We start from the raw sequence: 278,029 nt of genomic DNA on the forward strand, positions 1-278,029 counted from the left end.
GCTGAACAAAGCAACTTGATAATGGAGGTAATACGAAGTGAAATATCCAAGATTTAAAGAAACTGATGGAATGGTGCAGTTACCAGGAAGGCTGCATCTCTGGAGATAGCCTTAGAAAGGAACTAGGCCATCAAACTGAAGCTCTCAGCTTCATCTTTAATAGATAAGAAGCTCTTTTTGCAAAAATCAGTGTAGCGCAGTTAAATTGGGGCTCTGGTAATTATAGTGGCTGAAGTTCCTCTGTTAGGGATCTCTTCCATGCTTTCTCCTGTTTATCCTTGCCCTGCCCTGCTCTCCCACCCTTCTGCCTTTATCTTTCCACCTTCCAAAACAACACCTGAGTTGACTGGTTAGACATGGCACCCGAGAAAGCCCAGTAAGGGGCATTATGGTCATATTTAATATCTAGAACAGTAACAGCTAAGGTGTATGGAGGAGCTATCAACAGCAGTCTCAGATTTGGAAAAAGTTTTTTAAAGTGTTTTTTCAAACAGCTTTTCATAATAGATTTGCATGTAGCTTATGGGATCTGGGTTTTTAAGCCTAATGTGGTCAGGAAGCACTAATGAAGTTTTGGAAGCCACCTACAGTACTAAAAACTCTGCAGGTCCTTTAAATAAAGAGGGACTGGTGTCATAACACTTACTGAGCCCAGAAGAACATAAAGCAGAGAATGTAGAAGAATTATAAGGGAAGATCAGTGCAAAAGTGAAATACTGAAAATCAAAGATAGAAAATACATGGAAAAAATCCCCAGAGAAGGAACAGGCATACTGCTTCTGTTGCTGCCTTTTCCAATAAAAAAGAATAATAACCATTTTTTACTTGATTTCCACCTGACAAGATGACAAAAGAGCACTTGGAATGACCATGACAAGAGCCTATGTGCCCCAAACCCTTACTAATTCATGTATTGATTTTTTTAGAAAAAAAATATCTAGCCTTTCATATGTCTGGTAAATGTAAATCAGTGACTTGAATTAGCAGCTGCTTGCTCTTATGTGCATACAGAGATGTGATAGTCTTAACTAGAGGGATTTGCAGCCTTATTACTTTTTATCTCATTTGGAAAAGTATAAATTGGGTGTTGAAACTGCAGTGAACCTTATTAAATACCTTCCCTACCCCCACTGGTTGCCGTAAGTGCACAGTAGTTCTTTTGTGTTGCTGCAAGAGGGATGAAAGATTTAGAAGCTCAAACCTGTCCAAAAGGCAGCAGGCACATGCAGATCTGGAGAGGGTGCTTTCTCATTTGTAACAATGCCAACACTTTATTGTGATGCCTTGGAAGCATCTCTAGGTATTGATTCTGAAAAAGGTTGGCACAGGTTCAGCCCTAGTGAAAGCAACAGAGTCAGCTTATCCAGCTTGCTTTTGAGGACTTCAGCCATCTATCAAGTGAGCAGGTTTTGCATATCTGGATGAATAATTCCTGTACAGCAAACCGTACAGGAACGCTTAGCTTAATCCCACAGCTACTAATCTAATATATATTTCACAGTGAACGCTTTATTTTTTCCCTTCAAAATGGATGTTCAGTGACTTCTTGCTTTGGGATTCAGGTTTCAACTTTAAACAACTGATTTTTATTGCCAGAGAGGCTGTCAGCCCTTCCATTATCAGGCACAGGGACTGTCACATGCTCCTCCCATTGCGCCTGTGGATCTTTTCCCTTCTCCAGCTCATGCTGCGTAACCTCCTTTCCCTCCTACGTCACAGGCACTGCAATCCTTTTCCTTTTCTGTTCCCTGCCCCACAATAATCTCCCGCTAACGCACCAGCTCTCACTAAGAGAATAAGCCCTGCCAAGGCTCAAGCAGCTTCCTGAGTAATACCACATGATGGGAGATTACATGCTTAAAATACAGTTCAGTCTTAGCGTTTTCTTGCTCGTTGTAATTCAAGCCCTTCCTTGAGGGTTGTGACATGTCCCAAATCCCCGCCTCAGGCCTATAACCCCATGGCCTGTTGTTTAGGATGATCTGTCTCCATACTGGACTTCCCATGAGTCTCCAGGTAGCTGGGAGGCCCATGCCTCCTGGTGTGTCCTCAGCTGCCACAGATGGCGTGTTACCACATCCCCCAGTAAGGATATACTTATTCAAAATGAGGCTATCCCTTGGTGCAGAGCTTAGACCCCTGACAAAATTGCAAAGTCCTAAGCAAAACAAGTCACATTTTGCAGTCCTCCAGTCCAGAAATGCAGCTGGTTATTCACCTTTTTGTTTACTTCTGTAATGCTGTGGGTGTGTATCTATGTGCTCATGTTTATCTAGCTGGGAAACTCACAGCACTTTCAATAAATATGGGAAGTATAAATCTTCACACAACATTTCTGGAAATACAGCAAGCAGGTTGATGTATGTGAATATCTTAGTATACACTGAGAGTGGGGTCCCTGAACAGCTGTGTCACATAAAGTCTAAGTTTGTGTGCAAGTACTGGGGTAGATGGGTGTTGTTTTATAAATTTGATTAGTCCTGAAACAACTTCAGAAATTTGATAAAATGCTTCTTTTCACCTCTTACCATTTTTAAACTGTTACTTTTGCCTGGACTCTGAAGCCTGGCAAACAGATACTTGAGGTTGCAGAATTCTGTAGTAAGGCTTCGCTGCATCATGCAGTCAGAGATCCATAGAACACTATTTTCTTCTTCTGCAAAGAATCTCATATGGGGTTTCTTGTTCGCTTTTGTTGTTGTTGTTGTTTTGTTTTGGTTCTTTTGTTTTGTTTTGGTTGTTTGGTTGTTTCTTTAACTGAAATAGAGTTATATAATAAAAGCAAAGTTATGCAGGATGCCTGAATCCACTATGGGCTCTCTTGCACAACTTTGAGAGGGGTATTTTGCTCTGAGATATGTTAGCTGTAAAATGAGGGTATTAGTTCTTCCCTTCTTTAGTAAGTCTATTTGAGGTAAGATAAATGTGAAAGGATAATTATACACTATCACTATGATAACACTGTTCTTTTTAATGTATGTTTTCATGCAAGACTTCCTAAAAATCTTATTGTTATTTCACTGAGTCATTCATTAGCCTTTTCCCTGTTAAACTATGTGTTTTTTTTCTGTTTTTTACAAGACAGTGTGATTTTAGTGACATAACTGTCTTTCTGGTGGGGACTTTCCACCACTGCTGAACTGAGGGGGAGAGAATAGGTTTCTTTCTGGGCATGCTTTTCTTGGCAGGCTCAGGTGGATACAATCTTGAATTACAGAGAAGAGTCTTAGGGAGGAATTAATTTTCTTTTTATTTGGCTATCTAAAAATTTGCTGTCCAGTCAAAGTTAATTGTGCAGCCAAATATTTTCTAGTGAGTATTGAAGTCAGCTGTCAGTCTTCCTCACAGTCGGGTTATGCTTTTTGAGTCTGCTATAGAAACACTTTCAGTGGTCCAATATAATGCATGTTTTCACACACAAAAAAGGGTTTTCTTTCTATTGTGGGGTTGTGATTTTTAATTTTTTTTAACCTGGGTGTACAAGTTTCTATATTTAAAAAGCATAAGTGGTTTTGGAGGTAGTAGAAATAATTCATCACAAGCAGTGATGTAAGGGAGGTCTAGAGCATAGAATTCTTTCCTCTTGTGGTTTCATTTTGTTGGTACCAAGAGTATGGCTAGCCAAGAGACAATTGTTCCTGCCCCATTTCATAGCTACAAACAATGGAAAATTCAGTGGCATTTATTCACAGACCTGGAAAGAATACTAGGCAGTTTTGTTCAGATGTATTTTCTGAGATGTAAAAGGTTTAGCTGCATTTTGCTCTAAGTTTGAGCTGTGGTGAGTTAACTGTAAGAGCATCAGGTACAAAAAGGTAAAAAAGTGAGGTTTGTTCTGTTTGTTGGTGTCTGTAGACTAGGACATGGTACAATTCAGGACACCAGGGTTAAGCTATAATGTCATAAGGCAGAAGCTGGACTGTGGTCTTTATGTAGTGCTGGGTTTTATTACTCTGAATGGGACTAGATGTGAAATACCATGGCTTGTTTAAGCCTGGCTGATTCCTTTGAAGCATTTGTAGAACACTGACCATGCTTCTTTCAAGGTGCCACATGAGCTTGCACTTGAATTTTATGGACTGTTAGGTGCAGAAGCTTGATCATCCACTCTGACAGATGTATAGAAACTCCACAAGTTCAACATATTTTCTTCTTCATTTTAGATGGCAAAATATGTGGCACACGAAAAGAGCTGCATGGTTGAATGAATCACAACCATAAGAAGTCTCTAACTGAGATCTATTTTTCCTGACTCCTACTCCATGGCCATGTCTTCCCTTACTCCACTGTCATGCTGTCATAATGTGCCACGTAGGCTTTGTTATTGAGACAATGCTATTATGAAAGAAATCCAATTAGAAAATGGAAATCCTCCCCTTTAACCCTGTTAGAAATTCATATGAAAGGTACTGAGAGGCACTGTAACACCTGTACTGTAAGTTTTTTTAAAATCCATTTTATTCCTGGATTTATTGAGAAATACTATTAAGTAGATTTGAGAGGAACAAGAGAAAAGGTAAGAAATTATCAATTTCATTTTAGGCCAGTCAGTTCTTAAGATCTTGGTTTTCTGAAAGACATCTGGAACATTACTTGAAGTCTGAGTTTTTAAACTAGATGTTTAACATTTTAGATTTAAAAGGAGTCTGAGGCTGTGCTCAGCCAGGGGCTACAAACCATGCATTTTTAAGATGCTACTGCCCACTGCACCCAAGCTACATCAGAGAGCAGAGCTACCTCAGAAGGGGTGTGAATTCTCCTAAATTGCCTGGGTATAAAGTTAGCTGGATTAGCTTAAACTGCTGTTAAAAGCAGTTTAAGCATTAGATAATCATGCTTATGTTACTGTGATGCAAGTCATGGGAGACAGTTTAATGTTTATAAGACAGCTGAAATACATTTTAAGCAAATTAATAAAAACAATAACAATAGTCATTAAACTTCTTAACAAGTATTCAGAGTGTACCAAAGACTTCAGCAATACTCAGAATTATTTTTGTGCTGTAGCGCTGAAATATTCAATCAGAATTGGCAGGAACAATAAACTACTGTGGGATTGCAATGGAATTTCTACAAATATGTATATGGCATCTAGATTTATACCAAATGAGTCCTTCATTATTGATGTTACCATGATGAAACCAAAGTTATTAATAAATTTTAGACCAACTCTGAGACAGTGTCAGCAAAAAGAAGACAGTTCAGTACCAAAAGATGATTTTCAATATGAAAAAAATCTGTGTCACCTCTTAAAATTCATATTAGCAAAACTACAAGGAGGTGACTAAAACTGCAAAGCCCAGACTGGTCTCTTAAAAATGCTGCAGCCTGATCCTTTCTGGTGAGGGGGATGTACATGTCTGTGCTGTTCAAGGGGCAGTCTGCATGGACAGAGGTGGGAGTTGTACACTCCGTTCAGCAGGACCAAATTTGGATCCACCCAAGGACCACTGGCAGCATTGTTATGTACAAGGAATACATTTCTAAATTCTGCCAAATATGGTTTCCTTATAATTCAAATAACAGAAAAAAAACCCAGCCCAGACCTTCATTCAGCAAATGGCACATGTGGATATTACATGAGAAAGTTTTTGTTACGAGTTTCTTTGCGTATCATCCCTCTATAAACTTTCTTTTACCTCAGTGGCCTTCTCACCTTTGCCTCTCATCTGCTGCAGTTTATTTAAAGGATTAAATTTAATTGGAGTAAGTGATTATCTGAGGATTTGTTTTAAGCTATAACCTAAGAAAGTTTGTGTGAAAATGAAGTGGTTTTGAAAATATGAGCACATATTTAAATGACTGACAAACGTTATCAGAATTTGGTGGAGTCATTTGGCAGGTAATTGATCAGCTGATCAATGATGATGATGAACTGATGGGACTACCACAAACCAGAGATAACCACTAGGCATCATATGGTGCTGTAAGAGGAAAGACAATGTTTTGATGTTCGTTGTTTGCAAGTAGAGAAGAGCAAGGATACGAGAGAGTTTGATGCCATGCACAGAGGGGATTGTTACGGATAAAGAGATAAGGAACAGTGACAAGGAGCTGCGTGCTGGCTAAAAAGGGGCCCGGAGGTCCACCCACGGTCCCGTCCACGCTACGGCAGTCACACACCCACAAGTAAAGCAGGCTGATGGAGCTGAGCTCCTCACCCAAGGGAGCTTCCCTCTAAGGTGGCTGGGTAGGCACGCAGTAGCAGAGGTAAAGAAGAAAGAGAGGGGACTCTCCATATGTGTTCCACGCAGGTTTATTCCCGTTAAAAGACAGGGATGAAGAGGCCAATTGGTGGGAGGGTCCAGGGATTTTATACTGGGTACAGAATAGGTGGGGAAAGGGATCTCAGCCAATGGGATAGGGGCAAGCAGGTGGGGTTTACAGCAAGGGAACCAATGGGAACAACACATAGGAGGGACTTAGGGAAGGATCCAATGGGGCGTCGAGGAACAAAGAACTTTCTAGAACTAATACATATTGAAGAAGGAAAATGAATATACATAACTTTAAACATAAAACAAGAAGGGGAACACATTAACCAATCAGGGGAAAACATACAAAAGGCAGAACAAGGGAATAATTGGTTCTCAGCATGACTACAAGTTACAGGCTACACTTGGGTTGCTGACCGCCACAGCTGGATGTCTGAGTGTTCCTTAGGAGACAGGGTGGCTGGAGCCCCCTACACCACCACGAAACAGGTCACAGAATTTCAGTCACTTTTCCTGCCGTGCATCTGAAAACATATCCTCTACAATGGCACCCAGTGTGAGGGGGAGGGGATGCTCGGGAGGCTGGCTCAGAGTCAAGGGCTTGGCTCAGCATGTGTTATCTCATCCCATTTCACAGAGTGAACATCCTGCCACTGCTGATCGTCAGGTCATAGTGACCCCAGCCTCTATTTATTGCCATGCTGTTTTGTTTGCCCTGGAACCACGTGAGCACGATATATGTGATCTGCTGCTAAAAGGAAAAATTGTGTAAGTTGAGCCCTGTTGTGTCCTGACTGGACACTGACCCAATCATCCACTTTTTCCCTGCCATCCTCTGCATGGTTATTTGGGCTCCTCACACTGATCAGTGTGGCTCTGTGACCGATAAAGTCATAGCTACCCTGTTGTGGTCCCACATTTTACCTGACAGTGTGGAGCTGCACAACTTTTTCTGGGAATCTTTTCACCTACACCCAGCATTCTCAGAATACAGCATTCCTGACAAATTTTTCTCATTTTTCTGATGGCCAGTGAAAACTTAGCAGCCTCTATAATGGTGAGCGTTGGGAGCTAAGTCTCCCCAAAGGCAGCTGCCAGGCTGGGAAAGCATAAGGGACAACCAGATGAACTACAGTAAAATCAACACCATGATCCAATTATGGTACTATTCTAGGAATATGTACTTAAACATTTTTAACTATGTTACTGAAAAGTGAAGGTGACTATCCAGAGACGGTAGAACTTAACATGCAATGAGTACTTTATTTAGTGGATGTAAATCTTTTCTGTCCATGGAATAGCTCAGTGAAGTCTGTGATGTCCTTTAAGGCATTTGTTGCTCAGAATTACTTGACAAAGTATAACTTCAATTTTTCTCATTTAAATTAAGCTTTCAATGGGATTTTTTCTAAAGTCCTGTTGGTAACATGTGAAAGGTAAATTATGCGATATTGAATTATCCTCTGATCTGACAGCTGGTGCAGGCAAGACACTCCCCCATGCTTGTAAACTTTGTTTTTGTCTGTAAAACTGCTTTTCTGGCTATTTAAGCATGATTTCATACTTATCTGTACAGTTTACACTGCACAAAAATTGAATTGGAATAAATTTTAAAACATTTTAAAAGAGTTGCAGGTTTAACCCCTGTCCAAAAAGTCTCCTGAACTTCACTCTGTATTATAGAAAATACAATCTGGGGCGTAGAGGAGAAGGAAGATATGGGACAGATCATCATAAGCTCCCATAAACAGCTCACAAGATAACTCCTGTGACCCATTGCTGCAGTTCAGCCAGAGGGACAATGTTAGTACAGTGGAGCTATTTCTGAACCAGCAAACAACTTTTCAGCAAAATCCAGATTTTCTCTACATATGATTTTGGTTTTTTTAGAAAGTTTCCTTTCTTTTGAGAAACTGGAAACATGACTTGCATCTGCGTTTTTATCAAAGGTGATGTCTTTCCATGGAAGGAAATTGGCTTAATGGTCATGGTGACAGGGCCTTCCTTATGCAGACTGCAGGAAAAAAAAGAGGTGCTAACTGAGTTTTCAAAGTTGCAAAGCTGCTCTATAAAGCCCTTCTTCATTTCAAACTGGTGTTGAGCTCAAACAGCTCAGTTGTCTCAGCAAAGTCGCAGCTGAAAGTGGTCTGGTGCAGTTCTGCTACCTGCTGATGGTGTAAAGACCTGAAAAGCTTGGCTTTGCCACTTGAGCCAGTTCTGCCTCCCTGGATGAAATCTACCAACAAAATTAATTCTCTACGGAAAAAAGAATAAATTATGTTATTTGCACCAGAGATTCTACTGCAAAATATTAATGTAATGATTTTTTTTCTCTAAATTACAGCATTGTAATAATGAGAGATTGTTTTTAGACTATAGTCTTTGAAAATCAGCAATAAAGTTTTATAAAATTGAAGGGTGAAGCCTTTTTAAAGCAAGGATCAGTCCAGAAAGGAGCTTTCAAAGGGCTTGCTTCGTGTTGGGCCAGCTGAATAACAGGGTACCAAGCTCAGGACAGTAAAGCCTGCTGTGAGGGAAGATGTATCAGGGTTGGGGTTATGCCACTGTGGTTGCACCCCTCTTAATTCACCTCTATCGTGGACAGAGCAAACTCCAGAAAATGGCATGTGGATGTAGAGTGAGATGCAGCTGCAACAGTGTACTTTTGTTTTAGTAAAAGTAGGAGCAGTAGAAATGCTTCCGGAGAAATACTGGAGTACAAGGCACGACAGATGGGATGATAATGCAGCCACCTCAAACTCCTATAATGTTTAGTGGTCTACAATGAAAACAATTTGACTTCAAAAAGAATCAGGTGTCAGTGGAGTTTTTTTCCAAGTCACCACATTCACTGACCTTTGCACTGAGTGTTCTCTGTGAGCCTCTGAGATGCGGCACATGCAGCATGTGCAGTCCCATGTCATCTTGGGCATCATTCTCTGCTTGACATTTCTTGTTTTCCTAAGTCAGTATGTCCCAGATTAATGAGGCATTTGTTCTCAATCAATAAGCTATTTAAGAATACACTTTTAATTATAATGGGTTGTATATGATTAATTATTTCTACACTGCTTACTCATATTTTTTGGATAGTTCAAAGCAGATTTTTTTTCCCCACTGGGTACTGTCCAAATCTTTTCAAAATTTGTATTAGTTATCACCCAATAATTCACCAAAGTGAATTGTCTTCATGAGGTGCTGTGAACTTTGAGAAATTTGCCTGGAGCTCTTTGCTGTAACAACCTTCAATGTTCTTTCTAAAAGGAAAGAGAGGACTAACAGACAAGCTGGTTTCAAAAGAAGTGTGTTTAAGTTAATTTGTGGGGGTTTTTGAAAAACCCCATTGTTTTAGGACTATTCATCCCATAGTTGATTCTGATGAGAGTATGTAGCCGTTTTTATATTGTTCTGTCCTCACCCTTCTCTTGTTCCGGGCTCATTCTTCTAAGTCAGATGTATCTTTAGCAAAAACTGTGTTTCAATGGCCAGTGCATTCCAAGCTGGACCAAGTTGTTCCCTCCATGTGTGCTCCCTGCATGGGGGATGAGAGCCATGCCACGTGTTTTCGTTTGCAAAGCTTGCTCCAGACTTTTTTCACACGCTGAAGAATTTCCGTTTGTTGCTGTTCTTGAAAGGACAAAAGGCTTAGTACTTTAGGGGTCTGGGTCTTGAGGGATTATTTGGAAACTGTGAGTTTTATGACCTTTCATTTCTCTCGGTGTCATAGGACATAATTCTGGCATGTAACTGTGAGCCTAATGGTGGTCAGCACACCAGAGTCTGAGCTCAGGAGATTCTGTACTTATATGGGGAGATTTTCTCTCCTCTGAATTAGTAAAATTGACGTTAATCCTACCATTCCTGTAAGATTTGTTGTTTGTGGCTACAGAGACTGCAAATGAATCACCTCCAGAAGGATTTGGGTGCAGAAGGGGAGGCTCTTTCCCTTTTCACATTACCTTTGTCTGCAGCTATCAGACAGATAATCTGATAATTTCCTTACAAGATACATTATCCTTTTATTAATTGGGTCCAGGCCAGTAAAATAATAGACATGAAAATGCTACAATAAAAGAATAATAAGATCCCAGAGTGCTTGTTAGAGCTGTCTGTAGGTAGTTTGCTCTTCACTGTGACTGAGTTTTTTCACAAGTTTCATGTGAAATGTACTGTGGGCACCTGGCATCCAGCTATTTTTCTTGGCTCTTTCCATTTTAGATGAGTAGGGGCTACATTATGAGGCAAGATCCATTTGTTCAAAAGGGCCCATTAGGTCTAAACTTAGGGGCTATAGCATCAGATTATGTGCTATCTGTGGGTGGCTTTCTTGTAGCATATGGTGGTTGAATCTATGTTCTCTCCTTCTCTTCTCATACTGAATATGTCATGAGGAGCAGCAAATCCAGAAGAGCTTTCTCTGTAGGAAAGACATTCAAATTACTTTGATTTTTCCTGGTATCCATCATGGCAGTATGTTCCTGCAGGGCAAGGGACAGAGCTCTGTCAGTTGGGCTTACAGTAAAAGGGCACAAGTGGTGCAGAATGACTTAGCAGAGAATGAAAAGGAGGAATAGCAAATGAAACAAACCACAGTAGAGTCCTGGCAAAGCGTAGAGATGATGAAACGCCCAGTGCCTGCCCCTCACCCCAGCCCCCCAATGTGGTGTGTCATTCAGGGCTCTTCTCATTCAGGGTTCTTCTTGCCAGTGCCAGTAACTCCTTTTGGAGAAATTTCAAAAGTTAACATCTTTCCCTGTTCCTCAGTGGGGAGGTCACCACCCTTGATGCCAAGGCAACAGACCTGAATGTGTGATTGCATATAAACTACTACAGATTGTGGCTGATTTGTTTAAATTAAACTTCTGCATGGTATATTAATACTCAGAGCAGGAGAATGAGATAACAGGAGGGTGGAAACACTTGACTGTATTGCCAGCCAGGAGGGCTAGTCTTCCCAGTGCAACTTGATGGTGCTCTCAGGTCAGAGCTCTTGTTCTAGAAAGTACTTGTCCTACCCTGGTTCTCAGAGGGTGAATTTTGCACTCAGAAGTGCTTTTGTATAGATGCGTGAAGGGGGTGACACGATGGCAGGAATGAGTAAAGAAACACTCTGAAGTACTGGTTTTGAACTCTGTGGCTACAAATGCACTGTCAAAAATCCCCAACAACCCAGTTTCAAAAGAGTACAGTATGTGTTAGCAGTTTTGCATGGGAAGTCTCTTTCACTGCAAAGAAAAGTAATTTTTTAGCCTGAAGGTTAAGACACAGCAAAAGCCTGTTTAAGTTAGGCCATAGAAACATGGATTAGCTATAGTTAAAGACAAAAGGGCATGTGTGGAGATTGATAGAGAAGAAGAAGTAAACTAGAATAGTTCATATCTCACTGAATCTGAAAGTGTACGGTCCATTTAAAATGATAATTTATGGAGGTCTGATTGCCAGGTATTCAATTTAGTCCTGGAATCACTTGAACTCAGATTATATTTGTGAAACAGTCATGCTTTGCACAAATATTGTCAGTGTCAGCTGTATTGAACAGTCTGTGCTTTTTTTTGGTATTAAGCGTAATTATAATTAGTTGAGTAAAATGGCAATTATGTCCAAAAGGGACCTCTTCCAAAAAAAATTATGCAATGCTACCTATTGCAAGTCCCGTAAGTGGCTCCATAATCAGATCCAGTCATCCTTTCCTCTCTCTCGATGGCCTGTAACCTACAGAATCTGTTCTTAATTTGTGAGTTTGTGGTCCAAATGGAGCTTGCTGAGAGGGTCACGCAGAGTTAATGCCAAGCACACTCTTCAGAGAGCCTGGTGAAAACACAGCAGGGCTGGCCCAACTAGACCCTCACCTAAGGTCACCATCTTTAGCTGAACTTTGGAACCATTGGGCTTAGTAATGTAGTTCTGCCAGAACAGCAAACATTTCCTGCTGAACTGAACTTGAAAGAGCTCAAGAGTTGGTCATGTAAAGGAGAGAGAAAATGTTTCTTGGAATAATAAAGAAAAGCTTATCTTTGCTCTGGTCTTCACCTGACAGTGTAAACAAGGGACCAGACTGATAAAGAAGAGATGCTTGTATAAATGCTTGATGAATGATAGGTTAAATTGAATATCAGGTCATGCAAAGTCTGTAGAAAAATTAAAAACTGAAAGGGTAATTTAGAAACCTGCAGGTTTGTTGCAAAGTGTATTTTATAGACACAGTAGTGAATATTGTTCTCTGAGAAAGGTCTGGAAATGCAAAGTGTGGGTTACATCCCAGTTAAAAAAATTCTAGAGTGGACCTAAATTTAAAACCTCGTTTCTCAAAACTGAGTAGTCCTCCCAGGCATGGGTCAGGTGGAGTAGAATGATCTTCAGTTCTGTCCTGAGAGTGAGATGGGCAGGCCTAAAGCATTCTGAAGTGAGAGCTTGTATTGATTTTGCTGAGGTTGGTATCAAAGAACAGGGTCACAGGTATGGGTCAGAGCAACACTTTCAGGTACACGGTGAGGGCTTTTTGCTTGTGGGTACAGCAAGGCTGAAATGCTGAACTTCAACTTCTTCATAAATGAAGCAGGACTGGGAAATCAGCTGTTCTGGGAATATTTGAACTTTAATAAGCTGGTCTTTAATAAAAAGGCCGCTCACACCATTGCAATCCAAAACTCACATTATAAGAGTTTCCCTAAGGAAGGCCCAAATTAGAATCTGTTGTTTTTATAGATTTTCAAATTTATGCATAGCAATCTATTCTCTTCCAAGCCAAGGGCATTTCCTATTTCAGTTGCATAAATACTTACCCTGGCCATTAGACATGGGACAAATACTAAAAACAAAAGTAACCTTTTTGTTGTTTTTTCCTCTTTTTGGAAACCTTCGACCCACACTGATTAATATCGGACACTTTGCACCTATTGAATACCCCCCAGGGAACTCCCATGGCTCAAATCTCAGCTGTTATATAAAACCAGATACATTTTAGATTACCTGTTTTTCAGATTTTCTAGCAGCATAGTTTCCAAAGGATCAGCAGGGGGATCTTTGTCTTTAGAGAATGAAGATAGTGAGAACACCTATACTTGACACATTCACCATTGTCAGAACTGTGAACCTGAGCTTGTGTGAAATAAACTGTGCAAAAAGTCCTGGTGGAGAAACATCTGCAGCAAATGTTTCAGTAGGGAAAAGATACTGTCTGCCTGAAAAATGTAGAACAAATTCACAAATGCAGCATGTTGCTGTTTAACAGATATACGTGGCCTTAGGGACCCATGTGGCTCCACTACTCATCCAAAGTTCAAAATAAAGGGAAAAATAAGTTTTGACAGTCACTTCTGAGGGAAGTGATAACAGATCAAAGGACTTGCTTTTATTGCGATATTTTCATCATTATGGAAAAGAATCACTTTGGACTTTAGCTGCTGTTTGAAATCTTTACCTTTTAATAAGTGAACTCTGTAAATGTAGCTCAGAGAACAAAGGTTCCTCTTTTACAGTTAAACTTTTAACCCTTGAGGTTGAATTGGTGGAGACCAGAGGGAAAATCCACTGTGTTTTCACTGAACTTTTTACCCTTTGAAAAAAGCTGAACAAGTTTAAAGTTCATACACTGAGCAAGAGGTCTCTACTGGGGATTTCTGGTATTATTAACTTCCTGACCTCAGATAATTAAAAGGGAAGAGTGGAGGCAGTGCAGACTTTGACTCAACTTTGAACTTTTAACCTCTTGAGGAACGTTTTTAGTGTTCAAGTGGTACACACAGTAAACTCTCTTATTAACTTTCTTTAACCCACGGACACGAAAACTGTCAGCAGGCCAAAATTATCCTTTGTCCTTTATGTCATATTTCTATTTGTGTAGCAGCTAAAACTCTGGGGGGATATTGTTTGCATACAAAAAGTGACAGAGACAACTCTTTTCCAGGAACTGGCAAGTACAGTAGACAAGCAAAGGGAGAAGCAGCCATGAATCTGCTGGGCATTGCAGCGGGGTTTGTAATTCAGACTGTGCTGGGTTTTACCTTTAGGACATACACCAGTGTCTTAGTGTTGCCCCTCAGCAAAATTTTCCTTACAGAGTGGAGGTGTTTTATCTCTTTCTCCAAATGGGCTTTGCTTCCTCAAGTATTTGAAATAGTGATACTCAGCAGCCCAGGAGATTATGGATTTACTGACTAGGAAATAATCAAACAAGTAGCATTGTGAATTATGTATTTAAGGATATAAATTGTACTTCCTCATAGCTACAATATAAATGAAAGGAAAAAAATCTTTTCTTTTTTTCTCAGCAAGATGGAGATTATCTGTGATCAGTTGTTTGTCAGAGATACTATTTACTATGAACTAGTCTGGGGAACAGTGTGGGAAGCTGTAAAATTTTCAGTTAAACTTCCCAGCATTAGTGTTATTTGGGTGTAAAATAGAATTATTGTGAATCCATGTAGTCAGAGGTAAAATAACTTAGCTGGAAAAGCCAACAAAGAATATTGGACGAAAATATTTCCTGAAAGAGAAAGCTGTAAGCTTCTGGGACAAAATGTCAATATCCTCTCAATTTTTTAACCAGAAGAAAGAAAGAACACAAGTGAGTTTATGTCTTATGGCTCCCTAAACGTTTATTGCATATTTTGGTGTGTCCAATCACAACAAGTTTTTTGTCATCTCCACTAGGAACTCAACAGTGTTCAGTGTAAATTGTAACATTCATTTCAGTTTTCTTTAGCTGCAGAAACACAATAAAAAAAATAATGCAAAATGTTTTTTGGAAGCAGATGTGCCAGAGCATGAAATTGCTTTATTAAGATTATTAGATTAGCAGAAAAATCTTGAGGCAGGCTAGTTGTTATGGCAGGTATGGATGCATGCACCTTGAAAGTGTTGAATTTGGAAGATTTTTCAAACCTCTTGATTAAAGTCAGCTGAACCCTGAAAAAAACCCCACACAAATCAAATTGTTGTTTAGGGGATCATCCCCTATGTCCCAGAGGAAAAGAACTCTTGAAAATTTTGGCAAAAATGTGCATCTATGTGGAAAGCCACTAATCAGCCTGGTTTTCTATTGTTTTGCATTGCTTTTCAACTGTTTAAAAATATTGTCTTCATTACCAGGTAGTGTGACACAATTCAGATAGGTCTGTGAAGTGAAACTGTGACTGTACCAGAACCTGATGCTTGTCAAAAAACCACAGAGGAGGGAAGAACACTCAGATTGCTACATATAAGAAAATTAATAACATTTCTTTTTCTCAAATGTAGATTTAAACACGAATTTTCTCATGTCCTGGATGGGGACATGACCACCTCTTCAGAGCATGGTGAAAGGGAGATAAGGATCTGCTTATAAAAGCCAGCTTTTTACTGTTCCACTTGCAGAGTAGAGCAAATCCTTTCCTTGTGCCTTGGCCTGGGAGGAGAGCATGAAAACCATGGCAAAGCATTATGCTTGGCTGAGCTGGTCCATCCCCTGCTGCACCAGCAGCATCAAGCAATCCATAGGCTGTGCAGGATTTCTCTGCTCCCTTTGCAACTTGGAGCTCTGAAGATTGTCCAGATTTTCAGCTGCAAGGTAGGAGGTTACGAAGTCTGGTCACTAGGCCAAAGTGAGCATTTTTTCATGTGGATTGCGAAAAGCACTCTTAGAACAAAGGCTCAAGTCCCCCAGACAAGCTTAAATCCATGCTGAAAAGTATGAGGTTAATAAAAGCATCAATCCTAGCAGGTTACTCAGATTTTATTTGTTTTTCAGCACAGACACAACAGTGTGTTTTTCCCTGATCCAGATCACTGAACTGCTTTAGTGCAGCGTTTTTTTCCAAAAAGCATTCAGCTTGCAGTATATGGTTGGCACAGAAAATTTCAGCTGGAGCTAGACAGGAAAAGTTTGGCAAAGTTACAGGCAACTGATAGCAGGGTGTTTATCATAACAAACATTGGGAAACCTTGCTACCAGCCCCTCCTGCAATCTCACAGTTCCCACATGGAGCCAGAACATGTAAAATCAGCGTGAGTGTGTTTGCATGTGAGTGTGGGATGGATGGAAAGTGTCCATGTGCACATGAGTTTGTGTGTACTCACATAGAGGGCTCTTCAGGAGGTAATTTTATGATACAGGAGGATATTGTTGGGACAAAACTACACTGGTTTTCTGTTTTGGTATTTTTTTTTTCCTGAATGGAGCATGCAGATATTATGGAAAGAGATAAAATATAAACCAAATATTTATTATCATCTTTGTTTAATGGAGACCAAAAGTTCAACGGTTTCAGTATGAAACCATGTCAGCATAGTTTTCAAACTCAAAGTGTTGTTGTCAGTCCTGCACTCAGCCCCTAGGTCAGTACTTTTATTCCATGCTGAATATAGGTAGCTGCTTTTTTTTCACTGCTTTCTGCATGGGTGTGTGGTGGACAGAGTTTATAAAAATTGGACAGCAAACTTCTCACCTGGCCCTGCACATTGAAACAAGAATGAAAGAGGAATCCTGGTAAATGTCACATCCCACACACTCTGCCCTTGAGTCCTTCAAAATGCCCAAGGCTGAAATGTATTGCGTGGAAGGAAGGAAGAGGAATGAAAACACCTGCTCCAGCTTGCAAAGGGATTCTTACAGCCTAATTCTGGTCAAGGTGAGGGACAGAGAGGAGATGTAACTGAATTATAAACCCTGCTTGGGCACTCAGGGGGGATAGCACCCTATGTACTAGAGCCAAATGGGAAGGCCACCCCTAGCTCTAGGCATGTTAGTCAGGGTAAGAATATCAGCAGCAACAACTGGCAGTGGCCACATCCATCCTGTCCTAGCACAGTTCTGCCCTGCCTGCAGCTGCCCTTGGCTGGTTCAAGCAAAGCCCAGAGGGGCTGACTGATGAGTTGAGGGCCAAACACCAATTCTGTTGTAGAACCTGATCCTGTTAAAACTTTCTCCTGCAAGATTCTTTCACTGGTGACCCTTGGCACCCCTTTTACCCCTCACACCAAACGATCATGCGGCCTTGGGAAGACCCCAACTTACAGTGCCCAACAGGAGGAGGGGTTTCAAGAAGGAGTGCCAGGAGAAAACTTTGGCAATAAAAAGGAGCCATACAAGAAATTCGGGAAGTGATTCCTTGGCAGCCAGAAATCAGGCTCTTCTGAAGGTGTGTGTTTCCTATACTTCTTGTGTTTCTTAAAGGCAAGCTTGGAAAATCTCACCTTGGCTCATTTTCATTCCTCAGCTGTTGCTCTCTTAGATTATGTGTAGGTCTAACAACATGCAAAGATTTGTCTGTAGTGACTACTACTTATGCCAGGTTAGCTGATGGATGTGTGTGTCTGTTTTTATTAGTTTATGACTCTGCAGAGAAGACATCTGAATGTCCACAGGGATGAAGAAGACGTGATCCCTGCTGAAAACTGCTTGCAATCAAATTTGGGAATTGATCATGAAGGATGACAGGAGACAATGGTGAATAGATGTAGGCTGAGCAGGAGTTTTATTAGAAAAACAAACTGCATGTTTATTAAAACCTTCTTTCTTTATGGTGGGTTGGAAAAAGTTTTTGGTTTGGTTGAGGTTTTTTTCCATGAAAGTAGGTCTGTGGGATTGATCCATTGCCACAGGTGTTAGAAATTATGTGCCTAAAGTTTGTGAAGTAGCCAAGCAGATAGATACTGGTGTACAAATCAAAGGAAACTTTAAATTTAAGATTGAAGCTCGTCCTATAAAGCTGAACTTCTCATAAGCTGACACCAGGGTAAACAAGTTCTCTCCTGTTTCTTTTTCTCTTCTGAGCCATGGTTGTACCTCCAACAGTTTAACAGAAGAGCATTCCACTCAGGTTACCAATTACATTTCAGACCTTGTTGGCTAAGCTGGCTTCTGGCAGAGGAATCTTCCTCCCTTGAATGGTATTTTCTTGCCAGGAAGAGAGATCATATTACACTCCATTGGATAAACTATAGAACTATGCAGAAGGAGGGACCCATTAATGGTCTTCTTTGTCTTCATGTCCAAATTCTTATAATTTGCTTATTCTTTTTTTCTCTCAGCAGTGGGACTTCTTTATTCTACACAGAGTAATGATCAAAGCATGTTTTTGTATCATGCCTTGTGCCTAACCAAAGCCAGATAATGAAATGTATTCTTGTGTTCTTTGGTGCAGTTCCTTGGGTGGGGCCAAAAGACAGGTAACTTTACTTTAGAAGAGTAAGTGTTTAAATCAGAGGTGCCAGTGAACAGGAAAACAAATAGCAAAAGAAGTGTTCTGGCTTCAAATGAAGACATATTGAATAGAAAATGAATAAATCACAACTGATCAGATTTTTTGTTCTTATAAAAATTTTGTTTGTTTCAGTCTCATCAATTTAAAAAAAAAAGCATCTTGAGGCATAAGTGCATAGCCTAATTCATATGATAAAATGCTAAAATCTCAGCCTAACATCCCACCTTACTGGCCATAGGACCATCAGGACTGCTGGTTACTGTACTATAGCAATACTTGTTTGTATGTGTGGGATTTTGGATGTTTATTATTGTTCCCAAGGCTCCATTTTTTGACCTGCCACAAAAGTCAAATCAAAGCACAAAAAAAGTTGTCTGTGACCATGGTGGGATACCACAAAATCAGTGGTCACAAGTATAACAGAAAAGATTATATCAATTCTGTGTTACTGAAAAATTGCTGCAGGTAGCTCAGAAATATATGCTTTCCTTCCTCTTGTAAAGGACCCTTATTATGTTCTGGAAATACATGGTTATAATGAATTAATATTTATCCAGCATCACATATTGTCAAAGTCAGAGAAGAAACAAATTAAACAACTGGTGTTTCCTAAGTTCTCACTATTTAAGGAAATTGAGGTAAATGGTAGTAAAAGGGAAAGTTCAACAAAATGGAAAAGAGGAGCTGAGAGTCTGAGCCAGTGAAAGAATCATCAGGAGTCATCATTTGGCTGGAATTCTGGCTGTATCCCAGCTTTCCCTCCCAAGAAATGCAGATTCACTCTCCTTTTAAAGCACATTACCACCTAAGCAAAAAAACCCTCTAGTCTCTGCCAGTCACAGTTGTAAATTTGACATGCTTGCTTTGCTGGCAGATACACACCACATTTAACATTTTAAAAAATGCATTTGTGTTGGGCCATAAGATGTTTTTGTAAACTAATACCCTGTCCCCTGTAGAACAGTAATTTTAGTCTTATAAGGGACTTCATGTTCTGTTTCTAGCACTGATACTCCTCATGTAAACACTCTTCCCCAAGGAAGAAACGGGAAAAGGAAGAATACAGAAAGCACTGTATGAAAACTTTGTTAGGACAACCCCGAGCCTGCCTTTTCTCCCAGAGGTGATGAGCCCAGCCCTGAATGCTCCCTGAGTGTGCTGCCATTTGCTCCTTTTAGGGTAGCAAACCCAGATCTGTAAAGTTCACGGTGGCACAGGAGCCACAGCCAGTTCCAGGAATCCGCTGCCACTCCCCGGGTCAGCCCAATGTTGCTTTCATTGGAAGTGTCACTGCAATGGGAAGAACTTGTTTTAACGAGTTTCAGGAGGCATTGACATAATCAGGTCAGCTGGAGGTGCATAAACAAGGGAGAAGGGAACAAAACCCATTGAGAAATGTGTATCTTTCTATCCTGCTCCTGGGAGACATGAAATAAAAAGCCTTTGCTCTCACCTGCTGGCTTTGCATCCTTGCTTCTCCCTTTTCTCTTTTTGGCTGTAAGGCATTTTCTTCACTGCAACCTGATAATCCAAGGACATTTTCATCCATTTCTGGGATCTTAGGCAAATCTTCCCTTTCTTCTTGTTGTTATCAGGGCAGGCAGATTTTTTTAATAGTCTGCTTAATGGTTATATACCCCCCACTGTGGGGATATCCATCAGTGAGACAGAGAGAGGACAGGGTCTCTCCAGAGGCTTCAGGACCACTGGGGAGGGAAGAAAAGGGAATTTAGGGGAATATTGTATGTTACAGGAACATCTAGAAAGCTTGTGTTTCTGATGATGAAAACATTCCTGGGCTTTTGTATTTTTCTCCTCTTGTGAGCCAGTTGACAGTTATTCATGACAACCACGATCTGAAGAGAGCCAGAAAAAATACCATGTTATGTAATTTGCATCTGGAGATGGCACATGCTAATGTGAACTTTGGTTGATTATAGAACAGTCTGCTATTGCAAATGAGGTTGAAAAATACTTTTTAGTTAAAAAAATAGTCTAAAGGCATTGAATTTACTGGAGAATCTTCTTTTCTGTTGTGACAAAACAGATATCAGAAGCAGGGCCTGCAGTCCTGGCTGGAAGATGAAGCACGGTGTATTTATGGGGCATTTAGAGTACATACATGCGTGGCAATCTTTAACACAATCTCTTGCTATATTACTATGAGGTAAGTGATTTAATGAAGAAGAAAGATGGCAGACTCTGTCCTTTATGCTGTCACCCTTTCTGAGCAAATAATTTTTCCTTTGGAGGGAAAGAGCTTGGAAAATGTAAAAAGGAGTCTTCATCAGTCCCATCTCCTTTAAACATCCAAATTAACAAACAAAGGAAGAGGCTTGTGATAAGAGGGAAGTGGGAAACACATTTTGTTCATGAGAAAGCTGGATTTTTGTGACCTGCTGCAACACCTGTGAGAACTCCTGGTTTAAAGGGACCAGTTTTAAGCAGCCCTCTTGGGAAAAGCTCGAGATGCTCTAAAAAGAAGACGCAGTTGGCAGGCTGGATACTGTGACCTTCCCTTTACAGCTGGAGACTGCCTTTGACAGTAGTGGGCGAAGATCTGCAGGGGTTTTGGATAAGACTGATGTCCTTGTAAGTACAATCTCCTGCTTCTGGCAAGAGAGTAGCAGTGTATCACTCTCTCTATTTGGATTATTACCATGCTTTCTACCTACTTACACTTCACTTGCAATTTTGGATAAGTAGAGTCATCATGTTCATTTTATGCCCCAAGGTTTTGTCTGGTGCAGCTGTGTAGTGTTAACAGCTGCTGGTTTTTGTTACAGAAGTGGCTGCATTTTAGAAATAGGCAGTGAGATTTCTGCTGTACAGTTTGTTCAGCCAGTTTGTGAAACACTTTGTAGATCCAGGTGTGTTAAATAGTACTTAATAATATTTATCTTTCAGTAATAGTAATAATAGTTTGATAAAAAGAGATTATGATGTATGTTTTGATGTGCAGTTTACTACTGATTTCTTGTACAATATGAAGAAAATCTTGTGCTTATGTTGCTGAGCCTCACTGAACAAAATTCCACGTCTAGAAATTAGATTCCTGTTCTGCAGCTTAGTCATTAAAATAAAAAAATAATACTCCATCATTTGTGTTTACATTCTTGCTGCAAAACAGGTCACCCTGCCCTTTGAGTTCTATTTTCCACAGAATGGGCCAAATCTGTTCCCAGGGTGACTCCTTTGACTCCAGCATGGTTGCACAAGAGATGACTGTAGTTCATGAATTCTGCAGAATAAGTCTATTTTGATTAGGGATAAAAAATTAGTATTTGGGTGGAATCTTATTCCTGCGTGGGTTTGTTTGTTTGTTTTTGTTATTTTTGTAATTTTTTTTTTATTTTTTCATTTTTTTCCCATTGACATTAACTGGAGCTGGAATAGACATTGTTTACCTGAAAAAAAAGAAAAAAAGAAAAAAGTGTATTTCATCTGCTTTCTATACATTGTACAGTAAACATAAGACTGTAAATGGCAGCAAAATCAGAAGATAAAAATGAATGTACTGTGTTAGCTGTGCCTTCCTCTGTAGTATCATTCCCTGCTGAAAACACAAATACAATTCTGCAACAAACACAAGAAAGGAATTGGGTTCCTTTGGCTTACTGGGAATGGATAAGCAATGGGAGGGGATGTTCTTCTGAGCACCCCACAGAGGAGGTACAAAGAGAGCCTGGTGTGGGTTTGAGCTGGAAGAGGCTGAGGGAGCCAGAGAGCCTTTTCTGCCTTGAACAGTGGGACACCAAGCAGGGAACTGCTGAGTTTCAGTGTGGGAGGGTAGAAGAGAAAGGCACGGAGGAGAGGGATAGAACTAACTGGGAACACAAATATGATGAATTTGAGACTTTCTAGAGATTATGGGATTGAGAGAAAGGCCTGAGGTGCCTGAGGATGAGACAGTGGAACTTCTTTTGTACAGAGATGAGATGACTGGAGCCACCCATGCAGTGTAGCAGGAACACTTTCCATGGACAACTGATTTGATCCCTGTGCCCCTGCACAAGAGAAACTGGCCAAGACAGTCGTCTTCCCATTGTCTTGTCTCCAATTACTTTGCCATAGACAGGGACCTGCAGTGCCCCAGACTGTGTCTGGTGGCAGATAAATAAATCTGATTGACTAGTGCTGCGAGCATTAATTCTCTGGGAGTAGCTACAGTGTGGCATTGCCCTTTGTACATGAAAGGACCAGTAAAAAAATATACTATAGCACTTTTCTTCCTGGTGTTTAGCTGAAAGTAACATTAAAGACCTCAACTCCTCCCAGCAGGTCATTAAGCCCCAGGAAATACCCTGTTCCTCTATCATTATTGCTTAATTATTTTCAGCTCTGTAATCTAATTTGCAGTTTGACTCTGTGTTGATTCTAGCTGCCGTATCATAACCTTTGCAGCACAGGAAATGTGACGCAGGGCTGCCTGTACTGACGTCTAAACCTTTTGGTGAAAAGGACTCTTTTACAAGCCTGCAGCTTCAGGAAATAACTCATTTTATAGAAAGCCTGAAACCTTTAGCATTCTGGAGAATTCACTTTCTCCTGTTTTCTTGCAAAAATGTTTGATAGAGTTTACAGAGCAAAACTGAGTAATGAAGGGTCTTTCATTATGTATGTGCCATTCCTCTTTAGTTTTAAAGCAGGATGTTAGAGAAATATGTCACACAGAGGAGCTGTTAACATATTCATTCTATTTTAATTAATTATAACATGCTTCAGGTGTTCTAGAAAACAAGGAAATAAAATAGCTGTGAAGGGAAGTTGTCTGAATATAAGAATTGCAAATGAGATAAATTAACAATTGAAGCATTTAAAGCTTGAAATATTATTAAATATGGGCATAAATCAGATGGTTTTATTTCAAAAAGAAATAACTGATTTTTTGTGATATCTACTACCTAACTGGTTTCTCTAGAAATCTGCAAAAACTAACAGGAAATTAGAGCCATAGGAAGCCGTCTGTCTGAGGCACGTCTCATCAAGGCTTTCATTTTTATGTCTGGAATTGTTTGACAAAATACAGGGACAACACATGCAGTTCATAGTATGTGATGCTTTTCAGCTCAAAGGTTCTTATGGTTGCGTATTTGTCACGAGAGCCTGTGGGAGGGAACGTAATCTGAAATAAAGCAAAAAGGGAAAGAATGTGAAGGGGTCTCTGAAGTGTAAGTCTCCAGGAAAAGCCCTAAAAAAGGGCACTGGAGGAAATAATATAGACAATGAGATGAGAATGTGGGAAGCATATAGAAACTAGTGATCGGCTGTCTAGAGAATAGTTTTGGCCCAATATCCTTAATGAGTGGGAAGTACTGCAAGCACCATATTTTTATGATTTTCTTGTAGCCCTTTTTTTTTTTTCCAGCCCTTGCATGCATACCTCTGAACCTTGGCTTAAAACCAGGTTAAATAAACCCTCCTATTGTTTTGCTACAGGTCTGTCTTGTGTCAAGGTGCACCAGGATGAAACAGAGGGCCTGAGCTTGCAGCTGCAGAGGCTCAGGGTTCAGAGGGGCAGAGGAGGGTTCTGGGGGGGCTGTTCTGTGTGTACTGAGGAACTCTGGAAGATCTGTGCAGGTATTCTGAAGTGTGGATGGCCACATATTGGGGTTTGAGGCATTCCTCATGGTTGGTGCAGGAAAAACTCCTTTACTGCAGCGTGTAGTGGTACATGGGACGGTGGAATGTGTGGAACAGCAGGTTCTGGCCTGCTGGACTCAGCTGAGCAGGATGACCCTAAAACTGAGTGCCCTTCAGCCTGCCTTGTCTTAGGGATGTGAACTATGAGAATGTGTGGAAGATTTACTCCTGCTCTCTCCTGTTCTTCCTTGTCACATAGCTCTGCAGAGCTTTGTGAACCTGCAGCAGCCCTTCTCCCAGGAGGATTGTAGTTATCCCCACAGCAGGGAATTCCAGGGGCTGGGGTCAGTTCACTGAACTGGTGTGTGCTAGCAAACTATTATAATAAGAAACACAATTGTAGTCTCGAGTTTTCTCAGAGCTGTTGTACAAATGTGTGTGCGTAGAGGGGGAGAAAATAAAAATTTCTGTTAGCCTCCATATCCCTTCCACAGGAAAATGATTGCTGAGATATCCAGATCCACCTCCTCTCTCTTCTCCCCAGCCCTTGGTCCATGATTTTGGTGGGCCCCTAATAATATGTAGTAGTCATGACATTGCAGTTGCAAAGACTTTCCCAAGCCATACTGTAACAAGGCCTGCACTTTGAAGTAAACATTTTTTTTCTTGTAACAGAGCTAAGTGAACTAATTCAGTGTAAATAAGACTGAAATGGGTGTGTAAATATGACTCCATTGTTAGAAATATCGCATTATTCCAAGTCCTCTCTTGTTTGTACAAGTCCTTCTCTTAGGGGAAAATATTCTTCCGAAAAATATCTCGAATATCTAACTCTGCTTGACTGACTCAAAATGAATAGGCAGATTTATGGTCTCTGTCTGGATTAATTTTTAGATTTAGAAATTCTGACTGAAGTCACTGGGAGACCTTTGATCCATTAGTAATGCAGGATCAGATTCTTCTCCATGGAAAAGATATAACAAAGGGTGAGGAAATGGCAACCTCCCCTTATTTCATCACACAGCGTGGTGACTCTTTTCTGTGATCAGACACAAACGGGGTGATTCAGGAAGAAAGGCCGGAATGCTTAGAAGAAAGGTTGCAAACAGAAGATATTCAAATGACAGCTAGAAGAAGGGAACAATGCTGATATAATTGGAGTCGACAAAGGATGTTCACTTTGTGACACATTTTGAGAAACATCCAGGAAAATTTGTTATGCCAAAGCGGGTTCATGGTTCACTGGAAATGCCATCTTCCGATGGGGAAGTAAGCAGAAGAGGCAGCATGCTCTAATCAGACAAAGGAACAAAAATAGTTCAGGGTTCCACAGTAGATAGATACAGGTTCAGATATATTATTATGATAAAAGTCCTGCTAAGTGTGCACAGCACTTTCCTTTGGTGGTTGTTCCACTGAGGAATGACTGCACACTACTGCTGTTAGCTGTGGAGGGGTGTTAATTCCCTCCACAAGCAGCAATGTTTAGATGATCTGCTTCCAGAAGTTTGTATTTATGTTCTAGAGACTCTCTCTGTTTATTTCAGTATTTAAAATCCATGGTAAGAAGGCACGGTGCAGCCTGTCCCGGTCCCAGGGAGTGGCTGGAGAGGAAGTATCCACAGAGCTCTCTTCAGAGGAATAGAAACATTATTCCATGCAACAGTAGGAATTTGCAGCGCTCAAAAAATCACTGAGTACCTGAAATCAAGACTGAAAGCAGGACCTGCCTCTAAGGATGGCACAGGTAGAAGGGGGAGCTCTTGGTAAATCCTTCAATACCCTTCTCAGTGGCTGAGGTTATTCTCTATCTAAAAAGTTAATGGTTCTGTTTTAATAATACCTGAGGGAGCTGAGCATTTTTAGGTTTAGGGTACCTGAATAGGTCTAGGCACATTCAACTCAATCCGTTTTGCCAGCTTGGGCCACACAGTACTTTTTGATACAAGTTTGTATTAAATGAAGAACAACTTTCATGTGGGCAATGAACATGTTCTGAAAGGCATCAGAAGGAGGAGAATCTACCATAGGTCTGCACAGAGCACTGACTAATTTCACTTTCAACACCATGTTTTTTATTCCTAACTGGAATTAGATAGTCTTGAGATCTCAGCCTTTGGTTTGGTTTTTTGTTTGGTTTTTTTAATTACTTTCTTTGCTAAATTGGTGATCCCCTATGCTACAAGTACCTTCTTCCCAGTAAGATACTTTAAAGTGCATTCAGATCTGCTCCTTATCTTTCTTGTCCAAACAAGAGATGAAATGGTTTCTTAGTGTACGGCCTCTTCTCTTTACCTCATATACTTTTTCTTTCTTTTTTTTTTTTTAATTTTTTTTTTTTAAATTTGTGTGTGTTCTGGCTTTAGAATGTAAGTATTAGATCTGTATATAGCACCTTGGAATAGGTCTCATCAGTCTGATCACCAGAGTATGTTCATTAGCCCTGCTGACTGACCTTAGGTACATCCAAAGATGGAAAAAGTGAGGGTTTTTTCCCAAGGATATCAGGCTGAACTGCTGTTCACTGTGATAGAAAATCTCTAACAGAGATACAACTCTGTTGTAGCAGTTCTAAGAGCCATATGTGACTTTTGTTTCTTGATCCTCTTACTCAAGAAACTAAATAATTGCTATAAAAAGTTATAGTAGTTTAAGAAACCTATTTTATATAGTAAAACTACTATGAACATATATTTATCAAAAGCAACAATCATGTGGTATGTTTTGCCAAGAGCTTTGGTATGTTGCTGTTGCTTGACATAAACCTGCTTTTTTCAAAGGGTCATAGATGTAATTGGTGTTATTACTATGGCACAGCACAGACTCTGCTGGTTTGACTTGCCAGATCTCAGACAGCCCTACAAGAGTCTGCTGGTTGTTCACTCAGCTAAGTGGATTCTTCTGTGAGGTGATCCTCTATGTCAGCTTGCCCTCTGAGATGTGTAGCACATTTTGGTTTACAGCTGAACCAGCAAGGCTTTGTGTTTTGAGCAAAGGAATGCCCTTAGCCATGGAACTAAGTTTTGCACGATGGTACTTTTACCCTGTAGTGTGTTCTTCTGCAAAATCTTTCCAGAACCTTCTTCTCTTCCTTTTAAATAAGAAAACAACTCCTTCTGAACATCCAGTCTTTCACACAAAAATCTTAAGCTGACTCACAAGTAACACAGAGAGGCTTCAGTGTCCTAACTTAGGTATCCATTTAAGTGCTGCTTTGTCCTTTAATAAATAGTCCAATATCCATTGGCTCCTTTGTTAGATTGGAGAAAAATATATTCTTTACACTTCCCTTCTCTTTTACAAAGTAGCTGTTGCTGGCATCACTTGGAGTATTTTGAACTTTCCATTGTGACAAACTACTGAAGCTTTTCAGTGGAGGTACCTGCAGCACAGATTGAGGCAGATTTGGCTGAATAAATTCTCTCGTGGGACACACATCTGGTAGAAGGTGCTATTACTTTGCACTATTATCAAAGTGATATTAGGAGTGGCATAAAACAGCATACGATATGTCTAATTTGGGGTAAAGCTATCCCTTTAATTTCCTTAATGCAATTTGTCTTTGCAGGTGCTTCTGTGCATGTCATACTTAGAGAATTGATCTCTTGGTATGAAACATTTGGCTCCAAGTGGCTTAGAGCTGAAAAAAACAAGTAAATTGCTTGCTAAACCAAGAAGTAATAGTTTGAAAACAGCATTTGTTCATTCTAATCTGCATATTTGACCTTGAATATGCCTCTAAGTCAAGCAACATTCTTAAGAGATGGTGGCAGGATGTAGGTTTATTTCTTATTATGACGTTCTCTAGGCTGCTCTCAACCCTGTTCTGTATGGTAAGCCAAACTTATCCTTGGAGTAAGACCATTTTAGTCAACGGATGCATTTGGCCCATTAACTTTAGCCTGCCATAAAGTCAAGGGCAAAAGGATATTCTTTTGCAAAGCAGAATCACTGTAGATGTGCTACTAATCACTGAGGATTAGGATGAAGATATTCTTGTCTTCAGAAAACCTTCATATGGATTTTCAGCTTTAATTTTTTTTTATATAGCAAAATTACAAGGATTTTATTCTCCCATTTCTGAGGACAAATCACAGGTTTTTTTTCTATTAACATGAAGTGTTGAAACTTTATTAGAAATGCAGTTGTTTCCTGAGTATTTCAGTACTTCTGTGTGGGTGATTGTTAAGCAATGGTAGTTCTAATTGCAATATCATGAACTGCCTATGGGCAAAATGGTAGATTGTATGTGAACTTTCCAGTATTACTGCTTGGGCTTGGACATTCTTTTAAACCTTTGTATTTCAAAGGAAAATAAGTTCAAAATATCTATATAGGACTGGACCCCATTCACCTTAATCTTGTGAGTAGATGACAGGGAGTCAGTGGGAGCACTTGGTGGAATATGATGACATCAATTATCCTTAGGGTCCCGAGTCTAATTTTAAGTGGCATTTTATATTATTCTTTTTATAATATGTAATGTTATGTCTGAATTAAACTACTAATATCCTTCCAGTATTCTGAAGACCCCATGAGATGAGCAAATTAAGGGGATTTTCTCCTTTAAAATTAACATTTCTAACAAAATCTCACTTCTTACATTTTTTACTTTGTTTAGACTCAACGTTATTGGATTTTATCTGTAAATACTTTATAGCCTATTTTATATATATATACATATATATAAATAAATGAGAGCAAGTGATTTCATTCATAAAGAAATGCAGCTCATCACTATAATTACAATGTTCTGAACTGAAATACATAGCCAGTGGGAATAGGCCTATTGATTAAAAACTAGGGTAGCTTCTGTTTAGTCTGTTGGAGTCTCTTCCTTTTTTTCCCAATTACTGTGTGTAGGAGAGGTCAGTCTGATTGCATTATAAAATGAGGTTAAGAGACAGTATTTCTGTCACTGAACTGCATGTGATCCATTTCTCAAGAAAAGACACAGTAGAATAATTTAACTCTGAATTCAGAGCACTTTGCTGTGCCTGGCATTAAGAGTTTTTATTTTATACTTCAGATTCCTCATTGTAAACCCAAAGATGCCTGAGAAACAAAGAACACTACAAAATAATATTCATATGAGTGTAAATAGTCTGGTTTGTGTGATGCATTTGCCTTCCATTTGAGGGAAATTTGCTGTAGAAATTAAAATGGATGTTTGGAGATCATAAAGAAGCCAGAGGAGCATCATGAGGATTTTATAGGAGCGGATCTCATAATAGTATTTGAGAATTTCTATCTTATTATCTATCTTCTTGGGGAGAGTATCTCTTATTTAACAGCCTTCTTGTGCTCTCTGAGCATCTCCAGCAGGGAGAAAAGTGGGCTGAGAGTTGCTGAGCTCCATGGACATGGATTGCTGCATTTTCATCAAACAGGTGACTCCTTTGTGGCAACTGTTTTTGTTTTGTATTGCAGTCAGGTTAATACTTGTCCGATGAAATATTTAATTAATGAAACACAATAGTGTTGGTATATGAATAAATAGTAAGATTTCCCAAGAAGATTTTACTTAATGCTGGTTCTCAGTGATTTATAAATTGATGAAAAACAGAGCTGGAAAGGATCTTGAAGGGTCATTCCCTGTGTCCTGAGACTGGATCAGTCCTACTTAAAGCACCCCGAGAGATGCTTTGTCCGGTCTGTTCTTAAAAACTGCCAGCCTGAGGACTTAGTGGCCCACCCAGGCAATGTGCCTTTGCACTTGGAAAAAAAAAGCTTTTCTTAGGAGCTGAAATTTCCTTGGTGCAATTTAAGCCCATTATTTTTGTCCTCTCCAAAATGGATAAGAAGAAGAGTATAATTCCCTCTTTTTCCATAGCAACATTTGACATAATAGAAAGCTGTTATCAAGTCACCTCTTAGTCCTCAGTTTTCTAGGCTAAACAAACCTGGTTCTTTCTGTATTCTCCCACAGGTCACGTTTGTCAGAATTCTGATTAATCAAGAAGTCTTTGGTGAACCTTCCATTGGCTTTGGGAACCGAGTTACATCTGCACGGCAAAAACCTTACATTTGCAAAGCATCCAGGCTTAAACCAGCCACTTTTACATAAATGCCTTGTAATCCATGTTCATGTCTAAATGTGTTTGCTTAAAAGTTACAATAGTACATCTTAGCCACGACCTTGTGTATCCACACTGGTGGGAGCACTCAGCCTTTGACTTGTGTGCTTTAGAAATGAACGTGGGACAGATGGGTATCTGGAATACTCACGTGGCATAACATCTGCTGGTGAATAAAGATTGTTATAAAGACATAAAATAAAGCAGGGAATGTGTTTACAAGTACTCAACCAGTGCTGCATATATGTTAGTGTACAGAGTTGGAAAAAAAGGCCAAAAACAATTACAAAAAATGTGTCCCTATTCTCGTGGAGCAATTAAGATAATTTAAATGTTTCTGCCATCTCTTCTAAGATATGCAGAGCTGTATGAGGAAAGAGAATGAAATAAGATCACTCACGTAAAGGAAACACTCTGATTACAGTGGTAGAACTTTTCTTCAGGTTACTATGCCATTCCTTTCATTCCTCTGCAGTACTGAGGTATTCATCTAAGCCATCCACTGTACAGTGCCTTTTTGAGTAGTAAATAAGAGCTTTTAGAGTTCAAATCACCTAATCATATTTAGATATCTATTTCTGGATTGAATGAATTGCTGCTGAACCGCTTTTTTCCACTCCATTAAATTTAACTGAGTCTAGGTGACTAATTCAAATGAGTAGACTCTGCCTAAGTTGCCAGCCATGTCCCTTAATGGGATTTTCTTTAGATCCTCGAGGATCTAGGGTAGAAAGTCCATGTTGTGGCCTCTTTAAAAGGAAGCACTGAAAAGATGACAAGCAGTCCCTGGGAATTGAGTTGTGTGGCTCCAGTGCTCAGCAGGTGGAAGATCTGACGCTGGCGTGACTCCAAGGGGAAGTCTGCCATGGGTGGAACATAGTTCCAGACAGGCAAATTGTACTATCTCTTTCCAAAGAGAAAGGGAGAAAGAGAAGCAAAGATGAATAAGAGAGACCTTCAAAGACTCTTCAGAGGAGGACAGCAAAATAAAGGAGGACTTAAGAAACAGCTTTGGTGGAAACAGCAGGAGAGAAGCCAGATGTTTAGGAAAGAGCACTGGGAAGACAATCAGACAAATGCTCCTATTTCACCAAGTTCCCCAGGCAGAGAAGTCATAAAGATGATTATGTAGGAATAAAGAGGAATAGGTAGGAATTTCCTCTGAACTTCTACTGACCTCTGAGAATTAGCAGAAGATCTGACTCATTAGACTTCAGGAGTGTTGACAGCTGCTGGAGAGGAGGAACTGGAACAGAGATTGCAAATGAGGGATACACAGAGTGTTCTTTGTCCTTGTTAGGGAGGAATGGGAGACTCTTGAGTTTGTACTTAAGTGACTGAAAAGGGTGTGAGAAGAGAGGGGATCTCTGTGCTAGAGATGGAGAACTGATTGAATCAAGTTCAGCTGAAAGTTTGGAAATTACAGGGATAACTAGAAGAAAACTGAAACTCCTATGCTACAGAAGGGGCAACAGCCTACAATAATACCTTTGTCCTAAAGCCTGAGTTCCATAAATCATCCTCCCTCAGGAGCAGCCTTGGAGAGTAGCAGTTGCTGGGGGCTGGCTCTAAGGTATGATTCTTTCCATGTTACTTTTTCCCCCTCCTGTTCCTGTGGTGCTGATTACCTGTATCTTTAGCCAGTTGCATTGTACTTTGGACTCAAGTATGTGGTCAGGCAGTATGGACTGAAGTCAGAGACCTGCCCATTCCTTCTTGATGGTGTTCTCTGGAGATACAGCAAGTTCAAGAGCAATTGTACATCTAGGTAGGCAATTCTGGCTCAAGACAAGTGTTTTTGAACTCCTATCAACTACAGCTATAACTTTTGTACCAACCAAAATGGAGTAGGTCCCACGTATTTACATCACTTTTTGGTAAGTACTAAAGTACAGCTTTATTCAAATCTTATGTGTGACTGAAGAAAAGTTTGTTCCAGTTCTGGCTTGTCGTTCTGTTTTGATTGGTAAGGGTGTGATACAGAAATTTCTCCAAGTTTTGGATTGCTACCTTTCTCAATCTTATAATGGGGTAATGTCTAATCTTCAGCTAAGTATGAAATTAAAGTACAGATTAACAGATTTGTCAGTGGTACTCTCAATTCAGGAGATCTTCACAGAGTAGGAGTTTGTGGTTGGTATCAAAACGTGCTTCAAGCTACAGAAGCAGTTAAGCAATAGCCTGTGTCATGTCAGGATTGACTTGCAGAGGAACTTTTCTGTCTGAGTCAAACACTGAGCAGAGATCAGTATCCAGAGCTACCCAGTACTGTGTTAACCTAACCCTGTCCTTGGCTCAGGAAATCTCTGAGTATTCTGTACAAAATAGACAAGTGAGACTGACAACAATCTGTCTAAAAATAAATGAAGGTCAGTGGTGATGTCATCATCATTGAGATCATCGAGGTTACAATCCCTGCTCCAGGGAGGAGCAGGGCTTTCCCAAATTGCAGAGATGTATTCAGTCAAACTAACTGAGGCAAAGAGAAATAAGGACTAATTCCTACTCTTCTTGGCAGAACAAGTAGGAGTGTGGAGCATTCCTGAAAGGAAGGAGGGCAGGATGCCTAAGTCCCTGCATGTTTTCAGGAATATTTCCTGCTTCAGTGTGCCTGAGAGTCTACTGCCAACATCTGCAAAGTTCAGGTTTTAGGTTGAATCTTATTTTAGTTGCCTCTTAAATCTGAGCTGACACCTGTCAGCTGGAGGTCTTTTGTTGTCCAGACTTTTGTGATCGACATTGGCCTATTGATGCTTATGGTGTAGCTTCACAGATGTAGTCTCAGCTCAACAAGTCCCTGCCTTTCCCAGGCTCTCCATTACTACTGACCTCTCAGTGAAGCTGGGAATGATGCTGAAGTTCTTCAGGACCAAGTGCTTTCTGTCCTGGGTCAGAATGGTGATCAAAACGTGCCCATGTATCAGCACATCTTGGGTAACCAAGGAATGGATAGGGACTGGAGATGAGAACAGAGCTGGTGGAAAGGGTGGAGGGAGTGGCAGGTCTGTAAACTGGCCTCATCACAGATGTCCAAATGTCATGGATGTCCAAATGTCACAAAACTGCCCTTTTAAGTGCAGGGTGTTCTTATGTTGCTGTGGGCAGTGAAAAAAAAATTGGTGTAGATTAAAGTGCTTTTACCTCATGGTTTCATTTTCATCCTTCCTTTCTTGACTCTTCTGGTGCACATAACTTCCCACAAATTTTCCTTTCCTTCATCTCCAGTTACAAATATTCCCAAACTAATTAAATAACAACACTTCTATTTTATGTTTTAGTGATGTGAGGCAGACCTGATTAAAGGATAGGTAGGCAAGGACAGCACAAAATTTCTCCAAGTATCTATCCTGCAATCTCCTCTGTAGCAAGTTTCCCTTCAGATGTTTTACACAGTTCACTGATGCACATGGAAAATTATGTTGCTGTAGTTAATAACCTTATTTTTTTCTATTAAATTTATAACCCTTACTGGGAATTAAATGTGAATAAGTCACTTGATGTTTTTGCTCTGATTATAAAATCCATATGTTTCCTGAGGTCTCCAAGTCTTGCCATTTAATCTGACTATAGTGATAATCGTTTTTGGGGAAAACGGCTACCTGGTGAATAACCAAGAAATTTATTGCTGCCTAAAACTGTAGAGGACATACTTGTTTCTGTTGAAAGCTTAGTATTTTCTGAGATAAAAGACACGTGCCCATGTGCTTGTACTCAGTATTTTTGGCACAATCCATTTGTGTCTTTTTTTTTTTTACAAATTCTGACGTTGTTTAACGCATTTGATTTAAGTGATATTTGAGGGCAATACATTCGAGTCTTTTGCAGAAATAATGACTGGAAAAACCAAGTGTTTTTCAGAATTGCTTCCAAAGTATCAGCAACTTTCCAATGCTGACTGTAATACCTATCCTTGTTCACTGGTGCATTCTTCTTTCATGTAATCAGTGGTGCAAAGTCCAGCTGGAGGCCAGTCCTTAGTGGTGTATTCCAGGGGTCAGTCCTGGATCTGATAGCATTTAACATCAATGACCTAGATTCATGGGGCAGAAGCTCTATCTGTACTCAAAGCTTACTCTGTTAATGCATTTTTCCTTGTTCCAGCAGACTTACTTGTGTTTGCAGATGCTCATTTTTTCATTTTCCAAGTTTAATCCTCTTGGAGTAGTCAATTATTTCTATGTCCTCTTTGCTCTACTTAATTTGCAAAATGATTTCATGAGACCATTAAAAATTGTGCAATATAAAAATTAAGGGTTTTCACATCCAAGACTTTGCCTAATGTATCCCATGGTTCTGTGTTGAGCAGGACATTCTTACAGCCTATAGACAAAACACAAGCTGGGGTTAGCTGTGCTTGCAGAAGATGAGCTTGGATCTCTCAAACATAACAGAGCATCTTGGTTAAAGGTCAAGGTAGTTTCAGGATGTTACTGGATGTATGTTTGTTAACCAGGGTACAGCTCTGAGTAAACAGCTTATTCTTTAAGCTCCTGTCCTCGTGTGTTTCCAACAGAAGAGTCATGTGAGGGCATTGGGGTTGGTGGACCAAATGCTCAGTTAATTCTGGTGGAGCATCCTCATGCCATCTTGTGTGCAATTTTTAAACTGCAACTGTTGTTGCTTTCATGCACATCTCCAAACTGACTGGTGAGTGCAGCTACTAATCCCAACTAATTCTTTTTACCTTCTGTTGTTAATTGATTACTCTAATGCAGGGAAAGTCTCTTAAGTCCAAAGCCCTGCTAAATGCTTGTATAATTTAAACAATGACGCTTTCCTTTCCTCTCTTCCTTTCCTAGTCTGGTTAATTTAGAACAATTTTAGTAACAGAATTTTCTCTAGCTGATTTTCCTTCAAACTGACTCATTTTGGAACTGTTTGATTAACCTGATAAGCTCTATAGGCACTTTGTCTCAGCCTACTTCTGCTGGGAGAGAGGTGCCTTTGAGCTGCAGGGTGAAGAAAGCCTGTCACTACTTGGCTTTGGCAGGACTTTTATCAGCTACTGATGAAGGTGGTGTGCATTGAAGATCCTTGTCAAATCTGTTCTTAAAAATCTTTGTCATAATTTCTGTCTCTTCTTGAGCTACCCGTATTTGGCCAAAATCTTTCTCATGTTGTACATACCCTTGACTTGACTTGAATCTTGTCCACTTCTTGGCAAGTCTTGCATTAGATGTCTTGTAGCTGTTTATCATCTCTCTGTTTCATGATTTAGCCAGTCAAGGTAAAAATATTTCCTCTGCTACCTCAACCAGAGGCTGCTTTCATCTGTCATTTTCATAGTATTTGAGCACTCATTGAATTATTCTCCTTATTTATCACTAGTAGCATCATTGTGTGTGAATGGTGCTTATGGAATGCTTTGATCCATGTTAACCGGTATAGATTCACTCAGTGAAGGACCAGGCCTATGTTATTTTCCTAACAGAAAAACAGGAATTTGGAGCTATCAAGGTGACAGTTCCTGTAGTTGCTCCTTACCTCGGCTGAGCTGTAGATGGGAGGGCAGGGGGAAAGCGAATTTGCAGTAGTGAAAATAGGAAGAGTAAGGATGGTAAAGCAAATCCCTCTGGCAGAATGTATTCCCTCTGCTGCACTCCTCCAGTTCATCTGCTCTTTTGTCCTTTGTATTAGCAGGCACAGAGTTTACAAAAGGCAAATCCATCCACTTCTGTTTCTGAAATTCATCTTATTCTTAACTCCATATTGTGACCTATTGTCCCTACGAATATCTGCTGAGCTGAGTGTTCACCACCTTTAACTATGTTTTATATTCATGTAAGTCAAACAGAGGAAGGTTTCAGTTCCAGAAGTGGTTTTTTCCTTTATGTCTTGCAGTTAAAAATGGATCAAGTTATCATGCCAAGATCTGGCATCTACCCTTTATCAAAAGGCTGTTTCTGCTAAAGGCCTCTGTCATGAACTGGCTGCCATAGGGAAGTTTACTTCTGTAAACATCTGAAAGTAGGGTGGTGGCAGTTGTTGTTTGGCAATGTTAAACCAAGGAAACCAGACAGCAAATATCACACTGGCTGAATACTCCCACCAACTGAGAAAGAGAGAAAGGAAAGTACATGAAAGAGTGTCATAGGTTAGCAAGCATAGTCCCGGAAGGGATATCCTTGCTAAGGGGTGCTTACAGCTTCCTCTGGGACCTGATAGAACCTATCAGCTGGCCAGTTTGAATATGGACAATTCTTTAAGCCACTTAAAGTTGTGACCGCCTCTGTGATCCACACTTAAGAATAGACAAACTCCCCCCCCAAGCTCTCTCTCGTTTCCGGCGCTGGCACAGGTGGCTGCAGGCCCCGTGCAGGGGCCAGCGGGCCCGGCCAGGCCCTGCTTGGGCCAGGCCGGGCCGGGCCACGGCCAGCCTGGAGCCATGGGCCTGTTCCAGCCATGGAACCCCCCCCACTGCCTTGCCGTGGGCAGCCGGAGCGGCTCGGAACCCCCCCCCTCCACTGCGGCCGAGATTCAGCAAAGCGGCACCTCTGTCCGGCAGAGGTCAGGGGACCAACAGCGATAAGCCACATTCCAGCTGCAAGGCCGAGGTGAGATTAACCCTTTTAGTGCTGTGAAGAGCTGAAAACCTGAGGGAAGAGAGAGAGGAGATGCTTAAAGCTGAAAGTCTGTTGTGAAGCTATGATATATCAGAGTATCCTGTTGTAATTTCATGAAGATATGGGGGGTGGAGTGTTCAACTCATAAGCAGAAGCACCTGCGCTGAGATAGGCAGATGCTGACGCAGCTGTAATTTCATGAGAAGTTTGGACAGAGAGAGATGAACCAGATGAACCAGATGAGGACTTTTGCTCCAAAGAGGAAAGGAGAAAAACCTCAATTCCTAGAGATGCTTCCAGTGATAGTCTCAAAGATGAAGATGACCCTTTGCTCCCAGGGAAGGAGAAGGGCCTCTGTTTTTTTCTGAACAGCTCAACCTTAAAATTGTACCCCGAAAAACTTCAAGAGTGGACCCTCGAAAGCAGTTGCGGGAAAAGCTGCAAGTCGGGGGAAGGGACTCACATCGCAAGCAGAGAGACTCCTCTTCCTAAATGGACTGAACAATATTTGGAAGTGGGTGGCTGTCTCATTGTGATAATGTTTTCATAGCACGAGCAAAAAGAGACTTCTCTTTCTAAATGGACTGAACAAGGTTATTATGGAAGTGGTAAACAGACTGAACATCTTAAGGGTTGTCTTTACATTGTCAGTGGGAGACGGGAGGAAGGTGGGAGGAGGAGAGTTCTAAAGGTGGTATAATTTTTTTCTTTTCTTCTTTTAGGTCTGTTAATAAACTTCTTTATATTCATTCAAGTTGGTGCCTGCTTTGCATTTCTCCTAATTCTTATCTCACAGAAGATAAACAGTAATGAGTATTTTAGACCAAACCACTACAAAGAGCAAAGAGGGTACTTGTAACACCCAGTTAGCAGAAATGCAGCAGTGCATTCTCCCTTCAGTCTGCTGTGAGTTAGACGTGCTCTCACACTCACTGTGAATGGAGTTTTGACTAAAGTGATTGCCTCACAAATCAGTGAAACTCCCAAGGCAAAATCCAGAGCAACTCTTTAAAAATATATTTCCAAGTGATCAAAGATGCATGTGTCTTACATGGTTCACCAGGGAGGAGTCTTTCAATAGCAAGCAGAGTTAATACAGTCATGAACTTGAGCATCTTTCAGCAGCTGTCTCACATTTTGCTGAGATTATCATCCCATGAAACCTCTTTCCGAGCAATTCCTTAACCAAGCTCAGTAGCTGGAGAGCAGCCATTACATCTTCATCCTTCATCTGGTAAAGCAGCAGAACATTTACCAGTGTATACACAACTGAGAAATGCAATTTGACTGGTACATTAAAGGTATTCGGTGATCTTTAATCTTAGCATAACTGCTGCCCATCAGGGGTGCAGTAATGTGCTTCGCAAAGAGCACAAGAGAAGACAAGGCCCTTAATGAGTTTTGGCTGAGCTGGGCACGTTCTGCACAGTGTTGTTCAAATTGTCTCAGGCTTCCTGCCAAGTAATGCAGAAGAAAATGCCTTAGAGTATGCTAGCTGTCTATCAACCTCGCAGAAAGTTTTCTCAAAGACAGTCTTTGATTTGTGAGTCAACCACTATTAAGTTAGTGTCAAAACCCTCTCTAGAGGCAACAAAATGGAGCACAGTTCTGCTGTTACTTCTAGCATCAAAATATTCATCTTGAACTTAAGGCTCTAGGTTATTTTCACTGTGCTCTGTCTCTGGAAGACAGAAAGGATTTGTGGGGTGAGTTACGTGGCTTAGTTTCTGAAATGATGGGAATAAAAGCTGGGGAATGAACATAGGGAAAGGTTGTGACCATTTTGTAACTGACCTTATTTAAGGAAATAAGAAGGGCTCTCTCTCTACCAGGCAAGCCTCACACTATAGGCTTCTAACTTGACTCACTTGCACATACTGGCACACACTTCTAGAGTGAATGGCAAGTTTGCAGAGAAGTGCCATGATCCCCTCTGGTTCTGGTAGTCTGTGTGCTAAGCATGGCAGGTGGGACTGGTCAGAGCAGCATTTTGGCTCTCTGTGGGGCCCAGGGACTTTGCATTGTGTTGCTACCAGGAAAATACCCTTTAGCCCCATGCCATTGCCACAGGAGCCTCACGGGCAGGCCCAGTGCTCAGCTTTGAGCTGGCATTGCAGTGTCTCCTCCGTTGCATGGCAAGACTGCCTCTGTGCCTCATCTCCCAGAGACAACAGGAGAAGCCTCTGAGGAAGGGACATTAATGTTTAGGGAAAATGCCAGGGAATCATTGCAATAGCTGCCCAACACAGCCCCCATATAGGGGCTGAGTAGTCATGACAACTGTGGTTATCAAGCATTAGCATGGGACAGCATTCAAAAACCATTTTGCAGGCTTTAAATAACTTATCAAGCTGGAGGCTGGCAACTGTGGAGCTGGTACATGACAAAAATACACCTTCTGACTTTGAGGAACTGACAAAAAGGACACTGAGCCACAGGTGATCACTAAAGATTCCGCCTAATTGCAAAGGATATGCATAACAATGTTATATGTGATAGCTGACTGCTCAGGAAATTCAGTTACTCTGCAGAGTAATCTGGGCCTCTGGGTAGTGTATCAATAAATACCTGCTTGAGATCTTCAGCAAGCCAAGCTAGAGACTAAGGATTTGTAATGATACCAGCAGGATATAGACTCTCAGAAAGGTCTTCACACAGCAGTGTGATAAATTTATTGTCTGAATTTCCAAAAAGGCTTTTAGAGCTTTGCCTCATCTGAGTTTGCATTCTTGTAAGTATTTAAGTGTTTATATGGTTTGAAGTAATGGATTTGGAAATGAAGGCAGGTATCGAATGCAGTGATTATATTTGCAGGGCAAAAAGAAACAGAAAGAAAACCTCTAGTGATGGAGAGCTCCTTGGGTATTGCTTCAGAGCGGGCTCATATGCACTTGCCAGGAAGTTTTCATCTCTTAGCTCCATCACTTTTCTGACATGGTGTTCTTAATTTCTTACCTTTTGTCATTCACCCCTGATTCCTGTTCTCAAGCTTGTACCACTTTCCTTCCACTGCAGTTTTCCTTTGTTCTCCACGCTCCCTGCAGTGCAAACACATGATGCAGTTACTGTGCTTGACAAATTACATGGCACCAACTGTGCCACCACTGTGCATTCCTGGCTGACAGCAAATACAAAGGGAAACTCCTGCCACACGTGGGAACACAGAACCAGGAGTTGCATCAGCACAGCTGGAATGAAGTCAGAAATCCACAGTCCTGGGCTCTTGTGTGACATCCTCAGCTCACACTGTGCAAGTCAGCTTAGCTAACAAAAAGCTGGAGCTGTAGTAGCCTACACATAATAAGAGCTGCTGAACTGGCTGCAGCCATAACACTCTCCAGGGTGGTGGCCTCAAGTGGCACAGGTTTTGTAAGCATACTGGGGGAGAAGCCCTACCTTCCAGGGAATGCTCCCTTGTGCACAAGTGTTGGGTATGATCGCAGAAATGTTTGAAATGTTCACGTGTACTCATGCTGCCATACGGTACCCACATGCTGCAGAACTGGAGCTCCACACTCTTTAAAGCCTCTGCCAGCATTGCACAGACAGCTTGGAGGGATGGGGCACCTCACTGGGCCAGCCTGGGACCAGGAATGCTCAGCCCTGCCTAGCAGTGCTCTGCAGAATGGGGATTTGCCGACTGTGCAAACCAGCCCAGGGGAATGCTGCGTTAACACGTTTATATTGCTCCTGGTAACCGAGCTGGCTTGCTCAGGTCTGATTCTAATCTTTCACAGTACACAGCCTTGTATCAGTGGGGAGATCCTCTCCATGTGTTTAGTCTCTCAGTCTCTCTGTGAGACCATCCCATTTTAAGCACGGGGGGATTTATGCACAAACCGTGAGTGCCACAGCATCTGAGAGGTTTGGGATGAACTCTCTGCAAGTCCATAACTCCTCTGACATACAAAGTAAGCCTACAGAGCCTGCTTTAGGCAGCTGCAATCTATCTAGTGCCATATCCAAGGCTGTAAGTAATTTACTGTAATTTTGCATCCTCTTCTTGAACATTTTATTCTGGACTTCTAGTGCAATGAGAGAGATACACTCATGCACATCTCATGCACATCTAGTCCACTCTCTGTTTCAGTGGTTCACCTGGGAGGCAGCTCCTTCAAGAGTACTGGCAATAGTATTTTTTCAGCTGTGGGTTTGTCTTAAAGAAAAAAAAAGTAAAAGAGTAACAAGGCAAATTTTCTTTCAGGAATTTTCACTGTTGCCTCCCGGGGTGAATAGAACAGCTCTAGGACTCTTGTTTTCTCCTTGTCCTCAAGTGATTAAAGTAGGAGTGGCAGTATGTTTCCAGAGGACTGGAGAATGTTAGGAAGATTGTGCTTGCAAGAGACCATCACATTAAGGTGAGTCTGTGACACAAGGAAAGTCTCATGCACTGCATGGGACAGAGAGCCTTACTTTTACTTTAGTTAAAGTTGCTAACCCACTGAGAAAACTAGATATGTGTTCGTGAAATGGAGCTTCTGAATTGCTCCATGAAAATGCTTCCAAACTATTGCCAATCCCATTTTCAGATGCAGTCATTCCCAGCCTCTCCCTGTATTTACTATTTCAATGTTTTTTGAATTTGGCCTCAGGGTTTCACATCAGTATGCACCCTAGCTATGTACACATAAGATTTTCAATCCTTTCCTTTCCCCACCACTTGTGACTTCAAGAAATTTTAAATGTGCATTTGATGTGCTTTCTGACCTTGACTTTTGAGCATTCAGGCCAAGCACTCAATCATTACCATATAAGTTCATACCCTTGACATACCATGAGTAATTGATCTCAACTCTCAATTATTATGTTAAGCTTATATGGATTTAGAAGGATGAGATCCTTCCTAATTAACCTCAAGTTTTTTGATAAGATTACACTCAGGATTGACACTGACAGCTCATAATTTATCTGAATTTTAAGGAAGCTCTTCATAAATTGCCAAGCCAGGACTTCAGTGTTATTACAGAAATAGATTTCAAAATGCACTAAAAATGCTGAAAATGGGAAAGAGTTTTGTAAGCAACTCTAGCAGGGGTAGAAGTTGTGTTACACCCACAGGGGACAATGTTTCAAAGAACCCAAAGGAAGAACCCAAATGGAAGGCTGTTTTTCATGGTAACTAACATGAGCTAAATTTTCTTGATCAAAACAGACAATGAAAAGGTAACATAAGAGGCAAACCTGCAGGTGGTAAAACTCCAGAGCCTGATTCTCACAGGCTTGGTTCCTGGTGGTTGGATTCACTTGAGCCTGAGCAGGTCTTTAATGAAAGCCTTGCTCTGGGGTGCACCTTGTCGTGTTTCTGATGTGAACTCTGCCACAGCCTAACAGGTGAATTCTGTTCTGACCATCCCATTCTCCAAGTCCTCTCTTCAACCTGCTGCTGTGCCTTTCTTTTTTTTTAAACTTTAAGTCTTTCTGAGGGCTGTCCTTTTTCTAGTGTGGTTCTGTGGCTTCCAGAAGATCAGCTGCTCAGGGTCAGTCCCCAGTTAGCATCATTCTATTAAGGCAATGAGTTGAATTAACACAAAGTCAATCAATCCTTGCTAATTCACACCAGCTAAGAGTTAGCTGTAAAAATGTAACAGTTTTATAAATGCATGTTTAAAGGAATTGATCTTGTTACTGTTCTGAGTAACTATTTTACTAAAAGTATGAGGAGCTGTGGGCTGCCTGGCTGTTATACACCAACAGGATCATATTCCTGCATGACTTTATACTTACATGGATTCCAAAACAGGAGAAAATGTTGTTAGCAATGAGACTGAAATAGATGATGCTGTGTGACACTGCAAGGAACGCAGCATTTTGTATGGAATGGGATGAATGAGTACGGGCACTGAATAAACTAGGGGGAAATTTCAGCAGCTGATTATAGAAGAGCTGCAAGTACTGTCCTACAAACTTGCTTTGCGAAGCAGGACATCAGTGTTCTGATAGGGAGGAATTAATATAGATTCAGGAAAAATGGGAATTTTCATGTAGAGTCATTTTTATTTGAGATTGATTAGTCTGACCTTCACTATCTTTCTAAAGACAGTGCAGTAAGTTTTGTTGGCTTTTTTCCCCCTCTGGTCTCACTGAGATTAGAGCATGGATTGGCAGATAGACCAGCCTTGTGTGCTGCAGAAAATGCAGCAGAGAATATTAGCTCAGAAGCACTGGGAGAAGACATTTAAACCCTTCCACATCGATGTTGATAAGCAGAGCTGTTGATGGACAGCTGTTTGCAACATTATGGTCATGTATTTGTAGACCTAAGGGAATCAGATACCAATGTCCTCATAACTGCTAGCCTGGTAATTAAATATGACAGTCTTATCATACAGTATTATCAGCATTTTGAAAGTATGTCTCGAAGACAGAGATACAATAGTCCCCTACAGTTCAGCATCAGACAGCAAAACATGTTTAGCATGAAAGATAAATTTTGAGATTCCAAATATATAGGGTTAAGACCTCGATAATGGAAGGTAAAGTAATTTAAAAAATGTTATATACCGAGAAAGATAAATGTGTTACCACTGTTACAATGACCCTGCAATAGTCCCAGAAGGGTAGAACTCTTACAGTGATGCCATTCCCTTTAAGGGCTGGTTGCTGTTCTCCATAGTTTTACTGATTAGTATCTTTATCAGTGAAGACTTCTACTGAAATTAATAGGATTAAATGTGTTGGCATAGCCTGACCCTTGAAATTTTAAGAATATCTACAACATTGCCAGTTTCTGACTGTGCAGGTCTGTTTTGCTGTCATATTTGAGTGCACCACTGCTTTTTTTCCTTTTTTTTTCCTCTCTCTTTTATTTTTTTTTTTTAAGCCAGTTCTGGTTTTACCACTACAGAGTCTCAGTGAAAGCAGTTTTGAAAATCAAATATGTCACTTAAGTGAACAAAAAATCAATAGCACACAAAATTCTGGGAAACCCATTCTCCAGGAAATATACATCTATATTTTATCTTCTTGACTTCAATTATCAGCTTTGCCAACTTCTGCTGGAGACATTTTCCTGGCTCTTCAACTCATTCCTCATCAATCCCTGATGCTCTCTCTATTTTAAATGACTGTGTAGTTCCTCTCCCTCCTACTTTTCAGCTGATACTACCCACTTAGATTTTGACACCCATTCTCATCCTTAGTTTTACTCTGCTTAAAAGTGTTGCCACTGATTTTGATGGCAAAATACTGTGATTATTTCTGTATATGTTGCATAGGTAACAATCCTTCCCATCAGAAGTCAGATAGCTTTAGATGAGAAAAGATATTGCTGCCTTACTGATTAAACTGCTGTGATCAAAACCTGTGTGTAAAAGCACCTTCTTGTCCACGTGTGAACAAGAGTTGGATTTCAGCAAATTCTTTTCCTCTTGAGATGTGCTTTGTGATTTTAATGGAATTTATTGATGCAGCAAAAGTGCTGTTCATCATCCAGCTTTGAAGACAGCTGTAGGAGAACCTGTGTCATTTACCTCTTCCAATTTATTTAACTGAGCTGGCTCATCTGAAAACAGAATTGTGACAGTTGCAAGGGAATCAAAGCCTAAATCCTTTCTGGAATAGAACCTTGAATGGTGTAAAAAACCACTGTTCCTCCCTTGTCTACAGTAGACTTGCAAAAACTGGCATCTGCACATGTTCTGTTTTGTTGCTCCTTTGGATGGTAAAATTCCTTGGGAGGAAAACATCAGGTTACCAGTTGAACTGCACAAACGTGCTGCTGGTCAAAAGCTAGGGACTGTGGTTAAGTTGGAAATATTTTAAAATGTCACTTCATTGGTGTTTTATTAAAAGGTCATCTGACAAATAATAGGTGATTTCTAAAGGCGGTGTGTGGAGATGAAGCAGATACTGGACATGGAACATGCACACCTAAGTGTTATCTTATTTCCCTTATTTCCCATTATAATATTTGTGAAATGAGTATTCTCCCCAGGTTTTATCATCATTTGCCCAGCTAAACTAAGCTTTTTAAGGTCAATGAGTGGCCTTCTTGGCATGCTCAGGAGAGTCCTGACACCAACCCTGTCAGAGTAGTAGATCTGCACAAATGGCTTCTCACCTGTTCAGAGGCTGATGGTGATCTCAAAAAGTGACTGCCTGAACTACTTTCTTCATTTTCTGTAATGAGTTTCTGATTTTAATTTATCAGAAGCATACAATTCAGCTGATGGGCCATGTCTAAGACTCTTGACACAGACATCTTCTTTATCTCCCTCAGTTTTGGAGTTGTGGAGTTGTTCATTTCCTCCTCAGAATTACAAGCCCTCCTTACAGAAGGGGTCTTGGAAAAGGCAATAAGTGTAATCAAAGATCTACCTGCAAAAGGCAATAAGTGTTATCAAAGGTTTTCTGAAAAATAATATACTATACTGGCCTCAATTAGAGAATAGGCATGAGTTTAGTTCTCTTCGCAAGAAGCATTTCTTCCACCCTTACTTATGAGCAGGAACAAAATTGCTGTTTCATCTCCCTCGTGGAATCTGTGATATATAAGGCATCTCAAAGGAAATTTACATCAGCCTGTTATGACTTTATACCTCCCCCATCAAATAATGGCCTTGAGCATGGAAGAGAGACCTGAGGGAAATATGACAGAGAAGGAAGAGAGCCAAGCAATTAATAATATTTATAATACTTCCTACATGCAATAACCTATGATAAGGTTAGTTCCTTTTTTTTTCTGTCATTCTTTCTCTGCATAAAAGTTGCTGCATGAGGTCCGTACAAATATGTGTATGAAAAAAAGCATGGAAAAGACTTGTTTCAGGGTCTGTGTGTGTGTGTGTTATGATTTTGCTAGAAGTTTAGGTGTTTCTGGAGTATAGGAAGAAGTAGAATCAATTTAATTTATACTATATGCTATGAATACCCAGGGAATCCTTGTGCTTAGTGATATCTAGGTCTTGCCCAGCTAGAAGTATACAACAGAAAACTTGGGTATTTTACTGGCACGAGATCACTTTGCTAACTATTAAATAAGCTCAAAGAATTGAAAGAGATATAATTGCTCTGAAATTGATGTATGACAAAAAGAGCTGTGTGAAAAAATATATTGTGTATTCACTGAGGGGTAATTTGCCCAGGTGTAATTAATGAGTTACCAGACTGTTACACACAGAATACTGAAGGAAAGAGATGGTAGGGAAAATGAAAGAGATCACAAGAGTGTATTACTTTGGTTGATACAAGTTAAGGAAGGTGCTACTCAGCATAGCAGGGCCAGAGGCTGGCTTAGAGGACAGAGCTGCTGATGGAAAAAGTCAACATGTCAAGTTACACTCCTAAGTGGAGCTGATTTTATGGTGGGCTTTTCACACAGGTGACATTACCTAGTTTTTAATTACTGCAGACAGAACGTCTTAACATAGATTCACTGGAGGACATATCAGTTGTCATTTTGTTGGTTCCAGTAAGTGCTCTGAGGTCCCAGTTGTTACTGTCTGTGAAACATGCTTTGTAAATCTTATCCTATGTGAATATCCTTGGCTATTGATTCTTCTGTGAACTTGGCAGTCCTGTCAATAAAGGGAAAAAAAAAAAAAAAAGCATTAAAGGAAAATCAGTGTCCTTGCCTTATGCAGTAACCTGAACAGTTCTTGGGAAAGAGTCCAGTACAGGCACAGTAGCATGGTTAATTAAAGCAGTAACATCATTAGTATACTAATTTGGGAGTGTGTAGATGTTGGGTCCATGTATATCAGGGACACAGTGTAATTGTTGCCCTTCTGTTCTTGGTTTATAGTTTTCTGGAATTATGTGCAGGCTGAGGTAAAAGTAGAATTGCTAAACCAGTCAACCAATACCTGAATTTAAAGACATAATTTTAGGGAAGGCTTTTTAGTGCCAGAAAGAGCACAATATTATCAGGTTATTTGGGCACTGGAAACCTGAGGAAGCTGTTCTGAGATGGCTAATGCATGGGTCTGGACTTCTGCCAAGGAGCCATGGGGATCCATAACAAGACAGAGGATTTTGAAAACTCCTTGTTCTCCTGGACCCATAGACCCAGATTAATGTCTGTGGGTCAGGTTTCTCTCTAGTCTGACACTGCAGCTTGGTTTATTACTTTACACTGTAACTCTAACAGGGCAGTGCCACACTTGTCTGCTGCAAACTGGGAATGTTATGAAGAAAAAAAAGATTTTTACTTCCCCCCCCCCACCTTCATTCAGATTTCATTAGTTAATTGGATGCACGAGGTACTGCATAGAGCTACAGAATGATGCTGAACCTCTCCTCCAGTCTCTCTCCTAATTTGTATGGAGCAAATTACTTCTACTTAGAGGTCACAGGAAAAAAAAAAAAGGTGCTGACTGAGAAACATTACATTCCTTTTTCAACACAGTTAAAAACTAGAATAATAAAAATTTCAACACCTCTCCCACTACTAGTGTAAATAAAATATCATTCAGTGTGTCTCACACTAAGTATATTTAAAAGAAGGATTTGAACTGTAATGTGTATATTAGATAGAAAGAGGCAAAATGTGCCCTCGTGCCTACACTGACTGCTGAGAGACCACAACCAAATAGGAGCAAATTTTGGCTCCTGTTAAATCACAGTAGAACTTAATACAGTGCCTGCAAGAATTCAAAGCAGCTCACTCAGCAAATTGTTATCTTGTGTTTGGAAAAGCAAACCATTGAGACTGTAGGATCATGCTTGCAATCCATGATTCAATACATGTTTTGTGACACAGGAGAGTATTGTCATGGCTCATTCATGGAGAACATAAAAATAGCTATTGACACTGCAAACATACTGTGAGCTCACCTTACTGCTTCAAGAATATTATACTCATTATGGGTTTATGGAAGGAAATGAACTTTTGGATTTTCTCATGGAAATATTGGAAAAACCAAAATCCTAGCTGCACTGGGACTTTACCTTTCAGAACTAACTGGCTTAAAAGTTCTGCTGATCTGCACACAAAGAAGAGCCCAGAGCCTGTTGGAGAGGCTGACCACATGCTGTCTGAGAGGGATAAAGATCACCAAGCTCAAATCATCCGTGCCAATGAAAATGGGTGCTTTTGTTCAAACTTTCGGATTTCTCAGAGGTGCTATTCAGTCCCACACACCTCGTGGGCTACCTTCAGAACTGGCCTTCTGGATCCTGATATCTTGCATGTGGATACGGGGACGTGCAAGGGCTGCCCCAGCCTCAGTCCGATGTTTGCCCCATGTTTTCCTCCCATCAAAAAGCAAAGGCTGAGAATATTTTTCATTTTCTACTCTCTTCAGAGAATCTCTGCTGCTTAGAAATTCATGTTACTTCTCTCTCAGAGAAGAAGCTGTTACTAGTTATTTCTTCTTACTAGTAATGGGAACCTGATTGGGCAGCTCCATAAGGAGAAAATGCATTTCCCAGCTGGTCTTTATTTATGTATTTTCCATTGTGAAGCCTCCAATGCTTGGGACTGATACTTCCAGATATTAAAGTGTTCCTTGTGAAACTAAATAGCGTCAAGCAAAAAATTTTCAAGGCGTTTGTCCAAGTTTTGTACTTGGGTTGTTGCTCAGGGGTCACCTTGCTTCTCCCCAGCGCAGAGCTGCGGCAGGACAGCAGAGGGAGACAGTGCTCAAAGGAGGGGGAAAGGCTCGGGCTTTCCCGGGACACCCGTGGCCAGCGGCAGCACCACCAGCAGCCCAGGAGCAGCCCTCCATCAGAAGCAGTAACTGCGTTTCAGTGGCACCTTCAGCTGTCCTGTGGAGGAGCGCTGGTGGGGATCAGTGGCAGCAGTTCCTCCCTCCCTGCCCAGCAGCGGCGGGGGCCTCCCGGGCGGGTCCCCGTCCCTCTGCCGGTGTCCTGGCACGGAGCCAGCGGGCTCGTTGGCGATTCCTGGCAGGCACTGACCTTGCTGGGTCACAGCAGCACAATGGACTGACTTTATTGAGGCGTGCCCTTTAGTGAGAGTGTGTTTAGTGCACGTGTTGGGTCTGTAATTAAAATGCTGAAATACGGTTCCAGGAGAAAGTTTAACAGATTATTATTTTTCCTGCACAGAAGGAAGAGAGTGCTAGGACATATCTGTTTAAAGTGACTGTGCAAATGACATTTTGATGTTCCATATTTATAGTGCTCTCCCCCAGTCACTTACATATAAAGGGCTGGATTATACCAGCCTGCCCCAGAAAGAGGTCGGAGAATGAACCTGAGTCACGACCACTCCCAAGGGCCAGCCAGCCTTCCCCCTACACAGAACCACACAACATCATTTAGGTTGGAAAAAACCTCCAAGATCATCAAGTCCAACCTTTTCCCCTGCTCCCTGTGGCTGGGATGCCACTTTGATCAGGATAACATCAAAGCCTTATTCTTCCATGCTGAGCTGTGTCTCCATGGTTGGTGTGACTCTTAGCCCCTGCTTTCAAGGTAAGCCAGAGAAGGATCGATAATGTCTCATCTGAAATCCAAGCTCCAGTTTTAACTCACCTGTCCCACTACGAGTTTCATTGGGGCACTTTGTTAGTGATGGGAGAAGACCACCTCCTGCTCCCTTCCACCACAGTACCTGACACTGTTGGAGTAATACACTCCTGGGTTTGTCAGCAGAACTAATTTGAGTCTCCCTGCACAATTTTCTCTGGTGGTTTTTTACCTTTTTTATCTTCTTTATGGAGATTTTTGGAAAAAAAAAAAAACAAAATGGAAGAGCTCCTGTAAGTTTTAATTCAAGTGCAATTACAGAGTGCCAGTCAGCTGACAATGGCAGGGTAAGTGATGGTGCAAAATGTCCCATTGGCTTTCTAGAGATGTTTTCTACTGGCTTAAATATTTGTGTTTAATGAATCCAATGTTCACGGCTGAAGCTGAGTCAGAACCCATGGCAAGCTCAGACCCATACACCTTATGGGCTTTGCAGGAAAGACAGAAATCAAAAAACCCAGTTGAGTAGAAAGAAAAAAAATTCTTTATTCCTTTGCCATGCGGATATTCTGACAACATGGATTTGTTACATCAGCTTAACTAAAGCTGTGGAAGTTGGAAGAATCTCTGGTTTGCAATACAAGATCCAGTTGGGTTCAGGGTGGCAAGTCAAAGACCCAAAGACATTAATTTGCAAGCAGACTCCTTCAGGAAACAAGGCTTTTAATAAGCACTATATTTTTTGCCCTGTTTCTCTTCCTTTCTTGGAAAAAGGTATGAAGTGCCTCTTCCCTGAGCAAAAGCGTAGTGCACCAATGTTCAGCCCCTGGAATACAGTGGGTCCTGGCCAGAAAGGCTACAAAAAGGATTTTGTGCCTTGAATGAACCTCCAGAATTTTAGATCTCTCTCCATATTCTCCTCTATCCCACCAGTGGCACAGGGTTCTTCTTCTGGGTTGTTGGTTTTCATCTCCTAAAAGAACTAGGGAAAAAAAGAGATGAGTGGTGCCCTTACCTACCACTGAGTTGATCATCATCACTAAGATGTTAGGCATGGAATCTTTGAAACTCTGACTGTTTCAGGTCTTGCATAGTTCATGCTATTTTTTACCAGAAAGAATATTTTAAAATTTGAAGACTGCCTTTAACACTTGGTTTTAAATTTTAAATACTTATTAAAATAAGACACTAAGTCTTCACTGAGTTCACCTGGAGAACAATTTCTTCCCCTGTTTTTGACACAGAATATATCTTCAGCGGCTGGAAAGAAAAATGTGGAAAATAAGCTAGAAAATCAGCAGCAATAAGGCAGCAACTAGGTGTCAATAAGATACTGCTTTAGTAGTTAAATTGCTAAATCCTGTGGTTACTGAATACTCCTCAATAGTAATAAGACCTCCACCTTCCTATGGCTCTGGCATACTTTTATTAAAAGTTCAGAAAGTGCATTTCTACTCGGAAGGTTTGCATGTGTTTCTAGAGCAGAAAAAACCCAGCTGACCTCTGTTTAAAGACCAAATTGACTTATAGTTGGGAAAGATTTAGTGCTCCAATCTGGTTTTTAATAATATCATTTCTCTTTGTTGAAATCTTATTTCTATCTGTTTGGGATTTTTAAGGGGAAATATTTATTTGAAGAGGTCAGTGAGGGCATTATTGGGAGGCAGTGGGGAATGTTGTTTTAGTGGGACTCCTGCTTTGGTTAACAACCTCTCGATGTGGATGCTTGTCTTAACACACAGCTTGTGGGAGCTCATTCAGCCCTGGAAAATTATTCAATGGGACACATCTGGTTCTTACAGAGTCAGCACTCCTACTGACTTCACTGGGACTGCTGCTGCAGGATTCAGCCCCACAAGAGCTAAATAGAGAAAAGAGATGAGGCTGTTTTGCTGAGGCAGAGAACAACGGTTGATAACATAAATCCACTGAAGGAAAGGAAATATTCCTGCAGCATTGTGTTGACCTTTGGGAAACTACTCTAAGGTATTTTGCCACCACAACTGGTAGAGGGCTTCAAGAAGAGCTAAGATAGATGGGGCAAGTAGAGTTTGTTGGGTATTTTTGTTATTTAGTGGTTTTGGTGTTGTTGGTTTTTTTTTTTTGTTTGCTTGGGTTTTTTTTGTTGTTGTTGTTGGTTTTCTGGTTTGGTTTGTTAGGGTTTTTTTTTATGTTTCTAACTAAGCGGGGGTTTGTCTGCTTTATTTTCTTATTTTTGCTGGTGTAACTTCTGTCTCATTTGGTGTCTGTTGGGGCAACTTTCTACTAGGATATCTGTATTCCGACTAGCAGTGATAAGAAAAGTGAGAAAAAGAGGGAGAGTACTTTCAGATCATAGGACAGGGAATGAAAGTTCCTCTGATTTGAAAGGGAAGAGGAAAACATGCTTGACTTTACAGCTGAGATACTACATTTGAAGAAAAATGCAAATAGAGTACATGCTTCAGAATATAACTTCTCATTGGAAACAGATTAGAATAGAACCGAGGCCGCTGAAACATGAATAGTACACCAACCTATTCATTAAAGAAAACTGAAATTACAGGAGACAGCAGGACTTTAAGGAGTGTTTCAAGAAGACTGATAATTTTGAAGATCACTACAGAAAATGAAACAAAAAGAAATTTGGAGGATGAATAGTTCTGATGGGTGAAGTGGGCATCTGATGGTGCATACAGTCTGGGAAGAGGAAATATAGGTTGTTGAAACTAATTAGGGATAAAGTAAAAGGAACTTCAGGTCATATGCTGAAGAAGCTCATGAGGGAAGTAAATCCATGTGAAAACTCATAGCAGCTCATGGCACTTGCTGGGGGAGGGGGAAAGACATGGGGAGCAGGAAGAAAGATGAGTCTTGAGTGTGAGGAAAGCTGACAGTGGCCTAAAGCATACCAGGCAAAGCTGAAATCTAGTACTGGAGAGGGCTTTCAGAGAGAAACGGAGCTGCTGAGGGCAACATGAGAAGGGAAGGAAGCAAACTGTAGAACAAACCAGGGGTGAAGGCAATGGAAGGAGCCAGGGGAAATGAGATAAAATGATAAAGGGATTTGGAGAAGAGAAATATTATCTGAAAAGTCAAAAAATGTGGGAGAGCTTTAAGGAGATAGTGTCCTTAATTTTCATCCTACAACCCTACAGCGAGTTTTATAAAAGGGGCATACCAGAAATCTTTATTCATTGGTGATCTCTGTCATAATGCCCCCTTAGAGGTTTTGTCAGACTCCAATTTAAAATAGCTCTGAGATACACTGACACTAAAAAAAAAGGCAGTGTAGCTTCAGGAGATCTTAAAACTGCCCTAGCTCAATTAGGAGTCTTCACCTGCAGCTCAGGGTCTGGAGCTCAGCTTTGTATTTCAGTTTCTCCAAGCAGCTTCTGGTTTTATAATCTGTTAATCCAGTGATCCTCTTCCCTGAGCAATATCACCAAAGGTAATGCTGGAGGGATGGGGGCATATGGGGGTGGTTTAATGCTTTTCTGGCAAATGTGTTGATGAGGGGGCTCATTACATGGATAGCTCAGTGACAGGGATGGTTATCTTACCTAAGCAGGGCTTTGCCTCCTTAGTGTAGCTTCTCCTTCTGGCCTGACAATTTATGAACATGAATCTCTAGTTCTCTGCTATCTGTGGCTTCCTTGTTACTGCAGGGTCATAGGACTGGCTGTTTTCAGAGGCTCCCAGAAGTGTAGAACTCCCTCAAGAGAGTTAGATAAAAGACCAGTTTCTCATTGTGATGCTTATTAGGTTTTATGCACTCCAGTGAGGAGGAGGGGAACCAAAGGTTGCAGGTGAAGTACATCTGGAGCTCAGCTGAATGCAGCTGTAAGCGTTGTACAGGTTTGAACCCAGGCTGCTGTGTGCTTCTCTGTGGCTGGATGGCTACCAGTGCTGTGGGCCTGAATGACACTTTGGAAATGAAAAGAAAATCTGTAACTAAAGTCATATTAAAAACCTAATTTAGTGAGCCTAATCAGGTAACTTTTACTTACTCTGGTGAATAATTCAGTGGGATTGTGCTTGTGAGTCAACTAATGCTTTGTGCAAGTTGATGAATTAAAAAGACAGAGAAGCAGAACTGGAGGTCCTTGCTGGTGTAAATCACATAGCTGAACTCTGTGAGACATGCCTGCTTGCACTGGTTGCAAAACTGACAACACTTCTGAAGAACACAGGAGACAAAAACATTAAACAAGAAAAAAAACACATGGTTGTGGTTATGGCATGTCCCTCCCTGGTAGTGCATGGACTGAAAAGAGAACTGAAAAAGTAATTATTTCTGAATTATGTTAAATGCTGGATGTTTCTTTTTCTGTTCATTTCTTCATAAATGGTCTATGGAAGAGGTCACAGTTTTCCCAACTCTTCCTTACTTTAAATTATTTGTCAAATTCCTCCTGCAAGCACTTCACATTTTAATATGTGCAAGGAGCATTGTGGAAGAATTCTGAGCAGATGTGTGGGTCTTTTAGGGTCTTGTGAATTGTCTTCTTTTCTTCTCTCCCATTGACTTTACATGGTTTGGGTCACCAACTTGAATGATGGATGCACATCAAAAAAATTACACTTTAATAGCCATGAGCTACACTTGCTTTTCGAATTTCATAGAAACAGATCCCGTTCCAGCTGGGAAATGTCAGGTTCTGAAAGGCAACATTTTTTCCAAGAGAAGTGGGCTCTGGAGGCTCTTGTCCCAGCTGAGTTCAGTGAAATGTTAATGAAACAAGGCGGGACAGAGAAACATTCCTGTCTCTCTAAGGAGGTGTTTCTCCATAACCAGCTTTCAGTGCTGGCACCTCCTTCACTACAGTCAGTGAGATCAATAGTCAATTCAAAGGTGCAGAAAAAAATGCGTCATTGCTAGTTTTCAATCTCACTTTAATATTGAAACTGAGCCACTTCAGACAGTCTGGGGCTGGTTTTCACCCACTGAAGTTACAGGTAAATCAAGCAGCTTGACATGGATTTCGTACATGCTCCCAAACTGGAAGCATCTTTAAAATCCTGTATGCAGCTTGCTTACAGCACTCGTAGGAGGTCAGAGCCTGCCCTTTCAACAGAAACAGCTAAATCAAGAGGGTATAATAAAAGCACTGAAGGCTTCTTTAGGCCAAAAGAAGATAGTTTAAAACTTATCAGCCCTTCTCCCACATGGAAATTGCTGTGTCTCACAATAACATTTACAGTTCTGTCTGTCTAGTTGTGTCAGCAGGGAAAACACCACTTGAGCAGGCACTGGAACACGTTCTGATGTTGACCAGGAATAGAAACACAGACACTGGTGCCTCTGGAAAATGATGACCCAGATATTTTTCCACTGTGAAATTATCAGTCAAACATATAAATGCAAGACTTGTAACACCTTGATACGAATTCTTATGGCATTTACTGTCACAAGTTGGGGTGATGTCATAGCACAAATGATGCATTTACCAGCCCAGACTTTAACAAGTTAAGATTAATGAACTGTTCCAAGACGGAACTTTTATATGTGCTGTTTATACACAAGGAGTATTAAAAAAGAAAAAAATGGGCTGCCAAAGCACCAATGACCTGCAGAATATTGAAATAAATAGATGATGATGCAAAAAGTGCTGAGAGAGGAGTTTACTCAAGCACTGCGACATGGCGTGTTTGTATCGTTGTTTGGGGCTGTGTCACGCTGGTACCACCATTACAGTCATGACTCCAGTGTGTATAGAACATCAAGGGGAGTTGTTCTGCCATGGTGACAGGATATTAATTGAAAACAACAAGTTGTGTATATTTAAGTGTGGAAAGAACAGCATGTTCACCCACCTGAGTGGTTGTTACTTTCTAAATGTCTGTCTTCAGCAAGCCTCATTCCCAAGGTGCTTGATACAGCCTAGCATTGGGACGTATCTCTAAAATTAAGTAATTCATTAAAGAAAAATCTCCACATCATAGTAAATCATCAAAACCCCCCTAATGCAAAACATGAAAATACCCACATTTATATAAAATCTTCCTCCCAAAAGTCTCAAACTCCCTCAGTCTAAACATGCTTTGTTTGTATTTTAGTTGCTATGAATACTAAAGAATCTTTTCTACGTATTGCAACAGATACTTAAAAGTCACTGATTTTTACACGTTCTCTGATGTGTATGTATTTTTATTCTCTTTCCAACACCAGAACTCCTGTAATTTGGAGGTTAATGGTTGCTGCTACTGAAAAATATTCAGTATGATCTCGGAACAGCTTGTAACAGGATGTGAGCTAGAAACCCCCAGTTGGTGAAATAAGGATATGGTTAGGTGATATAGAGTTACTTAAGCAGGAATTCTCCAAGGAAATTTTGATGAAGTCCTCTATTGCTGTGAAAAGCTACACAAGATTATTAATGACCACAAGTGGTCAAAATGTTTTGCATGGTCAGAAATGGGATAAAAATAACCCACCATTTTTATTTTAACAGCGTGCTAGTAAGGAAACATGCTTCATGGTATGGTACCATCCTTGCTGTAATAGATCACAAATCTATTGATCTATTGATTCTTCTACAAGCAAGTGAAGTGCAATGTTGAGGGAACTGTGCATCCATCGCTCTGAGCTTGAGAAGCAGTCTATGACACTCTTGAATATACCTAAAAGTAATAACAGATTTCTGAGGGGAAGCAACTGCAGTTCTCTGTAACAGAGACTTAGGGGTGTGTGATAATCAGAATCCCCCCAGAACAATAAGGGAAAGCCGGAAATGGGAATCACATTCTTGTTGGTGTGGTATTTTCCTAATCACTTGCTCTTAATGAAAATTATGTGGTAGGGTCACTGAAAATCAGGTTAACCATATGGCGAGCACAGTGCTTGCTTCGTAATGCATGGGTTTGCTGAGGATTAGAAATCTATTAGAGAGCAGATTTGGAATTCCATTGAAGAAAGTAATGAACTGCATTTTGGTGCAGAGAAAGTAATCTCAGATAAGCAGAGAGCACAGTCAGTTTGACAGTGTGTTGAAGAGGTTCAAGAGGTGAAGTAAAAGTCACGCAAAACCACTAAGGAGATACACTGAGATGAAGTTCTGTTATTTATTTATTGTGCTGTAGGTTTCTTGAGGAGGAGTTCTGCAGATGAAGTGCATGCAAGAGCAGGTCTATTAAAAGCAGCTCTCAAAATACTGAACACACGGGGCTAAAGAAGCACTTAGCTAAGAAGCAGATAAAAAGTCTCAAAAATCATTCAAAAAAGAAATTAGAAGCTAGTGAATTATGTTCTTTCTAAATGTTCAGTGAACAATTGGTAGATCAAAATTGTATATGAAATGTGTCTACAGGATATACAGACCCTAATTTTCATTTAGCAAACCAGAATCCAAACCCCAAAACCTTAGAAGGAATATCTGTCTAGTGATAGGATGAACTGTTAACAAACTCGTGACTGTGGTTGGATTTTCTCATTTATTTGAATACGGTACCTATGTTCCCAGTGAAACTGCGTAAATATGTTTTTTCAAAACAAAGACTGGTACCACAGAAATCAGTATGCAAACAGTGTGTTGCTTCAAGATCATTGCCAGGCTTCCTTGGATTCCAGACTTGACATGTCATAAGAATTTATTTTCTCTGCATAGCATGTATATTGGGCCTAAATTAGCTGTCAGCACAGGTAGATGCTTCACAAGTAGTGAATTTTTACTTTTTGCTTCTCTGTGCTATGGGAAGCAAACTCTATGATGTGATGGGGTGTAGTTTTCTTTCCCCCGCTGCCCAACTATCAGCAGATAAAAAAGTGAGCCATTTCTGGGTGTGCCTTTGTTCCTACAATTTAATAGTTCATAATGCTTACAGAACACCGAGAAAGTTAAAATATTTGGAGACATAATCTGCTGTTTATCTTGAATAGCATCTCACAAGATGCTCTTCCATTAGCAGACATATAAAGAGAGGCTCTGCAGAGAGCAGGGGGATATCAGACTTCAGTCTGTACCTAAGAGACAGTTCTTAGCTCACAAGCTTTCTGACCTGGGATTCAGGGGTCTTGGGGTCAACGTTTGGCTCTGATTTCTGTGTTACCTCACACAAATCATTTAATCATTGCACATGCCTGTTCTGGATTAATAGAATTCATCTGCAGTGTGGAATTTATCCACCCTGGAGGACACATTGTAAGAAAGTATTTATTCTCAAGGTACTGAGATCAGCCACCCACAGGCCTTCTTGCTTGATCTTTTTCCCCATCATTTCTTACAGGCAATAGCAGATAATTTTTCATCCACTCTCAGGCTTTTCTTCTGGTTTGGGATAGATTTATTTTTGGCTTTTTTTCTTTTGGAGGCTGTGTGTGGATCTGGTTTGCTGTTTGTTCTTTAACTTGTACGTTGATGCACTATTTTCATTTCACTCTTTTTTCACCATTATTTCCTTCAATGTGTTTTCTAATTGCATGGTCTGCCCTATTAAGCTGCAGTTTAGAACTGCTTTTGGTGCTCACCTTGCAGCACTTGGGTCTATACACTGCAGAGTTACAATGAAACCTGCTTCTCCACACTTGTCTCCTCCTGCTACAAAATACTTTGTCTCCTATTGCCATTCTAGCATCTTTCTGACCAGTTTTTCTCTTCCAGCTGAAATTCCATGCTTACAATCCCAATCACATTTTTCTCAGCCTGCATCCTGTTTCAAAACCTTCCACATCTTTATTCTTGACTTCTCTGGATGAGTTTCAGCAGTTTATTCCAGTGAAAACTGTATATACTTTCCTCCCTGAAAAGACCATTTGAGCTTCCCATCCCCTCCCAGATTGCTTTGCAGTCTTTGTAAAGATTCTGTGTCGTCTTCTCCCCTGATTCAGGTGGAAGTTCCTGAGTCATGCTCCTTCTCTAATCATCTCCAGTTGTCTCAAAGCCATCCTGTTTTGTTTTCAGTCTGTATCTATGTTTTCCCTCCTTTCCCTCCTTCCTCTTATAATGCTCCAGCTTTTTCCTTCACAATACAATCATGCTTCAGTCTTTCCTAGTACAAATTGCATATGCACCCTTAGCTTCATGTGCCTTTATGTGTTCTCCTTTCTCCTTCTCATTTATGTGCAACTGAAGGTGCAATTTAGATCTTTGAAGGTCTACTTTTCCAATTATAGCCTCACTTTTTTTTCCTTTTGCTTCATCAGAGATATCCCACTGAGGTCACTAAAAATTTTTCTCCCAGAAATGGCCAGGACTGTTACTCAGGGCTTATTCTTCTTGACACATCAGTTACGTTCATATCAGCTATCAAACATATCAAACCTTTCTCATGATGTCTCTCATTCTTGGGTGATAGTCCCAATAAATACCTGCAAATTGTCATGTTTATTATCTTATCATGCTTCAAATCTTCTTTAAAATTCTTGTCAATGAAGGCACTGGTGACCCAACTCCTCTCTGCCTTGCTGACCAACACTGTCTCAGTTTTCCACATGTAGATCCATGTTAACTCTTAATGTTACTCCTATTGCTCTAACAGACAGAGTAACCTGTCTGTTACTCTGGATCTGTGTATCCTGTAGCTCAGTCAGGTCTTGCTCCATAATTGCTGCCTGAAGTTCTACAGCAATAGTAATAACATTAATAGTAGACAGAATCCTATTGACATTCAGCACTGTAATCAGTGCCTTCAAAAATGCTTATAAATAGTACAGAGAAATTATTGGCAGGAAGGTCAGATGTTTCCTAGGTTGTTGAAATATCAGAAAACAAAATTAAATTCCTCTTAATGAGTGTGGCTTGAGTCTGATTTTCATGGATTAAAACAGATTAACCCACTAAACATAGCTTCAATTCCTGATGCAATTATTTCTTTTCCTGAAGCTAAAATTTTTTAAGTTCTTCTTCTATTAATTCAGTCCTTTTGTGCTTTTTTTTTTTTTTTTTTTTTTTGTCTTTGTGAAAAACAAGGATGTAAGTGAAAAATCTGGCAAATAAAGGGTTATAGGACAGGTTGCAGTCGCCTGTTTTGAGTGTTCACTGAGAAGGATAACCAGATGTGGTGAGCTGACTAATAGAGATGTGGGCTGAGTTGTTAAAAAAGGAGAAGTCTTACAGAAGAGGATTCCCAAGAGACAAGGATGGAACTGTGGTTTTTCTCTGGTGTGTGGCCAAAGATTTTAGTGTGAATATTGGATTATTACAAGCTGTTATTTATGTATGGCAAAGGAACAGTCAAGACCTTCCTTACTCTTATATTTTTCTGCTGTCCCATAAAGCCAATAACATTTGTATATCTCTCAAAAGGTTGCCTTGCATGTATGTGTAGCATTCTCTCCTGCCTTGATTTGAAGGGCTTCAGTCTTCCACTAGGTCATCATCACATCATTATGAAAAAGGCCTATTTCTGTTATGCCCAGTAGAACCTTTACCAAAACAGTGTTCTCTGACTGTATCTCACATTCAGCTTCTCAGCCTTGCTGACTACAGGTTGGCCTTGGATACTCTGTTTCTTATGCAGCCATCTCCTGTTCTTTTTAGTGGTTGCCTCATCCACAAAAGCTCTTCATTTCCCAGCTCTAAACTACTTTGCATTTCTCAACTAGGCAGTCTCACAGACTATCTTAACATGAGCATCAAACTTAAAATAATCATCTCTTTATCAAACTTCTAATTTGCAAAACCCTGACCCTATATGTGTGTATTCATTTGGGTTGGAAAAGACCTTTAAGATCGAGTTCTGCTGTTAACACTGTCACGTCCACCACTAAATTGTGTCCTTAAGTGCCACATCTGCATGTCTTCTAAGTGCTTCCAGCGTTGGTGATGCCCCCACTTCCCTGGGCAGCCTGTTCAAGTGCATGACAATGCTTTCCATGAAGGAATTTTTTCTAATACCTGATCTAAATCCCTGCTGGAACAACTTGAGGCCATTTCCTCTTGTCCAGTTCTTGTTACTTGGGAGAAGGGACTAACCCCCACCTGGCTCCACCCTCCTGTCAGGGAGTTGTAGAGAGTGATAAGGTTCCCCCTGAATCTCCTTTTCTCCAGGCTGAGCCTCCCCAGCTCCTTCAGCTGCTCCTCACAGGACTTGTGCTCCAGACCCTTCCCCAGCTCTGTTGAGCTTCTCTGGACACTCTCCAGTACCTCAATGTCTTTGTTGCAGTGAGGGGTCCAAAACTGGACAGAGCACTCGAGATGTGGCCTCAGCAGTGCCCAGCACAGGGGACAGTCGCTGCCCTGGTCCTGCTGCCACACTATTGCTGATACAGGCCAGTTGCCATTGGCCCTCTTGGCCACCTGGGCACAGCTGGCTCATGTTCAGCTGCTGCTGACCAGCACCCCCAGGTCCTTTTCCATCAAGAATCTTTCCAGCCACTCTGCCCCAGCCTGTAGCTCTCTCTGCCTGGGGTTTTTGTGATCCAAGTGCAGGTCCCAACACTTGGCCTTGCTGAAACTCAACCCATGGATCCAGCCTGTTCAGGTCTCTCTGCAGAGCCTTCCTTCCCTCCAGCAGACCAACACTCCAGCCCAATTTGGTGTCATGTGCACACTGAGGCTGCACTTGATCCCACCATCCAGATCATCAGTAAAAGATTTTAAATAGAATTGTCCTGAATACTGAGCTCTGGGTGACTCTCTAATGACTGGCTGCCAACTGGATTTAACTCCACTCATCACCACTCTCTGGGCCCAGCCACCCAGGTTTCTTTTTTTTTTTTTCAGGAGAGTAATCTCCCATGTCTCCTTATTACCACCTATTTGTATTTTCAGTGTATATTGTTGCTTTCTAAGGTACAGTAGAGCACAATTTTGGGATTACTAAAGTTTTTGCATGGTTATTTCCAGCTTTCTTCCTTATGGATATTACAGTGTATTGATTATCAGAACATAATGGTGGATGGAATTATGGGAAATTAAAAATTTCTCTGTAGTCTCTGATCTCAGTGTAAGATTAGGGGAATATTGCCCATGTAATAAGGGAAAATCAAGGAGAAATTCTACCTTGAAAGGTTTCCTCTGTTAAATCTCCTAAGACATATTTTTCTTGTATTGTGCCAGTCAGGTAAACAAATTTTCCCTTCCTCAATTTTTTTTTTCAAGTTCATGGGAGAATCAGGGGGAAACTCAAAGGACTTGAAGTTAACCTACCTAGGGGCTGAAGTATCATTCCTAACCTTCCACATCCATCTGGTTTTGATTTCAGGAGGGGAACAGGCAGAAGACATCTTTTTTTTTGTAGGAAAGGACTGACACATTTGTACCTTTCCAGGTGCGTTCCTGTGGTGGCCTGCAGTTCACACACACTCCTTGTTCCCTCAGTATTGGGAAGTTGTAGCTTTCAGGATGCTTCACTGCCAGTCAGACCCCTCTGACAACAACTTGGCTTTATCCATGCATCCTTCAGAAATGCAGGACTCGGGCTAAATGACAAAAGGATAATCACAGTTGCTAAGGAGTCACTAAAAGTCCCCTTGAATTTCTGCAAAGTCTTTTCTGCAGAGAATGCTGTGACTCAAGGGTTGTAGTATTTCTTGGTGTGGAATTTTTGAAATCTGTAAGGTTGTATAATCACAAGGTGGTGCAAATGGGAAGACTCAACAGGAGGAAGGATGCCCTTTCCATGCATAGCCTCTTGCTACTGAGACAGGACTGTCTTGGGGTTTTACGCTTCTTCATGCACTGAAAATGGACTTCAGTCCCTAATATCCATCGTTGGGTCTCCATCTCTAATAATCAGTCCCTTCAGGCAATATTTAATTGGGTAGTACAGTAATTTTGTGATCAAGATATAAATTTATTACAGGCTGGATTGTGACTGACAAACTCATTTCACCTATGACCTAAACTGAATATGAACTCAACTCTCCTCAGGTAGGAAGCTGATGTATAAAATTGTTTTCAACTCATTGCCAGGGGATTTAGAGTGCACGTTTTCAGTGGTTTAAGCTGGGATTTAAACCTGAAACCAGTTACTAGAAGATTTGGCCAAAACCAAGATAGACAGATAAAGCTTTTTTTTTTTTTTTTTTTTTTTCCAAAATGGGATCACCTCCCAGAACTTTAGTGTTACCAGAATAGTGCTTTTGATGGGAAAGACAAAATCTCTAGTTTTTGTTTTAGCATTGAAATACATGGATGTAATATTTCTTGGAAATACGTCTATATGTTATGTTCTTGACCATACACTAAAAGTACAAAAGCTAAAATCAATATTACAGTGTTCACAACATATGTGGTTTTGTGTGTTGTTGCTGGTGATGATAGATATAGCACAATTTTACAAGATACATTTCATTTTATGTATTTTTTAAGACTACTCTAGTGGCAGATGTTGGTCAACATCTTTTTTTAAAAAAAACCCTAAAAATTTACCACAGCTGGAAGGAAAGGGAATGGTTTTCTCAGACATTTTAATATGCTGAAATTAAGCAAAGAAAAAAATTACATTTATGTTGTGCAGTTAATAACTTTTAATGATCATTAAAATTCTCTCTTTCTTAACAGAAATTAAGGACTTTCTAGCTTTAAGGCTGGGTGAACAAAGACCTTTCAAGAACATTTCCCTACTGTTCTGTAGTTTATTGTCTTAATAGATATTCTCATTGATCACTGTTTGCTTTACATTTTTTCATTTCATATTTAAAATTGACATATATTTGAATACTTACCATTATATGGTCAGTGGGACCTATTCATTTAATAGGTCAAATAATCATTATATTTCGCTAGGATACTGGGGTTTAATTCATTTAACATTTTAATCTTCCATCAGTTTTTCCTTTAAGAGGATTTCAGTGCATATACAGGATTTGTATAAATCTGTGCAGTAAATTCATTCTTTTAACAGTTTTATTCTTTCATCAGAAATTCATTTAAATGGATTCTACTATATATCACATTCACTGCCAGTGTGGCTTTAGGTCAGGCTGTAATTGATGCAAAAGCAATGAGGTATTAAAAGAGAAAGGAAATATCTGAAATTGGAAAGGGTTCAAAAAGTGTGCCATTGTAAGGCCATGACATTCCTCAGATATGATGGGGGCGGGGGATGGACCACTCATAAACCATTTTTGTCCAAAGCCTGGTATAGTTGCTAATTTCAGGATCTGCTAAAGTCAGAATCTGTGCTAAGAGGGCCAAGTTTGAAGGGGGACATCAACACAAGAATCCCATATCAGGGTATAAATATGGTCCCCTCTATTTGAGACAAGTCTAGAAATATAAAACCAGAAAAATCTGGGGGAAATGCTTTCTTTTTTCAGTTTGTTCATGCAGAGCATTTGGAATATTCAGGATTTTGGGGTGTTGCTTGTTTTGTTAATGTAGGCTGCTCTGTTGGTGTGGGATGCACAGAGCAGTAACTGGAATATGTTCCTTTTCCCAAGTTCTGAGGTAGACTGGTAATGGCCAAGAATAGCAGAAAGGAAAGAAGGTAAAACTATAGTAAGGGTTTTTACATGCACAGGCACGAACAGAGAGAAGAGGATTTATGGGGACAAGGAGAACGATGTAGATAGTGTAAATATGCTAAGATTTCCTACATACAGAAAACAGTAGCAAAAAAAAAATATTTCTAAATTTCTACATCATCTACTGCCATTTAATGCATGCAGCAGAAGGATAGACTTTTAAAAATATAAATCAAAATTAATTAATGACGTAGCTAAGTTACACTGCAGAGCTGCAGGGTGTGGGTTCATACCTCTGTCCAGATCCAGCCTCACAAGTGACCTTGCTGACAAAAGGTTCTTGGCCATGTGTGTGGAAGTCAAAGACAGTCCAAAATGCATGTGGCTGTGTGATACCTTCTTTGGTATTAGCTGCAGGAGCTGATGGAATGTCTCAGGATATATGGGGTGGCCTACGGGCCTCTGACAGTGTTGGTGCACTCAAACAGCCAACTTGCATAACCTCGAAATAAATAGAAGAAAATAGTGGTTTAAAGCTGACAATAGATGGGAAAAAATTGCAAAATAACTGAGGAAAATTCAGAAAATCTAAGGAATATGCTGGAGGGATAGAATCTGTAATATTTATGTGTGTGTAAGAAAGACTACATATCTTTATGAAATCAAATAATGTCAGTAACATTAATGGAAGAAATTGCCAAGAAAATAAATTCATGGTAACATCACTGTTTTTTAAAGGAAAAACATAAACCTGAATATTTTATTTTAAGTGTATGACACCTACAGTATATCTTAGTCAATTTAAAAATTGTTCTTTTGCTAGAATTGCCAATAGTTGGAAGGAAGTTTGGATTATACGTAGCATTTCAGCACTGATGAGGAATGGTTGATTAGATCAATGAAGAAAGATATAATGAAGGGTCTGTTGAACATGTACTGTGCTTCTAATTTTAATTCAGCAAATAACTAGCCATAAAAATCAATGATTTACATGTAAAACTGGAAATGCCATCTCAGAACTTACAATAGTTGCACATAATTTTCTTAGTTTTTCACAGAGATCTTTCAGATGGTATCATGTAATTATTTCTTTTGTAATAACTTTTTCATCTCAAACATATATTGGGGACCTAGGCTATTGCTGAGAGCACAACTCATTTTAGGCTTAGGGTTTAAAGTTCAGTAAAGATAAGGTTTAGTTATAGGAGAGACACAATGCCTAAATCTCCAGCTGTGGGGCTGCAAAAGGGTTGGCACAAGGAGCAATAACCTGCAGAACATTTTCTCTGCTGACAGTTTTTTCATCTGGGTGATGGCTTTTGAGTGTGGGCCAAGTCTCAGCCCATCCTGGTGGCTGGGGTTAAGGTTAGGAGAGAGACAGTTTGCACTTTCTTCACTCAACCTGATAATCGGTTTTTCACTTTCCTCTCTACGAGAGCTCTGTATTTATAGGATATCTTTCCATCACACTTGAAGTTGCACCCTTAGACTGGTGTGATGGCTTTGTATGTTAGGGATCTAGTGCCTTCAGCTTGCTGCAGTCAATTTACTTTTGACAACCAAGAAATTTGATTTTTATAATGAGGCATAAATCACAGGAAAGGGTTGTCTATAATGGACTTAGCAGAGTTAGGAGCAAGAGCGCAGTAGTTCATATCAAGAGGATTTTAAAATAGCTGCACGGTAAAGGACATAATCTTCATGGAGAAGGAGAATTTAAAGAAATTTGGGACAGCCAGGTAATAGTTACACAACTTGGAGGTTCAAAAGCTGTTGTTGACTTGTTATGGTCCATTGTGGCTCTGATGTGGTACTTGGTTTGATAAATAAGACTAGGAGGAGCCAGGAGGCTGGCTGAGAGCAGAAAGATGGGGTGAAGTGCAGCATGCCTGAAACAGCTGCAGTGTCTCACTGCTCAGTACAACGAGCTGCATGTTTGTTAAATTGAATTATACCTTTAAATTAATTCAATTGAATGTGAGACGAATGAATTATAAATCATTCTTGGTGAGGCTATAAATATGGCTTGATAGAACCCAGCACCACAAATAGGAAAAGCCTACAATAATGTATTTGCATGTTTACATATTACTCCCCTGTGGTGGATTAGCAAGCAGAAAGAAGTCTAAAACCACAGGGGGAAGGTTTAAATAGGATGATGCAGACATTAGTGAATGATTAACCATAATTTCACAAAGGTGGAGGGTAAGCTGTTCATTTTGCAGAATCTCACAAATGTGTTTTGAACGATTAACTAAATTTGCTTGGCAAAAGTTTAATTAAGGCTGCCACTGATTAACGGCAATTATTTAACCCGGTGTATAGCTGGCTACTCACACTGTGTGGAGAGCCCAGCAGTAATGACAGCAAGGTGTTCAGGGGTTCTTGGGACTGTCTGTGCTGGCTACCCCACCTCCAAGGAGCAGAGGGAATCAGAGACATTCCACAGTTCTCCTGAAAGGCCCCGGGTAGCCCCTGGCAGAGTGTCCTTAACAGAGTGCACAGACAGTGTCCATGCACAGCCAGCTCTGCAGGCCGGCGTGCCAGGGAGTAGGGTCAGAGCCCTGTCCCCCTTGCTGAAATGATGGATGCTGCTCTCAACACCTGACATTTCTACAAAGCTGCAAAACCAGACTGGGCCTTGTGTCTGCAAGGAAACTCAAGGCAGGGAATGAATGGAGCTCTCTCTCATGTTCTCTTTTGTTCCTTCTTCCTCCAGCACCCCTGCCCTCCCCTTCCTTCTTGTTGCTCCTGTTCTTTGTGAGAATGAATGTAATTTGTCCCTGGCTGGTTACACCAATATTTTAAAATGCTGCTTACAGTTTTTTATGGGTAATACTGTTTTGGCACAGTTAGACACACTCATAAGAACAAGTGACATCTGTGTCATATAATTGCCTTTTTTTATATTGTCAGAAGGAGGAAAAAAAAGACTCTTAATAATAACTTATGACTAAGCTGATTAAGAAATAAGTATTTCCTTGAAAGCATTTTGAGAGGAAGCACAATATTCCTTTAAAAAAAGCACAAATTCTCTTCATAGGTTTACCACAACCCTCTTACTTGTCTTTTTACTTAATTGTTAGACGTCCTCTCAGCTTTTCATGACACAGATCCTGGTTTCACAGTCAGGTTCTGGTTGTCTGTATCCCAAGCTCCAGTGAAGAGGTGTCAATTGTCAGATAATGGCAGACCAAGTGACTCTCTCTGATGGCTACTGAATACAGCTCTGCCTTCTAAACAGTTCCATGAATGTTATAAAATTAGGAAATATGGTACCCTTGGTGGTTGACATAGCGACATACAAGTTAAACACTGTTTATTACTAATGTTCTTTATAATTAAGAAGACCTCTGCAATCTGGGCAGGATTTCAATGTCTTCCCAAGACTTGACAAATATATATATCCTCCTGTAACTGAAACCTCTGCTGCTTTTATGCCTAAATCATGCAGTTTACCAGTGTTCCATCCGTTTGCTCTGCAACATACTGTGAATACTTCTTATTTTGGAGATGCTGAGTGTTTCATTTATATCTCTCCTATATTGTGATGTTTGCAGAATCACAGTGTTATTCAAGCAGTAACTTCACACGCTTCAGAAGCTCCAGCATTACTTCATTAGCAGTTTATATGAATGCTCAGTTCCAAAATATCTCCGTTACCTTGTTTAAAATTATTTTCAAGCTCATACCCAAATTCACTAAAAGGCAAACTCATTTTACTGTTCCATTAAGAAAGCCATATGCCTTGCTCTATATTTCCACCCAAGACCTAAACTTAATGTCTGCTATACCAAGTATGGTATTTCTGTTTTTCTATCAGCAAACTATAAAGACTAGCTAATTTTTAGCCTGCTTGCTTTCTGTTTGTATATCTCTAAATCATTACTGCATACAGCAGTACAATGAACAACACATAGTCAAGAAGTATCATAGCCACAAAAAGTTTAAAAAAACAACCCCAAAAAACTACTGGAAGCTATGAATTATCTTTGGATCAGGTTATGAAGAGTTCATATCAATCTGCTTCTCTGCTTTGTTTTTCCTTTGAATAGTCATAAATAATTAGCTTATCTCCTTCTATCAGTGTCTAAAATAAAGGACTAATGATGTCAGGACAGCTTGCTTTGACATTTATGAAATATGCTATGATCTACCTGTAACTGATTGTAGGGGTAGCTGGAAGAGCATATTTTTAGATTGCTTCATTTTCTGTTATCAGAAAATCTGTCAGCCTTAGCTGGAAGGCTTTAGCTGTTCCCCTACTTCAAGGAGGCCTCTACGTGTCATGCCCTTGAGAAGCATCTGTTGTTTAATTTTGTGAACCGATGTTCAGGTGAAACTGCAGAAGATTATCCAGGTCCTGTTCCTTTTTCTGTTCCACCTGCTGTTCCCCAGAGCCCCCCGGGGGAGGGAGGGGGCTGATGCTGTCCTTGAGGATCAGGGCTGTGTGGGAGGCAGACCCCAGAGGCTGCTGTTGGGGTTCCCAAGGAAAGTGTTGGGAGCGAGGTGTGGAGAGAAGCAGGGGGGAGGCAGGTCCTCTATTCCCTGACCTTGTCTGGCTCAAGAACCCATTTTCTTGCCTCTTGAGGCACCAGCTTTGAAGTGAGCTTTCCTTCCGTTTCGGAGGCAGGGTTTAGACCCTGTCCCTGCTTCTCCTACATGATCCCTTGGATTACTGTCTTTATTGATAACATCACCAGGTACCCAAAGGGGCAAAGTTAAGACCACATGAATGCCTTATATTCAGGTATTTCTAATTTCTCAAGAGCTTTCTGAAACTTCATCTTAACAGTAGCACAGCTGTGCCACTTCACTATTATTTCAACAATATGCAACTTCAATTTAGCCACAATGGGTAGTTTTTCATCATTACCAAGCTGCTTTCAACCCCATGTGTCATTTCTTCCACTGGCAAGCACAAATCCAGGTTTGCCCAGTCAGGTGCTCTTTGCTCACCACCCACCCACACCACACTGGAGGAGCAGATGTGTGTGGGTCGGGTGATGGAGATGAGACCCTGTTCCTTTGCAATCTCAGCAGCCAGCACTTTGCAAAGGCCTAAAGAAAATAAAACAAACAGGAGGAGTTTCTTCCGAGAATATGCAGGGGGAAGCGGCTCTGTTTCAATGTCAGCAGGAGGCTCTCTGCAGAGCAGGATTTCCTGACCCCACAGAAAATCCATGGACCCTTTTCTCCACCCTGAATTAGGAGATTAAACTCGGGTTTGACAACTTTTAGTCTTAGAAGCAATTGACAGGTTTTAGAGAAAGTTCTGGATTGCCATAATCCGGTTGTAAGGTGACAGATGTTTGCTTAGCAGGGTTTAGGTCACCAGATGGGATGGCCTCTATTCTTCAGGTTAGTCCCAGGACACAGGATAGGTAGTAAGATTTTGTTTTGAAATTCAAAGTAACAAGGGGTTACAGAGGAAATCTTTCTCTGTCAGAGCGTTTTGATGATTTGTGGCTGGCTGCTTTAGATGCTGAACTGTGGCTGCAGATTCTTCAAAGTATCTGCTGCTTCCTGCAAGTATAATCTCAATTTTGTGAAGGTTTAACATGAACCAGCTGTTCTACAACCATATGGTGACCTGAGCAAGACACTGGACTAACAGATTTTTGCAGTTTTCCTGAATGTGGGGTTTTATGTGGATACAGAAAAATGCAAGATAGAAAAGTTTATAAAATATCTCTCACTGCATTCACTTCTACTCTTGGAGCAGCTGCTTATGCTCAGCCTCTGAACTGAGTCAGTCAATTTACTCCAATAGATACTAAATCAGTCCCTTTATCCTTAATTATTAGACAGCAGCAAAAGGCACATCTGACAAAATGTGGAGAAATCCAACACAAAACTTAAGCTTTCCTCGCAGAGAAAGAAATGAGCCCCAACTGTGACTGAGCAGGTTAATGGCAAAACTGTACCAAGTAAAATCATTCTGCAAAATGAAAGCAGGATCACAGACATTAGACACAGGCAAGAGCATGTTTAAGGTACAATAAGGAGTGCCTCAAGCCATATTTGTCAGCTACTATTCCTGTCTTATAATTAACAACGGATTACAATCGAGTTAAATCTTAACACTTCACATTGCAGATTTTCTGTAAACAAAGTGAATTGTTTGGCTTAACTCTGTATTCCAAGTAACCTTTATAAAAGGTTTACTTCACTGAAAACTACCATCCATCTCTTAAATTCAACAGTTTTATCTGACCTGGCTTCCTTAAACATTTTACTTTTTTTTTGCAAAGATTAAAAAATACACTGTGGAGTAAAATTATCTCAGCTTTGAAAATATGAAATTGCATCTGAAGCAGTGCTTCAGTATGTAGTAATTTACTGTGGTAGCTCTAAAGCACAGATGGGAGAGTATAGAAAGAGGATTAAGCTGTTTTCCATATCCTAAACTTTATCAGGGATAACACAGAAAACTGTGTCATTCATTACTGCCTGGGGAGTTCTTAAGTGTTAACAATTTATCCAGCTGATACATTAGAAAAGCTAGGAAGTCTTTTTTTCATTAGCAATAACAGACTGCAACTAAAATGAAAGTCAAAGTTGCATTGCAAGAGTTTTGTTCACCTGCCAAACAGAGGAAATTAATTGCTTCACCTGGAAATATTGATCATAGTACAGCTAAGCCAAAGTTTAAGTGCATGGACTCAAGAAATGCACTGCTGAAAAATTTGTTATCTGGAGTCTTTATTTCTACAAAGGCTATTTTTGCTACATTAAAAATAAAGAATAATGAGACACTGGTTTTGATACTTAATGCCATGCAAGGTTTATGTTCTTACACTGTGCTTCACATCACACAACTGAAATGGTTTGGGATTTAGTTCAGAACCTATTAAAATCAGAAGGAATACCCTCATTAACATTTAGCAGCCTTTGGATCAGACCTATCCAAAGATTCAGCTGATAATACCAATACATGCAAGAGATTACAACCAAAGTCTTGTTATCCCTTGTAATTATATCCCCCTCATGTTTGTTTTCACTTGGATGCTTTGGCAATTTTTCTAGACACTTCTGTTTAATCTGTGCACTTGGATTTAGCAGAATTTTATGACTACAGTAGTTTTTCAATGATTTTTGGGTTTCTACAAATCCAAAGTTGTAATGCTCAAGTGGAAAGTGGTTTTTCTGTAAAGATGCCATTGCAGAGTAGTTCTCCATTCTGTTAGTAGAAACCCATTAATATAGCATGTATTTTAATTTCAAAAACATTTTAAAAAGAGAAAAGAAAGAGAAAAGCAGGTCTGTACATGCAGGTTTTCTAGATGTTGTCGCAAACCAGTTTATGGAATCCAGTCTTTTTTTCTCTCTCTCTCTCTATAAATATGTGTGTATATATATGCACAAAGATTTATCTGCCAAAAGAGTATGCAATTAATCCTGGAAGTGGAAAGTTGATTAAAAATTTTTCCATTACGTGTTTCTATCAAATTCAGTAGTATTTCTACATGAAAGCCTGGACGGCTCAGACATCTGCATTGAATCTGTTACAATGGTATTTTTGTTTCGGTTTCCACTGAAAATTCTTGCTACAGATCTCTTGCTCATCTGCTAGGTTTTGTTCTATTAATCTCTGCTCCCAGTTGCTTTTTGTAGGCTGGGCTTTATTTTATCTTCTGCTACTACAATTAGTACAAAATCTAGAGGTAACATGGAGATCTAGGATACCATTTGAAAATGGGAAAGCATCTCTGGAGTACTTAAGACCACACAAGCAGACACACTGTACTGAGATTTTGGTCAAGAACAGATGAGTATCCCATCTCCAGCAGTGACTGAAATTGTTACTAGTCATATTCAGAAATATAATTCCAGCCCTCACATTGTGTTTTTTCTTTTTGACTACCTAATCCCTTAATAATATATTATGCCTTGCTTGGTGTCTGTGAGATAAATAATATGCTGTCTTTAAGGAAGTGTAAGCTGACACCCAGCAAAACTGGCCATGGCTGACAACACTTGCAGGAGCAGTAAAAGTTTCCAGTTCTGGGCTAGGATATGTGCACACACATTTATCCTCTGCTATTCAATTTTCACATACTGCCATCATTTTCTCTCTAGTAAGATTCCCTGTATCCACTCAATCCAACTGGATTTTTCCAGCAAGGCACTGTTGACAAAATAGACTGAGTTCCCTGTGGTTAATGCTACACACAGCAGCAAGCTACTAAAAATCAGCTCATTGCATTTGGCTTTGCCACTGTCTTTTTGAAATGGCTCCTTCCTCACCTTCACTGTTTCTCTCCTGGAAGTTCCCAGAGACTGGACGAAGGAAGGAAGCAGTGAGGAGAGGGAGATGACAGAGTAAGATGCATGCCAGCCTTTGTTCCTCAAGGGAATTAGAACTAGATGAGAATCCTCACACATTAGAATGAATAAAGAAAATAAGAGATTGGCAATTGTATTACATATACTGCACAGTTTACAAACTAACTGCAGACTTAGACTCTTTTCAGTTTTATTCCAAAGATGACCAAGTATGTTTGCTGGATGCTCAGTACACGAATCTTCAACTCTGGTGAGTGGTTCAAATTTCTGTTTTCTGCAGACTTCTTACCTGAGCACACAGAGCCAGTCGTCCAAAACATTTTATTTTACTTGATGCTACAATTTTCATTTCTATTCCAGTGAAGTCAATATTTAATGTTTATTGGAGCTCTGACTGGGGAACCTTATTGTATCCTCTGTCAAGTGACTGCTCTGGCAACCAGGCCAAAGAGTCATGCATGAATACTTGCACATATATACACACCTCTCCTCAGCTCCAGTGGTGTCTAATTAATCTGCATAAAGCAGAACAGCTGATTCAAGGTTCTGGAGAAGGAGAAAGTCACCTGGTGGTTGTCACACAGAAGAGGAGAACAGAAACAAGAAGAAAATTTGAACCCTAGGGAGAAAAGATGTGACTGGTGCGTTGCAGCAGGATGGGCAAGTCTTGTCCACTCCTCTACCCTTATTCTCTACAAAGCTTCCTTGGGTGAGGTTTCTCTGAAGAAAGCAATGCAGAGGTATCATAGGAACATGAATGCATAAATTATAGATCCTAATTTAGCTTAAATGTAGGGTAGCTGTCTAGCTGCTAAGTATTGTGAAGAAATCTACAGTATCTGAGTTTTTTCACAGACAGACTTCACATTTCAAAGTATCTTTAAGCATCTTAAGAGTGAGGAAGCAACTGAAACTACAGATTTGAAAATCAGCATTTTGGCTTCAGACATCCCCTCATCAGTGACTGCTAGGTGGCGTGTATATGATTTTGGTTTTTAGTGATACAGGCAATAAGCTCAACTGTGTGTTAACATTGGTGTAGTGCTACATTCCCTGCCATGGGGATGCTGAAAGGGTAACTGTGCTAAAGATTGTGAAGTGTTAGATCTGATACCACTGGTACCATGGGAGTGCTTGTGGTGAAGGTGGGAAGGGATGGCCAGCAGTGCCACCTCTGAAGTCCCACCTACATACTCTCCTGGGTAAAACTGCTTCGAGAAGTTTGTAGCACTAAACTGATCTGTGTGTGATTCCTGATGGATATTTGGAGTTTATTCATGAGCATTTCTTTCTGCATACAGCAGTGTTTTCCTTTCAGTGTTATTAGGGTAACAGGGTTTTGAACTACACGTGGATTCAATAGAGTTAGAGTAAATCTTGGCTGTTCCATGGTTATCCAGGATAAAAAACAGTCATCTATTCCACTGAATCCCACTTTGAAGACTTTGAGTGAAATAAGAGCAGGGAGAGTCACAGGGGAATGGGTCACTCTTTGATGTACAAGCCTTTGAACTGTAACTGTGCCTGTTGTCCACACCCTTTTTGCAGATTGCTGGATGCCAGTCTTCCTCAAGAACTGTCCTGATTGTTCCTTGCTCTCATAAATTAAAAGAAGTTAGCCTATCCAGGTAGAAATTCCTATTCAAACACAGAAATATTGCCTTGCGTTTTCTCTTGTCTCCCCTCTCAATCTGTCTGTGATTTATTAGGATGATGTTAATTGTCCTGTTGAAAGACTGTTCTACTTAAAGTAGAAAACCACTGAAATTTCCTCAGCAGCAGGTTTTTGGTTGTATTGTTTTGGGGCTTTTTTGTCTACTTTTTTTTTTTTTTCCATGTATGTTCCAGTTTTCAAGTTATCCATCACAGGCTTTTGGTCAGTTGCCTGAGGTAATCATGTTCTGCTAAATCAGGGCATGGGGGCAAGAAATGTTACCCTGCTCAACCTTTATAAAGTTTCTGGAACTGCCAACTCCAAGCATCTTGGTAAACTAGGATGATTTAAATGAGTGATAATATCCAGTTACTTAGCTCTCAGACAATTTGGCCATCTGAGGTACCATGAGGACTCAGCTACAGCAAGCAAGGCTGTTCTCCACAGAAATGAATATGTGCTGGTGTGCTGCCAAGATTATTCTAGGGCTGCAGATGGCATCTACTGTTCCCACTGTATAAGCCTGGTTTAATGTGACTGGTGCAGACAGTGTGTAGCCGAGGCAATTTTTTACTGATGGGATGTGATAATCAAATTTAAATTTTGTTTTCCCTAAATGTTTTAGAACACGCCAACCATGTGTTGTTCTTACAACATGTCCTGACAGTAGTATACGAACTTCTTCCCCTTGACATTGGCCTCTTCTGCATATTTGATTACCTTAATAAAAGCCAGTAATAGCTGGTACAGACGGGTCATATTTTGGAGGTACATAAAGGCACGAGTTGCCATCGGGCATGAGAACTGCCATTTTTTCAAAGGGGCCATAAAAGGCAAATACAGTTTGTCTCTCACATGGCATAGTATGTTTGTAGGAGTGATGGAAAGTGCTATAACACATGGAGAGGCAGTAAGACAGCGTAGCAGGGTCGTGGATAGTCAAAAACGAGGACACTCCAAGCTGGAGGCTCTGCAGTCACATGCACAGGGATGGATGTAAACAGCTCAAATTGCCGCCGTGTCAGCTGATGTCTCCTTGCCTCTAAAAAATAACACTGTCCTAAGGATTGCCTACCCGGGTGTGACTGCTTGGGGACACTGGATCAGCTGGCACAGCCCAGATGAGAAATACGAAGCTTTGCTAGTATCCACCAGCTCAGGATCTATCCAGAGCAACTTCAAAGAATAGAAATGTTCCATCCAAACAGTGTGGAGCTGTTAAGCTGTGTAAAACAGCAAGGTGGGAAGAAGTGCTCTGTGGGCAGCATCTATTTCTTGCTGAAGCATGAACTATTCTATATGGTCTATTCCAGCTCACAACTATATTTTCAGCCTTTAAGTGTTTAGACTGTTCTCTTTCAAGCAAATTTTGTACTTCCTGGGTGCATTGGTACTCACATTTTGGAAGGGGTCTAGAATATTAGAATCTCATTGGCTTTTACAAAGTAGAGATTGAAATCTATGTTGCAGAGTGTTAGAGAAGAGCTTTATTTGACAAATAGCAACTGTTGCACTGTTGTACTGTCTTTAACTGGTATGGATTGCTGGTCTTCTCAGGCTGTATAAAAGAGTTGTTGTTTTATCAGAAAAATGGTTTTATAGAGCCCCTGAATCTAAGCTAGAATTAGTGCAATCAAAATGTGGTGCTTGTACAGCAGAATTTTTTGGGAATGATGCATAAAAGAACAGGCTGCAGGCAGCAGGTACATATCTAAATCAGCTAAGATTCCATAGGTTAGGTAAATGAAAACTAAATGGGGAATTTCTGAATTCCTAATTTTAATTTCCAGAAAGGAGAGTCTCACACAAACCTGATAAGAAAATGAGAACATAAGCCAGGAGCTCACCAATGTAATTGTTAGGCTTTATTTTTTTTATTTTTGATGCTGCTGCAGCCTCACTATCTGCCAGTGAGTTTCTCCTGATTTGTATGAGAGTGTCAAAGAGTTTCAGGGAAGATTCCTGAGGACAGAAGAATATTTTTAATTTGGTGTTGCGTTTACAAATAAAGGCAGATGCAAATCTGAACTGGCTGGCTAAGAACCAGGTCCAGCCCAGAAAACAGCAGAAAATATGGTGGTATGGGCAAAATAGTACATTCTGTTGAGAGGCTACTCATGGAGGTGTTGGGGCGGAGGGTGGGATGTGAGAACCAGCTGGCTCCTGTTTCACTCGGAGCGTGGTGCTGTCAGCAGCCATCTGTGGGTATGTCCCGGAGATAAGGCAGTGCTTGGGTACAGGAATAGGTGCCTATGGCCACAGGAAGAGGGGGCAAGTTAGGATAGACTGTCCTAGAATCATAGAATCACAGAGTGGTTTGGGTGGGAAGGGACCTCAAAGATCATCTCATTCCAACCCCCTGCCATGGGCAGAGACACCTTCCACTATCCCAGGTTGCTCAGAGCTCCATCTGACCTGGCCTTGAACACTCCCAGGGATGGGGCAGCCACAGCTTCTCTGGGCAACCTGTGCCAGGGCTTCACCCCCCTCGCAGGGAAGAATTTCTTCCTAACACCTAATCTAAACCTACTCTCTGTCAGCTTGAATGCATTCTCCCTTGTCCTGTCACCACATGCTCTTGTAAACTCTCTGCCTGTCTTGTAGGCTCCCTTCAGGTACTGGAAGGTGCTCTAAAGTCTCCCCAGAACTTTTTCTTCAGGCAGAACAACCCCAACTCTCTCAGCCTTTCCTCATAGCAGAGCTCCTCCATCCCTCTGATCATCTTTGTGGCCTCCTCTGGATTCACTCCAACAGGTCCACATCCTTCTTATGTTGTGGACCCCAGAGCTGGATGCAGCACTGCAGGTGGGGTCTCAGCAGAGCGGGGCAGAGGGGCAGAATCCCCTCCCTGCCCTGCTGCCCACGGGGCTTTGGATGCAGCCCAGCACACGGGGGTTTCTGGGCTCCCAGAGCACACGGCCGGGGCATGTCCAGCCTCTCACCCACCAGCACTCCCAAATCCTTCTCCCCAGTGTTGCTCTGGATCCATTCTCCTCCCAGCCTTTGTGCTTGGGATTACCTTGATCCAGGTGTAGGATTTTGCACTTGGCTTTGTTGAACTCCATGAGGTTCACAGCTCATGGAGTTCAACACCTCTTGAGCCTATCAAGGCCCATCTGGATGGCATTTCTTCCCTCCAGCATGTTCACAGCTCCACACAGCTCGGTGTTCTCAGCAAATCTGCTGAGAGTGAACTCAGTTCCACTGTCCTGTCGCCGACAAAGATGAATCCTCAGGCTGTGTCCAACTTAACATATAAATTTTAGAGGAACTCTGAATTAAATTGCCAGAACTGCTCACATTGATAGATAGATTCCTTTTGGCTTCATTTAGCTTTGGATCACATGCTCAAGGAAGAACTAGATGACTACAGGCCTTAACCTGAATCCTCATAGGCAAGAGTGCAGAGGTAATCTTTCTTGCAGAGTGGATTGGAAAACCTCTGCTAGCCTTTCCAAATTCTGTTCTAACTGCTCACACCAGGCCTGGGTAGCTGCAAACTTAGAGGGCAGCACTGATTGTTTGGAGCTGTTTCCAGCAGGGTGCTGTCATCTTGATACTAAAAAAAAAAAAAAAAAAAAAAGCCATCAAAGTAAAAGGGAAGTGGGGTGATGGAAAACTAAATGCTTGCAAAACAGGCCAGTTCTTTGAATTTCCCAATCCATTACATAACAAAAATGCATGAAGTGTGTGATTAAGAATACTAAGTAGTAAGTACAGAAATCAATTCTGTTTAGTGAGGATTCAAATCCCCTTGAGGATTTAAAATGTTTTTTAAAGTCTAAGGAGGTATGTGGGGGGGGTGACATCTTTTCTATAAATGCACAGAATTACTAAGCACAAGGGATTTATTTAACCAGGAAACTTACATTACTGAGATTAGACATCTCGTTTTCAAGGTGCTCCAGGAAGATAATGACTCCCATGCCCATAATTCACTGTAGACATCAGTTTTGTCTGATAATACATAAATTGACCTGATGATAGAAGTTAGCAGTTTTCACTCTAAATTGCAGTATAGTGCTAGATAGCAATAAAGAATGTGTGGGCCTGATTCATTGAGTTTCTGTAAATTATAAAGCAGAGGATTTGACCCTCTTATTAAGGAATTTTACATTTCCTCTCTAAAACAGAGATGCAGTTTTTCCTTTGATTAAAATATAAATGCTCTGAAAAACAAAATTAAATCTTCTGGAGCAAGAGAATCAACAATGTGGTTATTTACCCTAAAAAGAATGTTAGCCTCAAGGAATATCTGAATGTTACAATGAATCATATGGAAAACACCATGGGCTTTTATGATGCTGTGATTAAATGTGATCAGTTAGCAGGAGAAGGTGCGTGAAATTCTGATTGTAGCGAATTTGACGGGAATTTTGCCAGTGACTTTAATAGGCACAGAGCTTCCCTTGGATCCTGGAAACTGTGAAAGCATTTTACTTGCCTATTTGATTTTGAGTTAGGGAATATTGGCTCTTCTTGTCTTTATTTGCTTGATTTTCTGGGCTAAAATGTTTTAGCATTTTATGTTGAGTAAGCTTAAAATAATCTCTAACTGAGCTAAACTGTTGAAAATCCTTGTTGCAAAGGTGTAAAAACTGCTGTATTGAATTGATCCCTGCATCTGTAAGACTGTCTTTTCAGAGGAGGAACAGACTATTGCAATTTGGCAGGGGTGAGGAGGACTGTGAAGCTTTTTCCTTACCAATTTTTAATTAGCTGCTGAATGTAAAAGAAGGAAATTGAGACGCTCCCTCTAAATTGAAGGAGATTCTAAAAGAAAAAAAAAAAATCAATACCGTTTAAGGAATCTGATTTTTTAGTTGGTACTTCATGGGTCCTTTCCAAACTATTAAGTAGGTGTAATTTAGGGCCACTGATTGGAACATCTGATTCAGGCATATCGAATGTTAGTAGCTCTGTCTCAGAGACACTATTGTGTTTGTGGTCTGAAATGGAGCTTTCCACCATTTGGAGTGTCTTCAGAGGATGTGCATGACAGAAAATGTTAAACTTGTCTTATAGGAGCAGTCTCCCAGGTTCAAAAAGGGGCTTCTCATCGAGCACTTGGCCATGGGTTGTGGGTCACACAGCTCTGCACAGAACTGCTTTGTCACCTGCCTGTTGGAAGTGAACAGGAGGAGGTGAAAGGAGGCAGGGGTTTTATCCAGTGTGCACCTATAAGATTGCCCTCACGTGTTAGGGAATATGTGGGGTATGGAGTAGGCACTGGCTGAAAGTAAGTGCTGAAAGTTCTTTCCAAATAAATGGGACAGCAAGAGGAAGCCTCTGAGTTAATTTCTAAATCCCCCACTTGCACCAAGATAGTAGCAATGCACTATGTTTACCTTGAAATGATGATAAATTAATAATTCAGCCTTTTATGTGGAGTGAATAGAAAAATGTGACCACTCAGCATAGGAGTAGCAACATGTTTAACACTCAGATTATATCAGGAAGTAGCATTGCTGCTTTTAGTTTTAAACCCGTATGAAAACTTTCAGAGGACAAATAAATGATGATCAGAAGAGATGTACATTTTAATTAAGGATTGATATGCTGTAAGAGAGAAAAAACAGAGGAGGAAGAAAATAGGATTAAATATTATTTCCCGATTTACTGAAAGGTATCCAAGTTAACAACTACTCATACAGTATTTTATCTTGGTCCATGAAACAAAGAAATCTGTGAACTACACAGCCCTGCTGATGAGTTCTCCCTGTGGCAGATGAAGCTGCACCAGTAGAGTGGCTGTCATTAGAAGGGGAGCCTGGAGCTAGGGCTCAATTGTGAGTACCTGCACCACGGCTCGACCTTTACTGCTTGTATGCCACGTTAGATTATGGATTGCCACTTACTATGAATGCACAGCTGAAATCCAGTCTCCTGAAAAGGCCAAGGATGCCTTGAGATCTCAGCTATGAAGTTTACTCATTGTGCAGGAATAGAAAACTCAATATATGACAGTCTCAATTTGTGCAACATTTTTTTTTTTTTTGAGGGTGTAAAGCCCAAACATGTAGAAATCATACAGCAGTGAAGAAAGAGAATCAAATGCTAAAAGTAATGCAAGATTAAAGCTGGGAAGTGAAGGTTCAAGTGTTTGATAAAAAACTTTTTCCTGTCCCTTCATTATAATGTGGGTTTGCTGTTCTGTTATGCTACTGCTGCAGCAAAGTGCTCTATTTATACCAGATAAAATATACATAGAGGTCACAACACTGATGTTACCTTCAAATCTGATCTATTTAGTTACTGGTTTTTAATTATTTTCAAAGCTCAAATTCTTTCCACAGACAGCTGTGATATCAAATGGCATTATGAACTCTTGCTGAGTATTTTATTTATATTATTCATCCTGATAATAAGCTGATGCTTCCTATTTTAATTATTCTAGTAGGTATTTCCTTACAGCTTGTGATTTATCTAGTAGTCTAATGTCATTTTTAGTTTAGGCCTATCAACAAACTTGACCCTTACAGAAGGCTGTATCAGTGAATAATAAACATCTAAAGTGTTACTTTTTCATAAGAAGAGTTTTAACACTGACAGTACCCAAAAAAACCCATGTAACAACATGTGCATTTTTGCCTTCCTACACAGTTGCTTGCCATATATGTGTATCTGTAACTTTAGATTCAGGCTGCTTTTTCTATTTTAATGTTTATTCTTAAATTAATTCTCTTTTCTGCATGTCTACAAATATAAGCAAAATGAAATCTTAATAGCTTAGTGTAAGGTCTGCCCTTTTAGTTACTCTTACCTGGAGGATCTGTGGCATAAAATTAAGAAATTTCTTCCTAAAGGTTTTAGAGTAAATAGCCAAATCACCTCAAAAGCTACAATCCAAAATCAAGAAATTAAATCAGTCTGAATGAAAGAGACATTCCCCTGAGTTAACTTATTGTCATTTTACCTCTTCAGTCTTTCTGGAGTTTTCCAGATAGCTATTACTGTAAACAGGCATAAAAAAAGAATAAAGTAATTCTCTAGCTGGGAAAGGGTGCTTTTGGTCATTACTTTCATCGTGCTCTGCACATGAGGTTTGTGCTCTTAGTTTAGTTTTTCCAGCTGGAGAACCTGAGGCACAGAAAGGATGAGAACTTGCTTCCTCATAAGGAAACTAGCAAGTGAGCCATAAAGCAAATGCAAGCACATCTGTGGCAAGCTTGGTCTCTCAAATGTCTATTTTTGTGTCACTAGGTGGTAATTGAAAAAATCTGTTACTGTTCCTTAAGTTTATAGGAGGAGTAAATGAGAAGTCTCTAATTAATTTGCTTCTAAATGATAACTTTTGTCATAAAGCTCTTCACGGCCAACCCTACTTTACTAATATGTGAAACCAACCTGAAATTATAACTGAAAAGGAGGCCTGGGAAAAACCTTTAAGAAGACTTTTACATACTTCACAGCAAACTGGAAAAGTGTACGTTAAGGATTTTTCCTTTTAAAATCCTGAATCTTATCTGTTCTTGCTTGTGTGAGACTTGTTTGGGTTTTGCTCATGGTAGAATCCAACTTATGTTAAAATGCATTTATCCTGCCAAGATACAGACATTTCAAATTTGCTGGGATGCAGATTCAGACTGCAAAATTACTAGAATAAACTGAAACAGCCAGAAGTAGGAGTGATGGACGAGATGCCTCTCGTTTACAAATATGAAGCTGTGGGCCAAAGGAAAGGAAATCAAGATCATTGTCACAAAACGACACTGCCTCTCCATTTGTGGTGAATTTCAGCTTCTCTCTTCTGTACAAATTGCTGCTTGTTCATGAAATCATATTTCGTAGCATTCACATAAAAGCTGTAGGAAATTAATTTATGGGAAATTAATTGTGGGTTGGTAGGCAATATTATTCCAAACACAGTCTAATTTCAGGTATTTCATAATCTGAAAAAAAAATGAGACTGACAGTACTTTCAGCTTTAATTCTTTTTTAGACAGTTCTACTCCACTACAGGTGATGGATTTTCCTGATTTATATCAGCTAGTGACATAGAATACTGTTTTTCGCTACAATCGCTTCTCCTTTGTTTGCTTATCAGTATACATTGTAACAACTCTCACTATAACCCATGGATCAGCTTTGACCACTCCCAATTTTTTAATTTTCCAAATTTGCCATGTTTTCGAATGGCAAAATTGGTTTAATCCTAATCTTCATCATCAAGCAATCAGTGTGTTAGGCAGCAGTTTGATAACTATTCTTTAGAGTACAGGTGTACAGTTTGAGGTTTTTGCTTGGTTTTTGGTTGTTTGGTTGGTTATGGATATTTTTAATTATTTGTTTGTGGCTCAGGAGTTTTTTTTCCCAAGGTCTATAAGTAAGAAGCTTCCATTCAAAATGTAGTCAATAATAATTACTGAATTTCGTATATTAATTCATGTGTATAGGAAACCAGCATTTCAAGATAATTTCTGTCTTTTGATAATCTCAGTAAGAAGAGAAGATTTGTATGTGCCAGTAGACTCAGACAGAAAGAGTTTTATTTGTCTTAGATGATAAACTTTAATGGAAACAACAGCCTGCAAGAGAGCATTTTCTGAGTTCATGGAAATCATTCAGACTGTGCTTTTGTTTTGCTAGCAAACATTGCTTTTTTAATTCAGAGAACAGTTTTTACTGGCCTGGGGAAGCCTGTCTCACTTGGTAATGGGCTCTGAATCCAGTGGATTATTGCAGGGATTTTATCTTGCAGTAATCTCCAGGGAGAAATGTACAAACAGCTGGGAGGGCAAGAAGGAACTGCATTGTGCGGCGGGAGATTGTGGAGCAGAATTTTAGGGTGCTGGAGTGGATCTCAATACCAACATGAATCTTTTCTGTTTTTCTCTGGTAAGTGTACACAGACATGTTTTTATTTAGTGGGTTACTGAGTTCATAAACTGAACTGGTGGATGTGCTTTTACGGAAAAATAGTGAAGGTTTTATGTCACAAACGGTGCAAGGGTTGTATAACAACAGCGAGTCTCTAGCCTAGATGAAGGAGTTTTTGTATAGGAAATTGTATGTAGCAAAATATGATTCGGTAAAAATATAACACAGAGAATGTGTAATAAATGTGCCATACACTATCTGTGACTATTTCAAACCACGCAGATTTAGTCATGAGGCATTTAATCCAAATACAGTGAAACACCTCATAAGTAAGATAAAATTACTAAATATATATATGTTATAATTTGTTTTACAATAGGGTTTTCTCTTTTTTAGATAATAGTAGTTTGGGAGAACTGCTAGAACTTTTCAAGCAATAGTTTTCTATTAGCCAAACATGAAAACACAGTCATCAGGGGTAATTTAGTCATGGCAATATTTGTACACAGACAGAGGACTTAAGATCCTCTTTAGTTGGGGGTTGCTTTTTATTTTTTAGTTTTCTTTTTGTGGTTTTTTTTGGTGTTTTTTTTTGTGGTTTTTTGTTTGTTTGTTTGTTTGTTTGTTTTGGGGTGCTTTTGGGTTTCTGTTTGTTTGTTTGTTGTTGGGGGTTTTTTTGTTTGTTTTTTTCTTCTCTTTCCTTGCCCCAAGGGAACTGCTCAGAAGGAACAGGTAAATCAGGATAGGAAATCCACGGAAACTGTTTCTAAGAGCTTAACCATCTGCCAATACCAATGCTCAGTATTAGTAATGGTAATTAGCTGAATATCTTCGCTGTATTTACACAGCACAGTAGATCTGATTGCCCATTTTTCATCTTTTGTGCAGATGTTTAGTATATCTTCCCCATGCATTTAGAAAGAACAATAAAAATCAGTATTCAAGCTGCACTAATACAAACTCAAATAGGGCAACTGCTTTGCGTAAATCGTTGCTCCTGATTGCTAATACTATCTTAGTGCAGAGCCCTGGTGTTTTCCAGATCATAAGGATTAAAAGCTGGTTTGTACTTAAAGTAAAATGCAGTGGTATTTCAGGATTCTGTGACAAGAGTCACTCAGAAAAATAATTCCCTGGGAACTCAATGAAAGTTTTCATCATAGTTCAGTGTGAATGCCTGTGTGTTTGTACAAAGTTAACAATGGCTTTGTGGTACAATCTGTAACAGCTTGAAAATACTCATTTCAGAAGTTCTTTGGGAAAGAACTGTTCTATCAATATTCTCCTGTTCCGTTGGAGCAGCTTCTTGTTTTCTATGTAGTTCACTTTTGAAAAAGGTGTTGAGCCTTGTATTGGTTGAGAAACCAACATTTAGATGAAATGTCAGGTAGATTGTGTGGGTGAGAGTAGGTCAAGTTCCAGTTTCCCTGTTAAACTCAGTATGCAGCACCCAGGGTTTCTGTGGGAGAGGTAATGACTCCAGTGATAATGGATGGTTCAGACAAGTGAAAGCTGGTGCCATAATAGTTTTCTGTAATGACATAATTAGTTCTGTTTAAAGATTGCTGCTAAGAAGATAACCTCCGTTCTTTACAAGCTTTACATGGGAGCCATTCTGTCCGCTTTGGTAATCTTCTGCTCACCCAGCAAAACACCTCACAAGTTATCAACATCTAAAGATAATTTATAGGTCATTAATGTGTTTCATAAAAGGAAGAGCCCTGTGCAGTCCTCCCTATGCCTGTGACATGGGGCAGTTGCTTTCAGTAATCAGATTGTCTAGCTTGGAAATGAGCTGGTCATCCAAATGTGTGCACTGGCCACTTCTACTCTGTCACCCTGTGACCATGAAAAAGCTGGCTACAAAGCAGTTGTAGTATTAATATAAGGGTATTTTTCCCTTCAAGACAGTCAAGCCAGAAATAATGAACAGCAACCACATAATTAGGATTTAAAGACAACTTTTAAAGGTGCTATGGGAGACAGTTCCTTAGTAGATGGAAGTAGCCACCAAGGAATAGAAATCATGGCTGATTTACATCAAGTGAACATCTGGAGTAACTGCTAAACCTGAAACCATGGAAGAGAAATTCAGACTACTGACAGAACAAAAAAAGCTGTACAAAATAAACAATACTCTCATGGAAGTATTTGTCTCATGTAGACTGACTGACGAGATTTCACACTGCAAAGAGGGTGTGTATGTATATGTGTGTTTGCATATGCATATATTGTTAAAATACACTGGCTTATAGCTCAGAAAATAGTTTTCTGCCCTACAGAATATAGTGGTTGAAGTAATCTACAACCTGAGAGAATTACTATAATATTCTGCTTAAAAACAAAGTTTAACCAGTCTTCTGGCTGATCCAAAGTGGTGAAACATCAGGATAGTTAGAGGAACATCTGTTCATACTGTTGAATTTTAATTTGGGTTTGCTTTTATACCTGTCCATAAAACTGAGACATAGTTCTAGCATGAGGGACACGATATTATGGGCCAGTGTAGCAAGTGGTTATGTGTAGGCTGGAGACAAACAATAGTCACAAGACGGTTGTGATGGGGCTTTGGAGCCTGCACGGGATTCTTTCCTTCCCAAGGAAGCAGATGGGAACCACTCCAATCTGTCACCACCTGGGAGTCCTTTGATCTCCTAGTGTGAGTGCTCCAGGATGGGGTGTTTCCCCAGCACTACTTTGTGTCCTGAGTTGACTTCGGAATGATTTGGTTTCTTAACTGTGATTATTTTTCACATCAAACTCACTGCCTTGATCTAAGGAGATTTGCAGGCAAATTAGATTTGCCTTCAAAACCTTGTGTCCCTTTTCTATTTACAAAATGATCAACAGGATAAATGTATCTTTTTTCTTTTTTGTAGATATATTATGTTAAAAGGGAAACCTTAGACCCTAAATTTGCAGTGTCTTTTCCATCTCACGGTGCTCAGCATGTCAGGCAATTGAATCAGAACAATACTCTTTGTATTATGGGCAATATACAGAGAGGGCCCCAAATCAAGCACTGCTTTTGTATGAAATGCAAGAAATTATGCTGCCAACCCACCTGTTTTGATACACTGCCTAATACATGTCAGAATCCTACAAATCTGAGAAATCAAATTTATTGTTGAATTGTGAAGTCCTTTATTTAAGGTAGCATATTTTTCCTACATTATTTTCCTAAATTGGCTCTCCAATATCGAGGATATACACACTGTGTTAGCACCAATTCACCTGGAACAGTACCTGCTAAACCTATCCTGACTTATACTCACACCCCCTGCCTTTCAGTAAAGTTTCCATAAGAAAGTGGGTCTGAGGGAGATGAGACAAGGTACTCCTTACACAAGGTAATACTGAACACGTACGTCCCATGTATTTGGCAGTGAACAGTGGCATTAGTTATGGAACTAATGAAGACACAGAAGAATTTCAGATAGTTAAGAAGTATCAATCTCTTGTACAGCAGAAACCTGTATAAGAACACCAGTAGAGAAAGGCTGTGACACTCCTAATCACAGCGTTGTTCAGACCAGTTGTTCAAGTTGAGCACCGGTCTTAGGATTTAAGCCAAACAAGATCCCTTTTATTTGTCTATTTCTTTCCCATATGGTGCCTTTCTAACCACCACTTTTTCTAGTAAAATGTAAAGTTAAGTACTGAGTGAAAGCCTAATCCTCTTAGTGATTCTCAGTAGCATTGCACTAGTTATGTTTTATTTTGGTTGTTGGTTTAAAGATGTGCTGACAGCACAATGTAAAACGTATTACATCTAATGTTATAAACTGAAGCAGCCCTTGGCACTAAAAGCTAATGTTTCAATGATGCAAAATGGAGAGAGAATAAGTATTAATAAAAGTGATGTAGTGGATAACTTATGAATTAGCTGGAGCCTCTATGTTAAAGAAGCCATAGCATAAATAGAAAGGTGCTAATGCTGCTATGACTATAGGGACATGATGGTACTTAGAAATGGACTGGACTTAAAAATATGTTTTAACAAAGAAGGATTAGCTGAATGTGGAAAGACCTTCCTCTAAAGTGGAGTGTGATTAAAAGTGTAGTGCTTCCCGTGTAATCATCTCCATATGGTCCCTGTTCCTTTTAGCTGGATTGCTATCATCCCACCATACACAGGATTCCACCCTAAAACCTGAGATGGAAAATGACCTGACTGCATTACTGAATGCTCCCTCTCCACCTTATGATCACTCTAGTCTCTGCATGCCGTGATGATAATAATATCATGCAAAGGAAAGAGCTACAGGCAATTATTTGCTTTTAGATCTGAACTAGGATATTTTGTCCCATAAAACTCCTGAAGCAAAGAGTTTCAGAAAGCTTTTATTTCATGTAGGATAAAGAAAATGTGCTAACTACTCCAGAATTAAGTTCATATTTTATTCTGCTATCTCTCATTTTCCTCTGTGATGTTTACTGTGCTCAGGACTACTAAAAGAATTAACATATAAAATGAAAAAACTTCACTGACTTGGCAGGTTTTGGCATAACAGTAGATTTAACTATAAAATAAAATAGAAGGGAGCAAGAAAATTCCAATTTCAGTTAAATACTTTGAGTTGCCCTCAAAGCAAGGCAATTACTACAAGGAAAATATACTCTTATAAAGTATAAAACCGGTACGCAAAGAAATCAATTTTGAAAACTGATGATGTATTTTCTCTTTTTTGGGTGCTCTCCTTCTCACTCTTCTGCTTTTTCCATTTTTTTTTTTTTTTTTTTTTTTTTTGGTGTGAGTTTTCTTTCTTGCACTTCTTTTCCTGGTGGTCCTCTCTCACATCCTTTCCCTCTCTGTTGTGTGTGCTCACTCTTTCTTGTGTCTGCGCTCACCTGAGCCCACAAAAGCCTCCCTTCCTCCCTTCTCTCCTTCCATTGTTTTGTTTCTCTTTATTTTTTTCTTCCTCCCTGCTTCCCTGTTCCTTGCTTTCTCTTTTCTCTCCCTTTTCATCTTTCTCATGCTTCTCTTTCACATCAGCTCTCATTTTATGCTTCTCTCTTACTTCAACAAAGTCATGTATTATTCCCTATCGAGGGAGAAATATATGGTTACACTTTACATTGTAGAATCCTGGAAATATGTGACAAGGTTTTAAACTCATCCTTTTTGTCTCAAGTACATGATTCTGCTCTCTCACCCATTTTCTCTCTTCTCATGACCTTACTCTCTTTTCTGCACCCTCATGCTCTTTCTTTGTCCCTTGCTTAATACTTCGTGGCCACTCAATCTCATGCCCTGGTGCTCACTTTCTTGCACTCTTCTCCCTCTTTCCTGAGAGCTGTGTTTGTCACAAGGACTCCCTGTCCACCAATTGTCACATATTCACTCTTTCTCACAAGTTGCCCTGCTCTGTCTTATCCCCTTCCTCACAGCCTCTCTTTCTTGTGCCTTGCACTGTCTCCCCCATTCTCATGACCTCACCCCTTCCCTCACAAAATCATTCTCACTGTCTCTCCTGTCTGCACACTCACTTTCTTGCACATGCCTTCTCTCTCGAGCAATCTCTCTTTTGCACACCATCTCTTCCTCATTCTCCTTCTCTGTGCTATTCACAAGACCTCTCTCCCTCCTTTTAAATGCCTCATGATCTCTCCTACTGATTCCCTCTCCTACTGATTCCCTCTCCTAATGATTCTCCCTTCGCCTTCTCTTGCTCTTCCACTCTGTTTCCTGAGTTTTTCCTCTCATGGGCACTCTAGCATCCATTCACTTACTTTGTTGTGCCTACTCCTTTTCTAAGGCCATTCCATCTTTTCTTGTGCCAGTGTTTCTTTTCTAGCACCATTCTGCCCTTTGTTGTGACCTCACATCCATTCCTGCACCCTCACACTCTCTTCTTCTCATGTCCCCCACACTTGCTTTTCTGTGTCTGCTTTTTTCTTTTGCATGCCATATTTTCCCAGCACATGCTCTTTCTCACATTCTTTCTTCCTTTTTCTCACACTCTCTTTCTTGTCTTTGTCTCACATGCACTTTCTTGCAGCCTTGCTTGTGCATGCTTGTGCTTTTTCACACATTTCCTTTCTCAAGCATGTGCCCTTTGTCATGATGGTGCTTTTCTTGCACCTTTGCTCTACCCTTTGTGATTTCTTTCTTGTGCTCTCCTGCTCTCTTGCCTTCAACCCTGCCCTTGCTTGTACCCACTCTTTCCTCTGCCCTCCTGCTTTCTCATGAGTGTTCTCTTTTATGTGAGCATTCCCTCTGATGTGGGCTTGCTCTGTCTTACAGTCATATTTGCTTTCTTATTTTATCTCGTGCACACTTCCTCTCTCACATCTCACTCTTGCATGCAGGGATACTTTCTCATGCCCTCTCCTTTTCTCACACCTTGATTTCCCTCACATTCCCTTTCTTGTGCCCTCACACTCTTTTCTCACAACCTTGTGCTTAATCCTTTTCACATCTTGATGCTTGCTTTCTCACTCCATTTTTCTGCCCCTCTCCTTGTGCTTTGTCCCTCTTTATGTCTTGTGCATTCCCTCTCCAGATTGCTCCCTCTTTCTTGTTGCCTCTTTTCTCATGTGCCTTCCCTCTTTCCAGCACCCTCCTTGCACATGCTGGCAGTTTCTCCTGCAGCCATTCTCCCACACACCATGGGCTTTATCCCATCCTTTTACTTTCCTTTCTTGTGGTCACCCTTTCCCATGCTTTCGCTTTCTTGCTTGCTTTCTTGTCCATGTCCTTCCTTTGTCACACCCTTGCTCATTTCCCTGCACTTGATCTTTTTGGTGCCCTCCCCCTCTCATGTGTTCACTCTTTGCCATTCCCTGGCTCTTCAGCTACACTTGCTATTTCCCATGTGCTTACTCCCCCCACACTCCTGTGCTTCCTCCTGCACTCACAGCCTTTCCATTCCCTTATGTTCACTCTTCCTCAGGGAAACTTTACTTCTCATCCCATATCTCTGTCTCATGCTCTCTTTCTTGTGCTCTCCCACTCTCATTCATAGCTCCTCTCGCTTTCACACATTCTGTCTCTCTCCCTTGCTACCTCATCTCTTTGTCTCCTCCAGCCACTCCCTGCTTTGCATGCTGGCTCTTCCTTGTGCACTCACTTTTTCTTGTGTTCTTCCTCACAGCAGTCATGCCTTCTCATGTGCTCCACTTGCATGCATCCTCTTCCTCACGCCCTCATAATTCTTCATGCACATCCTACTCCTTGTGCCCTCACTCTTTCACATGGACCTGCTTTTTTTCTGCACACTTGCTTTTTCTTATGTGCCCACCCTTTCTCACACCCTTGAGCTCCATCTTTCTCACACAAGATTTCTCTCTTTCTTGCTTGAGCCCTTTCTCACATTTTTCCTCTTTCATGTACTAATTCTCACATGCTCCCCCTTATGCTCTTTCTCCCTTTCTCTGTTTCACCTCTTCTCTTTCCCCCTCTCCTCCCTCTCTTATCCTTGCTCTTTTCCCCACTTCTTCCCTTCTCTCTTTCTGTGTTCTTTTGGTGTATCCTTTTCCTCCCCCCACCACTCTCTCCTTTCACTGTTCCTTGTCCTATCTTGTCTCTCCCTTTTTAGCTCTCTCATACTCTCTCTTTCACATGAGTTATCCTTTATGCTTCCATCTCTTCATAAATACTCTCCTCACCAAAGTTGTGTATTATTCCCTATTGAAGGAGAAGTAAATGGTTGCATTTCACATTTCAGAATCCTGGAAGTGTGTAACAAGTTTTTAAACTCATCATTTTTGTCTAGAAGTGCTCAATCCACAACTTCAGATGGGGAGGCTGAACCATCACTGCTATATGGCAAAATACTTACAGTGATAAAAAATAAATGCTGTAATAAAAAAAATGCAGTTGCTGTCAAAACCCAGGCTCAGCTGGATGTTCAGTGCTTCCATGTGTTTCATAAACTAGGCACCAATTTCCCAGGAAGCATTAACTCATTAGTTCCTAGAATAGGCTCAAGTATGTAACTTGAGTATTTTCAAGAAGTTCACCATGAAATATTTCTCCCAAAATATTTATTTTGGTTTATCAAGAATCTAGCAGACTGAGGCAAATAAAGATCCATTGATAAACATTGTGCTTGCAAAAATTAGTCATGTCTTTGAACTGCTGCTCCACCAGTCAAAAATATTGCCTGTAAAGCTTTACATATTAATAATATAACTTCAAATATACATCTGTGTTTATCTTCTGTACTAAAGGAACAAATGCCTTTAAATAATAATATACCATGTTAATTTCAATGGTGTTGCTCTGCTGAAAGTCACACTGCTATAAATTTGATTTATTCCTTAATTAATGCAGTTACAATTAGTAATCAAAATTCATTGGGAAAATATTCAGTGCAGATCAAAACGGCAACATCTAAAATCTGGGATCATCAGTTAGAGTGTCTTTAGTTTTGCCATCTGCTTTCACTTAACTCTTGAATTATGAAATGGCAGTGTGTATATGTAATCCTGGCTCTTGGAGTTGCGGGATAAATGCGAAAATCTTAGTTTCTATTAAAATGTTTATATTTTTGGTGCTTGGAGAAAAAGAACCTTACATGTGCATTTAAACACACTTTAAAAATTTCAATGCCAATGGAATTTTTAATTCTAGCCATTATCATTATTTTGGGGGCCTAAACCATCGTTGTGAAATTCTGGGAGCTGGCAGCATTGTTTCAGTCTGTTTCTAAGTAATGGGGTTACCCTTCTGCATCAAATTAACTTTTTTTTCCTGTATAGAAGTACTAAGTATAAAACATTTCTGTGGTTCATATAAAAGTTTTCATGGCATATGTTTTTCATAGTTTTCACAGGAATTTTCATGTAGTGTTCCATTGGAAATATGCACCTGGTTTTACTCCTTCTGAGCAGATAATATTCATTTTTTGCTGTACCCTCAGCTTTACACATGGCAACCTGTGGCATCTAACTCATGATACTGGGAACTCCAGCATTTGGGTACTTATTAAAATCAGCTCCTGCATGCCTTTTTAGAGAAAAAAACTAAATAAAGGATTTCAAAAGACAGGGGAGGAAAACCACACTCCATTCTGCAAATCACACAAATGTCTTGCTTTTTAAATTACTGTTAATTTAATATGTTTGCAAGTGTTCATCTTTGAAACTCTGTTTAAATGTATTTTAGGAGGGCTCCATGGACAGCTTGTATGAGCCTGTCCCAGAACATCAGGAAGCCAAGGATACAACTACTCCTGACAGCCAGGCTAACACTCCAGTGAGCACACATGTAAACTGTGGGCCACCTGACAGGTCTCTGTCTTTGGTAAGTAACATTTAATTGCAAAGCATGCAATGCATTTTGCAAAAAACTGTTGCTCTGTACATGGGCACATGTCTGTTCTGCTGGCTTATCTGCCAGTTTCAACTATTTAGGCTCCTTAGAGCCAAGCCACTGTTCAAATCTCATCTCTGTAGCCAATGACCTGATTTCTGTCCACTCTTAACAAGCACACTTGAAAAGCAGGTCATGAGTTCCTCTACTGTGAGCAGCAAAGGGAGATTAGTGCAGCTGCACTGGACAAGGGAATTTCTCTTTGCAAGTAACAGCATATGAAAACTCTGGGTACACATATTGGTATGGTTTGTGTCTAAAGAATATACTGTTGGTGTCTTTGGTTGTCCTTTTTATTAATAAGAAAAAAATGCATTTCTAAAGCATGAGTTGCATGAATTTTGTATCTGATGGCCTCTGGAATAAATCTGACATTTTACAAGACCTCATTAGGCAAACATGTGAAGAAGGTTGTCTTCTGGGGGTTTTTTCCTTCCTAAATGATGTTACCCTACTTAATCCTTTCCTATTTGTGTGTTATTGGTATAATATATGATGCTTTGACAAATAATTTAACATGGTATATTACATTTCATAATCTTATTAATTTCATAATCTCTGTTCTCTGCTTTGCAATGTGCCTTTGCTTATAATTACTGTTTCCATTTCAATGTATGATGCAGTGTGGTGATTGAATAAAGGGGAAAACAGGATGTTCATCATCCAGAGGAGACTGGCCTCCCTTCAGATATTGTGCCAGGTTTTACCCACATGCTCTCTGGATTAGGTACCATGTACCTATGAGACTGCTGGGCCTTTGGAGTTGCAATATCACACAGCAGGTTTGCACACAGGATTTGCTTGGAAAAAGTGCTGGAGCTGGTGGGATAGCAGAATGGCTGGGGAATTGTGGCATGCACTTGTTAAATTGCTAAAGGACTGAAAACAATTTGTTCTTTTTAAACCCTTCTGCTGTAACCGTCTCACTCTGTGCATGTCCCTCTCTTCCAGATAATCACCTTGAGATTTTATATAATGGTCCTGGTTTTGAGAGTGTAGCAGCGCAGAGATCTCAAGATGATTCCTCATAGCATCAGCACAGATCTATGAGCCTGGGCTCTGAAATGTCCCTACATTATAATTTTCCTGCAGTAGGTGGGAGATGCTCTCCTGAGCGACAGTGTTTTTCCCCATTACCAGGTTGTGACCTTGTCACTCTAAGAATGAGCCACCTCTACAGTGTTCCAGTTAAGAGTGTTTAATTGTGGTTGTGAAATAAGGCTGGAACCTCATCCTAGCACGACTGTAGTATCTTCATTGTGGGAAGCTCTAGTTATTTGTATACTGCATGCCATTATACATGCCCAATGTCTAAAGATGAACATGATATTACAGCTCCGGCATTCATTCAGTCTTTTTCCCCTTTGCTGTGACGCCAAACCAACTTAATATTCAATGACTGCTACACTAATATTTCCTTGGCCAATAGATGTTCATCTGGTAGGAGCAGTATTTAGACAAAGTAAAATGAAAAAGGCAGATTTGTTTTTTTTGGTTTGTACCCAGAATAGGACATATGATAGCCTAACAAACTTTACAATAGAAAACTAATAGCAATTTATTTTCTCAAGGTATGGTAAAGATACAGCCATAGCACTGTGCTCTGCTATGGTTTTCACAATGTGTAAGACTAAAACTGCAGTGGTTGTTTACATCAGGCTTTTTGTTTCTTCCTTTTTCTTGTTTTAGTCTGCTTTTTATTTGGCAGCATCTTCAGACTTTTCATTGTGCTGCTATAGAGTTAGGCTTCATAAATTATTTGGCTAGAGAAAAATAATCAACCTATCCAGTACAGAACTTTGTTTTCCTTGAGCCAACCTGCAGAAGCAGATTTGCTACTAGTGTAGGATTAGAAAACATTAATCTGAACAAATTGTAGCAAAACGTCTTTTACACTGCACAGTGTTTTGTGGGATGGCACTGCATGGTCCATGGAGATACATGTATAACAGTGAATAGAAGAATCCAGCTCTTTGGTTTCTGCTACCTCTAGTCATATGTTTTTGTTTTCTTAAAGGAGATATTATGGTGATGGCCCATTTATTCATCATTAAATATAAAGTTCATCCTCAATAAAAACAACACTAAATGGGGTAAGCGCACCTGGCTCACTAGGTATTAACAAGAAGCTTCCCAAGGCTGGCTCTGGGTTTTATTTTCTGGTTTGAGAGAATATTCAGCTCAGCACTTAACTAAAAATAACGGCTGGATGCTGTGTCACTGTGCTGGCCGTAGAATCAACACGATTATTTATAAAATACTTTCTAGAAATGGAAAATGAGATTAGTGATGACGTGTCGGCAGTAAGACCTATGGAAAAATATCACTAAGGCCAGAGGCCTGTGTGTAATGTTATCTGCTATTTCTGGCATGTGAGTTATTAGAGCTACACCTTGGATGAAGCCGTTAAGCTTATTAACTGAGCCCATTTGTACTTCTCTCCCATTTTTAATTCCGTCACTTGGTTCCAGGCTGCGGGGCAGCCCCCTCTGCATGATAAATTCAGAACATTATTGGCTCCATTTAGCCATCCATCATTATGCAGTAATGCACGTATGTAAGTGCACTGCTAAGTAGGTATGGACTCAAGTGAATGTTTAAATGGTTGGCTGAAGTGCGGCAGGTTCCACAGAGCTGTTAAATCTCCAAAGGCTGGAGCGGCCTGGCATGGCACACTTCCTCCTCAGGAGGCTTTGCCCCTTCCTTTTTCCTCTACACCTTCAAAATCGACAGGGTAGGGATCCAGGATCAGCTCCCCTCACACTTAAAAATGGTGATCAGGGCTACAGAAAATTCTTCCTTGTACTGCAACAAGGTAGTGATTTTCTTGCAGTGAACTTGTCTGTTATGATTTGTCCTAATCATAGCTGAGCTGTGCAGTTCTTCTGGAGACGTGGGAAATGCAGGGTAGTTTGGTCACTGGAGCTGTGCAAGACATCATTCACTGAACATACTCTTTGGACACTCCTTTTTGGACTATGGCTCTTTCTGCTCCTGGCCAAATATCTGCCCAAATGACACATCTTGTATGAAGAAAAATCTGTCTTTCATGTACACTGTTCTTCTCCTTCACGTAACTCCAGATGTACTGTTCTGAATACTGTTTAGTATTCTGAATTATTTGCCAGGGATGTTTCCACTCTGGGTTCCTGTGGTAGTATCCTGGGCCTGTTATGCACACCTGCCTTTTGATTTCAATCCTCTTGGGGAATTGGCCTGTTAACTTTGTGGTTACTTTGCCCATTGCTCAGCTTCAGTAATATTCTCAGAAAGAAAGAAAAAATTAGATTTATGGAGTTGTTTTTGTACTTCATGCATAGCAAATCTGAATTGGACCTCCCTGAGAAACAGCTGGTAGCCATGAGCACATAATGAATCATATGGGTACTCTTTGCCTGTAACTATGCTATTAGCTGGGAAACTGAATTTCTACCTCTTGTCACCTGGTGTTACAGTCTTCTACCTCATGAGCTGTCTCCAGCCTCTCAGGAAAAGAGTCTTCAGTACTAGAACCATTTATATATATATATCCTGTCAGACTGCAATCACCAAATGTCATAAGATCCACATATTTTTGAACTGCTGACCATGATATAATTGACTATCCTGTGTATCAGAAAAGTGCCAAAAAATTTGTCAGTCATTCTAAGCTGTTGCCAGGAAAATCACAATCAGTTGTGATACCTGCCTTAATCTGAAATGTTATAATTGGCCTTTGATTCCTGTGAGGGCAAGAAGAGGGCTGGTTATCTGAAATGATCATTTCCCTGTTTGCAGCACAGGAGCTCTAGCTTTTCTCAGCCAGCTTGGAAACACCAGAGAGTTTAATTCTATTCCTTAAATTCAGGGTTATTTGACAAAATCAGGAAGAAAAGGACTTTATCAATAATTTCATCGTGCTGGGTTTCCCCATGCGGAGTTTGTTTCTAGGAAACACATCTAGGATAAGGAAGGAAAGAATTGTTCCCATAAACAAGGTAATTATGCTCTTTGGAGAATGTGGAGAGTAGAGTCTAGGTGAACCCTAATTTACATCCTAAGATAAAATATGTTTTTAAAAACTAGTTTCACATTAAAGTTACATACAATTTTAAATGTATACTGAAAAGATACTTCTAAAAATTACAAACCACAGTTATTTATTCTTGTACCCCAGTTTAGCCACCCGATTCAGAAATAGCAGGAAGAGTGTGTTGAATGAAAGGTGCCATTTTTAAATGGCCATTTAAGTCCACTACATATTTCATTTTGGCACTGAAATCCTGTGAACTCTCATCAGTCATCACCTCAGTATATGATGTACTGTCATCAATGCAACTTTGCTGGACTTTAGGAATTTCAGGTTTCAAGTTGTGGAGCAAAAGATTAAACCCTGTTTCATGGTCCCCACCAGGTGTTTGGCATGTGAAGATGTGAATCGAGTCTTTCTAGGTGTATGGCCACAATGGGGGCTGTCTCCAATTTTTTCCCTAGATCATTTTAACAGATTTTAAGTTACAATATCCTTTGGTCTCTGACTTCCATGCACAATGCTTCCTTTAACAAACCTCTTTGAAATCGAATATTTGATATTTTTCAATGAAATTTTGAAACTACCCTTTAAAATAAGCCTTAAAATCACTTATTAAACATTTTTTAACTTCTCTGTGTTTGTGTACCTCATCTAGTCATTTGAGTTATCGAAAAGACTTGTCCCAAGACTAAAATGCTGACAATTTTTCAGCAAGAAATTTATCTTACATTGCATACATCATTTCAAAGAGAGGTACAAATTCTGTATACTCTTTTGATCTGCATCTGTGAACAAATTGACACAGGCAAGAAAAAAGATGTGGAAACTGCATACAATTATTAGCATTCACAAATATACATGCTAAAAGGACCTCCTACGCTCAGCTAAAATAACTCAGTGCAGGAAAACAGCCTTTTCTTAATGCACTCCCTGAAAAAGCTTAAAAAAAAAATCTATGATGGGTTTTACTGAGAGGAGGGGAGAAGTATAAAATGCTCAATTATGCACTTATATGGTTTTATGTAGTGCAGGTTTTGGTTTTTTATCATGCAACCTGGATGACATTTTAAACTTACTATGGCCAGAGTCATGCAGATGTAGTTAGTGTTACAAGAAGGAAGTAAATTAAACATAATATTATGTGAAATAGGCCCAGATACACTAAGTTTTCAGATTTATAAAATAATGAATGGTTATATTATTTGTTTTTAATGCCTCTTGTTGCACAAGAGATTGAAGTGGTATCATCATGGACACTTTTATTTGAGTTCCTGCTTTCCAGGCCCGAAGAAATAAATGCAAAACTGATACAGTGCTTTGATATCCTGTCTCAGGAGATATCACAATAACATAGGGACAGAGATCTCTTCTGTCCTAGCGTGACATCCTCAGGTTTTCCTACAGTTAAAATGAACCTTTAAGTGCATGGTTAACTGCACAGCAAACATGCATTGACACGTTTTGGCATTATTTGCCCAGCAAGACACCCTTTTGTTCTCTCTTTCAACAGCTACGTAACTTCACCTCCTTCCCACACCTTGTCAGGGTATAAATATTTATTGTCTGGGCCCTAGGAGCTGTGTGATCTTGCCTCCAGGCCAGTGTTTGATTCTGATTTGCTCCCCCTCAGAGCTTCCAGTTTTATTTCCAGTTTCCTATTCCTCTTCCACATTCCCCTGCACGTTTGGGTTTACAGAGTTTGTGTCCTGTGTCTGTCAGGAAACCACATCCCTTTGCAACATATGGGTATTTTAATCCCCATGAAGTTCTAAAAGAATCACATTATGTAAGAAATACGATATTCATTCTTGGGGTATGATCATGGTTCTCTGGTTTTTCAGGGGTGTTATGGTTGTCAGCTTCCTGGGAGCCGTGGATAACTGAAGCCTCCTGAAATCAGGACACATAACTACATATATTCTCTGCTGCACTGTGTCCTCCACAGCTTCAGCTGTGGCTGAAATGTTAGTGGATATTAAAAATCACACATCAAAATTACATAATTCATTTTCTTCTCAGTGACAAAAGTAATATATTTGGATTAAACATTTTTGATTTTCATAGACCTTTTTTCTCTATCTTTTTAAAAGGAGTTTCCTGACTTTGAGAACACACTGACCAAAAAAAGAAAGTAAGTTGAGACCAGTTCAAGGTCTACACAGTGTCACTATATTTGTGTGTACCTTTCATCCTTGTTGTTTTATGAATGTTTGCCAATGTTGCTTTCATTCTCACAGAGTACATGTATTAATGTTGCAGTTGAAGAGCAGGTAACAAGCTTGTAATGCTTTACTGAAGCTCTTTTGCCATGCCTTTTTCATATCCACAAAGCCTTCTTCCAAAATATCAGAACCAGGACAGCTAAAATCAAATGCAGTTAATCTGAGCTTGATTTAACCATATGTCTGCTTTTCTGAGAGATTGAAGTGGTAACCTATTTTATAGCATGTTTGCACCATTGACCTGATAATCTCCTGAAGACATTTTTTTTTTATTTTGTTTGTGTTTTTAATCCAAGTAAAAAAAAATAGTTTGCAAAATGATTTGGATAAAGCAGGTCAGACACTATTTTATGAATCATTTTTGTGACAGCAGCATGTTTTGAATCCATTCATGGACACAATGCTATGGTTTGGGCTAATGATCAATATTTATTAGCAGGCAGAGGAATTCATTTTGAAAATTCTTTTTTTGCTTCAGGTTGAAGGCTATTGCATTACTGAAGTGGTCCCCTTCAGATGAAATCTGAAATCCTGCCTAATGGAATGATACAGACAGATCTTATCTGTCTGCTGTGACAGACATGAAAATCCCTGGAGTTTTTGTCGGTTTTTGTTTTCTTCATTTGTAGGTGGGGCCCCACTAAATTCAGAACATCAATGTTATCTGTGTCTGTTGCTAAAAAATCTCAAAATGGGTAAAGATTTCTCAGCAAATGAAGAGCTCTTTTGTCTTAAACACGTGTTTTAATCTATTTCTGGTCATCTGATAAAAACACTAATAACTTTTCAGCTGCAAACACAGAGATGTGTGCACTCATCTGTGAGACCTCAACTGTATGTCACCAACCAGGGCTCTATGAAACTCCTCCCAAAATTTCACTAATTAAGATATGGACACAACTCTATTACTCTTGGATTTCTCATCATTCTTTTACACTTTAAAGGAAGTCAAACTACTGTGGAGGCCTTACCAAGCTCTATCAAATATGATGAAATCACCTGGATGCCTAGAAGTGTCCTGCTTAGATCAGAACTAGGTCTGCCCCAGGAATAAAAACAGCAGTCTATCGCTAAAATCTCAAATTTTGCAAAGTAAATAATACTATTCTGTTTGCAACCTAATCCTATTCTAAACAAATTATCAGAATTTAGAAGGGTCGTTGTTATCATTTGGCTGATCAATAACAAAAAAAAAAAAAAAACAACAAACAAACAAAAAAAAAAAAAAAAAAGAGCAAGCTGGAAGAAAATAGTTTGAGTCAACCTGAAAAGATTTTGTAATGAAAACTATTTTATTGTGTCCAGCCACCACTATCCTGGCATGACACTCCCAGTGATAATGCAGAAGTTTTCCCATTGACATTCCTTGTAGATATGCAAGAAGTGAGTGAAGAATTAATCATTCTCTGTTCCCTACAATGGGGCAACAAGGAAGCACCAAATTATATAAAGTAGCAGAAATAACAGAAGTATTCCATGTTTAGAGAATGAGAATTAAATTGTGGAATTCTGGAATCAAAAAACCCAATGATTTTAAAATGAACTAGTGGGTACAGACCAGTTCCTTAGAAAACCCACAACTGTTCAGCTGCACCCTCTTGCTCAGGAAACCCTTCAGCACCTACATCACTGAGGAAGGGAGAGGGATCCAAGGTTTTGTGCTCTTTCCCTGCTGCTGATCATTGTCACAGATTCCCTGCTTTCATCTACTATTACCTTTTGGCTTCATCCACTGCTCATAAAATACTCTCCATTGGGTTTTTAATGGATAAAGTGAAACAAATTAAGCTTTATCCAAAGATTTTTTTTCCCCTCTGATAAGTTAGTCTGTTCTTCAAGTTGTCCTCTATAAACTACTGACCACAGGTGGAAGCATGAAATAGGACTAATCCTTGATGTAAATGTGCAAAAAGCTCAAGGTTTACTGGGGCAATAAAATGTCACTCAAGGTCCTAGGAATGGTATGTTCATATGTAGCTCTTTGTTTCAATCCACTATCATGTCACCAAAGTTCAGGCAATAATCCTAAAAATTGTGGGACACTTCATATCTAAAGGAAAGTATCTCTTCTTTTCTCCCTGATGGGTTCCCCTGATTCCAGCCTGAATTCTTCATTTCGAATAGACACTTGAGTCACATATTCCTGCAGAATGAAACCTCAGATGCTTTGTGTGGCATGTGGGAGTAGATGATTGGGTGAGTGAGAGAAGTAACTCCAATTAAAGCCAGTGGGAATAGCACAGCTAAATCCCTGTGCCCTGCTTTGAAGAATTAGTTTGAAAATACCCATATTTGATTAAACAAGCTTTAATTTTTTCATTCTGACTTTCAGCTAATGGTAAATTCTTTTAATTCTTTTAGATCCATCCAGAAGTCCATGTCTGAAAATGAAGCATTTGGTTAGTAGCTGCTTAAATAATTTACTGTTTACTTGCTAATCTCAGAGAGCCAACTTTAATTAAGGGTCTGATTTGTTTTACAGCTGCTGGAGCAAATGCAAAGGAAAGGGAAAAATAGAATTAAGCTATCAGTATATTCTCCCCTCTTCCCTGCTTTCCACACACATTTGTAGGTAGATATTGAAAACAAACTTGTTAAACACAGAAACCACATTGAGATAAAGAACCTGTTATGGCACAGCACTAGAAATACTCAGCATGTCCAGTGTTTCTTTTAATCATTTCAATAAAACTCTGAAATGTCTCTGATCTAAGAAAATTCAGGTCCCTGCCCTTTCCCATTTTAAACTACTTTGTGAGTTTTCACAAACAAGTTCACCAAGAAGGAAATTCATGGGTTTTGTTAAATACTGTGTATTATCATCTACACTTGTGTTTCAATGGGTTCTATTCTGTAAATGCTCTATAGGAAATAATCATCAGCTTCTTAAAAGTAATTTTTTTTTTTTCAATGAGAGCTTCCTGTTATCATGCTTTCATTTATTCTTTGGAGTTTTTGTTGAGTTGTTGTATCTAGTCCTTGCTGAGTAAAAGGGTTATTGTGTGTGCCTGTAATGATGTGGCTCTATTTCACAATGTGTCTCAGGCAGATGAAAGCTCCCCTGTGTTAAGGCTTCACTCTGCAGCCCTGCACTGGGAAGCCTTTCACACAGGACGGCATCATTTGGTCTACAGCAAACAGGCTGCAATGAATCCCCAGCACCTGACAGGATCAACAAGAGATTTCACAACGAAAATTTTCTGACATAATAGTCAGACTGAAACCCAACATTAAAGAAAACTCAACAAAACCAAACCAAGCAAACCCAGAAAGCACAAACCCCTAATAGTTATCTACACCTTGTGAAGCACGAGCACTGAGGGAGCAGGAGAATGGCCATCTCCTTCTCAAAGCCAGCCTAGTTCTGCCATCCAGGCTGAGACAGTCCAAGCCTTGGAGTCCATGGGGCGTCACTGTGGGCATCTTTGATGCTATTCCTTGCAAACTCTAGCTCATTAATGGTAGACTTAAATAATAATAATTACACAATTCCTGGAAGCAAAACAAAGGCACAGATGTTCTGTGGGATCATAGGTCTTAAAACCAAGGTTTAAGATAACAATCATTCTGATCATGTGTTAACAGTGCTAAATGAGGTATTAGACCACAGCAAAAGATGATACAACCTGAAGTCTGAGCATAATAAATATTATCCATGCATCCATCCAAATTCCTATATTGCAAAATCATCAGTTCATTTCCATACCTGAGCAGATGCTCCAGTGTTCTGCAAGCTTGTTTGATTTGCATTCTGATGCTATTTTTATGGAATTTCCTGTTATTTCACAGGTTTGCTATGAATTCAGGTGACTGCTCTCTGTGCTTTTACTTTAGACAGGAAAAATGTGAATGGCACACTTTGGCAGGGTTCCAGGAAGCCGGAGAATGATTCGTACATCAGAAGGCACTGTCAGCTTGAAGGTAATTGCTAAACATATTTCAGCTGATTTTGCATTTTCCACAAAGTATTTAAAAGGGCACCTAGGAAAATTTCTCATTTTTCACCAATAATCCAGCTAAATAATTTGTCAGGTGTTTTAGAGATTTATTTTGTCCTCAAGGGGGAAAAAAGTAGTTAAAATAAAGCTTATCTCAAAACTGGGAAGCTAAGAACACACTCTGTGACCAATTCACTCTATAGTCCACGGGCCAAAGGAGACTTTCCCTACAGTGAATTGCCATAGCTGTGTTGTACAGGGCTTGCCAGCTGTAGCAATCCACATTTCCTGGATATTTTACCCTGCTCAAGATATCCATCAGGGAAAGGGCATAACTTTTCTCAGAAGAAAACCTTCTGTGGCAGGTGCAAAGGAGAGTTGGCAAAATTTTAGGTGCAAGTACTTCGTCTGATTCTCTTTCTAAACCTGTTCTTACCAACTTTATTAAAACAACCTTACAGCTAATATATGGGAAGTTGCTAATGACACTGTTTAAGAGAGTACCAACATAAATTCGTTAAAATAACATCAAGTGTTAACAAGTGAGCAGTCACCTCACCTATTTAAACACAAACTGGAGTTCAAAAATCAAAATGCTTTGATAATCTGCTTGATGTTGCTTCCAGGAATGGCATTTATATTTGTACTTTTCAAAGTTAGGGTAGATCTCTTATTCTTGCATAATCAGACCAAACCAGACAAGGCTCAGCAGAAGCAAAAACCAAGATATGTGAGATTAAAGTGGATGTATGTTTTGTTCTCAACTTAAACCAAAAAACTGGAAATATATCCTGCACAAATAGCCTAGAGATCATCCACTGATAGAAGATTCCACAATTACCTGGATATGTCAAAGAAAGCAAAGGACAGGGTACCAACTTTCCTTTTGGATTTTCTTCACTTCACTACTTGAAGCTAAACTCTTAAATGTTTGGAAATCTGAAATTTCAATGGGCAAATTCTGTTTCTTGAACCAGAACCAGAAATAAGACAGGACAGGAAGATTTAGAGGAATTCTGATCTTGTGCTGAACTAGTGAGGGGAAAAGGGACCTCCGGTAGGTCTCAGTGGCTTGCAAGGAACTGGTTCTAATGATAGGTGAAAGAAATATTAGGTACTTCTCTCCGCACAAGTCTTGCTTTTAACCAAAACCATTTTGGAATGGTTCTTCAAATGATACTCCAGAGGTTACCGGATTGGAAGTGGGGAGAGGCTGAATGAGAAAGCAGAACTTTTTGACCTTCCTCCAAAGTCTTTTCTACTCCAGGCATTTTCTACCCTTTTAAATATCCAAAGCATGCAAAAGAAGCAGTGCACATTTTAAAAGCTGACAAGTGTTGTAATTGAAGGGCAGGGGCCCAGAGGGAACAGGAAGCAAAGCTGGCAGCTAAATAAAAATCTCCCTTTCCCCTACTGCAGTAAAATTATTTCAAGGGAAGTCCCCTTCACACAGTGGTGAAAACCTTTGCAAGGAGATTTACAGTGTATCACTATCGATCAAGATAATTCGTCACTATTGATCAAACTTTTCTCTTAGCAGAGATAATCCTTCAAGGTCTGCAAGTCTGTTGCATAATATGAATTTCTGTTAGATTTAAAAAGCCACATGTGGTGGTCAGCAATGACTTCTCTGCTTACTTCAGAGCTGTATCCACAGACCCGTCTCAAATCTCACTGAAATCAATGTAGAGACATCCACAGACACTGGCAGCCTTTGGATGAAGCCCTTGATGACAGCATGTGTATTATTACATCTACAAATCCAAGTTTTCCAGGCTGAAAACGCAGTTAAATCGTATCTATCCCACAGACACAATAGTGGGATCACCTGCCTTTGCTTACAAGGCCAAATGCAAATCATCAGCATAAGATCTGCCAGCCTAAAAGCATCATTGTTGAAAAGCTGACTGTGGAAGTCACAGTCATTGGGCTTCCATGAAACATTATGGAGACAAACAGGAAAGAACTGACACCTCTCAGAGCCAGTGGATGTAGTTCTCCACTTCTCCTAATTCGTTTCACAGGAGGGTGACTGGTACCCATGGCCAGACTAGGAAGAGAAGAACACTGCAGCTCTCTTTGTAGTTCATCTATATCTTTTGCATGGTTTCTTTGTTGTTGTTGTTTGGTTGTTTTTTTACACAAATTCCATAATTCAGTGGGCTGGAGAGCTGATCTAAGCCAGATGTAAGAGCATTGTGGGTGCAGGTTACTGTGGCTATCAAAAGACACAGTGGTTGAGGGGAACCACTAAGGTTTGCTTTAATAATTTGCTGTTCTAATTTGTGTTTGAACAATATTCCATCCAAAGCAGTGTCACTGTGGGTAGTCTTTCAGGTTAAGGACATATATGTTGCCCCACAGTTTTTTGTGGTTCATTTGCACACATCTACTCAGTAATAGTATTTTGGATTAGACTGCAGGAGGACTTTGGGCAAAAGGCTGAACACTGCAAGATTTAACTTCCAGAGTACACTCAGAGCACGGGGCTGCAGTGTACAGAGATGCCTGCAGGAGATGAAAACAAGTTATCCTGAGGACCAGAAAGAGCCCAGTTATATTAATCTGGTGTTGCATGAGCACTGCTTAACGTGAGTTATGGCGCTCCTGGAAGTCCAGCTAGCTATATAATGAAATAAACAACCAGATTGTCAGACACCAAGCCCTCAGTAACTTCAGGGAGATTTGTAGGTGCTTAAGACAAAATCTGGAACAGGATCTTATGTGCCTCTTTAAATAGAAATTTTAATAGTCACATTCAGACACTTTTCCATGTGATATCCAAAGAATATAAATCACTCAGAATTATTCACTGAATTACTCTCTCTTTTTCTGTTAATTGTAGGGAATACAATGAAATCAGTCTCAGATGCCTACAGTTAGTTTTTGTGGATCTGTATGTTAAATAAAGTGTTCTTTTGCAAACAGGAGAACTACTGATGCTGTAAGGCATTCCACAGAAGCAATAAGGACACCAAATTAGGATTAATGAGAAAAAAACCCAAACCAAAACAACATAATCCTGCTGTTTTCTAGTGACTTTCAAAAATGTGATGTGATTAGCAGATATTTTTCTTCATTTTTTTTTTTTTCTCCCTGCAAAATAACTGAGTGATCCTGATATCTGTTCTGATGGAATCTAATCACTAGGGCTGTCCTACAGTTGTACAGTGGTGTGTGCTTTGCCTTAAGATTGGGAGTAAAAGTAGATCTTTCAAAGTAGGCTTTCTTAAAATATTTTTTTTCAGATTTGTATGACCTATTATTGCTCATTGTTGTAGTGAAGGTTAATACTCTTCCCATCCAAACATTCCTTCATTGCAAGAGATTGGAGGATGTCCATCCTTTGAAAGCAATTTCTAACCTAATCTAAGGTAAACAGATCTCAGTTGAAAAGATCATTTTTGCCCTTAAGTTTTATATGAATATTCTAGACTTTGCTGCTGTAAATTAGCAGGGCAAGAGGAAAGTCTCAGTGGGGTTCTGGGTTAGTAAAAGGGAGTAAGTACAGAAGCAGAAATAAGCATGAATGAGTTTTCTTTCTGTGAGTCATTTTGCCAATTTGTTCTGCAGTCTCACTTCAAAGCAGTTTAAGATAAAATGTATGCTTAAATGATAAAAGATTAACTTCAGAGAGTCAAAATGTCAGCTCAAAACATCAAGTGCAATTCAAATTATATTCCTCATGAAAACATAAAGCAGGACATTTTAAAGCATGTTTTCTCTTTTTTGGTCATAATTCACAGAAGATAATATTATTGCTGATGGAATACATTTGCTGCAAGGAAAGAAGATAGAAGAAACAACATGTCAGGTGAAACAACTACTCTTTTTTTCAGAATCTAAAATTTCATTCAAATAAAATTTCATTCCTTGTTTCCATTCATCATTTGCCTAGCCTAAACTTCATACTTCAGTATTCCTCTGTATTGTAGAAACTGATTTTAAAAGAAGACTCTGCTGACTTCCAAAGTTGTTCATGATTTTTCTTATGCAGGCCATATGGATTTCATTGTCTAGAAAACCTTTTCCTTCCCTGAGTGAATACATTTCTGCTAAATTGATGTGCTAGAACTGTGTCTGGCGAGATCTGTACTAAGTGTTTAGATCTGTCTTGTGTGATCCATATTGGCATATGTCTTCTAATGCTTTCTGAATTTCTGTAATCATATACCATATCTCTTCTTCCTAAATCTGTATTAGTCATCCCACTGGCATGGGCAATTAATGAATTCTGACCCTTGGGTTTGCATAATCATAACAACAACATACAAGTAGGTAACAACCCATCAGCTGGTGAACAGCAGAGGTGAGGAGAAAGACTTGCAGCTCTGGAATTTGAATGACTGGTGTTTGGGTTTTATTTCCCTTCCAGTCCAATGTTTGCTCTGATAATGTGCTACTTCAGTTCCTGTCTGTGGCAAACCATCTTAGCTCTGCTGATGTCACATAACAGGACATAACAGTTTACCCAGTTTGGGACTAAAAATGTGTAACGCACCTGTATATATGTGTGTGTTCTAAATGAGGAATTAATACCATAAAATTATTTAGAAGCTGAAAAATCTATTAAATTTTCCGTTGCAGGAAAGTTTTAAATTCAAGGCGAGCATTAAACTTTAGAAAAGGCTCTGAGCTGAGTTTCCTCTGTTGTTTCTATAAAATGTCAGGAGCCCTTTTGGATGTTTAGGTTAAAAAACAAGAAAAAAATGTACATTCATCACCCTGAAGGCATCTGAGATAAGACAGAGAACTGTGAAGACCCAATGTTTAGGCAGTGCTCAGCTCCAGCATAGGACAAAGTCAAGATCTGGGTTAAAAAAAAGAGTCAAATTATCTGTATATCGGGGGACAGACAACTGCATTGGAAACCAGTGCCTTGAAAGTCAGTGTGTCCCAGGTTTCTCCTGCTTTCCCTCAGGGTTTTATCTGTCCCTACACTGTTAGTTTGCTCCCATGATTATCTCCTCTCCCAGCTGCCAAAAGAAGAGCTGAGGAGAAAGGAAAGGAGAAAAGAGCCCTTTTTCTTTTGCATCTCTCAGGAAAGGAGAAAAGAGCTCTTTTTCTTTTGCTTCTCTCATTCTCTTTCTCTGATTTCTTCCTCCCATTTTCTAAGTATTGTGGAGAAAGTTTATTCTTTGATTTCCTACAATACTTCTTCCCTTAGTGTGAGGGATCTCTGGCTTTGCCCATATCCTACCATGGCAGCTTTTGGACTGGCTCCTGGTAAAGATCCCAGAGGTCATTCCTCAGACATGACAGACTCTGGAGGGAAAAAAGGGAATAAGGCCTATGTTTGCTTTAAGTATGAGTTCCCATAAAATCCCTTAAAACTTTTCCCCATGAACCACTTGCCTCATTTTAGAAGCAAAGTTCTATTTTTTGATTTCTCAAAGCATTTGAAGATGCTTTTTTGGGGTTCATGAATGATGAACCATAGGGCCTTAGATCCCTCCAAACTTTGGTATCAATTTAAGACCTATTGCACTTGCTTTTTAAAAAATTTCAAGTTTAATGACATTATTTTGAATTTTAGTGATTGTTAACCTCTTGCCTTCATTATCATCAAGGTACCATTGATATAATTCTCCTTTAAGCTTCCAAAATAGTCTGATTAAAGCTGTATTCATTTGCTGCACTATATTATGCACACAAACAAGGAAATGCTGAGAGAACACCATTGTGGGGAAAGCTTTTTCTGCAAACTCAGCACAAATAAGTGGCCTTATGATGCACACAGCATGGGGAACAGACAGGAGGAATTCGAAGTCTGCATGCAGCTGCACAACTGCAGCCTCAGGATCACAGAACAGGGTGGGAAGGTCACACGACTGAGATATCCCAGAAAGTCCAGAGAATTACAGGCGGCTACTCGCAGGAATGTGATGGAGCAATGGGCACAGAGACACAGGAAATTTCACTTAACATAAAGAAAGCACTTGTCTAGCATAAGGGGAGGTCAGACACGGGTGAAGCTTTCTAGAGAAGTTCATCTTTGGAGACACTCCTGTCAGGAGATAGACCCATGCAACTTGCTCTGGTGACCAGTTCTGAGCAGGGGGTTGCATTAGACAATCCTCAGAAGTGCATTCCTGCCTCAGCTGGTCTGTGGGAGTATGTGGTTCTGTGGGCCATGGAAGAGGCAAATTCACAAGCACGAGTAAATAGCACAGATGAACACCTTAGATTTTTTTTTTCTCTTGTTGAAGGAAAAAAAAAAAAAAAGGGAAAGAACATAAGTTTCCCTGAGTGCTTCACAAAAGCTTTAATCCTTCTCCATTTCCTAAATTGACATTCATTCATTCTATTCATTCTGTAAGTGCTGGAAAATGGGGCTTGAAACAGAAGTACAGGTTGAAGGATATAGCATGAGCACCACTGCAATAATTGTACCTTACCATAAAAAGTACCTTTACTTTCTGCATTTATTTTTCATACCTTTATTCTTATTTACTCATGTCTAGCGGGGCTCTCTTGATGGCTCGAAGCCTTTGTAGCATATTGGGAAGGACATAAAATATCAAGTAATGCAGTCTTTGGGCTAATACATTTTCAGAAATGTTTCATGCCTCATTTCTCACGTAAATTCTTAGGTTGCATTCAGCCTTCAACGTGTCATTCATATTCATGAAGAAAAAAGGCCAGTGTTCATTACTTTCCTGATAAGCTGTAGGCACTCTCAGGCTTGCCCACTAGCAGCAGTGCCCCAAGGAAGGTGTATTCCCATTGTGTTCCTCTCCTGAGGATGCTGTGACCAACAAATGGCTTATGGGCAGGAGATGAGAGTGTGAATAGTCTTGTCTTACTTCTGAGGATCATTCCATTTTCTCCACATTGTTAACCCAGTTCAAACTCACACCCCTGGTGCTCAACATCCCAGGAAAAATGAGGTTAACTAAGCAAGAGCCTTTTCAGAACTGCATCAGTGATGCTCCTCAGCTGGGGGTTGCTGCTGAGGGAAGTCTTCTCTGGCTTTCCTGCTTATTGAGCAAGGAAAGCCAAGATCTAGGATGAGATCCAAGGATCCCATACTATAATGCACAGCTCTGCCATGGTACCATTTTCACTGTAACGTCTCCAAGATGTTACTGAGTCCCAGAAAACTGAGGAAATCAAGAGAGCTCAATACCAAAACGATTTCAGTGGGTATCAGCTGGTGTATGTCAGTCTTTTACTTTCATATCCACACAGTACAGGGTTGAAAAATGGCTGAGCTCTCATCTATATTTAATTACATGATACTAATTGTGATTATTTATCTCATGTAAGGTTTTTGTTTTGTTTTGTTTATTTTATTTTACTTTTCTTGCTATCTAGGTGATAAACTATGAGCAATGGATTCCACCACGAGTTCACAATCCAGGTGTGCCTGCTAACAGTGAAATGGTGAGTTGCCATTAGAATTGTTCATTTTTTTTCACCAGCAGTGAGAACAAGAGGCTGGTTTTTCCTGTGCTATATGTTCCTTCTCCAAAAGCTGAAAGATCTTTTTCCATATCCATGTTATTAATCATGATATCACTTTGTCTTCTGTAGAATACCTTTTATTGCTCTGCTATTAATCATGATATTTCTTTATCATTTATAGAATGTTGTGTTATTGCTGTGGTTCCCAGGACAGAATATGCCTATAATCCTAGGCTGCTTAGTCTGACTCTGCACTCATTTTAAACTAGATGGAGTACCAGACCAGCATCATGGGAATATTTAAAGGTCAGATATATATGGGCAGGAGCACATGAAAGAAGTTTTTACAGTGCTTCTCAATACACTGGTTGACCATGGCTTTACTGACATTTTTTAACAAAAAATTTATCCAAATTCAGTGCATTTTACAGAACACTTTTAAACAGAGCAAAAAGTAATCTATCATCATATACTATTTTAATATTCATTATGTGCAGCCAGGTTATTACTGAAACTTTCCAAATATTTTTATGATACCATAACAATTAGCACTGTGGACACAGTAAACACACACTAATTTTTGTCTTCTCAGTATTACACTGTACTCTGAATTTAAGTGCATTTGTAGTCATGATTAAATCATTGCACTTCTTTGGGAAAGGCAAAGCCGTTGAAGAAAAATCACAGAGATTAGACTGTGCCATGACTAAATTCTTTATGCTGAGAAGTGACATGCTGTGCAAGTAGTTTTATTGAAATTAATGCAGTTACACCCAGGAAAGAGAGTACTCAACAGGACTGAGATTCCTGGAATCTGACCAGCAGTGTTTTACACTTAGCTTCCAAATTGCTGTATTTCTGTCACCAGGTTAATCCTCATAACATCTCACTGTGCGAAGATTTCTAAGGTATTTAAAATACCTTCGGAGAAACTGGAAACAGTTTATCAGACACAATTTAGGTCTTTCTTCTGTAATGCATTTTAGAAGAGCATTTTTCAAATGTATATTTTTGTGCTTAAGTATTCCTGCACACTTCATGCAAATTATTTGCAACTAAAGGGCAGCCTGTGATTTATTTTTTTACACAATTCATTTTGATTTGTGATGTGACATGATTTTTCATCACTAAAACACATTAAGTAGGGAAATCAATAATATTCTTGGTTCTTGTTCATGTGGGAATACTTTTCTTATAGATAGCTTTGCTTATAGATTGGGGAAAAGCACAGTTCACCTGATTGTCTGGTTTCTACAGCAAAGAATGTTTGGTTAGGCAGATAAAATTCCATATTTGAATGCTTAGGTAAGCCAAAACAAAATATTGTAAATTTAAAAGCTGTCTCACCACCAGCTGATACTGCATGAGCTCTTTTCTCCATGAAAGGGGGTTACTGCGTTTATTATTTAAGCACTTATGACTTTTCCCTTACAATAGCCTCTATGAAATGAGTGCTTTTAAGGAAAAGAGGATTAGAGTTTGCCATTAATGAAATTATCTGAATAGATTATCTTCCATTTATCTTGATGTCTCCATGATGGAAATCCCAGATCATAAATCAAAGTCATCATGTTGCTTTCGTGTCGTTACTTATAAGTGAACAAATTATTATTGCTACAAGAGATCTAATATGAGAGCAATATTAGCATTTTAAACCACTGTGATTTATTTTGCAAAGACATCTCACAATGAGAGACTGAAAAATTGCACCTCAGCTTCTCTCATTAGCTAAAGTAAAAATGCCTTCCTGCTATCTTGAATTTGGAAGAGGAAAGAAATCTACACACAGATGAAGGACAGCAAAAGCACAACAGAACAGTTGGTGCTGCTAAGCTGATGTCCACACTGGGTTTTATGGGTTTTATGGGAGGTCTACCTGTGTTCACATCCTCTCTGTTGGACACCAACCAGAAGCTGGAGCTCATCAGCTGAAATTCTGGAAAGTGTCTTTTGTTTTAATTTCATCTGCGACGAGTTCAGTTTGTGGCACTTTGAGAGCAAAGTGCAGCTTACAGGGAGAGCTGTGAAATTCACTGCAAAACTAAGACAAGAATTGAGCCACGACTTACAAGAGACACTGGACACATGAGAAGGTGTCAACTCTCTGGCTTCCTGCTCTGTCCCTGCAGTTGGTTCCCAGTTTCCAGGACACTGCAGATTTCAAGGAATGTAACATGCTGCCGAGAAGGAGGGAGTCTAAACCCAAGTGCCATCCACTATGGGAACTTCTGCATTACTGTGATTAAAGAAGGAGGACCCCTAAGGTCCTATCCTTAAGGAAAGATGTCAGCACAGGCTCCATCAGCATCAATGTGATTTCTATCACCCATGAAGGAAGCCCTGAAAGGTGTATCTAGACACGGATTACTATTACTACTACTACTAAGTTTTTATGTAACTAAGAGTATTTTATCATAACAGTACCTGAAAGAATAAAACAGTTTCAGATTTTTTTTGGGTGTAATTTTAGGCATGTGGGTATATGTTTATTTCACTAGGTGCTGCTTGGTTCAAGATAATTTCCAATATTGTGTTAGTGCGTTGTTCTTAAATGAGGAGGATATAGTAGAGTCTGTAAGCTATTAAACCTACATGCCAATTTATAGCTGGAGCAAGATGAAGTGGTTGTGCAAATCATTTGGTACAAACCCTTTCAAGGTTTGAAATCAAACATCTGAATATACAGGGAAGCCAGACAGTATTGTTCCAAAAAAGCAGCCACTGGTGTATTTTGGTCTTCCTCATTTCTACTTTTGCTTTTCTTTGTTTTGTTTCCATGATAAGCACATACCCTATATGAAACAGAGTATATGAATATGGAATAGAAGTTATTTGCTGTCAGAGTATGAAATTTATCTCTGAAGCTCAAAGAGAAGTTCAGAGTCAGGTTAGAAGGAAACTTTAGTGTTTCTGGAGTGATTTTCAAGCAGCTGGTTTAATATAAGTGGACGTATGTGAGATGGCTGCATGTTCACCAAGTTCCTGCTCCAGGGGACTGTAGTATCTAAACCCAGAGTTTCTCAGTAGGACATTGCTGGTGTGTACAATCACAGATTTGAATTGGCCTTTACATTATTGTCATTTAATCCAGGACATGAAATAAGGTCTTGGAGAAAGAAAGACACCAGTACTTCAGAACACACTCCCATACACGTTTAAATGCAGTAACTCTCCACATCTGGGATTTCTGTGCACACTTAAAATGCTTCTAGATAATGTAAGTGGATGCATATATTAAAATGTATTCTGGAACAATTCTGGAATTAAGTGTTCAGTAATACTCAGGTTGCAAGAAAACTAATATGTAAACAGCAATATGAACACTGGCCTAAGCTTGATGTCTCTTGTGAGTTGCCTTTTTCCCTTTTTTACTTATTATTACAAATCAAGGAAGAGCCTAACTCTTAAAGCATTGTGTCAATGATCAGTTCTTTGAAACCAATACTTTGTCGTTCTCAAGATAAACACCATGTTACCCTTAGTTTTCATTTGTAGGGTTTGAATAATTTTAATGTCTTTCTTGTTTTTGTTTTTATTTGGTTTTTTTTTTTTTTTTTTGGTCAGGGTACAGAACCAGACAATAAAGCCGAGTCCAGAGGAACATTAAAACGATTGCAGAAATTGGTCCGAACAAAGAGAACAAGTACACAGAGCTTGGAAGATGTCAAGCACGTTCTGGTCCCTCTCAGTAAGTACAGCATCACATCAGCATTCTTTCCAGCATTTGGCAAATGACACTGGATTGAACATAACTGTAAACAATCCTGTCCTGGTCTGTCATTCACCACCCACGATTATCAACCCCCAACTGAGATGTTACCGTGATACCACTCCAGCGCTGACTTCCTCCTAGTGTGAAAACCTGTTTCCTGTCACACTAGCTGGAGTTTTGTAACAGTGCATCTCGCAAGTGGAGGTTCTAGAGAAATAGAATTGTATAACAGCGGGGTCTCCGTGCTGGGGACACTTTGGGTTTCCTAGTTTTGTATCACATTTCAGGTCAGAAAGGCAAAATTCACGAATGGGAAGATAACTTCCAGCGCTAGTCCATGAGTCAGTAGCATCTGCAAGTGCAGGAAGGTCTGAGGTATGACAAGTGAGTCCGCCTCTCATCATACCTGAGTGCCTAGGGCCATAAGAGCCAGGAATTCTGAACTGATTCCGGCCTCAGCTGATTTTCTGGAGTCTCCTATAGATCTCTGATCTGACTGTGCAACAGTTCTTCCTCTGAATTTGTTTTGCCAATGTTCTTTTAACAGTGAGTGCATTTGTTGTACAATGCATTTGTTTATATGATTATTTATAAAGCAGTGTTAGCAAAATGAGTTTAAACTATCTGATGAACTACTGCTCCAGCCAAATCACTGCTTGGGCTGAAATACATGAGGGAATAGGGACTACAACATACATACAAGGGGTGGGGGAGCAACAGTCCAAAAAACTTACAGAACTTTCCCAGCTAAGCTCATGCTCTCTGCAACTATCAGAAATATGACATTCAGTTAGCAAATTTTCATGGGCAGAACTAATAAAATTTTCCACACTTTTGAGGGAACAAGATGAATGTACCAAATGGAGAATAAATCTCACTTTTGTCTCAGATGCCTGACCAAGTACAAAATCCTTTCCATCTCCCTAATTATCATAATTATTTGCTTTTGGGTTTGTTGGGGGGTTGGTTGTTTGTGGAAGCTTTTTTGGTTTTTTAATTTCTTTTTTTAATAGAGTCCTTGGCTTTTTCATTATATAGAGTGAAGTAAAGAATTAAAAAAAAAAGCGTGCTACTTTCTCTATGAATTGCAACATGCTATAACAAGAATTTGCATTTTTAAAGATACCTTAGAAGATGCTTATCTCTCTGAAGAGGATGAAGAAGCGCTAACTTCTTGCATGAAGCTGACAAAACCTCAGGACAAGAAGACATGGAAAGATAACACAAGGAGAAAAGAAGAGACTGAGACCAGGACGGATTTTATTTCTGCGTCTCTGGGCCGCTCATACACTTCCAGACTTAATAACTTAGGAACTATTTCAATTCATTCCGAAACAGAATTTCACTTGTGGAGTGACTGGAAGCCGTTTCCTGACAACCAGCTCTGCCCTTGTGACTTCTTAATTTCAAAAATAGAAGAATGGGAAAACTGTACTTGCTCTTCTCATCAGCCACATCTTACATATTCCCTAACTGATATGGATCTACAGTACTCCTGGGTAAGTGGAAGTGGTTTCTTTTGTGCTGATATGCATAAAAATTGGGAACTTTTTCCTCTGATTCAGCATTAAAGAGATGCTGTCATCTTCTGTGTGGTTATGAAATGCTATAAACCAAATTTAGATTTCAGGTAAATGGATGTGAATGCATTGTTCAGGCTAACACCAGGGGTTCGTATAGCCCTAGGTAGTCCATTTTTAACCATGCAGACATCAGCAGCTTAGAGATGGAGGGCTCTAGGCTATTCTGTTTCTCATCAGCACACTCATGTTTCTTCGTTTTTTTCATCTGTACTGTACTCATCCTTTCAGGCTTAGGAAACTTTCTGAAGTCTGGGATAAATCAGTAAGGGACAATGAAGCCAATGGACTTGGAGTAGGCTCCTAGAGGTCACTGCAATACTAGTAAAGGACACTAGAGTTATTTAGGCAATTGTCAGAGGCTGCAGAGGTATCTGTTTCTGCCTTCTTGATCAGCTTAACTGGTGGAGTCTATTTTTGCCATTACCTGTGTGGCAGCAAGAAGATTTTAAGGACAGAAATAAAGAAGCAGAGTTTAATCTTGGTTTGAAATTATCTTCCTGGATAGCTCCCTGGAGTATTTTAATTGCTGATAGTTTTTTAAGGGATATTTAAAACTAGAAGAACAAAATCAAGAGAAACTTATTTTGGTGAGATATATAAAATATAGACACTGCAACAAGGCTTTTCTCCCTCTCCTCACTGGGCACAGCAGGTCTTCTGGCACTCCACATAGTGGTGAGCACATGGAGGGTGACTGGTTGAGTGAAATACATCAGGGAAGCAGTAAAAAGTAGACACTTTTCCCTTTATGCCTGTTCCCTCTACAGTGCTCCAGGGACAGAGCTGTCTCTCACTGTGAAATAAGACCAGCTCCCAGGAAAGTGCACGTAAACCACAGGGGGTGAGACACCTGCTGAAACCGGCCAGCTGAGTGTTCAAATGGAGGCCTGAGCAGGAACAGCCTTAGATCAGAGAGTGTCCTGCTGAGAATAGCAAGTTCTACAACTTGTGCCCATAGAGCATTAGAAAGGTAATAGATGTGGGTCTATGTAGCAGCCATAGTTCTGAATTCCTGGAGGTGGCAACTCAGTTCCTTTTCAGTGACACAGTAGCTGACATTCAGGCAGGACCTGAAACACGGGATTTATCTAGCTGCAGATTTTCCTGGGATTTGACGTAGAAAACAGATTCTAAAAGTCTGATTGATGGATAATTAGAAAGAAAGGAAACTACCCCTAAAAAAAGCTGAGGGAGATGCAGCAATGAAACCCTGGACAGCCTCAGCCCTTGCACATGCCCAGGGAGAGCACCTGCAGACAGACCTGCGGGGCAGAGCGTTGGCAGAAATGGGCTGGGAGCTGTGAACAAAGGCTGTGGTCTGTCAGGTGAGTCCCCCTGCCTGCCAGGAAATAGGAGTCTCTGCAGCAAGTGAATTGTGTTAGGGATGCTGGGCTCCATCACATGCCAGACTCCTTAATGCAAGCAGCTTTCAGCATCCCAAGCGAAGGCTGAAGTCCCAGGTCAAAACAGTAACAGAGCTGTCGGGCAGATTTATGGGAGCATAAGTGTCAATTCGAATCATTCTATTTCACTTTGTCACAAACAGCTATTAACGTTCCCCACCCTGGTGAGATTTGTCCTACCCATGTTACTGTTAGGTGCCAGCAAGGGGTTTAGTGCTTTTTTTTTTCAGAATTGTTTATTTTGCCATCTGCCTTCCTGATGGGCTCCCTGACTTTAATGTATCTCTGTAGGATTAGTGTCTTTAGATTTAGATTACAGCCAATGGCAAGACATCTCATTCTTTGCATCTGCATTCTACCAACCGGCTCAATTGAAGATTACAAAGTTTTTTCAAAGTGGATTTTCAGTTTTGCCATTTAAGGATCAAAAAGCGGACACTGATGGTTTTGTTATGAGAGGATCAGACAGAGGGGATGATGCAGATGTTCTTTCTGATGTTTTACTTATTAGAGTAAAACTAGTATATTCCATATTACTCTTCCTTATCCTGTGAGAAAGAAGGTGTGGTTTCATTTTCTCGACTTGGCAACTCCTCTGTTGTGTCTGCTGCAGCAAGGTGTGGAGGAGATAGCTGGAGATGAGCTACCAAAATGCTTGTTGGTATGTTCTGAATTGAGGCTAAACTGGTAGATGCAAGACAAAGATCCAAGAGTCTGCTATTCCATCAGCAAACTGCTGCTGATCTGGATTGGGGGACAGACAAATATCTAGATTAGACAAATATTATCCAGACGCATCTCGGTAATGCACGCAAAGCTGATCGAGCCCGGCCTTTATTAAAGCTTGGATGGCAGATAGTAAATTAAATAATGCTCTCCTGTAATCACAAGGAAAGACACGGATCTCTTCATGACAGATTGCTGTTTAGAGAGACAAAATAGGAGTAATCCTAATTCCCTTCGTCCAATTTCTTCCCTTGACTCCTTTCTTCCTTTTCCTTTCTTCTGCCTCAGCACTTTACACAGCCTCCCTTATGGTGCTTCATATTGCCATTTTTCGTGACCAAAACCAATAAAAGGCTGGCAGAGGTCATCTAGGCAAGGACTGTGAGAAGAGACTCAAAAATCCATATCCATCTTCAGCTCAAACAGGCTCCTCCAGCTACTCTTCCTTCAGTCTCCCCCAGTTAAGCACTCAATAACCACCTGCATTAGCTGGACTGCCTCTGGCACAGGGATATTGCAGACCACTCACATTTCACCCATCATGCCATGGTGCCACCATTAGATTCTTTGTGCAGAGTTAACTTAGCCACAGGTCTTAATATATATAGATTTTTTTTTTTTTTTTTATCATTCAGCTTTTAAAAATATAATTAGTGGTTGGTCAAACTTTTGCTCAGGGCAACATAGAGCACTGTTTTTTTTTGGTGTGTCAAGCTTGCCATGTGAAATTATTGTTACTGGTACTCTTTCCAGAGATATGTAATTTATAAATAGTTCTTCCTTAGAAAGTGCAAGTATATATTTTAAAAAACACAGGATACTTGAGGAGGAAAAAAAAATAAAGAAAATATTCTTGTATGCTTGGATAAAGTAACTACTATGCTGCATATTTTTCTATTAACACAAAGTACATTGGGGATATCTGGGCTGATGCTTGTGATGTTATGAATCAGCTGAAAAGCAGGCAGGGGATGGAAGAAAAGATTGTCCAGACACCAGTTTAACAACCACTTGACCCCACCGGGAAAGGTTATTGGGTTTTTATACTTCTTTTTATTCCTCAGGCTTAGCCCTGCAGAAAACAGTTAAGCTGTCTGTCTCAGACTACATTTTCTCTTTTTTTTGTGTGTTTACTAAGAGCTGCCCATCTGTCATTTGTATGCTAAGACCCTCACTGTCCTAACAAAGTAGTATTCTCAATCTGTGCAATCACATGAGACTTTTGCAACCTCATAAGGCAGGAGAAATCTACAGTCAGAAGGCTGTAAATGACAGGAGCCTGCTAAGCTTGAATGGACCTGAAAGGCACAGTGGAGCACAGTGAGGTCACAACTGAAGCCCTCTTCCCAAAAGGGTTCCCAGACTATCCTGGACAGTCTGCGACAAAGAGAAAAAAAGCAAATGAGTCCCTTTCTCCTCTCCCTCAATACTTTGACATGCTACATCACTGGCTGACCCATCCACTCCCAATATCCGTGAAATAGAATCACACAGGCATCCTTTACAGGAAAGAGAGAGGAGACAACATCCTCTATTGGAGACAAATCAGCAGAGAGTTACTGGAAGTGGGTTTTTCTTCTTCACACCTCTTAACATCATGGTTAAGTTTTACAGAAGAAGGGTTTAGTCATTGATACCATAAGAATATTTATCTGGTGTAACCTGTGTTTGGCATTCAGTGAGAATGAAATACAAGGGACATTTCCCAAGACTAAAAAGACCTGGGATTTTGACGAGGAGAAAGAAAAACATCTAAAGATATTGCAGAGGAAGATACATTTTCTCTCCCATTTTCAGGTTAAGAGGAGATTAGAAAGCTTTGGAAGATTGGTTTCTATCTGATATGGATGTATTACATTGTGGTGGAATTAACAAAAAGTCTGGGAAAACTGCAAAAGACTTTATGCCAATGCCTGTGTTCATTCTCTCCATCTTCCTCTCAGGAAAGTGTTATGGTCTTATCACGATTATGTTTGCTCTGCTGTTACTGGCCATGGTTCTCTTCCATTTCAGTGACATTGTGGCTTTTTCCTTTCCTCCTGGTCTGGATTGCTTCCTAGTCAGACAATTTATTTCTCAGCATCTCCCTTTGGCCCATAGGAGACCTGTCTAGCTTGACACTCATTTTTTTCATTGCAGAAACACTCTTAATTGTCCACCCTGCTTTTGGACATTTTCTTACCCCAACTTTTCCTGACACATTGTACATAATAGGTTCTGGCTCTGGGTTGCCCCATGACAGCCTAGCTTCCTTGCTGTGGTTGCTCTTGCTCTGCCCTCCATGCCTCCCCTGCTGCTCCTGTCCTTTTGGTTCTCCAAAGCGTGCTGCATATTGCCTGGAGGTTTATGCAGGCATTGGATATCTGTGATACCAGTGACTGATTGCTGCTCCCTGGATTAGTGGAGTGGGGAGGAAGGGTACTGACAGCCAGTAATGAACAAACAGGGCAGAGTGTTCTTCTCTAGCAAAATGTGCTCCGAAGCCAAAAGTTGTATTTGCACTGCCCAGAGAATTGCTGTGGGAAGATTTCTGCTCCATTTCAGCCAGAAGTTTCTGCTGCCCACCAGAATGTTGTGGGCTTTAATGGACTATCTGACTGCTCAATTTTCTTAAGCAATTTGACTGTTTTCTGCAGTTGTTCCTTTCTTCGGCTAATGTCTTTCTGTTGAGACACCTCAACATGCCTTAGAAGAGCTTTCTCAATTGCATTTTGAGTCCTCATTTGGCACAAATATAGCACTAAAAAGAATGCCTGGAAATCCCCAAATTGCTTTTCTGAGACACCAATTTTCAACTGCTCTGGTCACTCTGGCTGCTTCACTGTCAGTAATAAGTGGTCCTTTTAAAAGCTATAGCTCTTGTTCCTATTTCAGTGACAAGGTAGGAAGCCAGATCCTCACCAAGTATAAATCTATTTTCTACGGGTGTTAGAGAGTCCTGCTCAGCTGTAGCCAAGCTGAAGCCCAAAGTTTTTGCCCAGGGAAGAGATAAAGGGCAGCTGAAAGACAGTAAACAAAAACAATCAAGACCATGATATGCACGTTCAGGTGACAAGCTGTGGCTATGACATGAAAACAGGATTTGTTTTCTAAGATATGAAACTGTCCCCAGCTGCTTCTCTTTCATCTTGCCATATCTTCATTTACAAGGCCGCTGACAGGTTTCCTGTTGCTTTTTATAACATTCTAGCTAATTTCAGCTGTTACCCTTGCTCTCCCCATCAGTCCACCAGCTCAGCCTTTCTCCCTCTGTATTCAGCACCTCTCTTGCAAGGTAAAGAGACAGCTAGAAAACACCCCCCTGCTCCCCAGACTGCAGACATCAGATATACAAGAACTGATAGACAAAAAGGAACAGTGCTACAAAGGCACTCATTTTTTCCCTTTTCAATCCCTGTTCCAGAACCTTGTGAAAACTTATTTTGAATTTTAAGATTTGTGAGTGGGTAGGGATTAAGATATATTTATGTAAATCTGTTGTAGTAAAGTGCTGGTGACATTTGAATGGCTTTGTTTTTTAAACTAGTGAAAAGCCAAGAGCCACGACTAAATTTTCAGTGTTTACTTCTCCTGGAAATACCAAGAAAAATATGGACTCAGACAAAAAGACACAAATGCTAGTGAACTTAAGAACACTCATTTTCTTAATGCTTCAGAGTCCGTAGAGTTTTACTTTGTCTCCTGTCACAGGGACCTTTCTTCAAGAAACAATTAGAACAACAAGTTGGTAAATATTATAGGGCTTGCTTCAGTTAAATACAAAAAGTGAGAGAAAATCATCTCCTAAAGTGCAAGGCTTCATGTCTCAAGCTTTGTGCTGGGAAAAGAGGAGCCTGGGAGGGTGTCCAGCCTCTCTAAAGCTGCACCATTGCACTGTGCTGATAGCAAATATCTGCCACTACCATTCTGCTTCCTACAGTGATTTTTGCTATTTCCTGCATAGTAACGTGAAACATTTTGTGTCCTCATCTGTGGTGACTTTGACCATGCAGTCTTAAAGCAGGTTTTAAAAAATGTGAAAAATATGATGCTGTTATTCTTCACTATGGTAACTCTTGTCCTATTTTTTATTTTTAATACCTTACTAGAGTTTTCATAGCTATATAGGGAATGGTATCATATTTTCCATTAATCTTAGAGGCACGTATGCCTAACTCTACCAAAAAGCTTCCCCAACTTTTTCTGCTACAAACTTCTGGGCTGTTCTGTGAATTTGGATTGCTAGTACTTGCTAGTATACATGAGGCAGAATGATCATGAAGTGAATTTATTTGCACTAAAAGATATTTCAGAATACCACAATATTTTTAATATTGTTACAGACAACTTCAGAAGACCTTTGCAATTCACCTCAGCAGATTTCATGGGTTTGCTTCTGACATAGCTGCTAGGCCCTGCAGAGCTACAGCTAGAGAGAGAAATGAAAGATTCTGGATTACTGTCATGAATGTAGTATGAAGGGGAATATGATTGTTGAAATTGCAGGGAAAACTGTGCATTTCTTAGACTTATTCTTCATAAATGGCATATGAATTCTCAATAGAAAAAGAGGCATGCTACCTGCTTCATGAAACATGATTAAGAGTCAAAATATAATTAAGCTAAGTGAAGTTGTTGGTAACAAACTGCCTGGTGAAAGGATGACTTCCTGTTAGCCTGCTTTAGAATTGCCAAAATGATGCACTTTTGCATACTGAAGGAAATAGATTGCATTGCCTGTCTGCTGCTTTATGTACTTACTCTGTGGCAATATCATCCTTATGTGGATCTGCTGTCACTCCAGTATAAAAGACTTTTTTTTTGTTGTTTTGGTTTGGTTTTTGTTAATTTAAAAAATTATATTTATTGAAGGCTATAATTTCTTCCCATATACCATACAAAGAAAAAAAAAAAAAATTGCACATTACTCTGCTTGATCGGTGCTCCTGCTGAATGAATCAGCTAATACAGGCTGTGTTTTCATGCTGTGTTGTGCTAATGCTGGCAGGGACCAATAAAGACATCAGGCAACTTTTAAAACTTTTAAAGTGCAATTTATCTCCTCACACATATTCAGTTTTACTTCTGTGTAGATTCACTTTTGGAAACCAAACATTTTCTAGACCTTGTGCTTGTTGAGTTGGTGACAAGCTTCCCGTTTGTAGCCAAAATGTTTAATCTTCACTGTGCTTGCATGAGCTCGGTGCACCCTTTGTGTGTGCTCATCTTCATTCAGGAGAATGAGCAAGCTTAGCTTCAGATTTCCTCAGTCCCTGATGAAGCTGAAATTAAAGTGCTATCCATGTGGCTAATTAGGTAAGGATTTTGAGGCTTTGGTAAGGAGACCATGACTGAAGATGACTCAAGGATCCTTACTGACCTTAAGTTACAAGAATACCTAAGGGGTGGCTAGCAGTGCATACCCCAATGCCTGATACTCCTTGTCTTCTCCTTTAGCTGATTCAAATGGCTCTTCTTTTGGGGACATCGATTTTCTGGAAGTCCTGAGCTGGCTCAGAACCTGGTTATGTTTGCTTGATTCTTTTGTGAGTGTAGATTAACTTGTTATTCTCTTTGGTAAGTCACTTTTGTATGCTTTAAAGTGCTCCCTAAAGCCTATTTGTGAAATAAGCCTTTCATAAATCAGAATAAATTAGTTCTGTTTTCATCTCCCTCACACAGAAGTGAAGGGAAAGTCACACGATATCAGTGCTCGGCCATGGCACAAATGGAAGAGTGAGGATTTCCAGTGCCAGAAAGGTACTAAGGTTTCCAGGGCAGGAGCATTACTGTAATGAATGTATTTCAAAGTCCTTTAAAAGAAGCACTTCTGTTGTGACATTCTCCAAAAGCAGGGCATGTCTTGCATAATTCCAAATCTGTTTTTAGAAACTGAAAATTTAATGTGAAAACTGTGTGTTCATCCAACTTTGGAAAAACACTTCTGGGTGAAATGAACAAGAATAGGGCCTGAAAAATAAGACTGGAAATGAAGCAATGAACACAGAGTGGACACACCTATAATTCTATTTAAATACTTTCAGGTATATGGACAGATCACTGAAAGACAAACACCAGGGCTTTTCAGCAAGAACTGGACAGTGATTTGTATCTGAGTCTTCTCTTTTATTTTGAAAGGAATTCACCTATGGTGATGAAATTTCTGAACCATTTTTCTGTAGAAATTTAACTGATTGAAGAAGTTCACCTTCCCTAATACACAAGGAAAGCAAATTGAAAACTTGAACATAACATAATTCGTGCTGGAGGTGCTTACACTCCAATCCATTTGAAGAAATCTAGCTGAATAATTTTCACAAAAGGACCAAATTAATTAGGTGAAACGATATGAAACTTCTTGTTCACGTCTACTTACAACTTATCTTTGATAGCACAGCACAAGAAATTATGACAAACAGTATGTGGGAAGTAGGAAAATCAAGAGTTCAGATAGTTTAAGATCATGAGACAGAAACTTTTGCAGATTATCTTGAGGGTTTCTATATTTAGTTCTAGATTGTGTGTTTTAATACCTAGATTTCCTTCTTCACTTTTAGGCTTTGACATAATTCCCCTAAAAATTATGGCAGGATATTATTCAGATTTTCCAGTCTGAAAGACTTGAAATAAAACTCCCCAAATTTTGCTTGCAGCTATATTTGCTCAAATTATCTGCACATCTAACCACAGGGTCACACCCTCAGAATTACCTGCAGTCAATGATCAATTGCAAAGTAAATAACTTTTAACACAATTTCTTAGTGCTCCCCTGAACTAGAATGACAAAATAAATCCTTACTCAAGTTCCTTATAGCAGCACAGCTTCTTTAAACCCATGAATCATGATCCAGTGATTAAGGATGTAGATAATGCAGATTCAATTCCCTGCACTACTACAGACCTCTTGTGTGAAATTAGACAAATCACTTCAATTGTCTGCCTCAGGCTTCATTTGCAAAATGGGGATAGTGTGTTCTTGTACACATCAGATGGTTGTTGCACGAGCAAGGATACACATTCCAGCTTGTGCCCCAGAAGGGCAGCAGTTCAGACAGTTTATTTGCAGGCTCTGACACTTTCATTCAGGTTCATTGTTTGCACTAAATTAGACAGACATTCAGTAGAGAAAACGTGGTAAATGTTAAAGCTGTCTTATTAAAACTGCACCATGAAACACACATGCTTAGGGGTGAGAATCAGGTATCACAGATCGCAATAATTCTGCCTTCCCTTGGCTTCAAAAGTTTGTTTTCCTCATCTAATGAGTTTGGGTGTGTATGGTACATAAGGGTGCTGATATTTAGGGGTTTAGGTATTATTCTTTCCACTTCTAGGGGTGTTTGAACCCAAAGATATTTCAAAGATTCTTGTGAACTTCCCCCTCACAAACTAGAGCAGCATAATATTAATATTTCTCTCCACCAGTTTGTACATATATTAAAAAAACCCCAAAAGCTGTTGTAAACTATGAGGCCTAAATCTAGCTTTCAGAGTTTTGCTGCTCCTGGATTGAGGATCCTCTCCAGTTTGCTGTCTGCAGCTCAGTAGAACTTTTAGCAGATCATGGATCTGTTGGAGGGGAAAGGTTTGTTCCCTCTTCATCAGCCTCTGCTTTCTGTGGCAGCAGTAAGGCAAAGGAGACAGAAACCACACATAATAATACATGTGACAGAAGAAAAAAGGATCATATAGATGAGAATAGATGGTAAAAAAAATTCTCTAGAGAAGAGGTATGCAAGGTGTGAGTCAAAAGCTCACACTTTGTGGGAAGTGGGAGGGGAAGGAGTTTGATAATAGATTGGAAAAAGGTAAAGATTGGTGGAAGGAATATGGAAGAAAAGTGGGATATTTGTGAAGAGGCAAAGCATTAATCTCTTTCTACAGAGCACAGTTTTGGAGATGGCCTTCCATTTCCATTCCCTTGTCTCCCCAAAGACAAGTTACTGACACATAAGTAATTACCTTAAACATACTGAGCACCGTGACTGTCCCTATGAGTGCTTTTAGCCTACAGCCTGAGATAAAGCATGCTATTTTAAACCCTTAATGAAATAAACTTATGTGACTGTGCTTCACTTCATCTTGTTGATGGGCTAAGAGCAAGCCCCCACCCTGCTACTGAGGCTCAGCTGACCTGGGGCAGCTTAGTCAGCTGGGACCATTCAGCCACAGCCTGAAGCATCCCATGGAATCCTGAGTGAGGTAAGAGGGGCACAGAGCCATGAGCAGCACAGAGTGCAGCAATCACCTTGCCAGTCCTCGGTGCCCAAGTGCAGCAGGAAAAGCATCTCCCCTTCTTCGTCAGGGAGCTCAGCATGGCTGCAGCTTGCCCACCCTCCCTCACCCATACCCTGGAGCAAGCGGATGATGGATCCAGTTAACCTCCTGCACCTGCCAGACATGCACAGAGCATGAGCCAGGCCACCCTACACTGATGTTCAGACCTGGAAGTGAGAGAAAATCAGCCTCTCAAGTCTCATTCCCAGTGTGTGTGATTTGGCAGGTCTGCAGATGGAGCTAGTTTGATCCACATCCTGCCAGATTGTGAAGGTATTGCCATTAACTTTAGCACCTGAATTAAGTTTTGCTACAGTAAGCCCACAGGTCTGGTACAGAGCGTGGGGAGGAGAGGAGGGAAGGGAAGATTAAGGTTGCAAACGATTGCCTTTTCTCGATGATGAAGAGTCTTTGTGTTTCTGATGGCTATCAATCACATCATTTAGATGGGTAGAAACAGATTTTTAAAACCAATTAAAAATAAAGACATCTTGTCCCTCTCTGTGACTTCCAAATTATGATTTTCACCTACTTTAAACCATATTAAAGGACAAAGGGAGGACAACATTTTCCTCTAGAATCAGTCTGAAATCCAAGCCCTGCAAGTGAATGAATGTGCAGTGTGCTGTGTTATTCCTTTTCCTGTTAGACTTTGCACAGCAGTCCTAACTCTGTGATGGCTCAGCAATGTGACACTCTGACACCAGAGAAGAATTCAGCAGGAGATGTTTACTGGTAAAAGATGGTTCAGACTGCAGAGTTTACTGACAGCAGGCTGGCATTAGAGTTAATCAGAATTTACTTCTGTTGATCCTGATTCTAATCAGAGATAGTCTGGCAGACATCATGTACATACCTTGAAAAATCCCCAGCTGCACTGTCAGTGCTCCTGTGTTAAGCTGGTCTTCTAAATACCAAATGAAGCATGTCATGTTTTGTGTATGAGATTAAAACAGAGAGCCTAAATTTATTTTTATATCAGTTTCCTTTATTGAAAATCTCATATCTGAACTTTTTAAATAGATGTACAAGGCAACTGTCCTTGTTTATCTGTAAATGCATTTCTGGGAGGCTGAGCTTCAGCTGGATGACTATAAAGCAAGTCATACAAACCTGCAAATTCTGTGGGATAAAATGCCCTTGTAGCTGTTTAGTAATCACAGCATTCACTAACGGAATCCACTGAGATGTTCTAGGTATGACCACTGCAGTGTACCTTTGATTTTAACATTGACTCTGAGAAACAGTGTGGCTGTTTCCCTGCACATCTGAACTCACAGCAGCAGCATCCTGCCAGTTGCTTTCTGCTGTTCATCACAGACTGTAAAGTGTACTCTGCCTGCAGAATACAGGAATTGCACACAAAACCACCAGTGACGCACGCTTCTGGAGGAAATTATTACACAGATGCTGGATAAGACTGTGGCTTCTGCTTTACAAGACACCACCAACCTTGCTGACTCCGAGTTTTCTCAACAGGAATACCTAGAAGATATAGACACAACTTTGGCTCTCACTCTGCAAGCTAATAAGAAAGGGATTTGTTCAATAGGTGAAAGCCAATCTCCTTGAGAATCCTTATGTCACAGTGGTATAGATTTTTATTAGTGTTAGTGCTAACCTGACATAGTGTAGGTATGACTGATCTGTTCATCTACTGCTAATGCAAGAGAATGTGTTGAGATCAAAGCTTGAGATAAGTTCCTGGTACTTCAATTTCCCTTTAGGCCAGGTGGTGTTGGGAACATGCCAAGGACACAGTCTGAGGGCCTGGCAATGAGACACTTTTTCTTACTCACAGAGTAGCAAGCACTTTTTTGGACCAGACACCTTTTCTAACTCTGGTAGTGGTGTTCTATAGCCTGTCCCTGCCATAATTCTTCATTACTCCATTGACCTAAAAGGCAAAGGATTAGCATAAAAGAAAGAAGAATCATAGTAACATATTTTCAGGAAAAGAACAAAGCCCAAGAGTCTGAGAGGCCAAAATCACATTTCCTGGGATCAAGCATGATGAGGGTTTCCTGCTGCTCTGCACCCTGATGGTTCCTTAAACAAGCTTAGACTCCCACTCTTTGTGGTGTCCTATGCCTTTTCATTTTATTTACGTCATTAAAAATCCACCTAATATAAATTAATTAGCAAAAATTAAGGTTTTGAAGCACAATTCAGGTGTTAGTTATTCACTTCGCTGCATAGCCAGGTTTTATAAATATTATGCTTTGTATGGGATAGGAGTCTTCTTGATATAGGGTCAACACAGCCACAAATCAAAACTGTAAGATTAAAATATTCTTTAATCATTTCCTGTCTCTCTAAGACTCTGAGTTTCTGCAGCTTCTCCACTTTCTATTCCTGATGAGAAAGGCACAGGGGAGCCTGTTCAATAGGAAATCATACACACCTTGTGGTGTGAAGTCCCTAAGTATTTTGGACCAATTTTCAATGCTAAGTTCTGGATGATGAGTTTGTAGAGGGTGTTGGAGTCTTAAAGATCCTAAAGAGTGTGGGACTTTAAGGGACTCCAGTTCCATTCCCCAGCATCCCAGTGGAAAATCACAACCTTGATCTTTGGCATTAAAATTAGTGTGTTGTTTAAATAGTTACAAACACAGCCCGGCCTGCAACCTCTGTCTTCTTTCATGGGATGTTGTCAGGGGAAGGAGAGCTTAACTTCACTTTTCCACACTTGTTCTTTTTAGTTTCTGAAGAGTCTTTGCTGTGGTAGTTTATGGAGAGAGCTCTGCTGAGGATTAACAGAGACTGTAACTGTGGCTGGCTCAAATCAGACCAGGAGAGGGAAGTATCTAGCTAAATTCTGGCCCATAATTAATACATTTGAGGAAATTGTGTTCTGCTCACGAACATTCCTTGAGGAAATAAAGATTAAATTTGTTGAGTAAATTATTCACTGCAAATTATTCACTCAGCTTCACTTGCTATTCTGAGATTTCTGCAATATCTGAGTTAGATGGCACAGGGGGAGCCATGGCCATAAAATCACAGGCTGAAGGCAGGATTCCTTTCTTGTTCAAAATATGTCTTCTTTTAATTAAAATAAACAGACTAAGATACTCTGGGTTTGCTTAGCATTAGGGAAAGCAATGTAGAGCCCCGAGGTATCTTTGAGTCTCCAGTTAAACTTGGACCAGGTTTGTCTGATAGACAATGAAAAACGAGTTGCTAAAACAGAGAAAGTCTCCTTTCATTTGCTTTTTGACAGGTGGCCAGTGTGCTAAACCTGTCAATCTACTTCACACCCTACTTTCTAGTTTTATCAAAGTAATCAAATATTGAAAGGACAAATTTACTCTTGTAGTTTAGTCTAGAAGTGATCTCTCCTCTCAGAAGGTAACTGGATGGAGCCCCTGAGGGAATATGATACCATGTGGGAGGGAGGCACATAAAGCACTTGAACATCCAGGACCATTCATCACGGTCCATTCATTAAAACTGAGTAATGATAATAATGAGCTATAAGGCATGTTGCCTTTTATAAATATAATGACAATGGGAATCATTCTCATGGGGTCATCTTAATTATTTTTAAGTGGATAGCCTTTTTACCCATAAGACTTTCCATATAAAAGAGTGACATTGCCTGGTTGTTTCAGGATAGAGGAGTCACTCCAAGCCCCATAAAATTCACCTGAAAAACTTCTATTGATTTCACTGGAATTTGGAACAAAGTCCAGCAAGGAAATGGAATAAGTTACATGCAGTCATGTCCAACAGAAAACTAAGTATAAGAATTTTTCTTTTAATTTTACACAGGCACTCATTCCCCTTTGAAAAATTAGCTTTAAATACAGAGGATATAAGCACCAAGCTTATTAATTTTTAATTCAAAAGACCTCCTTTTGAAATGTAATGGTTAACTAAATTAAATGAACTTAATGTTATATATGTTTGATTTTCTTCACTTTGTTACTTTTTAAAACTGGTGGGTCAACCTTCCAAGGGCAAGAACATAATCAGGTCAGCCTTCAAGCTGCTATAATTTTTCTGATATGTGAATGAGAAAAGGAAATAGATATGGGTGGGCACTATATCTCTTGAAATAGCCTCTTTCTTCCTGTTTAACAATAAATATTCTACGGAAAGGAAGCTCATATATTACACTTCAGATGAGTTCCCATTTTATTAATCATGAAGATTTTAACAGCGGCCTGAGACAGGAAATCACAGTCTAATGATCAGCAGAGGCTGATTTAATCCTCACGTTTGGATCAGATTAAAAAGAAAACCAATATACTGCAATGTAAATCTATGTAGATAATAATCAAGTTTAATTACTATTAAACATACATACAGCTTTTGTAACAACTTATGGCCCTACTGAACTACCAAGGTGGATTAAATATCCATGGTAAAACCTCCTTCTGCTTAGAAACTTACACTGATGTTTCAGGTGGTGTTTCCAAATACAGAAAAAAAATCTCTGAGGTCACTGTTATTATTAATTAATTATTATGAATAATATCGACTATAAGGAACTCTGATGGATATGCTATTTTCAATAATAAAACCCCCACAATCAGCTTTAGTTTAAATTAGTTTTGTCCTGATTAGTATGTGAAGAGAAGCATCCTGGGTTGAGGTTCAAAACAAACTCCACTGCAACCCACTAGCCTAGAGAGTTTTGGGTTATATTTGACAGAATTTCAGTACCTTAACCCCTGCTCCTTCTCCTCTTCTTATCAACCCTCTTCTTAGCCTGGAAAATAAAATCTCATGATACCATTAGTACATAACAATTATTCCTTTATCAGTCAGTCTCAGTCCATCCAGTTGCCCATCCATCAGAATCTAAGAAACCCTCCAAAACTTCTCTTAAATATTTAAAAAGAAGTCCAAATAGCAAAGCAAAATGGGAATTCATCTGATGAGCATGTCTTATCTTGCCTTGGAGTATTCATATGGCAGGGGAGGAAGAGGAGTATTTTTAAAAGAGATTTTATTTATGCCAAGATTATCAGTAAAGGCTGCTTAGAATACACTTGTTTGGAAAAGAATCTGAAAAAATATCAAAATTTTGAAAAAAAAAATTACCAAAGTTTTTTTCTTGACAGTTACTCCTGAACCTTTTTCTTGTAACTTAGAAATATTTCTTGTATACAATATATTTCTTGTAACTAAGAAATATATTTCTTTTCCATTTGTAGTAATCATAAATTAAGATTTAATTGAAGCTCTCTGAGGAGCATGAAAGTTTGGGGTTTGAAACTGAGAATTTGTCTCCATTGCTCAGCATAAAGTTGGGAATATTTCATAGTTTCAGGGGGTGTGACCTATGATTTACAACAAGTAAGTTTTACTTAGGATGCTCAGGACTGTTGTTTGTTTCTCTAAGATAAAAAATTTCAAGCAAAATGAAGCAGGAATTCAAGCTATTTTAATAGCTCTACTTTCTTTTAGATTTTGGGCTGTTTTTCAAGAGCTTGTAGAGGACCTCTGCCATTTCCCTCTGCCTCTTTGTTTAAAGTCTCTGTAAGACTTGCCTTTTCTCCCTGTGACTTTGTCAGCAAATCAAGGAAAATGGAGGACTGAAAAGTGCTGTTTCAGGGAGTCCAAGTTCCGTGATGAATGGCAAAAAAATTATTCCACCATGCAAAAGGTGGCTTTAGATAATTCCCTTCTCTACCAAACAGCAACCTTTAATTTCATTGCCTTTATTGCATTGCTGGAAAGCCAAGAGGAATGGAGGAGTTAGGGGGCAGCTCACATCTGATACCAATATTATCCCTTGGTTCTCTGAATATCAACACCTTCTTCACACACACGTCCCAGAACGGGTAGAAATAAAGGTCCACTTAGTGCCATAAGGCTGAGAGGGAAAAGTTGAGAGAGGAAAAGAGGATGATTTTCTTGAGCTTGTCCAAAGTCTTACTGGTGGCCCAGCAGCAGATAAGTTTTAAAGCATTTCTCACTTTGACGCCTGCCCTAATTAATTTTCAGCTTATCTCCTTGGTGCACCTCTGTCTTTCTTGCCCCCGTCACTTCCTCCCCTCTCTCCTCACCCCCTCCCCAAAGGAAGAATTCAGTTTACTCCCCCATGCAACAGGCCAGCCGTGTGAAGTCACATCCTGATAGAATAAGGAACTGCATAACCAAAGTACACGTCCGGAGTGCCCTCCCTTGCACTCAGTTTGGTTACAAATTCATAGCAGTTGCACATCCAGTGGATTAACGTGAGTTAAACATGCTGAAGAGAAAACCATCTAATGCATCTGATAAGGAGAAAAGTCAAAAGCCAAAGGTAAGAATGTCTCATTTTTGTCATCGGTTAATAATAACAAGAATTCTTAACAATTTTTAGTATGAGGGTTTCCTCTTAAATCCTAGCTTCAGGATTTCCTGATGCGCTTGCAAGTACCTCAGTGCTATAATCTCAGGAATCTGTTTGTGTATACTCACTTTATAATAGTAAAGATTAAATTCAAGGAATCATCATTGTGAAACTGCTGTAGCTGTGCTAAAGAATTCTGGTGCTGTACCCTCTTCACCATAACCACAGGAGAAGAGGGTACTTGGCAATCAGTGTTTGTCATCTTAATTTCTCTGGGAATCACTAAAATATGAGCCTGAAAGAAATACTCTAAACAAATTGATTATGTGCTACACTGGACACTTTCCACAATCTGGAATTGTAAGAAAGGAAGTGGGAGTTTTGCAAGACGCATAAGGATGTGTCCATTGCTCGAAATTTATTTTCAGTCCCTGGACTGAGTGCAAAATGATCTCTGTGCATTGTATTGTACAAGTGTTGTAGAGTATTGTAAAGCTGCAGTGCAACGGCTACTGCTCGACCTGAGCACTTCAGTCTCCATTTCTGCCTCAATTTATCCGTGCTGAAAATTTAACAAAGAGATTAGAAAAGCCTTTTAGTATCTCTCTGCTCTCAACAGCTCAGTGTCTCCCAATTTACAGATCCACCTTCTCAGTGTTTGGGAATACTCTTCCCTTAGTGACTTCTGTGTCCTAAGAGATTACTGCAGACACTGTTTCATCAAGGATGCCTTCTGGTTTTACACAGCATTGGCTTTTGTGGATTGTGCTTGCAATTTTAGACTATGACTCATTAACAGTTAAAATTAAAGGCTTTTTTCATGGATTTGAAGTGATTTTGAATCCATTTTCCCCCACATTTTAATATTTTTTTAAGCATCGCACTGGTTGGTTTGGTATGCATTTTTTTCTGCTCAACCATTACACTGTGTTTTAATGGCAGGGAAGAATTATAATTAATATCTAATTACATTATCGATTAAACAAGAAATGAGCACAAAAGACTCTGTGGATGGGCTTTGTTTCCCTGTCTGTAAAATATCTTCAAAAGCCAGTTTTGGCCACTCTCTTCTTCCAGAATAAGGCGTTCCTTAACAACAGTGTGATTTTTATTTTTAAAGGCCCACTTTTGCACAGAACTGTGTAAAATTTCCCTGAGGAGAACACCCCTGCTGAATGTGCTGCTCACAGTCAGGGCAGGGGAGAAGACAGCCCCACGTTGCATAGAATAGGAATCTTGGTTTGTTGTAGCATGTTTTGAAACTTGTCCCAGGGAAGCAACGTAAATACTCAAGTTGCTTAATGCTGAGTTGGGTAAGATGGGACACAGGACCTCACCTCTTGGACAAGTTACAGGATTTCACAAGTGACCTCTGTAGATCACGTCCTGGCTGCCCCTGCTCTGTGCCAGCAACAGTTGGTACCTCCTCATGCTCGCAGGGCACAGTACCATTGCCACTGGGCAGGTCTTGGGCTACCTCACCTTGTCTTTAGGCCACTTAGACATCCCAGGGTCTCCAACACATCCACACAGGCCTGTGCGAGAGCCATAAGGCCGGTTTTTAATCTTAAATGAAGATTAGGTTTGCAGCCTTAGACCCTTAAAGAGGACACCAAAAAGACCTTTTTTGGTGGCTGAATCTTAACCATGGTGGCTACTTGTCTTTATCACAACTGTACAAATTTCTGTGCATTAATTAGAGTGTTTCACCAGTATTTTCTTTTTAACCCTTTTGGTTTTATTACTTTCTAATGTGAAGAATATTGGCATGAATTGATGCATTTCGATAAAGATGAATGAATATCACACAAGGCTGGTGCTAAAGCCTTTGTCAAGGCAATTTGCTGTTTGTGTATAAAACCCCTCATGGCAATGGGCAATTCAATGACCAATGCAAGAGTAATACAGGTTCAGGATCTCACTGTTCACTGTGTGCAATGCATTTACTTGTTTATTAATGTGATGCTTCAGGGACTTCTGCAGATGTGTTAGATGCTGCATAGACAAAAATCTATTCTGTGTACACTACGAAAAAGTTCATCTATGCCACCAAAGAATAGTGTTGCAGGGTTTTTGTGTCATGCAGCAAGATTTCAGTAGTGCTGCAGCCTTGCTAATAACTTCTCTGAATGTCTGGTGGCTTTTGTGTATTCATGGATATGCATATAACTACTGAATGCATTTATAGAAATAAACATTCATTGTTAGGCAAAAAGACATCTAAACCTGGTGTCATCCCAGAGAAAACTGGGAGAAAAATGAGAGAGAAATGCTTTCAAAAGAGATACTGGAAGGATTCTGATCCTTTATAAATGTTTATCCTTGTAGCTGTACATACTAGTGTACTTTTATACTTTGTATATCATCTGAGGAGCTCAGGTAGCTGAATTATAAAGGAAAAGTCCTAAGGGTTAAAAATACCCTGCTTAATGCTGAAGAAATTCAACACATTGAAGGGCTAAGCTCTCTATTTCAAGCCTATCTAATCTAACCTATCTGTCTATCCAGGACCTTAAATGACTTTCTATCACAGCAGAACCTGTGCATCTCCCATCCCTTCCTTTAAGGAGTCCTTACCTGCCCTCCTTTCATTTCTGCCAGATGAGACATGGCTTGGTTCACATGGTGTAGCTGTTCAGGGCTGAGGAATTATTTGTGGGCAGGTGAGGTCAGACAAAGTAGGTCTTGCACAAAGCCCTGAGGTCCATGGTCACGCTGATGGCTGGAGTGGCTCACTGCAGGGACAGCGTGTGGCTCCTGCATTCCTGAAGCACTGCAGAGTAGGAAAGCAAGTGGGGCAAGGATGCTTGTCCTAGATGTGTTTCAGCTATGGGTTTGTGCTGTCTGTCCCACCACCCCTCAGAAAGCTGGGGAGCAGGAGAGCAGTTGACTTGGAGGATGAAGGAAAGAGCCCTGAAATCATCTGCATTTTAGCCTCTTTGAGCCTTATGATGTTAGAGATGCCACTGCATCTGGGGAGTGGAATGAAGCAACTTAGAATAATGGCAAGAGAAAACACTCTAAGAAATTATACAGATTCTAGTCTTCTCTTGGGTACACTCTTCAGGCAGCACCATACAGATAAAATCCCATTAAAACACTTCACAGCTATTCTGCGTTCCACTTTGCACTGTTTTACACATTTGTCCAGGTGCAAATAATCTGTAAAACGTCCCTGCATTGTCTTGCCCACTTCACACGATGTAATGTGCTGGGCAGAACCTACTCCTTTCTCTCTGTCTCCCATTCCTCTGGACACAGCAAACTTGAGAACTCCCTGATGATTCTTGGCTTTACTTCAACATGAAGCAAAGACGACTTTGTGCCATTTTTCCTGGCTTGACTGAAGAAAGTCTTGTGTCATTATTCTACATGACAGTTGATCTATGTTTATGCTAAAGGTTTGAGACGTTTTTGTTTCCTTATTCTGCTTCCGAATGCACTTGGTGCTTTAAACTCAGCTTACTTCTCATGTGTAAGACAATTCAGGGTCAATGCCTCTGCATTTTGTTTAGGCAAAAATACGTCCAAGCTTTTAATTAAATCAATATTCACTTACTTAGGTAACCATTATTTGTTTTCAGGATTATGAGAAAAGAGTGGCAAATCCAATGGGAAGAAAAATCTTAATATTCAAATTTATTCCCTAGTACAATTTCATACCAGTAATTTACTTTTTATAAGCTTAAAATGAAACCCTGACATTGCAGAAATCAATGCACATTTTTGCCATAGACTTGAGGCCAGAATTTCACCTTTTCATATACTCTTCACAGAAGGCCTGATCCTGATTCTGACTTAAATGAATAAATTAGCTGCGATCCCATTGATTTCAGTGGGATTATCTGAGTAAAGTTTATCGCTTGCCTAAGTGTTTGGAGCCTGTAATGCAGACAGATGCTATAAGCAAGTTTTTTGGTGCTGCACTTTTCTCAGATGGTGGCTCGTGCCTCTCCAATGGGGAATACTTATTAAAGAAAAGAAAATAGAAAATAGGCACAGCAAACCTAAACACCAAAAATAATTCGAGACATAATTAGATCTTCTGTAGGACAAGATCTGCAGTGAAGAGATTGCTCAGTGTTAATGAATATTAACTAGGATTTATCCTTGAGTGGGGAAAGCTGAAGGTTTTAATTTTATTTCAAAGGTAAAGACTGGTGGAGTTTTGAAGTTCTATATTCTTTTCTTTCCCCCTGAAATTTCGAGTGCATAATAAATGAGCCACTGCTAATGTCACAGATGCTAATTTTCACGACCATGACTGAAGTGATGTTCGTTTCCATTTGCATTTCGTTCTAACAATGATGAGAGGTGATGAGTTGATGATAAGCTGTTTTCACCGTACTGCCCGCTGTGCAAATTTATGCTTATAGGCAAAGATGACACATAGTTCTGTCATTAAAGGTCTTTACTGCATTGCCTCTTGAAGAAAGACTGTTTGTCAAAATCCATTTGAACTCTGGTAAATAAGCAGGAACAGATGACAACATCTGGGAAGTATTTTTAAGAACCTGGTTTATGGTGTAAATACCTGTGGGCCTTTATGGGGATGGGGGAGGAGGGGAATGCTCAGAGGAAGAAATAATGATACTTGTAAAAACCATGTGCGCGTAGATGGGGATAGGAGGGATTGCAGGTGACACTTCAGAAGGTGTTTTCTGTCTCCCCTAGGCTTCATAAAATACTGCAACAAGGTTAGAGTGAACCTTGGGTTATTTTCCTTGTGTGAATGGGTGGTTCTACAAGCATATTACTGCTCCTCTTACTTCTGCTATTTTTTCTTCATTTACATTATCATCATGCTTCTAAATCATCAGCTAATTATTCTTTCTTTCCAAGAGCACCTTCAGAAAGTTGTGTCTTAACATATATGTTAACATATCTCTTCCAGAATGGTCTTGAAATTTGAGGAATTTTGTTTTCTCAGGAGAAAGTAAAGGTTCAGAGTGTTTGTGAGGAAATAACAGCCATCTCTCACCTGCTTCTTGGCAGGAGGTGATCAGGATGACTAGACTCTCCATTTTGATGCTCACATCAAGACACAGTCTCATTGAGGGCTCACACAACTCATGGCTAGCTTTCATTTCAAACGAAAAATTTTATCTGTGGCTTGTTCCAGTACTGATGGATTTTGTGTGTTCCCTTGATTACAACATCTTTTACATTTTCATCAACTTTGCACAATACTCATTTAATTTCTTGTTTCTTCCCTGTCTTGGTTTCCTTCACTAGCCACGCTTAATTCCTTAGGAGCAGAATATTTTAAAACAAGTGAGAGCAATCTGCTGAAGGGAATATTTACACATCAATATTCATTTTGCTTAGAGTAACAAATCCAGGTTTTTGTTTGTTTTCTTAAGCAAGTAGGAGCATTTCAAGGAGTATGCCTGAACCACCTTATCCAGCCATTTTTAGAAACCCGACTATCAGCTACAGTATTTATAACTGTGCTCTCTGATAAATAACGTAGCACAACTACCAAGGTGACATAAATCAGCATTAGTTGCCTCCTAATCCTTTAAGAGATGTTTAAGAGCAGTTGACTTACTTCAGTACTGTGTTTCTAGGAAAACCAAAATACCCCAAAGTAAACATTGGTCAGGATATCTGTCACTGCTGGGAAAAAGCAGTAACTATGTATGGGCAGGACTGGCAGAGGATGTGGCCTACATCCTTCCCGTACTTCAATATTCTTCTAGTAATCTGTGTCACAGCATAAATTCAGACAAAAGCTGTTATAAAGTCGTCCCTTGGCAGCTGTATAAGCACTTTCAGGGTGGCTACAAACACTTTAGCTGGAAGAACCAACCCCTTGCTGTGTGCAGAACCTTTTAGGAATACCCACTCCTGAAAAGGGAAAAAAAGTCTTCTGGGTCTCTGTAGTCACAGTACCCCTTAAGTTTTCTCTTCTGAAAGGCTGCAACAGAGACAGCAGAGTTACTCCAGTTGTTAGAAACAGTTATACTCTCTTCCACAAATTGGCAGTGCCAGTGGTTTTGCTCAACATTTGCTGCTTGGCACCAGGCTACAGGTTACATATGCTCTGAATATTCAGCAAATCATATATATCCTTTAAACCATCCTAATGGCTTTGTTTCATGAATCAGATAGAGGTGTGTTGTATGTCTGCTGTTATTCCACAGGAAGATGAATGACCACCTTTTTCCCAAGGGAAATCTCTTCTGTATTTGTGCTTACTCTTACCCTTGTAGCTTTTAAAAATCTTATTCCACTTACAGTTCACCCAAGAGCATGTTCTCACTATTTTTCTTCTTCTTAAACTTGAGGGTGAAATTTCAGCCTAGGGAAAAGTTTGGAAACTGCTTCAGGAAAGTTACTTCTTTGACTATAATATACACCTTAGTGCCACTTTTCCTCTCCATGCTTTCTTTGGTTTATTCTGTGGATACACAGAAAGCTGGATAATGACTTCACCTGTATGCAGCCTTCAGACTGCTTAATTGCCAGTCATAACATCTTCTGGCCCCTTTCTGGAAAGCTGAATGTCAAGAGCAAAGGGTCTTCTATTTCTAATCATCACCCAGCACTGAACCTGACAAGTTTTCTCTGGGAAGAAGGTCCAGTGATCTGGTGTTTTGCACAATTATGTCTTCTGGGTGGAGTTTTAGTCCTTTTCCTCCCCTTCTATGTCTTCGTCTCTTTTATCATCTTCTCAAGAACAACCACGTAACCTAACACTGCTGTACTTGATTTCCATGACGTGCTGAATGGTCACTTCCTTGAGAACTGTAAGAAGTGAAAGTTCCTCTACTTGTCCATGCTGACTTCATCAGAAGGTGTGGTAGGTTTGCTGCTCTTCCAGGTATGTTGAAGGACAAGTGGGACATGAGTCCCTGAATATTTGAGTACTTGGCTTTAGGTTTTTCTGCAGTGTTTCTTGTGGCTTCTTCAGGGAGAAGATAAACCCTAGAGGAGTTCTGCTCAACTAGAAAACATGGTGCAGTGTCATGTCTTCCTTCTACCATTATGTTTGAGGCAGAGATGGAGCTGTGTCACTGACAGGCTGCAGCTATGAGATAAAGAAATCAGCTTCACTTAGTGACAGCACAGCCAAAAGCAGATGTGTGAAGAGGAGACGACACAGTGGCCGAGACAGCTGAGTGAGCTCACACAGCTTCTCTGCTGCTTCCACCTGTGCAAAGGGGATGCTTGGCTCTATCACTCTTGAACTGTTTCACTTGCCACAGTTGTGCTGTTTTCCTCTTACTCTTCTGTCTTCCTGCCTCCTTCTTCAAGATCAGATGTTAGGTTCAAAAACCGCTTCAAAAAGCTGGAAAGGGGGCATCGTTCACTGATGGATGAGAAGCTCAGAACCTGTGGAGAGGGTGCATGGAATGACTGATGATGGTAGAGCAGGCATTCAGCTCTAGCACAAGCACATGGCAGGGCTCCTCTCATGTTGGCTATTGGCATGTTTACATTATTTTCTTCCTGTCTCTGTAACGGAGTTTATATTTGCTTGACTAATATATGTTGGTAATTGTGGTAAAATGTTTGAAAATGTATTTGCGTTTGGGATTTTAGCCAGTATCTGAAGGAATGGGAAGAGGCAACATCTTCCTACCCCTTCATGAAAGCTTAAAATCTTGTAGTTGGCACAGTCCCCTTTCCAGTGATAGGGCTGATTTCAGTAGGATTTGGAGAGTGTCCTTCAATCTGGGGTTCAAAGAACACCTCAAAGCCCTCGCGGCTGTCGCTGCCTCAATAGCAGCATCTCACTGGGGAGTGTCTCTCAGCTACGTGTGGGTTTCATGGAGGTTGGGAGAGCAGGGAAGGCAGGAAAAGCGCAGTCTCACTTTTCTCATGTGTCAGAATGAAAACACACTTCATGCACCTGGTACATTTGTTTTTCATGAAATGAAGCTGTAGTTTTCCACTGAGCTGACCCATGCCACAAAGATAATCATATGGAGAGAAAGGAATTGATGTGCCCTTACTGGTACCCCAGTGAGCTATTGATTGTATTAATTCCTTTTCTGGAGTGACCTGAACAGAATCAGGATGATATCTTCGTATTCCTAGATTTTTTTTTTTCCCTAGGATTGCAATTACAGGGCTTACACTACAAAGCAAACATGGAATTTAATACATTATAACTTGTGAACTAAGAAGGCTTTTTATGCAGTCCCAATTCCTGAGGAAACCCTGAGCTGGCAACCTTCCTTCAGCTTCCATACAAAACCAAAAGCTTGCTGAACTTATTTCATGAGTTCAAAATTACAAGGAGCATATTTAGGATTCCCAGGCATAAATTGTGCGAGCATGTGCAGTTTTCGAAGCCTGAGAAGCTGCAATGAAGTGCCACATGTGCTTTCTTCAACTGGACAAAAAGGATAATGTTGGCCTGTGGATGACAAAAAGGCAACGTTGGAACACAGCCGTTTGACAAGGGAGGACATGAGAAAGATAAAAAATGGTGACCCTGGTCTACATTTCAAAGGAGCCAAAAGTTAACCCACTCTAATGAGCATAGTATTTTCTTTGTTGTTTTTTTTTTGCTTTGTTTTCCAAGATAAAAATAATTTAAATAAATGGACATATAGATCTGATGAAGCACTCAAATTCACAGTGACTGATGATAGATACTGCAGTGAATTTTGCTTCTCTACTGTAGTGCATCTCCATTAAGGCAATTTCAGCTAATCTCACTATGGATTCATTAATCAAGTGTAGTCAGGATGTCTGAAGGAAGATAATGAGGGGGAAAAATGGCCTATTGTTTGGATCTTTTTCCTCAACTAGTTATTTTGTTTATCATGCTCCATAGTACTTGTACCCCGACAAATAAGTTCCAGTTGCAATTAGTTATCATAACAGATGACTAGGACATCCTTACTTGCAAATTCAAAATCATTCCATAAATAGATCAATTAGCTTTCTGTTCTCTTTACATCACGTGCCTATACAGATTTCCAGTCTGCACTATCAGTTAGCAGTGAAATGGAAATGAGGTGGACTGGTGCATTTTAAAATTTCCTCCCTTTATCCAAAGATGCAAGCATCCACAGAGATAAAGTCCCTAATCCTACATCTTTTTCTCTAAGCACTAACATCCTGCAGTATCAGCAGTCCTTAGCGTCTTCCAAAATTTCTCCTCTAAAATGCCCAAGAAAAGATTTGTTCATTTTTTACTTACTTTTTACTCATTTAGGATTACATACTGTATATCTGCCCCACATAAAGCTGTCACTACATTACTAAAAAAAAAAAAAAAATGTTGAGGTTCTAAGAGCCCAGTGGGTTTGGAGGCTGCTGAAGATGGGAATGTTTATAAGCTCTGTGATATTAACTGCAGCACTCAACCTCAGGTGACATAAAGCATGCAAAAAAGAACTTTCTGTCAGTTTTATTATTTCTAAAAAGGTTCCCCTTGAAAGAGAAGAGTGACCTTGCTCTGCTGAGCTGACATATGCCACTGAATTAATGGCTAGGCTTTGCTGTAGGGAAGCTTGCAGAAACATTACAACTCCAATGGCTGAGTTTGCTGAGAACATTAATCAGGGGAACCAAGATGATGTATCAAACACTCATTTAAAAGTAATAAAAACTAACTCTCTTTCTTCCCCCCTCCCCCAAGTTTCTTTGAATTAGCTTATTGTTGGTCATTACCTGTTATCAAGGGTAAGACTGCAGTAGGGCACTAAAACTCGTGTAAGGGCTTTCTGAAGTTTGCTTACTCTTCAGAAAAAAAAAAAAACAAACAAGCTTTTGGGATGGTCAGACTTGACTGTGACTTAGAGGTTATTTTTTTAATCTTGTTTTCACCTGGAAGGTCATTCGAAGGAACACCTTCCAGTGAACAGCCACATTCCCACCTCCTCTGCTGGAGCACTCTGGTTGCCCCACTGTGGGTGTGCTGGACAGGCGTGGGGGTAAAACGGAGCCCTTGGGGCTGAATTCTTCTCAGCTCCTCTTTGGGCATATGTATTTTTGTCTTCACTTTAAACAAACATGCTTGTGAGTAATTTCTCTTACACAGGAAATCCAGCCAAACCCTGCAAGGTCAGGACCTAGATAACACACAGCATTATTAAAATCATGCTGTATAAGTAAGCAGGGAAAGGACTTTAATTGAAGCTGCTAGGTGATATGGTTTTAAAATGTGAGAATTCGTCTGTGAATTCAGCTGTTTTGAAGAGGAGGAAGTTTCAGGAGAGGAAAGAAGTTGGTATTTAAGAGATTAAAGATCAAAGCCTGCAATGCTTACGTAGTGTTTAACCAGCCTTTACTCAGGCAGCGCTCCCCTCTACTGCAGAGACGGTTTTGCGGAGGGTGGATTTCAAGGCTCATCCCTCGGTGTTTCGGCCCATGTGCAAATGAAGGGTAAAAAAAGGATAGCAGGGAGGTGGAAGTGCACATCATGCCAAATCCTTAACTGTCATTTTCATAGCTCCTCTGAGTTTGTCACACATCCTTAACCTTCTTTTAAAGTCATTTTCTTTTCATGGTTTTGTGTGCCACTGAAAGTCACTTTTAATTAAATGTCATATAAATAATAAAGTCTTAATTACATAATTACTGCAAATACCTATGTGCACACTCCCAGAATTGGACAGACTGCCAGAAGAGCACTTGGAGTGACTTTTCTCACTGGGAACTGAGAGTGCTCTGTAGCAACTGGGCAGGAACGACAGTGTTCAAAATTCAGGGTCAATGTGCATTTAAAGAAAGTGGAGTCAGATCCCTTCCCCCCCTTGCACATTTTGCAACACTCACTTGCACAAAACTTTCCTAGTGTTAAGATCGGTGTTTCCTAAATTGCTTCCTTATTTAGTCCCTCACAAAGTTGTTTAATCAACACAGCCCATTTTTTGCCAGACGAAATTGCCTCATTGCTCAGATGTCCTACATGGCTGCCCCCTTCCAGACGAATACTTACAGACCTTGCAAGCAATCCCACCCTCATTTAGCTTCAGGAACAGCAGCTCTGCCCTTGCTCTCAGCTGCCCCAGCACCTGCCCAGTGCAAGGTGCCCCTGGAAAGCATGACTGGGTTATTGGGAACCACGTGCCTTGTGTCAGCAGGTACCGAGGCTGGTACCAGATAGAGGAACTGATAAAACAGCTGCTCAGTGTTTACTTTGGAGAGCGTGGTTTGTTCACCTGGAGGAGTGTTAGGTATGATTAACTCATTTTTTTAATTCAGCTTTTCTTTTCCAGTCCTTTTTCACTGTTAAAATTAGGGTGTTCATGGCAGCAGTTCTGTTCAAAGTCCACTTTGCTCCCCTCTTTCCCCACCTCCATGCAGCTACTGAACACCAGGCCACAATAACAACCAGACTTTTATAGAGTCGTTTTTAAGCCAGTTAAAAATGCCATTTCAGTAGATTGATCTATTTGAGTTAGCAGGAACAAGCTGTATCTTTTTTATTGCTTTTGACTGGTGAAGTGCAAGGTTTAGGCCGTGTTTCATGTGGGCTATAAAGTTATATTAATGTGTTGGTTAGTGGTCAGAAGTTCTATATGTGTAACTAATGTGTAAATAGGAAAAATTCCCTGTAGTAGAGAGGTCATGATGTCTTCTCTTTCATTGCTTCCTTTACCCTTCAGAGATTTGCTTAATCTTTTATGCAAATTCTCATTCTTCATACAGAAGTGAGGATTTTTTTGGTGGTGTTTGGTTTGAGGGTTTTTCTTTTCCACAGAACATCCCAAAAGCTATAAATTGCTATCTTGCCATCTGGGAAAGTAGGAGACAATTCTTTTGATTATCTATGCAAGAAGATAAGATAGCAGAGTGGAAATACTCATCCCTCCTTGGTAACTCTTTCATTCTCAGAGTGGTCTCCTCCTTCTGAAGGGAGTAGAACCATCAGAGAACAGAAGAAATGAATCAAATCCTGATCTCCACTTATCTCCATCAATCAGAGCAGCAAGAACAGGCTGTTCTCTTGAGAGCTGCTGTGGCTGCTTTCAAAAAACAGGGAAGACAAGTGTCTGTGGCAGTCAAGGAAATTGAGCAATATGCTGAGTTCCCTTTTTATTACTTCTAGTGACCACGTTTGCCCCTATACAGCTTACATGGTTTGGGTAGTCCAAGGATGAATGGAAGCTAAAAATTAAAATGCATGGAGGAATTTGAAGAGATTTACTTGTGTGAGAGGGTCAGTACAAAGCCTTTGCAACATGAGGATTTGAAAGATATTTTGAATAGGACTTGAAGCAAAATATAATGGGCTGGAATTTCTGACAGCAGGGAACCAGATTGCTGAGCAGTGTGAATTGTCCAAAGAAAAATATGGGATGACTATCTCCCATAATGATTATTTAGCAGGATAACTACAGTCAGTTTTGGCTCAAGGGTTGTCTTTAGACACAGGGAAGCTCTGACTAATATTTCACGGACAAGAACTTACTTCTCCTATGATATGTCCTACAAGGGAAGGATGTTTTGTAACAGAAATACATGGATTGTAGAACCTGTTGTTGTTGTCTTACTATTTGCATACCATAGCATATTATTTTCTAGGGAAAATTATAGGCTACTTACCAAGAAACCAGACAATCAACTGCAGACTGTCCAAATTAAAATAAACAACAACTACATAGCACTTATCCCCTTTAAAAGGATTATTTAAAGTTCCTGGATTTCAGGGAATAAATGATATAGGAGAAAATGGAAGAAGGTTTTCAAATACTTAAATGTATCTTTGATATTTTCTATTATGCTAGTTTGGAATACTGAACGGGAAAAGATGGAAGTCAATGCATTGATTTATAGAAATTATTTGATCAGTCCCTGTCTGAAAAAACACAGTTGTTTCTCCCTCTGCCCATGCCTCCATTAGATTTTACTGAGCAAATTCATATTTGCTTAACATATCCCTGAGTAGCTCTTGCATGAATTGAGCCAGAAAAACCACCTAACTTTATAGGATGCTGAATCCTGTTATCAAAAGTCAACAGTGTATTTTCCTATAGTAGCTTTGCATTTACTTTAAAAGCTTCCCTTCACCTGGAAATAAGGCCTGTCCATATCTTCACAAAGTAGGTGTTCCCTGACACTAATGCAGTGACTGACACTACGGGAAGTAATAGTCCCATTCCCTTTGCAGCCAGGAGCTCCTAAATCTGCTTTTCGTTATCAGTATAATGGGGTTGGATACATTTTTAAAAGGTGGTGCCTATTGATTACTTAATGGAAAAAGTTAGTAGAGAACTGCTGAAGCAGCCCTATTCAGTGCTCTCCAGTGCAGCAAGACCATTATCTAGAACAGTGGAAATCATCCTGTAACCCTTATTAATATTTAATATGGATGAAGCAACACTGAAGTACACTACAAAATAGCCCAAGGCTCCTGCTCATGTAGGATATAAGGTTGTTTTGAGGGTCAAAAAAGAATAACTGATTTCCCTGTGCTCAAGCTGTTTATAGGTAAGACCAACACTAAACAATGTTTTCCCTCTTGTTCCTTTTAAACTATTTCCAGCACATCTGCACTTTAATATACACTTATTCCTACTAGACATATTGAAGTGATGGAATGCAACAGAAAGGTCAGTGTATGTTTAGAGATTGCTGAGACAATCTTATACTTTCCCAATATTGCTGTGAATCCCAGGCTCCCTTCTTTCTCCCTCATGCTCTGTGCTGCAGGGCACATTTGGCTTGGTTGACAAGCTAGTGAAAGGTGTTAATCCTGTCTAATAGAACCATAATCCTCAGGGCTGTGTTTTTATATCATACTATTGAGCTAACCCCTTGTCACAGGATGCTCTTCATCTACTTAATAGCAAAGTTCTTTATGGGATTTTTGGATAAAATTTAGTGTACAATTCAGATTGTAATTTTTAATTTCACAATGTAAAAACAAACCAATAAACCACAATATTTAGCCAACAGAGATTTTACAAACAATTAAGAGGAAAACTGTGTGATTTTTGTCTTTTTTTTTTCCGCTTCCCTCAGTGAATAGTAGATGTCACTCTGGTTATCCAAAAATATTCACAAATCTGGGTCAGTTTCTTCAAATAACCTTTGGCTGGAAATATTTTTCAGGTTAGATATGCCCAGAAATATAGGAGGGAAAAAAAAAAAGAAAAAGGATGTTATTTTTCTTTTAAGCTACACTGCTTAGAATAGAGAGCCAAAATATGGGTACACTTTCCTCTTTCATCTGACTGTCCTCAGGCCTCTCCCACTGCTATGTCCACTTCATTTTTTTGGGAGAGGTGGCAGAGCTGCTTAATAAATAAGTTTGGGAGAACAGGGAAATATATCAAAGAGGGATTTCTCCTTAACTTCTCTGGAAGCAGGTCCATTAAGTGTGCCTGCAGTGTGAAGGCAGGCAAAGGGACTGGCTCCCAAAACAGTCCTTTGCTCCTCTTTTGTTGCCCAAAGGATGATCTACCTCTGTTCCTTCTGAGGCTGCCTCATGACAATTCTTGCCTGGTGGAGAAGATTGGAAAGCTGGGAGCTCACAAGCCCTTTGAGGCTTGTGAAATTCCTGGATGGACAGCAAAAGGAGGGAGCTGGAGATGCCAGGTGAAGAGTGCACAGTGGATGCTTTAGAAACCTGGGGGAGATGAAAAGATGACTCATGTGGCTGGGGGTGGGGGAAGAAAGCAATGGAACAAGGAACTAGTTTGGCTGAAATCACATAGGCAAGGTAAAAGGATGAATAAGTACAGGGAAAGCTGTAGCCCAGATTGCCTGAAATCACTTATTAAATCAGACAGAATGTATTTATTTTGTGGTTTGCTATTTTAGTTCAGTGCTTTTTTCCTCCAGAGCGGATTTTGAATACTCAAAAATAGTCTGAGATTATATTGCCTCATATACAATAGTGAACCCTGCTCAAGAACTCTTATACTGCATTAAAGACTTTCATTTAGTATAGAAGAGGGAAGTACTTAAAAAACCCCAAGTCATTCTGGATTTAGCTGTGAGTATTGGTGAAGACATAAAAACAAGCTCTTGAAGATACTGTAGAGTGGATAGATGTCCAAATTCTGGCTGTTATTAGGGCCACACTTAAAGGGACTCCTGACTTGTCATCAATGCCAATTTTATTCATTTTGCCACCATGGGCAGTGCAGTGTCAGGCAGCTCTGCCTGGGCATGCTATTTCTGTATGACCTCACTCCTCAAAATCTGCTGTGTCACTTCCCTGCTTCCCATGTTATATATCCACATGCAGAAAGAGTAAAAACTAGAAGGAAGTCAGAGCAATCCATTCACTGTCTCTTAATGCACAGCTCAGGTGATGCAGCTTTGTCATGCAAAATAAAGCTATGGCACAGTGGAAAATTGTACCCATTTATGTTTAAAAATCAGACTTTCTAATTGGAAAATTGGGAAGAAAAGCATGAGGCCTGCCTGATTATTCTGTTACTTACTCCCTCTGTGTGCATTTTGGACTAGATGTATTCATAATCCTCAGCAGTCCTTGCTGGTTCCTGATGGTAAAGAACCATAAATTGCCTCCCCAGCTGAAAAAGTACATTGTACAAATTGCCACAATTTACACCACCAAACCCAAGTCTATTGCTTGTATCATATTTATGAAAATACCTTTTCCTCGAAACTCATAAACAACAGTCTTTCTTACCTGCAAATCATGCATGGCTATTTACATACCTATTACATAAGTGATGTGAAAAAGATGTAGAAGAACTCATAATCATATCCATTGCCTAATTAGTATTTGAAGCAATATTGTTTCTCTTACTCATTTTTCTACTTCTGGCTGTGCAGTCACCATTTCTTTCCCCCTACAGTCACCTTGTAGTTTGTTTCTAGCTGGATGTAGCAGTTCATGGACCACTGATATGGGAGGGATTTTTGACACCAACAGGTGGCTTGACAGTTTTAATTCTTAATAACAGAACAAAGCAAAACACCACCAGTGAGTCAAGGTTTGTTTTCTCTTCTTTTACAGCGCACAAGCAGCTTTGGAAGCTTCGACCGTTTCAGGCATCACTCAATATCAAAGACAGATGATTCAGCTGAGGTCTGTAGAACACAAAGTTTAAATTTCTGCTGTTCACTTTCCCATGACAGTTATGCAAAAGCACTGGGAAGCTATTGTGTAAATGTTACAATGCTGAGAACTTTGCTTGTGTACCTGGATATGTCTGAGTGATTGAGGCCTTGCCAAAATGAAGAAGAGAATCACACCTAAAGTTTGGCACTTTGATGTGAAAATTAGAAACAATTTATTAAAAAAAAACCCACAAAGAAGTGCACTTCAATTTGGTGCATGCCCAAAGTAACCAGCACTTTACAAGTAACCCACAGATGTCTCACTTTTGTTTTCAAGACCTCTACAAAAATTGCCTCAATTCTAATTTGCATTAGGGACAATTAATAATGGGTAACAACATTTCCTACCATAAAATATATTTTCTTTCTGTCATTCACACATAGAGTATTGTGCTGCCAACCTGTTTAGGTACACAATTTCCAAGGCAAATGGCCGTGACTGAATTTTGTCATGCCAACTGTGTTAGTGTCCTTAATATTTCCCTGTAATTCCTGTTTCACTATCCTGCATTTCATTTTTGTGGCGAGTTATTGGTTACTTTTTTCTTTCAAAACAGGTATCTGAGCTGGAGACAATAAGTGACATTGGGGAAGCAGTACAAACCAAAGCAGCAAACAATGGAGGAAGTTTGAGTAAGAAGATGAGAGCCATTTCACTTACCATGAAGAAAAAGATGGGTAAAAAATACATCAAGGCACTCTCTGAGGAGATGGTAAATACAGCCTAAGAGGCTTGTGTTTGTTGAAAATACATGTGAAGTAAACATGTTATGTGCATTTTTTTCTGTTCATGTTTCAACTGTCCTCAGTTGTGACAAACCATAAAACCAGGGTAACAACACATAATGAATTAAGCCAGCTTTTGGTACGTACCTGTTCCTTCCATGTGCATTTTAGTGTACACACAAATCACATAGTAAGGGCCCAAGAGAGTCACAGGAGTTTTACATCATTTAATTTTTCTTTTTCCTCAAGGAACATTTGTATGAGCATGTGTGTATGAACACAAAAAAATCCTCCTCATGTGGACACAAGGGAGTATTGGTTGAACCTCATCATCAATCTGATACTCAGTTTACAAAAAGCTTCATTAAAAGAATTTATCTTCCAATACAAGAATTATTTCTGAAGTCCATTTTGTAAAGGTCAGCCAGCATCCTAGATAATTTCAACTCATATGCCTTATCTCCTTCTACCTTATCTAATCTTAGTGAAACCATCTTTATTAAACATAAAAACCCCATAATCTTGCACATACTGCAAACCCTGTTTTCTCAGTACATTGTGTAAGTTCCAAATTTTACAAACATAAGGAAAAAAACTTGCCACACTTAACAATCCTGAAAAAATCTAGCTAGTCTGCATCCTATCCCACATGTGTCAATATCAAGTAAGTAAGGAACATAAATGAGGAACCTCACAAGTAGAAAATAATGTTTCACAGGATACCCTTAAATAGTTTTTGGAGGTCCAAGACAAGGATCCCTATTTCATTAGTTTAGTTTTCTTTTCTTTTTTTTCTTTTTCTAAAATGCAATCCATGAAGGTTGTTATATTTTTATATTTACTTTCTGCACATTTAAAGCCACAATTCCCATGACAGAAATTCAATGGATTATCTGGTTGGACACACATGTAGCATGATCTTCGTTCCTGCAGGAGTTGATGACAATCAATAGCAGCCTCCTGATTAATCTGTGGGTTATGCTGCTGGCTGGTGTAACAAGCACAGTTCTTGTTGAAAACCAGTATAGTTCTTCATTTCAGTGCTCTGCCTGATGAGTACCCAAGTGGGTCTCTGCTTCATGCAAACACTGTCATCTTTGCTTCACTTCATCATCTAACTGGTGAATAACTAATTTTTCCGCAAATACAATGTGCTGAAGGAAGTTTCAGCTGCATCAGGATATCACACCCACTGGCAACATGATGATTTCTGCTGAAAAATCCCTCCCTTTAAAAGATCATCCCTATTTTATTTATCTGTTACATCATCTCTAAGTTAAATGTGACTGAAATATGGATCTTATTGTTTTGAACAGGCTGTGATTCCTGAGGTGTGATTTATTGGTATAAACTCAAGGGGCCAATTTCATACACCATTAGACTTTGTGAGAGAAACATGCACCTGTTAATTCTGAAATGCACTGAATTTCGAGGCCAGGGTGTATGTTGGGCAGCGTGGTGAGCTGCTAGAACACACCAGTGCCCTACATATGTACATGCTGTCCCCAGCCTGCCACCAAGCAACCACCATCTTCAGAAGTTCAGTGTAAAACACAGCTGTGTCAGCCAGCTCTTCACCACCTGCTTTCAGAATTGAGCTTTGTATTTCCTTCTCTGAGACAAGCAGACAAAATCTTACCAGGCTGCCTACTAATTTCCCGTTATAAGCTTTCAGCTCCCATGGTGTGTTGCAGTCTTACTAGCTTATCTGTTTGAATAGGGATGGGATGAAGTGAGTGGGACAGAAACAAGACAGGGAATTTCTCCAAGATCATAAAATACTTGGAGGTGATTGTTGGGTATGGTTAGTAGCAGGCATCAACTTCTAAAATGCTTTCTCTCACAAAGTAGTTCTTAATAAAGTGCAATGATGAGATAATCTCCAGTGATGCTTTAAAACAAACAGACAAAAAATATTTCTCTAAAATATGTTTCTTGGGGGTTAACATTTTATTTTTGTGTTAAAGAATGAAGAGGGAAAAGATGACAGTGATCCTGGTGGTGGAACGCACACTGAGAAGGTCTCCCTGAAAACCAGTGACTCTTTGGAAAGTCTCTATAGTCTGAACAGTGGCCAGAGCTCATCTAGTAAGTACAAGACACCTATACTTCTTATTGAGTCACTGGATCAATATAGTTATTGCTTATGTCTGTGGAATCAGAGCTGGTGATCAAAAATGTGATGGTAGAGAGCTCTTCGTTCTGGCAGACGAAAGTGTAATTTGGTTAAATGGGCAGCAGCTAAGGTAGATATACATCTCTCCAGAAATAACTTGAGTGTTTTTAAGAGTGGAAATACTAACTGAAGAAAAAGAATAACATAAATTATAGGGGATATTGCTGGTATATATGCCATAAATTTTTGTGGGGTTATCACTGCTATAGTGCTGGGTTTGCAATCACTGTATGCAGCCACTCAAGCATCCTCTCCTGGTGGACTGGCTGTGAGTTCATCCTTTGCCCTGGAGATGTGAGGCAGACAAAGTCTCTCTGAGATGGTGGGGGGTGTGGGTCTGACCTGGCAGCTTTGGGACATGATGCAGAGAGACACAGCCCACCAGAAACCCACTGAAAACTCTCCCCCATCAGAGTGGTCTCGTCCAGAGGGCAGAGGAGTCTCTGATGAGAAATGTGCCTCCACCTCTCTCTGTGATGCTCTGCTGTGGACATCTGCTGGGTGGCAGGCCACAGCTATCCCTGCTGACGTTGCTGTGCCACCTTGCAGGCAACACCCGAGCCCTGAGTGCAGACTGGAGCTGCAGTCCAGACCATCTGCACTTAGAGTTAATCTGGCCCTGAGATGGAACTGTGCACTTAAGCAATCACCTCAAACAAAACCATTTTTATGATCATTTTCTGTGACGTGATTTGTGAAAATCGTATATGGGAGTTTACTTCCAACACACTGCTGCTCTTATCTAAAAACATATTTGGATGGGATATTGCAGAGCTTGCTCAAATTTGCTTGAATTACTCTGCTGATATTTTATTGCTCAACTTGGATAAAATGACAGGCAGAAATGTTGATAAGATTAAAATTTCCCTCTGCAATGCAGGTTCCTTTGATGTTTCAGCTAGCTCTGGAATGAAATAAAATAACTTCTACAACACTTGTTTTCATTTCCCTGAATAAACAGGAGAAGTTCAGCAGAATTAATTCCCTAAATTGCACTTTTAGGGTACATTTTATTAATCTGCAGAGGTAATATTTCAAAAAGTCTGTAAGTAAAATGTGTAGTCTATTAGTATCATCACCCGAAAAAGATTACTGTAGGGAAGATATTAATGAAAGATGTCCTACCCATTTTCTTCTGTCTCTTATAGCATGATTTTTATTGAATGTAGTTATCCTGGGACGTGTCAAACCCACACAGAATATGCTCTGTCTCTGATTCTGTGGTTTTGAGCACTTTCCTCTTGGCTGCTGTGCATGTCTGGGCATTTGGTGCAGGGGTCTCTCAAGCTGCCTCTCTCCCAGGTGGGGTGACCAGCTGCTCCGATGGCACGAGCAACAGGGACAGCCTCCGCTTGGACGACGAGGTCCCCTACAATGGGCCCTTCTGCGGCAGAGCCAAAGTCCACACCGACTTCACACCGAGTCCTTATGACACTGACTCACTGAAAATCAAGGTAAGACAACCACCAGAATTCCTTCTTTCCCACTAACAATGCCAGAGGGACCATTTTTTACATGTAAATAATACATTTAATAATGAATTTTTAACTGCTTAAGCATGTGGAACACTAAAAGTAAGGCCGATCTGGTTTCACAATGCTTCTGTAAGGACTTAGTTCACACAAGACTGCAAAGCCAAGTGCTGCTAAAGGCTTTTTAAGGCAAAGATTCCAGGTAGGAACCTCTTCATATTATCTATCTACATACCCCAGCTTTCCTCAGAAGCAACCTTGTATGTTGCTTCCCACATACAAGGTCTGTAGTAAGAAAGAGTAAAGTCTCATGGGATGTGAAGTTGTCTCCCCAGCTTTCTAAGTCACAGTTAGGATATATCCAAAGCTCAGTGGCACCCATTGCATTTAATATAAACAGCTTGCTTTTCCATTAAACTTTTCTTTAAGCCTCCCTTTGAACTATGAACTTTTTTCAGCCCAGACATGGCAGGGGTGTCTGGGCTGTGTGAGTGAGGAAGACAAGCAACAAACAGGGGCCCAGCTAAACATTACTAAAAAAAGCCCAGCCCTTCAGACTACTCATATCTGTAACCTGGACTTTTCCCTCTTTGTAAGTACCTTCATATCCAGATTATATTCACACTTCAGACTCCTTTCTTCTTCCCAGCTTCTTCTTTTTGCCACATCCTCACCTGTATCTCACACAGACTTGCTCCCCTCCTCTCTGGCCTACATGAGAGCTGTTGTTCTGCTGGTACTTGCAGTCTTCAGCACTTGCCCTCCACTTCCACCCACATCTAGGGCATTTCTTTTAATACAGCTTAACTGTTTCAACTATTTAACTGGTCATGAAATGGCAAATATCTGCTGGTTCATGTAGGTTTCTGTTTTAGTCCCTAGGGTAGTGTATTTTGGAGTTATAAACTATTACTTAGAGTTGAAATCCCCCATATTTATCACACAAAATTTCAGTACCCTGAGTCTGAATTCAAAGTGTATCTTCAGCTTGGCTTAGAGCCACTGCCTAATCCTGATCTGCATCCACATCTGAAGCTCCTGAGCCTGCATGAATTTGTAGAATAACGTGTGCTTACAGAGCTTTAAACAAATGTTTTTTAGTTTCCATTTCAAATGTGCTCACAGCTCTGAGCCCCATATTCTGACTAAACCGGGTCAGCAGCTCACAGTCAATTTTGTACTTGGGTTTGTATCAAAACTAGGGTGACCACTTGACTTGCTGTTCCTTGACCAGACCAGGAAAGATCTAAGTCTTGGAGCAGTGAACACATCTTAACAAACTGAGTTTGATTTCTAACTGTAACAGAATCCCAAATTAAGCAGGCATTTGTTGGATAACTCTTCAAAGGCTTTCAACATTTTTCCATGTGCCAAGAAGAGAGGGCTCATTTTTGAGGTCCTGGGAGCAAGTTGTGTAGGGTGTATGACTTCGTAAGAGCCTTTTTACTATGAGAATTACTCAGAATGATCGTTTTGCTGAGCTGAGACCTTGGTTCCCACAGCGTGGCTGTGAACACTTTTACCAAAAAACCCTCTTGAAGCAGCTGTGCTGTCACCCTTTTTAGCACTTGTATTTGTTAAGGGAGTTAATGTTCGTTATTACCTTTGAGAAATGTAGCCAGTGCTTTTTACTGTAAAATGGGTAAGAGTCCACCTTTCACATAGATCAGCTATCTGTTTTTGACAACCCTTGAGAGGCTAGATAATAAGATTATTCTGTAAATGCTTTGGCACGTATTTTGAAAATAACCTTACAGTAATCCCTTGCTTTTTGCCAAATCTATGCCCACTGGCCATGACAAAAGTTAATTGCTGATGAAACCCTATCCCTTTTCAGGGACCAAGTGGAGCACAAAAATAGTGAGAGGGGCTGCTTATTCTCACCTCTCCTTTGCAAAGGTTTAGAGATAAGAAATAGCTCCATTTTCTGTAATTATTTCCTGGGATTTTATAAAAGTAGAGGCACTAAGTCTAGGTAATTAAAAGAAGTTACTTCTCACTGATTAGTGCTGGTTTTGGTCCATAGAGGAAAAGCTACATATAACAAACCAGACTTATAAGAAGTGGTGTGCTTTTTTTATTGTTCTAGAAAGGAGACATCATAGATATCATCTGCAAAACTCCCATGGGCATATGGACAGGCATGCTGAACAACAAAGTAGGAAATTTCAAGTTCATTTACGTGGATATTATCTTGGAAGAAGAAGCTGCACCCAGAAAGATAAACCCACACAGAAGAAGCAAAAGGACCAAGCCTAAAACATTGCAAGAGCTCCTGGAATGTGTCCACCTGCAGGTCAGCCAATGCATTTCCCAGCTCTACTTGAAACGTTCCCTTTCTGTGCACTCGGGTTTGAATGTCATATACAGGCAGGAGGAGAAAGGAAGGTTTCAGCAGTTTTGATGTCAGCAAAGCAAAGCAACCTCGTGTCTTTTATCTGATGTGTGTGGCTTATAGAACTGCATTTTACCTCATCATGTGGCTGAGCTAGGAGACTCCACTCAGAGGGACGCTGGTGACTTGTCAGGTCAGCCTGACTGCATTCGTGTCCCTAAGCATAGGAGATGTGTGGCTGTGGACACTTCAGGGACAGCGCTGCAGTGCCAAAATTGAGAATTTGTGTTCTTAATTTCTTGTGATCTTTAGGGAGCAATAGTGTTTTTGCACTGTGCTCAGGTTGCGCCTCTCTCCCTCTCTGCAACCCTAGATCTTGACTGAGTGTCAAAGTGTAATGAGGTCATGATTTACAAGTAACATTTTTAATAAGGGTAATTGCTTTGCTGCTGATGCAAACACTCCTTTCCCTGGAGCATGCACAGAGGTTTGTACTGAGTCGACACACAGCTCAAGGGGACCATGTGTGACACAGCAGGGCTAAGGGCTCCCTCAGCTTCTCCCCTTGCTTGTATCGAGGGGCTCCTCCTGTGCAAAGGCAGAGCACTCCTTTCCTCAGAGGCCCTCCTGGGTTCAGCGTGGGAGACACTCATGGAGTGACCCACAAAAGTCCAGACACTCAACAGATTAAATAATTTCTGAGAGAGCTCTGCCCTGGTCCTGTTTGCTGCTGGACTGTGCTATGGAGTTCAGGCATAGATGCTGGCATGGCCAGGACGACTCCCAGGCATGTCTGCCTCTCTCCCCTCTTGCTCTCCATCTCTGCCAAAGATGAGTCAATTGGACTGGAGAATGGAGCCCATTTCATCCTGGCCAGAAAGTAAAAGTGAAATTGTGCCTTTTCCTCCACTAAACATAGTGCTTATTTCCATGAGAGAATTTGCTTGTTTCTTTTTGTAGGAGTATGCATCAACCCTCTTGCTAAATGGCTATGAAACTCTAGAGGACTTAAAGGATCTACAGGAAAGCCACCTGATTGAATTAAATATTTCGAACCCAGATGACAGGGCAAGATTGTTATCAGCAATTGAAAATCTCCAGGACTGTGACAGTAAGTGTTTAAGCTTTGTTAAGAGTCATATGCACTAGTATCTCAACCAAAACAGAGCTTATTTCAAACAGCTCCAGTAATGAATTTTCTTTAATTTTTTACACAACATTCTGCAGATAATTACAAATTTTTTTCTCCCCTCACTTCATCCCGCACTTAAATCCTTATCCAAATTAGCTTTTTTGGTAGGAAAGTGTTGTAAAAAAATATATATCTATATATTTATATATATATATATATATATATACACTTGTAGCTGGTTTGCATTCTTCTCTCAAAATTAATCTAACTTGTGCTTCTGGTGAGCTTCCAAAAGCTGAACATACAAGATGTGTATATGCACGTATATTGATCACCATTTTGTTTTCTTTACTTGCTCCTTTTGTGGGGAGTGCAAAAGCTAGGATACAGAACAGAAAAAAACATTTTCTCATGATATTTTAATGGTATTTCCAGTCTGACTTCGAATTTTAAATAACTGATGTCAATTTTGTAGAAACTACAGCTAAGCATCTACTTAATTAGACACTCTGCTAAAGCAGGAGATGTTTTGTCTTCATTAACATTTGTGCATACTCCCCCTGTGCCGAGCAGTCATGTCATCAGATGTGTGCTTCCTATTGAGAAGGATAGGAAAGAGAGAGAAGCAAAAACAATGTCTTCCTGAGATATTTTAATACCAATTTTTGTCAGGCATCCACTTATTATCTCCTCAGTATGTAGGCAGCTTTCAGTGTTTTTGCTGAATGTTTGGGCCTTTTTTGGGCCCCATTTGTACATTCAGTTGTTCCTGTTCTTATTCAGCTCCCAGGGGAAGGTAGGGCTCTTGCAAACATGTTGGAGTGGCATTAGAAAGGTTTTCTTTGCCCTCCAGGTTCAGAAGTTCTTTCTGGTCTATAGCTTTGTGAGATGACAGGTTTGAAAAGAACTCTTGAAGTTCTACGGTCTACGAAGAAGACCGGTCTTCTTCGGTCTACGTAGAAGCAACAATTGAAAGAGTGAATCCAGAAAAAAAAGGGTTACATTTTGCAGGAGTTTTAATGCAGCGATCAACCTGGAAGTCTTCTGAAAATGTATATACTGAGTATAGTGTGTTTTTTGTGGAAACCAGCCTTGCTGTGCTTTCTGCACCTTTTATTGTGAATGTTTAAATATTTAAAACCAGAAATACAGAAAATAAAAATGCAAGATTGCACTTTTGCACGAGTGTGAAAGCCAGACTGGAACACAGTGGTTTCTAACAGACCACACGAGAGCCAAACTATTCTGTAGTGGTGAGAATATGGTTTGCTGTTTATATTTGCTGGGTAACAAAAAGCAGAGCAAGCAGCTTTCAGTACTGAACCTTTCTTCTGAAGGTGTCTTAACACTTAATATTCTACATACACCTGTGCAAGGACCAAACCTAACAAGGTCCTTACATGTCCCATACACTGAAAATGAATAAATTTACCTTTATTATCCAAATCAGGTTCTTCCTACATTGGCAGCATATGATTAAGTCACTTCTCCAGGCAAAACAGCGTCCCTGATGTTATCTGCATGGTAGTCTAATAGTTCAAAATCTTGTAACAGTTCTGGGAATAATAACATTAAATCTTATAAAGTGGTCCATGCTTCAAAATCAGTGATGACACTGTAGCCTTATTTCAAGAGATGAAATGAATATTTGTTTCACATGCACTTTAGATAGGTATAGCAAATCTTTCCAGTACTCAAATTCAATCAAATAATTTTCCCAGAATTTATGAATGCTCACAGTGACCAGAACCACAACATCTTTTTGTGTCATACCAGCTATAAGCATTCATTTAAATCCAGCTGAGTTTTGTAAGACTCGTGTATACTTTAAGCCATGAGTAAATACTGTCCTAGTTTGATTCTTGAATCCTTGCCTTGTCTGGTTGCAAAAGGATCAGAGCATTTGTCACATGACTGGTAGGGACAGAATTGAACAACCTGTTCTAGAAAGGAGGATGCTAAAGACCAAAATGGATAGAAGCTATCTGTTAAGTTGTTATAACTAAAGACAGGGCGTCAAGATGATCTTGGGGATAAGCTCCGCGTGCGTCGTACGAATCATTTGACCTCTTTGTCCTTCTGTCAATCAGATTGGAAAATTGGGTTGAAAGAGCTGGGTGCTACTGTGAAAGTGAATTCTGCATCTGGACTGAACTTTCCTGGGTCAATATATATTTTTTTTTCCTAAATGGGCATGGCTCAGCCCAGCATAAATGATTTTTTAATTAAAATTGATTTTGTGCACTGCTTAGAAGTGAGCTGCATAATTACCCACAGCTACAAAGTAATCTGTTTACTGGCCAAGAGCATTCTAGATAGAATTTCAGCACTTTCTGGGTAAAAAGTTCACTTTCTTGCTTTATGAAAAAATAAGCTAAGGCCATAGACTGTATTTACTGTTCTAAGCCCGTCTTTCTCACAAAGCTTGGAAGACTTCCATGTCTCTGCAATCCATTCATGCTTCCATGAAGCACGTGTTTGATTAATGGATGGAGTGTCAGGTGTGGCCCAGCGCTGAAATACAAGGGTTTCTGAGTTTTTGTGACTCTGCTATTATTCAGAACAGCCAAGTGTGCTGGAACACAGCCTCATTTTACTAGATCTTCCTATAAATGTAGTAAAACAAGATTTCATATTTCTTTCATATGAAATCTGATCTTGTGAGATGTCCAGAGGTTTTTACAGGGCTTTAAATTTATTTTTCATTTCTTGGCTTTTTCTTGATATTTATTGTATGTTATACTAAGTAATTTCTTCATAACACATACTTGTGGTATATAATTCATTTTGCAGAATAAACATTTATTGAGTTTTCAAACCAAAAGACCTGCAGCAGTAGTTTCCACATTATGTGTGACCTACAACCATGCAAAATACAGGATTTCTGGCAGTGCCATTTTTTTAATCTTACATGTGATTTAGAGTGAATGAATTTGAAAGAAAAAAATTTACCCATCTTATACCATGAATTTTAAAAAGTAATTTTTATTTAGCAAATGCTACCACATAGTGTTTTTAAAGCAGAATTTTCCTTCCTAGTATTGCTCTATCTTCTTTCTAACTTTCGTGGGAGTCCAGGCCCAAATTCATCATCTTCAAGTACTTCATGCAGCAAGGCTACCCTAGAACTGCAAGGACTTATAAGCCCCTCATGACCTTTCCCCCCTTCTCAGGTATCTTTTTAGATTTTCTAGAAGTTGGTCAGACCTATATATTTGGGGCAAAATTCTTGGTTTCCATTAATTCATGTCTGTGAGGAAAAAAAAAAAAAAGAAAAAAAAAAAAGAAAAAAAGGCTTTTTCATAAAGTATTTCTTAATAACTTTCCATTCTTCTCCCAGATGGCTTCCAGACAGGAGATGGATGTCTGTGCTTTTGTAGGATGCTATTTTTAAAGTGAAGCAGTTGCTGGATGGTTAATGAATAAAGTAATAAAAGAAGTTTGGAACTTCTTTTCTTGACCGCTTCCCAGGACACACGTTTTCGTGTGTGCAAAATAGGCTTGATTCCTTCTCACATAGATGATTTAAATCAAGAGGTTCATCCCTGAAGTCCAGGGGGTTACACTAGTCCGAAGCTATTCTGAACTAAAGAAAAATTAGACTTCATTGGAGATGTGCATACAGTTCATTTTATGGAAAAAAAACCCAAAAGGTGAATATGTGCTATTTGGGGGATAATATTTTACACTTATCTCCCCTAATCCATTTCCTTAGCTTACTTTTCATATTTAAGTGCAGATCATACTTTAAATTCCACTACTAATACCAGATAAGGTTTGTTCTTTATTTATCGTACGTGGACAGCAAGATAGGAGATAGATAAGGACTCGACTTTCAGTTCTCAGTCACATTCCTTATGTGAGAATCAGGCACGAAAGAGTGTCATTTTACACTGGGCAGTCCCTTTCAATACATGGCATCACACAGTATCGTGTCAAGGTCAAACAGTGCTCAAAGACAGGCTCCCTTTCTGTACTGTGGTACAACTCATTGGCCTGGACATAATACTGCCAGATTTCCCAAGGAAGCTCATCCTTGCATGAATATTAGTATTTTTCACCTTTTTTTCAGGCACATCTGTTTGTTTCCAGATTTTAGATAAAAAAAGAAGCTTCTCATTTCTGTTTTCACCGCAAGTTCTCACATCAGTTCAGTAACTTTTCCCTCCCACAAAAGCTATGCTCCTGATTTCAGTGAATGCAGTATTTTAAGTTGCATGTCTGTAAATATCCACAAAATATTTTGTCTTTTCAATGCCCAAAGCATTGCACAAACCACTTCAGGTTTCTCTGTGTCTTTTTCAAGAATTATCGCCCTTAACTGGTTCAAAATGGTCCTTTCTGAGCTTGATGCTTTGTGAGTTCTCATCTCAGTTTCACACTTAGATGGTTTAACTAGTACAGGTGATACATGGCCTGTGTACATACAAAGGAGGTCTGGCTTCATCCTTCAAGACTCACTTTGTTTAGTGGGGCCCAGTGACCAGGCAAGGAGCAGTGGCCATAAACTAAAACAGAAGAAGTTTCAGCTCAACTTGGAAGAACTTCTTTACACTGAGGGTGGCAGAGCACTGGAGCAGCTGCCCAGGGAGGGCATAGAGTCTCCCTCTCTCATTCCAAAGCCATCTGGACGCATTCCTGCATCACCTGCTTCAGGTGACTCTGCCTTGGCAGGGGAGTTGGACCAGATGACCTCCTCCAGAGGTCTGTCCCAACTATCCTGTGGTTCTGTGATTTTGTGATTCTCTTTAGTTATTGAGAGGTGCCGCTCAGTACGGCACCGCTGCACCTCCCAGGAGGGCAGGCAAGTGACTCAGCCTAAAGCACGGTGCTCCTAGCCCAGTTCTTCTGGACAACACTCACAAAGGCAAACTCTCAGAGGGCACACTCGTGAAGTTTGGTTTGCTTTTGGGTGACCTTCTTTTTGTCCAAGACAAGCTCTAAGCCTCCTGCCACTCATCTGGTTTAAACTGACATAACCGCACAGGAGTCAGTGTGACCTCTGTGCATTCTTGAGTTGAATTCCCTTAAACCCAAGCTTAAAGTGCTTCCCTAATCAGGACTCAACCTCATTAGAAATGGGAAAGGTGCTGGTGAAGGAAAAAAGAAACCTATCCTTGCACGTGTTGTGCATATCTAAGTCACTGAATAACAAAAACTCATTTTAAAGGTCCAAATAGCAAGGAAGAGAAGAGATGCATCACACTCCTCTTACCAAGGCTAAAGGCCTCACATTTTTTTCAGAAGTCTGAATATAATCCTACCGTCTAAAGGAGTACTGGAATATATGTGTCAAAATGATGCATATCTTGGGCTCTTCTGGCCATATCATAGACAACAGTGACTGAGAGCCATTTATCTTATGTGAAACTGCTTTACAGTAGAAAAATGATAGGACTTCCACTTGTTGATAAGATAGTTATTTCTGATGATTCCGCAACATCTAACGGCAGTTCAATTTTATCAATTCCTGGTTTCTGTGCAGCGTAGCTTTCTTCTGATGTCCAAAGATTAAGGCAGCAAACCTACCTTTCCTAATGTGGAACTTGAGCATGTATGTGTTAGAGAAAGGACTTAAGCAGAACAGAATAAAAGAGCCAAAAGCTTAAAAAAAAAAAAAAAAAAAAAGAAAAAGAGCAAAAGTTGCTTTGCTTTTCTCATGAAGCAATATCTAACATTGCGTGCTATGTATATTTATAATACTCAGCATCCTGTTCAAGTGGTTTAGTAGCTACTGCATAATATTTCAGGCTGCTTTAAAGAGAAAAAAAGGCACCAAAGTTTGCTTTCAGTCTTTTCTTCATAAAAATGCAGGGGGAGGGGTGTTCTTCCAACTTTTTCTGCTTAGAATGAAAAATAGAAAATACAACATTTTTACTGTCTCAAACACCTGAGTAGTTTCAGTTTTCAGTTTTTCATGTAAGAAAATTCAACTAGTTTTACAGGAAGTTTTACATATATGTATGTTTTCTAAATAGAAATTTCTTATTTTCCTAACTGACCTAAATTCAGATTAAAAAAAAAAAAGAAATCTCAGTTCTAGTCTTTGTGCATTTTTCCCTGAAACACACTAGGGAGACATTGATTAAAAAAAAAATTAGGATCTGTTGTTCATGTAGGAGCTTCTCAGATTATCTAGACAACCAGTTACAAGGCACTAATACAGTGACTGAGACTGCATTTTCCTTTTAATCCACTGGTTACTTGGTCTTCTTTCCATTGTAAAACAAACAAAGTGGATGGAGGCTCCTCTCTGACCTTGAAAATGTAAACAGGATTAGCACTTTTTAGGTCAGTGCTTGCCAGGGCAGCAGATGATGCTGGAGCAGCAGATGAAAATGCAGCAAGCAGCATTAGGTGGCTGAGGGGATTAGGGGGAGGAAGCAGAGCAGGAGGGCTCCCAGTGCTGCACAAGACCTGGTTCCCTTTGCCCTGGTGGGACGGTGTTGCTAAAGACACTCAGGACAAGGCTTTACTGGGGCATCACTGTTTTTTGTGCTGAACTACTTCTGTGCTGCCAGTAGCAGCGGGAATACCTTCACCAGTGTGATGCCTTTGTAATTCCTTCCTGACTTCAATCAGAAATCAATTGGACCCTACATGATCAAATATTTTCCCTGCAAAGAGAGAGATAACATTTGACATGACAAACTGTGTTCTGTAAAGTGAGAAGGAGATCAAACAGTTAGAGATATCAATTAAATCTGCTGCAACGTGTACTCTTTCACACAAGTGCAATTAACCATTAATTTATTTGGGAACAAGGTGGAACTGCTATTCCTTGGAAAATATTTAAAGTAATATTTTTTTATTATTCTTCTAAATACATCTGGTTATGCCTATACCCTCAGACTTTATTAAAAAATAATGAAGTTGAGGCTTTGGATTCTTTGCTTCAAATATCACCTTAGTTTTTCAATTTATTTAGGCAAATGGAAGTTAGAAAATATTAAGGAGATTTAATCACGCCAAAAAAATGTACAAGACTTCCCTCAAGACCTCAAACTGTTTCTCAGTATATCAGAATGCTTTGTGAAATAAGCTTGTTGAAATCTCACACAATGAAAGAGGTCTAGAAGAAACTCTCCAGCTGTTCCATTTCGCTCTAAAAGAGTGAAATATTTCAGGTTTTCATTTCTAATTTATTCTTTCTTATTCAGTACAAGATTAAAAAATCAAATTTAAAAATCTTTCCCATTTTACCAGATGTTATAATTTCCAAAAACTGAAACAAAAGTTGGCATGAATGTTCTTTGTGGAAATCTTAAAACTCTAGGAACTAAAATAGATTTAGATTTTGACACAGCACTAAATCCTTCATATCTTAGGACTTCCATTCTGCCTGAACTTGAATTGAGACAGTTTAAATATGACTAAAGATCCAAAGCTGACTGTTTAACCAGTAGTAACAAATCAAGTAGTAACAAATCATGGAGTAACAAATCAAGTGAAAGAAGGGAACTTTCTTTGCAAAAGCAAAAAGGTACCATTTTTCTGAAGGGCTGAAAATCTGGAGCAAAACCATCTGTTTCCTCTGAGATGTGTTCCCTATACTTTGTTTGGAAAGCCAGACACAGTTTGAAGTAAAACTACAGCTACAGGAGATTGATAACAGCACAAGAAAAAAAGTAGGAAAGGGAAAAATTTGTATTTTAAAGTTTATTTTCTTAAGAAATTTACTGTGAGTAAACACGTACTTCACAGCCAGAAAACAGGAAGAGGAAATTTTAAACCAGTACATATTAGTCATGATATACAGGTATGTCCTGTCTTGCTGAGCTTTTCTTGAGAGGTCTGTTGATACTGTCACTGAGTTGCAGATGTTTGAATTTGAACAGATTAGTCGTACCGCGGCTAAACAAGGACACATTATGTGCAAGATAATTTGCTTCTACTTTGTTTTGGAACAGAGTTCAAAAACCATATAGCAGAAATTAGGCATCTTAGGTTCCTCTGAGGTCTCTGTGTTTTGGAAAATAACCTTCTGGATATCAAGCTAAGCTTAGGAAGTTTCCATCAGCCACCCACTCCTGCTGAAAAGCTCAGTGCTTTAGAAAAGCTCGTTACCACATCTTGGTGCCGAGCACTTCTGAAGGCCAGCACATTCTCTCTCCCTGCAGAGAGCACATGAGATGTTGGGGGTTGCATTCAAAAGACACAGATCTGTAGTGCAGTGTGTTATAAACAAGTCACAGTGGGCTCCATGATTAATTCAGGGAGCAGGCTCTGGGATATATGAGCGTGGGAGGGGGAAAGGTTCCATCTCTGCTGTGGGCACGGTGACCACACACGGTGACTGTTGCACCTGTGCACAGCCTGAAGGACCTCAGCATAAAGGATCAGGCCAAAGCCTCCAGCATTCATCTCTGAGAAACACCTAGAAGGAAAAAGACCAACCTCAATGTCAACTCAGATGTTACACTCGTGTAATCATGTTTTTAGTTCTCTCATGCTGAGGTTTCTGTTTCTGATGGACAAAAGATATTGATGTAGTCATGTGTAGATTACCAGCTCTGTTTCCAAAGTTGTTCAAGATCAGTCATGCTGCTATCTCAACTCTTTCCCAAGGTACTTATTTTGGCAATTTTTTCTTTCTTTTTCTGTTCTTTCTAGTTGACCAGCAGCAGAAAAGTGAGGGTGGTGAGGAGACGCAGAACTTAAGCCCTCACGAGAGCTTTGACAAATCACAGTTAAATGACTGTCCAAGAGATTCTGGCTGTTACATCTCATCAGAAAATTCAGATAATGGTAAAGAAGAAGCAGACCCAGAAGCCCTGTCTGACATGGTGCAGTCAGTAACAATCAGTGAGTCAAACTGATTTGGTCCTGCTGCTTTTCTGCAGATTTTCAGAAAAGACAATCACATTTGCCAGTACGGTGGCACAGAAGCAGAACACAAAATATTCTCAACACTGAAAATCTACTTTTGTCTGATTCATGATGCTCTAAACTGTTTAATATGTGGAGACTTGATAGCTCAATGTGAATTGATAATAAGATTTTTTCATGTTTTTCTTTTAAATGAATCCACAGGTATTTCCCTGAAAAAGTTTATACAAAAGTATTTATAAATATTTGTACAGCAAATGCATTTTCTATAATAATAAAGAATTTTTTCAGGTAGTGGTTCATAATCTGGAGATGTTACTTCTGGAACTGTCCAAAATGTAAATATTGTACATATTTATTTTAAAAATATATGGATTAATCACACTGTCTCTATTTTCAGCTGTGTTTTGCTGATTTATATACAGAATGTATTTTCACTGCTATATCATCATAACAAAAAGATGGATACAGTCACACCCTACTTTGAAAAGTACCAAGCCAGTTCTCTATAACATTGAAGCTGTTTCACACCACTTTTCTCCAAAATGAGCTCCAAAGTAGACTGTCATTTCCTGTACTTTTGCCTGGAAGCATGAGAGAACTGCAGGGTGAATCTGAATTCAGCTCTCTGTGTTCCTTATCTTGTGGAAGAACAGAGCCATCCGAATGGCCTACACAGTGGCAATTTTTTTTATGGTTCTTTTCACACCTGTTCTCATTTGTCCCAAGCATTATACAGAGAATGCAAGCTCAGAGGAAAAAAAAAAAAAATCAGGATCAATGCTATGCTTTTTTGATAACTTTTTGTGAAGATGTTGCCTTTTGTGTGTGGTGTGAAGTTTGTTAATAGAGTATTTGTTTGTATACAAAAACTTGGAAGCTAACATGGTTATATTGTGCATGATTGTCTTTCATATGAGATTTTATTGTCTTTTCCCATTATATTTCACGCTGGAATACACATTTTAACTGCCTATCTTCTTTTAGAATACTTCCTTCAATAATAAACAAAATCATGTGTTTAAGCCGTTTAAAAACGACTTGATTTTTAATGTGGTCATTACATTTCAAAGACTGCTCTCTTCTAAGACTAACACAGTAAATGGCAACTCCACTGAGCATTTTTAGCATGCATAATAATCTGTGTATCAAATCAATAGAGAGACTTTTTGCTCACTCATTAGCCACACAATTTTCATAATTTAAGGCATTTTCCATTTATGTTAAAAAGTTTCCACATATTGCTGACAGCTTGAAAGAAAATCACCTTCAGAAGAGATGAAACACAGAAAGTTCCACCCCGAAAAGAGTATTTCTGAAGAAGCTATAAACAAATGGAAAGCTTTTCTCCCTTTTGTTTTCTTTTTCTTTTCCCCAGTGTAAGTGTTTTCTGTACTTTTCATGACTTCTCAAATGACTACTGCTGTCAGATATATTAATACACAGATCTTAATATCTTAATACACAGATCTGCTTTGAAGGCTGTAGTATAAACATTGCAATTTTAGAAAATTGCATTAGTAAGGTTTCAAAGATTTGGAGTAAATAAACGGTGTTTAGAAAAATAAACCAGAAAGGGAGCTACTATGATTTGTTTCTGGTTTTAATGTACTTTTCATACCAGCAACAAATGTCATCATATAGCAGCAATGACCCCATACTGCCAGGCGTGGTGGGGATGCAGAACACTTGGTGGGATGAAGGATGTGAGAACTTGTATCAAGCAGCTATGTTTGTTTCTTGATGCTTTTCCAGCCAGTCGTGTGTCATGACATGCAGTACTGACATTACTTAATATGACTTCTGAAATAATGGATTTGGATTGGCTTCTATCATCTCCTCATTCAAGAGAAGGACTAAATGCAGCTTGAATTCCTCTGAGGGGGCCTTATCTTTTGGCTTTTGTGGCAGAGACACTTAGTCTTCAGGTTCTACCTAGACATCTACAAAATGGCTGAACCTTTAAAAATATGTTGAGGTGAGCTTAAATATGATTGTGACTGTCAAGAAGCAGCTAAGTTAGCTAGGTCAAGGACTAACAACCACAGAGACCAGAGCTGTACCATCATATAAATACTCTGAGAAATGTTAATTTGCAGAGGTTTGCAAATGAAACTAGGCCTCCCTAGCTAGTTGCAGTGAGACAGGCAAAGCTGAGCGAAAAACCCAACAGGTGCTTTGTTTTCTAGGAATTAAACTCTGCCTATTGGACTGATGTAAAGTAGTTGGGAATGAAGGGCATGAGCTGTAACCCCTCTGGTCTCTAATCAGTAGGGCTTTGTCCACAGGGCTTCTTAGTTAGAAAAATATATCAACTGAAAGCTTGTTTGAGACTTTTGTAACTTCCTGCAAAGGCAGAGCAGATTAGATCTCAAACTGAGACACTTCCTCTCTCTCACACTGTTCTGAGAAAAAGAATGAGGAAATTTTGTGACACAAAGGAAAAAAGAAGTGTTTCCTACAAGAAGCAGACCCAGCTTTCTTTCATCTCTTGGTGGTCTCATCAATCACACTGATCATGGATTAAACTGTTTGTAAAAGCAGAAGTATTTCTCCAACTGGTTTAAGTGCTGGGTAGTCTGAAAAAAAGATTATTCTAGGAACTCTTGGAAAAAGTCTGGTGGAGATCTGAGTGGCTTTTGAGTAATCTTTAAAATGTCCCTGAGATAGGGAAGAGAGGAAAGCAGTAGAGGTTTTGTTCTTCTCTGTCACTTGCTCAAGAGTGTCATGTCCCTTTTCATTTTTATTAACCTTCCTCTACAATTAAGGAGGACTAAAACATTGGTGAATCTCTTATTTGGAGCCTGTTCCCTGCAGTTACAAAGAGGTGCAAAACCAGTCAGTAACAGCAGAGACAAAGCCAACGAGGGCAGCCCTTCCAGCCTTTAGGCAGTGGGGATTTCCTGGCTGCACAGGGCTGCAGTGCAGGTGCAGCAGACTTCCCCAGGGCTGACACGTGTGCTGCTGCTGCCCACAGCAGAAAGCCACAACTCAAAAAGACTTTGGTGACCCCTCCCCCCCCCCCACCAAAAATTCAGGTGGTGGCAGGCCCCTTCCTCCCCAAAGCAAAACCATTTCTGGTCAAAGTTAGCAGTGTTTAACAGTGCTGCCCCATGCTCAGCCCCATTTGACTGCCATCCACAGCTGGCATCACGTTAAAGGAGGGCTGTTTTACCATCAAAGAAGGGAGCTGAGTGCCAGGCCACAGCCCTATGATCCATGTGGATGAGCCTGCAGATCCCAGGAGACAGCGTCCTGCTCTCCAGAGTTTGTAATGACACTACTAAAAGTCAGAGTGCATAAATGCAGCAATGTAGGGGATACCAACAAGGAGAGATTTGCTTTCAGTTTGCTGAGGTGCCTGTGAGCACAGGCAGCACAAGGCAGAACGTGGACAGTTCTGTGGAAATTCTGGAGAAGATTCATCTCGGAGGGACTCAACCAACTACAGGCCGCCAGCTGGACTTTGCAGCACTCACACAACCCTGAGCCCAGCAGTCCACCCAATTTTCTACCCACCTTACCACTCAGATTTCCATCCCACACTTCACCAGTTGTTCCACTGACTGTCTGGTCCGGGATGTGAGGAAGCCCACAGCTCACCAGCTGTGATATAAAGGGCGCCTTTATACTGTAGCACTTTCTCCCACGCAGTGGCAATTGAAATAATTTCTGGCATTGTCATGGAGCTGCATCACACTGGTAGAACCATTTGTAAAGAAGGCTGGTGCAGAGATAACAAGGCAATATTGAAAGAATAAAAGGATAAAAGGGTGCTGTGAAACAGACAGGCAAGTTTCTAGATGTCACTGTGTTCACAGGATGAGTACAACCTGCCCCTTGCCTGGAAATCAGCTTTTCCATCAAGTCTGGGTCAGTACAGTTCTTTCTGCCCACACAAACATGCACAAATCTGTGATCAACAGGTAAAGGAAGACATATGCCACAGATTGACCCAGTGCCTTGGGTCACAATGGCAGCTTGGTATCTGTCCTAAAACAGCTTTGATGGCAGTTGTGCAACTGAGTCACAGTGTTACAGATGCCTGAGCCTTTTGTTATGTCAGAGAGAAACAGTCTCAACATGTCTAGTAACAGCATGGCAAACACTCTGCCTCTTTTTCACAGCTCAGAGATGAGGATTTGGGCTATGTTAGCCTCTGAAGAGATTATCTGCATCATGCTCTGATGTGTGCTGGCTGTGTATGTTGTAGGACTGCTTTGTGCAGTGACACTCTTTGTGCGGCTCCAGGAACAGGTGATGTAGGATGGTACAAGTATTTCCCTTGGGTTTAAGAGTTCCTGCCATGAGATGTTCATTTGTGTCCCCGATCCTCGGTTCCTGGTAGGCAATGAGCAGATTTTTGCCTACGACTGAGGAGAATGTGGAAGAGGCTACAATATGGCTGTACGGAGCATTCAGTTTGTATGTCCCCAGTATCACCTGATGAACCCATCAGCCTGCAGCTCCTCATCTGCCTCTGTTGTCCTGAGGATCCACCACAGGACTGGCACAGGCTGGAATCCTTGCTGGAGGCACAGGCTGGAAATCTTCCTGCAGGCTGACAACCCTTAAACTAAACCTAGCTCTGGTGTTCCTAGCACAGGAAGGACCAGTTGGAGCCAGTCCAGAGGAGGCCATCAAGATGATCAGAGGGATGGAGCAGCTTCCCTGTGAGGAAAGACTGAGAGAATTTTCAGCCTAGAGAAGAGAAGGCTCTGGGGTGACCTAACTGTGGCCTTTCAGTACCTGAAGGGAGCCCACAGGAAAAGATGGAGAGAGACAATTTACAAGGGCCTGGAGTGACAGGACAAGGGTGAATGGCTTCAAAGTGACAGAGAGTAGGTTCAGATTAGATTTGGAAAAAAATTCTTTCCTGTGAGGGTGGCGAGGCCCTGGCACAGGTTGCCCTGAGAAGTTGTGGATGCCCCATCCCTGGAAGTATCCAAGGCGAGGTTGGATGGAGCTCTGAGCAACCTGTTCCTCTGAAAGGTGTCCCTGTCCATGATTGGAGGTTGGAACAGATGATCTGTAAGGTTCCTTTCAACCCAAAGTATTCTATGATTCTGTGATTACCTGATCGTAGAAGAAGGGCTGGTCTGTTCATTGCAAGACCTACAGAAGGTGTCAAACCTATTTTCTCCTAGAAGGTTTGTTGGTCTAGGAAAGGCCAACAAACGCCACTACAAACACATGGGCAAAAGGGACTGGAAAACTAATAAATTCAGGGAAACACAGCTGTTGAATCTACAGAGTTTCATCATGTATGCATAAAAAATAGTCATTTCAATGAACATGAATTATGTATTCAGGGAAGTATGTATTCTCTAGAAGGAGGACACAGGTGGGAGGACATCTATGATAGGCTTGGAGGGTCTGAGATGGTCATTTTACTTTTTGTGGCTAGGCAGAATTAGGTCTGAAACACCCAGAAATCTCTGCAAGGTATGAGAACTGTCTGCTGACAGCAAGAGCACAAAAAATCTGCCTGTTCCAAGAAGTCATACACAAATGAGGGAAAAGAGGGCTGGAGGGCAAGTGGTATTCCTTAACAGTTCACATACATTGGCTGCTTAATTTAAGCCTGGCCAGTGTCCCACAATGTGTGTGTTCCCTGGGCAGAGCACACATGTCCTCAGCTCCTAAGGTCCTTTCCCCATGCCAATCCAGAATACTTCTCTCTCTTCCTCAGTCATGGTATCTGGAGGAGCTCTCGTGCTGTGTGCCATACACAGGTTTTTAGGGTGGAACATCAAAGGTGGTGTAAAATTCAGCATTAGGACATGGAGACAGGTCAGCACTGTGCAGGACCATCAGGTAATTTTGACAGACTGTGGCCAAGCTGGTTGACATCCTTTGGCTGCCAGCCATGTCATGACTGAGGGTGGGGGGGAGGGCACGGGAGGGCTTCAACCTTAATCATTCCCAAGCCTCAGCTTTCCTGCAAAAGGAACCAAACTGTGAATTGTAGCTACCATAAATGCAAACAAACACACAAGTGTTGAGGGTTATTCAGTGACTTGGGGTGGAGTTTGAATACAGTGTATACTCTGCCACCAGGACAGACAAGCCTGTGCTGCTTCTATTCCCAGTTTCTGAAGCACCTCATCTGGATACTACTGGCCTGCTTTGCTCTGATGCCCAGTACCCAGTGCAGCTCTCAGGGACTGCTCCTGCAGCTGGTTAGCTCAGCCAAAGCCGAAAATCAGGCCCCAGCCTTTTGCCACTTATCTTTGAAACGAAACAAGGTCTTTGTGCCTGTGGTGCACTGTATCACAAATCTCTCTAAGATGTTTACCATCATATTTGAGAGCAGTCCCTTGCTGCCTATCAAATAAACATCCTCCAGGGAAGGCACTTCTCAAAACACTATTGGCAATAACCTTAGACTTTAGAGAGTGCAAATGTAAAAGAAGTGGAAATAGAAAGCCACTCATGTGGGGAAAAAAAAACACTTTAGAGAAAAATGAATACAACAAAACTGAGAAACTTGCACTCTTTTAAAGAAATCTCTCTGTATATTACCTAACTACTTTGCCTCCTAAGTTTGTTCTCATCTCCAACATAAGAGGTGAATGACTATTATTATTTACACCGACATATTAAAATAAAATGTAACTTACTCAAGAACAGTTATTTCTCTTTAAATGTCTCTGTGGTAAAAATATACAGCAAATACTTCCTTATTGATGTTCTGAGCTACATGGCTATTTAAAGAGGACGCTGAAGTATCAGAAGGAGCTAAAAGATCACCACAGCTAACTAATAGCTGTGCACTACTCAGTTGTATGTACATGCCTGCAGGACATCTACCTGTCTTAGTTCTGCTTTATTTTTCAGACAAAATGTAATAGAAATCTTTGCTTATTTTAACTTGGTTAAGAAAAACGTGCTTTGTGACCTAGAAAAGGCTTTGAAGGGGTTGCTTTTTCATTTTGCTTTCAGAGTGGAGAGAAAGCCATCATCAGTGGAAGGGGCTGTGTAACCAGTGACTTTGTCAGCTAATTTCATTGGAGGAAAAAAGAAGGGAAAATTGACTGGTTTGGACTGAATTTGTAGATATATTTAACAAGTAGTTAAGGTATCAGAACCATTGTATGTTGTGAAAAGCGTGAAGACTGTAGCTAGATGGGTCAGCCCTACAGTTGTTTAGTGAGGTCTGTGAAAGGAAAACGATGGATGAGTGTCCAGCAGAACAGGAGCTGTGCATGAGCATATGCAGACCAGTCACCTACAGCTCTTGAATAAATTCAGTCTCTCCAACACTGCAATTTTGTTGTTTACTCTGGCAAAAGACCTAAATCTTGCCCGACTGGCAGAGAAATTAGACATTATTTGACAAAAATAAACAAATTTGTGTGAGACATGATTCAACAATCTAAGATCCTAGATAAGAGGTTTAGGTACATACTGTACATTACTTCATAGTTTCAAAATTGAATACAGGGGATCATTTAATTAAAACCTATTCAACTGAAAATCCTATTTATCTGAAACAAATGTTTGTCCTATCTATAATATCAACAAACTATTCACATGAGCAACTAGCAATAAACAACAGAAAGATGCACAATGAATGTCAATTAACACAATTTGCTATCAAATAAACTTGCAGTTTATGTATACAGCTTTAGCACTGTCCTGTGTATCCATTATAAAGGTCAATTAACCTCAATTGCAGCTAGTCAGCTTGTTCTAAAACAAAATCAACATAAGATACCTTTCATTTTCTTTTAAATCAGCATCTCAGCAATTTGGTTGCCTGGCACCAAAGAACTTCTAAATTGCTAAAAGTCTTTGCTAAAAGTTTTATGTTAGGAAATGTCAAAAAAAAAAAAAAAAGAGCAAGAGATTGGCTGAAATTGTCAAGGTATCACAGTGTGGCTGCATAAGGCTTTTAAAAATATTCATTATTCAGCACATAATCATGGATTCAGAACAACAAAGAGCTTTGGTGTGTGTGTGCCTCAAAGGATGAAAATCTTCCTAAGTAAAGCTTTCGATGCATACACTAATCCAAGACTACACTAACAAATCTCTTGAAATGGAAATCCTTGCTGAAAATGGCCTGTGTGCTTTAAACACTATCAAAGGAGTTTTTTTCCTTCCTCTCCCCTTTGGCAGCAGAATGTCAGCATTTATGGTAAAAGTCAATCAGGTGCTCACTTGTTCTGCTTAATCAGGAAGAAGTGGAACCCCGTGCGCACTGGGAGCTCTCATCTGGAATTGCACAAGCATCACTAACTCAAAAGGCCATCAATGTTGTAGAAAGCAAAGGCAAGTGGTTAGAAGTCTGACATACTGGTCTGTGAGAGAGTCATTAAATATAATAAATCACACTTGAAAATACAGGTGAATCCCTGGACTTAGAGAAATGCTGGTTTTCTCAGAAGTTAATCCTTACATTGTTAATAAAAATTAAAAGAAAAAAAAGAAAAAAAGCAAACAAACCAGAAAAGAAACACACACAAAAATAAACCCCCAAATCAAACCAAAACCCAAAAAACGAATATGGATTATTGATCACTTTGCAGGACATTCTCCAGTGGCCATTCCAGGCACCAGCCATTGAGTTAGGCTTCTATCCAAGCTGTCAGTGTTTGAGAGGCCGTTTAACTCAGTTCTTAAAAAATAATGGGCAAGGCGGTGGCTGACATGATGAATCACAATTCTGGCCCTGCCAGATGCTTCTACAGCCTTTTTGAAGCTGATGATAGTTACAAAATGACTACAGTGGTGTCTTCTCTCTTTAGAAGGAAATCATAGGAGACTGTACAAAGACCTAAGGCGAAAAAAGATTGCTTTCTCGGTGCGTACAAAAACACCTTCCTTCTTAGAAGGTTAACAGGGGCTCTGTGCTTTCTCTGTCCTTTATGAACTTTGCTGTAGGCAGACAGTGTTCAGTTCTACAGAGAAATTTTTCCAGTGCTACTGCTACTGAGGCTCACAGAATAATAAAAAAAACCAAAAAAAACAACCAACCAGAAAAAAACAAAAAACAACCAGAACTTTAGAACATAATTATACCAGACATAAACCTGTGGGAAAAGGCTTTGTTTTCTGGGTAAAATTCACCTGTGTCCCTAAGGCCTATGAAATACTTGCCTACACTTTTAGTCTGAAAACTGCAGACTCTTAACTACATTACAGTATCCTGACTCGCTGCTTCATCCTACTTGAGTGCTTAATTCTTCCTAGAGGTGATTTTTACTTAACACTTCATTGTTACAGCAAACATCAAAATGCATTACACTGTTTCACTCATCAGGATTACAGCAGTAAAAAGAACAACTAGCATTCATAAAAAAGTAAGAGTCACTTCCCTGGCTGATGGGTGCGTGCTTTCAAAGCTCAGCTACAAACATGAACACAGTTTGTGACTACAGAAGCAGCAAGAAGTTTTCCTTTTTTCACATTGCTAAAAGAAGACCTCCTAAAAACAAGTCATTGTCTGAATCTTAGCACTGTGGTTTCAGCATGAGATGGAGTGAAAACAGATGCTCGGCTTGTCTAGATAATGATGAATGGGTGATCTGTATAGACCTGGCAGAAATCTTGTGATAATCCTTAAGTTTCATGCAAAAAGAGAAAATTTTCAGTTATTGATCCAGGATATGTGGGGATGTTGCAGCTCCTTCAACTCAAAAAAAATCCTATTTACTATGATTTCTCTCTAGCTGAAAAACTTTTCAATCGAACAGTTCTGCACCCTCGTAGGGACTTGCTAGAGGAAAGCATGCCTCATAAATCATGGGGCTTGGTCTGGGTAACATTATAAGAAAAAGACCACCTGAGTCAGCCAGCTTGGTGTAAGGCAATACCTCCTAAAAGGCATCCTGAACATCATCAGGGTCTTGTGAAACAACATTTTGATTAGCTAAGTGAGAATGAATCACAAGTGTTGGCATACAGCTATGCTATCATTTTATTCAAAGAATGATCAATTGGAGGCAGAGTGATGAAACATTAAACAGACAGATCAATTCAAGACATTATATTCTTACAAGTCTCCTAGATCCTCTACTCAAGATCTGATAGTTTCCACAAGACTTATCAGACAGGGATGATAATTACAAAGATATGGTAATTGAGGGCATTATATCAAGCGTGTGAGCTGGATCTGCTGTCACAGCAAGAACTTTTTCCCTGAGAACTGGCAGAGAAAGATTTTCTTCCCCTGTGACTGGCACAGCAGGATCCTCATCCAGCCACTGGCACAGTAACAGGTTCCACTTTATCCTATCTACACCCTGTTGAAGTAATTCAGTTAATTGTGTACATCAGTCTTGGGAGAAATCTTTCATACTGCTAGTTATGTCCTTGGATGAGTAGGGGAGCAATCAAACACTGAGGGGGCACTGCTGCCTGCTAGACCTAGAGCCACTGCCTCAGAGCCAAGAGTCCACTTAAGCACCAAGGAACCAAGCAGCCCACAAGATCAACTAAGCTTTTAAATGCTATAAATTACTCAAGAAGGGACGTGCTGTAAGCATAAATGTTCACCGTGGTGCACAGCATGGGGAAAAAGCTAGCCAGAGTATGACTTGGCAATTTAGAGATTTTGATGCTAATGTTGGTTTATTAAATTTCTTTTCTTAGCTTTAGGGAAAAAAAAAGAAAATAAAAAGTAAAAGGAAAGAAAGACTAGGTAAAACCAAAAGAATTGCAATGAAGGCCAGACAAAACATTCACCCTGACAGCTGAGACACAGTTCTTCTCCAGACTGTGCCAATATTGACTTCCACATAAAGTCCTATTTTTTTATAGAAGAGGTTAACCTTCCACAATTTACTTACTCATGAAATATAAGGTGAACAGAGACACTAATGCAAATGATCCAGTATATTAAAAAATGCATTGAGCCAGGAAACATTCAAAGTTCTGTTATAAATTATCTTTTAAGGTCTGGAATAGTAGACATAGTGGCTGTGCCAAGCCCTATTAACTGGAATAGATGGATTTAGAAGGAATCCTCTTTTAGGGCTGGTCTCTAAAAGATACGGGGGCTTTCTGTCCCACTCATCCTTCAAAGATTATTTTTAAAAAGGGTTATAGATAGCCCATCATGTTGTTAGGAGCTGAGTGGCAAAGTATATATGGGCAACTAGAAGTATATATTTCAAAGGAGCAAGGTATAATAACAACTGTTTGATCCCTTCCCATCCTATCCCATAAAAGTTGTCACTATCATTTACAAGGGTGGGGGAGAAAGAGGCTGAGTTGGCTTGGTCAGCTTTTGACATGAACTGCAAATGATAGATTGTGCTGTTCTCTTTCCCCTACTGCCCTCAGACTGCAGTCAGAGCAGTACCCAAATGTTGCTGCCTGTTCCCAGCTTCCCTTCCCCCTCCCCAAGACAAGCCAGGACCTGCCTCTGCCTTGTGTTCTGAACTCCTTTGTTCCAAGCGCCGGCAAAACCGAATGTAACTCAAACTCTTTAGCGGTGTCTGATTGGCCGCTCACCCCGGGTCCGCCCCCAGTCCTCCCCTTTCCCCTTCCCCAAATAAAAGAAGGACCCAAAAGGGGCCCACCATCTTTGGCTTTGCAGTCCTTCTGCAAACATCTGTGTGCTTCTGTCTCTGTTTGAAAGCTCTAATTGCAGGAATTAGGCAAGCTGAAGACTGTATTTCTCCCTCTTTGCTTCTGCTGGTGGTATCAGCTTTGCAGCTACTATTGCTGCTTTCAGAGCTACTGAAATGCTGGATTGATTGCCCGTGCTGCCTCTCTAGGCTGCCCGAGGCTTTCTGAGGCATTGAACTACGGGCCTAGCTGGTAAAAAGCTGTGAGTATCTCCACACCCAAAGACAAGCAGCTGATCTGAATAAAAAAGTTTTTCTGCTTCTCACTCCAGCCTGGGACACCAGAGAGATAAGTTCACACCCCCCTACTTTATTTTTACTACTATTCCACTGAGTCAGACACTTTTTGGTAATGCTGGGAGTTTGAAAGATCAGGAGACTATGAGGAAGTTCCCCCAAATTTCCCGCTGCCTGGGGAGCTGAAAGGCCTGTAGATGTTACTTAAGGCTTGATTGCATGAAATGGTCAATGTGGGGTAGCAGTACTGTGCCAGGTCTCTGTGCAGACCATTTTATTCTGCTGTAAAAATTCTTTCCTCTTTATGAGAAAACTAGTGTTGTAGGGGAAGTTTTTGTATAGATCAATTCCAATTCAACCCCAATTACAAACCCCTTGCACATATTTCTTGGTGGAAACAAATCTTCACTAAGAAAATTGCTAAACCCCAGAATCAGAGTGCTTAGAGACAGGATGAATCCCTTTCCCTATGGGACTGTCCTTTAGTAGTCAGGTTTACAACCTGCCAACATCTGATGAGATGAATGGAAAGGTTTTCATACAGATGGGGACAGTCTTTAAAATGAACTGTACTTTTCCTTTAAATATGACTAATGTGCTAGCTGGTGAGAAGTAAAAGGGATGAAAATAGAAAGATTAAAAAAAATTTCCTTGGGTACAAGATCTCATAGGGAGATATTTGCTATGTAGGCTGTGCTGAAAACCTCTAACACTTCAGAGGGACCATTCTGGTTTAGTTTACCTGCTGTGACTGAGACAGAACAGGGTTAGTGTTGAGACAGCAAGAGAAGAGGATTTCCTCTGGCAGGTGTATTGACCCTGGATAACAAGAAATGCCAAAGACATGCTGGATGTGATAAGAGATTTGAGGATACCTTGCTCCTGTGTCCCCAGCTTCAGTCAGTTTATGTGAATCCAGTGTTGCATACCTTTGCAAAGCCAAAAGAGACAGCAGACTGTGCATTCAGCTGGGGCTGGGTTTCACAGTTCTTTGCTCAATATGTGAAGCTTTTGTGGGGCCATTCAAGTTCAGCAGTCAAGCATGGAGCAACCCAGACACCATGTTCTCACATGTTCACGCACTCTTTACAAGCTGCAGTATTGTAGTACTGCATGAAGTACTATTCCGAGCCAAAGCTGGCTCCTACACCTGCCAGAAGGTAAATTGGCAGTAGTGATTTTTTACAACTACAATTTCTCAGTTGTTTTAAAGTCAGTAGCTTAGGTGGTTACTTTCTTAGCAAGAAAAGTGCTTGTGCAGTATCTTCTCGACGTGCTTGAACTATCTGGCATTTAATCATTCTTTCTAATTTAACAGAGAAAGATAACTCCTCTTGTGTCTAGTCTCTTCAGGAGGTGACTTACTTCCTGTGTAATTTCCCTTTGTGCAGCATGAAAAACAGCTATGCTGTTCATCTCTTCCTGTCTCCTCATTTTTAGCTCTAAGGTACAGAGCTGGGTACTCTTGCACATTATGCCAGAGGTCTATTAAGCAGCATACTGGTGCACCGAGGTGGAAAAGTGTAGCAGGCAGTGATGCTGGCTGCATTCAGCACGAGCCTCGTAAATCCCAGGCACATTCTCTGCATCACCTAAGAGGTGCTGAGGTAAAAGAGGAAAGCTGTGCTACCTGCATGCACAGTTGATTGCCAGCACTGAAATATTCCCTCAGACTGTGCTGCTGTTCCTTTGCCACCTTTGCTCCAAGGGCCCTGTCAGCGTCCCTGCCCAGGGACGCAGAGAAAAGAAAGGGAAAGAAGGGCATGGGGATGTGCCCAGGTTATACCATCTGTATTCATCGGGACTGAGGCCTTGGACATGCTGTTAGATGCTACTCGAGAGCAGCTCCTCGGCTTCCCCAGCCTGGTGTGGGCTGGCAGCCAGACACAGAGTTAGGAAGTCATAACCAGTTTCTCACTCTGCTTCAACAAACATGGACTCAGCAAAGCTGAAGCTCTGGCCCAGCGCCTTTGCTGAACACAGAGCCTGAGATGTGGGTGTATTTTTACCACTCACATTCTCTCTTGAAGTCAGACTGGAACATTTATGCAGAATTCATTCACTGAGTTTTTAATTCTTTGCAAGCAAAACAGTGTGTCAGCAGGTATTGTCTTGCTCTCTGAAAGAAGTAATCATCTTCAGCAGTGTTTCCAGTCAGAGGGTCTCCAGGGCCGACTCCAAGCTCTGCAAAGTCAAAGGGGATGTTTGAAAGAGAAGGCTCTGGATTCAGCTCCAAACCCTGTCAAACATTTTAGGTATGTCACATGGCACTCATTGGAAGTATCACTGTCCCTGTATTTTGGGTGTAAATTGTAACATAAAGTGACACAAGTTTTGCTAAAGGCTCCTACACAAAATGGTGGTGGCCAGTACGGCTGATAAGGGTGATATCCTGTGTTTGTTCATGTTCTCGTTGGATGATGTACCTCTGAGGGTATCAGCACCTCAGCTCTCACAGGTGTGAGCCAGCACAGAATTCAGAAATAACCTCTTAGCTTCTATCTGCAAGCGAGCTTTGAATCAGTGCCTGCCTGTCACCAGCAGTGAGCCACCCCTGTGACGCCACAGACCCCTGCAGTTCCCATACTGCTGGACAGCCTCATTCCTCAAGCCTGAAACACCACATGCCCAAACACATATCAGGAATGATGCTCCAGAAAATTGTTCCTGGTATGGACATGAAAAAAAAATTAAACCTGTTGCCTTGATAACTTTTTTTAAAGTTATCCTCCACTCACTGAATGGGACTGAAAAACTTAATGTGCTCCTTGTCCTCTGACCCTGCTATTTCTGGGCAGCCACTCCCCACTCCTCAGACCTGTCCTTCCCACCTACACAAGGCCCCTGTGCAGGTCTCCAGAGCTGCAGTGGACTGGGAAAACACAATGGCTAAGTCACAAGGTTTGGCCAAGAGGTTAACAGTGCATTCACACTAAAAATTATGGGGTGCATCTCAGCCAAAGGTGAGCCCTGGGTCAGCACTGCCCACACACGGCTCTCTGCCGTGGGCCTGCAGCTGCCACCCTGGGCTCGGCACTTGGATTTATCTGAGAGCCAACATGGAACAGTGGGGAGACAGTGGAGACACTGCCAGCCCCTCCATGCTGTGAGCAGATGAAGAGGGGAGTGCCTCCCCTTTGAAAAGGGGAATAATTAAGACATCGGGATTTAATTTATTTCTTTTTGCCCTAAAAACGTTGTATTAGAAAGCTCCTGTTTTCTGCAGGGTTGCAGAGGATAACAAATGGATGGGGAGGCCAGGGGACCGAGCTCTGGCAGCCGAGGCGAGAGCCATGCTGAGGAATACCTCATGTTAAACAAGCAGGATAATTATTCTGCTCTACTTAGCACCAGCTAGGCCTCATTCGGAGAACAACGCTCATTTTGGGGCACTGCATTTTAAAACAGACAGAGACACTGGAGAGAGTTCAGATGAGAGCAACAAAAATGATTTAAGAGTTAGTAAATAAGACCTCTGAGAAAAGGTTATGAGAGCAGGAGCTGCTCGGTCTGGAGGAAAGAGGACTGAGGGGAAGCATTACTGTCTACAGATATGCAAAGGGCTGTTACAGAGACGACACAGACCAATTATTCTCATTAGAGAACAAGAACAGAACAAGAAGCAATGGGTTTAAGATGCAGCAAGGGGGAATTTAGATTAAATAATAGGCAAATGTTGTAACTATTGGAGAAGTTAGGCTACAGAACAAGTTTACAGTAAAGTTTGCAGAATCACCTTTACTGGAGAAATATGTGGCTGAGATGAGAGACCTGTCTGTCAGGGCTTGGCTAAGACTAAGGAAATCCAGAGCTCTTCTCCACTGAACAGAGGGGATCCTGAGCCCTTCGTGGGCAGACAAGGATGGGTCCTAATAAACAGAAAGGAACCTGAGGGGTTTGTGTGTATGCATGTGAATGTGCATGTTTATGAATACTGCTGAAATTAACACTATACAACAAAAGAAATGCTATCAGTAGTCACAGCCCTTATTGCTATTCCATGTTTTGTCCCAAAACACCACTCTCCACATCAGTCTTTCTCCAACACTAAGGAAGTCATGACTGGGACATCAGTAAAACCGTACATACGTATTTGGGTTCCAGTTCTACATTATTTTTCCCACAGGATGATGAGCTTTGCAGGAAGCTCATAGAGCTTGATTTACAACCAAAATAACACACAATGTGGAAGTGCCATGGATGGCCAACCATGCCACTGCCATGGGGGCTTACTGTGACAGATCTGTCATTTCACCTCTATGCCTAATTCAGATACAACTGCACAACACCAGGTCCTTTCTACTCAATGGTTACCTTAACTACAAGCCAGAAATCAGCAAAGGCACAGGCGGGGAACCGCAGATGGTAATGGAAGCACTGAGTCACTCCCACTGCTACCTGCAGTCTTAGAACAGTGCAGAGCCTGAGAAATGCCACTATGAAAATAGAGTGCAAACAGAGAAATATCTGTGTCTGAATCTCAAATATTACCTTAAATTCGTATGATCCCTACCACTTCTGTGAAGTCCTAAACGCTTTAAAAATTACACAAGTAAACACGGTGCTATCAATAGATTTGGAGAATTTTTTTTAAAAACATTAACTTCATCTTTTGTCATTAAAAGAATGTACAACCCAAACCAAAAAGGCTTCCACACTAGGTCCAGTCTGAGTCTTCAAAAGCTATTCTGAGAATTTTGAAAATTTTGGACTAAATAATACAATTAATGTTGATGTACCATTTAGCCTGGAGTGAGGCTTTATGCTGAAGTTTTATAAATATATTTGAAACAGAAAAAAGAAAAAAAAGTGGGCATAGGCACAGTGTTAGTCCAACTGTGAAACACTGCAAAGAGTGACAGTGTAGTCAAGTACAAACTACTTATTTGCTACTATACTACAGCTGCTCAGAAACACTCCTCTCCTTGCTGTAGGTCAGTGCTCTGGGGAGGTTATCACCACTGACCAAGCTCTTTGCAACATTTTTTTGAGGCTATCATAAAAGCAAGCAAGAAGCATGTGCTGATAAAGAACTGATTTGAAATGTCAGCCTTATGGGAGGAGGTGCCAGTACAGCTGGCTGCCTTTTTTTTTTTTTTCCTTTTTTTTTTTTCTTTTTTCCAAGTACAAGAGGATTAAAACCTTCCTGGTCAGGAAGAAAACCCTGAGGAAAAGAAGCCAAAAGTCTGACAGGGCTATGAACCTCATAGCCACAGCAATAATTTTGCAAATGACTAATAATAAGGAGTCGATAATCCAAAGGATGATCTCTGAAGTGAAGAGCACCAAATTACTTTGGGGAGAAAATCAATTATCTCCTTTTGTGGCTGCACAGCCTACAATATGCAAATGCACAGAAGTTACCATAGTCACAGAAACCTGAATATCAACTTAAAAGAGAAAAAACCAAGGAATTTTACAAGAATTGCTCAAAAATATCCTCTTCATGAATGGATGCATATCTGCTTTATTGACACAGCTGCAATGTTATTCTAATATTCTTCATCACAAAGGCTGACAACCATCTAGAGATGTCAGCATCTATGAAAGAGATGCTGCACTATGGTGAAAGCAGAATGGGGCGACTGGGTCTGGAAAGCAGTACAGAAATCAAATTATCATCAGATATTGTGGGCAGATTTTTACCATCTCTTCTCTTGCTGAGTGGTGTCTTACTCTGTAACTGGGTCACTGAAATTAATGGAACTACTTGCAAGTAAAACACTACTCAATGTGCCTTAGAGCATCAGAGTCTGACCCACAGCACATACTCAAATGTCACCTTGTATTTTAATGTATCTCAGACTTGAGGGGGTTTAAAAATTATTATTAATTTAGAAATAGACTCCTTATTGGGATCAGGCTCTTTTTTTCACTAGAAGCACAAATGTCTTTAGAGGAGATGTCTGAACATTTGGCCACTTGTTACTAAAAATCCCATTTCCATGCCTGTGTAATCCACATTCCCTGAAGGTTTTGAGAGCAAGGAGCTTATTGTTGATGAAAAGGGAGAAGTGCAGCCTAAGGGCTGCTTGGGAACTCCAGATGGATGGAGGTCTCCAAGGGGAGGGTGCATTCCTCGAGCATCTGCTGGTGAGCCAGAAAGACTGTATGGGATGAACCTCATACACGTTGCAGTTAAGCATCGGGTTTAGGGACTTCGGTTAAAATGCATTTAACCCCTGGATTTAAGGCTAAAATGCTATTATCCCTATTGGGGGATAACTGACAAAAGCACTGGATCAATTGTGCTTGGAACGATGAGTTTCCCTAATTACAAGCACCGCCTTTATGACCACACTGGGGAAACCTCTGAAAAGACTGGGAAAGAAATGAGACAACGAAAGTTTTATCCAGAACAGCTTATTTAGGAGCAAGGATTTTGCTCAGCCTCAGCGTATCCCTGGTATTTTCTAAAAATGGGAACAGAATGGTGTCACTTCTGAGATGCTGAAAAGACCTGAAAGTACTTGGACTCCAGCCATGGAGAGAGAACAACGCAGCTGAGGGACATGGATAAGGACCTCCTAGCCTTATTACATGATTTGAGAGAAGGCACAGACACTTCTTCAGTGTTAAAAAAGGAAGGCAAAGCAGTGAGAGATCTTTGTGCCCCACACGTGAATTTCCCCAGTTCTGAACAAAAAATTCTTAGACTTAACACAGAAGATGGAAAAAGTATTTGTGAATTGCCTCACTACTTATGTCTCTGAGAGACAGACGAGGGTTAAGACTTCACTAGGAGGGGAAAGTCTCACCTAATACCATTTCACTTTTCCTCAAGCTTTCTCTGTGACTCCGTTTATATCTCCTTCTATACCTGCTCTTCACAGACACATGGGGTGATTAACACCATCATAAATAACTTCATTTAGTGTCCCAAGCTACTGGGATAAGGCAATAAGCTGGAGCTATTTAAATATTCTTTTTTTTTTTTTATGGTAACTCCTAAAGCCTGAAGATGGAACTTATTCATACCCGTAGTGCTTCACTGAAAGCATGATGAGGACACAAAGCTGCAAACTTGTGCAGTCCAAGGTCCACCAAAGTATTTGTGGTCCACCAAAGTATTTGTACTCCACAGGCCACGTGCCATGAAACCAAAGATTGCCTCCAAGGATGGTTTAGGTCAGGCCATGAAGTTCTGGACTTTCAGCCTCCCTCTCTACTGAGGTGTTGCTGCTGAGTTAATTTTCAGTCCTGAAGTAAACTGCACCTGCATAAGAACTAAACCTTCAGTGAGGGAACTCTTCCCTTTGGGTAAAAAACTACAGCTGAGTGGCCATCAAAATCAACATTTATGGCAAAAAAAAGTCAGTCATGGGTGAGAAATCTGGGAAAGCTCTACTGTGCATGCGGTGCCTCAATGATACTCTTCACTCTTTTGGAGCAGCACTGAATAATGAACTCTTGCCAGCTGTAGGATATGATGTGCTCTCATATCAAAAGCATGTATTTGGAAATAAATAGTAACAGCAAGATGTACAGGCTGCACACCACCTCCACACCACGGGGAATTGCTTTGCTTAGGCTCATTCCTTAAAGGAATTACCATAGAAATACACTGGTCTGCCTAATATAACAAGCTACAAAAGCTGTGTCAGAAGGAGGTGCTATGAAATATTTACATATATTAATTCTCTGAAGTCACTTGTGGCATGCATAGGCCTTAGAAAAGTTTTGTCCTACCACCATTTTGTACAAGTTGGTCATAACTCTGCAACTCAAAAATCATTATCCTCTCCATCAGCTTCTGTTCTTGTTCATACTGTCAACCTGAAAGTCCGGTCTGAGGCACCCACAGCATCTAGCTTTTTGTAAGACAGACCTCATCAAGAATTCAGTTCAGCAAATCTTGACAAGAATTTTTCTTTTTAAGTAGCAGACGGACTATGTATATATATTTAAGGATAACATGGGAGTTGGTTGCCTTAGTAACAGGATCTTTCAGCCATTGCGTTCAGTATTTACTCAGCACTGGAAATGTACACTGTATTGAGAAAAAATACAGTATTTTTATTAGTCTGCCCCTGTGTATATGCCCATCAGCAGCAAATGCACGCTGTGTAGCTTGACTTTCCATTTCTGAGTTATGTGAGACCTCTGAGAAGAGAGCATGCAGAAATGAAACCAGGGCACCTGGTGCAATGTATTTTTGTTACAAGTGTTTTGAGAGAAAAAAAACCTGTTGTGAGAGTTTAAGGCACTGCACTAAAGATACTCCTTGCCTCTCAATAATAGCTCCACAAGCAGAAAACTACAAAAGCATTTCTATTCCATAGTTTCACACTCTGCTGAAAACAAATCTACAGAAAATAGTTATGAAAGAGGATATTTGTACAGTGACAGTTTCCACAACTGCATTAATGCAGAACCAGTTAAGAAGAAGTGTTAAAATGCTATTTTACGTGGCATTTGGGGGGATAGACGTGAGTGCTATTTCAAAGCCCACTTCAGTCTGGGTGAAACAAGGCACCAGTTACAGCTGCATCAATTGAAATGCAGGAGAAATTAAGCAGAATTGAGCCACTGAATTTTGGGACCAGCCAGGATGCCAAAAGGTTTTTATCTCTTGCTGTGAAAACCAGCCATGGGATTTCTCATCCTCCCAGCAAAACATCAGAGCTGCCTTCAGGTGCTAAGGTACAAACCCACCACTTCCAGCTGCCCAGTGCCTCCTGTGAGGGCACACAGCTGCCTGGGAACAGAGTGGATCTACATGGCACAGAGCCCTCTCCTGCCTCTGGGAAGTGCAGATCTGGGAACTGCTTTGCTCCAAAACAACAGGCTAAGACCCACTGGGCTTTCACATATTTTATTTCAAGACCCAAGAACAGAACCAGGCCCTTCTGCTTGGAAGAACAAGAACAGGTCACTCAGGACCTTATGGTCCCAAATGTGCAGGGCTGAGGCTGGAGAAGTTTTAATAACATGAACCAACCTGGCAGACTGTTTCTTTTAATAGTCTCTGCATTACCTCTTGCTCTTAGGGAAACCCAGGTCTTGCACTGATAAGAAATCCACTCCTGGGCTGCTCTTTCTCATTATAATTTGAGAAAGTGTAAAACACTTCTGTATTATAGCAATTTAATATCTGATATGGCCTCTGTCACAGTGTTATATCATACCCTTACAGGATGATGGACTCCAGTCTAATACAGCTTTTCCTTCTCTAAAAACTGCAATCCTATATCCATTTTGCAATTCAGATGGAACAGACCCCACTCAGATAGAAAAGCAGAATGTTATAATCTCATAGAATAATTTAAGTGTAATTACAGACAGAACCTTTATTCTATATTGAAAAAAAAAGAGCTGGAAAATAGATGTGGAAAAGGCATAACAGCAGAGAAAGCAGGTTGAACCAGACAGTTTGGCTGGTTTAAAGCACTACCCAACAAATGCAGGCTTTTTCTTCTATCAGGAAAAGTTTTCTCCCCAGTCCTGTCTTTCTCAGGTTTTTAGCACCAAATATTGTTGCACAGATGGGTTTGCAGTGGACTTTGGAGTTAACTGCTGAAAAGGAGGCCTGAAGACTCTGCTACCAGACAGCATTACTGGACTCCCCCCGGAGGGGCAGGAACATGAGTCACTGTGTTCGTGTGTAGGGCTCTGCTGATGCTCCACCAGCTGGAAAAGCCAGTGGTGCCACACACCAGTGCTGCCACACAACATCAGTGCAAGGGAGGCTACAAAGCACCCAGCTGGATGGGGATCAGCAGCAGGAGGAGCAGAGAGGTGAATCCATTATCCAACAGAAATCACTTCCCTCAAGTTGATTAAAATGTTTGTGTTTAAAAAGAAAAGAGGTTTTTCCCCCCCCATTTCTATTGCCATCCCTCAGTGTAAGATAGAGAAAGCTTCATATTTCTGTAAAAGTGGAGGAAAAAAAAAGAAATATAATACACATTGTTTAAAAATGGCGTAGAGATGGCAAGCTGCTTTTCCTGACAGGCCCTCCATGAATTATCTCATTATCGCAGGCTGCAAACTAAACTGCATTTTTCTTAGGACTGCCTTTTACAGGAAGAGCTCTGCTCCTGTTTAGCACACATTTGAACTAAAATATATCAATCTGCAGTTAAAAAAAAGGTAAAGAGGAGTTCTGAGAAGTGGGGAAAGGTTTCAGCTAGTACAGCTTTTTGTCCAATTAAAAAAAAAAAAAAGTCTTTGCTTGTCCTGCTCAGATTTTAGGGCCACAGAATTCAAAACTAAAATATGTAAAAGTCACACAGAGAGAGACTTATCCACAGAATTCTTACCCACACACAGAAATCAGAAAGAAGAAACAAAATGGCAATGAATTATTAACCCTCAGTGCCTACAGATAACAAACAACTCAATGTTATTTTATGGGAGATCCACTGTGCAAAATCAAATTACCAAAGAGTTTTAACTGTTTTACTCCCAATCCCATACACTTTGGAACTATCTAGATATGCTGTATTTTGAGCCAGAATGTGTAATCCAACTTCAAAAAGCTGTGTATTAGTAACTGTGGCCATACAGAACATGATAAACAACTATTATTTTGCTTTAAATGAATGTAATAGCAACAAGGATGCAGATATATCTTGCAATTTGGGTTATTCATCACTACTGAAATTGCAACACCTTTCTTTTCCATTTGCATTTATTTTGCTGATATGCATATTGCAGGGTTTTTAACTGTACTTTTTTGACTGGCACAGCACAATATATCTGTGTCTATCCTACAATGGTTCTGTCATACCTTAACTGCTTCTGAAATGAAAGCACAGATGATGGTGACTGCAATAAACAGCAGACAGAAAAGGACAGGTAGTTTCTTGTATTGTTCCTTGGATCCTTTTCAGCGAAGTGAGGGTAAAGTATTGATGTTGCATGATGTGAACTGAATCTACATCTTCTTGTGAGAGAGAGGACAGCTACAGTGGGAGTAAACAGGTAAGGAGAAAAAAAAAAAGGAGTTAGTTTGTGGTTCAGCAGCTGAAGCTGTCAAGGTCCTTAGGAAAGGGAAAATCTGAAAGAATCGACATCTGTCAGCTCTGCTCACTTTGGGACTGACTGACAAGAGAAGAGCATTATACTGAGATGGGAAATATTTGGGGCTTCTCCAGACCATGTGAGGAGATGTATTCTCTGTCCCAACAATTCAGCAGAAATTGGTATACTTCTACTACCTCTATCTGAGCTTGTGAAATCCCTCCCTCACTCTGTTTCATTGCAGCTGTGGGTGCTGTGGGAGCACCTCAGCAAGATGACAGCCACAGAGCCCTCCATGTGCTGTGTACTGCAAACAGAAGAAAAAAAAAAAGCCGTCCAGCCCAATGAGACTGTTTGCACACAGCCAGAAATGTTTCATAGAACCACGACATAAACATACTGTTGCATTTTTATCAGTATTTTGTATTTGGTAAAAATATTCTGAAGCTTAAGGGCTCAGTGCCCACAAATATGCTGGCACACAGATTTTGCATATCTTGTAAAGTCTGCGCCTGTGCTTGGGCGTGCATAAGCAGTAGCTGATTTTTCAAGCACTTGCATATCTGAGCAGCAGGACCAAGCCAAAGCATGGCAATGAATTATGGGCTGAACGAAGGTGTTGATACAGTTCCAGCAGACCTACACACAGTGCAATCATTCAAGGAAGAGAGAGAAAACTGGCATGGGACTTTCATTTGATTGTGATTGCACAGAAAGGCTAATCTCTGCTTCTGTGGATGGATCGTTTTCCCTAGCTGTGCGCACTTCTTCTGGAATGGCTCTAACTTTACAGTATCTGCTTCCAACAAACTTCTCTCCAGGCTAAACAGACACTTGCTACTCACACGACAGTGCACGGGGGAGTGATGCTGAAAAAAGAAGACATGGTGGGGCTGACATCTTCGCTTGTCTTGTAGGAGTAATCTGAGTAATGTCGGAATGATTCCATCAATACTGTCAGAAAGAGGTTTACGAGCCCTCCAGGTAGGTTGCAAGCCTTGGCACAGGGAACAACTAATGCAAAGTGGTTGCCAATTGACCAGAGGTTCTGGGAAGGTACAAAGCAACACCAAGGACCTTGACTTAGGCTGATGACACAGTTTTCTTCTGTGTTCTCAACATTTCTTTCCCTATTTCACACGGTCTGGAGTACGAAGGAAGCATGGTGGGCTATGCTGTCAAGTGCTACTGGTTTCACATATGGCACCCAAGAAAGACACCAAACTGAGTTTGTATAATGCTAGATGAGCTTGCTCGCATCTCAGTTGTATCTGAACCATGAATCCACTAAACTGAAGTATGCTGGGCATTTACACAGTAATGGCAACTCTGGTTCCTGCAGGACAGATGTGTACTATAAAGATCATTAGGAAATGCCCCTATCACCTTGCCCAATGAGCATTTATAAATGAGGACACTTCTCTCCCATCAAATCTTTGGTGATACTGTTTAATACAGATTCCTAAAAATAGTGGAAGAAGGCTGATGTTGGGAGTTCTCTGGAACAGTGTTTGAGACATCTTTTTTCAAACTATATTGGCCCTCCAGGCTTGTTATCTATTCTTGAGTCACTCCTTTGCTTCACAGTGTAAAGAGGAATACATGCTCTTACCTGTTATTTCTTCCTAGATTGGAAACAATATGGGCCAGAGAACTAGGTCTTCTGGGGAAATAGGCAGCACATAGTTGCTCCTGGAGTACCGTAACACTAATTCTAAGTGATGACTGAAACAGGTCATCTGTGCCAGTCAAAAGATTCATAGTAAAGGCCCAAAAGTTCTTATCCAGTGTACAAACACACTGAGGTACTGTAGGTGATACCTCCAGGAAAAGAACAAATGTAAAACAGATACTCTGATGCTTCAGCCTCAATACTCTACAAAAAAAAGGAAAAGCAAGACTTTTCTCTATCCACACGTATTGCAAAACTTCTCCTTTGCCTGGGGAGCTCGCTGTTCATATTTGAGCTATATTTAAGTGCATTCTTGTGTTTATCCTTTTGTTGTCATTTACAATAGACCAAACTGACAAGCCTGACTGACATCTGTATGGATTTCATATACACAGCAACAACATGAATGAGGTAAAGTGGCCTCCTGGGAGATTGCTGGGACTCTTGTTCATTATCATTATCACCATGATGATTGGTGCAGATGATGAGACTCCCAGAGATCCCATCCTTGAGCTCTGGAGCCTTTCATACAGCGAGGTGCTGCAAACACTGGTATGAGCAATCACTTTTCCTGTCACCCTGTGCAGTACCACTCTCCCTGCTCCCACACAGGACACCCAAGCTGAGCAGAAGGTGGATGATGTGTTCCAGACACCAAGCCACAATTCAGGCCCACTACTCCAGACTGCTGTGGCTGGGTAGAATTCAGCCAATCTCACAGCTGCCTTTCAGCCTTGCAACACCGACCCACTTCACCATGGTCGAGCAAAGAAGAGAAACTCTCAGTTACCAGACCAGTAAGTGCCAAACTGCTTTGCCTCTTCAATAAAATGTGTCTGGCTTTTGTGATTATTTTTCACACCACAGAAAGCTGTATCATCATGCAGACCAACTGAAATTAGAGTCGAGAAGTGGGACAGAGAAAAAAATCTGTGAAAATCTCTTTTCTCTTCCAGATTGTTTTTCCTAGACATCTACTGGGTTACATTATACTGGTATCATTGCAACTGTATTTATGAAAGGGGAAGTAGTAATTTCATTGTTAACCTCAAAATTATTTCAAGAGGGTTTGGTGAAATGGGTATGTTAAACCAATTAAACAAACCATAATGAAAAATGTGGCACCATTTTCATGACTTACTCCTTTACAAGACTTTGGATAACTACTGCTAAAGGTTAATATGCTTTATATGAATCTGCAGGTATCTGTCAGAAACAAAAAATGATCTGGGGAAGGAATGTTGCATGGCAGAGACATCTGCTGGGAGCTCCCTGCACTCCTTCCACGCCTCGTGGTTCAGTTCTCCGGAGCTGTGGATCCCGGGAGCAGCCCTGCACTGCTCCTGCTGCCTCTGGCTGGGGAGTGAGTTTGTGGCTAGTGGAGAATTCAGCACATCCCTCCCAGCCATGGCCAGTCAGCCACTCAACAGGAGCCAGAAATCTTTAGGCTGTGTGCTGGAATTTTAATGGAAACTTTTGCATCTAAATTGAAGGCTATGCTCCTCTATCCAGCTCCCTGACATTGAACTGTCAGAGGAAGGCTGGGCACTGGTGAAATCCTTCCCCTCCCCAAGCATATACAGCAGGAGAAGATCAATTAGGGTTTTAATTAGGGAAAGGAACTAGCAGTGATCTCTGCAGCTGGAGAACATGCTCGCACTAAGGCACTGTTACCTAAGTTAAAAACTGAAAATGCGATTTCAGATTCTAGCATCTCCTGTATTCCTAGCATCAATCACCTCTCTTCTCAGAGAGACACTGATTCTACTCTCTACCTATAAAGTGGATCTCAATCCCTCTCTCCCTTCCTTGTTCATAGTAGGAAAACACAGGTTGATCATCCTGGGTTGATGGGATGGCACTGTGCTTTGACCATATCCCAGCACCCTGTGTTTCAGTTTTAGAACTGGCTTTAAAATGACTGAGACAATGCAGAAAGCACTCACCAAGTAAATCCTAGAAAGAGGAAACCTTGTTTTGTACAACAGCAGAAAAGAGGATGCTTTGCAACTCAATTCCCTTTTCTCCAAATGCAAGGATACAGCTGATGCAAAGCATCCTGCAAATGAAAACAAGCTGTATTTGATTCCACGCACACCGAATGCTTGAACTGTGTTTAGCACATCACAGGTGTAGGGTTTGAGCGATACTCCCCAGTGTAGCAGGATTTTTCCTGCAGACACCAGTTCACATCTGATGGGAGAGTGTTTTAAAACCAGCCTCTGCTCTTACATTGTAAGAACAACTCTCTCCCTCAAGCTACTTGCAGACAAAAACATGTTTACCTCCACCTATCAAAGCACCAGGGGAAAAGAACAGCCCCTTGAAGGAAATTAATCCCCGAAAAGCATTTGAAATGTTATAAACAGCTTACTACCAGAGCGAACAGATGCACTAAGAAGGATAAACAAGCATTTGCCCAGCCCCTCAGAGGGAGTTGGCTGACACCCCCTTTACACTCATGCCAGAGGCAGGTGGGTGTCAAAGCCCAAGGGCCACTTGATGTGGGCCAGCCCAGGTATCCAAGGCAAGCAGCCAGCAGAGGCTGGTCAGGGCTAGCAGCCTGTGGCACCGCAGCACCTCACGCCCCCTCACTCAGGGGCATCCAGGGAAGCTTTATCAGAGCTTTTGCAGAGGAGTTGTACAGGTCTGAACTTGCAGTGCCCACCCTCAGGTGAGGGCGCTCACCATGGAGTACGTGCCTTGCCTGCTGTTACAGGGAAGTGGCAAAAGCACAGCATTCCAGGAAAACAAAGACCAGCCTTCCAGTGTCTGCCCCAACCACATTTATGCTTTCCCCATGAGGGAGTGTGTGGGGCAGTGGCTACCCACAGCTTTCTCTCCCAGTCAAATAAGCCTCTCCCTCTACTGCCCAATGAATATTGAATTATGCTGTGCAAAATCAAGCCGTCTTCTCCAGAAACACTGAATGCTCCCTTTTGCTCCTGAACAACCCATTCCTGAGTGCAGCACTCCCTCAAATAATGGAGGAGAATGGAGACAGGTCTCTCTCTCACAAACAAGAGTAGGTAAAAAAAGCTGATACAAAAGACACTGTGGGAAAGCCCAAAAACACAAGGGAAAGATCACTAGGATTAGTTCTGCCTATTTCACAGATGCAAGACAAGTCTGGCATCTCTGTGCAGAGTCCAGGAGTATCCATGAGCAGGTCCTAATAGGTCATGGAGAAGATGTGGAGGGAAAGAATTAGGCACTTCTGGACTTCATCTAAGCCCAGGTGCTGAAGATCACATGTTGCCTTCAAGGGAATACAGAATATGTGTGGTGGACTGAGCCTTCAAACTCTGCAGCAGCCTGAAACAGCTACAGGGGAACCGGAGGCTTCTGCAGAAGCTTCTGGCAGAAGCTTTGCTGCAGGGCAGAAAGCCTGCTGAGATGCTCCCCTTGATTTGACTCCCAGGCAGGTGGCCTGTGCTGTGTAATCCTGCAGGGAAAAGCAAGGCCTCCAGGGAGTCAGTCAGGTGGGGAGGCCTTGACTGACACACTGAATTCATTAAGCAGCTTTGCTTAGGAGAAATAGAACAGAAATTATACAGGAAAGGGCATTTGAGTTCTGTCCTTCGGAAGGTATGGTACCAAGTGATCCCAAAGGCTTTCAGAGGTTTAACCTCAAGGACAAAAACCAAAGCCTGGCCTACGCTTCAGGAAAGGAAGCAATCTCTGAAATGAGGCGTTTGTATCAGTATTTTTAAAATACATCCCTACATATCTTCACTCTGCAGCGTCATATTTCAGATGGTCCCTATGTATTAAAAAAGACTGCTATTAAACATCCAAATCATGAGCAAAATCCAGTTTGATTGCACACCCTATTTGCGCTAGACCTTTTTGTCTGCTCACCATCTACTGACAGTGGCATAAAACACAAAGTGCCTGCTCATGAGTTACAGGGATGAAGAAATACTGTAAACAATGATTATGAGTTTCCCCCCACTGAAGAATGAGCACAATGACAATGGTCCCACTTCAAGAAGCATGATTAAAGTATCCAAAAGGAATTTAAAAAATAAATTAAGTTACCTAAGTAATTAGAAAACAGTCAGATCATGAGTCATTAAGGAGGATGAATGGTTTAACCTTCTCTTCACTTTCCAAAGAGTTCCTACCTTCTCATTCTGAGAATGAAGTACATCACTATATGCTAACCATAAGTGAAGCATGAATACATTTTTTACTATTAAGTTAAAGTGGTGCCACTTTCTTCGCATATAGAAGCAGCTTTTAAGAAATAAGCTCCTGGGAATTACTTTTGGGTTATGTGTCTTTCCATCACTTAGGAGAAACAGAGATGCTGGAGATGGTAACTGCAATAGGACTTAGTCTAACTTTTCTTTCACTATGCTATTTGCTTCCAGCTATTCATTTATGAATATTTTCTATTAAAAAGCTTCTAACTTAAACTATATTAAGGAAACACTGTATTCTCACAACTAATTTCTGCCTGAAACAGAAACCTGCTCTGCAAGAACCTGAAAGTCCATTACTCCTTATGAGAGCAGAGCAGAGGAAAGGGACAACTGATGAGAAGCGAACCCACGCTGTACTTCACACTGCATTTCTTGGAGTGATTACCAATTCTGCCCCTCCAGGATGTATCTGAGGGGCAGGTTTCACCTGCATTCTCCTAACTTGTCTAAATGCTAGGTGGGCGAGAAGGAAATCTCCCTTCACCATTGGCATAAAGAGGTAAAAGCTGCTGTGGCTGTGTCACTGTAAAACCACTGCACTGAAAGAACACCAGAAAGCTGCAAAAATGCATCAGAGAGCCCCAGAGAGAGGAGGTTAAATATTTTTAAAGGGGAAAGTGTACCTTCAGCACAGGAGACCTTAGTGCTCTCTCCTGATACGGGGTAAGAGAGTAATGCTGACATTCCAAGAGTCAGAAGTAGTTAACAATTTGCCCAGAGAGTAACAGAGCATGAGAAGAGGGTTATGCAACAGGGTCCGGCCTTATCACAGCCTCAGAGGGGGGGCCCAGAACAAAGGACCACCTGGGCTTTTGCTGCAGAGTCTGGGGTCTTCCTGTTGTTTCTTGTCCTCTCTTACCCCCTGCTCTGTTGCCTGCAGTGCCGCTGTCTCCTGGCTGTCTCTTGGCTCCCGCGGTGTCCCTGGCTGTCCCTGGTCACCTGCTGTGTGTCCTGTCACCTGGCTGGTGCCACAGCTCCCCGTGCCCTCCATAATGTAAGGGATTGGTGACAGTTCATGTCTGGCTGCGGGACTGTGACCTCAGGCTCACGGGCCACCGACTCAAAAATCCCAGTGACTCCAAAGGGGAAAAGACTGAACATGGGGATAATTAGCACGCAGCGCGACAGAATCATTTAACCAAGAGAAGGTAGTATTCTGACTAATAAGGGAACGACGTAACTTGCATCCAGTGAACTGTGATGTCTTTGTTTGCTGAAATTCATATTTAGTGTTAAGTTGTGAGAATCGGTGTGCTTGATTTGTGGAAAGCTTGCACCCTGTGCAAGAAAAACAATGTCTCCTTTCCGAACCTGGCTCTTGTCCGTGTAAAAGACACCGCGGGCAGGCTCCCTCGAAACCCTTGCAGAGGAGGGAACTCGGCGGTACTTTCTAGCTGAAAACCGAGAGGGATAAAGGAAGATAAACTGTCCCGGCATTGCCACAGCCGCGGTCTCTGACGCCTCACGCCGGCGGGAGGCCGCAGGGCACCATGGCGCCGGGGCCCGAGACTACCGCTCCCGGCAGCCACCGCGACCGCCCCGCCCGGGCCTGCGCATGCGACCCTGAGAGGGCACACACCGCCTCCCCTGCTAACGGGTACCGCGCCTCCCAGCCCATTGGCTGATACCTGCCGGAACCGGCCGCGCCGCGATGCGCTTCGGGAGTTGTGGTTTTATTGCCCCCAGCAGCAGCTGACGTGAGCGGGGTGGGCGGGACATGCGTACTACCGTTCCCAGCGTGCCCCGCGCGGCCCGGAAAGAGCCGTCAGCAGCAGGAGCCACGGGCAGACATGGCGGGGCAGATGGCTGTGCTGGGTGAGGCGGGGGCGCGGCTGGGCTGGAGGGTCTGGGGGTTGTGAGGGATTTTGCTTCCGCTCTCGCGTCTTTCTGTCGCCGGTGTCGCCCCAGATTGGCTCTCCAGGGTGGCACGGGCTTCCCGCGCTCGGTGTGTTCCGCTGTGTCCAGTTCTGGGCTCCTGTAGAGGAGTGATATGGAACTCCTGGAGCGGGTCCAGCGGAGGGCAAAAAAGACGATGAGGGGACTGGACCTTTTAGAAGGAAAAGCTGAGGGGGCTAGGGTTCTTCAGCCTTGAGAAGAGATGCCTGAGAGGGGCCCTCATCCATGTCTGTCAGTGTCTGCAGGGAGGGGTCAGAGCATGGACCAGGCTCTGCTCAGTGGTGCCCGGCAATGGCAGAAACTGATGCCCAGGAAGTTCCACCTGAACATGAGGAAGAAATTCACTGTGCAGTGACCGAGCACTGGAACAGATCACCCAGAGAGGGTGTGGAGGCCCTCACTGGAGATATTCCAGAAGTGTCTGGATGCAATCCTGTGCCATGTGCTCTGGGATAACCCTGCTTGAGCAGGGAGGTGGGACCAGATGACCCTCTGTGGTCCTTTGCAACCTAACCCGTTATGGGATTCTGTGAAAGCCAAAGTGCTCTGTGGCACGTTGCTCAGAAATGTCTGGGAAGATTTGCAGCCCAGAGCAAGCCAGGGCTTTCTGACCCACCCTTCCCTGCTGGGAAAAAAAGAGGTCACCCACTCTTTGAAATTTAAGCTATTTACATTTCTTGTTGAGATTTTGTTTGTTGATGCTTTTTTTTGTTAATCATCTGATGCATTACTTGATGCTAGATGTTGATTATAAGTAAAATTAAAAGAAAATCAATCAAACAATGAGCTCTTCTGCACTTAAACTGGTCTACCCTTTGATTTCAAGGTATGGAAAAGATTCAGAGGTGTGGGGAGATGCTTTTTTGGGAGCTATGGCTGAAACAGAATGAATTAGCGTGGGTTTGTCTCCCCTTATTTTTAGACTTCTGGCGAAGCTGGAGGTGTTGGAATTGGGAGTTTGTTGTTTCACTGTGATTTTGTGCAGCCCCATTAACTCGATGTCCTTTCAGGGTCATTCACAGGGAGCTCCCCCACAAGTACTAATTAGGCTGTGTTATGGCAGTAATATGCAGAGAGAAATAGAATTATTACAGTGTGGTGATATTTTTAGCTTTGCCATCTCTTGGGGGTTTTTTTCTTAATCAGTTTAATATTTAATGCCTAAGATTCTTGACTTCTAGCCACTCTCTGTTGAGAAAGAAATTAAAAACTAATTAGGTAGCTAAGCAGGCTCCGGAGTGTGAAATAAAGGTGCAAGGTGTCACACGGTGTCACTTGTGTTGACTTGTAGGTTTGCAGAGTGCATCCTCTAACCCTGCTGTTCCCAACTCTGTGTTCCAGGCTCTGCTGTGCTGGCCCTGCTCTTAGCCAGCTACCTGGCACAGCAGTATCTGCCCATGCCCACCCCCAGAGTGATCGGGATTGACCTCGGCACCACCTACTGCTCCGTCGGCGTCTTCCTGCCTGGCACCGGGGAGGTGAAGGTCATCGCAGATGAGAACGGGCACAACAGCATCCCCAGTGTCGTCTCCTTCACAGACACAGGGGTGCATGTGGGCTATGAAGGCCTGGAACTGGCTGATGCCAATCCTCAGAACACCATATATGATGCCAAGAGATTCATTGGGAAAATTTTCACTTCAGAAGAACTGAAAAGTGAAAGCAGCAGGTATCCCTTTAAGGTAAGCAGCCACCACCTTCAGTTCCCTCCAAGCAGTAAGGTGCAGGACACAATCCAGGCTGGGGATGAACAGATCCAGAGCAGCCCTGGGAGAAGGACTTGGGGGTGCTGGTGGGTGAGAGGCTGGACATGCCCCGGCCATGTGCTCTGGGAGCCCAGAAACCCCCGTGTGCTGGGCTGCATCCAAAGCCCCGTGGGCAGCAGGGCAGGGAGGGGATTCTGCCCCTCTGCCCCGCTCTGCTGAGACCCCACCTGCAGTGCTGCATCCAGCTCTGGGGTCCCAGCACAGGAAGGACAGGGACCTGCTGGAGCCAGCCCAGAGGAGGCCACCAAGGTGATCAGAGGGATGGAGCAGCTCTGCCATGAGGAAAGGCTGAGAGAACTGGGATTGTTCAGTCTGGAAAAGAGAAGGCTTCGGGGTGACCTAATTGTGGCCAACACCTGAAGGGATCCCACAAGAAAGATGGAGAGAGACTATTTACAAGGGCATATAGTGGCAGAACAAGGGGCAATGGCTTCAAACTGACAGAGAGTAGATTTAGATTAGAGATTAGGAAGAAAGTTCTTTACTGTGAGGGTGGTGAGGCACAGGAACAGGTTTCCCAGGGAAGCTGCGGATGCTACATCACCGCAAATGTTCAAGGCCAGGCTGGATGGGGCTCTGAGCAACCTGGTCTAGTAGAAGGTGTCCCTGCCCTTGGCAGGGGATGTTGAACTACGTGATCCTGGTCCTCTCCAACCCAATTCTATGACACTTGAAATTTGTGGGGGGTGATTGGCTTGTCAGACCTTGAGTCATTTGGCTCAATCTGATATGCCCGAAAACCATAAGAGGTATCCAGAGAGAGGAAGGAGATGGTTGTGGAAGTTGTGTACCTCTGCATGAGAGCCGATTATGATTTTCCAGAGGACCCTGTGTTTTCCTACTCAGAAATGTGTTTCTCGGTAACCTTCTAGTGCCTTCTCTGAAAGGATAAATTTTAACTTGAAATGCTAACTGTGCTTTTCTGAAACTTTACTGCTCCCTGAAATTGTAAAATAAAAACACAAACAAACAAACAGAAATCAACAGACCTTCCCCCCAAAAAACTTCAAAAAACCAAAACCTAGACAAGTTTAAAAGCCATATCTTCTCTGTTTCCAGTGTGTTTTTTCCTTCAGCACTTTACTACTTACTTGACCAGCAGCAGAACTCAGAAGTTGCTTTAAAAAAAAAATAACCTGCATTATATGAGCATGGTGCAGAATTGGTTGAAAAAATAAAAAAATTCAGGTAGTGCAAGTGATCTTTGAAGTCCTCTTAATTTTTTAATATTGTTAAGAGAAGCTGTTCCAGTACCAAGCTGTTTGTTTCCTTTCAGAAACCCGAAAAGTAATCTGATGATTAAAAAAGCATCCCTTCTGTCTTTGAATGTGGTGTTGGAAGTTGATTGCACAGTTTCTAGGTCTTAACTTTTTTTTGATGTGTTTTATTGGGGCACAGTGGGTGTCACCTGTTTGGATATACTTGGACCCTGTAAGTGGCATGTTTTGCATAATCCTCCTAATCAAGGAATAAGAATGATCCAGAAACGGCAAAAACACATTTAAACTTTTCCAGAATAAAGAGACTGCATGCAAATAAAACATTTGGTGGGAGCAGGGTGGGGTAGCATAGGAAAAAGATTTCTCACTTGGGGGTTGTGTCGCTTTATCCTTCTAGATTGTCAACAACAATGGATTAGCTGAATTTTCTGTGACAACTAATGAAACCTTTCACATCACTCCAGAGCGCATTGGCTCTAAGCTGCTGCTGAAACTGAAGAGAATGGCAGAAGCCAACCTTGGCACGTCCATTTCCAAGGCAGTCATCTCCGTGCCAGCAGAGTTTGATGAAAGGCAGCGGAATTCTACCATTAAAGCAGCTAACTTTGCAGGTGATGTCTCTCTATTCCAGAGCTTTTCTTGGAGACTTTCAGGTCTATTTCACTGACAGTAAGGTCTTTGTGGAGGATACAGAAACAGTGAATAAGTGACAGAGAAGCTTAGAATGGATTTATTGTGAGGAACAGCTGAGAACTTCTGAGTACCAACAGGTGCAGCTGGCTGATGTAGACATAGATGGCTGGAAGAAGTTTTACTTCAGGGAAAATAGTCTTTTTGATAATCTCCAAATAGGGAGACTATCTAGAACACCCTTGGACAATAATTTAAACAGAAATAGAATGCATGAAATAAATCTCCTTAGCAAGGTTTCTCTGGAAGCAGTGTGTTTGGGCAAATCATGGTTCGTGATTTCACCCTGATGCTGAAGCAGTACTATTTTAGGATTAATTAAGGAAAAGAGTTCATTGGATATTACTGCTTAGAAAACTACTTCCTTTAGATCTGACACTTAAGGTGAGTGTGGTTAAAAAACCCCAACAAGTAATGGCAGATGTCATTCTGATGTAAGAACTGCAGTTTTCTGAAGTGTACCTGAGTGTTGCTTGTTGTCTCTGCTCTTTGTAGGGCTCAGCGTTTTGCGAATAATCAATGAGCCCACAGCTGCTGCTATGGCTTATGGACTCCACAAAGCTGATGTGTTTAATGTTCTGGTGGTGGATTTGGGTGGAGGAACTTTGGATGTGTCTCTGTTGAACAAGATGGGAGGGATGTTCATCACACGAGCCATGGCAGGTGAGAAAGATGCTTTTGTTTCTCAAGGAGTGGGAGGCAAGGTGCCTGAAGTTGCCATTGGAGGGGCTTTTTAAAATATACCAACCATGTCACAGAGTGTTTTCCCCAATGCATTCTCAGCTGCTTTTCATGCAAAATTAGGTTTGTGGCTGGTTTCAGCAATTAAGACCACAGAGGGGTAAGTCGTGGTTTCATTTTATCCACGGCTGTTAACTTCTGTGCCCACTAATAAAGTGCTGGTGCATATTACAGTTACTTTCACTGGACTTTTGGCGGGGCAGGGTTGTTAAAAAACTTCCTGTCACCTTTTTCCAAACTGGGAATACTTGGCAAATCACTGACCAGTGCTTTAGTGTATCCTTGCCTTGTGTTTGGTGTCGGTTCAGTTGAGCAGGGTTTGCGAATGGGCAGAGTGTTAACCCAGAAGTTTTGTGACTGGTGTATGAATGATTCATCATTGGGCACAGAACTCTGGCAGCAGTGTTGGGTCAGAGTGTAGTGAAGACACAGCCTTGTTTCAGCTGGCCTGCATGCACACAGCCCTGAAGTGCAGTGCCAGCTGCCTGTGTTGCCTTCAGAGAGCAACTTCTGATGTGAGCTGCTGTTGCTGCTCAGTACAGTTAGAGTGGAACAGCAAGAAAGATTCAGCAGCTTCACTCTGATTTCGTTAGACAGAGGTTCCACTGAGTTACTGTTTTCAGTCAAAACAAAACAGTGGAAATTATTATCCAGCATGTGTGCAGTGGACAACAATTTTGTTTTTTGTCACAGCTCTGAGAGCTCATGTGCTTGTGGTCCTTCTGTGATTGTTCTGGCCCTTGAGCACCATCTCCCAGTGAAAGAGAAGCAGTGTGCTGCTTTCTGAAGCTTTGAAGGTGCTGTGTCTGATGCTTTCTATTCTGATCTTTCAGGTAACAACAAACTTGGAGGACAGGATTTCAATCAGAGGTTGATGGTGTATTTATATGATGAGCTCCGTCAAACGTATGGTTCTCTGCCAACACAAAAAGAGGAGATTCACCGCCTGAGACAGGCCGTGGAAGCAGCTAAATTAAACCTGACTGTCCACGAGGCAGTTACACTGAGGGTGCTCTTGACTCTGCCAGCAAACAAGCTTACAAAAGAACTTGCACAAAGCCAGGTAAAAACAAGCAGTGCGCTAAAAGGCGAGGCCCCACAAAACACAAAAGACCTGAAAAATCTTGGAGACACTTCCAAAGTAGATGACAACTTTGTCAAAGTTGTGTTTGAAACAGAAATCTCTCGGGAGCTGTTTGAGATGTTAAATGAGGACCTTTTTGAGAAGATTCTTGTGCCCATTGAACAAGTGTTGCAGGAAGGCCACCTGCACAAAGCAGAAGTGGACGAGATTGTGTTAGTCGGAGGCTCCACACGGATTCCCAAAATACGTAAAGTTATTCGGGACTTCTTTGGAAAGGAACCCAACACCTCTGTAGATCCTGACCTGGCCGTTGTGACGGGCGTAGCCATCCAAGCAGGAATTCTTGCTGGGTCCTGGCCTCTCCAAGTCAGTGCTGTAGAAATCCCTAACAAGCATTTACAGAAGACTAATTTTAACTGAAAAGAAACTCTTCCCAGTTGCATTCCAGCTCTCCAAAAGGATCCATACTTATCTGACTGGCAATGGAACCTAATCTTAGCTGCATTCTATTCAGTTTTCACCTGTTGCAGTTAGGTGTTACTGGACACCTACCTGTGCTAAAGCTTGATGTTACTTTAAAGGTACAAACGAGTTCTGAAGTGTGCTGTGTTTACTTGGAGATGGGATATTGGATGAAAATGCCAGTGATGACACACCCACATTTTCTTGCTAAATTTTATTAGCAAATCCTGGAGTGGTGTGTGTTTAAAATATAAAGGGAGTGTGACCAAAGGTTTGAGATTATGTGGTACTGTGGTATTCCTGGGTCCAATGTATTTACTTGGAAGGACTGTGAAGCAGCGTTAACGCACAGAGCACTGGCAGTGTGCAGCTTACACTTATTTATTAGATTGAGCCATTTGAGCATTTAAGCACCTGTCCAAAAGGCATCTTGCAGCTTAAATGAGACTGAGGCATTCAGTTGATTCTTCTGCTGTTCATAACAGCATAATGGTATTGCTGAGCCTCTGTGGCAAATTGTCCCATGTTTAGGAAACCTTACTGAAAACGTAGCTCTTGCCAAGGCAGTTACTTGGTCTCCAAGGGCTGCATTCCTGACCTGGCTGTGATGGTTAAACACAGGTGCTGCTGTTTTACCACTGATGTTCTCCACAGAGAACGAGGGTATATTGCCAAATATTCATACCTGCCCCTGCCTTATTTTAAAAGTGCAGTGATTTTATGTATCTTGAAGCCACACCTGCCTGTCTTCCCTTGAATTTGACCAACACGAATCTCATTGTTGTGCATTTACAAGTGAGTGACATCTTCTCCCTGAAGTACCCCAAGCCATACTGTTCTCAGGGAGAAAGTGTGGGACAGAAGGGATGGCCTGGAGGAAATGTAGCTCCTGTAGTCCCAGTAAATGAAAATTGACCCAACTGCTTTGTGCTTTTTAGCTCTTATGTGGTTTAAGTTTTGTCACATCCCCACTCTAAACTGAACAGAGGTTGTAGCTGTCCGATTGGGAAAGAAGCAGTGTGTGTAACTCAGGGTTTGAGGTGGCACTTCCTAGGACTCTCTTTTAGGCAAATAGGTCACTATCCAGGTATCTTGAAAATGTGTGAGGATAACAAAGTCACTGATCTGAAAAAAACCCTGAATTGGTGACAGTTCTTTCTTTGGAGGGATTAAGCAATAATCAAACACCAGTTGAATTCTGTTATCTCCATGGAACTTCCTACAAAAAAAACATGTCATTCAGCTGAGACTGGTTTCAACATCCATCAGCCCAGTCTTTATCAGGTAAGCTCTAGTAACAGGTGGCTTTAAGGATTTTTCTTGTCTTTTCCAGAATACTTTTGTTTGTATTAACCTTGCTAAGATAAAGTGTGGGGCTTAGATTTATTGTTTTAACCTATGACTATATTAAAATAGGCTTATTACTCTCCTGGCAGTAGGCCTGATTTATGGCAGTGCCCTAAATCAGTTGTGCTGATTCAGCTGTTTGCATAGCTGTTGTCTAAATGCATCTTTGAAGTAATCCAATTAAAAATCTCTTGAATTGAATCATAGTTGCACACAGCCATTCCATCAGCATTGTTTAACTTGACAGACAATTCCCAGGGTACTGCTAACATCTGTTTAATTTCCCTGAGTTGAAAACCAAAGTGATTTTTTTATTTGAGGATTATTTTTTTCCTTTGTGCCTCTTTGAAAGTGACCCCAGCTAAGTCTGTATGGAACTTCCAGTAAGTAAAACTCCTGCAGTGAAAGAAGTGCCTCTTTAGTGACACCATGGATGAATGCCAATATTCAGTACAACCGTCAGCTGCTGTTGGGGCCTTTGCTTTGCAGATACAAGTGTGTGTGTTCAACATCTGTACCAATATCTTTGGAGTCATTGTGGCCTTTCCTTCTGCACTGCTGTAAGTTCATCTCAAAATCCACTGGAGTTACAGTAGGACTTTGGTCTGCATGTCTTCAATGCACTGTGTAAAACAAGCAGACCTGGATAGAAACAGAACCACATCACAATGAAGTTAAACAACTAAAAGCTTTTGCAGTTTTGGGGCAAGTTAGGTAGGAGCTGTTAAAACTCTCAAGGAAAATAAATGAAGTAATTTTTTCTTTCACATCCTCCTTCATGCTAGGGGAGTTAAATCTCCTTCATTGTTAATCTGGGAACTGGAAGGGAATGGCAGGTTCTTTACTTGTAAAAAAAAATTCACAAAAGGGTATTTATTCAGATTTCTATACAGGTTGGATTTTTTAGCAGAGAAGTTACTGTGTACATTGGATATCACAATGCATCCTTATTTATTAAATTTTCTGAATTATTTATTTTGTATCTTTTAATACTGTATTTCGGCACAAACAATTGAATTTTAAAGACGAGTGCACTGCACTAAGTGGATATTTCCAGGTATGCACATGGGCTGCTTACCAAAAGTCTCTCTGTAAAAAAGTTGACATTTGAAGGCTGAAATCTTTCTCTATAATCCTTATGGTTGCCTGTGGTGGTAGGTCTGTAACAAATTTCTCTAGGTAAGGCTTATTTAGCAAGTTGAAATTCTGAAAGCGTCAAGAGGCCTCAACAATTGTGTGTTCCTCAATTGTTTCCCAGTGCAGATGATGAAATGCATTTTATAAATAAGATTTTAGAATGTTTTTAATAAAAGCAATTTCTATCCCTTGGATGTGTCTTCTTTCACTTTCTCAAGGAAATTCTGTGTCTTCCTCAAATTCCTTTGAAGGGTAGAAGATGAGGTTGTGTCAGCTGGGGGAGAGTTTCTAGATCTGTGTTGTCTTGGGGAGTTGTAAAGTCTGGAGAACCTGAACAATTACAGTGTTTCATAAATGTTCCAAAGCTGGCAAAAAGCAGAAATGAGTCTCTTCTATGAGGGAAAGGGGAGTTCCTGCTCAAGTTGTTTCCAGTTTCTTCTGTGACATACTGCCAGGAAAGTGTAAAGCAAGGGCAACAAGCAGGGCTGAGGGAAACAGCTCCTGAGAGGGTGCACGTGGGACTTTTGAATGCTGTGGGGAAGGAAGTGGGAGCAGACCATAAGTGGGTTCTGCTCCATGCTCATTCCTTGTGAAAAGGAATGCTGGAGTCCTGGGCCCTTATCAGCCTCATTCTTCAGATCTGCTCTGGTCCCTTGCCTGTCCCACTCTTCTATGAGTGGTCCCACAGGACAAGACTGGAACCTGATCCCCAAATACCAAGGAGGCTCATGGAATTCCTGTTTGGAGGAGGAAGGCCAGGAGGGTGAGGTGTGTGCTGAGCTGCAGAGCTCCCCCCTGGCTTGTTTGTGCTGGCTGGGGCCCTGGTGGTTGGTGGGTTGAGTCAGTTCTGAACGCAGCCAGGTGGCCCTTCCTGGTTTCCTAAATTGAGTCTCCAACATCAGGGGTGTGAGGAGAGGAAAGGCTACAGACCCTGGCTGATGTGCTTAAGGCAAAGGTGCCTTTCCTTGCCCACCCTAAGCCTGTTAGGGGGATTGCTTTGGTAAGCTGCTGCTGCATGGAAACACAGCAGGAGCATCTCCTGCTGCTCCTGCCTACTCTGCACCCCCTTTTCTGAAGTTATAGTCAAATGTGAGGGGTACAGCTTGCTGAAAGAGAAGGAATGGCTATTTGGCTTTGCTAGTCCAGCACTTTCTTTCCTCTCAGACTTTGGCATTGTTCAGTCTGCAGCTCTCCCTGCTGCAGTCTGAAGGTATCTTGAAGCTGAAAGGTTATGTTGGCCTGGCAGTAAACACAGAAAACCCTCCTCCCCACAAATAAAAGTAAATAAAGTAAAAATTACCATGCACTGATGCCTCTCCTCAGACAGTTTTCTCTGGACCTTGCAAAAGGGATGGGTGCCTGAGGTACTGAAGGCTACCTCTCCTAGCCTATGTGCCCAAAACTTTCTACTGGGCAAGAAATTAAGATTGTACTTGATATAAACCAGGTGTCAGTGTTAAACTAATATAACAGGACTGTAGCCAGGAACTTTATTCAGTTTGTTGGGGCTTTTTTAGCAGTTGATGGGGATCTTATCTTAAGAGAAGATTGATTACATTGGTTGTGTTGGTATTAAATTTCAAGAGCTTCAGGAACTGCAATAAAAATGGAAATTACTATTTACGTGGCCTACAGAAGCAGATACATTTAGCTGACACTTCAAGTAAGTGTACATAACCTGTCCTGCTACTGTAATTAGTCTGGAGGTTTACATTAATATTTAGTAGCAAAGAGGCAGCTCCACCTGACTGCATTTTTTAGGATTCTTTCACAATGGGATTTTGTAATGCTCAAGTGGATATGTAAGATGCGGTTTTCACTTATTCAGAAATCACAAAAGGAAAACTAAATGGGGCACATTTATTGCCTCAAGAACTACCTAGTATACATGGGAATATGTATATCCTAAAAATCAGCCCCAAGTGACATCTGTCTCTGTGTCCACACAACAAGCAGTTTGGTTTTTCCTGAATGTGTAATCATCATAAGAATTATTAACTGAGCATAATGTCAGAGCAACTTAGTTCAAGTTAATTAAGACCAGCATGTGAACAGCAAGATTTATTTTTCCATCAGTCTTTACTAATGCAACAGTTTTAACAAATGCCATGAAAATCCCTGCTTCATTATGTTGTCTCAGTACCAATATGATAAAAACAAGTGATTTGTATAAAATTGAGAAGTTTTTGTAAGAAACCTGATCAATATATACAGATTGTAGATATAGTAAACAGCAATGCTGTGAGGAGCTCTTGAGTAAGCTAGTTGTTTTATATGGAATATAAAATATTGCACCTTTATATATGGAATGCCAGAGGTCCCTTGAGCATTCCTTAAGAATTCACTCATTAGTGTTCTTTATCTTTTTATCCCAGCCTCTGCAACCATTTCAGAAAAGGCACCTTTTTGTTGTAACAAATTCTGTGGTGTATCATATTCTATAATCCTTCCTGCATCCAGAACAAGCACTCTACAATACAAGAGCAGAAAGATTACAGAAAAAAAATCAGCTTCTTCAGCCACATTTTCCAGTTCTACTACAGGTATCTCTGGATTATGGGAATGCATTTCAAGGAAGTAATTTATTTTTCAAATGGCTTATCAAAACTTACTTACCTCTCTGAATCCATGACTGTGTGTAACTTGTGGGCTATAGTTAACACTGTGCAGTTGTGAAACTCTCTTCTGATGGTGGACTGCACAAAGTTATCTGTTTCCATGTGTCATAGGTTAGCACTATGTTGATCACTACACCATGTCAACAGAAGCTGTCGTCTCTTCTAGGACCAGGATTTTTGTCTTTCGTAGCAAAGCACGGGCTGGACAGAGCAGCTGTCTCTGCCCAACACTGTTAAAAATACATTTGGAAAGGGCAAGTCAGGCACATGGAGGAAAGGGAGCAAAAGATAAAGCTGAGATTACCATGGAGCCTGTCTGTACTACTTTACTAACACCTTATGCTTCTGTAAAGACTACTGAAATATGTTCATCCTGTCTTGGAATTTTCTTTCTTCTTGCTCAGCATATCAATAGTAGTTAAGGTAGGACTCCTCAACACCCATGGCTGAACTTTGAATCTTAAACCTAGTCTTGTCTTCAGTTTCTATATTCACATTATAGTGGGCACTCTGAATGAGCCAGATTGAATGCTGAACCACTTTTTAATACTGTTCAGTGTAAAGTTTGGATGCTTCTGTATGTTAGCTGTAGTGTGTGCCTTCTAGAAATCTCCTCCTGAAAATGGTCTGTCAAAAAAATCCAGGTTGACATTCACTACCCTCTATTTAAAACCTGCCCCTTTGCTGCTAAAAGCTTCAACATTTGTCTCCTCAGTTTAGAGTTCTTTTATTTCAAGTGTCACCCTCCCTGCATAACTATGGGTTAATGTTTTACAAGTTAAAACTGAGTTGTTTTGCCTAAGCAAATACAACAAAAGAATAAGCTCTGCATTTTGGTGGGGTTTTAATTTGTTGGGGTTTTTTTTTTTTGGTTGGGATTTTTTTTCCTGGCTTGATTTATTTTTTTAATTTAAATAAATGAGCACTTTTCTACCCAAATCTAATGAGGTGCTGCATGAATTGCAACACCACGCCTCCCTTCTTTACACTTACTAATGTACTTGAGCTGAAAATAGCCTACTCCCTTGGCTTCCCATACAGCACAGGCCATCAGAATTTATACCATGGTGACCAGTTGATCACCTCAAAGAAACTTGCACTACCAGAATAGTTCTATTAAGAATGACAGGAGAAGTGTCATTTTTATGCTGATACCTTCTGAAGCAAATTCTCTGGAAGGAACACATAGTTTTAAAGTACTCGAAAATAACTCCATTAGCACTTTTTTGATTATGTACCTGAGATTTTCACCACCTTCTGAAATCTCATGGAGGAGCTTCTTTGGCAGTGACTGGACAAAATCCCTTAAGTCACACAGTCCCAGCACCTCCCACAGTTCAAGATCAGAGTGTTTTCCAAGTGGATCCAGATTTGACTGCAGTGTCCCAGAAAACAAGATGGGGTCTTAAATAGCAGCACAATGTGAATGTACAATTCCAACATGATCCTAAAACAGGCTGTCATAAGTCCTTACATTAACAAAAGGAACTGAGACAAATAATCTTGGAAATGGAGCTTTGCAAGGGAAATTGTTACAGTTTGAAGCTGGTGAATGGGAGGACAAAAATCACGTGTGGTTTCTGTGAGCTCAGTTCTTCATTAAGGTGAAATATAAAGGGCAAGAGATTTCTTGTGCATTCTCTGTGGTCTGGTTCTGTGGCTGACTAAAGACCTGTCCAGCACCTGGCAATGGCCACAACACATGAATTATTACTGTACTTAGGTTTGTCAAGCACTGGCTACTACATTCATGAGCACTGTTAAGAAAATGCAGGAGGCTATGACTTTAAGTTAAATATCCTTAATTTCCTATAGGAAAGATGACATATTCAGCAATGAGAATACCTGCAGAGATTTATAGACAGAACTAATGCTCCTAGAGATGGTAAGCTTCAGTGTCCCTTTTTTTCACCTTTCACTTCTATTCTGGTCCCAGCCTGTAAGTTCACTGTGCCATTGGGTTCCTCTCTCAGTTCAGTTGTCTGGTGTGGATCCAATATACTCCACCCACAGTAAACCAGACTTGCAGCTGCAGTTGAGAAAATACTGTGTAATTCACATCTGTCAGATGTTGTGCAGATTTACAGAGTTTTAGCTGCTTGAAGCAAGACAAATGTTACAACCAAATATGTATGAATTGTGTTCTGAAGACCTGTGGCATAAACAAATTTGGTCATGGATTCTCATTTTTGAGAATATAGTTATATCAAAAAGCTATATCAAAATTAGAAATTATATAAAAATGGTAAATTTGCTATTCCCCTAAGCAAATATAGTTCTCAAAGGAAAAGCAGCTAAGGATTTTCAGGAATCTATAGGTATTTTCTTTCAATAATCTCTTTCTTGGAAAGACCCAAGCTATTTCGGTTTAAATATTAGACATCATTCCTATGCATGGTCTGTGGGTAGAGACTCACAGGAAGTATTACCAAGGTTAAAGCTCCAAAAAGCTAGAAAAAAACCAAAGCCTCCCTTTGAAAAATGTCAGATAAATTTATTGCAAGTGATGTTAACATCATGCATTCACAAAAATGTTTGTATGAGTGGCATTCAGGGAATGTGCAAAAAGACTTCAGGTGACCATTGAATTTGTGTCCTAGGTTTTACCTTATACTAGATCATTTCAACATAAATCAGTTTACCAGCATGAAGACAATCCTAATGATACACGACCTAATCTTGAGTTTCCTGCCCTCTTCTAAAGTAGGCTCTACGTGACAGATCATAGCAGATTGATTTAAATACATAATACATAATTTGTGTATACATCTCTTTATTCCCTAGAGGCTTCAAACATAGTTGGACCTATCTTAAAATATTTTAGCCCTCAGGTGGGACTTGAAAACACCAAATCTAGCTATTCCAGGTAAGACTGTTAAACTAAACACAGCTTATAAAACCTGATGTCATACTCGTGGTCTCCATGTTTTGAAGCTTCTTGCATATCATTGCCAAAATTCCACTGGAGTTTTATACCTCTCTCTCTGCAGTCTGTGGACTTTGAGGTTATAATTTCTCCCAAAAACTGAATGTCTTGTGTTAGCCAAAAAAGAAAAAATAGTTATCTCTCAACCACATCTCACCTGTGGAATAATGTTAAGATTTCCATGTAGGTCATGGAGTCCAATAGTTGATATATCAATTCCATCAATAATTATTTTGCCTTCACACCCCTCCAGAACTCTAAATAAGCAATTTGTGAGTGTTGATTTACCAGCTCCTGTTCTTCCAACAATTCCAACCTGAAGCAGAAGGTTTTATGATAGGAACTGAAACTTTCCATGCTACACATTCTAAATGAAAAATGATACAGGGAATTATAGGATACAGTGAATTCAGTTTCACAGCTCCCAATCCAGTTCTCCCAGCAGCTGTACAGCCCATGCCTGGTTCAGAAGGAATCCCTTCCCTTTCCTCTCCCTTTTGTCCAGCACTCCTCAGCTCAAACCAATGACTTAAAACTAGGTCTCAACTGGTGTTCCTTTATCCCAAGCCCAGTGTTGATCAGCACCAACCTGGCACCCTATTTCTCTGCACAAACATTCAGCAAAGTGAACAAGAGGTTTAATTTAAAATTTGGATCTTCTTCCTTAGAACTGCCAAATTCATAAAACATTACTTCAGTATCCTGCAGGGATAAGAACTTCTACTTAGTTCTATAAAATACTTTTCCTTTTCTCATTTGTCTTTTCTTTACTATATTCTCCACTTAACATCTTCTCTGTTCAACATCATCTTGTTGCATTTAGTATTGGAGTCTCCTTATCTGAAATATTTTTGAAGTAGAAAGTTGGGAAACAGGATTTTATACCTCTGATTTATTTCTTATTACATACAGTACCTTCTTTTTACTCTGTGTCTGAAAATAAACTCCATTCAGGGCTAAACCAAGATCCTATTGAGCCTTGTAGTTAACCAACTCTGTAACTCCTCTATCAGGCCAGCCCACTGGTGGTCTTTTAGACAATATCCATGGTTCCTGGAATTAAAACATAAACACGGCAGAAGACTAAAAGAGAATGAAGAAATACAAGAGTCCTGCTCCCAAGGGCTTTTATGCCTTTGTGCTTGACATGGGCACTACTTTCAGAAAAGCATAATAGCCAAGGTAAAGTGATTGGAAAGAAATGTCTCCCCACACATGAGGTAAGAGTTATGGGTCAGACAGGCCTCTCTTCCTCTCTTCCCTTTTTCAAATGCTCCTCTTGGTTGCACATAGCACAGAGAGTTCACCTGAGCTGCACCTGCGTTAGTCTAACTACAAAATCCACTGCTACAAAGGATGACAAAAAATTTACTGGTCAAAATAGGAATAAAACTGCTATAAAACTACTACAAATGTAATGAAGAAGCTACATATTATTCTCAAATAAAAATCCCACAAACCCCAGAAAATATTTATTAACAATTACCTGCTATTACCACTCACCAATATTAAAGTCGATCTAACTGGTCATTTTCTATGCACAGAAATGAAATATTCAAAATGAATGCTCAGTATTCAGGAAGAATGCTCACCTCTTTATCCACTGTTGCATATTCATAAATTCTTTCAATTGAAACTGCATTGGTCTCAATTTCACATGGTCTATGCACCCAAACATTTAGAATCTGAATCACCTGGGGAAATAGATACAAAAATAGGAACAAAAAATTTGACTCTACTAGAATACAGAACATTAATTCAAAAACTTATCCTGAACTTAGCTCCTAAGTTGGATGGTTAATCACAGAAACCAAAAGATAGACAGAAAATTTTGGCACATCACATGAACCAATGGTTAGAAAATCCCTGATCTCAGTGTTCTTCTGAGCACTTCTTGTCTGCTTTCAAACTGCCCAATGGTCATTGTAATTTACACTGACGTAAAAGCTCCAGATACTGGAAACTACCTCAGGATCATCAGCAAGTGTGCAGTATTTGGATGAAATTTTGAAAGGAAACATCTATATGGCTCATGTTGTGTTTACAATTATTGTACTGCTCCCTAGGTAAAGCAAGACAGCAATGCAAACAATGGATTTGTAATGCAGGTATCTATTGGCTCTGCCAAATTTGTCACCTTCAAGCACTGGGGATGCTTCTGCAGACAGGATCATAGAATGGCCTGGTTTAGAAAGGACCTTAAAGATCACCTAGTTCCCAACCCACATGGTTAAATATTCCCACTTCTACAGGAAAAGAGTGAGACAAACTGATTCTCAAGGTCAGCCTCTTGGAAATACAGTTTGCAGCTAAAGAAAGAACCATGTCAGTCGGACAACAGATGGAGGTGAAAAACTGTGACTGTCATCACCAAGGACAGGATGAGATAAAGGAGATTGTTCTATCTCTGAAGAACAGCAAATGGAACTCTTGTGAGCTGGGCTGGGTGGGGATATGCCATGACAGATAATTGTCTCTATATTTTTCAAAATTTTTATTCATTCGTATCTGTCAGCAGCGTTTCTGAAGCTCTTACCATAGTGAGAATCTGGACAACATTGGCTCCTAAGCATCACAAGAATAAAGAAAACTGGGTGCTTAGTTTCTGTCTACATAATACTTGAGATTTATTCTAACTAGCAACTCATCAATAAAACTTACCTTACTTAAGACACACTTCAAATATGTGGTTCTCATATATTACCTTTGCAAGGGCAATGCCCAAGTAAATTATTTTACTGAACTTTTAAGTAAATATTCCTACATAACATTCAGTAAATGAACAAGAACAAGGTATTAAATATGAAGTATAATTGTACATGACTATGCTGCTTCTTTGGTTTAACAAAACACTAAAAAATAAACCTACTTTCATTAACTTGATTTTAAAATATGTTTTGATAATTATTATTCCATTTACATTCAAAATTGGAAAGTAATTTATCATAAGCTTCCCAGAATTAATGGAATTAAAAGGGAAACTGTCCTACCCAAGGGATGTGGTGTCATTGCTGCCTCCGTGTATATTCACCTACTCGACTTCATTATAATTCTCTTTTCATATGCAGTGTGCTAACAGCAAGAATTTGTGCTATTACTTATATTTAGAGCATAGGATATTGATAAACCCACTGTAGAAGAACTCACTGTATTTCCAGACAGTGCTACAAACAATGCAGCAAAGAACACCATTACATTTCCCAGAAACTCAAGCCTGACAGCTTGAGCCACCTGTAGTAAATCAAGGCAAAGAAAGAATGGAATGAACCACCAATTTTTTTATAGCCTATTGAACTCTGAGACCATTATATTAGCAAGTTACCCACTTCACAAAAGAGATAAGTACTATCATTCCCATTTTACAGATTAACTGGGGGGTCAATATGACATATCTGGAACTGGCAGCACCACTAAAACCAAAATGCATGTGTCTCAACTTCCTTCCCTCGACATACTGCTTTTCCTGCTCCTCCTATCTGAAAAAGATTCAGATGTAGGACTGAAAAACAGACCAGGAATCTCTTTGCTCATCTGTGACTGTTAACTGCACTGAATCACAAAGGAAGGTGAGGAAATGGACTTTATTTCCTTAAACCCAAGATTTCAGTCTCAAGAACTCCCTGGTGCCTGTGAGTACAGACAGCAGGTTATTTCCACATGAACTACTGAAATACAAATTCAATTTGTTCATAAACTAGCAAGAGGAACTGTTAGTTGAAATGTAGCATAGTCCATGATTATGACCTATTGGTAAAAGTCTTTTTTGTTCTGGATCTTTTTTAAAATATTCTCATCCCAGACAGCATATGCATATTTTCTATAAACCTGCTAATTTCTGGTAGATAAAGAAGAAATCCTAGTGCTTAAACATTATCTATGCATTCATTACAAAGGATGGTGGATAAATTGCTCTTGTCTCAGAATCACGGACGGTGCTGAGTTGGAAGGGATCCACAAGGATCATCGAGTCCAACTCCTGGCCCTGCACAGGACCATCCTCAAGAATCCCCCCATGTGCCGGAAAGTATTGTCCAAACACTTCTCTGTTTCTCAGTGGCTTTACTCTGACTAAAGCTGAACAGTGACTTGTTGAATTCCACAGAAGAAGGTTTAGTCACAAACACAAACCCGCTGTCAAGTACCTGTCTGAGATGACGTTGTTGTAGAAGCAAACCAAGTTCTCATACACAACATCGTTATTTTTCCTAATGAATCTCTCCTGGTGGCCAAATGCTCAAATTGTCACTCTCCCTGCCAGAGTCCCACTGAAGTGGGAGATCACTGGGGACTGCGATGCCCCTGCCAGCCGTCAGATTTGCCGGGAACTCGCGATGTAGTAGCGCTAATGAAACAGCACAGACAGGTTCCAGTCACGGGTTCTGGGAAGTAATCCCTCTAAATTTTCAATATGGAATAAGCTGAAAGTGTCTACACACAAAAAACGTATTCACAAACAGTATAGAAAAAAAACCCTACTGTCTCTTGGGACACACCAACATTGTAATGATGACATAAGTGCAGTATATAAATTACTGGCAAGGTTAAAATAAAATAACATTATCTCCAAATTCTATTGAAAATGTGCTGTATCACATCAGGTGGATAACAATCAAGACTTCAATGTAACTTTCAAGTTAAAATATCCTGCGTCTTTCTCAGATGCAAGTCAGCCTTTATTTCTTCAATGTAATGATGTCTGTATTTCAACTCCTCAGCAGAGACTGAATCCAGGCACTCTCTTCCTTCCTCTATATTGTGATTTTAAGAATCTTTATGCTCTTTAATCACAGACCATACTCTGAGCATCAAGAAACAGAGATGCAGCCATTAGTCTTTCTGAAACATTACTTTCTGGTTTTTCAGTAGCATAACTGACGCACTGAAAAAAATCAATCCTATGCTGTTTTAGGGTTACCCTTCAACTTTTAACTTTCACTATTGTATACACGTCACTTCTTCATGTAACCTCATCAGATTTATTGCTGGGATCTATATCCATATAGTATCTTCCAGAGAAAAAGCAAGGTATGAAAAGAAACACATAGATTTTTAAAGTTTACCAAGCATTACAGGATATATTCAGGAAGTATTCAAATTTCCTTTCAAGAAGCCTGGAGATTTTTCTAATAGTAATAAATTACAACTGAGTCACTCAAGCTTCATTTTGATAAAACTGAAAATACACATAAGTTTTCCCTTTACCTTTGTGAATCTACTGATAATCTGCCCAGCTGGGTTGGTTTCAAACCGCTGCAGAGGAAGGTGCAAGACGTTGTCCAAGAGCTGGTGATGCAAGGCCCAGGAAGCAGACAGGGAGCTCCTGGTGAGCACACAGGCACCACACCAACCAGAAGCCCTTGGGAAGGGAAAAATTGAAAGACAGGATGAAAGGCTGGGGTGGGAAAGGGGATGGAGCTTGTTTCTGTCCCTGTTCTCAACCACAGTCAGCAATCCAACAGGCGCGCTTCCTCTCTCAGTTTTACAAATGTACGTATTTGCATTTTGTTGATACATCTTACTACTTGACAAGAATGTTTTTCCTGCCATTCTCTCCTGCAAACATACCACTATGTATCAATGCTGCTTCCCCCCTCAATGAGATGCCAACAGAACTTCATTACATTACACTTAGATGCTCCCAGAATTCCCAAAATATCATTAAATGAAACATTATTTTCTCTACCTGGCTGTATATACAAGCTCTTCCCAGGTCTATTATACTGTGTTGCACAACCTAAAACAACCAGCATTATTTCTTCACCAAAACATTTAGGCAGATGGTGAGAAAACAGTCATATATGCTCATCCTTGCCTTGAATGAATCCCAGGAGCCTATAGATACCAAGTTCATAGCTCTGTGATTGTTTCCATTCTGTGAAATCACTAACTTGTGCTGTTTCTACAGTCCAGCTGCTAAGCCATGATTTTGGCCAATGGCCAGTGCATTCTGGCCTATATAAGCAGCCATGGTCAGCCACATCCAGTGACAGTCAAAGGCTTGCAAGTATTTCAAAACAACCGACATTTTCATCTAAAAAGAAAAAAAACACATTAAAAAAGAGGAGTTACTTGTAAAATAATTACCATTGTTGAAGGCAAATACACATTATATAATGGGAACTGGACATATTAAATTCAGCATCAATCTAAAGAATTTCTTAATTAAATGTGATAAATTAGGTATATAAAATTGTGCTGTGAAAAGGTTTCCTCTCCCCCACTACAATGGTCTTTAATGAGACACAGACAACCTTGCTTGCTTCCAGTGTCAGACTTCCACATGCGTAGATTATACAAAAGAAACAAAGAAAAAGAAAATTAAAAAAGCCCAACCAATGAACCAACCAAGTGTGCAACTCCTGGCTGTATGAAGCAAATCTTACCCTATCAATAGGAGCAGAAACTTTAGAACTACCACTCTGGGCTACTGGAGCCAAGGAAATTAGTGTCAGCAGGAGAAAGTTCCCATTCTTGGAGCAGATAAGGACTAATGGGGTCAAACTGAGCACTTAAAAGGCAGAACAGGTAGAAGCAGGTTCGTGGATTTCATTACAAGGTCTGGAGTGAAATGAGTTGTAGTTGGCACAAACTGTTCTGTCTCTTCTGTTAACTCACTTTTTTTCCAAGCATCTATTTCTACCACCTTGCTAGAAATTCATACTTTCTTCACCTCTCCACCCCACTGCTCTTATTTCAATTAAACTATAGCCTCCCAGAAGTTTTGACCTTCTCCACACTGTTTCACTTGCTCTTTTCCATCTCTCTAGCAAGTGGCAGATTTTTTTAAAGGAGTCTGCAGAAAGTGTGCTTCTAACAAGACAATCCTGCAGCACTATTACCATGCAAATTTTCTAGCCTGTGTCTAGCACAAAACTTTTTAAAATTCCTAAGACAGAATGTTTTTCCAACAGTGGTAGAAGTTTTTTTCATATTCTTCTTTCTCAAATATGCAAAACTAGATGGACTACAATGTAATAGAAAAATACAGCCAGTAGCAGATCATCAAAATAGAAGGTCTCGGACTACACACTTAAAATTTGGTAAAAACCTGTAAGGTATTATTTTAAATTCAGTAAAGAGATGTAAGAAACAAAAAACTGCAACTGCAAAAGAAGACATTTTTATGAAAACAAATGTCCAAGCCTTTCTTTCAGTGATACTTACACCACCAGCAGCAACTTTCTCTCTATTGTTAGCGAATATTTTCCACTGACCAGGGGAAGAGCTGCAAACAAGAAGCACTTTCAAATCTTCTTATGAGTCATCAAAAAATGCATGCATTTATTGCTAAGCAAAAAAGGATACTACAAAATCACATAAATTTTTCCTGCTTAACATAGTTTGGTTTGCACAGTGAAGCAGCCCATGAACTGAACCCCTAGAATGTGGCACATTCACTGGATTTCTTTGGCATAAAGGGAATCCAGAAGATGAGTTCCAGACACAACATGTTCCAGCCAACTGCTAATGTGCATTCAGGCTTAACCCATGTTTCCACAGCAAAGCATGGTGGCACAGCCTTCAGCACTTGGGGCTGTCCTGGCATTGCATCAGTTAAGCAGTGGCTCGGGGCTTTTTAATACCTGCTCTTTGTGTTTCAGCAGCCCTTTCTGTCACGGACTCCTGCCCAGCTGACCCTCTTCCTTTGAAGAACTCACTACAATGGAGAAAAAACCCCAAAAAATTTTCAGCATTCATATACCATGAGTAGATACATACAGTACAAGAAGCCAAAAGTGAAAAGGGTTTTCTTTTTCAGCTTATAGCCTATAATTCTGTAGCAAAACGTAGACAGGAATGCTCAAAATTTTCCAGCAATTCTTTTACTCATTTCCAGGAAAGGAAGAAGGAATATATTGAGAAGCTGGAAGGAAAAGTAAAATACTAAGCAAACACAGTATTCAAATTTTCTCACCTTCCACTGAGTTTGTCTCTCCACTTGTATGCTCTGCACTGAAGACTTGAACAAGCTCAGCAAAATTAGCTCTCCTTGAAATGAGTTCTTTGTAGGTTCCCATTTGACTTATTCTGCCCTCTTCCATCACTGTTACTAGATCAGTGTGAGGTAGGAGAGTGAGGTTATGGGTCACCAATACATGGGTCTGAAACACATCATTTTCTATTTTGACATTTAATATAAACATTTACTAAAAGTAGATATTCTGTTATGATAGCTGGAATAATATCATGGAATTCTTCTGTGACTTTGCTCATTTATTTGTCTACTTTATTATTATAGTTATTATTATTATTGCTGCTGTTGTTGTAATTTATTGCCTACTTTACTAGATCAGTCCTTTAACTGCTGATTGTAATGTCAAACTATAAGCATATAGCTACTTACTATTACTTGTACTTACCTGTTCCTTAATGTTTAATGTTTCTTATCTGTTCCCTACTCAGGAATGGCTCAGAATAGGTTGTAAAGAAAAGACTTAGATACTCCAGCTTTTAATATATTACATGCAGTTTGACAATCTCAATATTAAAATCTGCTTACAAGTCTACCATTACTGAAGTTCTTGCTTCTGCCAGATACTTACCAGCCATGGAGCAGGCAAATTAAGAACAGGGAGAAAGGAGAGAGGAAAAGACAACTGTGAAGTAAGTAATGTTGACCCAATAGCAGGTATTTCATGTTATATGTGTTTTGAAGCAGCAGTGGGAATAATCTGTACTAATTCATAACATTAAGATTTTAACAAAGCTTACCTTCCCACATGAACGGTTTTTAAATGGGAGAATTTATTCCTTCAGATTCCACTTCCCCTTAGGAACTTCTCTGTTCAACTAGAAGCCTTTTATGCTGTAACCTGTATTGGCTGTACCCTGTACTGCTTTTTGTTTAGCCTCTTTATTCAGAATAATTGTCATCAACCTGTTAGGCAAGAGATGAGCTTTTGCAGAATGACTGTAAAAAGCAGTTCATCCCCAATTTGAAAGGAAGCCATCCTATGTTACCTTGCTTTTTAGGAGACCTGAAGGGCCAATTAGCTTCTCAAAAAGATGTTTTCCAACATGTACATCTACAGCAGACAGGGTCATCCAGGAGATACAAGTCAGCATTGCTGTACACAGCTCTAGCAAGGCTCACTCTCTGCTTCTGCCCTCCACTTATACTGACACCCTAAAAAAGGCAAAACAATCCATATTTAAATAGGAAATAAGAAGACCTAAAGAAGACCTGTGTATCATACTCAGCCTTGGCATTAATTTTCTCAGATAACCAAAGTCGATTTTATACTAGATATGAAAATAGAAAGGTAACATTTGGATTTTCAAGTAATTAGAGCAAAGCTTGGGCCCTGTTGATTATTCCCATACCAAAATGGGCAAATGCAAGGTTACTTTGGAAAATTAAAAAATAACTTTTATTTACAGTCATACAGGCATTTTTACAGCATAGAGGAAACCCGTGGAGAACAGGACGGCAGATATGAACTTCTATATAGAAAAAAGTCAAAATTATTCCAAAATTATTAAGAGTTCAGAATTCAATCAGAATCTAAGTTCAAAGTAAGTAACCTAAGTAAGGAGACCAGCAGGATGTACTTGGCTAAACATTGATTAGTCATCAGTGTCAATTACCAAACAGATAATCATAAAACCATAGAAACCATAACTTACCTTACTGTACAATTTCTGACACCTCAAATTCTCACCCTTTCTCCAATCTCTGTTTGATTTCCATTCAGTAACTGTTCCAAATCTGGCAATAAAGCACAAGACTCTAAAACAAGTTTGTAGTATGGCCTGTTTAGATTGGAACCAAAGAGTATTTTCCTGTAAACTGTCATTGTAAATCCAGGCCTGCTGAGAAACATAGGCCACTGAACCCTAAAAAGAATTGGAAACAATTTGGTTTACTCGGGCTTTCTGAACATAAGAAACAGCATTTAAAAATAAATTTGAAATTCCAGCTTTGCCCCAATGTAACCAGTAATTCCTTCCAAACCTGAGCACTATTAAAATTTGTCATGAGTGATTTGAGCATTGTTAAAATTTTTATTAAGTCGGGTAATAAAAACACTCTGCTGAATATTACACCATAACAGCTAGACTATCATTATCATAAAAGCACATATGACTTTAAATAAAACTGACAGTGCTGGGGCATATATGGAGCAAAGTTTTCCAGGGAAAGATCACAGTGACAAACATGCATCCATTGTAATATCTATATGCAGGAAACTGGGTCTCTATTAAATAGACATCAAAATACAGTTTGATGGTCTGTATTTTTACCTAAGATGATGTGGAACATGCCAGCTTTAGAATATAAGATTGCAGGATAGGAATGATAGCTGGAAATGCGCCCAAATATTTTCTTACATTAAACTACATGCCCTCTGTTAATTAGTTCTGCTTAATTGGGGTATTGTGGAGTGGGAAGGGCAGGGGAACATGGACAGACAATCTTACTCCTCTCTTAACTGTTCCTTCAAGTTTCTCCATTTCTCCAAGAACAGCAGAACGAAAAGATGACTTTCCAGATCCAACCTGTCCTACAACAGCAACTTAAGAGCCTTTAGGAATGCTGACACTCAAGCTGAAAATATTGAGAAGACAAATCAGTTATCCTCTCTGCAAATACTCCATCATGGTCACTGTAAGAGAGAAAGACTGTATTACTTGTGGAATTATGAGACATTAGTATTTCAGTTTGCACATCTTTTGGCCATGTACCATTTCAAGAACTACAATAAGGACTATTAAGGATAAATTTACTTGTCTGCAAGTTAGAGGTTGCTGAAGGCAGCTCATTCCTGGCCCCTAAATTGCAGGCTGTGGTGGTTGAGATATGGATGCACACTGTTACATTATGGAAAGTTTCCCCCACCCCTGAGAGGAACAGGACAAACAATGTGGTGAGCGGGTTATACTGGGTAGGTTTTAACCTCTTCAGCTGCCTTACTAGAATTTAACAGCTGTACAGAGCTTATCAAACAGGTTCTCCATTATACCCCTGGACCTGGCTATATCATTTCCTTACTAACCCTCCACAATGTTCACTGCACAGCAGTTTAAACATAGCTGAATTGACACCTAAGAAAACCCTTGTTAAGAAACAACAAACGAAATGAGGGGTGGTTTCAGGCAAGAAAGACCACTGTGAGAAAAGCAAACTTCTTGCTAGTTAGTTTTCTCCAAAGGAAGCCACAGCCCAATTTTAAGATTAGTATTCAGTGCAAGGCTGCATAAGCTACCTTAGCCTACTTGCAGGCAATACAAAATGCTACACCAACAAAAGGGCATCTTCCCAATTAATTCTTTCCAAAATGCAATTCAGGAAAATTGACAAGTTAAAAATTTGTTGCATAGACTTTCTGGAGCACACTGATCACATGGGATACTTCAAAAACAATACTTCATGTTCTTTTTGGTATGTATCATCATGAACTACTCTGAATCAGAATACATCAAAGCTGATCAAAATCTCTACAGACATCACATTCTGCCAAAGGAGCTCATAAAAATAAATAACAAATATCTTACTTTTTCAGGATTGGCAAGGCATTTTTTCCCAGCGGAAAGAAGCACCAAGAAAACCAACAGGACGATCTGTTGCAGTAAAGAAAATAGAGCAAAGACCTGTTTATCCATCCCCTCAGTTGCATTTCTTAATGATCTTCCATGTAAAATCAAGACTAATTAAAAATTAATAACTACTGCTTACTTCCACTGTAGTTTGTAGTGACATCCTCAGGGTTAAGATCCTCAGCAAACAGAAAATCCTCTCAACAGCTCAGAGAAACTTTGGCCTACAGAATGAGCGCACGTACATATATATATATACACACACACACACATATATATAAGTATTTATAACATGCATGGGCTCCCTAAATGTTTAAATATTATTTTTAAGGTTTTAGATAATATGGAAAAACATATTCCTTGTTTTATTTGAAGCCAGACATAAAAGGTGTTTAGGTGTTTAAAAAATATTTTCCTTAAAGTATTAAACAATCTAAAGTGATCAGTAAGTGTATTTTTTTCCCTGAGGATCTACTGCTGTGTAGTTTTGACTCAACTGGCTTGTTTTCATAAACCTGTGGTTTAGCGCTTTTTTTTTTGTTAAAAAATAGTGAACGATAACTGTTTCTTCACAGATTGAAGAAAAACAACATTTTGCTGTGAGTACATTCATGAGCAGCTTGTATGATATACCCATACAAGAAGGTTAAAATCTATGAGTTCCCAACTCAGGTGGCAACCCTACTACTGTACCATTAGGCCTGAAGGATGCTGAAATGGGACCCTCAGCAGCTCTGTCCTTTTTTCTCCACTTCCTTCAGTGGTGACTTGACAAAAACCGTTTGTAGAGTCCACCACAGGTTTCCCCTACTTGGTACCAAGGGCTCCAATATCTAAGAGTGGCTGAGAGATTTAGGCTTGTGCAGCCCAAAGTGTTCATGCTTTATCTTCTGTGGACTATGAAGAAGAGAGGTTGAGAGAGTAGGAGCAGAAGCTGAGTCCAGCCCACTGAAGGAAGAAAAGCGAGAGACAGAAAGCTCAATTAGGTGTGCTACCCAATTTTCATTCTAATTGGAAGACTGAGAGACATCCTTTAAACAGCCTTCATGCTTTGCAGGCCATAAAAAATTGTGCAGTTTCACCTCAATAAAATGTAACTTAAAATAATTAAGCTACTTAATCGCTCGTAGAAATGGCTGAAATACAACAGAGTACAAAATGAGCCTTTTATAGCACTTGTTCATAATAGGTTTACCTGAGCTACAGCAGAGATCACAGATGGTAAATCAAACAAAGGCTGTCACAAAATGTTGAATAAAGAAATAGATGTGAACACTTTTAGTTGCTGTTAAAATATTATCTTTGTCTAGATAAGACTCCAAATGTAGCCAGTGAGACCTTTTAAATAAAAAAATGAAAAAGATATATTAAGAAGCAAAATTACATTAAAACTAAAATTTCTACACAGATACCATTTTTGTTTTCCAGAGAACAACTGGTCTTACACTATTGAGATTGAGGAATAGAAGGCATTAAGTGCCTCAGTCTTTCCCTCAGCCTTTGTCACTGTGTATCCTTCCCATTCAATAAAGGATGGAGATTCTCTTTAGCTCCCCTTTTGTTGTTGATGTATTTATAGAAATATTTTTTATTGTCTTTTATTTGTCTTGGCCCTTCTAATTTTCTCCCTCCCTAACGACATCCTTGGAGTCCTCATAAGTTGCCTGAGTCTTCTTCCAAAGGTCTTAAACTCTCTTTTTTCCCTTCAAGCTCCAGCCAAAGTTGGCTGTTCAGCTCATCTTTTAGCACATGGGGATGGCCTGTTCATGCACCTTTAAGAGATCCTTCTTTAAGCAAAGCTTTCATGTATTTAAGAGTTCAGTGTTTAAAAAGGGATAGCTAAAAAATACAGAGAGAAAATGCACTCCCCTAAAACCTGAAAAAAGGAGTATAAAGAAGGTAGCTGATTTTTATGCAAAAGAAACAGTGTGATTAAAACAGGGCATGAGGTTCAGGAGCTTTAGGTTTGGTTTCTGACTTTCTAACACAGGTCAATTCATAATCTTTCTCCTTCTTCTCTAGTCATACACATAGCATTAGAACCGGAAAATTCAAATACATTGTGTTGAGAAATTTATTGTTTTGAGGTACTGTGAGGCAACACTTGTGACCCAGCCAGCTGCTAAAACAACAGGGAACATAAGAAACAGTCCAGCAGAAATTCATACATTTAAATTAAAATAAATTTAAATAGAAATAAATTTAAAATTTAAATAAATTTTAAAAACCAACCATAAAAGGAATACATGTCAAGGTCAGCATGGAGTAAGTTGTCACATAGCCAGATGACTTCAAAACATCCACCTCATGTTCTCTAATCCTCATGACCTTCCTCTGATAGGCAGGTTCCCATGCGTGAAGTTTCAGGATCTAGATAATCAAATAAGCAACATTTTAATGCAAGAAAAAAGCAGTGACTGTGTTTCAGAAATTAACTTAATATTCAAGTGTCATTTTCAAGTATTCAGCAATGCCAAACCACAAAAATCTGAATGTTTTACAAATGAAAGAAAGACCTGATATAACTCTAAATTAGGTTTTTCTCGTGGGAGATATGCTCTAGTCACTCTTAATTCATAAAGCACGAGCTGGTTTCAAAACAGGCAAAACAACAAAAGTAAGACAACTTTTAAAAGTGCTTTACTTCTATCCTACAGTCTTGCTTTGCTAAAGGTTTCCAAACATCTATTAACATATTTTACATTCTCATTAAAATGTGGTAGTAAAATTCATGCATCATGGCTAGTAAGCTTTTCAAATCATATTAAACCAGTAAATATCTTCCAAAAACACTTTAAGCACATTATGTTAAAACACTTTCTCTTTAAACTTTTATTATTGTCAGCTGAAATATTACTCATAAAACCTTAGTTTTTAAAATTACTTCCATATCTTTATAATAATATATAATAGTAATAATATAATAATAATATCTTTACAACCAAACCTCTTATTAGTTGTGGCATTACCTTTATTCCATGTAGTATTTCAATTAGTAGCTTGACTTGTTGATCCAAATACTTCATTTGGCTTTTCTGGTTAAAGGACAGCAATGTTTTAATTTTTCAATGAACAAATGTATTTGGAAAGCAAAACATGCAGTGTACTGGAGGCAATAAATACCTTTAATGCTATTTTTACCTTGATGAAAAACACACTAATACTACAATTACAGCATCTTCAGATGCATATTTAGTATTTTAAAAAAATCATTAGACAGCACAAAGGATTAAATGCATTAAAATAAATATTTTACCCTCAAATATCATAAAGAGCACATTTAAATTTTTGTTCCTTTTTTTTTCCTTTACACTAAATTTAATTCTTAATAGGCTTCAAGTTCCCAGGGTGTTCAGGAAATATAATACGGTTTTAATCTTCAAAATCTCTAAGCAGGTACATACAGACTCAATAACAATTTAGTCTAACATTAAATACACACACACGAATATATATGTAATGCTATACAATATAAAACATTGTATATGTATATATACAACAGATATATGTATATATACAGGATTTAGTATAAAGCTTTCCTCTGTTATTGATTAATACATTGTTACTTAAAGAACCAAATTAACAGAGAAATTCTCACTCCTATACTACACTTAGGCACTTCTGCATCTCACATTTCTAAAATAGTCATTAATATCCTCTTTAGTATTTTGAGGCTCATTCATATACAAGAGGAAGCTGAAAACTTTTAGTCCTCTGTATTTCTTCTCTCTCTCATATCACAGTAGGGATCTAAGTGCATATGTAGTTGCTGCACCTCACCTGCAGAAGATGTGAGAGAGGTTTTTGGTGTTTTTTCAATGTCCCTAAACAGTCACAGCCTTACAAAAGAATTAATGGGGACCCAGATTCTTCACTGTGTGTTACACCATCAAAGGTAGAATAAGAACAACTAATTGCCTTGATAGCAATGCAAAATTTGGGGTTGTAGTATTTTTTTCCAGTGGAAATTGTCATGGTAACAGGCAATAGAGTGTCAAGAGATCTGTAGCATCAGAGAAGCAGAAAAGAAGTCACTACACACACAGTACCTCCAGGGGAATTCCTGTAATCTCAGGAGAATGTGCTACATTTTAGTGAGCATCTTAGCCTGAACAGGAAAACTGGAAGAGAGGCATAATCCTACAAAATCCCTTACTGAATGGAATTAGCTCATATCCAAAAACACAGCTGTTTCCTAACTTGAGTCATACAGTGATTTTTATTAATACAAAAGTATTGTTTCAGGATAATGAAAATTTAGGCATCCAACCTACATACTAGCTTAGCTATCAAACATAGGGCTCCACTTCTGCAGTTACACTTCTTCCCTCATGGAGAAAGAGCTGCAGCTTGGCATTGTTTATTTGCTTGGAGTTTAGCTTAGATGCAACAACACTATTCTAATAAATGCATTAATTGACCTCCCCCTTCACTCCTGTATTATGACAACTTAGCCTCTCCTTGTGATACGTATTTAAACAGCTCACCTTCAGTCTTCTTACTTTGGCTGCAATGAGGTATAGCCAAAAGCAGCAGTACAACACCTGCTAGGACTGAGGGGCCGAGTTCTTTCCAGAGGAAGACAACAGCCATGATGATCTGAAAAGGTGCTGACCACAACAGGTTCACGTTGTTGGCGAGCTCCAGGAGCTACTGAGCATCTGCTGACATCAGGTTAACAATCTGCCCAGCTGTATATTGTTGTCATGAGGAACTTGCTAGAGTTAAGGCCTGCAACCAGAAAATACAGAGGCCACAAAAATCAAAAACCTTGATTGCTAAAGGACAACAATTAATTAGAGCAAAGCTGAACAGGTTGAAACAGACTTGCAACTCTTTATCACATTATATGCTACATATTAAGATGACAGTAAATATTTTTTATAGATCACACAACTACTTTTACTTCTATATTATTAGCACTTGCATTTCCTGTACCTAATAATGCTGCTGCCTCAGCATATCTTATTAAAGGTGGGATAAGTTATAGATAGATTTCCACAGTGGTTAGTCGTCTTTTAGACATCTGAAAAACAATGAAACTACTGGGTATTGAACTCAAAAGCAATTTCACTAAAATCAGGGGAAACTGTAACCTTTGAAGGAGACGGTGTGGCAAAATTCAGCTTTTCATATTCACTACTACTATATAGTAAAAACAGTCATTCTGCATATCCTTACTTTTTCCCAGACATCCAACCCAAACAGTTTTCCCATGTAATTCGGTAAATTTGGGAAGTTAACCCATAATCAAAATAGAAAGAGTTTAGTTTCTACATGTATTTCCAATATTATGTCTGCACAGGTGGCTGACAAAAAGTGTGTAATTTCAGGATTACAGTCTTATAAGAGAAATTCTGCTGAAATTCAAAATTATTATAAATAAATCATCATCAAAATACAGTGTCAGTCTGTTAGTCTGTCACCAGTGTGTAACATCCTGTGTTTTGATCAGGCTAAGTAAGCATGTTGTCTTTTAACACTGTGTGTATTTTAGGTTTTGTTTTGAAAGAGAAGTAGGAGGACACATGATTACCTTTTTGTAGATCAGGCCAACAACTGCAGTCTTGATTTTGACTGCAGTAAGGATGTTGTTCTGATGGGATAACTGATGGAGAAGAGTTTGTGAGGGAACTACAAAAAACAGGCAATAGCATAGCCACAGCCACTCCCATATGAACTAGGCTGGGTTTCTCTGGCCACTATCATTGCTCTGAAAAGAAAAGAAAATTAAGTTTAAATTCCATCCATTCAATCAACAACCAACAATAAACATTTCATAAACCAAGACACTGGCAACTTGTTTAATTGAATCTACTTTGGGTCCAGATATGGTGAAAGATAACAAAATCTGATGTTAAAAATGGCAGGTTTTACCTATGTTTTCCAATCTGTTGGCTCAGAAGCAATTCTCAAATACAAATCTCAACATGCATGTGCTATTGCTGACTTCTTTGACAATGGAGTACAAATGAAGAATAAAAGAAAATAATTTAATGAAAGAAAAAAAATAGGTATTTGTACTTAGAAACACTGTAACTACCAACCATAAGAGCAAAAAGGAAAAAAAAATCTGTAGGAAAATTCTGACCTTTTTTGTTAGTAAAAGATTATCTTAAATTACCATCAGCCATGATGTCTTCAAACAGATTTTATGGTTAGCCATTTTGATCAGGCCTACAATGATTCAGGACATATTTTGGAGGTAAACAATAATTCTGTTCATTAACTCTTTTCTTTATAATCACTCAAGTATTTGACCATCTCTTAACATGTCTGTGGTAAGCACAATTTCTAAAAACCACTTCTATCAGCCTCATGGTACCAGCAATGTGATAACAGAGTCATTTCAGTTTCCCATTAAACATCATTAAATGTTATATATTTATGTGAGATTTTAAAAGTGGAGAGGGAAAAAAAATAGACAAAACAGAAGGAAAGTTAAGTATAGTTTTTAGTCAGTTTTTCTTAGCATTTGATTTTATATTTGTATATTAAATACTTACAAACAATATTGTGGAATTTTTACTAATTTTGTCTCAGTTCTTTAGCTACGAAATTCCTGATCTCTTTGAGCTTTCCTTCATTAGATCATTTTTAGATAATCATGGGGAGGGAGGTTTAGATACTGGTAACCTTTTAGGTTTATTATTAATATTGTTCTTTGAACATAAAATGAAACACATTAAAAACTTACTTCATTACTTGAGGACTCCTAAAATCCAAAATGTCAGCTGTAACTTTCAGAAATGAAACTTTAATCAATAAATATTTAAATGTTTGCCATAATGGCAAAATCAAAGATGGTTTGTGGAAACTTGTTTTCTTAAATAGCACTTTTTGGATGCAAGAAGACAGAAAGATTACAAAAATACAGAGAGAATTAAGAGAAAAAATATTTTTGAACTTCACCCACATTTACAATATAAAATATGTAATATTAGAGTGTCCATCTAAAGCCATCAGGGTACTATTATCTGAAACAGAACATTTCCTACAGATAAAAGAAAAGCTTTGGGGTAAGAAATTAAGCCTGGTTTTATTTAGCCTGGCTAGTAGTTATTCAGGAAAGGATAAATGCAATTCCTAAGGTTGCCCCTATCATCCACGAATATAATTACAATATACTTTAATCCTCAAATTATTATCACAGGTCAAAACAAAATGTATCAGAAAAAATAGAGATAAGCTTCAATATAAATGCCTTCTTATTTATAGAAGGCTTACAGCAACTTTAAGGCTGAGTAACCCTTCTGTTATTTCAGAATATTTTTAGTTGTCAAGCAACAATTTTTTTCAGTTTGAATTTAGCTCAAACAATGGAGAAGATTCTTAAAAGGGCTCAAAAAAAAAGACTTTCCTAATCATCATGGTGATGATGGACAGCAAACTGATAATGGATTTCTCTACCTACCTGAAATACAGATACAAAGAAAAGACACAGGGAAACAGACAAGTTCAAAGAGAAAAAAGTTGGATAGTTTTGACAAAATGATAATTCATCATCAAGTAAAAGTCATTGTGCATTCTGTACCAGTCACAGTAGACTCCTCATCACTTGACATGTTGAAATGTAAACAGGTGTCTTTCTAAGAGGCAAGTTTGAACTTAAACAATTTGTAGAAAAATCCTACAGCCATACAAGAGATCACTGATCCCAACACTGAGGGGCCTCTGTATCCTACAAAATGTAGGCTGTTCAATAAATAGTTGGGATTTTTTTAAATCTTCTCCAGCTTCTAGACTCAACTTTATTAAAGGATATTGCCTGTTGTCAGAATTATAGCTACCATTAATCCTGGAGCAGACTTCTGGACTTCTTTTCTCCACTGCTTTTCAAAGTTAGGACACACACTGTATGGTGAATCACCTTGATTGAGTTCAAACAGATCATCCCTTTCCAATGGCTTCTTGTAGATAGAGATATCATTCTGAAAGAAAGGAATTAACTTAGGCATCCTGAAATACAACAGGCAAAAAAAGCAGGACTGCTAACTCAAAAAGCTAATGGTATAATCTAGTGCATATAAATACACTCTGTAATCAAAGTAATAGATGTAATCCTATGAAAGCTACAGACTAAATAGTGGAACATACTCACAGTCACCTTCAGTACACTGAAATTCACCTGAAGTAAGAAGAGTCCATGGAAATTGTCACATCTGAACAGAGGGTTCTGAAGAACCTTTATAGCTCAGAATCTGTCTGTATTTCTGATCTCATAATTTTTTACAGAAAAATATACTATTTCATAAAAAACCCATGTGGTATCATAATCCACTTACTATTCTGATCTGGAATAAAATACCTTTTTATCACAGGAGGGCATTATCATTGAATCTTAGAATCATTTAGGTTGGAAAAGACCCTTAAGATGATATAAATAACCTAACACTACCAACTCCACCACTGAAGGATGTCTCTAAGTGTCATGCCTACACATCTTTTAAATACCTCCAGGGATGGCGACTCACTACGTTGCCACTCATCTTCAGGTGAGGTAAACCACATCACCCTGCTGGGTTTCAGCACAAATACAATGAGAATCTCCTTACAGCAGACTTTCAGCTGTTAATTTTTTCTTCTAATGAAGTGCTTTTATCCACTTAAGTGTCAACAAAAACTAAACGTGGTCTTAAAACAGCAGGACACGGCTGAGGAATACACCGAGCCTAAAGGAACCAATGACAGAAACAGAGGTATTTGGAATTTTTGATAAGCATGTCAGCTTTGTGACAACTCAAAGCAAACTGTGCAATACCATTTCTGAGCTGGTGAAAACGCCAAAAGATTCATGTTGACAATGCACTCTTACTTAAAGAGCATCCCAAACATCTGGGACTCAAGCAGAGACACAGGCATGGACACTGGAGCGTGCATCCAGTGTCAGCTCTAAGCCCTTGAGGGCTGTGACACAAGCACAGTGTCCATCTCCACAGTGTGCCCTTCCAGTGTGTGTCACTCCTATGATGGTGTTGGGGCTACTGTGGGTGCATTGTCCAGCACACAAGACTCAGAAATGGCTTTTTGGAGGTTGTAAAACTCTGGTGGGGGTGGACCTTGCTATCCCCAAGGGCAAAGCTGTAACAGCAATACAAAGTGAATTTCACAGAATCATAGAATGTTAAGGGCTAGGAATGCATCTTAAAAACCACCCAGTCCCAACCCCTCTGCAATGGGCACCTCCCCCTAGAGCAGGTTGCTCAAGGCCTTATCCAACCTGAATACTTCCAAGGACGAGGCATCCACAACCTCCCTTCACAGCTAAATAAGTGAAAAAACCTTTTTTGGTTGGTGTTTTTTTTTCCTTCTCTTCTTTTGTTAGACATTGTAGAATTAGTTAAAAGATACAAAGTATGGCCTGCCTTGAAAATTTGGGTGAATACCATGACATAAAGAATGCATCAGTGTCATACAAAAACACTGCAATCAGTACACGGCAGAACTTTCCAAAAAAACTGAACATTTGTATTTAAGGTGTAGAATGCAAGGACTGGTAAATACAAAGGTGAACTCCTAACTTCAACAGGACCAGAGTCTAACTGAATACTCTGAATCCTTGAAACAGTCTGATTGTTTTAAATCAGCTTATTAATAGCAAATACCAGTTTCAGTTATCTATAGAATTAGGAATATTGAATAAAGCAAGAAACAGTTCTGACACTTTTCACATTTTTTTTTCCACTTATAGATTTTTGAAGTGTGTATATCATCTGGCTCAAATAATTTTTCAAAGAAAAAAGTGTTAAAATTTAGTAATGGCCACAAGACACAACACACAAAATTGTTTGAAATAACACTGGACATATTAGTGACAGGAAGTTGCAGGACTTGATAGAGCTGAACTTTCAGTTCCTATTTTTTGGTGGAAAATTTCCCAAGAAGCAGAGGGAGTCCCTGGTGTATGTGAGCAGATGAGTGACAATAACAACTTGTGGCCTGCCATAAAAGAGGGAGGAAAATGAGCATGAAATTGGCTACCCGGAAAATACCTTACATGTACTACTGAATATTTGTTCCTGGAGATCTAGAAAGTTGTTATAATGCCATTGTTAAATAATGCCACTAGATTATGCATAAAATGACTGTTACTATGTATAAACCATACTCCACAAAATATTTGAATATGATCTCTAAATGTTGCAAACTTCGATTTTTGTGCAAAAAGCTACCAGCACTCTCATAGTCAGGCTCAAGCCAGAATGATGTTGTGGAATGTAAGTACACAGTCTACAATTCTGTGAGCATCAATGAACAACCACAACCAGATTAATAAATTCTCACCTGCTAAACCAGGAATATGTTAATTTACTGAAGAAAGAAGCATTCTCTTCAGGGTTGCACTTCTGTTTAAAAAAGACCAACGGAAAAAGTATCAATGATACTTGAAAGAACGATGTTCTTGACAGTGTTTTTGTTCTCTTCTTTACTAAACATGTAGTTTTTAGAAAATATTTATTTCTGAGCTATCAAAAAGCTTAGAAATGCACATACAAAAACTTTTTTCTGCCTGTCACCTCCCACCAACACACTCTAACACAATGTATGAAAAATGAGAGAGGTCTACAGCTCCATGAATTAACAGAACAACTTAGCTGGCTTCCTTAAATCTTTGACAGTTAAATTTCTGCAGGGTTCATTTTTTTCCCCCTATTTGATAATGCAGCTATTGGGTGTTATCAAAAACTAATACCTAAAGAACAGCAGGCTCCTTTCAGGACACCCGATGAAACAGAGCATTGCTAACACGAGCCGTGCACATAAATAGAAAGAGTATGAGGCTTGTGCACTGCTGCCAATTTCATAAGGCATTGGAGATAAAGAGCAACAGAGGCAAACAAACACGAACTCTCCCGTAGTGCCCGAGGAACGGGTGTGTACCCACGCCCAGGGGTGACTGCAGGACACCCAAGGAGTGAGTCCTGTCCCTCGGTCACTACCTGCTTAAATTAATCCCAGCCCGAGGGCGCAGTTGCAGCCTTTTCCAGCAGGTGCCGTGAAACACCCACTGACACAACCGGCGCTGCTCCGTCGTTTCCCACAATAATTTTTGGTGTGCTTTCAGTAAAATGCCGAATGGTTACGCGATAATGCGACAAATGATTGCAAACAGGTGATAAAGATATATGTCCCCGTTGCCTGACAAACACACCCGCTCCTGCACCTACGCGCCCTCACAGCACGATGCGCTTGGCTGTGGAGGAACACCCATGGTCGTGCCCTTCTCTGTTTAAACCCTGCTCCTGTCTGCGGTCTGAAGATTATTCCCTCCTTATCCGTGCGAAGGATACACCCCAGGACATCAGCTGCGTTTTTAGGGGACAGACTATCAGGCACCCAGCCCGGAATCCCGGCGGGTTTGAGGCGGCCGCGGGAGGCACCGGGCACCGCTTGGGGTCCCGCAGCCGCCCGGAGCCTCACCGAGAGCCCTCCTCCTCCCTCCTCTTCCTCCCTCCTCCCCGGCCCCGTCACCTCTGTGCCGGGACCCAGCAGCTCGTAGCGGCCCCACCACGGCCCTCGGGAAGTGGCCATGGCTCCAGCAGCCCCCGCCGGGGGAGGGGAGGGGAGGGAAGGGGAGGGAAGGGGAGAGAAGGGGAGAGAAGGGGAGGGAAGGGGAGGGAAGGGGAGGGAAGGGGAGGGGAGGGCGGTGCTGCCGCCGCTGCCTCGCCTCAGCCTCCCCCGGGCAGCTCCTCCCGGCCCCGTCCTGTTCGCCAGCCCCGGCACCTCGTGGGTGATCCTGTGACAGCAGCCGAGGGAGCGGCCTGAAGCTGACTCGGGGAGGTTTAGGCTGGATATCAGGAAAAGGTTCTTCATCCAGAGGGTGGTTGGGCACTGGAACAGGCTCACAGGGAAGTGGTCACAGCACTAAGGCTGACTGAATTCAAGAAGGGTTTGGAGAACGCTCTCAGGCACAGGCTGTGACTCTTGGAGATGGTCCTGTGCAAGACCAGGAGCTGGACTCGATGATCCTGATGGCTCCCTTTCAACTCAGCAGATTCTGTGATTCTGTAGCTTTGTACGCATAATACATTTAAAAAATAATACGAATCTTGAACATTCGTTTTTTGATAAAGTTCAAAGATATGAAAGTTTCTCTCAAAATAGAAAACAGGAAAAGATGAATCCAGTTATCCAGTATTAACGTGTTTTTTTCTTGACTTGTAGCCACGCTCTGTTTGTCTCTTTTTGTTATCTTTGGTACTTCATGCGTCATTGTCACAACTTCACCATTTTCTCATTCTTTCAGAGGTTCTTTCATCACTGGCTGCCTTTCACATTCACTTGAATGTGGCATGGCCAATTCAGGAGCGCTCTGTACAGTCTTAACATTTGCACCTTGATTCTGGTAAGGACAAAACTATAAATTTGGAGGCACTGGTGGAGGCATCTGCTGGTAAGGAAATTGTTGACTTGATGGATGCTTTACCATGTGTTGTCACACTAAAAAATGGTACTTCTAGAGAATTAGAAACTTGAGTTGTTAACACTGTGAAAGTTCTGAAGAGTTTAATTTTGCATGCATTATGGCTGAGACAATTACAAGACCGACAAACTACAAAAAACAACAGAATGTTTGAAAATAAAGCTGATCTACTTTACTCCAACAACTAGTACAATTGGAAAAAGAAATAGGTCAGAAAAGAGTGACATGTGAGGGGGTGCACGCTCTGTGGGTGTGCTGGACGTGAGGGGGAGAGAGAGCACAGAGTGACACAGTGGGCACAGGTCCAGCTGGGGGCCGTGCTGTGGTGGTCGCATGACACTTCAATGTTTTAAGGTGCCCAGTTCAGTTTTTCTTTCCTGGATTTCCCCTGCTGACGGGAGAAAAAGGTTGATGTTGTCAAGCCTTGCAGCGGAAGCATGCATGGCACAGGAACAAGGCCCTGGGAAGAATTGTGTGTGCCACAGGGTATTTCCTTTTCCTCTGAGTGAAACTGCAAGTGAGCAGCAAATAACTAGTGGGAAACTACACAATTATATGAAAATCGGGTTGAGAAACTGTGCTCCCCATGTGCCGCCCTCATCAGTATGGTAAAGCATTGTGACAGTTACTGACAAAATACACATATACAGTGTTGGATGTTGTTCACTTCTCAATAAAAATTACTGGAGTATGATTGCGATCTTTAAAGCTGGAGTCACACCTGCCTTATGACCCACAGCTGCCTGATTGCTTTCAATCATGCATTTCAAGTATATTTTTAAAGTGTTGTTTTACAAAGAAGCGCATTTTCAGAAGTCATCCTGATGACAACAGTGTGAAAAATAATCATTAAAGAATTTATTTTCCAAAGCATTAATGGTGTGCATTGCCTCAGTGCCCATTATTTTCTAGCAGAGGTTTAGTTACCAACTTCTCAAGCCTATTAAGGAAGGGATTATCACTTTACAGGAATTGCAAACATCAGTGTTCTAGAAGACAGTTAGTCTTAAATTTCTTCCAACAAGTCAGAGTTTTTTGTTTGCAGTCTTTAGACAGCTTATTTTCATAGTTAAACATACTGCATTGCAAAAGCCTGGTGGGATTTCCTGATGCCTGGAAGGGGAGGAGTGCTCTTAAACTTAGCGGTTAGAGAAGAATTTTTCTGTAGAAGTGGTGTAAGAGAAATGAGAGTTGTTCTGAGAATGGGATTTCCCAACACTACGGAATCCCTGGGGGCAGAGAATAGGTTAGAAGGGGAAATACCATTTGCATGTGACCACAGATCAGCATATCAAGGCTTGTGTAAGAATTTGATCTTAATCTTGAAAACCATACTCTAATGTTTCCAGATGTTATTTTATCAAAAACTTCTGGGGATAAACTCAGTTGTAATAGTGACATTCTCTTATTGATAAATCAATCTTGTGCTGTAGTAAAATGAAGTTTTTATATCTTTTTTTCAGCTTGAATACTTGGCCAGTCTTGAGAATTTTTTAGTAGCTGGCAGTCTGTGGGCTCCCCTAAAAGTATCAGGGTTCATTCAGCAGGTGCTGAGCACTGTGGGGGACAGTCAAAGTCCTGAAGAAGCAGTGCCAGCATCCTCCACTGGTTTGTGTAAAGCACTTTTGAAGCAGATAACTCTGAATTTCAGTGGGAGAAGGAATGCATCCTTGTGGGAAAAGCACAAGGCATAATGAGTGGGCATAACAACAATGCAGCGAAGCGGGATGGGAGATAGCTGAAGTTTGGAGTGTTGCATCTCTTTGTCAGTGTACCTGACACTCAGAGTCGCCATGAAGGATTTACCTGGCAGTGGGCTGGCAGTAGAACCTACAGTGTAACCAGTAACAGGAATTGAGATTTATGAATTTCTCAGAAGCACAAGCGCCACTGTTGATGAGCACAATTCCCATGTCCCATGACAGAGACATGAGCTCACCGCAGTTCAACACCCTGATTAATACCACAAAACTTTCTGATTTGGTATGGGAGTCCTTTCCCTACACTGATTCCAGAGGGCTTTGAAAACATTTCGTTGGGGGTTATATAAACATTACTGTAAGCTGGGCTTATTTCAGGTTTCAGTTCAAGAGAAACTTGAAATTTCCTCTCTTTTCCCTGTTTCTGTGTAAAAGAACAAATGTTAAGCAGTTTATTCACAACTAGTGGCATTAAGTACATGTAAAAGTACATATGTAAGATTTTCTTCTGAGATCAGGTGATTGGCTCTTGGATAAGCCCAGTAAATGTTTTACTAGGGCTATTATTACCTGTTTGGTTTTAGTAGTGTTGATCTCTCCGTGCTTTGACTTGTGTACTGTAGGTGGAGTGCATGCTGAGGCTTCCTTTACTGGAGGTTTCTTTGGTGCACTAAGTTTTTGTTGTAACAATAACCTAAATTAAAAAGTAGGGAGAGGGAGGACTCTGCCATTACTTGTTTTAAGCAATATGTGTTGTCAGTAAAGCTGTGCTTTTGTAGTAATATTGGAGAAACTGTCAAAGATTTGAGACAACCGGGGAGTGCAAAGGAATTACAAGAGCTGCTATAGTGAACTTTACTCCAAACAAATGAAGAAATGGAAGCAAAAAATTAATTAAAGGTCATTTGTTGAGCCGAGTTGATTTTCATACCAGCACATACACCGCATCTTTTTTTCCTTGTGACTGCATTCAAAGTGGAAAAGACACCTTTGATGACACCTCCTAAAGGCCGTCTGTTGCAAAAACTTGTGCAGCACAGCTTTGATGAGCTGCTCAGATTCATAAGGCTGAAGAGACTGATCACTCAAAATTAAGTAATGAAACATAAACACACACACATCCCCTTAATTGTAGTGTAAGGAAACAAAGGAAACCTACACCTTATGTTTAGAAGAACTGTGAAGGACACACTATACAAAAAACCTTCCTAGAGTGCATTTACATCATACTTGAATGGTTATGGTATGTTTTTCTTTCTCCTGGACTGGAAATAATTGGTTCACAGATATAGGCAAACTGAGCATCCACACTTCACACATGAATAATGCAGGGCTTATCTGCCTCTTTGCCTCATCATAAACTTTAAAAACCTGTAGTCTGTACTCTTGTATTTACCCAGTGAAGTGATTTGTAAATAAATGAGCTTCATAAAAATAAGTATTTCTTCATTTCTTTTGCAGCCAGGATACAGAGGGAATGAGGTTAAAAAACACAGCAAATCAGTGTCTGGGTGAGGTTTGTGGGACTCTTAAGCTCCATCTCTCTGCCAGAGATGCTTTTGCAGACTGTCTCAGAATCTAGATTAGAGAATGAATCCTTGGAAAAGCTCAGATGATAATTATATGGAAAAATTAACTCTGGAGACACAGTTCTCAGAATTATTTTCAAGTTCTTACAGGAAGATCCTTTTGTCACCAGGATGACTTTTTCTTCTAGGTTCCTTTTGCCCATCTCAGTGCCACTAATTGCAATACAGTGACACACTCAAAACCCCCCACACTATGATCTTTAATGGGATGCACCACTAGTTACCCCACTTCCTAAACTCCACCCATGCAGGAGTTGTCAGCAATACATGACATCACTTGCTTACGTGTAAATCTGCTGAAAGCCAGAGAGGGAAATAGATTAAAAACCAGTCCCAACCCTCAAAGCCCAGAAACCACCCTACCCGCTGAAGTCACTCAATAGGAGGAGTCATAAGTTGCAGAAGCTTGACTACAGCTTTGCTTTCTGCTTCCTACTCACTCACTTCATTGGTGTCATTCAGTGGTGTTAGAAATCTAGCATAAGGAAACACTCAATTTGCCACTTTTCTGTGGATATTGCACATCACTTTTTCTCCACTTCCACATGCTGAAATTGTGTTTCTTCATCTGTTTGATATACTGGGTGAAATCAGGTAAGAACCATTAGCTTACTTGTGATGTAGAATCTTTGCGTTAATCAAACATTAAAAAAATTAATATTCCTTCATTTAAATTGGTCAAAAGATTAAAATAAAACCTTATTAATTATGCCTAATGGGGCAGATTATTAGTAAAAAGAATTCAATAACTTTGAAACTGAGACATGTTTTCATTTTAAAGTAAATAGAACCAAGCCTGATACTTTATCTCTGGCTGTACTTTGCCCAGAGACCTGCTCAGGTATGTGCACTTTGTACAAAGTAGATGTAATCATGAAATAGTCTTAATATACTAATGTGAGTTTATTTGTTATTACTGATTTGATAGGTGCTTAGATCTTCAAGTTATGTGTTACATTTTTAAATAGTAAAATTTAGTTACAAAAAAAGACTGTACACTGAAGATTTTCCCCTCTTCAACCACAGAAGACGATTAAAATGCTTACAAACATGAACAGGAAAGTTAAAATTATCCATTAACTTGCTTAAACTGAATGTGTAACATCCCAACGCCTACATGTATGTTTTGATTGTCCAGAAAAAAGTGAGTACTCCAACAAGGGTGCACAAAGGGCAGCTGGGTATTGCTTCCAGTATTCAGTGAGAAACAGGAGTTTGAAAAACTTCCCCCAATGACTCCTTGCTAAACAATTCAAAGTATTATATCTGTGAATCTGTTTGTAGGTCTTATCTAATTCCACAGAAAGACATAGTCATTTCATTTTTTTCTCTATTTACTTTTGAAAGAATAACTTCTGTCATTGCACAGCTGAGAGTAAACGAGTTGCTTTCCTTTGACATTTGCCAGCTAGTAAATAGGTTAGTCAGTTAAAATAATTTCCTTGTGATAGATTTCTCACTCCCATGGAACAGACTGTGTCTGGTTTATTTCACTGTCATTTCACTGGTTTTAGAAGAATTATCTTCTATTTCTACCAATCAAATGATTTAAAAAAAATATATTTAAAGGGATACAGAGCAATATTTTAGCATGAATCTTTTATATGTTAGATATGAAGGAGTGAATTTTAGGGGTCAGTGATTAAACTTGGATTTAAAGACCACATCAGGCAAAACTGAGAGTTTCATGTTGTACCTTTGAAAATATAATCAAGTGACTGGTTTTATTTCCACTTTGTAGATGAAGTTAGTGTAATGTAATTTATATTCTAGTTTTATTATCATATATAAATATATGAAAACTAGAAATCAAATGGGACACATATTGTTAACTTCTTAGTATCATGTCACATGCATGATATTTTACCAGGTTCTTGATTATTATTTTCACTAAATTCAAGTCCACTTCAGCCAAAAAACTTTCAGTTTCAGAACTTCTTGGATAAGTCCAAGTGATGAAATTAGTTGCCTTCCTGTATCACTAGTTAGTTAATAACCTGTCTGGTAATCTCAGTAAAATTTATGTATATTATTCAGTGTTTAAATGAGGAAAACAATGGTATTTATTTTGAAATATAATTCTGTCTTTTTCTGCATGTAATATTTGCAGTTACTGTCATAACATACATGATGATAGGCATGAAAGTTTTTTCTGGTCAATTTGCAGCAGGGAGTTTCAGTCTATTTTTAACACTCTGTATTTTCAAGCCTGCTCTGGTTTGGACTATATCCAATGGTTTTTTGTGATGTCCTGTTGAGAGGTGACCAATCTAGTCCTTGTGATGACTGAAGCGGCCACCTAAAAACAGAGGCTAGACAAGAATAAGGGAATAAAGGTAGGTATTTATTTGAAAGGCCTTCAAAGGTACCCCCTGGGGACCCAGAGGCTACTGCCAAAATGGACCCCAAGATGGACGACAGGTCACGAGTTCTTCACACTTTTATAGGTTTGGTTCATTTGCATATCAGAGTTAGTTCTCCAATTAAAGCTTCAGTTAATGATGTAATTTCCCCAAGCTTGACCTCTGCTTTAGGGGCTTTGGTTTACACATTTTGGGCCTGGGACGGTCTGGGTGTCCTTGGAGAACAGGCATGAGAGAGCAGAAGTTAACAGGCTAAGGAAACTTCAGAGTTACACATTAGGCAGTACAGGATTTGAAAAACATGAAAGTTAAAACCTAAGGCATCACTTGGAGATACATGGTTTGGCATTAGAGGTGATTGGTCTAGTTCCCTAAATTAGTGAATTTTGCCTTTCGTGCCTTTGCAGCATCTTTACTGCACCTGGAGTGCCATAATTCACATTGTTTATCTTTGCTTAGACCTGAACTGTAGTACTGAACACATATTTCAGATACCTTGTAAGCCGCCCACACTTGGCTTTTGCAGTTTTATAAAGGGGTGCAGGCTTGCTGTCCATCTCAGAAGTGGTGGATTTGGTTCTGCCTGTGACCTGCCCGCTGGGAAAAGGAGAAGAGCTAGAACTGCTTCTCTTACGATTCAAAAATCTGAGAAATTCAAGTTATTTTTTTATACTATTCTAAAGGAACTAAGAAGGTACTATTTTCCTTCTCACTTTTGCTTTCTAGAAGATGACTTGTTTTGCAAAGACTTTAATGATAGAAGACTTGAGAATGGTGCCATCAAGTACCAGAGAGACAAAAGTCTTGTGTAAAATAACGTAGCCCACTAGAAGTCAAGAGATGGGCCCAGATTTTCCTGGCCAGAAACCAGCTAACACCATAACAAAGTTTAAGAGGCCACAGCAGAAGAACTGTGACAGGTGTTGGTGTTCTGCCCAGAGTCCTGAAGTGGTTTATCCACACAATGTGACCTCAGAGGCCAAAAGATATTTTTAAAGTGTGAACTTTGGATGTTGATAACCAGATGGGGAGAAGTTTCATCTTTTTAGACTCTTTTGAAATCTCCATCCTCTTGTTGACAAGCTTAACCTGGTACACCCTAACTGTGCAAGAACAGACAGAAATTCTAAATCCTACTGTTTGTCTTGTGCCATTATGTACACTGACCTTAATTCTTATTTTTTCCACCTCAAACAAGATCTTTTGTTTCTTCTGTCTTTGTTTCTTGGTAATGGTGTCGTTATGGTGATCCAAAGCTAGGAAAGGGTTCTGGTTTATCCCTGTATTGTCAGGCAGCTATTTCTTATTGCTAGATCAAGCAAATAAGGTCTAAGGATTGGCAGCACTGCCACTCTGGCCCAAAGAGGAAGAAACAACCACAACAGCCTTCCTGTTTATATAACACACACTTGTGAAAAAATTCTGAGAACCTGCATTCGATGGTGAAATAAAGGATCTTATCAACACAGACTACTAATTAGTACCTATAAGGAGAAACTACACTGTTCAGGAAAAATTAGGGTAATTTCGCATTTGAAGGGTTCAGAGGAGCATAGTGGTATCTGCAGAGGCATTAGTTAAACTGTTGCTCCTTGTTCAGTGCATGTTTTGACACCTCAATCCAAAGGTCAAGAGTGAAGAAAATAGAAGTTGTCCACTTTCAGCAGAAGGAGATATGAAAAGTGAAGAGGTGGTATTTCAGGTAGTCCAACTCATCAAATGACTGTCTTAACATTTTCATCTTTTTCAGATGAGGAACAAAAATGTCCCGAATTTACAGATCTTAACATAGGCAATGCTTTGTCTGGAACAGAACTCCATGTTCAGCTGCTCCTATACACAAGGGAAAATCAAAATTGTTCAGAGAGACTCATTGAACACAACGTTACTGCATCTGAGTACCTTAATACAACCAAGAAAATTGTCTTTGTTATTCATGGCTTCAGGCCAACAGGATCTCCTCCAGCATGGCTGGGTGACATGAAGAAGCTTTTACTGTCTTCAGAGGATATTAATCTCATTATAGTTGATTGGAATCGTGGTGCTACCACTGTGAATTACATAACTGCTGTGGAAAACTGCAGAAAAGTTGCAGAAATACTGAAGAATTATGTTGACCAGATGCTGGTAAGGCAGAGCGTTGCATCTGTTCTGAATAAGTTTAAAGAGCATGGTTTGAGTGGGAGTGGATATTCAAAATATATCTATAGAGAAGTCCAGTGAACAATATCAAATCACATTTCTTTATAAAGGTATTACTAACCTTATATGCAGTTATTATTGCACATATTTAACTTCACCTGAGTTCTTACTTGCCTTTCACTGAAATGTGCCTGAAAGTGCATCTTATTTCTTGAACCAGCTGGAAGTTTTAGGTCTTCTGGAAAGAGTAAATTCACCAGTGGGGAGAAGAAGGGAGAGATGTTCAAATAGTATGCGGTGCTAACATTTTACAAAGGCATTGCACTACCCTTTTCACTATTAATCTACTATAAATAGAGATTTTAAATGAGAAGTAAACCACTGGCAAAGATATAAATATTAATTCCAAAGTGGTATTAACCTCTTGTCTCTAGAGGCAGTTGCTGAAACAACAGTTGATGCCAGTGGTCTTAACTGGGCTTCAGATTTATTGCTTGATCAAATGAACAAAGCATGTTATGATGTTATTTTTGTCATTGTCTGATTTGTCACTTGAATTTTCATCTTTTCTCACCACTTATTTCTCAGCCATTCTCAGAAGTTTTGCATACTGTGCAGTAAAAAAATACTCACTTGGAATTTGAGAAAAAACATCCAGCATATTGAGAAGGACTGAGGTGAAAGGAGAGAAAGCCTATCAGAATCTGTCCTCTGGGACTAGATACAGCGATAGCAATTTGCAATTATGCCAACAGTAGATTTGTTGTTATGGAATAAAAAAACTAAATAGGACTATAAAGGAGAATCTCCAAGTTAATTGCTGTTTACAGATCTGCCTGGCAAACAGTGACAGTGACAGTCCTGAAAGTGGTGGGAGGGGTGTCTGTAGTGTTCCACAGCTATTGCCTTCACACTTACAAGCTGTTGTGAGGCCTTTGTTAATTTATTTTACAGCATATTAATATTCCAGATCCTGTGTGTCACCCCATCATTTTGCAGGGATTCCAACTTGGTCCACTGACATTGTTTTAGAGTTCTTCAGTAGGTTTTGGTTTGGGTTTTTTTGAATACTGCCTGCTTTTAGAATGGGCATTTTAAAGTGTGCATTTGGGTACCATTATTCAGCAGTTGTGTGGAATAAGTATTTGTTAATGGTATTATGTTTTTAATTTATTTTATTGGAAGGATAAAGCAGGGCAAGATTTTTGTTTCCTCATTCATAGTTTTGGGTCACCTTTCTTATATCTGATAAATGTCTTCCTCTTCCCTTCCCTGCTCCCCTTCTAACTAGTGTGACATTTCAGGAGAAATGTGACTTGAACTTCCTTTTTACATTTTTCTTGTTAAAGAATTTCGTAATTACTACACTTTAACTAGTATAGAATTGCAAACTGAAAGGAACTTTGTAATTTCCATTTGTTTTTAAAGCTAAAAGGTTAGAAATATAACTTACAGTACTGAGAAAAAATGAAAACTAAATCAGTCTAGTGATTTCTGTTCGGTTAATTATGTGTGTGACTATGGCTTTGGTGTTTTTTCCCCCTGCTAGGTGGATGGAGCTTCTCTTGACTCTGTGTATATGATTGGAGTCAGTCTTGGGGCTCATATAGCTGGTTTTGTTGGCCAGAAGTATAATGGCAAACTTGGCAGAATTACAGGTAAGGCTTTTAATCCCAGTGCACATATTCTATTGTACCTTGTATTGTTGTCAGAGCACTGAGACATCGACAAACGAGAACTGAATATTTAATGACATACATGAGGAAAAATATAGCCCTGATAGCAGTTCAGGAAATTGGGAAAGTCTGCCTTCAGGAAATAAATTACAGATTAAATTTTCCAACCTGGTTACCTCTAGTCTCTCAAATGAAAATTGAGTGCTACATCTAAAAGCCACTTAAGTGAAATGATATGCTACCTGAGTGTCTGACTAGTTGTGTTCTGGTGGTGAGAGCAGTTATATTGTGCATTTTGGTTTTATGAAGTGTATCATAGATCTGGTATTTTCTGGGGAAAAGGACAAAATGAATTCTCTTGATTTGATCCCCAATGCTGTTGATTTATAGTCATCTGAATAAATGGGAGATGAGCACATCTAGTTAGGGAGAGAGAGAAAGTCATAGATATGGGTTGATCAGTCTTGTAGTAGGAATCTTTGCTTTTCTTAACAATTTAACGAGAAGAAATGTGCTATTTTTTAAATTTTATGTCAGGAAAATGAAGAATCACTGCTGAATAATGCTCAGATGTTGGTCTTTTATATATCTGCGGAAGGAGCCCAGGATTTATGATGCAAATATTGTTTTTATTTAGGTCTGGATCCAGCAGGCCCTTCATTCGCTGGAGAACCACCAGAGCAGAGACTGGATCCTACTGATGCACAGTTTGTGGATGTAATCCATTCAGATAGTGATGGTAATGACATAGCCTTGACTTGCCTATTTCAGCTGGAGGAAAGGCAGGAAAGCAAAAGAGAAGGGATCTCAGTAACATCCAAGTAGTGCTGCAGGAGTATATTTTGTGTTACCATGAACATTCTTTTGCTGTGCAAGTGTATATGAACACAGAGGCTGCAAGCACATGGTTATCACTGAATTAATCCCTTCTGAGACAGCCAGACTCTGCTGTATCAGCTTAGTACACCACAGAACCACTGCTTAAAATTGTAAAGTGTGTTACTGTAAGGTTAAAAAGAAGAACACTTGAAAGTCTGCTTCATCTATGCTTTAATCTGGTTTCATTTCTTCCTTAAAAACCGTAAGTAATCCTTTCACACCACAGTTGTCCCATTATTTGTATAGTTTCATATCAGTTTCTTTAGTAATATTAAAGATTAAGCATTTTAGTTTACAAATTTGTATATGAGGCTGTACAGTACCAATTTTTGTAATGTTCCTATTATGTGAATAAAGATAATGTGTGGTAAAAAGGAAGGTAGGTCAGATTGAATTAACTCTTACTCATGGCATTTTGCTTACTTTTATAGGACAGATACAGATTTTCTTACTTTGATTTGCTAATATTCAGAATCCAATGTCCTGCAAAAAATGGAAAATTGTACTCTAATGAAAATTGCATTGGGAAAGAATTTTGGTTCCTGGAGAGAATATGAATTTCATAAATTTATTTACGTAAATAATATCTCAGTTACAGCTGTTTCTGTTCATTCCCTTTTGTAGCAGTAGGAATCTTACACAATTTTGTATACATTTGTGTACAGTATTTTACATATATAATCTTCTTAAGAAGAAAAAACCCCTTGAATTTATCTCATAGTATGAGATAAATTTGGATTTACGGTACAAAAAGAATGGTATACTTGCAAAAATTTTCTTTAAGACCTCTGTGGTTTTTGGAGTGAATGTGATGATAAATAAGTGCCTTCATAATTCTGTTTATGGTTTTTTTCATTCATTATGTTTTTTTCTTTAGTACTAGGTTTCAAGAAGCCTTTAGGAACCATTGATTTCTATCCAAATGGAGGAATGGATCAGCCTGGTTGTCCAAAAACATTATTTAGTGGTAAATAAAATTATGTTTATTTAATGAGAAAAAAAGTTCAAGATCAAATCAAAAAGGGTTAAATTGAATTGAATGTACACTGCACTTCATCAGTGATATGGAAGCTGAGACTGTATTCTTTCTTTTCCATCCCTGTGCAGCAAAAGAAAAATAATAAAGATATTTGAAATAATCTTGCTATAACATATATATCCCATCATATCATTAATATTGGTGTGATGGAATTATGCTACTGTATTATATATATAACCTGAAAATACTGATCATGTTTTTCCATGGTTATATAGGTCAAGGCATGGGGGAAGGTGTTTGTGTCCCTGTGGTTTGGGCAGGATTCCTTGCATATGACATGGAAGGCAAGGTTTCCACATCCCCCCTGTGTTTTAGGTTCCTCCTGGCTGGAAATGATGAGCAAGGTTTTGGTTTTGGAAATGTCTTTTAGGTTGTAGGATGAAAACAGTTTTATGAAATGATCTTTTGATGAGGAATTTTTCTTATTTCAACCTCCATGAATCGTAGGCAAGGTTGCTGGCAATTATTTTTGTTTACTCTTTGTGGATATGTTTGTTCCTGTCAGTGTTTCCCATTACTAATCTGCACAGTGCTGCTACCAGTTAGAGCTGCTGCAAAGGCATAAGACTTCCACTTGTGTTTCTGTGAGTATGGGAGAATCCCTTAAGCCAGCATCATCTTCATCTCTACAATTCCCATAGTTTGCTTTGTCAGGAAAGGAAGGAATTTATTTTCCCAGACAATTAGAGAGAAGAATCTCTGAAGTGTTCCTCATGGTAATTTTTTTTTGCCAAAACTGTCACTCAGAGAGTGGTAAAGCACTGGCACAGGTTTCCCAGGAAAGTTGTGGATGTACCACAGGATGAGCTGTGGAAGTGTTCAAGGCCAGGTTCGATTGGGCTTTGAGCAACCTGGTCTAGTGGAAGGTGTCACTGCCCAAGGTAGAGGGGTTGGAACAAAATGACATTTAAAGTCCTTTCCAACCCAAACCATTCTGTGATTCTACTTTTACAACACCTTTTTTTCATTAATAGAAATTATTACATATTCTTTTTATATTTCTTTTTTTTTTTTGTTTCCCTGAAGGATTTAATTATTTTAAATGTGACCATCAAAGATCTGTCTTCCTCTTCTTATCATCTTTGAAAAGCAAGTGTGACATAATAACATATCCTTGTGACTCTTACTTGGATTACAAGAGAGGAAAATGTGTTGATTGTGATGCTTTCCAGCCAATGTCCTGCCCAGTACTGGGTAAGTGTTACCATATCTCTTCTGGGCTGGGTGAGATTTCCTGGGAAGTCAAAGTACTGCTTTTAAAGTAGTTTAAAGTTCATGGGTTTGTCTACTTTATAGTTACCTCTGCTAGGCACAGGTGCTGAACGTTCCTAATCTTTGGTCTCTATGCTTTCCAGTGTGGAATGGATTCAGTGTTTCCCCTTTCTAGAGAGAAACTGCTTGTACTTAGTTCATCACTTCAGGCTTTAAGAGTGTCTTATGATCCCTAGAGTACCTGTGGTTCCTATTTAAGAGTAATAATGTTTACAGCAACTTCGTGGTTTCTCTGGCTCTTCCTTTGGAATCAAGCTTTTATTTGGAGGGGATTTTAGTTGTTTTGGGGGTTTGTTGCTTTTAGGGAGGATCTGGGTGCAGCTTGAAAAGAGCTACAATTTTCTGAGCATTTCCTTGTTGGCAGGCTTTACTTTAGAATGAAATTTTAAAAATACATAACTAGAAGCTAACTTTCAACTTGTGTCTTGTCTTTTTTTACATCCTTATACAAGGGTGTGCGCCCTATATTAATTAATCAGTTTTGAAGAAAAAGCATAGATAGACAGATCTGTGTGCTATTTTATAAAAAACCTCAACCATAATGAGCCTTTACAGCAGGATAGAAAGACTCCAGGACTTCCCCAGCATGGTTATTAGCCATGCCTGATGCACTTGGACAGAATGCCCAAGGAAGAGGTCGAGAAATATTTCCCCAGTCAGCTGCTGAGTCTGGGAACTGAGTGGGGATGCAACACCCTTCTGCTGCAATCTTTCCTGCTTCCTGCTTTGCAGTGGCAGCTATGCAGCCTGGAATTAGCCCTCCTCATCCAGTCTAGGTAGAGAGATTAACAGGGGGAGAATAGCATCATCCATTCTAGAAACAAGGACTGTTATCAAGCCCCAAAGACAATAATCATGGAATTGTATAATTTTCCTTCTACATTAAATCCATAAGCCTAGGGATGATGCAGAGTATTTTAGATTTGATTAAACAATATCTACAAATAGGCTAAAGAATTGAAAAATATTTAATGATTCAAAAGAAAGAAAGGAAAGCTGTCCTGTGAGAGGTCTCTGCAAATATGTGGGCTATGTTTTTGGATTTGTTTTTGTTACCTCTGCAGGAGTCTGTGTAAAAGCACTACTTTTTGGAGTTAGTATCTAGACTAAAGAGGTTATTACTATTACATTATGATAATTTTAGTGATACTAATATATTAGAGGAATGAAATACTTGCATACTACAGTCTGTTATACTCAGAGGATTCCTTCATTTTTCTAGTCAGTTTTTTTTCTCAGAGGATATTTAGGAAAATTAAAGCCAAATTTTTGTGAGTTTTTTTGTGTAATTATATGTGTATCATGATTTTACTAAATGTCTGAAATTGAATATTTAAACTTTGAATTTCAGGTTATCATGCTGATAGATGGAAAAAACTGTTGATACCATATAGCTCACCAACAAAAGCTTATTTTGATACCTCGGACCAAGACCCGTTCTGCAGTGAGTGACTAAATACATACATAAAACCTCTTTATAAAAATGTATGACTTATTTTTTAGCTGATCTGGAGTGATCTGAGGCATGTTAAAAGTAGCAAGTTAGTGTGAGCCACTGTAAAATGATGTAAAAAAACATGAGCTAGGGGTTAGTTCACAGACTGGAAGAGGAATGATGGTGGCAGAGGAAAAAGTAATACTGTGTAAACGGGAAAGAAATGTAACTTTAAAAGTAGTGGGATGGACTGCCAAGAGGAAGAAGGAAGACAGAAAATGAGAAGCAAGTGGGAAGGCAAAAGCTGGATTTATAAAACCTGCTTAGAGGGATTGATGCTCCCGTTTTCAGAGAGCAGGAAAGGGAGCCGAGACTGCCTTGGGTGGTATCACGGTGTCCCGCAGTGGTAGGGAGGAGAAGAGAGATCCAACAGGCAGGAATTGTGCACCAAGATTCCTTTATTTAATTATTTTACAAACTCTTTTATAGACTTTTTTCTTCATAGTCTAATTGGTCAAAGGATCAGCCACCCCTTGGGGTGATTGGCTAAAATCCTAAAACATCCATTGTCAAAATATTTTTCTACGGTACTATAAACAAGGCTTTGCAAGGTCGCAGGCGTTCATAGTTTATAGAACTCTGCTAATCTCTTCGTGAGAGAGAAAAGTATCTCACGGGACTGGAAAGAAGCAAGAGAAATTCTTGCTACCAGCAATATTGTATCTACAGGGTGCGGAACAAAAAGAGACTCCTCTATGTTCCACCCCCGGAGGAGATCACCCCACAGTCAACTAAAGCTACTCCATGTCTCCCCAGGAGTAAAACAGTGACTGCTTCAGAGTTATATTCTGTGGGAATGAGCTCTCATGTGCATGGCTGCACAGTTTAGATATCTACCTATCCATATAGGTCCATCCTAGATTCTCATCCAATTTCTGTTTGTATTAAAAGACTTCAGCACCCTGAACAAGTGCAATACACATTTCTAATTAGTTATGTGTGAGTTCTTTGATTTGAGATATGGGGATAGGCTTATAAGGAATTCATGTGAAATTAGGTTCTCCCGTTAGTTTTGTCCATCATCTTGGCAAGTTTTGTGACCAGGGACACATGGTCCCAGTCATGCTTGCTGTCATCACTGTATCTTCCAAAGGATTGAGGAGAGGTGAATGAAGTGATGGATTTTACATATATTTTTTACATAAAATTTACATAAAATAACTCCTCTTCTCAGTGTCTTTCAACTCAACCCAAACTGTTACTACTGTTCTCCCTTGCCCCTCTCTGGTGCTGATAGAAGGGAAAAAAGAGGGAGAAAAATATTATCAAAGATAGGAGGAGACACATGGAGCAGAATAAGAAATACTGTAATGACAGTATAAATTTAAGGGAAAATATGCAAAATCAAGAAGAAAAAAGTATGCAAACTCAAGAAGGAAAATAAACCAGTCTGAAAAATGTGTATTTATTAATTAAAGCCTTAATTCTTAGATAATTGGAAACCTGAGGAAACAGAAATGAACAAAAGGTCTTAAAAAGAAGTGAAATTGTAAACTTGAACAAGACAAGGCCTCATATGAGGGCTGGTCTTTTAGGAGAGAATGGTAATAAGCAATATGCCAAAAAATAAAGAAAGTTTTAATTGGTGTCCTGACTGGGAGTGGTAAAGGTGTGTGGTTCCAATACTGTGATGGCTACAGAAGGCCAGGTCAGGGTTTCTGAGGGCACAGGGCAGGTCAGGAGCAGGTCAGTTTTTATTCTCCTTTGAACTGGTAGCATAAAAGTTGAGTCACTATTCCTATCATCTACCAGTGAATAAGTTGAACAGGGTTTCCTGTTGAGATCATTCTTTGATGCTTATGATTTCCTATTTCTTTATGCAGTGCATAACTACTTACTGGACATTACTACCTGGAATAAAAGCATTCGGAGAGGTTTCATTAAAGTTAAAATATCAGACTATGCTGGAAACACAGTAGAGTCACAGATGAATAGGTATGTTTTGCTTTGTCTTCAAATCTTTTTTTATCACTTTATGGGGCTAATTTGCTGAGTTTTCTAAACCTCTTAGCTTCTTAGCTTGTAAGTTGAAAAACTATCCTGAGTTTGTTAAGACTTGGCCATGGCATCATTTCCTGGTTGTGGCTCAGTGTCAGGGCAATGCCCTCACACTGAAATGATCCTTTTTCCAGGTCCTTGCTTGGTACTGGTTTGAATCCTGTTCCAGGTGTCCTTGTTCTGAATGCTCAAAGTTGATACATCTCACAAGATTTCCCAGTTTAAAAATAATGCTTAGCAACAATGACTATTACTCAGATAACAAAAGTCTGACTAAATATTTTTCTTTAGTGAAGCTTCAACATTTCAGCAATATAAAAGAGTCAAAATACTAACTGGATTTCACCAAGACATTGAAAAAATAGCAAAAATTTCCTTGACCTTTTCTACGAAGACTTTGATAGGCCCAAAACACAAGCTTAGGATTCTTCAGATGAAGCTGAAATCTCTCAATAACCCAAAAAGGTGAGTGTTTTTCATGTATCACAGCTGGGTATCAACTAAGATACTCAGGATGTTTTCTCAGTAACGTGTATTTCCCTGCATTAATTTTTTTAATTGCATATTCCTAAGTGCATGAATATTCTTCTCATCCTCCTGATGATCAAATTTGTCTTGTGGAAGAGCTGCTGTGTACATTAACATTTAGTGCACAGCACCTTGTAGATGGAGGTGTCACATATATTGTCACAGCTGTGCTTTCAAGGACCAGCCTGACTTACACCTGCATGGTGTAACTCCCCCTCCTCAACTTCTCCCCCATAGGATAAATTTTATTAAGCAATTTTCTGATTTTACTCATGTGTCTGTACATAGCTTTTCACACTCAGGTGTGAAATGGAGCACTTCAGCTGCTTGTGTGGCTGGAATAGTTTATCTGTTCTTGTTGATGAAGGTAAAGTTCTTCTAAAACCAGAACACAGTCTGTGTCTGCTTACACTTAAAATTAAATAATCTGCATTTTTTTTTTTTGTAATTGAGTGTAATTAATAAGCTTTTATTAATTCTAGTTTAAAATATTTCAGCAGTGTTACCGTACGTTCATTTTTTAATTCTCCAAATTTACTTGTACAGTAATACTAGCAACTAAATTTTGCATTTGCATCTTGTGAAAAAAATTTTGCATTTGCATCTTATTACATGGAATAGCTAAGAAATATACAGGAGTAGCACAAGTACTTTATTTGAGAGTTGTTAATTTGTTTCTTATGAAAAAAGATTCAAGAACTTCAGAATTTAAAATAAAAACCTAAAAATGCTTATCAAATAAGTAATAACAAATGAGTAATGAGTGAGAGTAATATTACAATACTTAGTAAGTCTTAAGTCAGTATATTTTATTAACTTGAGATATAACATTTGAGGATTCCTTATATGGTGTATGATAATAGCCTAGTAGGAATTGGATATGATACTTTGCAAAACTTATGAAACCTTCTTAAGTTAATCTATTTTAGATTTACTGCGAAAGAGGAGGAGGTGGATGGGAGAGACTTAGGAAGAAACAAAACACTCAGTAATCAAAATAGTACCCCAGAAAGTACCTACATTTGACTGTATTAACTTATTGAAAGCCATAAGTTTCAAGCTCTCAGGTGAAAATGGCATGATTTTATTTGAAAGCATTTGGTGATGAGAGAGGGTGAAAAGTTCTAAATCATATTCCAATTTTTTTTCTCAGCCCAATGGTGATAAATCAGAAGATATATTTCATGTAAGCCTGTCAGCAGTTGGGACTTTCTCAGATAATGATCTAGCAAGCAAACAAGAGAGATTTTCCGTGAACAGCCCTTACTGGGTTTGAGTTTTCATTCCTGTTAGTCTGACTCTTGTCAGTTTAAAAGTAAGATGCACTTGAGATGCTTTAATATAGGATCCACTAAAGTCCTTCATGTGGATCCTCATCAGATTGCAGCTGTAGAGGCATGTTAGATACTTCTAGAGAGCAGTGAAAAATACTCTATTGAATCAGCATGTGAAGGTAATTTAAATGCAGATGTTACAGTGCTATTGGTTGGTATAATTACCTAATTGCTCATTATAATTATAACTACCTATATTTACCTTATTTACACATAATTACAACAATTACTTGAATACAGGATGATCAACCAGAAACTGCATTAAAAATATTTAAATTATTCTTAACAAAGAAGTAGATAAAAGCCAGGGGACAGATGCAGGGATAAAAGACAATAGGAGTCTCAGTCTCCCCAGGTCTGGGTTAATAGCAAACTGTGGGAGTTTGGGGAGTATCACTGACAATTGTCTGCTGGGCTGGTCCACTGTTCACACACATGGTGTGTGAAAATGGGAGTGCTGAAAGGTACACATAATTTTCATACTCTTCTTCTGATCCCTGAGATAAATAATTTCTGCTCACCAATAAAACCAGAAAGCTTTGCTAACTTGTGCATGTCCATGTGTCAGTCATCCTAAAAAAGCTTGTGAATCTGTCAGTCAGTTCCAACTCAATCGATGGGGAAGGTGAATGTCTCAAAGATACTTAGCCCAGACACCTCTGGGGTTTTTTGAGCAAAACAAGAACAGAGATAATAAAAAGAACACCTTGTAAATACCTCTACTGAACAAGTGTGGCATGCTCATGCTTTTTAGTAGACAGCAGAGAAGACAAATGGGGTCAGGGATTAAAAAAGCCTCACCTAACAAAAACATTATTTTGTGTTTTGCTCCTTATTGGTGAATCTGCCCCCTGCTCAGGGCTACTCTCCTGTGAGGCTTTCCTGTTACTCAGGAATCATGATGGAGATGGATTGCACTCCAAATGAGATAAAATATGTTGGAAAACATAAGCTTTTATTTCTAGAATTCGGCATTATGGTTTGGCTGTTTCCTCCCCTGTGGTTAGATATAAATAATAACACAAAAATACTATAATAGTGAAACATTGAATTCAAATCAAAACAAATTGTTGATGAAAGACTGGATGAAATTCTATGCTTTGCATTATACAGAACACCAGAATTTGTCTTGATCTTCTTAGTCATAAAATTACTGTCATAACTCTGGGAGACCTTAAAAGGTGTCATATTCTTAAGTAGAAATCTGACAGTCCTTTCACATACAGACAGGTTGGAAATCTCATAATAATAGGCAACAGCAGAAATGCCTGGTGGGCTGTTCTCTCCTTTTTCTGTTTGACTGTGTTCTACCTCCCAGGCCGAGGTGAACTGTGTGGTATAGCCACATCTATGAGTTCAGAGCAGTAGAGAAGATAATTTTAAATAAAATAAATCTCATATCTTGTATGGTATGGAGGTGCCATTGGAGGGTATGTCAGTCATTTGCCTGTTCAAACCAGCTCTCCCCATACATTACAACAGTGCATGAAAAGTAGGTCTGTGACCTGCCTCTGCCCTAAAAGGCTGAGCATTTGTGTTGACCTCAAAAAGCACGATTTTCATGTATATATGGCTCCCTTTGTGACCTCTTTAAGTGTTCATATAATATTAGTCAGCTGTGAGTTTTCTGGATGTTTAGAAGAAAAATTTCTTGCATTAAACTTTCTTACACATGCTGTCATTGCAAGTGAAAGAGAAAATATTATGATGTGGTTCTTTACTTTCTCCTGTGAAATAAAAGCAGAGAAATTTTCCTACCTGTGGATTTCAAAATAAATTATTCAGGCCCTTTACAGGAGTTAACAGGAGTTGTGCAGATATTGGGTCATTCTGCTAAAGAGTTAATTTGAAGATTATTAGCTGTAATGGATGAAATTCTGCGTCTTTGTACTTTAGAGTAGTGTGGTACACTTTGTACCATCCAGCTGATGTTTGGTTGTTTTTCAGTCTGCCAAAGCTACTCTAGGAATGCATGAAATAGGGTATAAACTTAGACAAGGAGACACTTCTTGTCCTGAGTACTGTCTCTGAGAGCTGATAAATACTGGAGGTTTAATAATTCAAACACTGGCATATTTCTCTGTTAAAGTTAACATTTTCTGTTGTGTAATTTTTTTTTCTTTTTCTGCTTTTGTAGGCTGCAGCTGTGCAGATACGATTTTGTACTGATGGAGAACACTGAACTGACCTTCAAACCTATCCCTTGCTCTGAGAGGGGTGCATGAAAAAGAGAGCTACTACTAACCTAATTTCTCTGAAAGCAGTGACATTTTGATGCTTCCTCAGGATAAAGACTGCAATGAGAAAGGAAATGAGATAAGCTAGATTTATTTTCAAGAATCTACCTGATAATATGCATTACTTGCTCTGAGTGCCTTATGCTTAAATTAATTGAAAAATTCAGACATGTATGTGTTTGGAAAATTATTTGAGTAAAGTAAATGTATCATGGTGGAGAACATGCAGTGGCCTGGTCATTATTATTTGTTAGCAATGAAGCAACTACTGAATTAAATATGAATTATCTGCATAATCCTGGCACATTATTTGTCATACATATATTTAAATATTTATTATTTGTAATGGCTTTTACATGGAAACATAATGATCTGTCTACTAAGTGAATTTAATACACTGTACATGTGATCTATGGATCTAATACACAACAGTTTTGCTGTGCTGTGTTCACTGGATAAACGAATTCACATTTTCTCTTTATGTAATGTCTCAGTGTGAGAAGTGGAACAATAACATTTGTGAGCACAATTGTAAATTTTCCAATTTGAATCTGTTGTCTTTGTGCTCATCGTAGAGGAATGCTATTGCAGACATTAAGATTTTTTTTAAAGGAGAGCTATGGACAGGGTAATGTTGTTTCAGATACAAAGTATTTCTAAAGTCTAGTCTGAGGAGAATAACCTAGAAGTGAAATAAATGTATTTTCCTTTTGTTTCTGTTTGGGTCTCTTGGAATTAGAGCTGCTGCTCGGGTTGAGACTGATGACAGCTTTCCACCTATTGAGATGTGAGCAGGAATAAAGGCTACATAAAGAATCCCTCCTCCAGTTCAGAAAAAATGTTCTCTTGTCCCAGACTGCCTTTCCTGATGGAACTGATTGGAGGACAGATGGGTGTATTTTTCTACTGTGAGGCTGTTTTATGTGTTCAATACTGGTTTCTCATGCAAATGCATCCCATACACATTATCCATTTCCTTTCTTTCCTGTGCCCTCTCTGTTCCTATGCTTGACAGCAATGCTTGGTTGAAACTATTAACCAATTTCATCTGAATGTCAGTGGAGTGGGATGTCCAAAACCTGTGAATTGTATGTTTTGTTGCAAATCAAAAGCTGGGTTGTAAGGAAGATGGAACTTAGTGTCCTAAGGCAGGGGAGGCACGTTTTCACTGCCGGAGGCAGCTCCAGCATGCTGGTGAGTCCATGCAAAGCCCTGAACCAGCCATTGCACATGCTTTTACTTGTCTGGACAAACCAAAAGTATACAGACTTATGGACAGACATGCTTATGGACTGACTCTTAAAAAAAAATTATATAGAAATAGTAATTACACTACTGTAGGCAATTACTATAGATATAGTCAAGTGGTGTCTTTCTCAGCTTTAGCATTTTACTATATAGTTCTTTGTTCCTTTCCTTTGAGGGAGTCATTAGGAGACACACAGGAAAAGACATTTTTATCTGCTTATATGCATGTGTATGAAGGGGTGGATTTTTAAAATTTCTCCTCTTTTTTGTTTTTTGAAACTACTGTTTTTTGAAACTTCTTTCATTCTGCAGGTTTTTGTCCAGCCTTTCTCTCATCTATCCTAGTCTGACCTTAACAGGTCTCTGAGTCTCCTTTCTTTCATCACCTTGGCTCCAAATACCTGCTACTTCTACCCCTTTAAACAAAGACAGAGACCTGAGACTAGATTTCAAATGCCTGGAACTAGAATCTTTCAATGTGTGACATAGATATTCAAGCATAAAAATATATTGGACTGAGATACCTTCCTAAAATTTTTATGTTTTCCCTGTTGATACAGGAAGGCATACAGACATGACTAAGTGTTGCTCAGTGCTGTGATAAGGGAATGGTAATATTTTAAAAAGGGAATTCTATTTTCACACATTTTAAACATCCCTATGAAATATGTAGGACAGGAATAGTGATTTTTTTGCCTTGATTTTTGCAAGCTTTGGGTAAAAAGGAAAGAAGCAGCGGGGTTGATAACTCTGGAGGTTCCAAGAAACAGCGCGAGACAGAAAGAAACTTTCTTTTCCTAATTTCCAATTTTAGCTGGTAATTTCTATTTCGTAAGAGGGACTCTTCCAGGCAGTGCATTTCCAGCACATAATTGCACTTCTCAAGTGGCTGAGCACTTGGACTGTAGCCTTGTGTCTCCCAGCACTGACAAAATGGGCTGTAATTGTTCCGAAATGCAGTGCTTTCTATGGCTCTCTGCCATATGCTACTTTGTACTAATTGTGTCAGCTCCCTCAGACTCAGCAGAGGATGCCACAGTCAGGCAGAAAATAAAAATCTTCCAGGGAGTTCCCTGTTCTGAAGCAAGTGGTGGTAGTGGCTCAGTGGAGCAAACTTCTGCATCAGAGCTGAAGAGAGGCTGGACTCATTGCAGTTCACTTGAGCATTTGTGTTCAGAATACAAAATACCCACTAACATTGCTCATTTCAATACCAAAAGGTGTCATTGGGGAAATTCAGAAGCGGCTGAAAACACTAAATCCATTTCCTTTGTGAAAATCTCAAATGGTGAATTAGGTAATTTCAGACCAGTTTGATTTGAAATTAAATGTTTGCCTTATACAACTGCCCTAAATGCTCCAGTTTTCTCCTGGTTCAGTATTTGGCAATAAGCCCTGTTGGGTTGCCTGGTGATTTGCCATTGGGCTTTGATTTTCTCACCTGTAAAATGGAAACACTTACCAATTTGTGATGATAAATTTGTTAACATTATTTTCAAAATTTGCTTGTATCTAGTTTGTTAAACAGTACGGGAGAATCTCTATACATAGGAAGAAAGATGTATCCCATGGGTAAATGTAGGCTCTGTAATTAACCACTGTATTGTAGTGACACCAAAGGGATCTCATTAGTGTGTACTTGCAGTAATGAGCTCTAAGTTGGTTCCATCAGATGCAACAAGCTTGGGAGACTTAATGCAGTTTTTATATTTATTGTGTAATCACAGGGAGATTAAATTGTTAAGTGGCAGGTTTAAAAAACTCATAAAAACTTGTTTTCCTATGTGTGTGTAAGACCTGTTTAGTATTTGATAAATTCATCTTTTCTTTATACTGTTTGGAATGGCATGACAGGGAGGATATGTCAAGGAACTCATTAAGTGCTAGGAGTCACTGGAGCAAGCAGGAGCTTACTTGGATGAAAAACAATGGCTATAAGACAGGAGATGCTACATCAGGAGATTTGCTACATCGCTATCTTAATTCACTATAGGCTGAAATGGTCTAGATCAAAGACATGTAGGACAAGACCATTTGCTAGTTTAATTTGGGATAGCTTTATTGATTTCAGTGATGCTATATAGAGTTAAGGCTCTGGTTTATAATCTCAGATAAGGATTGATTACACATTGGAATTACTTATTTGTTTAAGGTGAAGTGCAGATATATGATGGTGGAATTCAGGACACCGTGTACATGCAGCTAAGTGGAAAGCAATTTAATAAGGAGATGCTGAATGGAGGTCAGGTATCTTTTTAAGAAGAAGAAGCACTGTAAAAACATTACTCTTTTTATGCAAGTTTTATAAATAGAGTTATAGGTTACTTCTAAAGGAGCATTTCAGGGTAATTAATAATCACACGAGGCATTAATGTCCGGATGGAAAGTGATGGGTCAATACAGCCCAGCTGATATGAGTCAGGAAGGAAGGTTTCAGACATGGGGTCCTAAAGAGGTACTAAAGCAGGGTAAGCTGCATATGACAGCTGCCACTGACAGCACTCAGCTGGTTCCTCAACTTGTTTTTCCACTTTGAAGTTTCCAAGCTTTCTTTTGAGCATATCCAGAATGCCAGACTTACTGGGACAGAGAAAGCAGAGGATAGCCCAGCAATTGGAGTATGCAGTGGGAGAGGGACTCCTGGCTGACAGGCCTTGCTTCAGGGACTGTAAATATAATTTTCATACTAAATGGTCAATGTGTAACTCCTAAAATTCTGTGTTCAGTTGTCAATTTCAAGTGAACTGTCTGTCCTTTCTTACAAGGTAAGAAGCAGCTTGCATGGCTGGTGCCACTGAGCTCTGGATTTACTGCAGCTGCCAAGGAGGCTCTGCACTGTGGCATCAAAATCCAGTTTTATTTTCAGCCCTTGCATCCTTCTGTGTACTGTAGGAATGTAAGAGCTGACTCCCCAGCACTGGTCAGAATGCATTAGGTGTGCTCCTGGAAAGCATGTTTCTATTTAATTTCATTTGAAAGCAACCCACTCTGCCTGTTCTGAGACCAGTCTGCAATGCAAAGTGGGATGTGGTAAGTCAGGATTCAGACTAAAAGGCTTATGCAGATACTGCCAAGCTGCTGTGGATAAAGAGATCCATGCAAAGGGTGTGTCTGAAAACTGGGAAGATGACACCTGTTTAAAAAGTGGGAGTGTGGCACTGTGGCAGTTAGTATTTTACCACAGCTCAAAATACCAGATATCCTCTTGCTTCCTGCTTGACTGTTCGAGTATGAAGAGGTGGGGATTTTTATCATGTTTATTAAATACATGCAGTTTACACATTAATTGCATGGTGTATTTAATCTTCTCATTTCTACATTATATCATTTTGAACATGAGCATAAGGAGTAGGGATAACGGCCCTACTGATGCAATGTACAGAGAAACAAAGGAGAAACCATAAATGGAGATTAGAAAAATGTGTCAAGATTTTCGAAGAAATTGAAAAGTTGTCAGAAGAGGGCAGCCTTTTCACATAAACTATAGACCAACAAAACAGAGAAAACATCTGAAATTATTCCTTTCACTAGAGTTATGCATGCCACTGTGGGGTTAACCTTGTTAAGGAAACTGGAACATGCACAAAACTTGATCACAACAAGAATGCTTCTCTTTTGTGCTATCTTCAAAGGACATAGGCCTGGCTTTGTAGAAATATTTTTCTCCTGTTATGTTCAGACAATAGAGTTAGAAGTGATTGTAAGATGAGTCAACAAAATAAATGAAATCATCCTTCTCTTTAGTTTTATTTGTGTTTAAAGAGAAATGAACTTTGAATACTTTGGGTATTAAGGACAAAAGATGCTTGCTTAAATATTGCAGAGAAGTAAGCCAATCTTTAGATGAAGAACGAACAAAGAACTAGAAAATTAAATGAATGATGCTTTATTAATGTATTCTTAATCATATCAATCTGTCTCAGTATTTATTCAAATACAATATGTGGTTCATTAAGACTGTTTCAAATAGTGAAATTTATGTCATAAACAATTGGCAGACTACACTGGTTTCCTACAGAACTCACTGCTGTCAGTAGGCTCCAGCTACAACTAGTCTGTAACAATTCCAGTGAATTTGTCACTGCAGTGGAAGAAATGCCAAAATTTGAATGAGCATAATTTGTGAACTGATAAAGAGATTATGTAGATGTTTCGGGGTTTGTTTTGTTTTTTTTTTTTTAATTTCTTGTTCCTGAGTGGAAGGAGTAACCTTGTGGCTGTGTCTCTTTGCAAGTAAATTGGCTCCTGGTAGGGCTGGACTATGGATCAGGAACTCCGAATGGAAGGCCAGGCCAGGCCAGGCCAAAGATCTAGACTGGGAATTTGGGTCTAGACACTGGGCTGAGTGTGGACTCAACCTCAGTTAATGAAGTTTTTAGATCTTGATTCAGCAAAGCACTTAAATGCTAGTGATTTAAGTGATTGGTTAAGATAAGAGTTAAGCACTTTAACAGAAGCCTACCTAATTGCAGTCTCAAGGTATTAAGTGCTTTTTTCTCGGAGATTGAAGATTATTTTAGTACTTAAAACCATCATAAAATATTTAGTTTGTGTATAATATGCATATTATGCCATTGTTCCAGTTAAGAAACAAACACAGCATATCACCCTACTTCAAGATAGCTGAATTTTGGATATCTCTCAATGTTTTGACTAGCAAAACACATGGGTTCCTGGTAGGTCCACGTTATTGAAGAGACACATATAAATTGGAAATTTTCCAGGAACAGTATGACTCTATCTGTTAGTTAAAATGTTTCCTTCTGAGCCTGGTGGGAGTTAGCAGACTTTTATCCTTGTCTCTGTACATGTACGTGTGGTGGGTTGACCCCACCTGGGTGCCAGGTGCCCACCAAAGCTGCTCAGTCACTGCCCTCCACAGCTGGACACAGGAGAGAAAATACATCAAAAAGCTTGTGGGTCGAGATGAGGGCAGGGAGACCACTCAGCAGTCACTGTCACAGGTTAGACAGACCCAGCCTGGGGAAATTAGTTGAATTTATTACCAATCAAATCAGGGTAGGGCAATGAGAGAGAAAACAAAATCTTAAAACCCTTCCCCCCATCTCTCCCTTCTTCCCAGGCTTAACTTCACTCATGGATTCTCTACCTCCTTGCCTGCACTAGCACAGGGGGAAGGGGAACAGGGGCTCTGGTCAGTCCACCACAGGTTGTCTCTGCCACTCCCTCCTCCACAGGGCAGGGCTCCTCATACTCTTCCCCTGATCCCACGTGGGGTCTCTTCCATGGGAGGCAATCCTACATGAGCTCCTCCAACTGAAGTCTGCAGTTCTTCACAAACAGCTCCAGAGTGGGTCTTCCACAGGATCACAAGTCCAGCTCCAGCGTGGGCTCCTCTCTCCCCAGGGCCACTGGTCCTGCCAGGAGCCTGCTCCAGTGTGGGCTTCCTACAGGGTCACGCCTGGCCACACAAACCCAATACAATAAAAGTTTCTCCCCTCATAGAACTTTTCATTAGGATTCCTAGGACATCCTTTAATTATCAATAACTGGATTTATTTTTTTTTTTTTTACATTCTTGTTTTTCCATTCCCTTCTTTCTGGACAAAGAGAGGAGAAAGACTGTTCTGGTCAGCAAATTGTCCCACTTTGAAATCATGTGTCCTTGTTGTGGAAAGATTACATTAAAAAAATTGTAAACTAGAACAATTTAAAAAATAAATATAGTTAATATATGATATAATATATAATGGTGAATGTTTAGCTCTATCAAGTGAAGGGCTTATGCTGATTTATATCCAGGTAAATCCATCTGCCTTTCCTGCAAATGTTATTACTGCTCCATCTACCTCCGTGTATTCTGGCTGGTGTCAAAGGGCTTGTGTTTCAATTGCTTCAGCTAAACTGTGTCACCTTTATTGGGATAGACAGGAAACTTACAGCTTTGAGGACATTGTAACTACCAGAAGGACAGGGGTGACAAGTCTTAAAGAACAGAGCTGAAAAATAACACAAATCATCAACCTGATCAGCTGTGTAAAGTGAGAGAAATAAAGGAAGACCAAGGAAGTCTTTCAGAAGGAGACAGTCAAAATGACAAAAACAAGGTCTGGAACATGCCCAGGTTAAAAGAGGGAGACTTTGGGATACAGTGTGACCTGGGAAAAGAACTTTGAATTGCTAAAAACTGGGGATTTTGTTGATAGACATAGTTCCATACCAGGCTGAGCCAGATGGGGTTCATTCTAGTTCAGATGAGTGGGTTTTAAAGTCAGAGCTGGATCCTGAGCTGTCTGTCAGCTGAAAAAGTGCAGCTCTCCACGCTGGTACACTCTTTTCTGGGAGCCATGCCACCCAAACTTGGCTCAGCAGTGAGCTCCTGCTTCCCCTGCCCACTCAAGCACAGAACAAGAAGTCGCTATCACTGCAACTGCCTGGGAGTCTGGCAACTCACCCATTCCTGCTCCTCTCTCCAGCAGCAAATTTTCCTCCCAACAAAAACAACCCACAGGACCACAAACACTACTCTACTGCTTGGTTCTTAAAGGTGATGCTCAGTGACAGAGTAACCTTGGTGTTTAAAAAACAGGAACACCTATCACACAAAACCAGTCCCAATAAACAATAACATTATTGACACTCTTCAAAGCACAATGGCTGAAAAGAGAAAAAAAATGAAGCATTACATTATCTGCTCCTGAATGGCTTTTAGGTTGCAATTAAAGGACTGGAGCAGGATTGTAGCTAGTGCCAATACTCCTCACTCCATGCCTTCTCTGCATATTATGCAGAAAGCTCCACATTTGTTAAGTTGCAAGGTACTGTAGTTCTTTTTTGTTTACTAGGTCTTGAAGTATTCAGCAGAGTCAGTGGAAAAATTCCTCCTGATTGCAATGAGTTTGGACCAGCCCCCTCCCAACTACCCCCCACCAAAAAAAAAAAAAAAAAAAAAAAAAAAAAAAAAAAAAGAGTGATAATATCAACATCAAATCTAAAACCAATGAAGGGGAAAAAATCTATAAACACTTACCTACATGAGGTACAATGTTAATGAAACGTTGGAAATGCAATCCATTCTAAAAAATAACTATAACTAGAGCTCTTTCAGTAGTTTTATCCCATTATCTACAGGGCTATAAACATTGCACTTGGTTTCTGTCTCACACAAGACTTTGAAGAGGAGATAGTGCTTTCAGGCATACAAATCACTAGAAGAAAGATCCAAGATTGAATAAAATGAGCTTGAAATGATTTTCAAGAGGGAGATGCAGATTTTGCCCACAGCCTTAATATATTGCAGTTTGGCATCTCTAAAATATAGCTGTGAAGAATGCTGTGAACCTGCTAATTAATAAGACTCTTTTCCTCAGACATTTCATTAACCTAAACTTTTTCGTTTTCTGTAGATGAATGCATGCATGCCTGTTTTTAACCTTTGTACAATGGCTCCTAGTGTTATAATTAATTTATTTCCACTAGCAAGATGAGAATATTGGGTTATAGAAGTAATTCAAAATGAGTCATGCATAATTTATACTGATCAATATTGTTGAGTATAGTATTTTATTTTCTGTTCTGACTTTTCATTTTATAGAAATAATGCATTGTCAAAAATATAGAACTCCAACATTTAATTTATCATCTAGCTTTAAACAATAGACAGGTAAATATTTAGGAGTATCCAGAGACCTTCAAGATCATCTAGCCCAACCATCAACCCAGCACTACAATAAACCCTTAAACAGTATCCCCAAGCTCCACATCCAGATGCCTCTTGAACACTCCCAGAGACAGTGACTCCACCATCTTCCTGGGCAATTATCCCAATGCTAAACCATTCTTTCAGTGATTTTTTTTTTTAATATATCTAATCTGAACCTCCCCTGATGCAACTTGAGGCAGTTTCCTCTTATCCTTTCATGGCAAAAGTGACCAGCACCCACCTTGCTGTTTGTGTGTTTGAAAATTCATGCTGAGGACTGCTGCACCCTGCAGGAGATTGAAAGTCAAAAGGGGGGGGGAATTTTCTTAGGAGACTGGGCTGGTCAAGTTTCTCTGGTTTATTCTGCTTTGATTTTTCTCTGACTGTATCCATGGTAGAAGAAGAACCACAAGGTCCTGTTATCTGATAAGCCAGGTTGGAAACGGGCTGTCAGGAAGAGGGTGAAGGGCATTAAAATACCTATTTTCTGTGAGGTCACAGGGTAACAAATAAGAGTGATCAGCTCTCCTTTGATTTTTAGGCAAGGAGGGACTGAAAGATTGCCACCATGTCAGCAGGGTGCTGAGCACCCTCCCAAATGGATTGGGGCAATCATGGTTGGAACAATTAACTGCTGAGAAATGATCCCAGAATTAATGAAGCTGCAACCTAATTAAACTATAGCCTTTGCATCTTGTCCTTCTCTTTTACCTTATTTTCTTCCTTCTTGGTGCTATTGCTGATGCCATCACTTTGTAGAGAGGGGAATTTGCCAGTTCATTGGCTCCTTGCACTCAGGCACCCAGAGGTTGTATGTCACGTTACAACACTGATGCTGGATGAAATGGAAGGATTTCTGTTCTATAAATAACTCCCCCGTGAAAAGCAATCAGTTAAACTCACATGCTTTTCATTAATGGTTAAAGTTTTATTTCCTGTGACAAGTACAGCACTAAATTTAACTACCTGGGTACTTCTTCAGGACAGATCCCAGCTGATGTGAATTTTACTACTGATGTAGTAAATTCCTTGTGAAATTAATTTTAAGACCTCGTGAGCATGAGGCCTTTATTTACCAGGCAAAGGGAATGAGAACATTCCATGTTTGGGAAAATAGGACATTTTTATAGCTGTAATTGTTTTAGATAGAGTAATTAAGAACTTAAAATGTAAGTAGAAAGGAATGTGCAGAAGGTGGATTGATACTGGCTAGAGAAAGGGTGTTGTAACTGTTATTGATACAGGCTGTTGCTCTCCATGGTTTGGATGCCTGTGATCAGTGAGTCACAGGAAGAAGACTTTTAGTGAATTTCCATAGGCAAAGTAAACATTTTCTTGTTAATGCATCAGGTTAATGTTCAAGTATTTAGGTTCAATCTTGGCTGTGAGCAGACCTAAACTTCTTATTTTAAACAATTGATTATAGGTAATCTTACTCTATTTTCTTTTTTTTTTTCTATTATCTTGTTATTTTGTGTGTCTTTTGTGAAACAATTTGTCATGTAGTGCCTATATATTGATTTCATCCCCCTTATGAGAAGTTTATAACAAGGATGTTGTTTTTTATTACATCCTTTCCCCCCTCTCTGCCCAGTTTGGTAATAAATAGGTTTTTAGGTATGCAGTCATGCACAGATTGTTTTGAATTCATGGTATTTTTCAGTGTGCAGATAGCTTTGCGTTCCCTGCTTTGTTATTCATTTTGTTATTCCCCTTGTGATTATTCTGGCTTACTTGGTGTTTGTTATGTAGCATTGTCCTAACTATATGCTTGCACATTCCAAAGTTTAGGGATTTGAGTGTCGATTATGTGCCTATTCCACAGCTCTTCGTGAATTTCTTTCAATATGCTTTGACACTGCAGTCATTCGAGAAAATATCATTAAAACTATCCTTAATGTCTTTCTAACTTGTTGAGGGTGGCACTTCAAGTTTGTTTTCTTTGTCATTCCATATTTCCCTGCCAGGCATTTTGGTGAAGTGAAATGAAAATTGCAGAATGGCAAGAGTGAGCAAGCCAGTAATTACCTACTTTGTATGCTTACGGTGTGAAGTATTCCATCCTGAGTGTTTTGAAGATTTATGGATGTGTGCTTATTCAGAAGCATGTAGGGTTACAAAATCTTTTTCTCAAGAAATGTTCTTGAGCCTGCATCAATCTGCTTAATTTGGATCTTGTCTCACCTAATTTTTTTGAGTAATTAAAAATGAAAGAAGCTGAAGCTCCTGTCCAAGTGATGTTCAAACTATGGTTTCACTACATGGCTGAATTCAATCGGGGAACAGACAAGCTTGAAAATAATAGCAACAAAAGCAGAAAGAAGTTTTGGCAGAGCCCAATTCCCAGATTTAATTTGTAGAATCCTCTCATACACAGTCATTCTAGATGAATTGAGCTCCTGGCTGCTGTGGCTCCAGTTACTTGTCCCAAAGCCAGCTAGTTCTGAGTCATGCTACCACAGCTGCTGAATGCTCTGCAAACCTCCTGGGATCTGGGAAATTCTTGCTGTGGTTGGAGCAGTTTTCCATCTTACCTGTTGACTCAGGCTTTCTGCACATCAGTCTCTTCAGCACTTAAGCTTTCTGGTCTGGCTGCTTGTCTTAAATTGAGATGTTCTGAAACATCTTTTCTCCACTTCTTTTTTTTTCACCCTACCCTCATGATCTATTGCTTTCTAATTTCTGCCAGCACACTGTCAAAAGGGTGAACTCAGCAATGGAAAAACCTGTGAGGTAAAATAAGCTAAAAGACATCTCTCAAACATTTGTAACCCAGTAAGTTACAGACACACTGTCTCACTGCACTGACTTCCAACCAATCGCATGAGGTAACTCAGGGGAGATATAATAAAATGTGAGTATGAGAATGGTCTGCTTTTACTGCAAGAAAGAAACATGTTTTAAAGCACTCCTTTAGTCTGTATTTTAGGTTTTCTTTGGAATCATTAAAGCAAGATGACAAATAGCAGTAGTTTGGTGAATCAATACAAAGGGGCTGAGTATGTGCCTGTTGCAGTGTATTCATTACAGCAGACACAGGAGGCATATTTCCGAATAATATAATAAATCTTCTTGTCCTCAGATCTGAACATAATATTCAACTGTTTGGTTGGTTTCGGAAAGAGAGTATGACTAACAGAACACTTCAATTATTACGACATGTCAGTAGGAGTTATTGCTGCTCAGATGTCATGTAATGATAGGAAAAGAACATAAAAAGAAGATAAACCCAGAAAAAAATATTATTTTTTTTCAGTCTACTGCAACATTTTAGGATTTTCTGGATCAAATTTTAAAAATTACTGTCAGCAAATTCCAACTTAAAAAACCCATATCTGTAGCCGTTCTTATTGAAGCCAATATAAGTAGATAAATATTTGTTTACTATAAACACTTTTCAGCAGGTAAACTGTCAAGATATGTATAAGGAAATACCATCATTCAGCTATGAAATTGGAACTTTTCAGTTCAGTATTGTTCATTGTGCAGGTAGCAGTGATCAGTTGGGTTATCTACTAAAGTAATCTGTGTAAGTTATGGTCTCATGACATTTTTCAAACTCAGGGCATTACAGCTCATAGAGATCACAGTAGATCTACTTCTCCCTGAGTTTTATCCTTTCCAGTTGAGTTCTTTATGAGGTGCTTTTCTTTTTAAATAAGGAGCCTCCATTCTCATGTCCATGCTTTTCATATGTAAAAGCTTTCAGTATCAAAGAACTTTAGCCTCCTTCAAATTTTATCAAACAAGTAGGAATTTTGTCTGATTGCAAAGCACTGGGAAGGATGTTATCTGAATGCTGCATAACAGCTCCTCTTATCTTTCAGACTTCCCCAATTGAATTGCTCTGCAAGAGGGTTTGTTTTTTTTCAGTTAAAAACGAGTACATCATTTTCATTATTCAATTATCTGTCATACATTGGAGGAGTTTCAGTTTCTGAAAGAGGAAGAAAGCAGAAAACATGGTTTTCTATTTAAAGTAGGCATTCCTTTTATCTTATTAGAGCCATACAGAGTGTTAAAACAAAAGGATCAGAAATTATAAAACAAACTCCAAGAGACTGATCATTATAATCAGGTTTTTTTGAAGCTGAAGTGCTAAAATTATCAATGCAGCAATGACTACCTCTGATTGCATCCACTTCTATCAAGGATTCATAAGCAATGCGTTTTTATGAACATGAACAGTTTAACTAAATAAGTTCCTATCAAAAGTAATGTGGTTAATTCATTAAATCTATATGATTTTTCTGTACTAGAAAGACAGACTTCTGAAAATAAAGTATTTTAACCTACAGACAAGGAGACTAGATGACAGAATACAGAAGAACCAAGGAAGAGTTTAGAATCTGGGAGCATAGGAGAAATATTATCTATGCAGCTACACCATGAATGTGAATGTGTAAGTCTAGCGAGAGCAACATTCCATAGAAAATGCTGCAGGAAAAGGCAGTGGAAAAGTCAGCAATATTTTGTTTGTGTAATCTTTTTGTATTATTTTCTTCTGTAGAGGAAAAAATTCTCATGTATTCTGGAATGAAGTAATATGTGTCTGGAAGAAGGAAAGAATTCAGGCTCATTTAAGAAAGTCCAGAAAAAAAGAAGCAGTATTTCATGGACATATTCTGATTCTCCCTACTGCTGGTGCCAAATTTTCATTGACAGTGGTGACTTAGGACAGTTTGGCCACAGAAACTGTAAGTAACTAAGAGTTTTTAGCCATTTCTTCTGGCGGCTCCCGAGAACAGTTCTGTGGCAAATCCTGCAGAAGAAATCTCTGTAGAATCTGTTCCTTCCTTGCTGACATGTTGGCAGCCAAAAAATTATGCCTCTGTCTCAGCTCTCCATCTGTAAAATGAAAAATAAGGGTATTCCTCTGCCTTCCAGAAATGGTATAAATGCTCTAAGTCTTGTGGAGAACTTGCTACTTGGTGATGGGAAATTCAAAAGTATAGAGGATGGAATGCCCTGTGAAACAGGCTTTTTTGCTATTAAGAATTCTCCATAGCATTTATTTTAGTTTAACAATCAGTTGTAGCTGACAGTGTTTTAGTACTAGAGATTTTAGACAGGTCTGCTTTTTTCTTTATTATTTTTTTATTACAAGTGCCATCAATATTTCCAAGTTAGACTGAGCTGTGCTAGACTTGATGGCAAATTAAGACCTTTACCTTACAAGATTACTTTGTTTTTGTGATCAGCCTTTTATTGTGAATGGACATACTTCTTGGCCATCACTAGAGCATGGATTTAACTTCTTTTTACATTATACTTAGGAACCAATGGAAATAGTAGCTTGAGGCTAGTTCTGTCTGCTGCTGGTGTAGCTGCAGTTTTTACAAGGAGGAAGTTAATCAGCCCTGGTAATGGGAAGATCAAGAATGTGGCCATTCCCACCCTGGAAGAGTGGCTGGACTCAAACCACCACTGCTGAGCTGGTGGAAGAGCTCTGCAGTTTCTCCCTGTCTCTGCTACTTTGGTGCCATTTTGGGGAGGGTGATGGTGTTAGGCTGTCATGGGCAGCACAGAATCAAAGCTTTAAAAGCCTAATAAAACCCTACACATCAGCTGGTTTCACTTGGGGGAAATATTGGTGTCCAGGCCTTGAATGCCTTGGGGGATGCCAGCAGCAGCTGACCCCATCCCATCCAGGATCACTCCCTGAGGCAGTGCCTGGGGATGGATGGGCTGTGGCTGACCCCAGCCACCTCCCCTGGCCTCAGCCACCTCCCCTGGCCTCAGCCACCTCCCCTGGCCTCTTGGACCTTGCTGAGGAGGTGGCTGGTTGGGGAGGCACCACAGTCACTGCCCCCGGGGTGCCTGGCACAGTTTTATCCCCTGGGCAAATTTGAGAGAGTTCCTGTGAATTGTAATGTCACAGACTCATTGCAAATAGTTCCCCCAAGGGTTTGATCATTTCCAGAGGATATATTCAGCCCACTTCCTAGGCAGCAGTGTCTTGAGTTCTATGGTTTTGATATACTCCCATGTAGGGGGAGACAGCAGTGAGCAGCAGATGAGCAGCTCAGTGTGCCCATAGCTGGCAGGAGCAACGTGTGTGTCCTGCCATGAGGCACGGGTGCTCCAGTGCCAGGAGCAGAATGCCACAGGGTGTGGATCACCTGGCTGCCAGCTCCAGAGGGATGCAGCCCCGAGAGCAGGGCCATCTCAGCTACTTGCTGTGGCAGCGCTTTATGGATCACGCATTTCCCAAATCCTTTTGTGAAGAAATATTCTCCATGCAAGATAAAAATCAGAAGCACGAACATTTCAGAGCCTCCATGCTATTACAGAGCTGCTTCTCTAAACATGCATAGCAGGAATAATTTCTGGTGCTTGAAGGATATGATGGGTGCCCTGACGACCTCTCACACAAAATCTTTGTGATGGACGTTCCCCGTCAGGAATACTTAATGACTAAAGTTGCCAGGGTTCAGTCTGGTACCACGTGGATTTAAAAGCTAATTGTACAATCAAATAATGGCCTAAGGCAGAAGGAATAGTTTTGAGAGGATTGCTTTGGGCCATGGAGCCGGGTTTAATTTTGCCTCATGTTTTAGGCTTATTTGGTAAACTATTTTACACACATGAGACTTTGTACTGCAAAGGACATCCAGCATATCATTTATATGACTAAATTAATAGATCAGTGATCCAAATACATGGAAATGCTTCTCAGAACAACGTGCAGTCTAATGCTTCCTATGGAATTAAATAAATATAAGCCTGTCACCTTAAATATATGAAAATGTCTTGACTCTAATGATACAATTGCAAGACTTTCCTGCAGCCACAAAGCACAGGACTAATCTGGAGTGAGTCTTTGAAGTGCAAATTGTACATTTCCCACCAAACACTTGAAGTAAAAGATGGGAAACATCAATTCACACTACTGACAAAAAAAGACTTCAGTTTGTCACAAGAAGAAAGGTTTTAAATTTGCAATTTTCATCTATAATATAAGGTGTTAATGAATTTTATATTTTATCCAGATGGGTATGTAAATTCCTTCTGAACTTTGTTACAGAGCATCTATTGTGCAACTACTGAAAAGGGTCAAGAGTGTAGTCAGTTGAGGGGGAAAACATCTAATTTACCTTGTCCTGATTTTTTTTCTAGTTTTTCCATGGATTCTGACATGGTATCCTACTCAAATGCAGTGATTAAAATCAGTGGAAATACATACTTTTTTTATTTTTAAATAAGTTTCTGATCAGACCAATTTTTGGAAGAGGCAGAAAATTCCTTCCAAGTTTTGTCAGAGTAGACATTGTCCAACACTCTTACTAATTCAGTTTTTTTTCAGATAATAAACCATATTCAATAAATTAAAAGGCATTTCTTGGGGAAGAGGTGGAGGATTTGCTACAGATGACCTTGATCCTGTGATCCACCAATGGCAGACAGTGAGTGTTCCTCTAATTTTTCTGCAGAAGCAGACAGAATAAGAGCTGGAGAGCAAGAGTTCGTTTCCTAAAGATGGTTCTATTTTAACAACAACCCCAAGCTGGTGAACTGTGAGGCAAAAAAAAATTTAAGGTTTGACTTCTGTTGAAGTCAAAATACTGCTTTACATCAAGAGTAGCTGAGTAACTTGCAACAACTTAATAGGAATCTTAAACATTCATAGCTGGAGCAGCCCCCTTATGTTTAAGTGGAATATTCTCTATTGCAATTTGTGCTGCTTATTACTTCTTCTTGTGTCACTGGATACCCCTGAGAAGAGTCTGTCTCTGTCCTCTTTATGCCCCTAATGTCTGTGTAATTAAGATAAAGCTGGTTTTAAATATTTGTATCTTTAAATCAGAGAATAAGGTGACCAACAGATTTTTGGTTCGGTTTTATTCCATTTCCTTTTCCAACTCTGTTTCTTAGGTATAACTTTTGTTTTGGTGTATGAAGTTGATTACAGACACAGGAATGATGCAAATGAAGTTGAAGCCTTCATTAAAATGTGAGGAGCAATCACCTTTACAGATCTACCCTTAATCTGAGTCCTAAGAAGTATTCCATATCTGAAACGTGTACACTTGATGTCACAGGTGGCTGCATACATCTGGCCCTTCATACTTCCATCCCTGACACATTTAAAAGTTTTTTCTCTGGAAACACTCCTCAAACATGAATTCTGTCTCTAATTACCAGGATTTTTCAACTACAGACCATTTTCTAAGTGCAGAACTGAGTCCAACCTAGATCTCTCCTATCTGTGGAATAAATCACTTGGATGAATTTCATGCTTGGCTACAGCAGCATAAATGTAAAGTAGATTCATTGAGGTCCACTGGGTAGCTGCAGATTTATGTTGCCATTAGTGGGATGTGATTTGCTAGAATTGTTTGCTTTTTCACTCCCCCATTCCAACAGTTTCTATACTAGTAAAATATGGAATAGCTATTATTTAGCCTTAGTAGCACTCTAACAATTAAATTTCAAAGAAATAAAACTTGCCCAAATCAGGTATAAACAATAATATAACAAAAATGTTTCTTTCCCTGAAGGTAGTAGGAAACCTGGGTTTCCTAGGAGGTTGTAGGTTATGGTATCAGGCTGCTTTTCCATCCAGCCATTCCTTTGAAAAATCTAAGTCTTCTGTTAATGAAGATACTGTGGTCTTAGAGAAAGTAGTTTTGTATTTTCTGACAGTAGGTGCTGGGAAGAGACAGACACTATTAACTCACCCTGAGGGAAAGAAAGGCTGAGGGGTGAATTTAGTCCTTACTAAGTACCAGAGAAGCCACAAGGGAGAAAGATGTTACCAGAGCCTCACTCACAGGAAGACATTTCCCAGAATTCAGATGTAGTTGTTACACATCAGACAGTTCAACATCATACAACACCTGGTTTCTTGAGCTTTGTTGTTCCTGAAAATCAGCAGATTTGTAAATAGGAACTTCTCTGAGTTAATATTATTTCCCTTGTGTAGCTGGAGGAAAACAAAAGCATACCAGAGAGGCATTGGATCTTTGAAAATTGCAGGGGGACTGTTTGAATAATCCATTCCTGTAAAATTCTCCCTATTCTAATATGTGTGAACAGTAGATTGCCCAGCTGCCAGCAGCACCAGGATGAGGCTGGTTTCAGGATGGGTGGTAGGGGAAGAATCCTGAGAAACTTCACCCCTCTTTTTTGGGCCTACATTTATGGCAGTGGCCAATAATGCCAGAACCCTTTGGAAGAAAAAAGGGCAATGGAAAAATATTTTTCAGGCCAATCTGAAACAAGTTAGATATCATCTGTGTCATGGGCATATAAAGAACTGCCTTGTCCTTTAGTGTTCATCAAGATAATAGTTGTCGAGCTTGTAACAATGTACTTTTTCTGTGACAACAAATTTCAGCAAATACAATGGATCAGCCCCCCTGCTTTAATTCAGCAGATTGATAGCGTTCTTTAGTTTATTGCAATATTACTGGTCTGCAATGTATGGTCTGCCCTTGTGGCTACCTTCTCTTCTTTGGAAAAACACTTTCAATCCAGCAATTTATTGCCCAATGCACTTCTTAAAATGTCATATAAAATTGGATTTTAATAGACATGGTTGATAATAATCAGTGACCTTTTAGAAGATGTTGTGCCAATAAGTGTTTACAGAACGTCTTTCCTGAAATGTCTTCAATGATCATATTCTTTCTCCAAATATCTGAATAATTCCTCCAGGAATTTAATGAAACTTCACAGGCAAGTGGATAGGGCAAATAGTCTCTCTTGCTTTGTGATCTGAAAAAAAAAGATTCTTGCAAACAGAGCAAATATGTAGAATAAAATGTGTAATTTTTATTATGAAAGTCCATATACAGGGTTATCACATCTAATATAGGTCATGGCTTCACTGAGATTTTAAAAGTGAAATTTTCCCTAGCCCAGCCACTTTGTGGTGGGTTTGTCTGGCTACGCTGAGCACAGACACAGGTTTGCCTGGCTGAGCACCTCCCCTGAGGTTTCAGTTATATTAACTCCCCTGAGTTAATATAAAAGCTTAAATCTGCTCTCCTATGGTTAGGTTGTTTCAAATACCCAAATTAACTAGACTAAAGTTAGAGTGCAATTCCTGTTTGGATTTTGTTTCAGGCAGACACTGGAAGAAGGATTTAGGTATGGGTTTCTGCACTAGAAATATCAGTTTATATAAGAGGAATTAATTGTGTGAATTGAGCAGTGTGCGACTGCCTTTCTCAGGGAAACAATTCTGTTGGTTTTAAAACTCTTTACTAAAGAGGTGACACTAGGATCAGTTTACATCATATACTTCCAGCTGCAAAATGTTCAGCCTCATTAAAAACTCGGTGTTCTGTGTAGCACATTTCACTTATTTGAATTGTGTAGTATGAGACAGCTTAAGAGAGGAGGGAATTGCTCTCCATATGGTGTCCTTCAGTTCTGTCCCTAAGCAAGGACCTTGATCAAGACTGGGCAACACGTTGCTGGGCAGGCAAGAAAGGATACAGGAAAAGAGAAAATACATGGAATAACTTTGCAGGTGTTGTGGGTTGATCCCAGCCAGCTGCCAAGCACACACACTGCTGCTCACTCCCTCTCCCTGTGATGAGAAAGCTCATGTGTCAACATGGAGACAGTTTGATAGGTGAGGGAAAGAGGCAGGGGAAACAAACAAACAAAAACTGAGGAAAAGTAGTCATGAACCACCTGCTGCCAGCAAAGTGATGCCCAAAAACCTCTGAGCAACAGCCATCTTGAAAGCCAACTCTCTCTGCCCTCCCCATCCCCTCAAACTGCCCAGCCCTTTCTTTGTGTATCCCATGATATTATGGTTCATAGAATATCCTTTCAACCAATTTGGGTCAGCTGTCCCAGCTTGTCCAACCCACTCTTCTTCTTACCCATCTTCTTTTGCTCAGGGAAAACACACCAAAAAAAAAAAAAAAAAAAAAAAAAAAGCTTGACTCTGTGGAAGCACTGCTCAGCAATAGTCCAAATATTGATGTGTTATCAATACTGTTCAGTCACAAATCCAAAACATAGCAACACATACAGGTTGCTCTGAAGAAAGTTAGCTCAATTTCAGCCAAACCAAGTACAGAAAAAACCTCCCAGAATAATCTTCTCCATAACTTTGCCAAGCTCTGAAGTGAGACTGACAAGCTTCTAGAAGTTTTTTTCCAAAGTCCCCCTTCTTGAAAATCAGGACAATGTTCACCAGCTTCCAGTCAGCTGAGACCTCTCTGGATTTCCAAGACCATTCAAAAATTTATCGAGAGAGGTTTTGCAACGACATCAGCCAGCAATTTGAGGATTCTTGGATGAATCCCATCAGGCCACGTAGATTTTTAGGGATCCAGATGGAGCAGCAGATCTCTCACAATTTCTTCTGGGAATTGATCATTCAACAGGTGCAAACTATTAAGAAGTATGGCTTATCCTGCCTCTGAGGATAGAGGTTCTTTGTTTTAAAGGAAACAGCCAAACCTATAGCAGTGTGGATGTCCAGAAAAATGTGCCTAAAATCCTTTTTATAGGACATGTAGGTTGTTTATTTAGGATTGTGCAACAAATTCTTCACTGGGAAAGATGGTCAGTATCTTTTTTGCTATTTAATTACAAAATGTGTGTGCTACATCCACTTCTTATGACTGTCTAGCACAAATAATTGTGTGATAATTAATGGCTTACCAAAAAGCTTTCTTTTTTTATAAACAACAATTTATTCAAAGGGAATTTTAAGCAGGCACTTTCAATCCTCAATTGAAAGTATATCTTGGCAGACACTATTTATCTGCTGCAGTATTTGAAATATAATAAACAAAGTTTGATGCACTGCAAGGAGAGAATTGAAAAGGAAGTGCAAAACACTTAAAGGAAGTATCAAAATGCAACTCAGCAAAATGCTTTGAAATACATCATATTAAGGGTTAGGTGGCAGTGAAGGGAGGTCCTAAACAAGCAGTAATACATTTACAGCGAATGGAATACTGATTTTCTGTTGGAGACATAATCATGTACCTCAGGAGAGTGATACAAATCGAAATGGTGTTATATTTACTAACCATAGATACTTCTGAGTAAGGGAGGGTTTTCTACATGTACTCTCAAAGTTAAGTCCTTGCAGTTATTTTTAATGAATTTGAATCTTGGGGTAGAGATGAGGTCTCTTTATGTATTCAATTATTCATTTTTGTGATGAAATAACATTGATGTTTATGGACTCTATCAAGTAACATTTGATATGCACAGTAGCCTTGACCTGACACTACTTGTTTGGTCCTGCAGCCCACAGAGTGGATAGATTTCTCCTAGCTTCATTGCAATGGAGGATGAAAACAATTAGCAGGATCAATTCTGTACCTCTTTGGTTACACAGATATAAACTTCTGGACTTTTGGCTTTTCTGTGAATATCTTTCATGCTATGACTGACAATGGGAGAGAGTCCTTCTGTGTTTTATTCAGATCAGTTGCTGTTTCCTGAGTGGCAGATTAGCTGTCAGGAATTCTATGTTCTATGACATAGAATGCTATTATTGCTTGGGTTGGTTTTTTTTTGTTTTTTTTTTCTATTTGTCTGGTTTGGGTTTTATGGGTTTTTTTCCCCCTTAACTTACACTGTAACTCGACAGCTTTGTAATTCACTTTCCTCTATAGTAACATGTATCTGTCAGGACTGCTGTAAGGATGAAATCCTTAACATTCATAAAGCACTGTGTTGCATTGGTAAATTAATGGAAATTATTTTATGTTACTATAATAATGAAAGTAATGACATCATAGAAATGAAGTCTCTAATTATTATTCATTAGGATTCAGAAAGATTAATTAGCATACCAGTTAGGCTCTTTGAGTTGAAACATCTGACCTACTTTTCCTACATTCAACCATATGCACCCTTCAGAGCTCAGTTGCCTGATTGAAGGCGTGGGTTCCTCATTGTTTGGCAGAATGTAACGGAAGTGAGAGGAGGTGTGGATGGTGGGATGTTTCCTGAGCATTTAGAAAGAGCTCGGGCAGTCTGTATTTGACCCTTTGTATCTATGAAACCGAAATGTCACAGTCAGAGGAACTGAAACTGAGTATGCAGGTGCTAGAGAAGTTGTTTAACAAACATCTCTCTTTGATCCTGCCCTACTTTAACAGCAGAGAGGCATCAAGGTGAAAAAGGAACTGTTGCTAGGAGTGTAAAACTTAAATCGCACAGCTCCTTAAGAAAAGTAGCAGAAGAGCTTTAGCACACCATCATGTTTGCTCTATAAAGAATAGCAACAGGTTCCTTTTTCCCAGCATGCAGTAAGAAAATAGATGAGATAATAGAAATAACAGCTACCTCTTCCTCTGCTGGCTTGATTTTTTGTCCTTTTTTTAATTAATAGGTCAATGATTAATGTGCATATGAGGGTGCTGAGGCACTGGAACAAGTTGCCCAGAGAAGTTGTGGATGCCCCACCCTTGGAAGTGTTCAGGGCCAGGCTGGATGGGGCTCTGAGCTACCTGGTCTAGAGGAAGGTGTCCCTGCCCATGGCAGGGGGTTTGGAACTAAATGCTCTTTAAGGTCCCTTCAAACCAAACCATTCCACAACTCTGTGGTGTGCAGTATGGACACTGCCACATGCACTCTAGTTAGTGACAGCTACTTGCTGGACAGCAATTAATTTGTTCCCCCACATTCACTTGCATTTTCCACCAATGGCTTTATCTTCTGTTTCTCTTGCTATCTGTAGTTTTCAGGGGATGTTTTCTTTGCATGGCCTTTACTCCACTTTTTCAAAACTGGGCAAATGACCTGCAGAAAAGGACTCTTTGTGAGTACTTTCTGCTAAAGCCCACATCTCTTTAGGTTTTTTGTAAAATATAAGCACTGAGAATTAGAGAGCATACTTGAGTCAAACTGAGTTAATGTTTCTTCACAAGAGGCAGGAATTAGAAGAATAGAGATTTGTCTGTCTGTGTAAAATCCTTTTCCCCTACACTTTGACTCTGGTACTATCATGACCATGCAGTACAACTACAGCATACTTAAAACTCCTTACCAGTTCTAATATCAATACAGCATTTTTAATAATAAACCATTTCTAATCACTGGAATATATTATCATTAGTAGTTCTCCTTTTGTAAGGCTGTGTCTAGGGCAGTGTTGAATGAACAGTGCTTTGAATACAGTCTTTGGGAAGGCTTATATGTCTTAAATGTGTTTGTGCTACAAAAGAAAGTGCACCTGCCTCCTACTTCTGCTTTGTATTTTTCTACTTTCATTTGAAATAGTCATATCCATCAATACACACCTGCCATTGCTGCAATTTATTTTAAAAATACGAATTCAGTCACATTTCTAGACACAAATAGCAAAACTACTCTAGCAGCCTCTGTGGAGCTGAGAGAGTTGCATGAACCTGTCTAATCTAATTTCAGAGTTCCAGCTGCTGTGAGGTCAAGGAGGACAGCAAGTGAGATGGAAACAACAACAGCAGCAGCAGAGAGTAGGAAACCATTAACTAATTGGAAGAGAGAGGTGTCCGTCCTTTGGTCGGAGAGAAACCCTGATTAAAATATGTCAAGGGTACAGCTGAGAAGTTGTTGGGAAAAGGAGAGAAAAATGCCTTCTCAAACACTGATGTGAAAGGGAAGGTTAGAGAGATTGCCTGAGGCAGTAGTACAGAATTCTTTTTGAAACAAGGGGAGGTAATATTGTAGGCTTGTACAATATAGCTGAATACTAGCTATAGATAGATTATATAGGTATGAACCAATGTTAAAAGATGAAAAAGAAAGCTGTGAGAGCAGCATAAAGAATGGATTAAAGAACTGAGGAAATAGCATTTGTATTTTTCCTTGTCAGACTGGAAATCTGCAGATATTTTCGCAAGGTTTCCATAAAGATTCATCTGACTTCAATCTTTTATAAGTATACACTCACAAGAAGTAAGAGTAAAATCTGAAGATTCTGTGGTTCCTTTCCTTGCTTGTCCAGAACCATTTCTTAATGGGAGGAGAATGGAATAAGCTCAAACCTCTCAAAAATAAATGGAATGGATTGTAGGGTACCAAGTGGTTCAAACTTAAGTGGCTGCTGGGTAGGGCTGAGCATGTGAGTACCAAGGAAGATCAGAGGATGAAAAAAAATTTTCTGCTTCAATTTCCGAATTTTTTCACGAATTGTTGAGTTCTACCCTTTCCCCAGAGCAAAATGTGAACTTCCAGTTCTGCTTTTTCCAAGGATAACCAGCCAGATGCAAGGAAAAGGAGGTCAGCAAAGCAAGAGAGGATTCAGGAAGAGAAAAATACAACAATCGTGCATATGAAGCATGCATCCTCCACACTGCCATTCTCCAAAAAGCCATTTAAGACTTCAGGAATTACAGATATCACCAAGTATGTCATCCTGAGGTACTTTTCATGGTGTCTGTGTTATCATTTACCCTTTTGGAGGCTTCCCTGTCCACTCTAATTTAAATTGCTCAAATTACCACCCCTGAAAGGCTGCTTTCCCAGCTAAGGACTGCTGGAGAGCAATTTGTTCCGGACTAAAAGTTTCTAGATGCATCATTAGTACCTGGGGAATCCCCAGTTTGTTGTTTATATTTCTGTCTGTCTAGTTTAAATATACTTATACTGAGACAAAGAACGGGTGCTATGGGACAAAATCTAGCTCAAGACATCCTTGTTTAGGTGGTCTGTCTGGCAGACATCACCCCTGTCCTGACACTGGGCCAGATCAAGGCAAGAAGAGCATGCTGCCTTTGTTTGTTAACATCAAGGCAAGAACCAAGACACCACAGCACCAAAATCAAAGTCATTAAAGTGATTTTTACACATATTTTAAGGTCCTTTAATGTGCCACAAAAGGGAAACTTTCAGAAAATGTGTTTCTATACATATGCTTGTCTTCTTTTAACATGAACTAACAAGAATATATAAAAGAGGGGTTTAAGAAACTAAACAAAACCTATTGCATTGAATCCCATTAGACTTAAACTTTATTAGCAACACACAGCATCTTCTCTCCCATATTAGCTGTATGTCCTTTAAAACACTAATGTAATTAGGAACAGGAACAAAATGATAGTGATCACTTGTTCTTAGGGATCTTTCTCGTGTGCTTTGGAATGAAAGGTTCATTGCTGAGTCAAATCTAAGCAGAGCAAATGACCTGGCTTCCTCCTTACTCTAAGCTGCCTTACAGTATATTCACACTTGGCAGTAGAAATTCCCTTTGGAATTCAAAGAAGATATAGTCATGAAACTTTCTGGGAAGTTATATAATAGGAAAAAATGTTGAATCATCATTCCCAGATCAGAAAGTGTGACTCAGTAGCTTTCTGACCGCTTTTGTCTCAACGTGCTATTTTCAATGATGCACTTTGAGTGCTAAAAGGGAAGTCAGCAAATATAAGAATTAGAGTGTTTATCACTGTCTTGCCTTGATTCAGAGGAAGCCATGATGTCAACTTACAAAGAGTTTGTAGGTAATAAGGTGTAGTTAAAGTAGCTGGCAGCTCTGTGGTACTTGGTTGCTGACTGGTGTAAACCATGACAAGGATCAAGTAAAGGCTTTCAAATCTGCACAAAATCCTGCCTAATTAAGTGAGATGTAACTTCTCAGCAGCCAGTTTCCTCCTCTCAAGGTCATTACAAAATGTTATGGGATGTGATGGCGTTTTTCCATTTCATGATGATTGGTTCCATTGGTTTTGTCTGCCATACACAAACCATTCATTTTTCTGGAGAATATATTCATTTATTCCTGTGATACCTTCTTCAGAGCCTTTCTATTGATTTATGCT

At 39.9% G+C, this 278,029-nt stretch overlaps 3 protein-coding genes and 1 pseudogene across 11 annotated transcripts; 3 read left to right on the forward strand and 1 right to left on the reverse strand.

The window, feature by feature from the left end:
• The first annotated feature begins 31,753 nt into the window (after positions 1-31,753).
• On the forward strand, positions 31,754-164,666 carry SAMSN1 (SAM domain, SH3 domain and nuclear localization signals 1). 9 transcript variants are annotated; one of them, XM_069024290.1, is made up of 17 exons: positions 50,808-50,975; positions 81,963-82,099; positions 91,194-91,331; positions 97,503-97,543; positions 99,996-100,033; positions 101,469-101,555; positions 105,319-105,386; positions 108,890-108,958; positions 112,544-112,667; positions 113,814-114,190; positions 146,853-146,924; positions 147,514-147,669; positions 149,650-149,770; positions 151,161-151,312; positions 153,420-153,626; positions 154,626-154,776; positions 163,411-164,666. In XM_069024290.1, the coding sequence occupies exons 2-17, from the start codon at positions 82,076-82,078 to the stop codon at positions 163,614-163,616; spliced, it is 2,031 nt and encodes a 676-aa protein (XP_068880391.1). In that variant the 5' UTR covers positions 50,808-50,975; positions 81,963-82,075; the 3' UTR covers positions 163,617-164,666. The 9 variants fall into 9 exon arrangements, with proteins under 9 accessions (XP_068880414.1, XP_068880391.1, XP_068880407.1 ...); XM_069024300.1 differs by lacking the exon at positions 50,808-50,975 and adding an exon at positions 80,650-80,687; XM_069024313.1 differs by lacking the exons at positions 50,808-50,975; positions 81,963-82,099 and adding an exon at positions 31,754-31,934.
• A 29,389-nt stretch (positions 164,667-194,055) lies between these two features.
• On the forward strand, positions 194,056-203,059 carry HSPA13 (heat shock protein family A (Hsp70) member 13). Its single transcript, XM_069024371.1, has 5 exons — positions 194,056-194,102; positions 195,525-195,865; positions 197,567-197,780; positions 198,355-198,522; positions 199,434-203,059. The coding sequence occupies exons 1-5, from the start codon at positions 194,078-194,080 to the stop codon at positions 200,102-200,104; spliced, it is 1,419 nt and encodes a 472-aa protein (XP_068880472.1). The 5' UTR covers positions 194,056-194,077; the 3' UTR covers positions 200,105-203,059.
• Positions 203,060-204,660: 1,601 nt separating this feature from the next.
• LOC138117502 (multidrug resistance-associated protein 1-like) lies at positions 204,661-231,330 on the reverse strand (annotated as a pseudogene).
• A 4,438-nt stretch (positions 231,331-235,768) lies between these two features.
• On the forward strand, positions 235,769-252,610 carry LIPI (lipase I). Its single transcript, XM_069024383.1, has 10 exons — positions 235,769-236,019; positions 239,539-239,915; positions 241,480-241,588; positions 242,244-242,345; positions 243,363-243,452; positions 244,551-244,718; positions 246,148-246,240; positions 248,115-248,226; positions 248,581-248,754; positions 252,289-252,610. The coding sequence occupies exons 1-10, from the start codon at positions 235,971-235,973 to the stop codon at positions 252,374-252,376; spliced, it is 1,362 nt and encodes a 453-aa protein (XP_068880484.1). The 5' UTR covers positions 235,769-235,970; the 3' UTR covers positions 252,377-252,610.
• The last annotated feature ends 25,419 nt before the right edge of the window (positions 252,611-278,029 follow it).

Source organism: Aphelocoma coerulescens, chromosome 1 (assembly GCF_041296385.1).
Source record: "Aphelocoma coerulescens isolate FSJ_1873_10779 chromosome 1, UR_Acoe_1.0, whole genome shotgun sequence".
Taxonomy (NCBI): Eukaryota; Metazoa; Chordata; class Aves; order Passeriformes; family Corvidae; genus Aphelocoma; species Aphelocoma coerulescens.

Coding starts and splice junctions, on each gene's coding strand:
- LIPI (XM_069024383.1), top strand. CDS start 235,971: ATGCTGAAATTGTGTTTCTTCATCTGTTTGATATACTGGGTGAAATCA. Junction 246,241..248,114: donor GGACCAAGACCCGTTCTGCA/GTGAGTGACTAA, acceptor TTCTTTATGCAG/TGCATAACTACTTACTGGAC. Junction 248,227..248,580: donor GTAGAGTCACAGATGAATAG/GTATGTTTTGCT, acceptor ATTTTTCTTTAG/TGAAGCTTCAACATTTCAGC.
- SAMSN1 (XM_069024290.1), top strand. CDS start 82,076: ATGAATCTTTTCTGTTTTTCTCTG. Junction 108,959..112,543: donor TGCCTGCTAACAGTGAAATG/GTGAGTTGCCAT, acceptor TTTTTTGGTCAG/GGTACAGAACCAGACAATAA. Junction 147,670..149,649: donor AGGCACTCTCTGAGGAGATG/GTAAATACAGCC, acceptor TTTGTGTTAAAG/AATGAAGAGGGAAAAGATGA.
- HSPA13 (XM_069024371.1), top strand. CDS start 194,078: ATGGCGGGGCAGATGGCTGTGCTGG. Junction 195,866..197,566: donor GCAGCAGGTATCCCTTTAAG/GTAAGCAGCCAC, acceptor TTATCCTTCTAG/ATTGTCAACAACAATGGATT. Junction 197,781..198,354: donor TAAAGCAGCTAACTTTGCAG/GTGATGTCTCTC, acceptor TGCTCTTTGTAG/GGCTCAGCGTTTTGCGAATA.